Source organism: Urocampus carinirostris, chromosome 13, assembly GCF_059441175.1.
Source record: "Urocampus carinirostris isolate Australia breed hairy pipefish chromosome 13, RoL_Ucar_1.0, whole genome shotgun sequence".
NCBI classification, from domain to species: Eukaryota; Metazoa; Chordata; class Actinopteri; order Syngnathiformes; family Syngnathidae; genus Urocampus; species Urocampus carinirostris.
In genome coordinates this window covers 28,106,255-28,370,548 of record NC_142361.1, presented here as the reverse complement: position 1 = coordinate 28,370,548, position 264,294 = coordinate 28,106,255, and the positions used below count along the sequence as shown (strand labels likewise).

General features: G+C 39.4%; 6 protein-coding genes and 1 long non-coding RNA gene across 12 annotated transcripts in view; 2 read left to right on the top strand and 5 right to left on the bottom strand.

Moving 5' to 3' along the window:
• LOC148354256 (rho GTPase-activating protein 19-like) overlaps nucleotides 1-4,371 on the bottom strand; it is an 8,708-nt gene extending 4,337 nt beyond the window's left edge. The window contains exons 1-7 of the mRNA XM_088351078.1: nucleotides 4,275-4,371; nucleotides 3,520-3,773; nucleotides 3,379-3,459; nucleotides 1,495-1,704; nucleotides 1,201-1,427; nucleotides 1,033-1,119; nucleotides 784-849 (exon numbers count right to left, since the gene is read on the bottom strand). Of these exons, the coding sequence (XP_088207204.1) occupies nucleotides 784-849; nucleotides 1,033-1,119; nucleotides 1,201-1,427; nucleotides 1,495-1,704; nucleotides 3,379-3,459; nucleotides 3,520-3,773; nucleotides 4,275-4,321 (972 nt within the window). The 5' untranslated portion in view covers nucleotides 4,322-4,371. The remainder of the gene's footprint in view (nucleotides 1-783; nucleotides 850-1,032; nucleotides 1,120-1,200; nucleotides 1,428-1,494; nucleotides 1,705-3,378; nucleotides 3,460-3,519; nucleotides 3,774-4,274) is intronic.
• Nucleotides 4,372-5,859: 1,488 nt separating this feature from the next.
• Nucleotides 5,860-19,987, bottom strand: LOC148354255 (ATP-binding cassette sub-family C member 2-like). Its single transcript, XM_088350787.1, has 32 exons — nucleotides 19,645-19,987; nucleotides 18,515-18,688; nucleotides 17,308-17,454; nucleotides 17,088-17,225; nucleotides 16,883-17,005; nucleotides 16,746-16,801; nucleotides 16,399-16,645; nucleotides 16,092-16,267; nucleotides 15,839-16,016; nucleotides 14,714-14,968; nucleotides 14,566-14,631; nucleotides 13,475-13,612; nucleotides 13,250-13,396; nucleotides 13,094-13,178; nucleotides 12,960-13,026; nucleotides 12,760-12,886; nucleotides 12,395-12,571; nucleotides 12,032-12,199; nucleotides 11,447-11,630; nucleotides 11,052-11,187; nucleotides 10,875-10,977; nucleotides 10,550-10,769; nucleotides 10,312-10,466; nucleotides 10,051-10,206; nucleotides 9,104-9,303; nucleotides 8,891-9,017; nucleotides 8,176-8,277; nucleotides 6,926-7,069; nucleotides 6,704-6,862; nucleotides 6,465-6,631; nucleotides 6,174-6,368; nucleotides 5,860-6,097 (listed from the first exon to the last, which is right to left on the bottom strand). Exons 1-32 carry the CDS (start codon nucleotides 19,696-19,698, stop codon nucleotides 5,968-5,970), a joined length of 4,701 nt encoding a protein of 1,566 aa, XP_088206913.1. The 5' UTR covers nucleotides 19,699-19,987; the 3' UTR covers nucleotides 5,860-5,967.
• A 2,234-nt stretch (nucleotides 19,988-22,221) lies between these two features.
• abcc2 (ATP binding cassette subfamily C member 2) lies at nucleotides 22,222-45,219 on the bottom strand. The gene is made up of 32 exons (XM_088350786.1): nucleotides 44,784-45,219; nucleotides 42,810-42,983; nucleotides 40,512-40,658; nucleotides 40,299-40,436; nucleotides 40,095-40,217; nucleotides 38,696-38,751; nucleotides 38,359-38,605; nucleotides 38,098-38,282; nucleotides 36,851-37,028; nucleotides 35,327-35,581; nucleotides 35,180-35,245; nucleotides 33,669-33,806; nucleotides 31,225-31,371; nucleotides 31,067-31,151; nucleotides 30,928-30,994; nucleotides 30,725-30,851; nucleotides 29,339-29,515; nucleotides 29,098-29,265; nucleotides 28,779-28,968; nucleotides 27,677-27,812; nucleotides 27,506-27,608; nucleotides 26,756-26,975; nucleotides 26,511-26,665; nucleotides 26,251-26,406; nucleotides 25,147-25,346; nucleotides 24,949-25,075; nucleotides 24,775-24,876; nucleotides 23,288-23,431; nucleotides 23,059-23,217; nucleotides 22,820-22,986; nucleotides 22,542-22,736; nucleotides 22,222-22,468 (listed from the first exon to the last, which is right to left on the bottom strand). The coding sequence occupies exons 1-32, from the start codon at nucleotides 44,820-44,822 to the stop codon at nucleotides 22,339-22,341; spliced, it is 4,701 nt and encodes a 1,566-aa protein (XP_088206912.1). The 5' UTR covers nucleotides 44,823-45,219; the 3' UTR covers nucleotides 22,222-22,338.
• Nucleotides 45,220-49,576: 4,357 nt separating this feature from the next.
• Nucleotides 49,577-62,862, bottom strand: cutc (cutC copper transporter homolog (E. coli)). The gene is made up of 9 exons (XM_088351095.1): nucleotides 62,594-62,862; nucleotides 61,968-62,046; nucleotides 61,775-61,834; nucleotides 58,408-58,617; nucleotides 53,420-53,455; nucleotides 53,180-53,313; nucleotides 51,627-51,654; nucleotides 51,433-51,538; nucleotides 49,577-50,128 (listed from the first exon to the last, which is right to left on the bottom strand). The coding sequence occupies exons 2-9, from the start codon at nucleotides 62,035-62,037 to the stop codon at nucleotides 50,017-50,019; spliced, it is 756 nt and encodes a 251-aa protein (XP_088207221.1). The 5' UTR covers nucleotides 62,038-62,046; nucleotides 62,594-62,862; the 3' UTR covers nucleotides 49,577-50,016.
• Nucleotides 54,185-55,611, top strand: LOC148354253 (uncharacterized). Its single transcript, XR_015852565.1, has 2 exons — nucleotides 54,185-54,427; nucleotides 55,145-55,611. It is a non-coding gene; the product is annotated as an uncharacterized LOC148354253 (long non-coding RNA).
• Nucleotides 62,863-62,971: 109 nt separating the features above from the next.
• cox15 (cytochrome c oxidase assembly factor COX15) lies at nucleotides 62,972-70,389 on the top strand. The gene is made up of 9 exons (XM_088350621.1): nucleotides 62,972-63,134; nucleotides 65,799-65,989; nucleotides 66,074-66,196; nucleotides 66,872-67,058; nucleotides 67,136-67,303; nucleotides 67,377-67,458; nucleotides 68,393-68,547; nucleotides 68,623-68,736; nucleotides 68,792-70,389. Exons 1-9 carry the CDS (start codon nucleotides 63,060-63,062, stop codon nucleotides 68,921-68,923), a joined length of 1,227 nt encoding a protein of 408 aa, XP_088206747.1. The 5' UTR covers nucleotides 62,972-63,059; the 3' UTR covers nucleotides 68,924-70,389.
• A 1-nt stretch (nucleotide 70,390) lies between these two features.
• LOC148354250 (A-type potassium channel modulatory protein KCNIP2-like) lies at nucleotides 70,391-240,834 on the bottom strand. 6 transcript variants are annotated; one of them, XM_088350623.1, is made up of 9 exons: nucleotides 240,603-240,834; nucleotides 86,791-86,893; nucleotides 83,068-83,188; nucleotides 82,921-82,990; nucleotides 81,636-81,706; nucleotides 81,457-81,564; nucleotides 77,985-78,089; nucleotides 77,841-77,903; nucleotides 70,391-75,849 (listed from the first exon to the last, which is right to left on the bottom strand). In XM_088350623.1, the coding sequence occupies exons 1-9, from the start codon at nucleotides 240,670-240,672 to the stop codon at nucleotides 75,802-75,804; spliced, it is 759 nt and encodes a 252-aa protein (XP_088206749.1). In that variant the 5' UTR covers nucleotides 240,673-240,834; the 3' UTR covers nucleotides 70,391-75,801. The 6 variants fall into 6 exon arrangements, with proteins under 6 accessions (XP_088206749.1, XP_088206748.1, XP_088206752.1 ...); XM_088350622.1 differs by lacking the exon at nucleotides 240,603-240,834 and adding an exon at nucleotides 167,289-167,618; XM_088350626.1 differs by lacking the exons at nucleotides 86,791-86,893; nucleotides 240,603-240,834 and adding exons at nucleotides 167,289-167,402; nucleotides 167,524-167,576 and having other exon boundaries at nucleotides 83,068-83,192.
• Between the last annotated feature and the right edge of the window lie 23,460 nt (nucleotides 240,835-264,294).

Below are 264,294 nucleotides of genomic sequence, written 5' to 3'. Positions count from 1 at the left end.
GCTGTAGTTTGAAGTTACTACAGACAGGGATGCACCGAATTTTTTGAGCATGAAAACATTTGCAGTGGAAAATGACCAAAAGTGCATTTTTGGTTTCAGACGAAAGAAAAAAATGAAACGGAAAAAAAAATGACGTTGTGATGTCGTCACATCTTAAGTCAGGTGAGCTATGCGAGGTGGCTTTCACAAAGGTTTTTAAACCCGGGCTCAAGATCCTACCTCTAGCTAGACTAGAGCTAAGTAATATGAGGCAAGAGTCAATTTCCTACTGTTATTATGATCATCTTCATCAATTTACCCCTTCTCCCTATTTCTCGTCACTATTCAAAGTCCTTTCCATATAAATATGTAAGAAAAGAAAACAGTTTTTCTGTTTTAGAATGAACTTGCTTGTGTTATTTGCATCTGAGATTACTTAGCCATTTTACTTCATCTGTTTGCTGTTTACAACAAACACGCTTACAGTAAATGCACTTTTTATGAAAATATAATTAAATAATTCAAAATCACAAGCTATTATGAGAGTCATTTTATTATTTTATTTTACACCTTCAATGCAAAAAAAGTGCAAAACATTTTTTTGAATTTTAATTGAGTTTTTTGGGGGAAATTTATTTCAATGTTGCCATTTTGGCCAGGCACTTAAGATTTTTGGTTTTGGCATGAAATTTTTCATTTTTTTGCATCCCCAAATTAAAGCTTTACGTATATTGATAAATAAAACAAGCCGTACTGCCTCTATATTAAAAAAATCCTTCACAATAAGTAAATAAATAAGCATACCTTTGATTGAGGAGTCTTTGATCCAGTGAAGTATACACGAGCGTAATCACTGATATATACAGGTGCCTTCAATGAAAGTACATTAAAAGGTGAAGAAAAGGTCTGGGTAGAAAACTTAAAATGTAATTCCATTGTGAAGTTGTTGCAAATCTGGTGGCTTGATTATTAGTGCAGTAAAATTCATAAAATGTATGAAGCTATTCATGGTATTGTGATGATTGGATATCGTTACATCCCCATTTACTTTACCTTGAACAGCTTTTGTGAATGCCTAATAAGAAACGCTATTCCATTGTTAAGCTTCTCAATGTTTTCCTGAAGATCACTTGCTGTCACCTGCAAAAAAGAAAAATTGCTTGAATAAAATAAAAAGCTAGGTTTTGAGCTTGATGTGATCTGAAATTCAACTAACTGTACATTTTTAGGCCATATAATTTGCGGCGCAAACATAGTGGCCAGATTAATGGCAGACATCTTGTTGACGTGCTGGTTGCGCGCAGTGTGATAGAGCAGGTCCAGTAAAAGCTTCAGCAGACTGCGGTTTGCTGCCGGCAGTAACATGAAAAGCAGCTGATAAGCTTCCACCTGCTTCTCCTTGTCTGGATTATTGGTTTTATCTCCTTTCTCATCAAAGAGCGTCAGCTCTGTGGATGTCACGAAAGAATACGTCACAAAACCTTCATGTATTGTTTTGACTCACGAAAAAAGCACCTCCAATCTTAAGGTGGGCGTGATAGTGCCTGTGCATCAGGAGGGGCTCAGGCAACTCTCCCAAGTATGCTTTAAGAAGAGAGGCGGCGTCATTAGGGTGGAAGTCCCCCATCTCCAGATCTATTTCCGTCCCGGAGTTCAGCATCTCCCTCAGTGCGGCCTGTCGGAGGCTGTGGCCTGGAACACGGAACAGCCCCTCGATATGAAGATCTGTCAAAAATCCCAAAAGTAGAGAAAAAAAGGGATGTCAGCGGGTGTACTCTGTGAGATACGGAGTGAATGAAATGGAAAGAGAGAGAACAGGCAAAGTGCTTTGTGATGAATAATTGATATCAACAATTGGGCCCAGTGCGCATTCGGATACAAATACGTCATCGGCTTTCCAGAAATAAATCAAGAAGACGTCATGCACATTCAAGGCCAGCTGCAGTCATTAAGTTCTCACCTAACTTTGAGAGATTCAAGTCATGTCACATTTATTTGTATAGCCCTTGATCACAAAATGTCTCAAAGGACTGCACATGTTACAATTACAACATCCACTGACCTTAAACCAATCATTGGGCAAGGAAATACTTAAAAACCTTAGCATGGGCAAAATAAAAAAACCTTGAAATGGGGCCTCACAGGTGATAATCTACCTTCCAGGATGAAATACATTTAGCATTGGGTAACAATAGACAAAAGAAAAAGACATCAATTAAAAAAACATAGGTAATAGTTAAAATTTGTCCAGAAAGTGCATGACAGCAACAATGCCTCAGGCCTTTAAAATTGTTTTATGACTAAAAAAACTAATGGCCTTATATAATCCATGGTCAAATTGAGTACAAAATGATATGCAGAAAAGAGTGACTTTTTTGTAAAAGACAAATCCCATTACTTCCTATTTCACTTGCCCACTGTTTATCTCCCTCTCCCCCTTCCACTTATTTAATGAGGGCAAGGAGGGAAATTCCTCTAGGAGTTGGAAACATACTTCTTTACCATTTCATCACCTTGAGCCTGGCAGGTTTTGATTCAACATTTTTATTTTCTTTATTTTAATTTTATTTTGAACTTAACTCAGCTAAAACAAAGTCGTATTAAAATTGGTTATTTGTAAAATAAATAAGTGTGGTGCCTGGTTTATTCTTCCTCACAACCCCTCACTTCTACGTATGCTCGTCTTGCAGTGCCCTCTGCTGGAAGTTCCATAATACATCGCAACATAAACACGGGAAAACGACGTAAATTGGTTCCCTTTCCCCCCACAATTCATGCCAGCAGGTCAGTAATACTGTGGGGAAGTTGACTTGGGAGAAACTTGAGCATTATCAGTGTATCTATCTTTAGGCTCATTTCCACGGACGGCATCTAAAATTATAGTGGCCTGGGTTTGATAAAATAACGCATTTCCAAGATATAGTAGCTTAGCTCAACTGTCAATTTCTGTACCCTGTTCTGTGGAAACGACATTAGTTTTGGGGTACAGCAGTTGAATGGAGTAGTTGAGTAGAAAGGGATATGATGTGTAGTTTTTGGCACCTCTAAGCAGCCCTTTGAGACTCCTTGTGATTAAGGGCTATACAAATAAACATGACTTGACCACAGTTTATGTGAAAACAGATCTTGTTTCCCTGACTTTCCGCCTCAAACCCTTTACACAATGCAAAGGAATGGTAAACTCAGTCTTCTTGTGAACATGCAGTAATAAGCAAAACATGGAGGGGGATTGAGAGTTGTAATATGGATTTGCTCAAAAACAAAATGAATAGTATTGTCAAATGTTCAGGAATGTGTTCCTTCTTTTTAGGGGACAAGAAATGTCATCTCAGGTAAACTTTCAGATAAATAGTTGAAATCCCATAATTATGTGCATGTTTAATGTGGAGATACACTCACTTTTGCTCAGGTACTCAATCAGCTGATAGATTTGTGCTATCCCTTCTTCAGTCAGAGGTGCACCAAAAACTACACCTTTCTCTGAGAAGAGTTAAACACAGATTTTTAGACAAGTCCATAGAGAAGTGACTTAAAAATTACCTTTTCGTTTTAGGAAGTTGAAAGAACGAAAGAATCCAGAAGGGGATGGTACCCTGGCTTCAGAGTCTCCAGTAAGCTGGGCAAACTCCTCTCCTGGAAGATCGATGAGTCGTGTAACATGGGATAAGATCAAATCTGTAAAGGTTTGCGGTAGTTCGTATTTGAGCCTCTCGACAAAGAAGTCTGGGTTGAAGATGACTGGCTGGCATATGTTTGATGTTTCTATGTTGGTAAACAAACGGCATCGCGTTCCCCTGTGTGAGTAGAATAGTCTTCAATGTCAGTTATTGCAATGTAGTGTACATTTTTTTTCAACGAGATAAGAGGTGGCACGACATGATACACGTGTTGTAACAAACTTAAATAACAAAATAAAGTAAAACACAAAACTAAGACGGGCAATATTTTCAATGTAGTGGTTGTAGACTGCCCTATATTTGGCATTTGAAAACAATGCAAAAAAATATTGCAATTATATTAAAGTGAACAGATTTAGGTACATATTTTTTAATGTTAACTAAAAGACAGCTTCGAAGTATTTAACGAGAAAACCAAGGAAGTGATTTTACGTGAACGGCTAACATCATTATCGAAAAAGAATGCTACCTAGCAAGGTTGTTAGCTTCCGTCAACAAGTCAAAAATTCAAGCACGGACTGTTCAGAATACGACGCAAGTTTCACATTTAAAACTGAGGTGGGTAAAACTGGCTTCCATATTGTTTCGTAGCGATATCAGTCATTTTTTATTCGCTACCTTCTGTTGAGCTTGTGTCTATTTTGGGAGCCGTCCACTGCCGCCATCTTCGTTTTGAATCTTCCGCTCTTACGTTTTCACTTCCGCCCATTGCTTTCTGATTGGCCAAAATATGGAGACGCCTCAAATCGGGACTGTTGATTGGTTGGGTCTGAAACATATCAAAGAACGGGATATCGATTTCATAATGGCGCGTGAAATTGTTATTTAGGTTGTTTGACAGTTTTTTAATTAATTATCTTAGAAATGTTTAAATTATTAAAAATATTTTTGCAAAAAATGTTTGGAATGTAAAGGGCCAAAGATAAACTGTCAGCTTTATTGTCTTTGTGTTTTTCTCAGTTGTATCATAAGGTCGTTAATTTTGAATTTTATGTAACATTGTATTTGAATGAACAGACGGTAAACAACAAAAATGTCAATCAATCAAATTTATGTAAAGTCGACGAATCAAGAAAAATCAGGCAGTCATACTCTTTAGCCAAATAATAGTGAAAATATATACTGTACTTGGATATTCTGGGTAGGAGAAGTTTAAAAAAATAAAAGGTCAATCGATCAAACTTTTGTTAAGTCGATTAATCAGGAAAAAAATAAGGCAATCATTAAAATTGAGAATATATACAGTTCTGAGATATACTGTATCCCTGTACTTGCCCAAGACACACCACAGGAAATGGTGCCCCCAGTGGTTAAGGGATGCACCCACATCTCACACACCTTTTATTTATCGTGGTTGCAACAACACACAAAATTTCATAATATTGGACAACTATTTAATCAATTTCAGATTAATTCCAATGAGCAAACTTCACAGAGGAGGCAGGCAACGCTCAAAGTCAATATGGCGGCGCCCCTGTTCGGCTGCGGCTGCATCGGCTCGCAACAGTTTTTTACAAGTCGGCCATAAGACCCAGTCTTCGGCTCAGTTTTGACGGCGCACAAAGTCGGCTCGAACCGCAGATTAAGATACGATCGCAGTTTTTTTTGCTGGATATGCGATCATCCAGACATCAAGCGCTCGGTGCTACGACCACTCGGGAGTGTTTATTAGCCACGGACTGCTATGTCAACAAGACCCAGCGGCCTACAAAGCAGCGAAGCAGAATGGCAAGAGAGCGGCGTGAACGCCGGACGAGGAAGCGAGGTTGTCGGGCCGGGCTAACAGCTAGGCTAAAAGCTAAACCCTGCAAAACGCCTCTCCCATCCATTTTCCTCTCCAACGTTCACTCTCTGGACAATAAACTGGACCATTTAACAACTGGAAGTGGCATCGAACCGCGAGATGACGAACTGCTGCGCTAAAATTCTGACGAAGACATGGTTAATCTTATCTATCCCGGCTGACGTTCAAAGAAACTGCGGGTCAGATGTATCGACATTTCGTTCTGTATACACGTGTACACGAATGACAATAAAGTAAATCTGAATCTGAATCTGAAATTCAAATGCAGGAGTTCTTGGCTGAAAAATTGTTAATTGTTACACCACAAATAATTCTGCATTATCAATAATTGTGTTAAAGAAACAAGCAAGATATGAAAAAAAAAAACATTTATTCACATTTTGACAGTATTTACAACATAATTCACACATTTGATTGTCTTTATGATAAATACATGCATATGCATGTATTGGCATACTTTTCTACCAAATGTGAATGCAATTTAAGCAATACATGTATTTGGAACTTTCATAGACTTGTAATTTTTTCTTGCGTAATCCCAGCATCCTTTGCCATGGCATAGAAGTGACCTTGTTTTTCAAGTAAATTGGTTGGAGAATCAAACTCCACAATCCTACCAGCATCGAGAACCATAACCCTGAGACAAAAAAAACCCCACATACAAATGGTAAGTTTTAATGCCTCCAGCATGAATAGAATGGAAAAGACCCAACCTGGAGCTATCCATGATGCTGTGGAGGCGGTGGGCAATGGTGAGGACTGTGCAATGTGCAAATTCTTTCCTGATGGTCGTCTGGATCAGATTGTCAGTCTCCAGGTCCACGGCTGCCGTAGCCTCATCCAGGATTAATATGCGGGACTTCCTGAGCAGAGCTCGGGCCAGACACAGCAGCTGTCTCTGTCCGACACTGTGTGTTGAGGTGTGGCAAAAAAAAAAAAACCACATTTTAGTATTTGAAGAACGTTTTCACTGTGTTCAACAGATATGCACAGCTGAAACTCACCTCAGGTTCTCTCCTCCTTCTGCAACCTCATGTTGCAGTCCCTGCTGCAGCCCTGTCACATACTCCTTAAGATGAGATAGCTCAAGCACTCTCCACAGGTCCTCATCACTAGATCTATCAAACGGATCCAAATTCATCCTCAATGTCCCAGAGAACAATATTGGATCCTGTACACGAATAAACAGATTAGTGATCTGTGTTTAGAAGCCATCTCATGGGGTTAATGGAGTATTGAACACCTGTGGGATTATAGCTAGGTTGTTTCTTAGGTCGTGTAGCCCGATTTCGGAAATGTTGACACCATCAATGAGGATACGCCCCTCGACAGCTTCAATGATTCGGAATAAACAGTTGGTTAAACTGGATTTCCCGGCTCCGGTGCGGCCCACGATACCAATCTGTAAGCCAAAAAAGCTTTGAGTTAATCAAACATGATGGCACGAGAAAAACCACAAACAAACCTTTTCAGTGGAGCCAATATCACAGGAAATGCCATGCAGCACCAAATCCAAACCAGGTCGGTAACGGACTTTCACATTTTCAAACTGTAGTTTTCCTTCATCAGGCCACGTGTCTGCTGGACGGTTGTCAGTAACCCACCTGGCCTACCAGGACAGAAATGTCACTTCAGGGGTCTGGAACCTTTTTTACTTAAAGAGCCATAAAAGCAAAATGTTTTGATTTTTTGGGGGGGGGGAGAGTAACCCCATATATTTTGAGACAAAAATCAACACAGTTGCTGAACCCGTTCTCCAAAAAAAAGTTTATTCTACAGCACCTTTTATTTCACTATGTGACATTTGACTATTTGATAAAATCTAGTAAATAATAATAATGCCAAAACCTGTGTCTCGCATAAATACACCCCTAAAAATTTGTCTACCTCCCGCAATTACTTAAGTGTCAAGGCATTTTGACCGTCATTTTTGTCATAATTATTGGTTTAAAGTTGCAAACATGTTTGGGTTTTGTGATCACTACAATAATCTTCCCTCATACAAAATGGAGGAAGTATGTCTTCAAGCCATACATATGTCATGATGACTGATTAATTTCACTTTGTTTGGCGCCAGCCGCTGCGGGCTTCCTGATTGATCGTCCTACTTAGGCTCCGTCCTTTCACTCGCCTCTTTTCAGTCCGTCAGCGAGCCTGTTTTCACAAGGCAAGCATTTTTGACTCTGACTCCCGTCGGTCCCGCTTTTTCACCCGTTTCCAAACGTCCATTCCTGATTTCCCCGTTTGTCTCCGGCTACGACCCGTTTTTTTGACCTCGACCACGTTTTGATCTCCCGTCCAGGCTAACGTGTGTTTTTTTGACCCCGACCACGTTCTGCTCTTCGCCCCGGCTAACAACCTGTTTTCCGTCTACTACACTACGATCTCCCGCTCCGGAAGATCCACTTCTGCATTCGGAACACATTCCGGTTCTGTGAGCGGCTTGCTTCCCGGGTCCAGCGAGCACCGGATCGCGGGTGCTGCCTTTCCTCCATTTCTCAATAAACTTGTGATTACTTTAGGCATCTGGGTCCTACTTCTGTTCTGGAACGTGACAACATACTCATTAAAAGAGCCATATATGTTACTGACCTCTTCTATAAAAGATATGTACACAGGCTTGAATATTTCATATGCATTTTGAAAAATTGCAAACACCCATTTTTTGTCAGTGTGTGCTCAATTGTTTTCAATTTTTGATTTTTTTTTGCATACCTCATTTTCAATATTGCTGTATTCAATCACTCGCTCCACGGCGACAATATTAGTCTCCAACTCTGATGTCATCCGAACAAACCAATTCAGAGGTTGTGTGATCTGCGGTAGAAGCCAGACATTTATGAACATTTTGTGGTCTTCCTGTCCGAGATAATCCTTGACCAAATCTCTCTGTTTTTACGTCAGTCAAGTTGCTGAAATTTTTTACATTTCAATAAGAGAAGACAAAATCTTATATTATTTTCATTAACGGTTCAAAACGTTTCATACATTCTGCAGCAGAGTGAATGCATCCTGTATAGAGGTGAGATCGGGCCTAACTGACCTGACCCCACCCGCACATATGAATACCTGGCCTAGCCAGAGCCCAATAAATCAACTATATTTGAGGGACCGAGCCCAAAGCAAACCCAAATTTTCACGTTTCATTTGTAAGGAACCAGGAGGACGAAGAAAGTGTAAATTGGTCGGCTCCGCATGATGGTGCGCATGCATGTTGCGCTGTGCAAATCCTTCACAAAGAAAAGATAACACGGATCTAATGACGAGTGGAAACATTAAAAAAGAACAGTCAGCAATAGAGAAGCCTGGCCCAAACCTCTTACTAATGATTGACATTTTAGGCCGGACCCAACTTAAATTTCGGATTTTGGGTTTAGGCTGGGTTTGGGTACAGGCCCAAGGTTTTACCTTAATCCTGAGAGTGACTTACATTAAGGGAGTTGGAAATGGAGAGGCCAACCAAGCCGCTGTCCAGACTATATCTAGAAATAACGGCGAGCAGAGCAGCAAAAAACACCACCAGATTCCCCACAAATTCCAAACGAATTGCCAACCATCTGTGCAAGAAACACACATAGAAAATTCCATCAATATTCTATGACACACATGACATGTTAACAAATTATTTATAGAAATATATTACCTGTTGGATACAATCAATGGGTAGACAGTCTTTAGGTTTTGATCCATGGTGGCTTCATTGTGCAGGAGGAACCTTTCTTGTTGGCCGTAAGCTCGAATCACAGACAGGCCTGACACGGTCTCGCCAAAGTGGGAGTAAATAGGAGAGCGGGACACTGAGTCCAGCCGCCGTAGCTGCCTTGATGTTGCCACGTAGAAGCGCTGTTTAAAGTCAAGATATTAAAAAAAATATACACATAACGATTCACATACATTAAACGTAGGTACTACATGGACTAGCCAATTGACCTGTAATATGTGATAACCATGGAAACAAAGCTTGTAATAATAAAGTAATAGGAAGGAACCACACGTAAGGAATAAGGCCATAACCAATCGATGATCTGTAGAATTATTAAGGATTAGGAGGCAATTAAAGCAACAAAGTCTTCAAGGGTATGACAATTTTCACAAGTGGAAGTTTTAAAATCAGTTTTAATTTTAATTCACCGTCTCCTCTTCTCTCTGCATCTTCCCTCTACTCCATTCAAACAGCTCAAGTCCCGTCACACCAAGGGTAAATCTATTTTGTTGTACTTACTATACAAGTTTTGGATTTCTTAATGTTTTTATCAGGAGTATCGAGGGTTCAGAACACATTAGCTAAATACCATAGTTTTCTATCCCGCGCTTTGTGATACTCACCCAAGAATGGATTAATGTTGTATCCCAGGGGTCTACTGTATAAATTAACAGTAAATATAATTTTTAGAAAGTGAAAACACACGCACTTAAAATATACTTTATAAATGTAACATATTTCAATAAAACACATAACTCTGACATTACCAACGTTTTTACCGCAGTATATTTTGATGCCTTGGATCAGTACAAGTGTTAGTATAAGTTTCAATTGACTTAGTGACATTATTATTACAGAATCAGGTTTTTCCAATTTGTCCTACTCACCTGGACAAAGAAGTAGACTACCACTAGAGGAATAATGACAATGGTGAAAAAAGGAGTGGCCAGACAGATCACAAAAAGGGCAGATAGCACTCCCAATAGACAAAGGATCGAAGAACGGAGAGACGATGGGATGGTCTCATCTATTGTAAAGATATCCTAATGGACAAAAACAAAATAATTGATTATACTATATATTCAGTGAGACTGAAAAAAGACGACCCTTTTTAATTTGTGGATTGTAGAAGTTCACATCGGTTTAACCTTTGCAAAACGGTTGATCACCCTTCCAATAGGCGTTGTGTCAAAAAAGAGCATTGGAGCGCGCAGTATGTTGTTAAGCAGCCTTGAATGCAGAATATCCGATGCTGCGATGGAGGCATTCGCCAGTAGCAGGGTTCCGAGGAACACAAAAAGGCCTGACATAAAAAGTTGAATAAATATGTGAATCATTCCGTCATGAAACAACAATAACATAATTCATTGGACTCTTTAAAATTACCCTGAGCTACCCCTAAGGCGCCAAACACTCCCACCCTGGTGTCTCTTTTTTCTGCAGGGTAAGTCATGTTGTGATACTCCACTGCGTCATTAGTCCAGTCACTAAGCCAAATATTCTGGCCAATCATTGCAATGCTTTGGATGAAATACACCAGAAACACTGAAGTAGTATAACCCCATCCCATGGAAGCCAGGTAATGGATGCAGACTGAAAGTTTCACCTGTAGGTAAAACACAAGACATTCTGTTACACAGTAGGGACAGTAATTCGATGTCTTTATTTAAATGTCTGGATAGAAAATGGTCCAAAATATAACCAAAACTACCTGTCCTGTTTCTATCGTTTCCTTCTCTATCAGCCTTTGGGCTTTGTTTATTTCTTCTGCATTTTCTGATTTGCTAGTTGAGTTCATTCTTGGCCTTTTAAAACTACGACATTGAAAAGTACATTTACAATTAAGTATTTTGCCATTAGCTTCTCTACATGAATTGATTTGTGGTACCTGCTGTTGCGCTGGCTGCGCCGGATGCTGTTTTCCCTTTTCAGAGTCACAGTTACAGTATCTTCTAACGGAGAGTCTGCTTGAGTGCCATCTTCCTCTGGGACCATATCCTCGTCTGCATTATTATGACTATAGCCTGTAGAAAAGTTGACGTTATATTCTAGAATGAATATCATAGAATCAGTGAAACCAGTGAACCCTCGTCTATCACAGGGTTTACTGAATCGTTTTATATCAAGGGTTTACTGCACATTGTTTTTAAATTGGCAAAAGTATCAAATGAATAATTTGTAGCAGAATTAATTGATATGCATTAACATTGGTAGCAAAAGCTTAATTAGATGACAAAATGGATCAACAATTCAGACTTTATCTTAAAATTTTGATTGAATTACCGGACTTGGGTGAACTCTGGTTATTTTGCTCTTTGGCGTACGTGTCCAAAAACTTAGAAAAGGCGCCTTTGTTAGCACGAAGGCTACTGTAGGATCCAACTTCAGAAACCACTCCATCCACCAGGACAATAATTTCATCCACATAAGGCAGGAAGCTCACTCCATGAGTCACTAAAACACGTGTCTGCAAAAAGAGAAATCACACACACGAGGTTTCACTTTCTGCAGCCGACTCATGGTGAAACCAAAAAATACAGCATGCAGCATAGCTGACCACAGAAAAGCTATTTGTAGACTTAAGTGTGAACTTGGAACGGGTCATTATAGAAGCTGGCTCGCTGATGACCCATATACGTCTTTTTTTGTTATATTTCCATATACAGGTATCTTTTGTAGAGATCACCAAACACATTTAAAATGAATAATAATATACCCCCAATAACAGTTAATGACACAGACCACATGGGGTTCTTAGCAAGCAATGGCAACATACTTGTTTGCCCCATCCCTTTACAAGTTTGTCATGAATAGATATGGCGCCAGCTATATTATTTTCTTGATATAGCAAGATATACATATGCATACCTTGTCTTTGAGTATTCCATTAGGTCCAATCACTTTGTCAAAAAGATGTTTCCCCACATGAGCGTCTACAGCGGACAAGGGGTCATCCAGCAGATAAATGTCAGCCTGACTGTAAGCTGCCCTGGCCAAACTCACTCGCTGCTTCTGACCCCCAGACAGATTAATGCCCTATAAAAGGAAAGAACAATGTAGTATACACAGGAAGATTAAATGAAATAAAAATTATGCTTTTCTACATTATGCAATGCTAGTTTATAAGTACATTTCCCATCCAAAGGCCTCCACAAGTATTTAATATACCAAAATATTGTACACATTAAATGATAACACAACCAATTCAGGTTAAGGGTATACAGATCTTACTTTCTCTCCAATCTCAGTCATGTCACCCCCTGGAAAAAGCTTTAGATCTGGCCGCAAAGCACAGGCTTCAATCACTTCTTGATATCGCATCTCTTCAAGGGGAGAGCCAAAAATGATGTTATCCCTAAGGGTGGTGTTTTGAATCCATGCTTGCTGGGGTACAAAGGCAAGTGAACCCTGCAGAAAAAATACACTTGAAAAAATAAATAAACAAAAATATCGGACTTCTTTGTACATGTGATCAATAATAAAAGTAAAATGGAATAGTAAAAGTTAAGCGAAAAGCACACATTTAATACAATGATAAATAAATGGATATATAAATGGATGAATAACATGAAATACAATACAATTTCCATTGTTACCTTAATGTTGATGGAGCCTTTGGTGCTATGCATTTCTCCCAAAATAGCGGACATCAGGGAGGACTTTCCTGAGCCAACAGCTCCAACAACTGCAACCAGCTGACCAGGCTTGATAACCAAACTCACACTGGAATTAGAAAAAGTCAATTTAAAACCATAAAAAAAGTAAAACACTGTGTTGCTTTGAATGCAAGATTTACTTTTTAAGTTGGGGCTCGCCATCCTTTTCCCATGAAAAGGATCCCTCGCAAACATCAACAGCAGAGCCTCAGAGACACGCAAGAAAGATTTTTATAATGCCTCAAAAAAAGGATTTCAATTTTAAGATACTGACTGAAACTGGGATCATGGCGGACTACATCACTTTCAAGATCTTCGCCCCCCAGAAATTTTTCAAGACGGTTTCTTGACACTGATGCCTAGAAACAAAATTTATCTTTTAGGACCGATTGATTATGTCTAAATGTGTCTGTCTGATTGGTGTCCTTACTTGCACAACGGAAGCAATAACCATGGGCAACATGGCCAGAGGTATCCGAAGGATGTTGAAGAGAGAGATAGATGTGAATGCCTTCTCAGCGGTCAACACGTTATCCGAACTCACCAGCACAAACACAGCAAACGTTGCCAGAGACACCTGTGGCGAGGACAATGAGTCAAAAAAAGTCATAATATTGTAAATGTAATTGTGCTGTGGCACACTGACAGAACTGACCAGAGCTGGAGCACACCTGAAATTCAACGTGGAGATAGCATTTAGGTAAGCAAACTTCTTCATGACGTTTAGTTCTTGACCTCTGATGCCTTCGACCTGAGCTTGAAAGGATGGCTCCCATGCATACAGCTTAAGTATCTACCATCAGAATTAAGTGGAAATTAAGGTATGCAGGGGTTGGGTAACATTTCAGAAACTCTACAAAAATAAACATCCGTTTTATTCTGGCATCTCACATGGCAGGTGTCACCAACATTTTGTTGCTACTTTGTTGTTGCTGATTAGCGATCAGTTGGATATGCATTTCTAAAGTAACAAGTTATCATCATTACTATGTCGTTACTATGTTACTAATCTGTTATTACCAGGTTGACGTAAAATAGGCTCAGTCAACCACTGAAAAACATCGGCATTGCAAAAGAGCACAGAGGCATTTACATGTACAGATTATTGGCTAATTCGAACAGTAATTTGGGAAAACACTGATCATATCAATTATTCCTCATGCCAGTTAGAAATCAGATTTCTTGGAAAATCAAATTGACACGTCACTGTTGAGGTTTCATGAGAAAAGGCAGATTATATATGCTCACAAACAATACTAAAGTGTTTTCATACACACTGGTCAAACCTTTTGATTTATAAAGAAGGGTAAATATGCTAATTTACAGTACAGAAATGTTTTCAAATATGCCAGTGAAAATCCCTCATAAGCACATGTCAAATGCTCTTATTCACGCAGATTAAATGTTCATGTTCATGAACACGGGTATAATATGCACATAAACAGTACTGAAATGCTTTTCACACAGGCTGGCTTCTAATACACTGGGGAGGCAAGGGGGTGCAAGCCTGCAAAAGTTTGGGAACCACTGCTCTAATAAATGTTAGTTAAATTTTGTTTTAACAAAAAAGGGGTAAAATACACTCACAGACAGGACTTAAATGTTTCCATAAACACTAGTTAAATGCTCTTCAAAATCACTAGTAGAATGTTTTCATACATTTCACATACACTTGCCGGCAACGTACTGATCATAAAAATACAACCAGTCAGTTAATGATTTCATCGGAGACTCACGAAGGCTCACCTTTATCCCGTTGAGTATTTCATTCATGATTTTCAGTCTCTTGTCTTTGTATTTCATGTTGTCAATCTGAGAACAACATAATGTAATTCGGAGAACAGAAGAGCTAAGGATTGAAACAACATTGATCCAAAACAAATAAAAACATCACCTGGAATTTTTTTGCCTTGGTGGCCAACAGACCATTTATAGGCACCAAAAGAACCATGACTAAAAGACCAGCCAGCACAGAGGGCCCGAGCTCCTGCCAAAGGAAGGCAATAGAAAGAGCGATCTGCAAGGGGCAGGACCATAGCAGGTGGATATAGTTGACAACGTCATTGAAGCGCTGGGCATCGGCAGACATCAGGTTGACCGTTTCGCCGACAGTAGACTCTTTTCGTGTGTCGTTTGACACCACTAGTGCCTAGAGAAAATTGTTAAGCAGTGTAAACAGAAACATATCATGACTGTAAAAATGCTCACCAGAAAATAAGGGCTATTCAAAAACTTTACAATGAACCTCAGTTGCTCTATAGCTTACTAATGACCCAAATTTATAAACTCTTGAATGCAGACAACTTTTTGGTACTTTCTCTTTTCTGATTTGGATCAGGAGGACAATAGTGAAGATATTAGGACCTGATCATTTCTATTTTCCTTGGGTATTTTATCCGTGTCATCAAAATTGTAATTAAAAGCAACATTACGAAAAGTTTTTTTTTGAACTTCAGAAGACAGGAGAATCTTACAGAGTCAACAACACATTCCATAAAATCATTGGCTGCTCTGTGCCCATTTAGGAGGACATTGGCTTGGGCAACCAAAGCAAAGCTGATAACATTAATAAGGACTCCTCGCACGCTGGCCACAACCAAATTGACCTGTTACCCTCTAACAGGCGCTAAAGGTTCCTCTTAAAACAAAGACTAACAGGCTCAGAGACATTTTTTTCCCCGGAGCCATCACCATACGAAACAAGCACACAAACTATCTTGCCTATTTATAAAATTGATTATATTCCTATTTTATTTTGCACAATTCTGCTAATAAATGTTATTGCACTGTTTTAATTGCACAAGTTCTGATGCACCTACAAGGCCAGTATACAGGCACTACCTTGTAAATATTGCCTATTAATTATATTATTATTTTTATCTGATTCATTTGAAGTATTTTATTACATGTGTATCCTGCAGTTCAGATATTAAATTTAATAATTCACTATAATCACTGTAAACTATGTCGTGATCAATAACAAACTAGACTATTATATTCTCCTGTTTTGTTTATTTACCTTTCTGTAGACAGCGGCCATAATAGCAGTCTGGAGCTTTATTCCCATCACAAAGCACCGCTTGAAATACTGCTGCAGGAAAAGGGACTGCAGGAGGGCCACTACCAGGAGCAGCACTGCATAAAGATAACCTTCCCATGCGTAACTGCTTTTGTTTTGTGTGAAAGAGATCATCAACCTGGGGAAAAATAGAGTAACAATGACGTGTGCGTGACATTAATCCAAAATTGAATTATCGGTCAATTTCAGTTACTTTAGCAGCTGAGGACTAACAAAAGAGAGGAGGTCGACCAGAAGTTTGAAGAAAGCTGACTCGAGCAAAATTCCTTTAAATGTCTTGCATATTGTAAGTATGAGCCAGGAGTTGGGGAAAATGTTCCCGTCTTTCTTTTTCTTGCCTTCCTTGTCCTTTTTCCTGCCTTTATCTTCCTGAAGAAAACAAAAATACAGACTTACAAAGCAGTGAATACAAATGCATGTTCAAGATTGATACATGAAATTAATTTTGAGTGCCAGAGAACTGAAAAATCTCAGGAAGTTAGTGTACATATTTTCCTCACCATCATCAATATGTCCTGACTGACGCCTTTCCCAAGTCCATTAGATATCACATTTTGATGGTCTTCATTTCGGGCTTTCTTGTTTATATTTTTGTCCAGCCTTTTTTGATAGCGATGGCGAGCTGCAGCAAATTCTGTCTGCATGAAGCGCTGAAAGTTCTGGCTGATGTAAGCTGTGGTGTCCTCTTTATTTAGGGCCCACATGTCCTCTTGAACCAGAGGGTGCCTGTAACCTTTTATTGCCATTCTGGTGAATGCATGTTAAGTTTTTGGTCACAAGATTTACTATCTTAATAATATTCTATAAAATGTATGATTTGTTGTTGGTTTAAGTTCTTCTGGATTACCTGGTAAACCAGTTGAATGTGATTCTATTCAAAAATGGCGCACTCGCCTCTGGATTCTGTCAATAAAAAGAAATCATTTTTAAATGTGTATGGCAAAATGAAAAGGCAAGACATATAAATATATATTCTTAGTATACCTTTTTTGCAACTTCCCTGATTTCTGGAGATGTGTCAGCCACACCCGAGAGGATGAGCGCTATCACTTTCAGACCAAATGCAATGCAGACCACGCAGAATTGTGGTAAGTCAACTATCCCTCCCTAGTGGTAAATGTTAAATTTAATAACAGGGTTTGGCAAAACAAAAAACAGCTGATTGATGATCCTTGCATCAGTTTCTTGCCTGTCGGAGTGCCTCTCGAATGACAGTCTGCAGTGGAAAAACATCACACAGAACGGCGAGGAACCAAAACACGAAGAGAGAGGCAGAATCTATTGAGCCCCTCCGTCTTGACCCTTCTTGGCACAGCAGGACCATGACCTAAAAAAAAAAAAACTATGTATAGAGAGAGAACAAATCTTACCAGGACAAAGTCAGAGTTGGGCTAGATATCTAAACCTACCCATGACGCAGCATAAATAATGGGATTTGTATAGTAGACAGGAGCATTCTTTTCTGGTTCTGGCATCTTCTGGCCCGAACCAAAGTCTTCAACTAAAGTAATGGCCAGGCCTGCAATAGCAGTCAGGAATAGGAGAGCAACAACAACCTGTTTCCGGAAAAGGAAATCATGTTTTTAAAAAAACAAACAAGTTTAACTTGTGATTCTGCCTTTGCACATTGTTAGTTATTTTTCATTTAGGATATTGTTTTTCATTCTTTTGGGGGGTGGTTACCAATGTTATTTTAATCATATGTGTTGTGCCTTCACTAAACCATTGTAAATACTCTGTGAGCTCGTTATGTAGAACGTGAGGACTGGTAACTTGTATTTATTTTTGGCAATTTTTTGGCAATATTTTTGGTAATTCTATTGTTGGTTATTTTCAGTAGAGAACAGAAAACTACAACATTTTACAAGTAAGCAAAATATAACATAAGTAAAAATGAACACATTTTATGAGTTTGATTTACTTTTTTTTAAGTCTACCAGAAATAGGTATTAGGTTATTATTATGTCGTTATCAAGTTATAACCAGGTTTTTTTTTTCATTAAATCTATGGTTAAAATCAGCTCAATCAACCACTAGAACATCTGCCTTATATAAGGGAGTGATTAACAAATATAAATGATAGACTTATTTTAAACCTAATGTAATCCCCCTAGATGTGATCAATGATGTACTCAGTCGCTGATTAGGTCTGCTCACAGATTTAATAACAAACTAACAAGCGGTATAAACATCCACACAAGAGCTATAGTTCCTCGTAACTCACACCGTACACGTGCACACACAGACAGACTTCAGAGCACAACATTTCAAAGCACAAAACTTCCCCGTCCCTTGAAGGAACCATGCTTGAACACAAACAACGGTAACAAAAGTAACACACATTACAATAATTTGGGAATAATTAATAATTTTAATAAAGACAATGATCATGTTGATTTCTTATGTCAGTTACATATAAACCTTTCTAGAAAATCAAAATGACCCATCACTGGTTAGCTATTTTCAGAACAAATTTACCGGCTACTCAAGTCTATGACATACCGGATTAGTATTTCGCAAATTCCCCCCTTTTGCCATGCAATATCTTTTTCATTCATGTTCATCACATTAAAATCAAAGTGTTCATTCAAAATAAAAGAATTTGATTTTTATTACCTGTTTGCATAAATAGATTTTGGACACATGTCTGGTCTCTATAGTTCTTCTGCAGAGATTCAGGAGGTGCCATGGGGCACAGAGCCACAAGAACCCCAATGGGATCCAAACAAGCACTGTTTGCTCCACACATATTGGCAGATCTGGATCCTCTCTGTTCACATACGAAGAGTTCTGCAGAACAATAGGAATCAATTGTGCTTCAGTTACACTATAGCTGAAGCATGTCAACGCCTGCATCGACCAACCCGCAGAGATGGGAAGCTGGGTCATTGCTGTTATGGAATTTTTGGACTATTTTACAGGTTTGAGGCGTCGTTGCTGTCATGCACTTTACGGACAAATTTCAATATGTTACCTATTGTTCTCTTTTATCGATGTTTACTATGTTTGTGTACTGCTAGGCAATGCTTAATGTATTCTACCCTGGTCATGCTGGAAGCGAGATTACCACTTGTAAAGGCCCTTTTCAAGGTTTATTTTTTCCTCAGGCAGAGGTTTTGAGTTTGACTTGCCCGGCATGTTGGTTTAAGATCAGGCGATGGTGTCATTGTAATCCTGTGCAGTCCTTTGAGACATTTTTGTGATTAAGGGCTATACAAATAAATGTGACTTGAATTGACTATACACTAATTGCAACCATTTTAATTGTTTCAACCTTACAGCGTTTTATGCAAAGTATTTAAATAAGAAAGGAGAACCTTACAGAGAGTCTGCAACACAGCACAGAAAATCAACGGGTATTCTCTGCCCAGTCGGGAGGACATTGTTGGCTCTCGCTACCGCAGAAGAGCTGACAACATTATTAAAGACACCTCTCTGGCTGACGCTATGTATTTGACCATCTAAGGGAAATGTATACTCATAGTTATTCTTTGCCTATATTTTTCACTATGTAGATGCTAATATCTTTCCTTTATTTTCTGATGCCGTGTAATTCAATCCAGCCCACAACCACTACCCTGCAAACATAACCTTTCCATTGAATTATTCTTTTGTATTTTATTTTTATTTCGTGTTTATTCTGGGGCAGCTCATCAAATCTCATTGTAAACAATCGACACATTGCGGTAATCGATGACAATTCAATTCTGTTCTCCAATGTAGGTTCACATTTAAATCGCACTCACCCAAAAGACAGAACCACAGTAGTGCTCCAGGGCAACAGCACACGATCTGCACATGGTCCCCACGTAAGTCCTCGGACAAACCTTAGAAATTCTGCTTCGGTCTCTACTAAAGAATTCCTCACTCTCCTGATTCGTCCACCTGATGACAATGGCAGGACGTGACACAGAGGGGACTTTGATCCATGAGTCTTTTAAAACAAAAAAGCAAAAAAGTTGAATAATTCAGTTAGATAATTATTCTCCATTCACGCGTTTATGTAACAACATGACAAAACTAAAGTAGGGCAATTGAGAAAAGCCGGCTTGAACCAGCCAGTGCATTGAACCTTCTCCATTCACTGATCAGAATAAAGTTCAATTAACAAAGAACTGCTTATAAAAAGCAAAAATGAGAGATGGAAAGAGTGGAATGAACCCACCCCATATCCTGCTTTTCCCCTGCCTCTTGCACAACAAAAATATTTGAGAAGCCCTCCTTGCATCAGCTACAAGTTGGTCAAGTATATTTACTCACTCCTGCATGGGTGCAGAAATTCTTCAAATAAAAAATAAGCAGTTATTCAAAAGGTCAGGGAATGTGTCTTTCTAATTTGCACCCTATACATTTCATTTTTAACATTATATTTTATGCAAAAACTAAAAGATTTGTTCTTACATAACTGTTGTGTAAATCGTATACATACTCTTTTGTGTGGTTATTTTCAAATGAATGGAACACAGGTGCCTTTATATGACTGTCTATTATAGACGATAATTTAAGACAAAACCCATCTACTACTATTAAACATACAACATAATGTGGATTTCATTATAAATCTGAACACAACTGGGGCATTAGAGTGCAAAAAATAAACGTTCCTGGGATCGACAGGAGGTTAATGATTATGCATTAGATTACCCCATATGGCACACAGCTCAGTTAAACAAAGTCCAATTTGGACATGCAAACAAAATGTAATAATGAAAATATTGAAACGCTCAGAATAATTTCCTCTGTGTGGATTAGGACAAACACGGGCAAATGAAATGACAGCTTTGCATGGTTTAAAAATTATATTTAAAAAAGTCGTGAAGAGCATTATTTAATAAAATAAAAAACACAAAATAAAACAGCACCCAAATCCGCACTCTGAGAATCATTGAACCCATCACAAATGAGGACATATACCACAATGCATTGCGAACCTAGAAAAAAAATATATGACCGTTCCACAGGCTTTGATTAAAAAAAAAATTTTACAAAGAGACAATTATATTGAATCAAGAAAAACAATTGTTGAGTTAAAAATGAAACAAAAACACAAATATCTGCACTTGAAAATTATTACAAAAAGACCACAATGATTTGCGAACATAAAAACGGCGCGAGGGGCAGCACTAATGGAAAGAGCATGGTGATACGTTAAATTACTGCGCTATTAATTTGTTAATAATAATTTGTTAATAATTGATGTCTAAATATACGATATAAATAATATCAGGATTATTTTATTTTATTCACACGAAATGCTCACGTTGGTGGTCAACTGTCTGAGGGAACAAGAATGTGTAGCACAAATGTTTACAATACACCATAGTACTTTTTAAGCACAACAAAACACCTAAAACAATATTTGTTTTGTAGGAAATTTTGTTTAAGAGCTTTTATCATTTGGAACGCTTGTGTGTAATGTGAGAACGCTCTAAAGGGCGCAGACATTTTTGTTTTGAACCTGGTGCGCATCGTTTGTAGTCCCGCCTCTTGCTTTCTGATTGGCCACAATATGCCCCCTAATAAATAGGGGATGTTGATTGGACATTAGCAAAAAATACAGGTAGGACGATCGTGAAAAGTTCAAAACACTTGCAATTAACACTTGGGAAGGGAAAGACGCTAACCAACTTACGAACGAGATAGGTTCCGGCCGATTGTTCGTATGTTGAATTGTTCGTAAGTTGCTTCAGTTCTATAATTTGTATGTTTATGGTTTATATGAGTATGTTTAAGGCTTGTAAAAGTAACCTCTATTGTTTTGTACTAAAACAAAATAAACATTTCATAATATAATATGCTCTCTAAAGATAAAGTTAAGTTTAACTTACTTTTGGAGGATGAGCTTCAAGAGTTCCTCGACTTCCTCTTCCGTGATAAAAAGTGGCCGAAAAAAAGCGGCCCAACCATTTTCTTAACAGCATCAAGCTTCCATATTCCACTTTCATTTCAAATGAAACGGCTCAACTCTTCTTTACACTTTACACCAACCATATTGAACAGATGCACGAGATATTAAACAATAAAAATGTCAAAGATTCTAGGGCGCTGGAGATACAGTATGGATTGTTTACACACAAACTTGAAGGAGGAAGCATATTTCTTCTTCGGGGTGGATGCTGGATAACTTCTCGCAGCGCCACACGCCGGTATTGGTGGAAAGAAGCTCTACAGTAATGTCCTGTACTCGGAGAAGTATGCACACAATACAAAATCTATTTTTCGACATCCAGAAAAAAATGTTCGTATCTACCGTTTTTCGTGAGTCGAATGGTCGTAACTAGGGTAGCATCTGTGCAGTGATTATTTTAAAATGACCAGAGACAATTTGAGAAAACACATTTATTCACATTCTTTGTCTGTATATACAAAGTTATTTACACATTTGATTGTCCTTGTGATAAATACAAATAGGCCTATTTTTCGAAATGTATTTTGAACTTTCATAGACTTGTCATTTCTGTTTGTGTTATCCCAGCATCCTTTGCCATGGCGTAGAAATGACCTTGTTTTTCAAGTAGATTGCTTGGAGAATCAAACTCCACTATCTTACCGGCATCGAGCACCATTACCCTGAGACAAAAAAAACACATACAAAATATAAGTTTTAATGCCTCCAGCATGAATAGAATGGAAAAGACCCAACCTGGAGCTATCCATGATGCTGTGGAGGCGGTGGGCAATGGTGAGGACTGTGCAATGTGCAAATTCTTTCCTGATGGTCGTCTGGATCAGATTGTCAGTCTCCAGGTCCACGGCTGCCGTAGCCTCATCCAGGATTAATATGCGGGACTTTCTGAGCAGAGCTCGGGCCAGACACAACAGCTGTCTTTGTCCGACACTGTCCATTGAGATTTCGGATTTAGATAATATGTTCTATTTGTAAAGCATTTTAGTCAACTTTTGATATGAGTCGAGACTCACCTTAGGTTCTCTCCTCCTTCTGCAACCTCATGTTGCAATCCCTCTTGCAGCCCTGCCACATACTCCTTAAGATGAGAAAGCTCCAGCACTTTCCACAGGTCCTCATCACTAGATCTATCAAACGGATCCAAATTCATTCTCAGAGTCCCAGAGAACAATATTGGATCCTGTACACGAATAAACAGGTTAGTGCTCTGTGTTTAGAAGCCATCTCATGGGGTTAATTGAGTATTGAACACCTGTGGGATAATAGTGAGGTTGTTTCTTAGGTCGTGTAGTCCGATTTTGGAAATATCCACATCGTCGATGAGGATGCGTCCCTCGGCAGCTTCAATGATTCGGAACAAACAGTTGGTCAAACTGGATTTGCCGGCTCCTGTGCGGCCCACAATACCAATCTGTATGCAAAGCAAATATTTGGATGAATAAAACGTGAAACGGGAGAAAATCTTAAATCCAAAAACAAACCTTTTCAGTGGAGCCAATATCACAGGAGATGCCATGAAGTACCAAATCCAATCCGGGTCGATAACGGACCTTATAGTTTTCAAACTGCAATCTTCCTTTATCAGGCCACGTGTCCGTTGGCCGGGTGTCAGTCACCCACTTGGCCTAGCATGACAGAAATGTCACTTTGAAAAATGGGTGCCGAAAGACCTGATTCATATTTATTTTGAATATCCATTTAGAGTAGACCACTGGGTTACAGCATCCCTAGCTTACAAGATCTCCACATTAGGATGTGGGTTCCGATGTTTTAGGACCCATCGGAACAGCAGTACGCCTAACATATGACACCACAAAATTTTGCATTCCCGAAAACTTCAAACTTTGCAGCGTTCGTGTTTCGTTTCTAAAATGTCTGTCTGTTATTGGTTTGAATCACATCATCATAAAGATGCCAATTTAAAATTGGCTGAACCGACCTACAATGCTCCAATTATTTCTCTTTGTTCAGTTCAAAATCTCATGTATCAAACTTTACTTTGTTTAGTTATGGGTCATAAGACTTGCAGCAATGCGGAAAAAAGAAGGAAAAACGTGATAAAAATGGGACCAAAGCTTGACATGATAGAAAAATACAAAAAAGTCACACGTATTGTTACCATCAATAAGGAATATGGCCGTAACCAATCGACAATTGGGACGATTTGAAAATCATAAAAAAAACATTTTTGTGTTTTATACATGTATATTTTTTTAGTGCAGTACTAATCAGCATTGTTTTCATATCGGCTGTCCTCTACCCCCTGTGCATCCACCCACTACTTCACTGTACCATCTAAAGTAATTTAAAAAAAAAAGTAATAAATTTGCATTTTTCCTTTATATGTACTTGTAATGTTATTTCATCATATGCACATATTTTACATATAAATAACACTTAATAAAACATTTTGTTAATAATTTTTTAATATGTTAATGCAGTTTTAATGTTTTTATCTGGGCAGCACGGCGGCGCAGTGGTTAGCGCGTGTGCGACACAGTTCTGAGGTCAAGAGATCGAACCTCCTGTGTGGAGTTTGCATGTCCTCCCCGTGCTTGCGTGGGTTTCTTTCAGGCACTCTGGTTTCCTCCCACATTCCAAAAACATGCATGTCAGGTTAATTGTCCAGTCCAAATTGTCCCTAGGTGTGAATGAGGGAGTGAGCTGTCTGTCTCTGTGTGCCCCACGACTGGCTGGCAACCAGTTCAGGGTGTCCCCCTGCCCACTGCCTGAAGATAGCTGGGATGGGCTCCAGCACCCTTGCTACCCTACTGAGAATAAGCGGTGCAGATAATGGATGGATGTTTTTATCTAAAATAACAGGGGTTCAAAATGCATTTAATATGCATGACCATAAGTTTCTATCCCCTGCCAAAAGATAATTTCACCAAACGATCCCGCATTAGAACGGATAGAAGTTGTATCCTGGTGGTCTACTTTATTAGTGTCTGTTTTTACATTGTCATACCTCATTTTCTATCACGCTGTATTCACTCACTCGCTCCACGGCAACAATATTCGTCTCAAGCTCTGAAGTCATCCGAACAAGCCAATTCAGAGTTTGTGTTACCTACACCCCCCAGATGAGAAACAAAACTTAAATCATAATATTTTGTGCCTGGGCCGTCAAAGTGGGACTTACATTAAGAGCGTAAGAAATTGAGAGGCCAACCAAACCGCTGTCCAGACTGTCTCTTGAAATAACTGCGAAAAGGGCGGCAAAAAACACCACCAGATTCCCCACAAACTCCAGACGAATTGCCAACCATCTGTGCATGGAACAATCATGACGTAGTGTTTCTCTCATGAAAGTTTAGTAAGAAAAAAAAAACTATCTGACCTGTTGGATACGATCCACGGGTAGACGGTCTTTAGGTTTTCGTCCATTGTGGCTTCATTGTGCTGGAGGAATCTCTCTTGATGACCGTAAGCTCGAATCACAGATAGACCCGACACAGTCTCGCCGAAGTGTGAGTATATAGGAGAGCGGGACACTGAGTCCAGCCGGCGAAGCTGCCTTGATGTTGCCACGTAGAAGCGCTAGATGAAAATACACAGAGAATGAAATACAAATGAAAGAACACCTAATCAGATACTGAATAGTGCCCAACTGCTCAACCAAAATCAGTGTGAGAGAGCTGAAGACTTAGGCAAAGAGCCTACCATCTCCTCCTGTCACACCACTTCAATCTATGGTCTGGTAGGAGGAGCCAAAATCTATCCCTGATTCTCTCAACTTCCCCAGTTTTGCCATCATCAACAATTGTGCTACGGACATAAAGCAGGAGACTATGCTTGGTTGTTCATGAACTACATTTGGGAAAAATGGCAATTTTTAAGTTGTGGACATATATTTGTACAAATTTGCAATCATCTTCTTTTATTAGTCTATCCTTGAACATTTTTATTTTATTTTCCAATATATTTCTTTGCACAACGTACTTTTCCAGTGTCTTTATTTACTGTTTTCCCACCCTCGAGCAGTTAAACATTTCTGATACGCAGGCCTTCACTTAGAGGTCTACATTTTGCAATAAAATCATAATTATTATAGTTTTAACGAAAAACTTGCTACAGGTTGGTAGATAGGTCTGTAGAGTGATGGAAAGGTAGGTCGGAATGGAGATTGAAAGGTAGGTAGGTAGGGTGGTAGGTAAGTAGGTAGAGAGGTAGGCAGATAGAGGGGTAGGGAGAGAAATAGAGAGGTATTTATAGGGAGAAAGAGAGAAGTACATAGGTAAAGAGATATAGAGGTAGTTAAGGTCACATTAGACATTTTCCAGTGTAGTCAAATATGTTCATTTTTTAAATGGTGACTTTACATAGGTTTTATGGCAGCAATTTCCCATGGCTTGGATTAGTGCAGTTAAAGTTTTACTACAGGTTTGAGTACACTTCATGCTATTACTAAAGTATCTTGTTTCTATATGACTGTCCCTCTCACCTGGACAAAGAAGTACACCATTGCTAGGGGAATAATAACAATAGTGAAGAAAGGAGTGGCCAGACAGATGACAAAAAGGGTTCCGAGCACTCCCAAGAGACAAAGTATCCAAGAACGGAATGACTGTGGGATGGCCTCATCTATTGTAAATATATCCTATTGGAAAAGCATAGAATAAATTAGTATGTTGTAAATTCATTGAAACTCGAGATAATAAAGACGACTTTCTGACTTAAAAGGTTGTAGATGTGAAGTTGTACCTTAGCAAAGCGATTGACCACCCTACCGATGGGTGTTGTGTCAAAGAAGAGCATTGGAGCACGGAGTATGTTATTTAGCAACCTTGAATGCAGAATTCGAGATGCAGCAACTGAGGCATTGGCCATTAGCAGGGTGCCAAGGAACACAAACAGACCTATAATCAAAAAAGTTTCTCGTTTATGGAAAATTTGGCAACGCAAAACGACAGTATAAAAAACATCATGATACGAATTGTAAAATTTACCCTGAGCCACTCCAAGCGCACCAAAGACTCCCACCCTGGTGTCTCTTTTTTCTGCAGGGTAGGTCATGTTGTAATACTCCACTGCATCGTTTGTCCAGTCACTGAGCCAGATATTTTGGCCAATGAATGCAATGTTTTGGATGAAATAGACCAGGAACACTGTAGTCGTATAACCCCAGCCCATGGATCTGAGGTATTGGAGGTAGACTGAAAATTTCACCTGTGGATCAATGACAATGCATTAAGATACAAAATGATAAGGTAATGCATTCTTAGAGCCCTAGTGTGTGTAATATAGCGACCCACTAGTGATGTAAAAGTACTGCAACTATTTCGGTAAAACACTTTTGATTAGAAAATAGCCCCAAATACAAGGAGCATCTACTAAATATGATTTTTTGAGTACTCATAGGTTTCAAAATGTGTAATTATATTAAACAAAGTAAGAGGCCCTTTGAAGAAGCTGAAATGTTTGGCTACCATATTACAACTACGGAAGCCTAGATGACAATGTTGTCATGGTTAGGTTTACCGGTGGTGGCTTTTGCACTTAACGGCCACTTGCATTCCACAGCTGAGCCCGACACGGGATGGTTACAGAATCCAGTTTTTCAGGCATCTTTGACTTTTTCCCACCACTGTTTCTCTCTCGAGCCACTCATGTTCACTGCTATTGCTACACCGACCTCTAGTAGTGAATATTACAGAAGGTCACTTTAAAAATATTTGGAATACTTGATACTACTGTACCTGTCCTGTTTCCATAGCTTCCTTTTCAATCAGCCTTTGTCCTTTGTTTATATCTTCAGCCTTTTCAGGTTTCCGAATAGAACCGTTTCCTACTGATCTAGAACTACAACACAACAAAGCACATTTCAAACAAAGTATTTTACCATCAGCTCCTCCATAAATGTACGGTACCTGCTGCTGCGTAGGCTGCGACGAATGCTGTTTTCCCTTTTAAGAGTAACAGTTACAGTGTCTTCTAATGGTAAATCTGGTTGAGTGTCATCTCCTTCTGGGATCATATGCTCTTCTGTGACACTGAGACTATGTTCTGGAGTAAAAGCACAAAAAAATAATTTGGAATGCGTACAATGGGAAAGACAGAATACAGTATTGACTAAAACGGTTGCTCATTAGGTCTGTCAAAATCTACTGGTCAATCACAGAGATAATAGTGTACCGGTCAATGACAGGAAACTGCATTCAGTGCATTGTATTTGTTGGGACCGGTCGCCAACTAGTGGTCGATTGCAGCATGTCAGCATGAATATCAACATAGCTCATGCGGCAGTAACAAATCGGAGAACACCAAATTTAGTCAATGAAAGTTATAATTCATTATAATTATATATGTTTTTAAAATAACATATATTGACTTATGATAAAATGGGAATTTGGTGATTGAGACTCACGTATTTGCATTAATATTATAGAATGAGTAATATGCATGACATTGGAATTCAATATTTCTTACGAAGGCTAAAATAGTAATAGTAATAAGTATTTAGGTACCGGTCAGAATTTTTAAGCACAAATGTTTATATTTGCATAATTGCTATTTATTTATTTTGAAAAAAAAAAAAAACATTGAAAGAAAAAAGGCCGACTTGAATTGAATCATGTTGTTAGATTTCGACTTTTCTGTTACATATTTTTGATAAAACATGCTTGAGTCATGTAAGCACGCATTGAGAAATATTGTCAACATCGATTATGCAAACCAGTCAATTTTTTAATGCTAAACTTCCCTTGAATTCTCTTTTGTCATAGTTTCTGGTGTAATCCTCAATATATTTAAATATTATTCAATGTTTGGATTTTTTGGGTGGGTAAATCATTTTGACTAGGTAATTTTTAAGCAGTTGGCCGGCTGAAAAAGTGTGAGCACCACTGTTCGAAACGTTTAAAAAATCACATCTCAAAGAAATGATTCGTAAAAAGAATAGGATTTTGTTCAAACTGGTCCAAAATGTAAATCAAGGATGCAAACTGTGAGTCCTAAAGGTTTGTTAATTACCTGACTCTGATTTGGTGTGTTTTCTATTATTCTGCTCCTTGGCATACGTGTCCAAAAACTCGGAAAAAGCGCCTTTGCTAGCGCGGAGGCTTTTGTAGGATCCAACTTCAGAAACGACTCCGTCCACTAGGACAACAATTTCATCTACATAAGGCAGGAAGCTCACTCCGTGAGTTACTAAAACACGTGTCTGCAAAGAGAAAAGTGGCCTCATAGAAAAAGTGGAGTACAAAGAGAAGGAATGTATCTCCAGTATTGAGAATAATAGTCTCCATTTACATTTCTTTTTAATTCTACAAAATGATTGCATGTGTCATACCTTGTCTTTAAGTATTCCGTTAGGTCCAATCACTTTGTCGAAAAGATGCTTCCCCACATGAGAGTCCACAGCTGACAAGGGGTCATCCAGCAGATAAATGTCAGCCTGACTGTAAGCTGCCCTGGCCAAACTCACTCGTTGCTTCTGACCACCAGACAGATTAATGCCCTTTCACAGAATAAAAAACAATTAGGCAGATGTTATCGTGTATTATTTGTGACCCCTGGAATGATGTTCTTACTTTCTCCCCAATCTCAGTCATGTCACCCCCTGGGAGAAGTTCAAGATCTGGAGCCAAAGCGCAAGCCTGGATCACCTTCTGATATCGCTTCTCCTCAAGGGGGGAGCCAAACATGATGTTATCCTTCAGGGTGGCGTTTTGAATCCATGCTTGCTGTGGTACAAAGGCAAGCGAACCCTGGGAAGAAAATTGAATACCTGGTTTGATACATTTAGAAACATTTTAATTAATTGTTTAGTAAGTATATTGAAACAAATTAACAATAATAAATATAGAACATATTAACTCATTTCACACAGTGATAGTTTTATGAGAATATTGTACAGTACTCTTAAAATTACATCAAAATTGCAAAGGATTTAACTTGTAAATACTATTTCAATAGGAATGATTTACGTACCAAAAAAAAAACCAATAATATTTTTACTTTTGTTCCACGTAATTTGTCATTATGACAAGCATTTTATCGCCGGCTATGTGAACTGAAATATATTTTAAAAATAAACTGTAAAATCAGAAAAATATCTGGATTTGGAACATCGATTTTTTTTCAGTGTTTATCATATTTCTAATTCACGCGAAATTTCAAAGAATAAAATCGCAAGTAAAGCCCTTTTTAGTCTTCACTTGAATAAAATAAATACAAAAGGAAAAAAAAAGAAAAATTGAATAAAATATCCTGGAAATTCACAGTTTGCTCCCAGTAGAACAATAATAATTTATTTGAATGACAGATATTTTGCATTTTTAAATACGTATTTCCTCAACTGTAAAATGAGACTAACTTTAATTTATGTGAGGTTTCACAGAATAAATATATTAACAGAACTGATAATTGTTTATGCTACTCCTAATAATAAATAAATAAATAAACAAAGTTAAATGAATACAAATTGTTACAAAAAATGCAGGCAATCCTTGCAAATAAAAGATAATTTTAATTTTGTATTTTTAAATGTATTTCATGCAATAAAATGAAAACAATGAATAATTAATAAAATAAAGTAAAATACAAAGCAATCAATAACATGAAATAAATAAACAATAATTAATAAGAGTAAGATATAGAAATGAATAAATAATAAATAATATCAAATCCAATAAAATTAAATATAAAAAGAACAAAATAAAATATTGTAAAATAAATAAACATAAACATTATTAACCTGTTTAAAATAATAGATACAAAGTAAAATAAATAAAAAATGAATGAATAACATGAAATAAAATAAAGTTTGATATAGAAAAAATAAAAATAAAATGTAAACATTAATTAATAAAATAATGTAAAGTGCATGAGAATTCCAAAAATGAAATACATCAAAAATAATGAATAAAAAGTAAAAAATAATAAATAATAAACAGAATGCAATAAAAAAAAATCACCTGAATGTTGACGAAACCTTTGGTGCTATGCATTTCTCCCAAAATAGCAGATATCAAGGAAGACTTTCCTGAGCCAACAGCTCCAACAACTGCGACAAGACGACCCGGTTTGATCTCCAAACTCACACTGGATTAATAAAACATTATTTCAGAACTACAGCAGTTAGCTATTACGAATGTATTCTTTTGACTGTGGGATTTACTTTTTAAGTTGAGGCTCGCCATCTTTTTCCCATGAAAAGGAACCATCACAAACAGTAACAGCAGAGCCTGAAAGACACATTAGATATTGTTTGCATGCCAAGAAAAAGCATTTGAACTTTTAGATTCGCATGGACTCACTAAAACTGGGATCATGGCGCACTACATCACTTTCAAGGTCTTCGCCGCCCAAAAACTTTTCAAGACGCTTTCTGGACACTGTCGTCTACATAAAAAAACAAAAATATAAGCGTTGTAGAACTGAGGTTTGAATTTGTCACGCTTTTTTGCATCCTTACTTGCACAATGCCAGCGATGAGCATCGGCAACATGGCCAGAGGGAACCGAAGAATGTTGAAGAGAGAGATAGCTGTGAACGCCTTCTCAGCGGTCAACACGTTATCCGGACTCACCACCACAAACACGGCAAAAGTTGCCAAAGAAACCTGCGACACAGAAAAACAATTTGTGTCAAAAATATTTTCCGTAGATTCCGGACGACAAGCGGTTACTTCTTTCCTGCATTTTAAACACCGTTCCCCATCCAGCGCAGTGGCACAAAGTAGCACATTGTGGTGCGTTTAAACGCTACCAATCTTAATCAACTAGTGCAGGACTCAATGCTAATTCATATCGGCATTAACAGATATGCAGGAATGCAACAAAAACATTCTCAAAACAAAACTCAGTGCTCTGTATTGACTAAAATTCAAAAGATTCACTATTGAATCACAGTGCTACCTTTGACACAGTAGATCCCCATATCTTATTAAATAGACCTAGAAACCTGGTGGGTATCTCTTACACTGTTTTAAACTAGTTTTTTTTCCTCACATTTATTTGTAGGTAGGCCTGTTCCTCAAGAACCCATGAAGTCCAGGGCGAGTACTTTTCTGTATATGCTTCCCATCGCAGATGTCATCAGGAGACACGGAATCAACTTTCATAGTTACGCTGATGACACCCAGCTCTACATCGCCATATCCCCTGATGACACAAGTCCTATAGATACCCTTTTGAAATGCATTTCAGATATAAGTTCATGGATGGCAGAGAACTTCCTACAGCTCAACCAGGACACAAAAGGGGTCTTACTCATTGGTCCTGAAAGTCAGAAAGAGAAACTTTTACCAAAACAAAATTTTAGACCTTTAGACTGCATTAATGTAACATGCTTTACTCTTTTATGTCACATTTTAAGTGCTGTTCCGCAGTTGTTTTTATTTATATATTTTTATTTTAGTGTTTTCTCATTTGGGGGGGCCCACACTGGTAGGGTGTGGTTCAATGTCTGAAAATCGTGAGGCCATTAGCTGCTGCCATCCCTATCAGTCTGGATAAACCTCCATTAGGTTCCTTTCATCAAATGGTCAATCTCTGCCTTGCCATAATCATACTTTATTTCTATTACTACTTATTTTGTTTTAATTGAATTTTAACCATTTTGTGAGTCTGTATTGGAGGTGCTTTGAGTTGTTGGTGGGGAAGGGGAAGAGGATTTTATTGTTTTGTTGTACGCTGAATGCTTTTATACAGCACTCTGGGTGGCAATTTGCTGCCTGAAAAGTGCTTTACAAATACCGGTATTGGTTTGATAGAGTGATAGTGATAGAGTGGAGGCCAAATATGGCTACTACTTCATAACAAAAATCATATTATATAAATGCTTGGAATCTTTCTAACAATGAGTGTCTGCTTATTCAATACCTAAGTGTGGCAGCAGGTGACTAATTATCGGGGTATTTTTTCCTCTTGTGCCAAAAACTGTGCCTTCATATTAGGCTGTTATCTGTCCGATAATTAACATGTACCCCACATTTTTTATTAACTTTCCCAAGGACATTTCGACATAAAACAAGGAGGAGCCTGGAGTTCAACCTGCGACCAGTTGATCCCGAGACGAGCGCTTTACCTCCTGAGCTACTGCCGCCCGTAACTGTTAAATTTGAAATTTTTAAGAAACACAAAATCCTTTAAAAAAAAGAGAAAATCAAACACAAATGAATAAAAATAAGCTTAAATTAAGTTCTTGAACTTCCATTTTTAGGAGTAAAGTCAGTTAACATTAGCAAACCATGTTACATTTCAGTATTCTTTTTTTCCTGAAAAGCAATTGAAATTTTAACTGAACTGAGTTGTCAGCGCACTGTTAGCGTAGCATAGCTTAGATAGCAGCTAGTCTCACATGGTTTTGGCAATAAAGTCACTTATAAGGACAGTATGTAATATTTAGTGCCTCTTAGTGGTACAATAAAACCTGTATTCATGAAAATTAAGTTGATTTGAATACCATGCAAAAATAAACAATCATAGTGTTTATAGATATTCATGGGTGGAGAAATTTGTATTTCTTTTACATAGCGGAATCCATACCTAGTAGTCGCCGCCATGATTGTCTGTCATGTTGCGGCTGTGCTGTGCTTATTTGGCACTGGGGGCTTCTTAATTTTAGTCGGTACAGTACATTGAGTTTTGTTTTCTTGCAATTGCGTGCATATGTTAATGACATCTTAATATAAATTGACTGCTGCCGACAAAGTCCAAAAAAACTAGTGAATTTAATCGTGGACATGAAATAGTTAATTTTAATGCCTGTATTAGCTTGTGGCTTAACATCCAGGGCGGCTTGACCAAAAACAAAATTAAGAGTCTTCCTCAAAATTGCGCATGCGGCTTTTAATCTGGTGAGCTCCGAAATCTGGAATTTACGGTTTATGTCTCTTTGATCTCAAAAAGAACTGACCAAGGCCGGAGCACAGCTGAAAATAAACGTGGAGACAGATGTGAGGTAGGCAAACTTCTTCATGACGTTTAGTTCTTGACCTCTGATGCCTTGGACCTGAGCTTGAAAGGATGGCTCCCATGCATACAGCTTCAGGATCTGACAGAATTAGAAAAGTATGTTATGAATGAGAAACTGTAAAAGACAAAAAAAGTTTCTTAGATAGACTATAGCTGGGGGTTGCACAAAAACTTAAATCGCTTTGAGTGAAGAAAGGATTCCTACTCTCTCAAGTACAAAGAAGACTTTGGAATAAGCAGTCCCACATGTGGTGGTTCCACAAAAGAAGGTCTTCTGTCTTAAGATTCTCTGAAGCTCAAAAGGTTTTGATCTCAGGCTCTGACAATCGATCTATTGTTTTCAAAGTGTATTTTTTTTCTTCTTCATGCTTATTTGTCTTTGCCACAGTTTGTTCCTGCTTCAGGGCACCTTACTGAAATTTGTGGTCATTTCTGCCATTTAAAAATACAAGTTTCCATACACATATTTCCATTGTACTGAAGTATAATGGGTTCACTTGAAAAAAAAAAGGTTTTCCTGACTAGATTTATTGAGTTTTTTTCTTGTTTTTCAACATCGGGGTTATTGATTTTTTTTCTGTGTTTTGTAAGATATGTATTTTTACAAATATATATTCTAATTTGTGTTTTGTTTTTGTTTTTCGTTTTTTTTAAATGTTGTCAGATATAAATAGTCCAAAAAACAGAGTAGAGATATTCAGAAAACGCAGAAATCGGGTCTGTACACACACACACACACACACACACACACACACACACACATACATATATATATATATATATATATATATATATATATATATATATATATATATATATATATATATATATATATATATATATATATAAAATCAGGACAAAAAACAGGACAAATAATCTGAATAAAATTAGAAGTATTTTTACAGACTTAGTTACTGAGTTTTTGTTCTTTATAATAGTCTTTTATAATATTTTATAATAGTTCTTTCTGTCCGGTCCTGTTTTTTAAATAATCTTTTCTGTCTGAATTCACACTGGAAAACCGGGAAACAATATTAAAAAAATAAAAAACACAGAAACTAAAGTTTACTATGGGGAAACTGAAATGACACTTCTGTTTTTTGGGGAATATTTTTCAACCTCTGAACTCAATCAGGCGTATGCAGACACTAGATACTAATTTTTGTATATCATTAAAGGAAATGGAAAAGAAAAATTTTGAAAAGCAAAAAAGAATATTTTGACAAACGGGAAAATTAAGTATTTTTGAAAAAAAAAAATTTTTTTACAAAAAACAAAGGAATATTGAATACAACAGATCATAAAAAATATTTTAAAAAAATGTACCTAGAATAAATTAGTCAGATAAACTGAAAGCGTTTTTAATATGTCAAGTAAATGCAATCCTCTTCCATATATCTTCGGCAGAAAATGTCTGATTTTTTTGGTTCATTATTAATCAAAAAATCTCACCTTCATACCGTTGAGTATTTCATTCATGATTTTTAGTCTCTTATCTTTGAACTTCATGTTCTCAATCTAGAAAACCAATAATTAAATCAGACAACAACTTCTTTCTTTAATGAAACACATCTGAAACCAAATAGGAGTGTTTAGTACCTGGAATTTTCTTGCTTTGGTGGCCAGCAGACCATTTATCGGCACCATGAGAACCATGACCAGGAGACCAGCCAACACAGAAGGTCCGAGCTCCTGCCAAAGGAACACAATGGAAAGTGCGATCTGCAAGGGGCAGGACCACAGCAAGTGGATGAAGTTGGTCACGTCGTTGAAGCGCTGAGCATCGGCGGACATCAGGTTGACCGTTTCGCCGACCGTGGACTCTTTACGTGTATCGTTTGACACCACCAGGGCCTGCGAGGAAACGTTTTCATAGCGTATATCATCAAATCAGGAATATAACACGATGAACAAAGCATTTTGGTCACCATACAATCAATGTTTAGGATTCACCACAATTCTATTATCAATTTATAGGTGAAATCTATTCTATTTGAGACTTCTTGTGGTTCAGGACTATACAATTGAACATGACTTGACTTAAACCACCCCACGACCCAAGTCAGGATCAGCAGTGCAGAAAATTGATGGATTTAAACCAAGGGTTGGCAAACTTTACCAGTTTAGAAAATGTTTTTCAAAGTATTCCACTTAAAATGGTGTCCGTCTTGTCCCCAGTGTCGCTTTGTAGCCCTCTCCTCCATAAAAAAAATGTGTTTTTCATAAAAAATTGTGTTCTGCGTTGTGTGCATTCAAATCATGTAAATATAATTTTCAAATGTGCATTTTTTTGCATCAATTTCTTTATTTTTCATTGTGTATTAAGATATGTAAAAACATCAATAGAAAAACCTTTAATTTTGAGTTTTTTATCCCAAATTATCACAATGTGTGGTCACAAAAGGTAATCATATATTACTTGGCTTTATTTCCGAGTCTTTCAAAACCAATTTAATGAAATGTTGTATTAATAAACAAATAAGAAACGAAATACAATGTGCACATATAATGTCTGCATGTATCTATTAAAAAATAGAATGTTTTTTCTTCATAACGCCAAGGAATTAAAACAAGACTCTGTATTTAATTCAATATATATTTATCTATCTATCTACCCTGGTCATATCCCTCGAGAGGGGTGATCGACAGCAAGACAAACACATACAAAAACAAAGAAAATAAGAAAAGGAAAAAAGTAGCAAAAAACACACACAAAAATATTCGGACCATGGCCAACCCAAATGCTCAAATACCCAAACAAGTTAAGCACCTCGGCACCCAAGTTGGTCATGCTTTCGTCCCTCCAGATGAATCGGGACACAAGAAAGCGGCCGTGTCTCTCGGGTCAGAGTGACACAACACACTCTTCTGTTCAACAGCAGGGCCCGACAGCTTTCAATGGTTTACCCCTGCCGCATCATACAGGTGCCCTGCCCATCCCTTAGAACACGTCTTAACATCCCACTATCCTTTTATAACACCTCTCCACTCATTCCTATCGCCAACAAGAGCATATATGTATTTTGCTGTAGTTTTTCCATGTAACTTAACATGCAAAGACCCATGTATGTTATCGGCAAAAGAAATACACACTTTCTCATGAACTTACTGTTTTTTTATTACCTTTTTGTAAACAGCAGCCATGATAGCAGTTCGGACCTTCATCCCCAGCACAAAACAGCGCTGGAAGTACTGCTGCAGGAAGAGAGACTGCAAAAGAGCAACCACCAGGAGCAGCATCGCATAAAGATATCCTTCCCATGCGTAACTGTTTTTGTCTTGAGTGAATGTGATCATCAACCTTGAAGAAACATGGTAGCATGAAAAAAATGAATGGAATAACTAGAAAGCAAACCCATGCAGCTACCCTGCCTTACGATGTTTTTACTTTATGTTGTAAGATAACATGTTTTTTGGCTTCTCTCTACGGTATTTTCTCCACTATTTAACATAAATGGTAAATTATTTCGCATAACCAAACACTATTGGTCAGGATCATATACAATGCTATTCTGTTTGCATAAGGGCATCATAAGAATGCCAGAATGCTACTGACCGAACACCTTCCCACAATGCTTTTCTCTTCATTCAGTTCTTAATCTTGTGTTCTTTATAAAATGTTTGAGTTTCGGCAATACAATATTTTATTTTTGTTGTACTGCATCTATTTGCTAAGGGTCCCAAGGTTTGCACTGATGCTAAAGGAAAAAGACAAAACATGATAACCATATAAATGAAGCTTGCGATTATCAAGAAATAAGAAGGGACACAAATTGTTGCCCTTGCTGAGGTGTTTGGATGTAAACAATCTAGAATTGGGTCAATCCTTAAGAATAAGTAGGGGATTAAAGCAACAAAGTATTCTAAGGTCATGACAATCCTCAAAAGCGGAAGTTTGTTCATTTGACTCAACAGTCTCCATTTGCATTCACCCTGAACTCAACTGTACCAGTCACATAACACCAAAGGTCAATAAATTGTCATGTATATATGAGTATCATATTTAACATTATAAACATAAATTACAGATGAGTAGCACCTAGTATATATAATTTTCTTGTTTTCTGTTTAATCCTTCACAATCTTTCCCACCCCACATCCACCTGCTACCCAACTCCACCCGCTAAAGTCACATCACACCAAAGATAATACAATTTCATTTTTCCTTTACATGTATATTTATTCCATCATATGATACCTATATTACACATAAGTATCACTTATTACATGGCAGAGAAAAGATTTGCTAAGCATTGACCTAGGTTTACATCCCCAGTTTTACAGCAATTTCCCTTTGCGACCTGATTTATGCCATATTCCAGGGATCTACTGCATTGTATTCCATTGATTGAATTCCCGATTTGACTTACTTTAGCAGCTGAGGACTGGCAAAAGAGAGAATGTCCTGCAGAAGTTTGAAGACAGCTGACTCGAGCAAAACTCCTTTAAATGACTTGTAAATTGTGGGTATGAGCCACGAGGTGGGGTAATTTTCTTCCTCTTTCTTTTCCTTTGTTTTCTTCAATTTTTTGTCCTCTTTCTTGCCCTTATCTTCCTAGAGAATGAAAGATGCTAGCTGTATGCACACAAACGATACGTGAAATCAATTTTGAGAACATGGTTATCCTCACCATCATCAACACGTCCTGGCTGACTCCTTTCCCAAGTCCATTGGAGATAACATTTTCATGGTTTTCATTTCGGGTTTTCTTGTTTGTATTTTTGGCCAGCCGTTTTTGATAGCGATGGCGAGCTGCAGCAAACTCTATCTTCATGAAGTGCTGAAAGTTCTGGCTGATGTAACCGGTGGTGTCCTCTTCATTCAGGGCCCACATGTCTTCTTGAACCAGGGGCTGCCTGTAACCTTTTATTGCCATCCTGCAGAATGAAATATGTAAAGGAAGGTGCAGAAGTTTAGGGGTGTACAGTTTTCCTTTTGAATAACATTGCCAATCAACACGGGATTACCTGTTAAACCAGTTGAATGTGATTCTGTTTAAAAATGGTGCACCTGCCTCTGGATTCTGTGAGGAAAGACAGATTTGGAGTGTTTGGGGCAAAATAAAACAGGTGAGGTACAGATATATTTAATAGGGATGCACGATATGCACGATAAGTGATTTTTCAAACCGAAACTGATAAAGAATCAAATCATTCCTACGAGGACCAACATCAATAGTTGCTAACCTTTTAACTGCAAAACACCTGCAAAATCCACTTATTTTAATCTGTATCTTTACTTTTGTTTACAATTACAATGAAAATATATAGCTAAAGTAAACATGTCTCCAAAAAGTATTGTTCTAGAGACTAGAGCTAGACTTTATCAATCATTTATTTGGCCAATACTCACATTTGTGTCACGATTACTGACGTGACTCAGCTGTGCCCTCTCATATGGTGCCAACTGCCGCGGGTTCTGATTGACTCCCGATCAGTATTTGAACCCAGTCCTGTCTGTCCCCTTTTGTCAGTCCGTCTGCGAACCTCAGTGAATACTAGGCAAGCCTTTTTCGACCCTGACTCCCACCTGTCCCATTTTTGCTCCCGTCTGTCTCTGGCTACGACCCGTTTTGATCCTGACCACGTCTGTTCTCCTGTCCCGACTTACGACCCATTTTTGATCCCGACCACGTCTGCTCTTCCGTCCCGACTTACGACCCATTTCTGACCACGACCACGTTTTTGCTCTCCTATCCTATTGACCTGTTTTTCCGCCCTTGACAACGCCATCGCTCGCTATGGAAGATCCACTTCCGTGTTCTGATCACAATCAGAGTACGAAAGCGATTTGCTTCCCGCGCCTAGCGAACACCGGATCGTGGGCGCAGCCCTTCCTCTTTCCTTTAATAAAACTTGTGAGAAACGTAACACAATTGGGACTTGTTTCCATTCTGGTCTTGTCCATTTGTTTGTCAACAACAACTATGATGACAATGTATTGTTGTGAGCAGAATAATACTCAAATATAAATATTGCAGAATATGCATAGGAAAATGGTTAAAAGTTGCAAAAAAATATGTCACTTTTATACATTAAACAAGTGCTCCAATGTTAAAAGTCACACATTCCTAGGCTAAGAAAAAAATATCAGTAATTATTATCAAGTTTGGTTATTTTAGCTGTACAGAGAGCAGACACAAACAAGTTGTGCTACTACCTTTAAAGGTAATATAAATATATTTTAATAAGAAACAAAAATGCTTATTACCATTCTAACAAGTACTGTCGGGTGATTGAATATTATAGTGAGGCTTTAAGTGACTAATTATTTTCGTATTGAGCGATGTCGTATTTTGCCGCTATCAGTCCCCAAACTCTTGTCCTGATAATTATCATGCATCCCTAATATTTATGTGGCAAATACCTTTTTCACAACCTCCTTGATTTCTGGAGATAGGTCTGCCACACCCGAGAGAATGAAAGCTATCACTTCCAGCCCAAACGCGATACAAACCAGGCAGAATCGAGGGAGGTCAACGATTTTTCCCTGGTGGTCAATATTGAGTTTAATAACCAATAAAATTTAGGCTGATGGATGATGTGTTCACAGCTCGTCGCTGTTTCTTACCTGTCTGAGTGCTTCTCGAATGACAGTTTGCAGTGGAAACACGTCGCACAAAACAGCGAGGAACCAAAAAACGAAAAGAGTGGCGGAATCGATTGATCCGCTTCGTCTCAACCCTTCTTGACAGAGCAAAATTATGATCTAAGACAAAAGGAAGAATGTAAACCCTCATATTTTGGGTGAAGGTTAAGAGTTGGGCCACATAATTAAACCTACCCATGATGTAGCATAAATAACAGGGTTGGCATAGTACACTGGAGGACTCTTTACTGGTGCTGGCGTCTCTTTGCCCGGACCGAAGTCATCGCCTATAGTGATGGCCAGGCCTGCTACGGCAGTCAGGAATAGCAGGGAAGCAACTAACTGGTTCCAGAGGTGAAAAATAAAAGAATATATTTTCAAAAATATAATTCAATTGGAGACTTTTCTTTGCGCACCATGCACATTTGTGTTGTCATTTTTAAAAAATATATTTTTTGAATGATAATTTTATCGGGTGGGTTTGACATACTGTTATCACTAAGTACTTTGCAGCCTCAGTGCACTGTGGGTTGAATGAATGAAACGTTTATTTTGAACATAACAAAAGCAAAAACAAGACAACGAATCAAATAAGAGAAAATAATAGATGTTAATACATGTACATGTTGGAAAAGGAGTAGGAAGAAGCATATGCGTATTAAATCCTATCCCCAGATTTCCTCAACAATTGCATCCGACATATAGATGCCCTGTATTTTTACATGTAAAAAATATTCTGCAATCCATTATCCCCGATCACATATGACTGCGAGCGGGGCTGTCATAGCACCTTTATGTCAGGCGTGGCTCTTCTTTTTTGACATTCTTTCCACCAAAAAGTGAACTGTACTGGTGCGGTCACGATCTTATCCACATCAGCATATTGCTGAAGGCACTTGGCACAAGGCATGAAATACACAATTGTAGCCGCGATCCGTTATACACAGTCGACTATTTTGGAGAGCAAGGGCCAGCAGAGCATATTTTTTCCCGTTTGGGCCACTCAAGTGATCCACAATGTTTTGGCCGTTATCCATTGTTCCCAGTCAACTTTGGTCCGAGTGTGGGAGCAGGGAAAATTTGTACCATGCATAGTTGCCCTTTCTTTTCTGTTCTTTTATTTAAAATGAACAGCACCGGTGCGGCCACAATCCATCATCCCCAATAGCATATTGCTGCAAGCTGGGACTGCCGTTACAATGTTGTATTTCTGCTTGACAATAGCTACACTTGTGTGGCCGCGATTCATAATCCCTGATGGCATATATCTGCAAGCAAAGACCAGGGGAAGGCACTTTTGTCTAAAGGCGTGCCGTTTCTAAAATGAAATGCACGATTGTGGCTGCGATCCCTTATCCCCTGTCAACTTTTACTCAGACCAGGGACTGGCAGAGTGCATTTTTTTCCAGTTCGGGTCTCTGAGGCGAGCTATTGTGGCCCGCCAAAAATTAACTGCACTGTTTTTATCATAATTCCCCCGTCAATTATTGCTGAGAGCAGGGTCCGAAAGTCCCAGTTTTTGTCATGGGTAGTGGCTCGCTTTTCCATTCTTTCTGCCTAAAATGAACAGCATTCGTGCAGCTGTGGTACAATATCCCCAGTTGATGATAGATGAGAGCGGGAACGGCAGAGCACGTGTTAGAAAACTTACCGTGATAACAAGGTACTACAGTATTGCTTTGATGGGTCTACCTACTCACACTAAACCACTGTATAGTCCTCCCTTATCTCAATACTTACAACTTTCTCCACCCTTTAGCCATAGTGAATAATGATAACCATCTAACCTGATTGCACTTTAACATTGACTTATGCTGCGGTGTGTATAGTGCCATTTCCGCACTTATAATGTCTGCAGCGGGACACTTACGGGTTTTGGGTTATTTATGGCTATTTATTCTGTGGACTTTGTATTTTCTTTTATCAATTAGGTAAATGGATGCCGCCAAAAAGTTGTGTTTGTCTTTTTGAAAATGACAAAAAACATCTTGATTCTGATTAATATTGATAGTTTACATTTAACATAATATATGAATTAATGGAAAAAATGATGTTACTTTCTAACTGTAAATATTTAGGATCATAGGTTATTTAAAAAAAGCTGTGGCTAATTTTAAACGAGAAAATAGTTTAACTGCAGGCCATTTAGAATCTAATAGGGAGCTACAAATGAATGTGAAATCAGTTAATTAAATGGATGCAAGAGTGTGTACTAGGGATAGATGTGAATGGCGAAAGATAGTTAAGATTGACTGACGCATATGATGCGGAGGAGGCAAACCAGTGTATGCTGTCGGGCCTCTCTGCGGATAAAGGGTTGCATGGCACAGCAACTCACCTCCTTGTGCTGTGGGCTTAATGTTTGGTGTCAGGTTGAGAAGAGCACAAGGGAATGAATGTTTGGTGAATGTGAGAGTGGTCTTGATTCTACCCACCTACAACTAGGGGGATATGGCTTTGGTATAAAGAAAGATGGAAGTATGATTATATCACCTGTTTGCAGATATAGATTTTGGACATGTATCTGTTGTCTTTACTTCTTCTGCAGAGATTTAGGAGGTGCCATGGGGCACAGAGCCACAGGAAACCCAATGGAATCCAAACCAGGACCGTCAGCTCCACACATACCGGCAGATCTGGATCCTCTCTCTCCACATACGAAGAGTTCTTCAGAACAATATGAATACAAACAAGCTGCTTTATCAACTGAAAAACTAACATATTCAAAACATAATGAGAATTGCAATTAAGTAATCAGTCATAGTGTTATAATGTATAGAATATCAAGGCTCTACTCAAGTTTTCATGTGCTGGTACAGTCATGAGACATGATGAGTCATTTCTTACTGAACAGTATTTATTGCCTAGTCACGTGTTTACGAAGGTTAACATCGATCACCAGCGTAGTCAATAAATCTCTCTTAGTCATCCCTATCTAAGTTAATTTTTCTTTGATTCCGATTTTGGTCTGATTCTCATCACACTAAAGATGTCATCTATAACTGTTGATGGACTCAAACTGTGACCATCATTTGGCAATGTTATCCTAAATATGCAATATTTCTTGTATAATTTTAACATCTTTGTCAAGTTCAAATACCTAACTAAATTTAAAGTCAACCAGATTAAAACAACAAATCAACTATTTAGATGTTTACTTCACAATAAACTAAGAAAACAAACCTAACTTTGTGCATCTTTGGGTTTCAATGTCTATTCTAGTTTTAATCAACTCTTTGGCATGCTGGTTTAATATTTACCGTTAGGAAAATGTCCTTAATTATCTAAAACAGGGATCTCCAACGTGATTCTACCTAAGGAAACCTGAGGTAGCCTGGTGACCAGTTCTGAACATAATTTATAAGTGATAGGTTATTGTGATTTTCTAGGAAATTTGATTACTGCCTGACATGAGAAATCAATGACACTATATGTGACTTTAAATTCATGGTCATTTTTTTCTAAATCCCTTTCAAAATTAGCTATACTGTGTAAATGTAGATCACTTGGTGCCCTTATATGAGGCAGATGTTTTAGTGGCTGAGTGAGCCTATTTGAACGCTACTCGGTAATAACGTAGCAATATAGTAACGTCATAGTAATAACACAATTACTTATTTTAGAAATGTATATCAAATTTGTAGCTCTCCGCTAAAGGTTGGTGACGCCTGAGCTAAATGATCTACATTAATATCACAGTTACAAAAGGAAAAATAGAAGAATATTTAAGCCAGGGGTTTTCAAATTATGGCTTGCGTGTCATTTGCGGGCGTGGGTTAGAGATAGATAGTCTTAACATGAAAGTTAAATGTAAGTGTGAACCACGTGTGTTAGTTATGAATGCTACCTCCTTGATAAATGGTTATTTGGAACAATTTAAATGCTCCAACAAAAATTACAACGCATGCGGATACAAAAAAAAAATACATTAGTTGGCAAAACGCAACTTATGTCTCTGGTGTGCTTTAAACGGAATATTTTAAAGTCAGTTCACACGGCTGCTTGTTTACCATTGAAAGCATGAGATTAAGTGAATTGGAAAGAGAGAGAGCACATAGACCTCAGATTCGAATTTTCTACTCACATTTTGTATTTGGTTTCTTAAGTCTTATGTTTCCTATAGTTATTATTTTCAAGAACTGACTTGTTTATTTTCTTATTAATTCTTAGCACACTTTGTATTTTATCTTTAAATGATCTTTTTTCATACACAAAACAATATTTGACAATAGTGCAATGTTTTTATCTTGTGGAAAACTTGATGCTGCCTCAATGTAAATTGAGTTGTTGAGTTAAATTGGTATAGGTATAACTGAGATAATTAAACCTGATTTAAGCAGCTAATACTTAAAATGATCTCCAAGCTGAATTCCTCAAACGGTAACCTTGTATCGATTTTAGTTTCCAAGTTGTTACTCCAATGTAGGTAAATACAAAGCTGTTCTGTATTCAAGAAGTCACACTCACCCAGAAAACAGAACCACAGAATTCCTCCAGGGTGCCCATGGTCCTCGCCGATAGCCTCGGGCCAACCTTTGAAGAATGCTTAACTTTTTGACACTTATCCTCCACAAAGATCTCCTCGCTCTCTTCTGACAGCCCACGGGATCACAATGGCAGGATGTGACGCCCAGGGGACTTTGAGCCATAAGTCTTTTAAAACTCAAGGCAAAACTTGCACACAGGACAATTTCACGACAAAAATAGATTCCGTCAGATGACTATGCTCCATTGGTGCAGGAAACCCTCTTGACAGAAGACAAAAAGTAAAAGAGTCAGTAAGTGAATCCAGCTTGAGCCAGTCCATGGACCCTCCTCCATTCACAGATGCGTCTAAAGTTCAACTGAACTTGGAGCCAACTGTCTAAAAAGAGCAAAAATGGGAAGAATAAAAGAGACATGAACAGGGACGTGTTCCTGCGTGCAAGAATACAAAATATTTTTTTCCAAGAAGGAATGTGTTTAAGGGTGGGGAAAGGGTCATTAAACCGCCCCCCTCTTTTCCTGTTTTCTTTCCTACCTCTTTGCACGACATAGAAACTGCCATCACGGAATGAATTCATGATAGTATGCGATCAAATTCACAGACAACCTTTACATCTGACGACAAAATACGGTGAACCCTCACTATAACACAGTTCACTTTTCACAGTCTCCGCTTCCCCTATTTGCAGTGTGCATAGTGGTCTGCATTCCTATTGGCTAAATAAGGGGTATATATATATATATATATATATATATATATATATATATCTTTATTGCAAAACATTAAGAATGTTTGTGTCATTCTTGTCCTAAAGAAACCATATCATTTTCCATTATCAATCATTTTTGCGGCTTGTTGCTGAACACAAGGCTAAATAGTCTCTCTGCTTATTAGAATAGAATATAGTTTATTGTCCTTGCACAACGGAATTGTAAAAATGCCTTAGTGATGGCTCAAAAAATATGGGTAATACTATAATATAAAACAAAATACAATTTTACTAAATATTGACAGTACAGTACCATAGTTTCTTATCTATAATGCGCACCCATCCAAAAAAAAAGAATGTTTTCTGAATTATTTTCATATTTAAGTTGCACAGGACTATAAGAAGCATGAAACTAAAATTACTATAAGAGCTTGGGTTGCATCCCCCAAAAAACACCAAAACATTAAAGGGACACTGTGCAATACGTGAACACTGAAGCTCTCTGTACAGTACAGTGCAACTGATGATAAAGTAAGATACATACAAATTTCTTGAGCTACGGGTATTTAAAAAAATGCTAAATTTTATGACAATTTGTGTATTTTTGCTTAAATTTCAAATCAATATTGTTTTTTTCTGACATTTCCTACCACTAAGATGCGCTAAATAATACACAAGGTCCCTTTAAAAACATATTTAATAGAGCATGAATGTTATGAAATCCACTAAGATTACCTGAGTAATTTATAAATGGTTACCGTATGTAGAACCAATTAACTGTATGTATGCGTATATTGTATTTATCCGCAGGTTCGAGAGCGTTCTCCATTCGGGCCCCGGTGCTATGGATGCTTTTCCCCCTGTGATTCTATCTGCAACCTCAGTGGAAATGTTTAAATCTAAGCTTAAAACACACTTCTATTCTATAGCATATGAATAACCTATATTTTATGTGGACAATATATGTTTATTATTTGTTATTGCAACATCCATTGCAGCATGGTCATCCTGGAAGGGGGATTGCCTCAGGTGTGGTCCGTTCTCTTCATTTTCCTCATGTTGAGGTTTTTGAGTTTTTCCTTGCCCTCATGTAGGTTTTAGATCAGGTGATGGTATAATAAAATTGTTGTTTGCAATAATCTGTGGTCTGTGCAGCCCTTTGAGACACTTTGTGATTAAGGGCTATACAAATAAACATGACTTGACCATATTTCGGTCCTATAAAGCTCACCTAACTTAAAGGCGCACTTTTGAATTTCTAACATTTTCAGTTATCACTTGTGCCTTAATCACGGAAAACAATTTATTCATATATATATATATATATATATATATATATATATATATATATATATATATATATATATATGTATATTAGTACTTTTATTTGATAAATAAATTATTCAGCCTGTAAAAGGGATTTGTTCGTTGATATCGATTTGTTATAGAATATTTAAATGTATAATAAATGTCTACTTCACAGATTTTGCCTTTTGTTCTTTTTACAATATAGCACGCACAGTAAAAGGGGGTTCGTCTGTATTCAATATTCATTATGTTTGCAAAGATAAAAACAAGATTTCTTAATATAGAAATAAACTTATGATGCGGTATTATACAAATACTATTCGGTTCAGTTGTGGCTACTTTGAAGGTAATGGGAGACAGATGTCTTGCTGCGTAAGTCTGCTCATTCTGGGAAAGACCGTTTTACATAAATCCTCACTGAGAAACCACCCACACATGTGAACTCCGTCATAAATTTGGGGGAGTTTCAGCAGAAAACAAAAAGAACCAACCTAGGATGAACATGAGGTTAATGATTACGTATATGATAAGACACGGTCCACAATGCAGCTGAGTCATGATGCACGTGCAGTCTAGCGGGACATGTGCAAAAGAAAAAAACAACAAGTTCACATAATTTACGATATAAAGAGAATGGACGAACAAGTGACGGAGCAAAACAGTGCAAAATGTGTATCATTCAACTTCAAGTGGTCCTGAAAAATGGGATGAAAAAAACATTTAGAGTACTATTGTAGTAGCATATCTAAATGCAAGAAAATTGAAACAAAAAACATCAGAGAAAATATAATCCAAAGCATTTTCCAAACAGATTATTTACAGGTCCTGAGATTGTAACATGGAAACTCTTATAAATTTGTATTAAAGGATTTTGGGGTCAAAATTGCCCCTCCCTCTCAAAAGTTCTGGAAATTAAGGACTAATGTGGAAAACTCTTATCTAATGTGAAAAGAACACTATTATTCCAACAAAAAATCATTTTGCAGAAATATTTTTTAACATGAAACCAACGATAAATTTAGGCTCAATCCCATTTATTCCTCTTGACCCTCCCACTTTGTCTTGTTTTTCTTTGTCCCCCCCTACCACTTATTTGATGAAGGTAACGATTCCTCTAGGAATTAGGAACCGTTTACATCATCACTTTGAGCTTGTTTTGTTGTGACGTAAAGTCCGATGATTTTCTTCCCAATTTTGTTTATTTTACCAACTTGAAAACAGTATCATTGGAATTAGTTCTATTAAAAATGTTATTGTTTAACTTGCAAAATAAATGAGTAGGCCACAAGACAAGTTCTGAGGTTCGCCCTTGTTTGTTCTTCCTCGTCTTTGCTGCAACATCAACTCCTCCGTTACAGTGCTTTTGTTACCTCTGCAGTGCCCTGTATAAGAATGTATGTTCCATAAAACAACACAACATAATACATTGAACTGTTTTTTTCCCTCCCACGATTCCTTCCATCTGTTTGATCATTTCGAAGGGGCTTGGCTAAGGAGAAGCTAGGGCGCTCCTGACTTGACTTTGTGAAACGGGGCTTATTTCTTTAACTCTTCCGACTTACAGAAGGTTTGGACTTTCTTACTTTAATTGTGAACCTGCTTTTCTACAATAAGGAGTAGAATTGAGGGTGATGGGGAGTACTGACATTGAGTCTTTATTGTAAGTTCACAAATTGCATTAAATTCACGATACAATTATTCATACTAGTCTGATGAAATAAATAGAGAATATTTGACTCCTAAGTAATTTTGAACGGTTGTGACTTCCATTTACAAAGATTACAGACATAACTGTCATGATTACCGATTTGAATCACCTGTGCACGCTCATTTGGCGCCAGCCGCTGCGGGCAATCTGATTGGCTCCCCGTCCCTTTTGAAACCCAGTCCTGTCACTCTCCTGTTGTCAGTCCCTCAGCGAACCTCTGTTGTTACAAGGCAAGCATTTTGACCATGACTCCCGCCTGTCCCGTTTTTGCACTCGTTTTTCCACCTGTCCGTTCCTGATCTTCCCGGCTACGACCTGTTTTTTGATTCTGACCATGTCTGCTCTCTCGTCCCGGCTTATGAGCCGTTTTCGATCCCGACCACGTTTTTGTTCTCCTGTCCCGGCTATCGACCTGTTTTTCCGTCCTTGACACCGCCAGCTCCCGCTATGGAAGATCCCCTTCCGTATTCGGATCAATATCCGATTTTTATGAGTGGCTTGCTTCCAGAGTCCAGCGAGCACTGGATCGCGGGCGCTTCCCTTCCTCTTTCTTGCAATAAATCTTGTGGTTAACGTTACGCAATTGGGTCCTGATTCCGTTCTGTTCGTGACAATTACTCAAGTATTAACTATATTATATTCCCTCTGCTTGGCTGTGAGTCTTTTATATGAATGAATCAGCAAACTTAAACATGGGAAACAAGCCCATAATGTTCTCTATAAAGACTTAAACAGTTTCTTTGTCTGTATTTCTTGGGATAGCATACAAAGGTTACCCTTTTATGGTAGTGACAGCTTTTTCATCGAAAGCTTTTGATGAGTCCAGCTGTTCCATTTGTGGTTCCTTTGAGCAGATTTTTTTTTTCTTGTGGGAGTTGAATGAGCAATTTCAAAAATATATTTTATTGAAATAAAACACATTTAGCACACAATTGCAAAACATAATCATCACTTACTAGAGTATAGGCCCCCATAAGTACATATCAGCATCATACTCACCAATATACTAACTAATATTAAAAGATATATAAATACATGTACCAAAAGGGTGTTATACAACATAGCTTTTTATTTGAAATTTTAAAGGTATACAGACCTGAGGTTTTGGTTCATTTTCCAAAATAGGTTTAATACATGAGATTGAATTTCTGACAGAAGAACATCAATCAAATGTCTACATAACTAATGCATATTCAGCCATAAAACTGCTCATTTTCTTCTTGATTATTCATTCCATGAATCAGTTATTATATATAAAAATAACACGACATTCACTGAAGAAAATGTCAATATCCAATTATATCCATGATGTTTCGAAAAATGTATTGTTTTATATTTAATAAAAACAACTTTTACGTCGTAATAAAATTAGTAGTCTGTCATTTGAATGAATGAAAACAGAAACATTTCAACAAGCTCTCACTTTAAAACAAATAAATTACTTCAGTGGTATTTATTCATTCAACAGTCATGATGGTGTAATTTATAATTATAGAATATTTTTGGCTATTGCATTAAAGGCGCGTACTTTGCTCACATCTGCCACTTTCAGGCTGTACTCGGGTGCCATAAGGGAAGCCCCCATTGCCACGCTGCTGTTCCTGTAGGACAAAAACAATTTGTCATAAGTAAAACATGTTGATGATAACAATAACTACATGTGTAAGCTAATCAGAGAAGAAAAACAGTTAAATCTAGGGCGGAATATTTACGAAGCATCCGATGCTTCTGTTGACTCCAGGGGTCAGTTTCATTGAGGAGGTAAAAATCTTATATTTCTTTCGAACTAGAAAGCCAATACAGAGCCCTGGACATGACAAAGGATCCGCGAGAACCCTGACTAATATACTTTCTCACACATACTATTATACTCTCATAAACAAAATAATACGCTTAAACACACATATTACTATAGCTTCAAACATACCAATATACTCTCATTCGTATACTATTCTCCCACATATGGACTTCTATTATTCTATATCACACAGGACTATTCTCTCTCACACTAACTACTATACTCCCCACCTCCACCCCCCTTACAACCAGAGATCTCAAATTTACATGGGAAATCTGAAAGGTTTTATTTTATTTAGGTATTTAGGCGAAAACCTGTGAAAATAAAGTGGACTTTTGATAAATGCTTGTTAGCATTTCTATGTTAAATAAAAGAAGGGAGAACTATGTGACTCAAAAACTCATAGCTGGACAGATAGGGAAGTGAAATCTTGTTTTGCTGAAGGGAGCGAAAATACACTTAAAACATGAAGTTTAATAAGGAAATATCTGCTACCGAGTAGGTTAATCGGAAACACTGTCACTATGGTACCTGGTTGAGATCTCAACTGACCCTCTTTGTGAAGCTGTTATATAGGGTTCATACATCTTTTCATGGCCAAATTCATGTAAATTTTCCATTTTCTCCGATACTTGGCATCTTGGTCTCTTCGCCTGTCCTTTTGAGCACGACGTGTCACATGATAACGCCATACAAACTAATGCCGTTAGTCATGAGGGAAGAAGAAACGTAATGGCAAAGTAAAGCCACTACAGCAGGTTTGTCGGCGTCCTTTTTAAGCAGACTTGATTTATTTCTCTTCATTTAATGTGTGGTCTATCGAGTCAGAACGCTGGGAAACATGGCAACAATTTCAAGCACTTACAAGCACTTCACCCAAAATTCAGACTCTTTTCAAACCTTGAAAACGCAAAATTAAAATGCAAAAACTTTTAAGGCTTTTAAGCACCCGTACGAACCTGTGTTATAATTACTCTCCTGTGTAAAACAGAAAAGAAAATCGGCATTTCCCTCATTTAAAAGTAAAAACACTCAGGGTCCTCACTAAACCTCCTTAGTGAAATGGACCCCAGAACGATTGTCTACATTTTTGGAAAACAAACATACCTGAATTTCATGGCAGATTCTCTGCTGGAGCGAGCAGAGCAGTGGAACTCTTGAGCACCCGATCCCTCTAAAATTCTCTGCAGATTTTTCTCAGTAATGCCTCCGCCTGAATACAGAGAGAGATTTTTAAGCTGAAAATTGGTTTGATATTCTTATACTTGCTCATTTAAGCTCTATTTTAAAAACACACTAACCTGGCATGATGATAATTCTACCTTTAGCCTGGAGGAGTAAATGTATGAATGTTAAAACACAGTTCTGGTACAGGAAAACATCAGTGTTTTTCAATTTGTAGGTATGCAAAATAATTATGATAGATATAGGATCAATAACTAAATATGGAGTAACGGTTATCGCCCCCCCCCCCAAAAAAAAAATAATAATAAAAAAACACCTGGTACAGTGAATACTCATTTGATACCATGCTATAAAATTCAATCAGCTGACACTGCTTGTAAGACAAATTCTAATGATTTATGTGTCTCAGTTTGTTTTCATTAACTATAGAAAATGAAGTATAGGCATTAAGAGAACTGGGCTATAATCAGTTGCATGGCATAAGAAAAATCAGCATTTGTATATAGTTTTTAATGTATTATAGCTACTAAAAAACACAGGTAGGGTAATGTAGTGTCGTACAGTATATACACATCATGAACACACGCATAGTCATATGCATTTCCCGCATAATTTCAATATCAGTGTTATAGTGCTCATAACAAAATAATTATTATTCACAAACAAATTTATTATTGATCATTTGATAAAGTCAAGCTCTAGTGTCTCCAAAACTGCTTTTCCCGGTAATAATACTGTACAGACGCTCCCCTACTTACAACCATCCGACTTACGTAAAACGGTAGATACGAACATTTTTTGGGGTGTCAAAAAATATCCGGACATTTCTGTAAGTTAGATTTTGTATTGTGTACACCTTTTTTCCGAGTACAGGGCATTACTGTAGTGCTTCTTTCTGCCGCTAGCGGTGTGTGGCGCTGTGAGAGGTCACCCAGCATCCACCCGGAAGTAAAGAAAATCCGCTTCCTCTTTCTAGTTTGTATGTAAACATACAGTGCTACGTGTACTGAATCTCCAGCGCGCTCAGAACTTTAACGTTTTTAATGATTAATATCTCGTGCATCCATTCAATATTGTTGGCATAAAGTGTTAAGAAGAGGCGAGCAGTTTCTCTTGAAACAAAAGAGGAATAAGAAAGCTTGTTGCGGTTGAGAAAAAGGTCGGAACGTTGTTTTTTCGTCCACTTTTTACCACGGAGGAGGACCTCTTGAAGTTCATCTTCCAAAAGTAAGTTAAACTCAACTTTATTTATCTTTATAGAGCATATTATTTTATTAAATGTTTATTTTTTAATACAAAAAAATACAGGTTACTTATACAAGCCTTAAACATACTTAAATAAACCTTAAACAAACAATATATAGATAGCATTGTAGCAACTTACAAACAAATTCAACTTACTCGCGTTCACAAGTGGGGAAGCGTCTGTTCTTGTAAACAAATAAATAATAATAAAAATAGCAGTTTTTTTTCCTAGAAATAACATGTAGTTAAGAAAAATAGTTATTGGGGATTGTATAGATCTTCAGAAGCAGAAATTCATTGGCTATTGGTAAGGGAAACAGTTATTGTGCATCCCTAATAATGTTTGTTTTATTCAGTAACTACTATGATAATTATTATCCTGTAAATTACGCTTCGTTCCACTATTAACAATATTCAAATCTACCTGCTCTACGAGGCGTTTAATGAGCGGGAGACCTTCCAATGCAGAGCTGTCGCAGCCACTGGTCAGTACGCGCTGAAAACCTAACGACACCAGCGCCTCTAAGGCGATGGATGCATGGTGGACCATGTCAAATGCTAGGGAAATAAACATTTTTAAAAAGGTGAATCAATTTTTTATTTCAGTTCCTTTTTGAGAAAAGATTGATCTATTGGCGGTTGAAACGAGTTTTTGATGCAGTACCTCGGTGAAAGGTGACAGGCAATGGACGAGCAGCAGCTAGAGGGGGAACAAACAGGAAAAAGTAGATTTATACTATTGTATTAACAGAATTTGTAAAGACAAGTCATGTTTATTTGTAAAGACCTTTATCACAAGGAGTCTCAAAGGGTTGCACGGACCACAGATTATTATGACACCATTCCCTGACCCAAAACCTACACGAGGGCAAGGAAAAACTCAAAACTTCAACATGAGGTAAATGAAGAAACCTTGAGAAGTAAAGTAGCGCTGTACTGTATTGTGATGCACTTTATAAGTACGACTTCCTCTCTGTTTTTTGTGCTCTATATAATACACTAATTAATTTTAAGGTCGTCATTACGTATATACTTGGATTATAAACATTTCCCAGACTGTTTGCAATTTAGGGCAGCACGGCGGCGCAGTGGTTAGCGCGTGTGCGGCACAGTTCTGAGGTCATGAGATCGAACCACCTGTGTGGAGTTTGCATGTTCTCCCTGTGCTTGCGTGGGTTTCCTGCGGGCACTCCGGTTTCCTCCCATATTCCAAAAACATGCATGTCAGGTTAATTGGCCGGTCCAAATTGTCCCGAGGTGTGAATGAGTGAGCGAATTGTCTGTCTCTGTGTGCCCTGCGACTGGCAACCAGTTCAGGGTGTCCCCTGCCCACTGCCTGAAGATAGCTGGGATGGGCTCCAGCACCCCCGCGACCCTACTGAGGATAAGCCGTGCAGATAATGGATGGATGGATGGATTCACAATCTAAGGCTGAGTCCCATTCTTCGCACTTTCACTCGCTATGTGCCCTAGTCACTCGGTTTGCGCGTTCACGTGAAAATGGGGTGTGTCCCGATACTCTCAAGACCGAGGCAGAAGTGCCCTCAAACCATGTCGTAACCACTTCAAGACCGAGGGGGCTCTCGACCTCACTTGGCAGCGAAGTGACTACCCAGAAGGCTTTGCGAATTCTCAATATCAACAAACATGCCCGGAAAGGAACCGCACAAATGTAAGTAGTTTTCCACAACCGCGCATCTATTTGCAACGAAATGTATTGAGATATCTTAGTTAGACATAAATGCAATAGAAAATCGTATTTTCGCGTTAAAACATGAACATTGCAAAATCGCTACTTTAGGAAGTGCACAAGTCTACCGAGGGAGCTGCCCAAAAAAAATCTTCACGCTACAAACTGTAAAGTAGGATAACTGTGCAGAAAACCACGGTTCAGCCCATCCCTGTTTGTATCTTAAACGAGTCGTGCTTTTTACATCTACATGCCCAGTCGCTAAAGGAGCATAGTCACAATTTCGGCTGTCGTGTTTTATTTACAATATGATTATTTCATGTGAGATCAGAATGCATTTGTTTTCATTATGCATTATGAGTAATGTCTCCGAATTTCACGTGGAAATACAGTTGAAACAAATTACTATCACACAGTCCACTGCCTTCTCTGTAAACACATATTAAGTAAACTAATTACCTTCTCAAAATGTTGTCCAAATGTGGAGACAATTCTAAAGCATATGTGATGCTGGCCAATAGAAGGCTCTTACAGCCATAAGAATAACATGTCAATTTTGTGTATCTATTCACTATCAAATAATTATCCAGAACACATCCTATAATTTCTCACATCAACTTGTTGAGCATCCTATACACAGTTGTTTTTGTGCAATACACAAGCATTAAGTAATTCTTGTTTTTTCCACCCAACCTAAAGGCCAATGTAGAACGTCCCGTGGAAGAGCTGGCCACCATCACAGCTACCACGCCATCCACACCAACGGGCACGTCGTTGGCATCTTCTAATCCGGCGCCAAACCCCAAATCACCCAGAAAAAAAAGGAAGCACGATACACTCCTTGACTTTTTGAAAGCGGAGTCTGCCGGAGTGAGGAAAAGGCTCGAGGAAACTGTGGCCAAAACTGAGCGGTTCCCGTCCTTTTTGGGAAGCTCGTGGACAAATTTCCAGAACAGTGACATCCCTGCAATGTTTCCCTTTGTTTTATAAAAGGAAAATATTTTATTTTATTAAGAACTCAATGAACTTCCAGTTTGTGTTTTCCAGCTTTATGGAAGTATTGGTATATTTTTGTTACAATTTGTGACATATTATTTATTTACTATTATGTATTTCGGCCCAATGTGATTTTGTTTTTCTGAAAGTAAACTATTATTTCAACTGGAGTGATTTGTAGTTGTTTTCTGTCCAACAGTCACATAGTTCACACACAGTATCTCACATCATTATGAAATAAACCACCAAGGTGTTACTCAAAATAAAGATGTTTATTGAATAGTAATGCAGAAAACCACGGAATGCAAATGTGGGTCTGACTTCCAAAGCCTAAAACATGGCTTTTGGGCAATTTATTCCATATTAACTGTGGACAATTCTGTGTATGGTGGACCTGGGAACCCTGAAGACCCGTGACACCACACGGTGGGACAGACCGTGGGCCAGCCAGTACACGTAGATCAGGACCTCCAGCCATGGCCCTGTTCCCTCTTTAGCAGCTCCTGCAGGGCCCACATGACCTTTTTGCTCAACCTTAAGTCCTGAATGAGTTTTGACTTCACATCGAACCATAAGCACAGGATGGGAACATTCCTGTCCAACCTGTCCACGCTTATGGGACAGCCACTCTGGAACACAATAGATAACAAACAATTTAGACATAAATGTGGGCATAGATGATGTAAGCATCATGAAAAAAATGTTGAAATTACCTTTTTTATATCCAATGACAACTCTTTTGAATTAAATTCCTTATGAACTAAGGTTTTTGGGTCGTACAGGGAAGTTTGGTGACGATATTATGTCAGCTTAAGGGTCAGGTGGACTGTTCTTGTGTGTGTTTACTTTTCATCATGTCACACACTAAAGACCCCTACTATATGTCATAAAATGGCATTAAGATACTAATAAGTAGATTGCCATTTATGTCTACACAAACATAAGGTATTATGTGAACGTGCATTGTATGTTAACTTTTTACTGTATTTGACCGAACGGGTCATTTTTTTTAATGAGTGTACGTACCTTGTAAAGATGAATCAGCACTACATAGCGCCGAAGCTGTCTTCAGTATAGCACATTTCTCCCCCGTTGATTGGAGACACGGAAAAGATGATGAGCTTTCAGGCAATCGGTAATAACACAGCTGTAGCGGGCATTTTTAACGTTGCACGAACTCTCCAACTGACACACCACAGGTTGAGACTCAAGTTGTTTACATGTGACGTAGACCAATACGTCACTGAGGTCTACAGCCAATTAATATTACCGCCATCTCCTGGACAGGGGTGGAACCTTGCAAGTCTTGTCCAAACCGTCTCCACTTTGCACTCAACTCGCGGAGGGCACTCCTCTATCGAGGGACCTCACTGGAGGGTTCTCAGGGCCGAGTGAGAGAAATGGGATTGGGCCTAAGTATACAGGACAGTCTCACAAATTTAGAATATTGTGCTTTTTTTTTAATGAACGAATAAAAAAAAATGTAAGTACGTGTTTTGTAGTAATGACCCCCTATTTTAAAAATGAAGAGCCATAGAACACAATTCTATTGCGACACAGATGACACTCGAATATATTTATATGGAGTAATCAGTACCACTAAACTGTGGAAATTTCGAGGCTGGCCTTACTGAGATAAAAAGATGGTTGTCACTCTATTTCTTGTGCCACAATCCTGACCGAAATATTAGTTATTAGCCCATCTAAATGCTGTGACTTGTTCTCAAAAACTGCTCTGAATATTGACAAATGTAATATCACCCAGAGTGACTCAGTCAAAAATGTAGGTGTCATATTTGATCCCAATCCGTCCTTCCAAACATACGTTAAGAATATTACTGAAACAGCTTTTTTCCATCTTTGTAACTAACATACATTTGACCTATGCTGTCCCAGTCGGATGCAGAGATGATAATTTCTGAGTTTGTTACCTCCTTTCTAGATTATTGTAATGTACGGCTCTCCTGTCTCCCGAAGTCCAAAATAAAGAGCCGGTATAAAATGCTGCGAGGCTTTAAACTACGACGAGAAAAGTTGATCACATTACCCCAATTTTAGCTAATCTGCATTGGCTCACTATTAGGTTAAGATGTGATTTTAAGGTTCTGTTGGTAGTATACAATATCATGCATGGACTTGCTCCCTCTTATCTTTCAGATTTAATTCCCCCCTATGTTCTTGTCCGGATTCTTCGCTCTGAAAATGCTGGTATACTAGTGATCCCAAGAGCCAAGAAGAGATCCGCCCGCAGGTTCGGGAGCATTCTCCATTCGGGCCCCGGTGCTGTAGAATGCTCCTCCCACTGAGATTCGATTTGCAACTTCAGTTGAACTGTTTAAATCTAGGCTTAAAACACACTTATATTCTATATCTTATGAATGACCTATATTTTATGTTGACAATATCTGTGTATTATTTTTTATTATTGTCCATTTCAGGCTGATCATCCTGAAGGGGGATTACCTCATGTGCGGTCCCTTCTCAAAGTTTCTTCATTTTCCTCATGTTGAGGTTTTGGGGTTTTTCCTTACCCTCATTGAGGTTTTAGATCAGGGGATGGTGTAATAATAGTCTGTAGTTTGCAATAGTCTGTGGTCTGTGCAGCTCTTTGAGACTCCTTGTGATTAAGGGCTATACAAATAAACATGACTTGAATTGACAATTGTGGATTTTGGCACTCATAAGCTTCCACGGCACCAGAGGTGTAATTTTGGGCTTTTAAGTTTGCGTATTCAAACTGTATTTCTAATGGTTGTTTTTAATGAATTGCATTTTGACACTCTTAGGCTTCCAAAAAAGGGAAAGTGATAGCGTGTGCTCTATTTGTTTGTGGATGCAAATCATACAGGGAAATTTGTTTCTTACATAATTTTAAACAGAAATGTAGATATACATGCTTTGAAAAAGTGCAATATTATTTGCTTTTGTTACTGAAATTATAATATAAATTGACAAGCTTTCAGTACCTAGAAAGTCCATACAAAGCTCCGCGTCCACCCGACCGTCTTCCGTTAAAGCTCCCAGGACAAATCCGTCAGCTCCGTGGTTTTTCATCAGCTCCATGTCTTTCTTCATCACTTCTACGTCCCAGTCCGAGTACAGAAAGTCGCCACCGCGAGGACGAATCATCACATATACTGGGATTTTCACACATCGTTTAACGATCTGCAGCAGGCCTGGGGACAAAATAATACGAGCATTAAATCGGGGTTCTCAAATTACAATGTCAAAAATCTCACAATGAAAAGAAGTCTTTGTTGCATGTCCATTCTGGAGTGCCCATTCTAATCTCCTTGTAAATATTTCACTATGGAATTACCTAAGACAATAGAGATGATTGCAACAAATCATTTTGCGTCCTGGCATGTTCAGAACGGTTCATGTTAAAAGTTCAATTTGTGTTCAGAAAGTTACACATTTGATTAGTAAATATTTATACTTACATATTCAATTTATTAAAGGGACAGTGTGTATTATTGGGCATTAGATATCACTGTATTGTGTCATGCAACTGAAAACTGGTGCTAAAAGCACAAGGAAGAAAACAAACAACAGGGATTTAAAATGGCCAAAACCAGTGTTGGAATAATGCCTTTATAAATAATGCCGTTCCGTAATGGCGTTATTTATTTTTCAGTAGCGAAGTAACCTAACCAATTATTTGTTTCTGCCGTTACTGACGGTCAAAAGCCGTACGTTACTAAGTCTAGTAGAAATCAACCTAGATAAGCAGGAAATCCTCAGTAAGCCTTTTGGCATACAGTATCTATTCACCAACAACACGCTAACGTGAACTCTCTTATTCAACCTAACACAGTGCCATCAACAATTACAAAAAAAATAAAGTGTGCGTAATGACATCAAACAATGGAGAACGTCCTACCGTAATATCACGAGTAGGAAGGCTATTCAAGTCACAATACTTAACATGCGATTTAGGGAAACTAGCGTAGGATTATTTCTCAGTGGTTCCTAAGTCTTTCAACACCAATTGTTACAAAATTACTGCTATCTTCTCACAAAGAGATGTCTTGTCAACTATCAGAGAGAGGGATAAAGAGAGCAGAGGGAGTGTGAGAGGTAGGGAGACGGATTTGAGAGTCAATTTATTTTGTTTTACTGTTGACTGTTGTGAACAAAATGTTTGAAGTGCAGTTGCAGATTTCTACTTGACCAGTTGTCTTATGTTGTGAGAGTTTGATTTATTTATTTTACAGGGAGGTGTTAAACACAGATTATGTTGTTGAATTATGTACTTTTATTGTGTGAAAATCTTTACTTGAGCAGATTGTGATTCATTCTATAGAGTGAAACTCAAATCATATTGTTTTACAATTGACTTTTGTTGTAAAAAATTACTTGAAGTATATCTACTTGACGAGTTGCCTCATGTTGTGATAATTAGATTTAATATATTAAACTCACTTTATATTATTTACTGCTGATCGCTAATTCATTGTATTGTTTACCGCTTATTTTGGTTGCACTTCAAGTGTAGGATAAGTCCGTTGCTGGTGAGGTGCAATAAATATAACGAGGTTCTATAATCCTACTACCTGTCTATTCTCTATTCTACTGACTCAAAGACTGCTCAATTACAAATTATTTGACATCCAACAACCATTTTTGAAAGTAACGGAAATAGTATCTTTCCCTGGTAACTAGTTACTTTTACGATAGAGTAACTCAGTTACTAACTCAGTTACTTTTTGGAAGAAGTAGTGAAGTAGTTTTATTTCAATTCAGTTATATTTAAACCATATATTTGGGTTGAGTGAACAATAGAAAATTGCCATTGTTTTTGTATGAACTTTTTTAAAGTGAAATTAGGCCACTTCTGTTCAAAAGGAAAATACTGATGGTTCCCGAAAAATACCCTCCCCCGAATTTATTGTGTATGTTGTGTGAAAATATAGTCTATCCGATCATATTGAAATATATTTTTTTGGGCTTTGGTAGATTGAATTCGGTTCTCTATAAGGTTCACGGATCCCTTAATGGCATGGGTCGTAGGGGCACCGATGAGGACGCAACTCTGGACAGCCTTCTGCACTGTTGACGGTCCCTGGCCTTTTTATGGGTCGTGGCAAAGTTGGCACCAGTCCATTCCTTAATGTTGTTGGCCCAGTTCTTTTTTGGCCTTCCTCTCCTCCTGCCCCATTGGGCTGTGCCCTGGAGAATTCTGCGAAGTTTTTCCATCTGGTCTAACATAGATCCAAAAGGTCCCAAGAGTGTCTTTCCATCTCGTAGATGAGTTCTTTCAACTTTCTTTGTTGGTTCAAGGTGCGGACGTTCCATGTGGCAGTTGTAAAGGTGTTCCTATCACACAATCTAGGTGGCCTCTGACCAGTCACTCACTTATCACCTCCGACCTGGTAGTTAGCGGAAGGTGCAGTCCTTTCTGACCCGGGCGATGACGGAGCCGGTACCAAGAGTGAGTTGTTGTTCATCATGTAGTGTGTCTTGGGCAAGTACAGCCTGGCGGCGCCCATCCCTTTCTGGACTGTTTTTTGGGATTGGGGTTTCCTCCCCCACATGAGATATTGGTTTGTAGCCATTTTTTTAATTTGGCCCTCTGTCCATTTGACTTTGACTGAACTAAATAATATACACTGTCCGTTTGTCATTTGCTTTTTTATTATTTAATTTTATTTTTAAATGTAAATGGTCTGCATTTATAGAGCGCTTTTCAAGTCAATGAAGACCTCCCAAAGCGCTTTACAATGTGCTTCACTCTTACCCATTCACACTCACTCACTCACTGATAGCAGTGTCAGCCATGCAAGGCAGCTACCTGCTTATCGGGGGCATTGTGGATTTGGTGTCTTCCCCAAGAATACAAAAATATTTTGCGACGTTAACACATCTCCTGGAGCACTGTGCTAACAATAATCTCAAAATGAAGAGAGCATAAAACCACTGCAAACCTAGTAAGACCTGGTCCACACAAGGAGAAAACTAATCAAAGATGCAACCAAGTGGCTCATGAGAGGGTTTAAAACTAACAATATAAAGATGTTAGAATTACCAAGCCAAAGTCCAGACCTCAATCCTAGAGAGCATTTGTGGAAGGAACAAAAAATGTTGTGCACAAACAATCACCATCAAACCCTAAGGAACTTGAACTGTTTTGTAAGGAAGGGTGGGAAATATTTCCGTTTGAAGATGTGCAAAACCTATATTTTACTGATGCATTTATTTTCAATTCTTACTATGTTTTAATTTGTTATTTTCGTGTCTGAAAAACACCAACTATTTAAAGCAGAGGGTTGAGTTTTGAGATCCCAACATTAGTCAAATAAGGAGCTGGGAGAACATGATCAGTTTGCTCACCAAGACTCGGAGTCAGCCCTCCTTCCATAAGACTTGAACACAACTCGAGACGGCCAGCCCCTGTGAGAAAACATAAGTCAAAATGTACTCAAACGAGCTCTTCAATCCATTCCCTGTCAAATATAGCTCATGTTTTCAGTTCTTTTAGTATACTCGCCGCGTGATTCCTACAAAGTGCACAACAATGACCTACCTCCTCGCTCCGCATTGACAGCAGACTCCACCGAGTCCACACACACCTCCAATAGAAACCCCTCCGCCATAACGATCTGGACTCACAAACGCATGAAGACAATTGTAATTTTTTACCTCCGTTATGACATCTTGAGTAATGGAAAAAAAGGCAACCTGAGGCGTGTTCAGGAGAGTGAGCGATTGCTATCGCTAGCTATCGCTAGCTTCTGAACGGCCAATGATTATTGAGCGCTCGCGTGCCCGAGTAATCACGGGAGAAAGACCGCTTACTTTGATTTCCAACATGGCGTCGACAGTGCAGAAGATGGAGGATCTCACCCTGACGAGTGCTGTTGGCGATGTAATATATCGTCTTACATTGCCTGGTAATGTTTGTGAACAATGCAAGACAGGTATGACCCTTCCACTGCGTTTAGGATAACCTTAACTGTGTCAATATGCGAACTGTCGCTCATATAAGCCAACTCGCTCAAAGCAAGCTGTAGAACGAAATCCATTGTACTGTCGTCGGCCATTTTGGATCAGTAAGGCAATCACAGTGAGCGATTACAAAACGTTCAGCAGTGCGCGGCAAGCGATTAACAAGCGACTACATGTCTGATTACTCTCCTGAACACGCCTCTGTTAAGAGCACATTAGTGTTGTTTATGGTACAGTGTAGCTAATATTTACGAATGTGTGTTCGCCTTTTGGGGAACGTTGGGTGATATACACCTACACAGTTAGGCGTGAGGCAGACGGGAACAAGCCCAAGCCTCCAACTTAACCGCTCTTTCGGAGTACGCTGTGATACAAAAACAACTAACCCAAGCACATGGTGTGTGTATTTTTATACTGAAAAAAGAAAAAAATGTATTTTTACAATATTGAATGCAATATGTGATATGATTTTCACACATAAATGTTTCTGGGTTGAATCAAAATAATTTAAGTGAAGAAAACCGTGTTCGTCGAGCGTTTTGTGACGTCACAAGTTCAGAGTTGAAAGTTCAAAGAGGCATTTTTGCAACACGCTCGTTTCGATGGTGTCATAACAACATCCGGCTGCGGCTTTTCACATTCGACTCTTGAAGAAATCAACACAGACATCATGTTTCTAGCTTCTATAAGAACGACGTTATTTAATGGCTGCAAAAGAACCGGGGGAGGAATTCGACACAGCAACGTGAGTATGATGAACTAGCTAATTGCTAGGTTTGTTAGCCACTACGTGTAAACAAGGTCAAGGCTTAATTACGATCGAATAATTAAATTACAGTTGAACTTGATTGTGTTACATGAACTCATTTTTTCCATTAAGAATAATGGTTAACCTATTCATTATTATTTTTTTTTAAGAAAACTCGTATTTAACCAGCAAATTAGTCATTAAAAAGGTCCATATAATACTGATATATAAGACGATTGTTTGGTGGGATCCCTTGACCACGAGGGTCATAGGGACACCATTTACTATGATATGTCTTGGGCAAGTGCAGCCTGGTGGCGCTCATCCCCCTCGAGGCCAACATATGTATATCTTTTTTATAAACACTTGGTACGATTTAAAGTTGTAGGATACAGTTTAGGCACCCCTGATCGTTTAAGATTTTCCTTTTTAAGTCAGGTTAATTGACCGATCAAAATTTTCCCTAGGTATGAATGACCGCGCGAATTGTCTGTCCCTGTGTGCCCTGCAACTGGCTGGCAACCAGTTCAGGGTGTCCACTGCCCGGAGATGGCTGGGATGGGCTCCAGCACCCCCGCGACCCCACTGAGGATAAGCGGTACAGATAATGGATGGATGGATGGAAGTCGCCTCACAGCAGACTAACACAGATCTATTTGAGAAGTGTAATGAAGCTTATAGGATTTACAGAAAGTGTGCAATAATTATTTAAACAAAAGAAGGCAGGTGCATACATTTGGGCACCTCACAGGCATATGACATCAATATTTAGTAGATTCCCCTTTGCAGATCTGAACAACCAATGATTTATAAGGGAACATCTTGAAAATGATCAGAGGTCCCTAGACTTTTTCATACGACCGTATGAACACCTTCAGAGGGACGTCTTTTGCTCCTATTTTTAATTATTTTCTATCTTATTTTAATTTTATTGTCTAGTAATGGTAAATGATCTGCATTTATATAGCGCTTTAAGTCAATGAAGACCTCCCAAAGCGCTTTACAATGTGTTTCACACTTACCCATTCACACACACACTCACACACCACTCTGGGAGTCAGCCATGCAAGGCGCTTACCTGCTTATTGGGAGCATTAGGGATTCAGTGTCTTGCCCAAGGACACTTCGACATACAACAAGGAGGAGCCGGGAATCGAACCTGCGACCTCTTGATCCCAAGACGAGCGCTCTACCTGGTCATCCTGGGAGGGGGGTCACCTCATGTGCTGTCCCTTCTCAAGGTTTCTTCATCTTCCTCATGCTGAGGTTTTTGAGTTTGTCCTTGTCCTCATGGAGGTTTTAGATCAGGGGATGGTGTAATAGATAGATAGATAGATAGATAGATACTTTATTCATCCCCGAAGGGAAATTCACTTTTCCAGCAGCATCCCTAAGCTGAGAATAATGTAGTCTGTAGTTTGCAATAATCTGTGGTCTGTGCATTCCTTTGAGACTCCTTGTGATTAAGGGCTATTCAATAAACTTGACTTGATAACCTTCTTTGCTTTACGCATTGTGAGTGCCCTTGTTCATCTTGGGATCTTACACCAGTACTAGTATGTTTCATTCTGCTCTCTGTAGTACTCCAGAATGATTAAAATACACTTATTTACTTTTAGGCACTTTATGAACCGTTCTGCCAGTCCTCACTCCAGTCTTGTGCGTGCGTCTTCTTAACTCTTCTGGATATAACTTTATTGGTCGAGGGGTGAGATGGGCAAGGTCCGAAGCGTTAATAAGCTGAGGCACCAATTAGGGCTGACACAGCGATCAATAAAATCGACTAATCAAAGTCTTAGCAACCAAATACCTCATCAAATTGTTGTGTTGCCCGATTTATGAGCTACTGAGAGCGTTTAACCAATTGCAACTTCTTAAGTTAAAAGTTCTAGTACAACTTAGGTAAGGCAGAGGGCGCCATTAGACACTTTTAAAGAAGATGTCTATTTAAAAAAACACTCGTTTGAACATTGCATTATTACAAAGCAAATTGGCATTTAACAGTCACTTCAAAGTTAACACATTTTCAAGGAACAGAAAGTGCTGCATAAATATAGTAAAAAATAAATAAATGCACTGGTAAAATATATAAAGTGAACAAATCAAAATAACGATGACTTGTTGATCTCAACACAAGGGGCAGATTCTTGAGAATAATTTAAATCCTTTGCACATCGGGAATTTTTGTCCTTATTAAATATTTAACCCCAAAACACAAATTTGTTTTTTGTTCTAAAAGTGGGTTTACATTTGTGATATTTTTGGGCGGATAAAATGTTTGCTACTCATAAACTTTATTTATTAATGTATTAATATTATGTTTGGATAAGGTGGTAGGTAAACAGAATGTTAATGTTTACAAGTGTATAGTTTACATTTGTATGTATTTGTGCTTGTTATTTTTTCAAAGACCTAGATTTTTTTTACTGTTTTATATGACAAAATATTCTGTTGTTTCGTGCACATTTTTTCTATCCGTCCAAGACTTCAATATTTGAATATAGGAGGAAATTAAACATGTGATTTAAAAAAGGATTCTGATTCATCAATTACTCAAAAATAAATAATTGTCAGATTCATCGATCATTAAGATAATCCTTAGTTGCAGCCCTAACACCAATGTATTCACAAATAAACCCATGTGTCATTGTACTTGGAAAGGGTGTACAGTTACGACAGTGGCTGACGAGAAGGGGCCACAGCACCATCACAGCCGAAGCAGGAGCGTCTTCATCCTCTCCATCGGCAGCGATCAGCATCCCCAATGCAGCCACAAACCGGATTGTAGGTCGCTGGTTAATTGGCTGCAGTGGTCTTGTCGTTGGTGCTGTTGTCCTTGGTGGCGTCACACGGTAAAAAACAAAACAGCAACAACCATGGGCATACCTGTAAGGTTTTTGTGCTATGACTATTAATTGACTTGTTTTCTCATTCAGACTAACCGAATCTGGCCTGTCCATGGTCGACTGGCATCTAGTCAGAGAGATGAAACCACCACAGTCGCAAGAAGAATGGGAGGCAGAGTTTTCCAAATATCAGCAGTTTCCGGAATTTAAGATGTAAGATTGTATTTTTTTGTTCTTTGACGTGCTTCTTAATTGTGGTGTCCGTCAGTTCAAAATATTCTAATTGCTGACGCCATCTTCTGGCTGAAATAATCATTGCAGCGTCTTCCAGCTGCTAATGTGTCACATGCACGTACGTGTCTCTCTTCTACGCACTCTGAATAAACTTTTTTCATCTTTTGGGGGGTTTGGGTTGGCATTTGGGCTGGATTCGAAACATTCTTTCTCTTACCTACACAATTTTCATCCTACAATTAAAGACAACAACCCGCACACGCGTGAAATCACTCTATGACCTACAGAAAATATTTTATTTTTCACCTTTTTAGATAAACCTAAAACTACGCACCACCCCTTTAAAGAGTCATTTAAATTGAGATGAGTGAGGTATGTTGCCTGATCTGCTGCTGTTGTTTCAGACTAGGTAGAGAGCAACCAATGATTTTCTGGGCTGTGTTGATAACCTTATGTAAGGTTTTCCTGTTTATTGCTCTGGGAATGTATTTGGCTGTCATACTATATTTTAAGTTTTATTCCTAGCTTTTAAACATAGAATATTAAAAAGAAATACGGTTATGCTTCCAGCAACGTGAAGTGGGTGTCTGTGGAAAATCTACGTGATTGATAAAAAGTAGATTGTTCCGCCACATTAACTTTTTCTTCTTGCAGACTGAACGACAACATGACTCTCCCGGAGTTTAAGTTCATCTTCTACATGGAGTGGGGTCATCGCATGTGGGGCAGGCTAGTTGGACTAGCTTACATTCTCCCAACTGTTTACTTCTGGAGGAAAGGCTACTTCACTCGCTCCATGAAGGGGAAGGTGCTTGGGCTTTGTGGGTTTGTCTTCTTTCAGGTGAGTTACACGTCACACAATCAAATCCCATTAAAGGGAATTTTGCAGAAATGATCAGAGCATGTTTTTCTTTTCAGGGCTTGCTAGGCTGGTACATGGTCAAAAGTGGTCTGGAGGAGAAACCAGAGTCACATGACGTCCCGCGGGTTAGTCAGTATCGACTAAGCGCCCATCTCGGTTCTGCCTTACTACTTTACTGTGCCAGTTTGTGGACTGGCCTTACACTACTGCTGCCTGCACACAAGGTAGATACATCCACAACTCCACATTCATTTATTTAGTTATAACCATATTTATTGGTCTTTTTTTTCCCAAAAGTTTGCAGAAACTAAACGCCTTATGCAGATCCGAAGGTTTGCCAAGGGAACAGGGGGACTTGTCTTCCTCACGGCTCTTTCAGGTTTGCATAGGAATATAGTAGACCCCCAGAATACGACATTATCTGTTATAGGGTTGGGATCGCAAAGTGGAGTTGCTGTATAGCGGGTGATAGAAACATATGGTAATTTGTACGTTCTGAATCTCAGGTACCTAAATTGAAAAAATAGGACAAAGTAAGTACAACTTAGTTCCAATATAAATGCAAATGGTTAAATAACATTATAAATATACATGTAAAGAAAAAATGCAATTGAATTCACCTACTTGAACTGGTCAAGCGGTGTAGCAGGTGGGTGTTTGTGGGTTAGCGGATTAAAAATGAAAAACTTGAACCTTCCACTTGCAAGGATTGTCATGCTCTAAGATTATTTCCTTAATTTAATTGCCTCCTTGTCGATTGGTTAAGGACATGCAATCTAGTGTGCATAGCAATAAGTATGCCAACTTTGTATTTCTTGATAATATAATAATTTCTACGGTTATCATCTTTTTTCACTTCTTTGTTTAGCATCATGTCAAGCCTTGTACCCCTAGCTAATACAGTGCAGTATTGCATCCCTAACTTGCTACGTCTTTGCTAAGCAAAAGGGATTCTGAACTGAATGAGGAGAAAGGCATTGTGGGAGGTAGTTCAGCCAACAGCATATCTGTATTTTCATAGTGCCGTGACGCAAACCAAGAGCAGACCATGATTTGCTACAGTGACCAATAGCGCTAACACTTCAAAGTTTGAATTTTAGGGGTTTTGGGCAAAATAATTTGTTGATGTCATATAGTAGAAAAAATGCTGTAAAGAGGGGCCATAAAACATCTTATTCCACACCGTAAAGTGAAAATGTTGTAAGGCAGGGACACTGTATTTTGGAGGTGTACTATATTATATTGAGACAATGACGTTTTTTTAAAAATCTAAAAATAAATGGAAACAAAACTAAATATAATGTTGTTTGCAGGCGCTTTTGTTGCTGGCTTAGATGCCGGCTTGGTGTACAACTCCTTCCCGAAGATGGGAGAACGCTGGATCCCTGATGACCTGCTGGCTTTCTCCCCAACTCTCAAGAACTTCTTTGAGAACCCCACGACAGTGCAGTTTGACCACAGGATCTTGGTATGCCACGGCACTCAAATCAAATAGTTCCGTGTCCTTATTACTTAATGAAAGATCAACGTCCTTTTCCGGCAGGCAATCTCTTCTTTGACAGCAATCACGGGGCTGTATCTGTTCTCCAGGAGGACGTTTTTGCCCAGGAGAGCTAGGCTAGCGATTACCCTCCTTGCAGCAATGGCATACGGACAGGTAGGCTCACACATCTAAGTACCATGACATCTCACAAAGTTGCATTTGTGCTCAGGTCGCATTGGGCATCAGCACTCTCTTGCTGTACGTACCGACCCCGTTGGCAGCGACTCACCAGTCCGGATCCGTGGCTCTTCTCTCCCTGGCTATTTGGGTTCTGGCTGAGCTTCGTAGGATCCCTAAATAATGATGGACAGACACATGCTGGAGAGATAAATCACAATTTTCTCTTGGAATGAGTTACCCGAGCAAAGAAATAAAACGGAACCTCAATGCACACAATCTGCACTTATTTTTCCAAGTGTGTGGAAAGTTTGTATCTAAACCATTGAAACGTATTTGCTCAAATAGTGGATGTCAATTTTCATTTGTCAGAAGAGTCACCCAAGTACAAAGGACTCTAAACTATGCAGTTTTCTTTTACTTCCACAAACTTAGATATTATTTCAGATAAGCAATTTTGTTGACTATAGATTTTGAAGTCTTCTTTGTTGTAAATCCATTAATGTTTGTTATTGGGGAGGGGGAACAACAGTTTAACAAGAATTGGCATTCCTGTACTGTATATTCTGACATGACTATGATTTTCCGGGTCAAGGGTATACAGACGCTGCCTTACTTACAAACAGGATAGGTTCCGGATGATCGTTCGTAAGCTAAATTAGTTCGTAAGTTGCTTCAGTGCTATATTTTGCATGGAATGTATATTTAAGGTTTATATAATTATGTTTAAGGCTTGTATATGTAACCTGTATTGTTTTGTACTAAAAAAAATTAACATTCCATAAAAAAATATGCTCTATAAAGATAACTAAGTAAATTTTACTTGCTTTTACTTTTAACTCACTTTTGGAAGATGAGCTTTAGCAGTTAGGCAACTTCCTTCTCCGTGGTAGAAAGGGGCCGAAAAAAAAGCAATCCAACCATTTTCTCAACCGCATCATGCTTTCTTATTTCACTTGTAATTTCAAAAGAAACGGCTCTCCTCTTCTTTACGCTTTTCACCAACCATATTGAATGGATGCACGAGATATTAAACAATAAAAATGTCACCGTTCCTAGTACGCTGGAGATACACTATAGTTCGTTTACTCACAAACTAGGAAGAGGAAGTGGATTTCTTTTTCTGGGTGGATGCTGGGAGTCCTCTCACAGCGCCACCACTCGCCGGTGGCGACGGAAAGAACCACTACAGTAATGTCCCGTACTCGGAAAAAGGTGCACACAATACAAAATCTAACTTACAGCAATGTCCAGATATTTTTTGACATCCCGAAAAAAAAGTTCGTATCTACCGTTTCCGCAAGTCGAATGTTCGTAAGTAGGGGAGCGTCTGTACACATATTTATGACAAATAAAATAACAAACGAAGCCGCTATTTGAGAAAATGCATAGCATTAGGTATCACATCCACACAAATTCACATTTGCGATTCGAACTGTTGACTGAATTCCTCACATGCTTATTGCAATATTTATTACCATCACTTGTCAAAAAATTTGCAGAGAAAAATGTGCTCTTCAAAGTTTTTACTGTATAAAAAATGTGTATTTAAATTGTGGACTCTTAACTTGATGACAAAGTGATGATGTATAACAAGTTTTGCTTTATTCCCCGTATTATTCTCAATAAATGTACAGTCTGAAAACAAGAGTTTGCATAGTAACTGTGAATTTATTGTCTGTACAAAATATACATATTTAGAATAACTAGAGCCGCGCTAACAAAAGTAGGTACAACAGACTAGTAGATTATTCTAGACAGAAGTACATGCTAGAACAGACAGCTTTGACTTGGGGGCCAATTAGAGCCCAACATTTACCAGTAGTTGGAAACATATTAAGGTTGAGGATTTTAATTAAATTGGTGATCTTTTACACAGGAGAGTGATCATTATTGCTGGTTCTATCCGTACGTTTACAAGCCTTTATTGTGCATGTTGTAGATTTTTGGTGAATGATTAAAACAAGTGTGAGAAAAAAAAAAATCACAGTAGATTCCATTCTTTTCTCGTCTCTGACTGGTCCTTGCCAATTACCATCGAGGACTTCTCGTACAGATGAAGGAGAAATACGTCTCTTGTGAATTTTGTCTTTGGTGTAACAGGAAAATTGGGGCAAGATGAGGGAGATCTTAAAAAAGGATTCCTAATTCTGCGGTTTTCAAAGTGGAGGATAATGTATTTCATCTAATTTGCCTTTTGTGTCTAAAAACCATACAGTGGAACCATTTTCATTGGTCCCATATGGTAAATCAAATTAACTATAAACAGTATACATTTGACATTAATGCAATGGCTAAAAACATAGTTTAATGTTTGAGATGAAACAAAAAGTGGGACTTCTTGCCAGAATTCAACGTATTCTACAGTGACAAAACGGTCTTGTTCCATTACATTTCAATATTTCAGAGGAAATATATGTCTTTGTTTTTTTGTAGTATTTGACTTGGAAGGTTCCATTCTTTTTATCTTAGTTTTTTTTCCACCCTGAAACTGTTCCTCACATTTTGAAAACCCGCTGTGACCAAGTACAAGATGTGAATTTTGAAGAGCCCCAGTACACCATAAGGTGTCAGTTTCAATTTTTTTGGGGTTCATGGGCAGTTTAACTTTAGCGGAATTGCCCGTACGAATAGCCTAAATGAATTCCATCAAAAAAGAGATTCCGTTCCTTTTAGGTCATATTATCCAACTGGTAATATTAACCTTCAACTATTAGCATTGTGCCTTATACACTCTATTGACACCAACCCTTTTGTTTTTCTCTTTCATTTCTTTTACACACGATACAGCGAATTTGTCTGAACCCAATGTTGTTTGTCTTTGTTTCCATGTTTAAATGGCAAATGGATTGCATTTTTATAGCGTTTTTTCAAGTCATTGAAGACCTTCCACAGCGCTTTACAATGTACTTCACACTTAAACGTTTGCACTCTTTTCATTCCTTCTACTTTGGTAATTCTTACCAAATGTCATGAACTGTAGTAATCAGATGATAACTCATTTTGTTAACTTTTACTTCTTTTAACTAGACTGTTGAAACTAAAATTGATGGCCAATCACTGGTGGCCTCTAGTGGCAATTTTAGCAAGTGCTTCAAATAAAGGATAATTCTCCATTCATTCATTCATTCATTCATTCATTCATTATCTGCAGCGCTTATCCACAATATGGTCGCGGGTGCTGGAGCCCATTCCAGCTTTCTTTGGGCAGTGGGCAGGGGACACCCTGAACTGGTTGCCAGCCAGTCGCAGGGCACACAGAGACAGAGAACTTACTCGCTCATTCACATCTAGGGAGAATTTGGATTCAGCCAATTAATCTGACATTTATATTTTTGGAATGTGGGAGGAAACCGGAGTGCCCGGAGGAAACCTACGCAAACATGGAGAGAACATGTAAACTCCACACAGGAGGTTCGATCTCATGACTTCAGAAATGTGCCGCCGTGCTGCCTGATAATTCTCCAATGAAAGCCAAACTCCTTACACTTGCTAATGTTGCTATTACTAACCCCAGCAGCATTTTGGGGGGGTTGCCTTTCCTTTGACTTACTTTCGGACCCAGCGGACTCATTTTGTTTATTTTAAATTGATTAGGGGTTTTATCGAGGGTACAAACTATTATGTAGTTGAGGTATAGGGAGAAATTGGGCAGAGAAAATAAACTTGTTTCCTTTCTGCTTCTTTTTGTTCAAAGCAATTAGTGTTTTGTTTCTTTTTTCATTACAATTAATCCTGTAAATCATTATTTGCCATGCCTGCTAAATACCTGTCAACCTCCACGGCTCCATGCCCGTACAAACTGTCGTAATTTCCCGTACAAAATACAAAATAATCATACACCATTTTCTTTTCCGGATTGATGCATGATGGGAAATCCCCAGGCGGCAGACGCTTGCGATTGACAAATTTGCCTTTTTCCATACAGATTTCCTTGTACGTCGTACTTGTCACAAAATGCATAAGAAACATACTTTGTACGGCTAAACCGTACAGGTTGACAGGTATGCTGCTAGAAGAAAACGAGCAGCCAGTAGGTTCTCACTTTCGGTAATGACTGTGATAAACATTGTCTTCTTTTTTGCTCCCTCTCATTTATTTCAATCAATAAAATTCTTGTGTTTTTTAATGGAAACAAATTTTGAAATAAACTATTCAAATCAATCTTGATTTTTCATGTCTGCTTGGAAAGATTACAAGGAGCTACTACATTGACCCACTTCCAATTAGCTCTGCTGTTTTAGCATAGAAGAATAGCATACCACACTAATACTATGTTTTTGGTGGGTTTTAAAAGGCTCTTCTATGAAGACATGACTCATCTGATCACAAATTCACAAACATAACCTTCTGTCTATGAAAACTTTCCCATAAATGTTTGATTAAAGGCTAAGACCACTGTGGTAGTCTATCAACTATGGCATGTGATTGTTAGAAGACATGTGCAGCTAACGCTTAATGCACACTGCATTTGGAATGGATGCCGTCTAGACACCAAACAAAGAGAAAGCAGTATTGTCTGTGTCTATGCACATTGCCTCCAGGACAGATGCTGTCTGTTGCAACTCCACTGTGAATCTCCAGAATTCTTTTATTTCTTCCAGACTCCGCATACGGACTTTTAGGAAGCTAAAGAAATTACACGAGTCAGGTAGGAAGTCAAATAGAGAGTTATACACAAAATAATGCTGTTTGCGAAAGAAGCCAGCCACATGGCTTTGCATCAATCAGACATTTGTAACATAAAAAAACAAACCCCAACAAACTAAACTTGTAAGGATGACACGATTTTAAACTAAAAATGAATTTACCCCTGACAGATGAGACAAATTCCAGAAAATAAATATCCACAAAGTGAATCTGTGAACAAGTAGAACGCTATTGACTACAAGTAGCATGGGCCTTTTGTTTTTTTCTAAACAGGATTAAACCATTCAGGCAGGGGGAAATATGTAACCGGCAAAAAACCTTCCATACAAAAATACTTTAGGACTCTCGCATAAATAATTCTACTAGTTCTTCCCTATTTGTAGGGTTTCCAAAAGATTTGAAATTATGTTTGAAATACTTATTACGCATAAATATACTTGCATAGAAGTTGAATTTAGAACTATAGAATAAAATACTGAAATCATATACTGTATGCGCATATTTAGGTGAGCGTCTACAGTACCAACTGTATGCAGAGCGTGGCTTTTAGAGGAACAACAAACCACAGGGAAACCAATGTAGAGGTAAGCTCGGGCTTAAAAAATTCAGCCCGACCCGACCCAAGTCACAGGTATATAAACCCGAACCGGCCCAAACGCGACTGATTAACTTGATTTGATAAACGAGTCCGAAATTAACCCGAAGCTTTAATTTGCCGGTAGAGTAACAAAGAAGCATTATTCCGGGCGTGTGTACTTCTGCGTCGAATTGTGAGTGTGCACTGCAAGTGCAGCGCCTAAATGAACGGTTTTGGCGCCAAAGTGCGCGTCTCGGCAATTTGCAGCGGACGAAAGTGAAACTGAGCAAAATGGCATCAAAAAGAAAATCAAATCCTGCAGATTACTAGCTGCAAACACTGAAATACTTAGCCAAAAAGCAGAAAGAAAGTTGGTATAGCATGTAAGCTATTGGCAAGAAGCAGAAATGACGTCTGACGTAAGGGAGGTGGAGGGAGGACACCACGCGTCTTTTACCCCAACACCGAGGAGGAAAATTTATTGGGATTTCGTGATTTTTGAGTTAAACTGATAGTTTAGTCAGAGTTTTCTTTATCTAAATAATAACTTCAGTAAAAGTAAGTGCATTCTGTGTAGATCCTCCACGAAGGGGAAAAAAATAAAAAGGGGGTCTGGTTAGGGCCCGGGCCCAAGATTTTACCTCCAAACCAATGGGACAAACGTGATCACGTGACCACAGATTTTAGGGTAAAAGTGTGCGGAGTTTGTATCATTCATGTCAAATTATGCCAGAGAAAAAAGAAAATGTATTTCCTGACTTTTAGCTAAAATTGATAAAGGCCATTAAATAAAAAATCAACATGGAAGCATCAAGAAAGTTTGGTGTAGATGAAACCAATGTCGACCCAGTGAAAATTGATACCTCACTGAAATTACATCTATTTTAAAGCAGTTTTATAGAATGGGCTTATGTGCCATGTAGGCTTATAAGCGTAAGTCTTTTTGTTGAACACTAGTATGGGGGACTAGTTTGTGGCTGGTTTTCTTACCTTTTGAATAGCCCAGGGGAAAATAAACAAAATTGAGGTAAATGAGCCTTCACAAATAGTTTCGCCTAGTTTCCTTTTGTTGGGTTTCCAATACTTGTAAAATGTTGTTTGAAAGAAATCGGGTCTTTGATTGATGTTTGTGCAATCGCTCTGTGATTTAGTGCCGTCCCCCTCCCAATGCATATTTCTAAACACGCACCGCAGACAGAACAAATACAGTGCGCATGATTTTCTTGCAGATTACGTGCCGCATCCATTTCGGACGCAGTGTGCATTAGGCGTTAGAAAGAACTAGTTTGGAAGGCAGGATCCCATGAATGAAAAGGGTGTTGTTCCCAGATGAAAACCCCCTCCCCCCTTCTCCCTCTCCCATTTTAGGCAAGATGGAGTAGTCGCGGTCATTCCTGTTTGACATGCATTCTGCAAAAAGGGGTGAGGCACCTGCAAATGACCGTAAAACAGGATTTTGGAGAGTCAGTAAATAACATCGTTTATAAGCGTCATGCCATACTAAAATCAGCTCCGATGGAGTTTGAGCTCTTCTGTTGTCGAGACGCCTGGAGGAATGTCAGTTGGAGCTTGTTTTAGTACCGTTTCCACGGCGGGTCCGCATGCACCAAGTCACTGATGATGTTCTTTGGGGGCAGGGTTTGGTTTTGTGCGGGTGTTTTGAGAGCCCGCTGCTTGCCTCTTGATCCCGTGGTATTCTACAATTCTTAATGAAGAGTGGACCTCCACGGTTTCTTCATGGGAGGAGCTACCACACCCAAGAACACTCACACAAACACACACACACGCTCATGTATTCCATTCTTCAGATCTGGGACCGGCACCCTTCTTGGTCCTCAGATGACATTGTCAAACAACTGCATGGACTGCATGATATTTTCATCCTAAGGACGGAAAACATTTTCTTTATTACATCTGGGATTCCTAGAAATCTACAGTAGACCCCCGGGATACGACATTAATATGTTCTAAAGTGGGACAGCAAAGTGAACCTGGTATGGTAATGAGCTTCGAACCTCTGACAACCTAAATAAAAATAATGAAACAACAAAATAGTAGATAGTAAGTTCTACCTATGTATAATATACCTGTGTATGATTAAATAACATTCTAATCAAATATGGTTGGTTCTTTGGATCCCTAACCCAGGGTTCTCCGACCTTTTTCAAGCTTAGAGCTACATTTTGTTACTAAATTGCGCAAAAGGCGCTCAGTTTGATCTAAAATAGCAACTTAGCTAAATGGCTAACTAAAAAACTGAAAAGGTTGCTCAAAAGATAAACAGGTACAGATCTAAAAGAGAGCCAGAAAGCTAGCTAAAAGTGTAAAGCTATAGAAAGCTAAAACCAAAGCTAGATGGCCAGCTAGACAGGAGACCAAAATTTAGCTTGATAACTAGCAAAAAATATATAAAATGTTACCTGGATAGTATGCTAAATAGCTAAAAAGATAGGAAGATAGCTAGCTACAAAGCTAAAAAGGTAGCCCGATAGCTAGCAAAAAAAATCCACAATTTGGTCTCATTCGCTTTATAAAAAACATAAATTGGAATTTAGTTTGAGTCAAGTCATGTTTATTGTTGTTTTTCCTGTCAAAAAGATGAATAAATAAATGTTTAATGCACAAAAAATGTCTCATTCTACTATCTCAATTAAGTGTTTGAAAACAATTATCAATACTTGAGTAGATTTTTTGGGGTCTATGAAGCCCATGAACTGGAGTTTATTTCATTGAATTTCTAAAATAACAACTCGCCTTGTTGTTATGCTGTTATTACTAAGTTAATTATTAAAAATAAGCTTAAATAGACTAAGTCAACCAATAAAAAAAATATCTTACAAGAAAATCGCATCAGCACAGGTGAGGTATTTTCAGGACAGGGGCACTTCAACTGTCATTAGGGGGCACCACGTTGGAGACCCCTGCCTTAACCACTAGGGTTATGACCCTATGGGGGGACCATTTCCTGTGGTTTGTCTTGTGCAAATATAGCAAGAAGTCGCCTATATATCAATAAGAAAAGATCAAATTCTATTTATCTCTGGTGTGATGTAACTTGAGACAGTACAGTATAGTTATTGGGTGGATAAAAATGAAAACTGACTCCACTTCTTCAAATGCCTCATTATTAATAATCGGCCCGATCCTCAACTGGCTACGGCTATGTAATTTAGCAAGGGTAACATGCATGTGTATTCATCGCATTGCTTGATAATTGCAAGCTTTGTTTCCACGGTTATCATGTTTTTGCTTAGCATCACTGCAAGCCTTGTGACCCACAGCGAATAATTTGGTATGAAAAACAGTATTGTATCACTGAGCCGCATAGTCTTTACAAAGTACACAATATTATATACATGCCGACATTGTGACATTATAAAGGGATATATGTTATCATCCATCTTTAAAATTGGAAGAGGCAACCTTTTCCCGAACGGAAATCGTTCGAGGAGTAATTCACGCACTAAGTCTCAGGTCAAGAACTATATTAATTTAAAAAATATGTAGCTGTTTTAATGGAAGAAAAGCGGTAGTCTAATGCATAAAACCGCAGTGGTGGTGAGTAAGGATTCTGGACTGAATGAAGAGAGAAACGCATAATGGGAAGTAGCTAATAGTATAACGGCATTTTCATCATGCCGTGACTCAAACGAATACCAGACCAGCATTTGTTCTGAAAAATTAATACCAGACAGGTGTCTTAGAGACTACTTCGGCACAAACACTGCAAAGTTTACAATTTTTGGACATGCAACATTATTTGTCCTTGATGATGTATAGTGGGTAAAATGCTGTGACGAAAGGCCTAAAAAAACGTTATTCCACACTGTCAAGTGAAAACGTATCCCAAGGGTCTACAGTATTCATGTTTTACCTTTTTACATGATTCGATAAATTCTTCTATTGTTACCACTCCGTCTTTATTTCGGTCCATTTTCTGAAAGGGGAAAAAAATGAGACAATTTAATCACGACAAGTATGAATTCCCAGACACTATTATTGTCTTTTTTTTTTTGACCTGGAAAAAATTCTCTACATGCTCTCTGGGGGCATCATCCTGCATAGTGGGATACGTGTACTTCCCCATCATGTCGTAGATAGACTTCATGATGTCCAGCATCTCCTGCACAGAGAAATAGAGATGGAGATAACTCATACTGTAAAGCTTCAAAAACCATCTATCCATATTCGGCACCGCTTGTCATCAGTAGGGTCACGGGTGTGTGTGAGCCCATCCCAGGTGTCCTTGGGCAGTGGGCAGGGGACACCCTGAACTGTTTGCCAGCCAATCGCAGGGCACACAGGGACAGATAACTCACTCGCTCATTCACATCTAGGGACAATTTTGATTCGGCCAATCAACCTGACATGCATGTTTTTGGAATGTGGGAGGAAACCGGAGTGCCCGGAGGAAACCCACACAGGCACGGGGAGAACATGCAAACTCCACTCAGGAAGGTTTGATCCCATGACCTCAGAGCTGTGCTACGGACACACTAATGTCTCAACCGCCATGCTGCGCTGCAAAAAACATTATTCTATTATTTGAATAATTTGTCAATTACGTTGTCGATTACCCTCACTCGTGAACAAGACCCCAAGATACTTGAACTCCTCCACTTGGGGCAAGACCTCCTCCCCGACCCGGAGGGAGCATACCACCCTTTTCCGGACTTGGAGGATTCACACTCGGCTGCGAATCGCTCCAGCGAGAGCTGAAGATCACGGCCTGAGGAAGCCAACAGCACCACGTCATCTGCAAAAAGCAGTGACGCAATGCTGAGGCAAACCGGACTCCATCCCCGCCAAGGCTGCGCCTAGAAATTCTGTCCATAAAACTTATGAACAGAATCGGTGACAAAGGGCAGCCCTGGCGGAGCCCAACCCTCACCGGGAACGAATCCGACTTAGTGCCGGCAATGCGGACCAGACTCTGGCACCGGGCATACAGGGAACGCACAGCCCGGGTAAGACTGTGCGGTACCCCATACTCCCGAAGCACCCCCCACAGGGCCTCCCGAGGAACACGGTCGAATGCCTTCTCCAAGTCCACAAAACACATGTAGACCGGACAGGCAAACTCCCATGCACCCTCAAAGATCCTGAAGAGTGTATAGAGCTGGTCCAGTGTTCCACGGCCAGGACGAAAACCACACTGTTCCTCCTGAATCCGAGATTCGACTTCCTGGCGGACCTTCCTCTCCAGTACCCCTGAATAGACCTTACCAGGGAGGCTGAGAAGTGTGATTCCCCTGTAGTTGGAACACACTCTCCGGTCATGGTCATGAACTTTGGGTCATGACCGAAAGAACTCGATCCCGGATACAAGCGGCTGAAATGAGTTTCCTCCGCAGGGTGGCTGGGTTCTCCCTTAGAGATAAGGTGAGAAGCTCAGTCATCCGGGAGGGACTCGGTGTAGAGCCACTGCTCCTCCGCGTTGAGAGGAGCCAGTTGAGGTGGCTCGGGCATCTAATAAGGATGCCTCCTGGACGCCTCCCTCGGGAGGTGTTCCGGGCATGTCCCACCGGCAAGAGGCCCCGGGGGCGGCCCAGGACACGTTGGAGAGACTATGTCTCTCGGCTGGCTTGGGAACGCCTCGGGGTCCCGTCGAATGAGCTGGCTGGGGATAGGGACGTCTGGGCTTCCCTTTTAACGCTGCTGCCCCCGCGACCCGACCTCGGATAAGCGGAAGACAATGGATGGATGGATGGATGGACGTTGTCGATTACTAGATGAATTGTAAAACAAAAAATCTTTAATTGGTATCCCTCATTTAGTATAAAATGATTAATTGCGGTTTTGGTTCATATCATCATGGGTAATGGGCAAAAACACAATTTGAACCGGTCAATTAACCTGACATGCATGTTTTTGGAATGTGGGAGAAAACCGGCGTGCCCGGAGGAAACCCACGCAAGCAGGGGGCGAACATGCAAACCCTTCTCAGGAAGTTTTGATCCATGACTTCAGAGCTGTGCCGCGGACACACTAACCACTCAACCACCGTGCTGCGCTACAAAATTCAATATTTTATCCATCCATCCATCCATTGTTTGCACCGCTTATCAGAGGGACAGACAACTCACTTGCTCATTCACATCTTGGGACAATTTGGATTCGGCCAATTAATCTGACATTTATGTTTTTGGAATGTGGGACGAAACCGGAGTGCCCAGAGGAAACCCACGCAGGCACGGGGAGAACATGCAAACTCCACTCAGGAAGGTTTGATCCCATGACCTCTGAACTGTGCCGCGGACACACTAACCACTCAACCGCCAAGCTGCGCTGAAAAAAAACATTGTATTATTTGAATATTTTTTTGATTACATTGTCGATTACTAGATGAATTGTAGAACTAAAAATGTTTTAATTCGTATCTTTCGTTGAGTATAAAATGATTAGTTGTTAGTTTTGGTTCATACCATCTTGAAAATGGAAATGGGCAAAAATGTTGATGGCAATTTTTCAAAATAAAGAAAATTACCTTATCAGGTCAAAATTATAAACCTCCAAAATAATAACTTTGGATTTGACCTCCAAGATAGTGATGAATATGTAAGAAAACCGTGAAAAAAACCATAAATAAAATGAAAAGCATTGTTGGGGTGTCCAATAGATTTGTGAAAAAATATGAACTATATAAATAAGTTTGACAGAGGATTAGATTCTGACATCTGTGAAGAGTTTGTTTCAAATTCAACACGAAGATAAATGGTCTTTTAGTATGGATAACGCAAGAAAAAACAGAAACAAAAAAAAAATCAGTATGTCTACTGTCAAATAGATGAAATTATGCTAATGTGGAGAGTTTTTAATCCAAATAGCATCAAAGTGACAAACCGATCATACAAATAGTTAGTGATTAACATACAATTATTTGTCCATTAAATAATTAGATGTGGTATCTCGAATCAGAAACAGAAAAATACCAGAACAGTAAAAGAAAAGTTGAAATTCAAAAAGCTTTTTAAAAATTCACTAATGTAAGGCATTTTTGGCAAGACCTTCAATTGAAGGTAATACAGGTGAAAAATAATCTAGATATTAACCTAGATTTAAAAACATTTACACTCAGAACAAGTTTACTTTGATTGGCAGCGTATTCCTTTGCTGAGCAGCATAACAGCGAAATGCAGCTTCACCTTATTTACATATACATCTGTTTCCCACAATTGGATCCGAGTGTGCAGATCTTAGAGCCCTATTAGTATTTATTACAGATAAGAAGTACAATTATTATTTATTGATATTCTATATCTGATTGTTTTGGTCACAAAAAGGGAGAAGTCTATTGCTGCGCAGCGTAACAATTAAGCAAAGCTTGTTTACTTTGAATTCTGGGTTCCACAATCTGACCCAAGTGTGCAAATCACAGAACCCTATCAGGCTTTAATTTGGATTGGTAGTACAATTATTATTATTTTTTATTCTAAACCTCTTTGGAGAACTGAAAGACTAAATCATTGAAAATAAATACACAAACTTACGTCTTTGGTGATGCAGCCATCCTTGTTCAGGTCGTAGAGGTTGAAGGCCCAGTTTAAGCGGTCGTTAACGGTCCCTCTCAGGATGATAGACAGACCGAATACAAAGTCCTGACATGGAAAGAATTCAATTAGTATTGATCCTACTCGGCTGCCTTATTGATAAAGGATAAAATAATCACCTCGAAGCTTACTGAACCGTTCTTGTCGGTGTCGAAGGCTTCAAACAGGAAGTGTGCGTACGTACTTGAATCTGTCAAGGTGCAAATTAGGGTCACACTGTGTAAAAATTTACCACTAGAGGTCGTTGTAGCTTAGAATGTGTGTCCATCAAAGAAGACACACTGCCGAAACTCGATAGCATTATTAGGTAAAATTCAAATGCCCATTTCTATACTTGATCACTGATTAATTTAACCTGTCCCCGCTCGTTTGGTGCCAGCCGCTGCTGCTTCCTGATTGGTTCCCCGTCCTACTTAAGCTCTGTCCCATCACTCACCTGTTGTCAGTCCATCAGGGAACCTCTGTTTCAACAAGGCAAGCATTTTGACTCTGACTCCCGTCAGTCCCGTTTTTTTTCACCCGTTTTCCACCCGTCTGTTCCAGATTTCCCCGTTTGTCTCTGGCTACGATATATTTTTTGACCCCGCCCAAGTTTTGATCTCCCGTCCCGGTTTACGACTCGGTTTTTGATCCCGACCACGTTTTACTCTCCTGTCCCGGCTATCGACCTGTTTTTCCGTCTACGACACTACTACTACCCGCTCCGGAAGATCCACTTCCACATTCGGAACACGTTCCGATTCCGTGAGCGGCTTGCTTCCTGCGTCCAGCGAGCACCGGATCGCGGGCGCTGCCTTTCCTCTATATCTCAAAAAACTCGTGGTTAACGTTACGCATCTGAGTCCTAATTCCGTTCTGGTCGTTACACGGCAAGCCAAAGACTGGAGCCAATTGGCTAATATACAACATAATTCAACAAAAAAAAGTTTAAAAAAAAATGGACCAAAAACTATGTAATAACAAAATAACTGGAGAGCTGTTGTATGAGAGAGAAGGAAGCAATGGAAAAATAAGTCAAGGTTGCCGAAATCACAGGACTCATCAACAATCACATGCAGGGTTCTTACAGATAAATGCTAAAAGCACTAGCGGGACAAGCTACTTTGCTCAAAGTCATCATTTGGGCTTTCGTAGCAGTAAGATGGCGGCCAAACAAGTTAGCTTCTTTAAAGGGCATATGATATAATTAAACATTTCTAAACTTGGTATGTAATGTTAATGTGATAGTACACACGTTTCTGCCCATTATTTCAATCAATAGTGTTTTATAAAAAATGAATGTATTATTTGTACACCACTAGGGGGTGTCTGTATAATACACATTAGGGCTTTAAGACCAGCAATGAGCTCACTGTACAATAATCTTGTTGAAAGTGGGGCGTCACTTTATGTTTTGTGCCTCACCTCCCTGGGGAAAAAACTGGGAGTAAATGTTCTTGAAGTTCTCCTCGTTCACCACGCCGCTAGGACACTCCTGATAAAGTTAAATGTCAATGAAACAAAGTGTAAGTGTGAAGCGGAACATATTCGGATTTGGATTTGTCTTCGTACGTTTTTGAAGCCCCTGTAGAGAACCTGCAACTCCTTCTTGGTGAACTTGGTCTGTTCCTGCAACTTGTCCATGCTTTCCGGCCGGTGGCACACGGTGGAGAGTTCAAAGTCATCTTCCACGCTGTCTGTGAGACACACATACAGTTGGATTTTCTATTCTTGTTGAGACATGACAGTGACATAATGCATTTCTTAACTCTAAGTCCGGCTAAAATTAATCTGATTGAAATGGTTGGGTTTGTCATTTCATTTTCAAATTACAGACGCTGACCTACTTAAGAACGAGATTTGAATTTGTTCGTAAGTTGATTCAGTGCTATATTTTGTATGAAATGTATGTTTAAGGTTTATATAAGTATGTTTAAGGCTTGTACAATTAGTTTTGTACTATAAAATAAACATTTCAAAAAATAATATGCGCTATAAAGATAAATAAAGTTCAGTTTAACTAACTTTTTCAAGAAGTCCTCCTCTGTGGTAAAAAGTGGCCGAAAAAAAGCATTCCGACCATTTTTTTCAACCGCATCAAGCTTTCTTATTCCACTTTCGCTTCAAAAGAAACGGCTCACCTCTTCTTCACAATTTACACCAACCATATTAAATGGATGCACGAGATTATCAGTTCAAGTTCTTAGCGTGGTAGCGAAACAGTACATGTCGTTATGTTTACACGAACCAGGAAGTAGAAGCCGAATTTCTTCTTTGGGGTGGATGCTGGGTGACTTCTCACAGCGCCAAGCAGCAGAGAAGCACTACAGTACTGTCCTCTACTAAGATAAAATTTAACTTACGTGTCATGATTACCGATTAGTATCACCTGTGCCTGCTCATTTGGCGCCAGCCGCTGCGGGCTACCTGATTGGTTCCCTGTCCTTTTTTAAGCCCAGTCCTGTCACTCTCCAGTTGTCAGTCCGTCAGCGAACCTTTTCTAAAATCGTTTCTAAAAGGCAAATACTTTGACTCTGACTCCCGTCGGTCCCGCTTTTTGCACCCGTTTCCTATCCGTCCGTTCCTTATTTTCCATGTTTGTCTCCGGCTACAACCTGTTTTTGATCCCGACCACGTTTTCCCTCTCCCAACCCGGCTTACGACCCATTTTTGAACCCGGCCACGTTTCGCTCTCCTGTCCCAGCTATCGACCTGTTTTTTTCCGTCCTAAACGCCACGGTCTCCCGCTCCGGAAGATTCACTTCCGCATTCGGACTTGTTCCGGTTCTGTGTGCGGCTTGCTTTCCGCGTCCAGCGAGCACCGGATCGCGGGCGCTGCCTTTCCCTTCTATCTCAATAAACTTGTGAGTAAACGTTACGCGATTGGATTTACCCTTTGTGCTAGTCGTGACATTACGGTAATATCCAGATATTTTTCGACATCTTGAAAAACATGTTCGTATGTACCGTTGTTAGTAACTCGAGTGATCGTAAGTAGAGGAGCGTCTGTACTTCTGCAAGTATGCACATTTGAATTGTCGAAGTACCCCATCCGGGATGATTTTTTCTCAGTTGGTGCTGCAAAGAACTGTGGACTTGTACAAAAATGAATGATAGACGCTCACCCTAACTTTCTCCACAGGTGTATTGGTTGATGTTTTTGTTTTACTTTCTGTCCCCCCACACAATTGTTTCCATTCATTTACAGAGTAAGTCCAACATTCTGAAGAGCCTAGTATGAGCACACTCAGCAATGGAGCCAAGACCAAGGCTACTTCATAGATTTCAGTGAGAGACATAAATAAAATCATCCCCAATTTAAAGTCAATGGTGAAACGAAGTCTTTTTACATAATGACGTCGCTTTTGCTTCGGCTTTGTATTTGAAATACTAGCAAATGCCAATTATACGGGGTTGTTTCTAGTCATGTAAACAATTCATTCGTATTTGATCAAGAAAAATTTGAATCCTGATCCGAGTCAGACTATTTCCTATGTCAGTGATGCTTAAAATCCCCAAAATAGTCCAAAAGTGATAACAAATATGATTACACACACAAAAACAAAGGATAGGATTGGCAGTAAAGGGTACATCTCATGCCAAGTTGAAACTTTGGGACAGCAGGATGATAACCACTAAAAACGGAGCAATTGCGAAGGGCAATTCCAGAACAAATAAAATCCGAGACACTCCAACCAGCAGATATACCCCATTTTATTCCCATTCTATGTCAGAGCTCGACCTCTAGAAGCTATTACCTTTATGACCCATTCAAATATACAATAAAATTCTGTCAATGCACATAAATTTCTCCACCCCTCTCTGAAACACACATTGATGTACACATAAGGAGGTTTCTAAGTTCGAGCACTCTACAATTATTTAAGCAATAAAATAAAATAAAAGAATGTTCCGATTCACACTGAAGTGCTTAATAACACTAACAGAGTGCTAACCAAAACAGCAGCATCTGGTGAAGCCCAAGTCGCATGATGGATTGGAAGTGTGGAGATTTTAATCATGTAACTGAAAATAGGGGTGAAATGAAGGTCTAATACAGACTACATACACAATACATTTGCATTTTCTTTCTCACAAGTACATGATGATTTATGTTCACTATTGTACTGATCTTTAGCACGTTTAGGTACTTTTAAGTAACTCTTAGTTGATTCAACTTTGTAGCAGAAGATTATACTACGTAAGATTATGCGGTCCCTTCTCAAGGTTTCTTCATTTTCCTCATGTTGAGGTTTTTGAGTTTTTCCTTGCCCTCACGTTGGTTCCAGATCAGGGGATGATGTAATAATAGTCTGAAAAATAGTCTGTGTAATAACCTGTGCAGCCCTTTGAGACTCTTTGTGATTAAGGGCTATACAAATAAAAATGACTTGACTTGACTTGACTTTGTTTGTACTAGAATACAGGAGATTAAGTTGAAAGCTCTTTATCTAATCAAGGAGGCAAATACAAGACATTTTGTTTTTATCCTATGTGTTTTTGTTCATATTTTTGCATTTTTTTTATTTAAAACGAGAAAAGAGATACATGGATAATAAGGAGATCAAACTAAGTGTAAAACCAAACAAGAATACAATATATTTTAAGTAAACTAAAAAAATGAATCCATTCGTGGGGGATAAATTGTTTACAGTCATTTTATAATCAACTAGGTCAAACTACTGTTTATCTGCAAGGATAACCTTTACACAAGGTCCACAAGGGAGGACTTAATTTTAAGAAGTTCAAAGGGATGCATTAAAATAAGCAAAGGCGTTTTTTTTCTTCAAAAAGAAAATCCACACAGAACTGTAAAGATGAACAATTAGCCAATGAACAGTGTCAATTAAACACAACAAATGAATTAAAATCAGATTGTCAGACATGCCGGGTCACGACTTGGTAAGACTGAACATGGCAGGAAACAATGTGCATGTTTAAAGGAATAGCAGTAACATCATCTAGTTGTCTCTCAAAGGCACAGCATGTTTAAGAACAGGGAAATCCACAGAGTAGGCAGAAATCGTAAAGTTAAATATTTTATTAAAAAAAATACATAAAACACAACAAAATCATATAGGTTGACAGGTATAAGTTGAATTTTAATTTTAGGGAAATAATGGCCTCAAAAATACGTGTTCTGTGTGTCAGGCATCCGTAAACCCGAGATGCTTTTCAGGTGGTTTGTTTGGGCCATTGTTGCCATAAAGTGTCAGCGGCGGCTCGGCGCTAATCCCCAAAAGAGGGCAAGACACACAAAATCAAGTCAAAGACGTGTATAGAGTGAAGGAGGACTTGCTTTGACTGATTGAGGGGGCGGCCGAGGGCGTGCAGCACGGCAGCAGCTTGAGGAATCGCTGCTTTATGCTTTTTTTGTTTTGGCTGTTGGAAGGATTGCCTGTAATCACCAACCATAGCACAAATGTTAGAAAATGCTGCTTCTGTACAGTGCATGCGCCTGAAATAAAATAGAAAATACACGCTCATACACAGACGCCGTGGTACATATATCATGCCAGAGACAACGTGAAAACACATTGACATGCTCTATGATTGCCTGCTGACCGGGCATGAAAATGAAATTCATGTAAATCAAGATAAAGCGATCCCACAACCGCTTAATACGATTTTTTTTTTGAGTGATAGCTGCAGTGCCATTTGAAGCGACTCCAAATCCAACTCTGAATCACACTGAATCACACATACGATACTGTAATTTCTTGTTTATCGCGGTTCATGGGGACCTTACCCCCCAAGATATGAGAAAACCCGCTAAGTATCCCCTCGTGCAAAAATGGTCGATCAGGGATAATGGATCGCGGCCCCGTGGGCCCTGTTCATTTTAGGCAGAAGAAAAGGAAAGAAGCGCTGCTACATTAAACACAAAAACTTTCCCTGCCTCTGCTCTCAGCTTTAGTCAACTAAAGTATAATGGATCGTACGCTGTTACTCCTAGGCGGGGGAGAGAAAAAGAAAAAGAGCCACCACGCACATCACAATTTGCTTGGGGATGATGGTTCACAGCCCAAACTGTGCAGTTCATTTTATTCGGGCCACAATGGCAAATTTAGGCATAGAAAAATGGGAAAAAACAACTCTACTGGCCCCTGCTCTCAGCAATAGTCAACCGGGGATAATGGACTTTTGCGATGACTGAGTATTTAATTTTAGGCTGGACCGACTGGCACAAGTCCCGAAGAAGTGGCAGATGCCGGTCCTCACTCACAAAAATATAAGATTGGGGATAAGTGATTGTGGCAGCACAAGTGCAGTTCATTTTAGGCAAAAATACAGTGGCAAAAGAGATCTGCTAGGCCCTACAAAAACTCGCTCTGCCAGTCTCTGCTCGCAGCAATAAGCAATCGAAGATAATGGATCGCGACCAAACGAGTGTCAATCACTTGGACAGAAAACATTTATGTTCCTGGTTAGAATATATTTTGATTTTCTTTAGAAGCAGCACAACTCAAATGTTGACAACATGGTGGCTGCAAGCCCACAGAGTCCATGTTTTTTTCCCAACATAGTTTATATGTGCCCCACCATGCCTTTTCATAGTTATTCGGTTGAGTGAATATGTGTATGGGTGTGGTGAATAGGATTTTGGAGGCAAGTGGTCGTTAATGATGAATGTTTTGATGACACAGCACTTCGGATTGTCTTTTTAATATATATAACCTGGAAATAAATGATAAGTTGAATTTACTCAATTTTATTTAATCAACTAGTTGCACACAGTAGAATAATCTGGAGCCATTTCATTTTTTAAGTAGACTATAAATCTTAAAGATTAAAACTGCAACAATGATTCCAATCTTAGATGAATTTGTTGGTTATTTTGGTGATTAATGGAGTAAACAGACTAACCAAAATGTTGTTTATTCTAAATCCACTTTTCTAATGCATTGCTGTAGAAAACAATTTATTCATAGTTTAGCGATTTGTCAAGTATCGTGTCAGAAAAATGCAAAATTTATGATTTTCGCTTAAAAAAAAAAACAAAAGAAAACGCCCGCAGTCAAACTGAAAACATGCAACTCCGAATCATTAGGTTTAATGGTGCTTAAACAACTGTCAATAATGGAGGCATTCTTTAATTTTTCTGCACATGAATTAAGTAATGACATAATTTATTTACTTTACTGTGAAGTCCCTTCTCAAGGTTTCTTTATTTTCCTTATGTTGAGGTTTTTTGAGTTTTTCCTTGCCCTCATGTAGGTCTTAGATCAGGGGATGGTGTGATAATAGTCTGTAGTTTGTGCAGCCCTTTGAGACTGATTAAGAGCTATACAAATAAACATGTAAACTACAGTACAATAGAAATTTGACAACATGCTAATTTCAAATCAAAGAGGCCATTTAAAAAGTTGATACAACTGTCATCATTAAAGTCTCTTTAAATGTTACATTACGAAAGGTGCCTTGGATTGCACACCATTTTACCTTACGTAATCTTTTTTAAGTCATATTAGCATTAGTTTGTGTTTTACTATCACAAAAATATCAAACAAGATCCCATTGCTCAGTGCTCAAGGAAGAACTCCGTTTCAAAAAAGGTCAGTGACCCCTACCTCATAATAATCAACGACATGGTCATGATTGCGCTCATAGAGACTATAATTGCCTCTCAATTTGATTAAGATTATTTTTTTGATATATTAAATAAAAATATTTAAATATTTTAAATATTTTATTTTTATGGTCACTGGATCCCATCTTCAACATCATGCTTGCTAGCTTACGTTGCTAACTTTACCTGTCAACCACTCAAGCTATCTCTTGCTATATTTTCTTGTTAGGCTAATTTTTTCAAGCTAACTAACTCTTTTTCAGTCACACACAGGGAAAAAAACAGAAGTTCAGCTCTCTCTACAGGTGTCAAACAGGCAGCCCGCAGGCCAGATTGGGCCCGCTAAGGGATTGAATCCGGCCCGCGAGACAACACTCAGAGAAGCGCAAGAAAAAAACAAGCTGCAGGTTGAAATATGTCTACTTGTTGATGCGTAAGAAAGGTGCCTCAAACAAAGACACTGTACTTGTATTTCTTTCTCTCTCTCTCTTTCCCAACCCTTTTCTCCCACTCTCTGTCTCTGTATCTTTCACTCTCTGTGTCTCTTTTTCTCTTCCTTTGTTCCTCTTTGTCTCTTTCTCTCTGTCATTTTAACTTCTTTGCTCTAACCTTTTTTCCTTTTCTCTCTTTTCTCCTCCTCTCTTCCTACCCTTTGCGCTTTCTTTTCTCTTTTCTCTCCTTCTGTCTTTCTATTTCTCTTTGGATTTCTTTCTTCCACTCCCTTTCTTTCCCCCTCTCTCACGACTTCTCTTTATATCTCTTTTGTTTCTCACGCTCTCTCCCCCTCTTTCTCTTATTTCTTTATCTCTGTTTTTTTTCTCTTTAATCTACTAGTCCGGCCCCTGGCAGAATGTTTGTCCTATCGTGTGGCCCCCGAGTTAAAATGAATTTGACACCCATGCTCTACGGCAATACATTAAGAAAGAAAACAGCAGTGACAGCAAAAATGAAGCCAGATTTGATTGAGGAAATAAGGAGGAGCCGATGAAGTCCGGTGGGGATCCATTAAGACGTCAAAGAACCGAGTGGGTGGACTTTCACAAGACTATTAAGGCTACATAACAGTATCCTTAGGCGACAGATGAGCCAAGCAGCAAGTTTGATTACACATTACACAGAGGCAAGATGTGATGAAAAAATAAATAATAAATCAACAGCATGGCGTATTTGCAGGGGTCGAGCAGTGGTTAGCAGGTACTTCACAGTTATGGTTTATGAACCTCTAATTTTAATAAAACAACCGTTTCCTCCTCGCGACAAAAGTGTGCACCATTGCAGCGGTCCGTTTGATTACCAGTTGTGTTTGTACGTGGCTTCCCAGAAGCATGGGTTTACACTATATATGGATGGGTACAACTGTGGCAATTTCTCTGTTGGGGCGGCAAGTAATATTGAAATGTTCTAGGGAAATAAACCAATAATGGTCTTTATTTTAGAGTAATCACAGTTTGCCTGTGTCTTTCGTGTCTTCTCTACAAGTCCCACAGTGCTTTGCAGCATCAAAATATCGTAGTAATACATACAGGTAAACTGATTAATTGTGTTATGCTTTTTCTGTTAACTTGTCGTATACGGTATAACGTATATATCAATACAGTACAGAAATGTATCCACTTAAGAAGTAGATACTGTGTCAAAAGCAGATGGCGCCAATGAAAAGGATTAACAATCAGTTGGTCAGGTCATAAGTCGGAAGTTACCGGCAGTAAAAGAAATATATAAATATGTGTTTTTCTTTCTATATAAAAATATAGTTTAAAAAAATTCAAAATGGGTGATATTATCGCTTATATTAGTAGAAGAAAAGGATCAATTAAAAGTAATTTATAAAAAATACTAGTACCTTACTTGGAAATATTTTCAGCATATGGGATGATTTTTAAAATCATATTTATTAAATGATTTAAAATTTATTTTTGTTTTTTGTTTTTTTAATGCATTTATTAGTTTGCCGTTCAGGCTCAATCCAAGACACATCTATATAGATAAATAGACCAATCATTAGATCTAGATCAATAGATTATCTGTTGGCCTGGAGAGGTGCCACCAGGATGTACATGCACAAGATACACCACAGGAAATGGTGTTCCTACGACCCATTTGGTTAAGGGATCCAACCAACTAGATCGATAGATGATAAATTAAACCATTAATTTATTATATTGCTTTAATTGTCACGATTTGCTTCTAGTGCTTCATCTTTTGCTTTTTAAGTAATCAAAAAGTTGATTTTATAAGTTGTGTTACCTTAATAATGCCACTTTTTCTTATCTACAAATTTCCCTCCCCATTTCCGTTTTAGCTAGGAAAATAGACTGATTGCACATTGCGGAAAATCCACTTAATATGGGTGGTTATGGAACAGAAAACTGCAAAAACCGAGAGAATACCTTTCTTTCTCATGACAAAAGGTCCCAATACAGAAATTGTATTCAATATTGACTTAGAATAATAAGTTCATTAAATCAATAAAAACAAAAGCTATTCACCAAAATATATTTTCTACATAATAGGACAAAGCTCTTGTGAGATCGATCTCCCTCTGTTCAGCCAAAATACATCAAACTCTCTGAAGCGTCTTGATTTAAAATGATGCTTTCGATGAGCCTAAATTAAACCAAGCGGCACCACCCTGTGTTCATAACACTTTTCCACATCATTATATTTTCACGTGCCATTGAGTCAGATTACACGAATCATTACACCTTTTCATTCGCACACAACTCGAGAAGTGAGACAAACATTGTGTGAAGAATATCACTTTGTCTCTACGGCACTCTTGTTGGGACAATTAGATATAATGAAAGTCACAAATTCCCGCAAGAATCCATGCCCTTGTGTTTCTGGATTTCCCAACTCCAAGAATCAAGGAATATGCGGCATCATATCACGACTAAGTGTTTCTAAGAAAGAGCATCTTCTCAGGGATTAACCTGATTTTAATAAACGTATGCATCGAAACACATGATCCCTTCAGACGTGCATGAGTGTATAATCAAAGCAAGCAGGCTGCGACTTCAAGACGTTTAGCCGAGTGATCAAAGAAAATAACTAATATGCACCATTTCATTCATGATTTTTTTTCCCCCATCCAGTAAAGCACCAGGCTGTATTTATCTTCCAGGCTTTGTAGGTAATTGACCAGAAAGGAGACAAGACCCACTTGCGTTACGTTTCTCTCAGTTTTATTGGAAGAAAGGAAAGGGTTGCCCCCACGATCCGGTGATCGCTGGGCGTGGGAAGCAGGTCGCTCTGAACGCGGAAGTGGGACTTCCGTGGCGAGCGATGGCAGAAAAACAAGTCGATAGCCGGGACAGGAGAGCAAAAATATGGTCGGGATCGGAAGTCAAAAGCCAAAAAAGGAGAGTAGACGTGGTCGAGGACATAAAAGGTTGAAAGCCGGGACGGGAGAGTAGACGTGGTCAGGATCAAAAACGGGTCGAAGCCGGGGGACAGACAGGAGCAAAAAGTCAGGGTCGAAAAAAAGGCTTGCCTAGTGTGAACTGAAGTTCGCAGACGGACTGACAACAGGGGACAGATAGGACTGGGTTTGAATAGGGACAGAGAGCCAATCCGAGTCCGAGGCAGTTGGCGCCAAAGGAGTGGGCACAGGTGATGCATATCGGTAATCATGACAGAAATAGATATATCGTATTCCCCCCAATTTTTTGGGTTGATCCATTCAAAAGCCACCTGTATTAAGTGAATGTCTGCAAAGTAAGAACTATATATATATCGTAGATTAACACAATTAGTGTATTTACTTGTGAGCATTACAGTTTCCCACAATTCAAATCTTTTTAATACTGTGGATTTGTTGAAAAGAGATAAATGATACATGCAAACTCTAGCTTACTGGCTAAAAAAGCCTAATGTGTATTGGATGATTTCTCCTAGATACTTCTGTTTTATTTCTTGACAACATGGTAAAAAAGTCACAGTTTTATCCATCCATATATAGTGTAAGTCTGTGTGTTGGGCAACTTACGTAGGAGCACAACCGGAGGACAGACAGAACCTTGCAAAATTTGAGAGAAAATTAGCACAGTATTGTGTTTATTTTTCATGAGGGACATCTAATAAAATCATCCTTTATTTTATAAATAATAAGGGCTTTTATTCTTCCGTGTGTTTATTTTTGACTCGGTGGTAAGACTGGCAAGATAAAAGCCGAGATGTGCATTTTCTTTAAAGTTTTACCACAGAATATAACGGCACAACGGAACAATGGCTCAAAATTCACAAGTGTGTGATCAAGATGGCTGACAATTGCATTTCTACAAAACTAAACAGGAGTGGAAAATCCTCAGACAATAATGAGCCAGGCCGGGTTTTATTTCTGAGTCAGAAAATGGGATCATCATATGAATTCCTGTTAGAACAAATGTTCTTTGTTTTGGGGGATTTATACTTTACTTTACTTATATTTTTTTTATTTCCCATGGTTAAGGTTTTTGGGACTGTCCCACAGTTTTGACTGTGGACTTGTGACACACAGCCTTGTCCTGTATCACATCTTTTCTCAGTTTATTTGTAATAAAAACCTAAACGGAACTGTTAACCTCCAGCTATTGTTTAACCATTCTCCCAGCATGAATGTCAAATGAACACTCAGAGAAAGAAAAGTCCTTCCTTCTTCACACAACACATTGGTGCGTTTGGGAATTAATGAGAGCAAATGACTAATTCTCGGATTTTTATCTTATTCCCAAACACGCTCTAACTATGTACAGACCTGCAGGCCATCACAACTTGACTGCACTTCACAAAATAACAAAACCATCAGCTCTAATTATAGCTCCTCGGCACAACACAGTCCTTCTATCTTCATTTTGAAGCAGCCTCAAGATTACTAAACCCCTTCGAGATCTGAGGAGTTTCTCAAGGCAAAGAGAATGCAGCCAGCGTGTTGATACTGCGCACTGCTGAAGATTAAGACCCGACGAGCGCTTTCAAACATTGACTGTGTCACTTTGTTAACCGGTTTCACACTTTTTGATTGAAAAGTATCGCATTACTGCGATACTGAGGTGGATATTTCTATTTGAGTTTATGTTTGTAATAGCCATGGATGAGCAGGGATCTACAGTATCTAGTAGGACAACAAAGCTGACAACAAAGTAGACTGGTTGCTAGTAAATCCCTAGAAACAGAATGCTAGATATGATCCGTACTCCAAAGATAGGTTAGTGTACTTTCAGAACAAAAGAAACATTAGGGGTGCATTCACCCACTGCAGAGGTTAATTGATACTCATTAACGCCGAGTGCACACTGCATCCGGAACAGCAGCAAATAGAAAATTATTGTCGACGTGTCAATGCACATATTGCCTCTGCAACTGATGTGGTCCCTTGTGATTCCCCTGCGGACTGCCGCAACTTTATGAAAGCTTTCTTTCTCTTATTGGTACCGAATACGTGATTTTATAAAGCTAAAGGAAGTACATGAGTACAAGTGAAAAGGGGAAATATATCAGTAAAAATAAAGGTCAACATGCTAACTGTTTGGCTGGTCGGACATCTCATCTCATCTCATTAGCCGTACCGCTTATCCTCAGTAGGGTCGCGGGGGGCTGTAGCCCATCCCAGCAATCATCGGGCAGTGGGCAGGGGACACCCTGAACTGGTTGCCAGCCAATCGCAGGGCACACAGGGACAGACAACTCAATCGCTCATTCACACCTAGGGACAATTTGGACCGGCCAATTCACCTGAAATGCATGTCTTTGGAATGTGGGAGGAAACCGGAGTGCCCGGAGGAAACCCACGCAAGCACGGGGAGAACATACAAACTCCGCACAGAAAGTCTGGAGCTGGATTTGAACCCACGACAGGTTCCCATGACATGAACTGTGCCGCACAAGCGCTAACCACTGCACCGCCGTGCTGCCCTGGTCGGACATTTAAAAAACAAAAAATAAAATAAAAGTCAATAAAGTTGATAAAACATAATTACATATTGTCATGAACCTGAACAGGATCAGGACCCAAATGTGTGCCGTTTCTCACACAAGCCTTTTATTTTACAGGAAATGGGGAGTCATGCACGTTAGGCAGTAGTCTGGTGTGGAATGATAGGAAGCCAGAGGTCTACGAGATCGATACAAATTGCCCGAGCAGATATCGGACAGATGGGGTCGATACCGAACAGGACGGAACAGACAGGATTGATATCAAAACAGGTTATCGAAAATGAACATTTTATGTTAGTTTTGCCGGGGGATCAAATAGATCAAAGCCAGGAGAGAAAGCTTACTACGTGTTGTGAGTCATAATTTTATTCATATTTAGTTTCTTTTGTCTTTTATTAGCATATTTGGTATTGGAGTAATCCAAAAGTAATTGAAAGTAATCAAGTTAAAGTAACCCTACCCAACCCTGATGTGAAATGAAACGAAAACAAACTGGTTTACACCATTTACTGCACTTTTAAGCAGTGATTTGATGGCAGACACCTACTTATACAACCTTTTCTTCCTCTCACTGTTTTCCAATTTTCCTTATATCTAACTTTCCTTGGCCCCTTTAACATTGTAAAATTATAAAGGCAATAAAGCACACGAAATCATAATAAAATGAGATGTGGTCCCTCTCAAGCACAATCGAGTCAGTGCAGATTGACGGAACAGGAAGAGATCGGGCTGGGGCAGAGTAAGAAACCAAACAGCTGTGGGCTGTTGGATGGCTATGCTAGTGTTTTTTTTTTAATTTTGCATTTTTTATGTACATATAACCCGACCCCATGATTTTGGTATTGTATTCTATAGTTCCCAATCCGGATTATATGTGAACATATTAGGTAATTGTTATACATAAAAAAATTCAAATGTGAAGTCATATATGTAGAAATCCCCTTGGCCCTCAAGCTAGTTTGTTGTTTGATCTTACTTGTTATTTTTAATTTTCTATACACACACAAACACAAAAGGGGAAGGAAATTCACCCTACAAAATACATCATAACCCACACAAATAGTTACACTTGGTGCCCTGTTTAGGTGTAGCATGCACCTGTCATCTTGGGCGTGACCCGTAGGTGGCCATGACGCATCATAGCAGAATGCCGTACAAACTAATGCCAGCTGCAGTTATTCACAAGAGATAAGAAACGCAATGGTTAAAGCAAGGCCACCAGAGGGCAGTATTAGCCTCATTTTTAAGCTGACTTGGTGAGAAACGTGCTCACATTTCAAAGCATTTACAAGCACTTCGTCTCAAAAACCTAAATTCAAGCATTTTCAAGGATTTCAAGCACCCGTCTGAACCCTTAGTATTCTAAAAACACACTAAATGCGCAATGGATTCCATGCAGCATCCGCAAAGACAATTCCAGATGCAGTTGTGTGCATGAGCCGTAAATGAGAACCATTAGAAGTGACTCTTTGACACTATTTACACTCTCATCTAATAATAAACATTGTGAAACTTGGCAGCCGGGTAAATTAATTTGCATGGACAGCAACATGTTGACCGCCGTTACGGATCAATCGCTTCAAGGACCCAGCTGTAGCCGTTACGTACACTCATCTTTCTGTTCGTATCTGCAAAACTGTCACTTCTTTGAAACATGGCACATCGTTCATTATTATGAAAGGTATGGTAGAACTTAGCCAGAGCCATTGAAACCCTGAACTCCCATCTACAACGTTCATGAACATAATGCACATGTGCAATTGTTACGTACTACTGCCATTGCGAATATTCAAATATTTATTATATAGCATGAATATACTATTTTTTACTTTTTTATCTTTTATTTTCATCTTTTTTGTTGATCTTACTTTGCCCTAGAAAGAGTAGTTCTTTATAACCATTGTATAGGCATTTAATTCATTCATTCATTCGTTCATTTAATTTGCTCTACTTGATACTAAAGCAATATAAATCACTCATTTACAGAAGATTTTATTTTGGTCACCCACTAAGTTAATCATTAAGTCATATGATTGTTTTGGAACTTCAAGTTCTTCTTTAAAGTAGAGCTGAAAATAAACTTTACTCAAACAGTCTGGCTGATTATAATTTTAATACATTTCAAATACTGTAAGTAACTTCAACCAAACAAACACTTCCAGTTCAACACTTCCATCTTTTCAACAACTATTACTTTTTTGTTACTGGTTAGAGAGTAAGGATACCCGTTTGATATGCATTTCTAAAATAATATATGATGTTATTACGATGTTATTACAGTGAACCTTTGAAAATTGTGGGGGTTACGTTCCAAAAAGAATCTGTGATAAGCAGAATGCGTGAAGTAGAAATCTTAATTTTTTTTACGATTATTTACAATTGAATACTATTAAGCAGTGAGATGAAAGAACATATCCCTTTTACAGGCCCAGTTATGTCATGAACCGGAACAGGATCAGGACCCAAATGCATGACGTTTCTCACGCAACATGGGAAATGGGGAATCATGCACGTTGGGCAGTAGTCTGGCGTGGAGTGAAAGGAAGCCAGAGGCCGATGAGATCGATACCAATTGCCCGAGAAGATATTGGACAGATGGGGTCGATACCGGACAAGACGGGACACACAGGATTGATATCAAAACAGGATATCAAAAATAAACAGGACAAACTAGACAGGAACAAAACTGGAAACCGATATTAAACAGGACAAAATAAACGGGAAGAATACCGGACAGGAAATACCAACAGGAAACAGGACCGAGTCTAAACCCATGTCTTGAGGGGCAGAGGTTTGTTGACGGACTGACAAAGAGTGAAAGTAGTGAACTTGAATAGACTTAAAGCCAATCTGTCAACGAGGCGCAGCTGGCGCCACACGGGCGGGGCCAGTGGCAACCGTGACAAGTTATTTATCAAATAAAACTACTTTATATTGTACCTGTAAACATATCCTTTCTAAGGGATGTTTGCAGAAGACATTGCATTTTGAAATCAGTGAAAGGTAAACTGTGTTATGGCAAGAGATACACAAGACTTTTGTAGAATTCAAGAGTGAACAGTCGAAATGCCAATCAAAATGACACTCTCTTTTATACTAAGAGGGCGGGCTATGTTATTGCCAGGTTGTAATTACTAGAGAAGGGTTAGAAGGAGCTCAGTCAGCCACTAAAACATTTGCCCTGTATAATGCCAATGAGTTGTTTACATACATAAATTAGAGGCTGATTTTAAAAATAATCAGGCAGAATTGATCATGACAATGGTTTCTCAGTTCTCAATTAGCAATCAAATTTCCTAAAAAAATCACAATGACCCCCTAACGGCGAGCTTTTTTCAGAGCTGGTCTGTGGGCTACTCAAATTACCTTAGAGGGCTAGCTGGTGCCTTGTGGGCACCATGTTGGTGACCCATGTTCCGTTTTTTCTCTCCTTCTTTTCGTTCCAACTTGTTGTTGACTCCTATTCATCTTGTTTACAAAGTTTCCCTTCCTCCAACAAACCGATTCAAATGATCGCCTCACAGCAAGCTCTGCACACGTCTCATAATGACCAAGATCATTTGCCTCAGGTGTTTTGGAGGTTGAAAACAAGTTAGGATCTCTCAAGGACCAGAATACTTTATGGTCTTTGCAAATTTAGTTAGGAATGGTTGTTTGTCTCAATATCCAATGCAGGTGATTGGCCGATGGTCTTTTGAGTCCCCCTCCTCTCACTGATGACTCTAACGAAGTTAAAGTCTGGACGGGAGGACGGACAGACAGACGAAGACAAAGAGGAATGCTTTTCAGCAGTCAACTCCATTGATTTAGTGAATCGTCCTTTCCTTTCTTTTACCACTTTTGTCCTTCATAACTCTCAACTCAACTTTGGGAATCCACTAAAATGATTTAAGCACATCCATAAATCAATCCAGGTGGCTGTTATACAAGCTTAATTTCTCTTTATTTATCATGAGAGACTCAAGAGAATTGACTGCTTCTATCTTAGAGACTGAAGGTCCCTTTTAGTTCTCTCTATTCTAGGCAATGTTCATAAAAGCTGTGGCTTGAGGTGTTTGAGGTCGAAAAGAAAAAGAAAAGAAAAAACACATTAACAAATCCAAATGATCCATTAAAAGACTTGAAACCAGGGGTGGGCAAACTATTATGGGTGGCAAAAAAATTGTAGCCAAGCCAGGATGAAAAGAAACGATACAGTCTTGATCTGTTACCTTGGCAATGCATGAGGAAAGGTAATTATATATTTAACGTATGATTAAATATAACACGTACATAAGAATTTCTGCATGTAATCAATCAGAATTAAAGCAAATAAATTAATTATGGCCCCTTTTTAAGAACTCAATTTGAGCATCAACAACCTCAAAATGCAAAATTGTTTTCTTTATCATGACAATACTATATGTTATGTATATCTTAATCAAAGGACCAAATATTAAGTTTGAACTTTAGTAGACACTGAAAAAAGGCGAGAAGACACCAATGGCTTTTCAACTTTCAAGGAGGACAAGTAGAGCTCTCTGATAAGAAATAATAATAATAATAACCCTTTCTTGAGCCCTCCTCTGAGCTCCCTATTTCTTTTAAATCGTTAAGGTTACAAAAAAACAAAAACAACCCTAAAGGGTGTGGGTATCGAAGAACAACAACAAGGATCCAATCGTCAAAATAATGAACAACAGTGAGTCAAATATGGAACTGACATCCTATGAAATCGCCTTTGCACTCGTCCAATAGTAACAAACTTGCATCCATCCATCCATTATCTGCAACGTTTTTCCTCAGTCGGTCGTGGGGGTGCTGGAGCCTATCCCAGCCATCTTCGGGCAGTGGGCAGGGGACACCCTGAACTGGTTGCCAGCCAGTCGCAGGGCACACAGGGACAGACAATTCGCTCTCTCATTCACACCTAGGGACAATTTAGAGCGGCCAATTAACCTGGCATGCATGTTTTTGGAATGTGGGAGAAAACCGGAGTTCCCGGAGGACACCCACGTAAGCACGGGGAAAACATGCAAACTCCACACAGGAGGTTTGATCTCATGACCTCAGAACTGTGCCGCACACGCGCTAACCACTACGCCGCCGTGCTGCCCAGTAACAAACTTATCACATGATAAAAATACAAATAAAGAAAAAAATCCTTTAAAAAATGAGATTTACATGAATTCAATGTCAACAACGCAGTACACAATATTTTTATGAGAAATGTATTCTTATTGGAGAGTGGTCCACAAGGGGACACTGGGGACCCAACTTTTTTCTTTTAATTTGCAGTACTTATTTTATATTTTTGTTCAGTGGACCAGATTAAAACACCTCACGGCTCATAGTTTACCCATCCCTAGACTAGTATGTAAAAGTAATAAAAATACGTTTTATTAGATATCTCAAGACAAAACAAGCAGTATTCATACAAAAAATACAAAGTCAAGTCATGTTTATTTGTGATGCCTCAATCACAAGAAGTCTCAAAGGGGTGCACAGACCACAGACTATTGCAAACTTCAGACTATTTTCACACCATCCCCTGATCTAAAACCTACATGAGGTCAAGGAGAAACTCAAAAAGCTCAACATGAGGAAAATTAAGAAACCTCGAGAAGGGACCTCACATGAGAAAAAACAAAACAAAACATTATTCTTACCCAATTGTAAGAGAATTTCTTTAATTTGATACTTTCCTCGAGTAACTGTATTTTTAACCAAGGTAATTCAAAGTATTATTTTCTTTATTTTTGTATTTTTTAATATATACAAAACAGTAAAATAAACCTTGTTAATTCAACACTCGTAAGTAGGGACCATACAGTATGTTCACTTCGGTACTGTTAAAAGTTTACTCTTAAAGTGTTAACACGTTTACTGAGTACACCTAAAATACCTAGTGTTAAAAAAACACTTAAAGAGTTAACTTTTACCACTACCTCAGTGAACATTTAGTCCTTATTTGACATATCACTCGTACATTTAATATGAAGTAAAATTGGACAAACGATCCATGCTAATTTCATGTTTTGTTATGTTTTTGATCCTTATAATTTTTGTAATTTTTTTGTACTTTTTGCGCAGTGGGCCAGATGAAAAAGTGTGGTTGTCTGCATGTGGCCCGCGGGCCGTACTTTCCCCACTTTGGATTCAAACACCATCAATTACATGCAACAAATAAACACTCAAGTGTCTTGTAAAACATTTTCCCAGGAGAGCTGAAGCTCTTAGAGTCACAAGGGGAAAACTTCTCCGGTTCTTTTTCTCACATTCTGTTCTAATCAAGCGTTTCAATACTTGTAATCATGTGCTGATGGCATACGTGTTTAAAAACGGTAACTGCAAAGTGGTTTGCTGTGAAGCAGCAACAGAACTCATATAGTGAGAAAATTGCTGTTAAGACCAATTAAATCCAAATAGGATCCAACAATAGAGACCTTCAAAGCACACTGAAGACACTGAAAGCACTTCAGCTGGGATGAGCAGTATTATTTATTCAGTTTTATTATTACAGAATATTCTGGGCACATATGACCTACAGGAAAATAGTCAGTCAAAAGCGTGGACAATCTCTTTTATTAAAGTAGGCTGGGCTGTGGAAAAGTTCAAAGTACTGGGGAAATCCCTGCTTTACACCAGACATGTGTCCAAGGCGGGTCTGACAAGTAAAACTTAATGCCTTCTAAATACAATAAAAGCACTACATTGTAGAGCCTGAATAACAACTGAATGAATAGCCATATCAAGAAGGTGAGTAATTATATCAAGAATAATTACTTTCATCAATAATCATGAAGTGCATTCATTACTACTAAATAAGTGAAGGATTGTAATTGATTGGAATAATAAATGGGTTATAAATGGACAACTCATACCATCATGACTATATATACAAAAATGTATTATTGTGTTAATTTTGTAAAACAGGAATCCCCAGTGTGGTCCTCGCAGGCACTAGGTAGCCCCTTAAAATCAGCCAAGTAGCCCGCGCACTGGTTCCGAAAATAGCGATGGGTCATTGTGATTTTCTAGGAAATGGATTCCTTACCTTAATGAGAAATCCTTGATGTGATTAGTGTCTTTAAATGCAGGATAAAACCACTTTCAATTACCCGATAGTTTATATTTGTAAATTACTCAATGCCCATTTACAAAGCAGATGTTTTAGTGGTTGAATGAGCCTATTTTAACACGACTCTAATTACTACAATCTGTAATAACATAGTAGTAACATAGTAAGTACATCATTTCTTTAATAAAATACATATCCGACTAGTAGCCCTTCCCACTAATCAGTCACAAAAGAAGTAGCTCTCAGCTTTCCACATCATCCACCAAAGTCCTCGCGAGGTGCAGAATGTAGTTTTTCTGAACTTGTTCCCCGTCAAACTTTGTTACAAGAATCATCCATCATCACAGCAGCTCGGGGGGCATGCACCCCTTCCCTCACTCGCTTACCATTCGTCTTACCTGCCGTGGTAAGGTCGATCAGCCCCAAAAAGTGCATCAGTTTAAGGGAGCTGCACACCACCAGGAGGATGCCCACCGTTTGCAGCCCCTCCACCTCCCACTTGTCTCGGAAGAACAGATGCATCGTCCTCCTTCTCCGATTCTGTCAAGCAAAAAGCTTGCGCCCCCCCGTCTCGAACCCCGGTGTCAATCTCCCTCCATACGGTATCCCGCCTTCCTGAGACCGGTCAGCATCAGTCTTCTGGTTCTTCAGAGATGCGGACTTGTTATTCCTCACGTCCCCTCATCAGGAATGGGAAATGTGAGGGAGTGGGTGGGGGGCTATGTCTACTTGCCGTTCCGCCCCAAGCCCCCCTGCCACTTGGGGGGCTTGTCAAAGGTGGTTTGAGTTCCAGGTGAAGTTTAAAGAATTCATTGTGCCTCGGCAGTTATTTGCTCTTCCTGGATGCCGACTCGAAAACTGTTTCCACTCTTTTGTGTGTCATACTCCTCCCTTGCTCGCATCAACTCTCACTCTCTTCCCATTGCGTCCCGCCCAACGCTTAATTGGGCCAGTGATGCTTTGAGTGAGGGGAGAAGGAGGAGAGTAGTACTAACATCTATTTGGGAGGGGGGAACCCAAAAGGATGAGTGTAATAAACTTAACATCAAACATACGCGCTGCTGGATTTACTTACACCGATACTCACAACTACAGCCAGCAAACACTAATTTTTTACAGCAATTGCTCATTTTTAAATTCAATGTTCGGAACCAAAGTGCATAGAAGCCTGGCAACACATACGGCAATTTTAGCAGCCAGCCAAAATAGTAATCGATTTTTTTTAATTCAATGTTAGATACCACAGTGGGTAGCAGCCCGACAACACATGTGACAATGTTGGCATCCAGCTGGTAGAGTAATCTATTTTTTTTTTTCAAATTGAATGTCAGGCATCACCGTGTATAGCGGCTCGGCAACTAGTATGACAATTTTGGCAGAAAACTTACACGGTTATCAATTTTTAAAATTCGATGTCGAATAATGCCAAAGCCTGTGTCCAATATAATTTTAAATATACCATTTAAAATTCCCCTCCTTCCCGCAATTACTTAAGAGTGTTAAGGCTTAAGTTGTCTTAAAAAATGGTTTCAAAACAAGGTGCAAGCAAAGTTATTTTGTAAAAATGTCACCAAATTCTGAAAAGGGGGATACCAACGTATTTACCTTCAGTGCAGATGACGCTGCGCAAAGAAAAAAAGAGTGTGCACCCTGTGTATAGCTGCGCCTATCCCTACTGCTCACCTAATCATACGCTTTGCTAAAGTTTCTGGGTAAAACGTGTGTAAACTTGAAACCATAACTAGATGTAATATACCTTACAAACGTTTGTTTTGTGTTTGTTTATTTTGTGACTTTTCATCATAAAGTGTCCCAACAATGAATATAGACTGTTTAATGTAAAAGGATTATTTAGTGATTTACAGCCAAAACTGTGTTTGTTGGTGTGACACCTTGATTGTAAACCGTAGTCAAACTTGGGTCTTATAGAGACTGGACCAAACCACAGGAACAGTTAGCCCTGACTTGGTTTTGCACGTGGAACAAACAAATCTGGATGAAATGAAATGTTTGAAAAATACTGAAGCTCTATTTTATCTCTGAGCCATATGTACTCATGAAGAGAGCCATATAAGGCTCACAAGCCATATGTTGCCGACCCGTGCAGTAGACTTTCTTGACAATTTAAACATTAAGGAATGAAACATTTTCGACAAACTTTGTGCTTCAAGATTCTATTCAAACACAATGTGCAGTTTCTCACAAAGTGTAGACAAACACAAGAGTAATGAATGGAGACGTGAAGGTGAGGGGAAAGAAAATAGCAGCGACGGGGAGGACAAGGGGCCAAATCGCAAAAGTAAATGATGAATCTGGGTAGATGGCGGCGGAAAGGACAAAATTAGGAGAAGTGGGGAAGAGACTTGTGCAAGCAAAGTCAGCGGACAAAGTCACAGATGTGGCCTTCCTTTTTCCCCGAACGCAACGTCAACACACTTGCGCGAGCAAACACAATCTGGCTAAGTCGACGCCTTGTGTTTGGAATTTGATACGGTGGCATCTGTCGCATTGAAACGTTTTATCAAGTGACTTTGAGATTTTATTAACGAATCGCTGTTTATGACAACGTGCTATTTTTGTGAGAGTTTGATAGAAGTAAGATCTTCAGCCTGAGCACAAACAGGGCCAGACCCAAATTCTCTCTCACTGACTTATTTTTTTTTACTATCCACCAGTCATTTTTCTCTGTTTCTTTTTCTGTGTGGATGATACGCACAATAGATTCCGTCCACCTTAAGCGCCAATGAGCCCGCATCCGTATCCTCGTGCTCGACATCCATTGCGGGGATCTCCATGTGAAAATGAAACAATAATGGGTGGATAATTAAAACAAAAAGTCAGCGAGACCCGAAGCCCTCCTGCTCCTGAGTCCTCACAAATAAAATATCAAAATTTGGGTTCACTTCGCCTATTTTTGTCTATTTGTTGGGTTTAGGTTGGTTCGGGCTTTAAAACCAGCTGGCTGGGTTTTAATAAGCCCAATCTTACCTCTAGTTTGGATTCTACCAAAACTAAAGCACAGTATTAGGTCGAACCTCAATACTCATTTAACACCAAATAAGATGCTTGAAAAGGGGTACCTCATACATTATTTTGCTTTACTTCAAAAAAGAAAAAATACTGTAGAAATACTACAAATATATAACTACAGTATCATTATAATACAAATCGGCTATTGAAGAAATATTACGATAGAAATACTACAAAAATACAACTACAGTAACATTAAAAACACTTAACTACAAAAACACTACTATTGAAGTAATACAAAATAATACATGTATGAGGATACTTAAAAATACTTTTTCAGAAATAGTACAAGAATACCATTACAGTAATATTATAGTACAAAAATACTACTACAGAAATACTACGACAAAATTACTACAAAAATACTACTACAGAAATACTGAAAAATTACAACTACGGTAGTACTACAAAAATACTACAGATATTCTCGAAAAATTCTACTATGGATGTACTACAAAACTATACAGCTATAGTGTACTTCAAAAATACAATTTAGGGAATAATACAAAAATACTACTGTAGAAACAGTACTACAAATATAAAATTATTACGACGTAAATACTACAAAAATCTGACTTCAGAAACGATACAAAAGTTCAACTACAGTAATACTAAAAACAAAAATTCAAAAAAATTGGAGAGGTGTCCGGGATAACCCCTTGGCTAAATTTTTTAACCCAATGCTGCACCCTACACCAAATAGTTGCCCACCCCTGTTTTATACATATATTGCCTGCTCAACAGTGTTAACGTAACTCCCGTCAATGCCATCAAATACTTTTTTTTTGCAATTAAAGTGATAACGTGTAATAATTTACTACTAGAGGTCATTAAAATGGCGGCGCCCTCTGTTGGCTGCGGCTGCATCGGCTCGCTACAACGGGTCAGGTGTATCGACATTTCGTTCTGTGTACATTGTTACAAAGAATGACAATACAAAGGAAATTATTATTATTATTATTATTATTATTATTATTGTAGCATAGAATGGATCTGAAGAATGTGCTTTTAAAGAAGACACACTATGGAAGCCTGAAAGATACCACTTCACATAATTAGGAAGCCTACTTCCATATTTCATTGAGTTAGCAAGGATTATTTTTTCAGCCGGCAGCAAAAGTCAAAGCGAGCTGTGTATACCCTGAGCAGCTGAAAAGAGCAAATAACAGGAGTTGGTCAGAGCTGGTTTAAGTGGCTAACTTTGGTGGCTAGAGCGAGAAACTACTATAAAGGTTAGTAAAAGACTGCAAAAGCAAAGTAGAATTTGTCAAGCGTCACAGAACTTAGTGACATTTGCACCGAGCATTGGGCCATCGCCTATAACCGGGTGGCGAAGATGACTGGCTAGAGAAGGAGCCAGTGTTAGAAAAAGTAAGATGCCTGAATGACGGGACTCAGCTGCCATCACATAAAGGGTTCAGCTTCGTGCAATAAGCTGCAGTTAGGAACTAAAAGCACCACCGGGATAAACTACTTTCGCAAAATCATCTTTTGGGCTTCCGTTGTAGTAACATGGTGACCAAACATGTTAACAATTTCAGAGGGTTTTTTAAGATGTAATTACAAATTTCTAAACCCGTGTCTTCATGTTTCTGAGTGAGTAACGGTATGAAGTCTCATTTATATTAAGTTTTATTTTATATAATTGAAAGAAACTCCACTTTGTATAATACACACTGGGGCTTTAAAGTTAATAAACTAAAACATAGGAAGCACATGGCGCTAATGCTAATGGTGACACAAATATTAGCAACTAGTGACGCAGAGCAAGTGCAAGGACTAACATTAAGTAGCTACACCAAGCTAGCATAAACGTCTAATAAATGTACCAATTCCCGTCCCAGATCCAGCTAGCAAAATTGGATTTTATATGTATCTCAATACACTTCCAAGCATAATGCTTTGTTTTCTACAACCTTTTATGGTCTGTATTTACTGAAGACTTCATTTAGTTTACTTCCTCACCTTAGGAATGAAACCATAAAACAGACTCCTGTTTTTAGATGGGCATTAAAAAAACCTCAATTAAATTTTAATTGACTAGCTCTTTTTATTAAAATTTTAAAGGGAAGTACCTTTCCTTTCCTCTCTAAACGTTTTGAAGTCATGGCCATGCTTGTGGCGAATTAGCAGAAAAACAATCCTTAGTGGAAGTCGGTAGCAGGGTAGACATGTCCACTTTGTTACATCATGCCTGGGGAGGTTTTATACATTTATAAAACGTCATTGTACAATAAATGCATAGAGTTTATGGGTAGTAAATTGTGGTGTGTTCCCAAGTTCATGTAGGGGTTATTATTGTTAAGAGGAAAGCCTTTTTTCTCATCGTGTGTTTGTTCTAAATTCATGTAGGAAGAGGATAGGTTGGTCGAAATTAAACTTAGAGATAAGCATTTCCTTTTATTACAGTATATATTCTGGGCACCTAGGAGCTACATGGCTGATAATTACTTTCATACTGGAAAGGCGGTCCATTAGCATAAAATAGAAGAAAAAAAACCTAAAGAAATCAAATCTTCCGTACTTTTCTTTTATGGGATCAGCTTCAGCTAGAATAGGTTTGATATGATCACATTTAAGGCCATATTTGACTACAAAACTCAAGGCACATTAAAATGATAAAATTTTATATATCATTTATAAATCAAATTAAGTTATAATGATGCCCAAATGTGAATAAACAAAAAATACATATTTTTATTCCAAACTCTCAACTAGAGGTAAGATCGGGCCTAAATAATTCAGCCAGACCCGACCCGAGTCACGGGTATATAAACCCAAACCGAGCCCGAAATAAACCTGAACCTTTAATTTGCCGCCAAACTAAACGTGAAGCTTTTCTTCAGCGCCCATCTGTGCGTATTGGCTGAACTTTGCAGCCTGGGTTTTACTTCGGGCCGAGTCCGTCAAATCGAGTGTGCGCTGCAAGTGTCGCGCCAAGATAAACGTCTCGGCGTCGAAGTGCGCATTTCGGTATCGTGCAGCGGACGAAAGTGAAAGTGAAACGGAACGAAACAAAAAGAAAATCATATTCTGTAGATTACGAGCTGCAAATAGTAAAATATTTGACCAGAAAGCAGAAAAAAAGTTTGTAAAGCTTGTAAGCTATTGGTAAGAAGTAGAAATGACATCTGACACGAGGGAGGGAGAAGAAGGAAACCGCGTGTCTTTTACCCAGAGGAGGAAAATGTCTACGGATTTAGTGATTTGGAGCTAAACTGATAGTTCTGTAAGGATTTTTAAAAATCTAAATAGTTACTTGATCAAAAGTAAGTGCATGCTGTGCAGATCATCCAAGAAGGGGAAAAAAGAAAAGAAGAAAAAAAAACGGCAAGAGAGAGAGAGAAGACATTTTAAGCCCCAACCCAGCCCGAATTCTGGGTCAGTTTGGGTCCGGTTCCGATCCCGGCCCAATATGTTACTTGTAATCCCTACGCAATCAAATATGGTTGTGAATTGTATAAGTAGCCTGAAGGTTTAGCTCAGAGGTCTCCAATGTGGGGCCTATGAGCACCAAGTAGTTCCCTGAGTAATCTCCCACCTTTGATGGGTCATTGTGATTTTCTAGGAAATTTGATTTGTAACTGGCAGGAGAAACAATTGGCATCATTGGTGTCCTTTTGAAATTGGCCTATAATTGATATAAATTAATCACTCGGCGCCCTTATATGAGATTTTTTTAGAGATTGACTGAACAAATTTTAACCTTATTTCTAATAATTACAACAATGTAATACCATATTAATAACATACTTTTTTTTTTTTTTTTTAGAAATTCTTTGCACTAATTAGTAACATAAAAATAAACTAGCTACTGAAAAGGTTAGTTCCTGGTAGCATTATGTTCTGCCAAACCAGCCAATAAACACTTGGTGGTAACCTTAATTGAAGGTATAATTCAGGCAGTTAATCTCTTACTACAACTTACTACAATCCCTATAAAGCAGTACAGTCTATTACCACACTGCAAACACTCAATCAACAGAAGTGTCAAAAAAGTCAAGTCATGTTTATTTGTACAGACGCTCCCCTACTTGCGACCAATCGACTTACGAAAAACGGTAGATACGAAAAATTTTTCGGGATGTCAAAAAATATACGGACATTTTGTATTGTGGGCACCTTTTTCTGAGTACAGGACAGATTCAGATTCAGATTCAGATTCAGATCTACTTTATTGTCATTCTAGTACACGTGTATACAGAACGAAATGTCGATGCATCTGACCCCCACAGTTTCCTTGAATGTACAGATATAAATAATGTTGTATTGTATTTTGGCTACGTGTAGTATTTTACCATAGTGCCGATAGTGCAAGAAGAGTAGCTAACCAGATGTGCAATATGGGCAGTCAGGTTAACAAGTCAGGTACACAGTAACATTAACACTGTAACAATAACGCTGTAATTACAATAGTGCAGAGAGCAATGTGCAAGGAGTGGCAAGCTATAAAAAAAACTGCCAGTAGTGCAAAAGTCAGATTAGCAGCCGTTTAGATTTAAGTTAACTATATGTTAGATTGACCATTTAACAGTCTAATGGCCAGGGGGACTAGACTATTGCGGAGCCTGGTGGTCCTGCACCGCACACTGCAGTACCTCTTCCCAGAGGCTAGCAGAGTGAACAGTCCATGATGGGGGTGAGAGGGGTCCCCGGTAATGTTTTTTGCATGGGATAGGCAGTGCTTCTGGCCAATGTCCTGAATGGAGGGAAGTGTAGTCCCGATTATTTTCTCTGCTGTCCTCGTTACCCTCCTCACACTACCCCAGTCGGTAGCGCTGCAGCCTCCACACCACACAGAGATACAGCTGGTCAGGATACTCTCTATGGTGCCCCTGTAGAATGTAATGAGGGAGGGTGGGGGCAGGTGGGCTCTCTTCATCCTCCGCAGGAAGTACAGGCGCTGCTGTGCCCTCTTAACCAGTGATGCAGTGTTTACGGACCAGGTGAGTTTGTTTGTAATGTGCACCCCTAGGAACTTGATACTGCTGACAACCTCCACAGCCTTGTTGTTGATGCAAAGTGGGGCATGGTTGGGCTGGTTTTTCCTAAAGTCGACAATGATCTCTTTAGTTTTGTCGACATTCAGGACCAGGCTGTTGTCCCTGCACCAGCCCACCAACTGCTCCACCTCCTCTCTGTAGGCCAGGTCGTTGTCATCCCTGATGAGGCCCACCACTGTTGTGTCGTCAGCATACTTCACGATGTGGTTTGTGGCGGACCTAGGGACGCAGTCGTGTGTCATCAAGGTGAACAGCAAGGGGCTTAGGACGCAGCCTTGGGGGGAGCCCGTGCTGAGGTAGATGACATCTGAACTGTTCTGACCTATCCGCACTGATTGGGGTCTGTCACAGAGGAAGTCCAGCAGCCAGTTCCGCAGGGGGGTGTTGAAACCCAGGAGTCTCATCTTGTCTACCAGATGTTGTGGGATGATGGTGTTGAATGCTGAACTGAAGTCCAGGAACAGCATCGGCACATGGGTGTTCTTCTCCTCTAGATGTGTCAGGCTCAGGTGAAGCGCAGAGGAGATGGCATCCCTGGTGGAGCGGTTTGTCCTGTAGGCAAACTGAAAGGGGTCGAATGAGGAGGGGAGACTGGAGGTGATGTGCTCTTTAACCAGTCTCTCAAAGCACTTCATTATGATAGGAGTCAGTGCAACGGGCCGGTAATCGTTGAGTGATAAGATCTGGGGTTTCTTTGGCACTGGGATGATGTTGGCAAATTTGAAGCATGATGGTACTTTGGCTTGGTCTAGCGAGGTGTTGAAAATGTCTGTTAGTACACAAGCCAGCTGATCGGCGCACTCCCTAAGTACCCGCCCCGGAATGTTGTCCGGGCCTGGAGCCTTCCTTGTGTTGACCCTTCTCAGGGTCTTCCTCACGTCAGATGAGTCCAGGTGGAGTGCTCTTTCGTCCTGATTTGGAACCGCTTTCGCTGCAGGGGTGCCGTTTTGTGCCTCGAACCTTCCAAAGAATTTGTTGAGGTCATTCAGAAAGTCCATGCTAGTGTTCTGCACTGGGGCGGTGGTTGACTTGTAACTGGTGATGGCCAGTACTGTAGTGCTTCTTTCCTCCACTAGTGGTGTATGCTGCTTTCAGAATTCACCCAGCATCCACCCCTAAGAAGAAATCTGCTTCCTCTTCCTCGTTCGTGTGTAAACATTCTATAGAGTATCTCCAGCGCGCTAAGACCTTATTCATTGTTATTGTTTAATATCTTGTACAGTGGAACCTCGGTTTTCAAACGCCTCTCAGTTCGAACAAATCGGAGTCCGACCAAAAATTTAGAGAAATTATTGCTTCGCTGTTCGGTCAAAAAATTGGAGTTCGAACGCCGGTACTGCGTGAGTGCGTACGCTAGGGTGCGATGCTGAGCGGCGTACGGGTGTAGATCGTGTAGATCACCCCCCACCCCACGTGACCAACTGTTATCGCGTGCGGACGTGCTTCGTTCGTTTTGCTTTCGCTTTTAATATAGATGTACAAAGTGTTTTAGCCCCTAATTATGCCTCCGAAGAAAGTCAGTGCAAGCAGCAAAGTTGTTACAGGTGAAAAAAGAAAAGTAGTGCGTACAACTATTGCATTTAAGAAAGAAATAATAGCAAAATATGAAGAAGGTGTGCTAATCTTGCTAGGGAATACCCCACTGTCCACCTGCGCCTTCTGCTGACCACCACAAAGGTAAGAAATCCTATTCATAATTCTTTTGTTTATCCTTTTTTTTTTTTTTTTTTACACGTTCGTGTTAGCGTAATCTTTGGTACGGAAGATTACGATAACGCGAACGTACGATTAGCCTGGGTTAGCTTTGTTTACGTTAAACATTCAAGTTAAACATTCAGGGTGATGGAACGGAGCCCAACATTCAGGGTGTTGGAACGGAGCCCCCTTTCCAATGAACACGCTCACCACTTGTTGTGGAGACCCGGGTGCTAAATGACTTGTAAACGACCTGATTTTTTTATTTTTACACGTTCATGTTAGCGTAATCTTTTGTACGGAAGATTACGATAACACGAACGTACGATTAGCCTGGGTTGGCTTTAGTTTATGTTAAACATTCAAGGTAAACATTCAGGGTGTTGGAACGGATTAAAACGATTTACACTATTTTTAATGGGAAAAATGATTTCGGTGATCGAACAAATCGGTTTTCGAACAGGGTTCTGGAACGGATTATTGTCTAGAACCGAGGTTCCACTGTACATCCATTCAATATGGTTGGTGTAAAGTGTAAAGAAGAAGCGAGCGTTTCTTTTGAAATTAAAGTGGAAAAGCTTGATGCCACTTTCTACCATGGAGGAGGAACTCTTGGAGCTCATCTTCCAAAAGTAACTAACCTTTTTTATCTTTAAAGAGCATATTATTTCATGATTTTTTTTTTTTTTTAGTACAAAACAATACAGGTGACTCATATAAACCTTAAACATACAAAATATAGCACTGAAGCTACTTACGAACAAATTCAACTGACGAACGATCGTTCATAAGTAGGGCAGCGTCTGTATAGCCCTTAATCGCAAGAAGTCTCAAAGGGCTATTAGGGGCCCATTTCATACAAAAATTGAAATAATGAAATAGTTAACTTCTCTTTTCGGTTAACCCCCTAAATAACGTGGCCCAAAAAAAGAAGGATGCATAGTTCGGCTTTTAGCTAGGCCTCCAGGTTTCAAAATGCCACCATTTGCAAAAATAATTCTCCCTAAGATATCATAAACAACATCATGATAGATCCAAGACCATAACAAGAAACCTGCCAGATGCTCCCTGCCTCAGCAACTCGTCGAAAGTTAATTGATGGATGTTACCCTGTCAATCCCTGCAACTGTTTTTAGCTTAACTCGCCCTAGTTATATGCCTTGTCACTTCGGGCCCTGTAACGATTTATGGCTCGTATGTTTATCATGTGCATGGCTGCTCTCACGGTCAAGAAACAGAATTGTAGCCCCATTGTTGTCCGTCTGAAATTTGCACGTGGTTGACAGGTAATTAGTCTGAGTTCAAGATTCTCGAATAAATGGTAGATTCCAATTTATTCCTCAACGATAAAGAAGTGAAGTTGGGAATGGATCTGTTTTTTTAGATTACATTTTTCAATTTCGGACAATTGAATAACAATCAACTTATTCTCCTCCTGCTCCTTCAATAGATTTATCTTCATGAGTTTTTGTAGCTTCTGCAGTGTCCTTGTTTACTCACGCAGGACGTCTACAGCTAGCGGTAATCGTTATGTTTAGAGTTTGAGGCAGTCGCCTGCTTTGTTTGAGTGCAAATTTGTACCGACTCGGTTGCTAGCTGCATTTAGAGACAAGTATCTCCGATGTGGCCACAAGCAGTCATTGTTAGCTGGAGGCTAGCACCGCAGAATTTGTTGCTAACATAAGCACCACAAGGTCAAAGCAAACAAAACTAGGTTTCCTCAACTCCTGATTAGACCAAATGTTGATAGTTTTTTTTTAAACTTTGATCAAATTGAACGTGTTTTTGGCTGATAAAGCAAAATTAACACTTAAACGGTAAGGTGGAAAAACACAGGACACATAAAGTATTTTTATGGTAGTCGCTATTTTGAATGGCGGAGTTCGGGGCGGCAGTAGCTCAAGAGGTAGAGCGCTCGTCTTGGGATCAAGGGATCCCAGTTCGAATCCTGGCTTGTCCGTGTTACATGTCGAAGTGTCCTTGGGTAAGACACTGAACCCCTAATACCCCCAATAAGCAGGTTAGGTCTTACATGGCTGCAATACAAGGCCGCTATTGGGAAATGTGAAGCACACTGTAAAGCGCTTTTGGAAGTCATTGACTTGAAAAGCGCTATATAAATGCAGATCATTTCATTTTCATTTCATTTCATTCTCCAAAAAATAGTGATTGTAAATATACTGTGAGGAGAACGTAAAACTGCTTTATTTAAAGTAACATATCGTTTTTGTCTGTCTGTCATAATTACTAACTCAGGTCACCTGGAGCAATCATGTGGCGCCTGGGTGGGCGCCTTCTGATTGGCTGGCACTTCTCTCTTGAGCGCGCTGCGTCCAGAGGCCAGTGTCAGAGTGTACATTTGTAACTCTGTGTGTTTCTCCTGATATCCCGTTCATTTAAGAACTCTGCTTACCCGTTTCTGCCTGCCTCCGATCCGACCTGTTTCCGTCCCACGCTTCGATCTCCTCTCCAGCCCCGGTAAAACACGACCTGCCAGACTTCCGCACTACGATTCCGGACTCGTTCCGAAGTTATCTTCCCGGCGCCGCTGCTGACGTCTGACGGCCATCACGTCTCCAGCAAGCCCTGAACGCTTCCTTAATAAAAGACTTAAACGAATGCTCTGGGGTCCACTGGTCTGTTCTGGTTTCCTGATACTCGGAAAAAAATAATTACTGGTAGTTAGATGATCACGTTACTGAAAAACAAGGTTGTTACTCAACGGTGTTGTTTCTAATAGCGTTATTCCCAAAACTGACTGTCTGCAACCAAAATGTTTCCACTCGAAAATGATACAAAAGTCTATGATAAAGAGCCGAGCACCACCGCCAAACCAATACCGTGGGCCTACGAAGATTTGGGACATGCGACTTGATTAGACAGCATGTGCTGTCATGAGCAAAGATCGATTCAAGTCTGATCGCTCGACATACGTTGTGCATACACCGACGGTCGTGTTTAATTAATCAGACCGTGTAGCTTTCCAGAAAAGGATGACATATTCAGGCCAGACACCTTTTGTTGTCGGAGAACTCAATCAGCGATGAAAGTGGACGGATGCAACGGCTGCTTGAGTGTCTTGTGAAGACTGTTGTCATGTTTCTCAGCAAAAATGAAAGATCAATATACTGTCTTACAAACATGCTTTTTTGTTTATTTTGGATGAGAAACATCGGTGCTTTCCGAGACAAACCGACAGGAATAACTTGACATTCAACCAATTCAGGATAGATTGTACTGATATACTTTTTCACTTCCAATATGCTTTAGATATTGCAGGCAAGTGTTACGATCTGCAGGTGGACTAAAATGCCGAGAAGGGAACAAAGTAGCGAACAAAAAAAACAAAAACAGTTGTCTCAAAACGACTGACAAAATGTCCGAACCAAGAAATAAATAAGCCAACATGGAATTGGCAATGGCAATGACCCAACAGCAGAGGCTGTCTGAGCAGTCAATATAAAGAGTTAGGAGTTGGGATATTGGACACAGATGTGCACAGTGCAGCCATTTCCCTCCAGTTGGGTGCCCTTTGGGTAGTAATGTGCTCCTCTGCTCAAATCCCTGAAGCGTGTGCCGAGCATTTAAGATGAGTTGTTCGTGAACCGCAAGTCGATGTGTGTGTTGATGACACAAGTGGTGGCGTTTGAAAGCCTGCGAAGCAGGTGTACCACATGACTGATTCAGGAAATGAATCGCTAGTTTCAAGTGTGGTTTGAAATGAAATTGGCAGAGAAACACCCCCAGAGTTGAAAAGTCTACTTCAGTACTGTGAATCACAGAACTATGCACTTCCAATTGACACATCTATGCACCCCTGCTTTATCTGTTCCTTGTAAAATAGTTTTTTACTAAAGTAGTTTGTCACGATTTCCCATTCCCTTCACCCGGGCCCGCTCATTTGGCGCCAGCTGCTGCTTATTGCCTGATTGGCTTCCCTCCTATTTAAACTCAATGCTCTCATTCACTCCTAGTCAGTCCGTCAACGAATCTCTGCACTTGCAAGACATGTATTTTGACTGTCTGGTATCCTGCTTGTGTATCCAGTATTCTGTATCGATCCCATCTGTCCCGTCCTGTCCGGTATCTTGCTCGTGTATCCAGTATCCGGTTTCGATCCCTCTGTCCCGTCCTGTCCGGTATCTTGCTGTTGTAACTATTATCAGGTATCGATCCCGTCCTGTCCGGTATCTGCTCGTGTATCCTGTATCTGGTATCGATCCCGTCTGTCCTGTCTGGCTTCCTGTTTTCCCACGCCTGATTTCTCTGTCCCACTTCTTTTTTTACCCAGAAGCTCTAGCAAAGCACCTAGAGCTAGACCAATTTGATCGCGTGAGCGGTAGGAATGGCCAGAGCTATACTGTATAAGGGACGTGCACTCTTTCTTCTCACCCAGCGCTGAAGGTCAATACGTTTGTATCCCCCTTTGCAATATTTTGTGACATTTTTAACAAAAGAACTTTGATTCCGCGGAAACTATTATCATTATTTAGAACAAAAAGGATCCTTAGCACTCATAAGTTACTGTGTTAACCTTTGTCTGGAGAAAGGGCTCTGTAGTTTTGTTGAATTTTGTCTTACAAAGTAAGGTATAGCAAAAATCTATATGTTTTATATTTTGGGGCTCGTTGGTTTAAAAAAGTTCCTGATCCCTGCACTAGACCAACAGTGATACAAATGACATACGACAAGGCACCAGACTTTATGTCATGATAACACCATTATTAGTCATGGTGCCACAGCACTGATTTGCATAGTGCATTCTCATAGCTTAGCCAGTCTCTCCACTTCTTCACTTGTGCGTCATTAACCTCTTGGTTTAATATGTATGAACACGTAAAAGAGCTTGAACAGTATTTTGTTGAAATCCATTCTAGTTTCTTTATTCTCTAAAATTTAGTGGTGAAAACTTGCAAAGTGAATTGGCTTTGATAAATAGTCTTTCCACTTTTTCAAGCTTCACTCAAGGGCAGAAGAACTTCACTAGCACCTCAAAAGGCTTTGTGAAGGTGTGTGAAGTCCTTACTTCAGGATGCTACTTCAGGCTGACCTGGTTTAAAATGTACTGCAGCATATCTGCAAGCCACCCCAAGAGACGTTGGGTTCTGTTGTCATCTTGAACACACACACACTGACTCGTGTACACAAGATTTGGGGGGTTAATATGCGCCATTTAATTTGTCACTCTGAGGCATAATTTGGCCTGAAGCCAAAGCCAGCACATAATGAAAACGTCCATATTTAGACGTCCAACTGAGCAATTATTCCCCTCAAAACGGATTAAAAACAGAATCTCTATGCGTGCAAAGACACCGAGGAGGTCATTGACGAATGATGCTTATATCTGGCTGGAGTTTCCAATTAAAAAAGCAGCGTTTGAATGGATCATTAGTTTTTGAGGATATTTTTAATCAAGTAACGTGATCCGCCCGAAAACCATTTGAGCCACAAAACCCGTGTGTATATACATTTTATTTTGGGTCGGGAAGTCATTATTAATGTATAAATATGGATGGTCCACTGTGTTTATAAAATATGTATGGAAATTTGATCAATACTATTAAGAATTAGATGAGGTATTTACCTCCGGCATAAGCGCACTAAAATACATCGCCTGTTCACATACTGTACTCGCTCTTTTATTGCGGTTTATGGGGAACATAACTCGCAGAATGTCAAAAACGTCGAAGTAGCCTTAGTTTTAGAACGTAACTGATACGTTTATTCTGTTTTTAATATTGGACATTTTGCCAGATGCCCTTATTTTGATTATTATTGTACACTGTTTGTTGATTTGACTATTATAATATAGAAAGACAGACACTTTATTCATCACTGTAGGGAAATTCACACTTACAGCAGTATCCTTGTGTTGAGAAATAAAATTATAAAATAAAGATCTAGAATACAAAAATACCCAATATAACGTGTTGATATAGAGTATTTAAATAGTGCTACGGAAAATACACACTGGGTGGGGTTTAATGTGGGCTTTTACTACCCCGGGAGGAGTTAAAGAGCCTCATGGCATGAGGAAGAAATAAACTCCTCAGTCTGTCTCTGGAACAAGACTGTGACAGCAGTCTATCGCTGAAGCTGCTCTTCTGTTTGGAGATGATGCTGTGTAGTGGATGTCATGAATTGTCCATGATTGACCGCAGCTTGTTCAGTGTCCGTCTCTCGGCTACTGTTGTCAGGCTGTCCAGCTCTGTGCCCACAACAGAGCCCGCCTTCCTCACCAGTTTATTAAGACGAGAGGCATCCTTCTTCTTAGCGCTGCCTCCCCAACACACCTATATATTGCCGCTAGTGACAAATCATGTTGCTGTTATTTGATTTCCACACCATTTAAGGCTGATCTGCTTTTTGCAACCTTGAAGATTTAATCAGACGAGGAAGCTCAGCAGGGGGTCTTGGAACTGGGATAGAATTCTCTTATCTGAAGGCTTCCCTCCTGGTCCTCCTTGCAAGTTCAAAATCAATGGATGACTTCCCTCCCTGTTTTGAGTGCCTGCCGAAGTTTAAACTTAACTTATTTTTGCGACATTTAGGCGCACATAGGAGTCTTCGATTTTCTTCAAATTGTGCAGTGTGCTCTGTGTGTGATGATAAGTGGCAGATGTAGCTGAGGACACTGAGGCTGCCAAAGGGTGAAGTGTGGGGGATCACCGCTAAAGGGTGAGGTGTAGGCGTGTTTATAAGGCTAGGTTCACACTGCAGAGCTTAACGCTCAATTACGATTTGACAATTCCAACTAAATACGACTTTTAAATATCTCCTGTTTGGACAAGTGTCCCGCATGCAAAGAAGAGGACATGTGACATCACACGCAATCGAGCCCATTGTTTGCGGAAGGACTCATGGATGCTAACGCCGTAGCGTATATAGCAATTTGAAAGTTATTGTGCTACCTGAGGCTGAACAGAGTTGTCCTCCCAAATAATAATTAAATTAAAAACTTTTCTCTGCCTCCACTTAATACATTCCGTGTCCATAACCAGATCAGGACCCAAACGCGTGACGTTCTCACACAAGCCTTTTAGTTTACGGGAAATGGGGAGTCATGCACGTTAGGCAGCAGTCTGGCGTGAAATGATAGGAACCCAGAGGCCGATGAGATCGATACCACTGGCCCGAGTCGATATCGGACAGATGGGGTCGATACCGGACAAGACGGGACAGACAGGACAGATAATGAAACAGGATATCAAAAATAAGCAGGACAAACGAGACGGGAGCGAAAACTGGAGAGAATAATAAACAGGACGAAAATAGACAGGGACGAAACTTGAAACTGATACTAAACAGGACTAAATAAACGGGAACAACAACTGACAGGAATTACCAACAGGAAAACAGGACCAAGTCAGAACCCACGTTTTGCGGGGCAGAGCTTCGTTGACGGACCGCCTAAGTAAGAGAGAGCGCACTGAGCTTAAAAAGACGGAAATCCAATCTGTTTATGAGTTGCAGCTGGCGCCACACAGGCGGGGCCAATTGGGCGCCATCGCAACCGTGACATTCCGTGTTTTTCGTCCGCCATGGTGTGTTGATTTCTACAGTACGCACAAGAACATGGACACCGAGCAGCCGAGAGAGAGTTCAAGATTAATGAATCGATGGTTCGCAAGGTGAAGAAGCTGGAAAAACCAGCAGTAGATCATCGAGCAAAGCACAACAGTCAAAGAAGACTTTTCAGAACCCTGTCGCGCGTATTGCTACCGTGCTGTTTTTTTTTTAATTTTGTTCTATCAATATACTTAAACAAACAACAACCAAGCTGTATTTTTAAGGTGACCGCACCAGAGGGCATTCGTGGCCAATAATCGGATGTGCCCTATGAATGTGTTAAATACAGAAATTGAACCAGCTATGGAGACTGTGGCCTACAGTTTTGAAAATACGGTAACAGTGACCCCCTTGAAAAAAAACTGGATTACTGTACGGAAGATTTTTTTCTCTGAAAATTAGAAACTAACTTCATGAAAACATTCGTTTAAAAAAGATAATGGATCTGGGTGTGCCTGGTTAGTCAACGTTAAAATACATCTTATCGAAGTGGCCCTTCAATGTTTCTGCACATGGATTGATTTATGGTACTTGGCTTGAAATACATTAAATATATCATACAATGCAGATAGAAATTTGACAACATGCTTATTTCTAATCAAACAGGCAATTCAAAGAGTAGATACAAATATAATCATGAAAGTCTCTTTGAATATTTTTAAAACACTTTATTACTTTAAAAATTGTATATGGTCTGCTTTTTATGTGACATTATGAAAGGTGCCTTGAATTAGACTCCATTTCTTCAAACATTAATTTAATACATACTGTAATACACACTGGCAGAGATACTGGATAACAGCAGTGTAGTCACACACCTGTAGAGGGCGGTATAACGTCAGCAATTTAAAAAGCAAAGACGTCCCCCACTCCCAAAGCTTTTCTTGTCTTGCGTTCATCCTTCATTTAAATTCAAGTCAGGTTGCAGAAGCAACAGTGGGAGTATAATGAAAGATCACGAACCATTAACAGCTTCTCAGATAGACACACTTAAATGGCATTGTTCATTTTTTTCCCCCGAAGGCAAAGTCAATTATTCAAAGTTTCAAACTCTTCTGAATGCAGCATCACTTTCTATGAAAGGCCAAGTGGGCCAAAATGAAAATGTAAAAAAATCTTATGAAATCAAATCATTTTGTAAGGAAACTAAATGAAATTAAATGTTCTTTTGTGACATAGGGTGTCATTATTATGAAATACGTACTTGGTCCCCTTACGATAAAAATGATCATAATTAATATTTTCAAACATGTTAGTATTTAGTAACATCACATTTTATTTTACAACAGATATTAATGTATTTTTCATAGTTTTATTTATAATAAAAACATTTTCTAAGTACTCTTTATTTTAAAATGTTCTTTTTCAGAATGCTGTACTACGGAACAATGACTCACGAGGCGGGGCTACAATACAGACATGACTAATATCCAGGTAAGTTAATCGATTTTAAGGATCAAGAGACATGACTAATATCCAGGAAAGTTAATCGATTGTAAGGATCAAGAGGATCAAGTGCAGGTCCAACTACAAATTTGTGTTCTGATTATTAGCAGAAATAGTTTTTCTGTTGCACCCCAATTTGAAATTAAAAAAAGGCGATTGTGCAAAAGAATGAAATAAAAAATGTACTTTAAAAGAAAGAATAATCATACCATACCGTATGGGTGCCACCAGGCTGTAATTGCCCAAGACACACCACAGGAGATGGTGCCCCCTACAACCCTAGAGGTAAAGGAATACACCCACCAACCCATCTATACAGTGTATATACTGTATATATATATATATATATATATATATATATATATATTATATATATATATGTATGTATGCATATATATAAAATGTATATGATCTGCTTTTTATTTTACATTATGAAAGATGCCTTAAACTGGACTTAGCTTCTGCAATCCTCAAGTGTCCGTGCTAATTTTAATAATCAGAATTTATAGCATATGAATCGTCTAAATCAGTGTTTCTCAACTGATGGTTTGCGGACCCGTCTTTCAGTGGGTCCTGAGCCTTTTTCCTTGGCAACATAATGCTTCGAAGAAAATCAACAGATGGTCAGTTACACTATTTCTACCTGCTCAGTCAATCAGTGCATTTGAGAGGGACCACATCTCATTTTATTTTGATTTTGTTGATTTTATTTCCTTTTTAGGCCCATAATGATGAGTCCAAAAAAGTTGTTAGAAAGGTGGAAAAGTGGAAATCGTTGATAACAAAAATTGATTGAAAGATTGAAACAATTGCGAAATAAGAGAATGGTGTAGAGAGTCTGTCATTTGTGTGTTGGAAGGTACAGTTAACGGTTAAAATTCTTATATTTTTAAGTTTTTAACACTATTTTATTCTTTATTAAATAAATAATAAATAATTATTGATGTTAAGGTACACACTTTAATATTTTTTTGTATTTCTTTTAGTAGGTGGTTATTTTAAAACAGTTTTATATGCGATGTAGGCTTATATGCAAGTATATATGTAACAGAGTTGAAATTTTATTGTTTTGAGTTTTTTTGAATTCTCACAAAATCTGTTTTTGTTGCATTACGGTTAAAACTCTGGTAACGCATTCATATGTTATGTGTGCGACTGTCTTTTTCATTTATGGCCTTCTGCGCTTGCCGTACCTTTAGCTATATCACCTCGTGCTGAAGGTATGCTGTGCCCAATATCAGTTTGGGTAAAAGTTCATAATTTGCTAAATAAAGGAGCTTATTTCACGAACTATTTTTGCATAGTAATGTATATAAGTTGTGCTAAATGATGCATAAAAAGCACTAATTAAAAGTAAAGTAAAGCAGCTTGAAACGATGATTACTGAGATGTAACATGTTTTAATGCAACCACGCCACAATGTGTCGCGCATGATTGAGGGTCGTTACATATACAGTACTTGAACTGGTTTTGTTTTTCGGGTCATTTCGTTTTTGGGGAAAAAAAGGTGACTATATTCTACTATCTCAGTTCAATCATTTCATTGAATACATTTGAGAAGGGGAAATCATTTTCTTGATGTGGATCGCAGCTTATCATTAGTGTGGTATGGTGGGACCTGAAGTCAGACGAGTTGAGAACCAGTGGTCAAAATGTCTTCGAATGAATATCAACAAACCTATCAACAAATAAATTATGACTCACAACACGTGGTAAGCTTTCTCTCCTGGCTTTGATCTCTTTGATCTCCAAAACTAACATAAAATGCGACAGAAACAACATGAAAATAAATCCAAACAGCTTGCCAACATCTTTTTTGCCGTTCAATGTATTCCGTTACTCCCCAAGCCTGCACAAAATATAGTAATTGTATTCATATTTAGTTTCTTTTGTCTTTTATTAGCATATTTGGTATTGGAGTAATCCAAAAGTAATTGAAAGTAATCAAGTTAAAGTAACCCTACTCAACCCTGCCTATCAAACAATGACCTCAATCCAAGCTTTTTTGCCACACATGTTAAAATAAACATCCCAACCAAATAGCATTTTCAGCAAATCTATTAAGCGTTCAGAAGGAAGGTGAGAAAAAACATTGTGCGCGCCCCGGCCACGGGCGCCGATTACAGGGTTGGTGAAATCGATGGCCTAATGACAACAACCTTTAGCCTTCCATTGTAGCTGCTGTAAAACACGCCGAAGAATAGCCGCTGCCGGCGCATGAATGTTTTATGCGGCCAAATCTCTTCAGTGCCACGCTCGCCCAGTGCAGAATCGAACGTGGCGGCGAGAAAGCGAGGAGAATACACCATCAGGGGGAACCGAGCGCCAACAAAATACACGTGTACATTTTTCAGGGGCGGATCAGAGTACAAGAGTAAAAGTCGAGACGCTCCAATTCTGACCTTGAAAGTACAATGAAGTCACAAAACTTAATCATTAGTAAAAGGAGTGGAAAGGTGAACAGTTATAAATTATTTGTAAATTCACTTATTAATGTTTACCGATATGTACTGACAAGTACAGGGGTAGGCTAACTTTTTGAGTTGAAGGCAATAGTTCACAGCTCATCTAACCAGTCTCGATCTGGAACCTTTTCAAAGTATGATGAGAAAAGATACTGTAATACCTCACTTATTGCTGATAATGGGGAACATAATCCCCTTGTGACTTGTGAAAATCAGTGAATTAGCCCCCCCCACTCCATTTCTACATGCAACAAAAGTCAACCAGAGGTAAAGGATCTCAGTCACCAGGCGCTGTTTATCATAGGCAGAAATACACACATTTAGTCACTGAGCCCCGGCTCTCGGCAATAGTCGAATGGGAATAATGGATCAAAAAAAGTGCAGTTCATTTTGGGTGGGCCAGAACGGAAAATCTCTGTCAGAAGTGCCTTCTGCCACTCTCACTTGCAGCCATATCTGATCGATTGACACAAATTTACTCTCTTGGCCCTCGTTTTTTTCAATAGTTGACTGGGGTTAATGGATTGGTGAAAAATCTTAGCAATAGTTCACTGGGGGTAATGGATCGCGACCAAAACAATAAAGTTCATTTTAGGCAGGCCACATTGGCATGCTTCAGCTACTGAAAGAAAAAAAAAAGCGCTCTAACGGCCTCTGCTCTCTGCAATCGTCGACCAGGGATAATGGATCGGGCCTACGACAATGCATTTAATTTTAGTCTGGCCATAACAAAAGTGCCTTCTGCCGATCCCTGCTCACAGCGATATAGGATTGGGGATAATGGTTCATAGCCGCACAAGTGCAGTTTATTTTAGGGGGAAATACAGTAAGAGCAAAGAAAGAGTTGCCAAGCCCAATGAGAGTGTGTTCTGTTGGTCTCCGCAGCAAAATGGTATTGGTGATCATGGATTACTATAGCAGAGGAGCGATTTACTATTTGGTGGACAAAAAGGCAAAAAACAGAGGCCAAGTCCGACAAAAGTGCGCTCTCCCTGTCTCCGCTTGCAGCGATATACAATCAAGGTAATGGATCATGGCCACACAAGTGCAGTTTACTTGTTGGTGGTTAGAATGTAAAAAAAAGCCGCCAGGCCCGACAAAAATGTGCTCTGCCTGTCCTCACTTGCGACAATTTGAATTTGGAGAGAATAGACCTTTACATATTTTTCCAACTGTAAAGACGCCATGTACAAAGTGCAAAGTCATGAGGAATTTATACATACATAAATATATATAAGTAAACTTGTTGAGGGAGAGAGTAGTTAAATTAGACTTGGCTTCTTTAGTTCCATGCTAATTCATGATCCGAAATCCCCAAATGAAAAGTAATTTTTAAAAAATCTATATATTTTTTTATTTTACTTTTAACCAAAGTTGCTGAGGGAGAGTCAAGTTGCAGGCACACTTTAAATCAAGTCTCAAATCTGGGTTTTTGATCATTTATTTTACAATTGTTTCGTGTGTGTTCTTTTTTTTCAGGAAGAAATGGTTTGTGGAAAAAGCCACACAAGCTGAACTGCCTTCATTCATGCTTTGATTTTAATTTTTTTATGTATGAATATATATTTCTAGATGAATAAAAAATATTGCAAAAACTTGCAAAGTGATCTATCATCTACAACATCAAATAAGGTTTTTTTTATTTGACCAATCGTAAAACAAATAATGCGTATAATAGGCTAAGTTTAAGGAATATTGGTTATTATACTTAAACTATAAAGTTAAAACGAAAATTCCCCACTGAAAAAATGAGCAAAAATAAGTAGAATAATTTTAAAGTCCGGTAAAATAATTCAAATATTGCCTCTGATAATGTGCACGAGTGGTTACGGTTGTTATGGCTACCCAGAAATGTTAATTTTAAGGATTTTAATTTTAGTATTTAAATATTCTTAAATATTCTTCATGTTTTCCTGACTTCTATCGGGGGGAGCATATTTAAAATATTAGCGATTTCCGTAAATTGCCATGGTTGCCATGGCACCCATTTGGCCCTGCCCGTGTGGCGCCAGCTGCAGCTTGTTGACAGTTTGGCTCTCAGTCAGTATTAAAACTCTGTCCTGTCAGTCCCCTTTTGTCGATTCGTCTGCGAATCGTTTTTTACACGCCTATCCCTTTTTCGCCTATCCCGTGTTTTTGCTCCTGTTTGTCTCCTGCTACGATCTGTTGGATCTCGACCACGTGTGCTCTCCCGTCCCGAATAACGACCCGTTTTTGATCTTGACCACGTCTACTCTTCTCTCCTGACTTTCGTCTTGTTTCTGATCCCGATCACGTTTTTGCTCTTCTATCCCAGGTACTGACCTGTTTTTTTCTGTTCCCGACACCGCCATCGCTCGCTACGGAAATACCAATCCCCATGACCAGCGATCTCCGGATCGTGTGTGCAATCCTTTCCCTTCTTCTCAATAAAACTGAGTCACATTACGCGAGTGGGTCCTGTTTCCGTTCTGGTTCTGACAAAATGGTATCGGTACTGCATTGAAGGGGTGACCATCGGTCTGAAAAAAGTGTTAATTATACAATGTGGGCAATCAGTCAATGAAAGTTCAATCATGAAAGTTCATTAAATTAATGCTTAGGATCATTGTTTTCTTCCCCTAAATTATCCCGCCTTCCAAAATTGTAATTTCCTAGGACAATGCAGAGAATCCCTCGTGAATTTTGCATGAAGGTCAGCTTTGTGCACCGCTAAGCGGACGTTTTCAACAGGCACGTCCCATCTATTAAATCTCTTCTAACCCCAAGAGATATTTACTAATGAGTGCCTTTGCACGTAAGAAGACCCTTTCAGAAAGTGCCTTAGCTTTTATGCTAATCTTCCCACATTCAAGTGAACGTGCTCCTATGTTCCCGCGTTTGCATCCGTTAGCATGTGCAATGTTATCGTCGTCGTGCAGAAATGGAGAGGTGCTAAAGCCCCTACTCTTTTGTATTCTGGCAAAGAATTTTTGGCACGATTGCGTTTTATTTGTGTCGTTAAGCCCCTCAAGTGTAAAATGTTGAAATATTGCATCATGGCATAGAGTATATTTAGTGGAGCTGATAAAATTTTTTGATCCCGATTAATCTTGTGAAATTGTCGCAATTAATCATGATTAATTGAGCCGTAGACTTGTTGTCTGACTCCAGGATAGAGAATAAGCAAACTGATAACTTAAAAGGGAATATTACTTTGAAACCTAAAACAGATGGCTTTGTTTTAGGGACAGCCCACAAAATAGGTGCTACCCTTATCCTATATATTTTCCTTAAAATACGGCACACAGCAATTTCTGAGAAAACATTGTCCATTTGCTTTACAGCTTTATGGACTATATATAAAATCCTCTTCCTGCCCACTTGCACTGAGTCAATGAAGACTTCTTTCCTCTCCAGCCAGCGTTTTGTTCCGTAGGGCATCTGAACAGCTTTTGACATGTATGTATGTATAAACTACAAGAGGTAGAAAGAAAACACGACCAATTTGTGCGATAACTCATCGATAATTTTCATCATAATTATGTTTGCATTGTTTAGTTAGGACCTCTGAACACATTGTGCTGAAATATCAAGTCCAATTTATGCTGCGGGCCATAAAGTACAACAACCAGGGTTGTGCAATGATCAAAATTCTTAGTTGCGATTAATCTCATGAAATTGTCTCCATTAGTAATGATTTATTAGGTCTAGTCTTGTTGTCTGACTTCAGGATTGAGAATAATAAATCTGATTATTCAAGGAGAACAGTACATTGAAAACTGAAGCAGATGGCTTACCGCCCGCTAATAGGAGCTGGCATTATTATCTCTATATAATCCTTGAAAACTTTCAGAGAAACAATGGTTTGTTGGCTCAGGCATTATTTTGACTAGAAGTTAAATCTTCTTCCAATCCACTAGAGCTGAGTCACCGCTGTCTTCTTTCATCCCCAGCCACTGGGTCAGATTTTCTTCTGGAGGGGATCTGACCAACTTTTGACATGCATAAATACACTTCAAGAGGTAGAGAGATGATATGACCAAGTTGTTTGATCGCTTATAATGTTTGTCACAATTATGATTTAAGGAGATGTATTACAATTGTGAAAGTGGTGAGTGCAGAATTTTAAGTTTTTTTTTTAGGGAAATATACTGGACTGTCTCAGAAAATTAGAATATTGTGATAAAGTTCTTTATTTTCTGTAATGCAATTAAAAAAACAAAAATGTCATACATTCTGGATTCATTACACATCAACTGAACTATTTCAAGCCCTTTATTATTTTAATATTGCTGAATTTGGTTTACAGCTTAAGAAAACTCAAAAATCCTATCTCAAAATATTAGAATATCATGAAAAAGTATACAAGTAGGCTATTCAACTAATTACCTGAATCATCTAATTAACTCGAAACACCTTGCGAGGGTTTCCTGAGCCTTAAAAACACTCAGTTCAGTAAACTAAATCACTGCTGATCTGACTGCTGTCCAGTGGACCATCATTGATACCCTCCATCAGGAGGGTAAGACAAAAAAAGAAATTTCTCAAAGAGCAGGCTGTTCACAGAGTGCAGTTTCAAAGCATATCCACAAAAAGTCTGTTGGAAGGGAAAAATGTGGCCGGAAACGCTGCACAACCAAGAGAGATGACCGCAGCCTTAACAAAATTGTGAAGAAGAGCCGCTTCCAGAATTTGAGGGAGCTTCAAAGACAGTGGGCTGAAGCTGGAGTCCAGGTATCAAAAGCCACAGTTCACAAACGTGTCCGGGAAATGGGCTACAATAGCCGTATTCCCATGGTCAAGCCACTTCTGAACTCAAGACAACGGAAGAAGCGTCTGACTTGGGCTATGGAGAAGAAGCACTGGACAGTTGCAGAGTGGTCCAAAGTCCTCTTTTCAGACGAAAGCAAGTTTTGCATTTCATTTGGAAGTCAAGGCGCCAGAGTCTGGAGAAAGGCTGGAGAGGAGCAAAATCCAGGTTGCTTGAAATCCAGTGTGAAGTTCCCACAGTCAGCAATGGTTTGGGGAGCCATGCCAGCTGCTGGTGTTGGTCCACTGTGTTTCATCAAGTCCAGAGTAAATGCAACTGTGTACCAAGAGATTTTAGAGCACTACATGCTTCCATCTGCTGAAAAGCTCTATGGAGATGAGGATTTCATTTTCCAGCATGATCTCGCACCTGCCCACAGTGCCAAAACCACCAGTAACTGGTGCACTGACCATGGCATCACTGTCCTTGATTGGCCTGCTAATTCCCCTGACCTGAACCCCATCGAGAATTTGTGGGGTATAGTTAAGAAGAAGATGAAAGACACCAGACCTACAAATGCAAATGAGCTGAAGGCCGCTATCGAAGCATCCTGGGCATCAATAACACCTCTGCAATGCCACAGGCTGATTGCCTCCATGCCACGCCGGATTGATGCAGTAATCCGTGCAAAAGGATTCCCAACCAAGTACTGAGTGCATCAATGGACATTTTCAAATGTTTGATTTAGTTTTGCTGTTATAAAATTATTTTTTTACTTGGTCTGAGGAAGTATTCTAATATTTTGAGATAGGATTTTTGAGTTTTTTTCAGCTGTAAGCCAAAATCAGCAATATTCAAATAATAAAAGGCTTGATTTAGTTCAGTTGATGTGTAATGAATCCAGAATGTATGACATTTTTGTTTTTTTAATTGCATTACAGAAAATAAAGAAGTTTATCACAATATTCTAATTTTCTGAGACAGTCCAGTATAAGGATAATAACGGTAGCCCCTATTTTGTGAGCTGTCCCCTAAAACAAAGCAAGCCATCTGTTTTAGGTTTCAAAGTTATATCCTCCTTAAGTTATCAGATTGCCTATTCCCTGCCCTGGAGTCAGCTGAGTCACCGCAGCTTTCTTTCATCCCCAGCCAATGTGTCAGATTTTCTTCTGGAGGTGACGACCAACTTTTGACATTCATCACTATACACTAAAAGGGGTAGAGAGAAAACATGACCAAGATTGTCAATTACTTATAGATAATGTTTGTCACGATTATGATTTCATCGTTTTGATAAAACCCTCGAATACAAATTGCTTAAATATTGGGTCGAATTTGTGCAGCCGGCAATAAAGTACAATAAGCAGGGAGCAGCAAAAATTTCAGTTCTTAATGAATTGAGGCGATTAATCACAATTAATCTAATTATGTGTAAAAATCACATTAAATCATCAGTACACTTGTCATGGTTGCCCGTGTGGCACCAGCTGCAGCTTGTTGACAGATTGGCTCCCTGTCAGTATTTAAACTCTGTACCTTCATTCCCATTTTGTCGGTTCATCTGCGAATCTCTGTTTTTACACAGCAAGCCCTTTTTTTGCTCCTGTTGTCAACCATTACGGCCTGTTTTGATCTCGACCACGTTTGTTCTCCCATTCCGAATAACGATCCGTTTGTGATCTCGACCACGTATACTCTCCTCTCCTGGCTTTCGACTTGTTTTTGATCCCATCACGTTTTTTTCCTCTTCTATCCCGGCTACTGATCCGTTTTTTTTCAGTTCCCGACACCACCTGACCTGCTCCCCGCGACCAGCGATCACCGGATCGTGTGTGCAATCCTTTCCCTTCTTCCCAATAAAACTGAGAAACGTTACGCGAGTGGGTCCTGTTTCCGTTATGGTCCTGACAACACTTCTTCTATAATTTGGTTGAACAGTTGTCAGTGTAAAAAATACAGAAGAAAAAACATTTTTCAACAAAACTCACTATTCTCCCTAAAGTTAGAAATCCCGTACAATCACAATAGCCTGTACACGTCCTGAGCATTGCGACTGTTGATTGGCAAGCTCTCGGGTGCCTTGTGCACCTGACAGAGAGGTAGTGAGGAGACACAACCAAGTATTGATATTACTTATCTAGAAAATGAAAATATATGCTCATGAGGAAAATACTGTAAATATTTTGAACACTAGTGGCTGCTGATTGAATATTAAGGAGTTGCGTCAAGTGACTTATCATTGTGTCTTTTGTTATCTATCAGGCCGAAAACCGACTTTCTGATTGTCATTTATCGGTCCGAAAACTGACTTTCTCATTGGCAGTTATCGGTCCGAAAACTATAAGCCGATGTTTATCAAATATTTCTCAATAAAAACAAAAACTGCTCTTAAAAGATCTTCAAAAAACTCAACCCTTCCATCCCCACCCATGACCTCAAAACTGGTCTTGGAACAACTCATAACTTGGTAGCCATCTGATTTCTAATAAGATGACACAACATCAGAAAAAGTAGTACACGCTCATGCAAAGGCACACACTCTTTTGAACAAGTTTGTTTTTGAAGGGCAATTAAGATCTAGTCGATGTACGCATGAGTGTATGTGTGTTTATGCTGCCAAGCATTTTACCTGCACTTATCTCTCTTCCTGTCTCCGTCCCTCAATATTCATTATCTCTCTCTCTATCTCACATCACAACAGTGAAAATAATCTCTTAAAATGGAAAAATGATTTGTGTGCCATCGAGATATCACTACTTCTTTGATTCACACGTGTTCTTGAATAATGAAAGGAGGGAAACTTCTTCCAGGGATTCTGGATTGAACTTCTACTTTGTTAGTGTGAAGCAGATTGGAAAGCGCTTTGAGTGGTTTTCAGCAATTTGAAAAGCGCTATATAAATGCAGACCTTTTACCTTCTTTTATTGTTAAATTTAAAGACTTTTAATAAAGATATTTTAGTCATGTTTGTCTGGAACAACTGAGACATTTTTTATGGAAATCTCACCAATGTGTGAGAAAATTATAAATGCAAATGGGCTCCATTCATTCACCGTGCAGGCAATTTATCATACACAGTAAAATTAACACCATCAGTTTATCGCGGCACGGCAGATGAGTGGTTAGCACGTCCACGGAACAGTTCTTGGTTCAAATCCAACTACCAGCCTTCCTGTGTGGAGTTTGCATGTTCTCCCCCTGCTTGTGTGGGTTTCCTCCGGACACTCTGGTTTCCTCCCACATTCCAAAAACATGCATGTAAGGTTAATTGGCTGGTCCAAATTATCCCGAGGTATAAATGAGCGAATGAAATATCTGTCTGTGTGTACCCTGCGACTGGCTAGCAACCAGTTCAGAGTGTCCCCTGCCCACTACCCGAACATGGCTGGAATGGGCTCCAGCACTCCCCGAGGATAAGCGGTGAAGATAATGGATGGATGGAAGAATTGGGGTGGCATGGCAGCTGAGTGGTTAGCGTGTCATGGGATCAAATCCAGCTACCAGCTTTCCGGTGCAGAGATAGGCTCCAGCACCCACGATACCCAAATGAGGATAAGCGATGCAGTTAATGGATGGATGAATTTAACGCTTTTGTATTTTGGGACACAACCAAAATATATGCATGTGTTCAACGTTTCACATACATTTTCTATATCCTGAGCTTGACTAATAGCCCATGAAGATGATGCCATAGTATAACTTATTTAAAGAAAAAATACCCATTTTATATTTTACCAATTTTTTTATTCTATATCATTCTATTAAAAAAAACATGAAACTAATCTGTTTTGTTTAAAAATATTATTTCGATTAATATTAAGTATGAAGAACGAGAGTAAAGTAGCAAAATCTACCCTTTTTGATCCTTCTTCAGGGTACGGCCATTTTGATAGTGGCTGTGAATGATGACCTCACAATTGTTAAGCTTCAGCAAATAACCAATTAGAAATCAAGTGGAACATAGAGCTGAGCCATGTTAGCTCATTAGCTGAAGCTTAGGTTTTTGTGATATCATCTTTATCAGACAGTATTCTGAAATGGGTGTCCCAAAGATGGATGAAAACAGGTACCTCAGTGGAACTGTTTAAATCTAGCCTTAAAAAACTTCTATTCTATAGCTTATGAATGACCTATATTTTATGCTGACAATATCTGTGTATTATTTGTTATTGCAACATCCTGGCAGGGGGATTACCTCATGTACAGTCCCTTCTTAAGGTTTTTTATTTTCCTAATGTTGAGATTTTTGAGTTTTTCCTTGCCCTCGTGTAGGTTTTTGCTCAGGGGATTGTGTAATAACAGTCTGTGGTCTGTAATGGTCTGTGCAGCCCTTTGAGACTCCTTATGATAAAGGGCTATACAAATAAAATTACTTGACTATAGATTGCCAATGCATATTCTACAAATAAAGAATGCTATTTTTAGACTAGCAGGGGTCCATACAACATAATAGTGTAAGGAGACCCTTAGAGACTGATAGGAATGAGGCCCGGAGGCCTAGAGTAAATGATTAAATATACGAAAAGAATGGCCCTGAGACAAGCTGGCAACCAGTATATGGTGTCCCCTGTTCAGTTTTAAGCTTTCTAATGGCAATATGTCAACATCACTGAACAACAATCTCAAAATGGCTGCCCCGAAATATCGACAATAACAGGTTGATATTGCTAGCTATCTCATATTCAACAATTGCGATTGCTGTTTTTAGACTCGTAGGAATCCATACAACATAGCATTGGAAGAAAATATTTACACTTGACTTATTTAAAGCTTTTTAATGACCATATTTAAAATATAACCGGCCAGACTAGAATACTCCCGACACATCCTCCTCACAGTCTATTTCAATGATCTCACTGAGGCAGCAAAGACAGAATCGTGATGAATACATCACAATACTGTCGGCAACAAACCGAAATTTGAATACATTTTCACAAAAAAAGAGAGCGTATTGAACTCAGAGAGCGAGGGTTCCAAATATTGCCTGTGAGTGAGCTCTAATAAAGTTATCCGCTCCATTCATGGGAAAACTCATTAGTCGGAGTATTCATCGGCGACTTTGTACATTGCGGGCCCCTTTCGGTCAAAATACATGGAAAAAGATGCTCATTGTGTAAATGGCGGTGGGCGAGTGCCATTAAGTAAAAGGTAACAGGAGTAGTTGGCAAACCTCGATTATTGTCCTCAGATGACATCCAGGAGAATGATAATGCATGTAGCCCTATCACCTACACTAATATTCACAAATATTTCTGTGCAAAATATGGAATGAAAATCCTACTAATCTGAAATAAAAAACGACATTCAAAGTTTATCTCGTGACTGGCGCTCATTCCCTTGAATGGATGAAAACGGATTGTTTAGGCTATAGACATGATCTTCCGAAAGCATAATACTAATCGGAAAACATTTTGGTCATAGAATTGATGCAAACATGAGTTGAAAAAAAAAGCAATTACAGAAAAAGTATAAAGTTTGTTCCAGGAAAAAAAACAACAGACACTCAGACTAGATTTGTGTATGTTGTAGACTCTACAGTGTAGAGGCTGCATCACGCACTTGCACTGTCACTCTGTTTTTCTGTTCTTCCAGCATTTCATTAAAAACATTTTAAGCACATTGAAAAGATCATAACACGTCACATGACAGACAGAACAGACAGACAAAAAGTCCATGCAACGACTGGATGGCTTGACTTGCTGATAGCATGCTAATACTTTAAATAGTTCTAGTGTTTGGGGCTGAGGATTGTGCCAAATTTCAATCAACGGTCTTAGTATCGCCCTCTAGCATGAGGCAAGATAATTGCATGCCTCACTCTGCATCTGCACACTTATTATATTCATATCATTCAGAATATAACATACAATTCAGAATTTTGATAAAGAAAATCCAAAAAAATGAGAAGTAAATGAGGAAGCTTTAACACCTAATATACCTGTACATATATATAACCATTTCATACATTTGAAAATGTATGATTTTCTGATGACCGGGACGCACCTGACTGGGGCCCTTTTACCAAAACAACAGCCACTCAAGCTCAATTTGTACTTGTGAGAGAAAGGGCAACTCTCTCTCTCTCTCTCTCTCTCTCCCTCATTCCCTTTGTTTTATTGCTCTCTCTGCATTTGGAAGATCATAACATGTCATGTGGTCCACCCTAATAAGTAGAAATAAGACAAAAGTCCAAATGAAACAAGTCCGTGAGGCCTAGAATAAATATATGAAATTACTGAATGATTAAACCGGCCCAGTGCCCCCTGCCCACTGCCTAAAGAGGGCTAGGATTGGCTCCAGCAGCCCCGCAACCCTGGTGAGGATAAGTGGTGCAGGAAATGGATGGCTGGATAAATAACCAAATGTATGCTAGCTCTATAAATCTTTGACAATTGATTTTATTGTTTTGTTGCTGCTATATGTTATTGCACTACTTTGCATTGCACTATTGTTCAGATGCACTTACAACTTAGGCCAGTATCCAAGCACTACCATATAACTAATTTCCGCCTATTTCTTCTGTCATTCTTTTTAGTTTTTATTTTCCAAGTCTTTATTATGTCTCGATCCCGAAGTGCTATTTCAGATTCCGTTGTAAACAACATTCACGACATTGATAACAATCAGAATAAAGAAATAATAACGAAATTCTATTTTTTTTTCTCTCTTGTAGGTCAAAAAAGGCTTTCTTTTAAAAATTATTTTACAACAGTTGCTGTAGCATCGCTTGTGATATCTTTTCTCCAATATTGGTTCCGACTGAAAAGCCAATGGGCTGACGATAGCACCTTCAAACAGCACTCAGACCCACTCTGTTTTTAGTGTTATCGATTAAAGGGTAAGAGCCCGCCTCCCCGGTGCTCAAGAGAGGCCTTGGGCCGGGCTCACGTTACAGGGGGGAAAAGGTGGGGCCCTCTGTTGCGCCGGTAACCCAAAACCCTCCGATCAGAACCGCAGCTCACCCGGATGGACGAAAAACGAATAAAACACGAGATATAGCGTAAGTAAAATGCCGAAAAGGGGGTTACCTTCCCCGCCGACGGGCTCAAACATCCCAAACTGCTCCAGAACTTTGATGAAGAGCCCCATGACCACCAGAACGGCGATCACCTCCAAGCCGTCCAGAGTCAACATCTTGGCTCATCGCACAATGCAGTTATGAACCGAAGACGGAGTTTGCAAACTTTCTCAGTGTTCCCAAGTAAAAACTCTCGATCTTCTTTCGTTTTGTTTGGACACCAGAAGTTGGGGTTGATTTTGGTCCTGCCGACCGATGTTGGGATGAAGAAATGAGATGCAGTTGCTTTGGCAGCGTTCGTCAGGAAGATGGTGATGTGCAGGGGGGGGTCGAGGGGTTGAGCGATGGGCGGCGGATAAGCGTAAGCAGAGGTGGAGAGGATAAGGAAAAGATGAATAGAGGAAGGCTTTGAAACTCAATGTAGTTGCAAGAGTTTGAGTCGTTTTTTTCTATTTTTGAAGTGGGTGATTTTTGTGTTTGTCTATGTAATCCATCACCAGCTATTTAAAGATTTGTTTGCGCTCTTTCTGAAACACCCAAATATGAAACACTGCAAAGAAAAAAATAGGGGGGAAAAAAAGTCAAATAAAGAACAGGTTTAGCACACCGAGTTCCTTATTTTTCTTAATTTGTTGATTAAAACAATTATTTATTTTATAATTTACTTTAAAGATTGTGCTTTTGCACAGTACGATTCCATTTTTTTAACACTCCAAAAAGCAAACACTGTGAAATGGAAAACAAGAAAAAAGACAATTTGGGGGTCAAAAAAGGTTAATATATTTTTTTTTTTATCTGAGGTTTGGGCTCGTCCCTGTTCTCCATGCAAGATAAAAATCCATTTATGTCTTCTCTCTTAATTTTGAGTATCTATTAATAATAGAGGGCCAGCACGGCGGTGCAGTGGTCAGCGCCTGTGCGGCACAGTTCTGAGGTCATGGGATCAAATCCTCCTGTGGAGAGTTTGCATGTTCTCCCCGTGCTTGTGTGGGTTTCCTCCGGGCACTTCAAGTTCCGCCCACATTCCAAAAACATGCATGTCAGGGTAATTGGCCGGTCCGAATTGTCCAAAGGTGTGAATGAGCCCTGCGGTTGGCTGGCAACCAGTTCATGGTGTCCCCGGCCCATTGCCTGAAGATATCTGGGACCCTACTGAGGATAAGCAGTGCAGATAATGGATGGAAGGATAATAAAAAAGATAAAATATACACCTTTTTTTTCTCTCTCAATTTTAAATCGATTTTTGAAGAGTAGCGCTGCAAGAACACTGCAGACAAATCAGAATAAATCCTGACAAACATTCAAAAATGAAAAAATAATTATTATAATGATTGTTTTTGTTGTATATTTTTCCTCTCATTCTAATATATTTATATTTTTCTTTAACATGGGTGTTTGCAGAGTACATACAAAAATAATTATAATGATTGTTTTTCTTGTATTTTTCTTCCTTTTCTAAATATTTATATTTTTCTTTCATGTGGGTGTTTGCAGAGTAAATATTTAGTGATTTAAAAAAATATATCTACATATTTTTTATCTTATTTTTAACTGAACTTGTTGGGGGAGAGTAGAGTTGCAGGCACACTTTGAATCAAAAGTCTAATACCTGGATTTTCAATTGTTTTTTTGTTTTTTCCTTTTTCAGGAAAACATTGCTTGTGGAAGAAAACACACAAGCTCAACTGCCTTTATGCATGCTTTCATTTTAATTTTAATGTATTTTATTTGTTTTGTAATCTTACAAGATTTTGCTGGTATGTTGCTCATGCTGACTATTTTTGCACTATGATGACTTTGCACCAAATGCAATATTGCACAACCGTTACGATACCGACGTTATCACGACAACCCTGTATGTAACATCCCACATGCCGACATTTCTTGTGTAAATACCATGTAAATTATAACTATAACTAAATTATAACTATAGCCTTATCCCCCTTGTCTTATAACATTATCTTCTCTGTTCCTTTATCTTCTTGCTCATACCTCACTATGAATGTGTAAAACTGGAGTGTCATGCCCAATTTCGTTGTCACAATATGTTAGCCCATTTGTAACAATGACAATAAAGGTATATTCTATTCTATTCTACACACCGAGGCCCAATTTTAAGGAAAAAACCCGACTTGGAATTTGAAAACATATGAACCTTTGTACACTCAATAAAAAGACAGAAAGATGGGAAATAACCAAATGAACAGAGGTCAGCTCCACTTTCTACAACCAAAAATGGAAAGAGAAGAAAAATCCCTCGGGATTGAGAAATTCCCTCCGGCGAATAAAAATACAGTTTTTCCCCTTTTCACGCTTTTTCTGCCCCATTTCTGTCTGTCTTCTCATTATTCTGCTCTTCAACAAGCAGCTCACTCCTGACCTTGCCCCACCCACTCCCCCAAAACACCAACCCTTCAATAAATGAGTATTTTCTTCGTCCAAGCGCTGCAATCGTTTCTCTCCGTGTCTATTGTGAGTGCCTGGTTCAATACGCCGTTGTTTACATCAGCGGCGCTTGCAATCGGAGCTCTTCTTCTGTGCAGCCGGGATGCATTAGCGCAGCGGGAGTCGAGTCAAACGTTTGCTAGCGTTTCTTTGCTTTCACGCCACGTGCCAGAGCGTCGACGCCGCTAAGGATTAGCTTTCCTACTATTTTGTGTATGTGCAACATCGGGGTCACCAGCTTTGTCCTCTGTCAAGCCGTCGGTTACAGACTTATCTGTAATGAGGCATGCTGCTCGATAGTTCGCTTGAAGTGGAAGCTGTCAACAAAACGTGCTAGAAAAAAGGGGATGTGCAAAGAATCGCTTAGGAAAAAAGATTTTGAGGGACTGGTTTGTATTTTTAATTGGATAACATCACAATTAATGATGATAAACTGTCATTTTTGGAGTCATCAAATTTTGTAAAGCTGTCAAATGTCATCATAGCACGAAAATGAAGGATGCTTATGCAGCTAATGTGGCTGAAGTCCCTGACGGAGCCGCTAGCATTGGCCAAAAGTGAAGTAATGTGAGTGCGCTACTAGAGATCCCAAGAGCCAAGAAGAAATCCGCAGGTTCGAGAGCGTTCTCCATTCAGGCCCCGGTGCTGTGGAATGCTCTGCCCACTGAGATTCGATCTGTAACCTCAGTGGAACTGTTTAAATTTAGGCTTAAAACACACTTCTATTATATTCCATAGCTTATGAATGACCTATATTTCATTTTGACACTATCTATGTATTGTTTTTTATTGCAACATCCGTTGCAGGATGGTCATCCTGGAAGGGGGATTACCTCATGTGCAGCCCCTTCTCAAGGTTTCTTAATTTTCCTCATTCTGAGGTTTTTGAGTTTTTCCTTGCCCTCATGTAGGTTTTAGATCAGGGGATGGTCTAGTAAAAGTCTGTAGTTCGCAATAATATTTGGTCTGTGCAGCCCTTTGGGACTCCTTGTGATAAAGGGCTATACAAATAAACATGACTTGACATGACGCTGGATTGTAAATAGTTTAAACTCAAACTGCACTAATTTTTAAACTAACGACGATTAAGCTGTTGGTATCACTTTAGCAGCGAATGCCATTTAGCAGGTAATCCTAGTGCCAACAACATCAATTTCTAATAGATTTGTAGATGTAGATTTAACTGAAAAAGAGAAGAAAAAAAAACAATTTTGATGCACCGTAATTATGGTGCAAATTTTTCCTAATGCAATTTTGTTTTTCTCCAGCACATTTGATGCTAAGCACTAAAAACAAAGCAAGTGCTGCTAATGTGGCTGTCACTTACGGAGCTGCTAGCATTAGACAATAGTGATACGGTATTGCTCTTATAGTGAGTGTTGTAAATAGTTGAAAGTCAATAGTTCACTAGTGCAGGTCAGGTCACAGGTGACTAGCGGGTCTGAAGAAAGTTACATTAGACTCCACACACCACGGGTGTGGAGTCTGTAATGCTAGAGCTAACTAGCGCTATGCTAGATTCATGCAGTTCACAGTTTTTGTAGTTTAGAGCGTTCCATTGACTGCACCCCACACCCTGATCTATTTTCTTCTGAAGCATATTCTTCTGTGCTCCTAACCTCTGTTTCTCCCTTGGTAGGTTATGAGAAAGACAAAATAACACAATTTTCTACTGTTATTTCCCCTGTCAATCAACCAATCTACAATATAACTGTGGTGTGGAATCCAGCCCTCACCTGCCGCCATGTGATGTATCCTGGTTCATGCCAATGTGGGACTTGCATAGCGCACATTTCTCAATGTATCACAAACTTAAAAAATGAATCCCTCAATCTATTTAGCTTAGACCACAAGGGCCAAATAGTTTTTTGAAATCCGTTGTTTCACTGGGAAATTTGCCCAGACGAAAAAGGTGGTTAAGGGATCTGTGACTGAAATGCCAACGAAACTGTTCTTGCACCATCGACAGTAATGTAACTCCAAGCAATTATCTCGTGGGTGCAGTGATAAGGAAATTAAAGGTCTTATATCAAAGAAAGTTTGATCACATGACCCTGATTTTAGCTAACCTGCATTGGCTCCCTGTTAGCTTAAGATGGTTCTGTTGGTATTATTCAAAATCATACATGAACCTGTGTGATTGAGGGCCAGGGTTGGGTAGGGTTACTTTAACTTGATTACTTTCAATTACTTTTGGATTACTCCAATATCAAATATGCTAATAAAAGACTAAATAAACTAAATATGAATAAAATTACTAAATTTTGTGCAGGCTTGGAGAGTAACGGAACACATGGAACGGCAAAAATGATGTTGGCAAGCTGTTTGGAATTATTTTCATTTTGTTTCTGTCGCATTTTATGTTAGTTTTGCCGGAGGTCAAAGAGATCAAAGCCAGGAGAGAAAGCTTACCACGTGTTGTGAGTCATAATTTTATTCATATTTAGTTTCTTTTGTCTTTTATTGGCATATTTGGTTTTGGAGTAATCCTAAAGTAATTGAAAGTAATCAAGTTAAAGTAACCCTACCCAACCCTGTTGAGGGCTATACAAATAACAATGACTTGACTTGACGTATTCTTTACTTATTTTGAGTGTATACTAAACTATAAACACATCACACACCAACAATAAAAGTACAATCAATACCAACTTTTAGGAATCTCCTCGTTTTTTCTTTCACCTGATCACCTAATAGCTACGAATCTGCACCAAAATGAACTCATTTCAGGGATGACGCGACAGCTCTTAGTCGCCACCGCATTTAATGTCACCAGAAGCTGATGAGTCACATCGAAAGACTCGCACGAACGTACAGAATTTCTTTAAAATCAATGAAACAGATGTCTGGCCGAACACGTTCCTCTGTTCTTCGGGGAGCCCGGCCATGCAGACAAATCGATACACAAGTATAATGGAAAACTCTGGAGAAGATGCGAGTAGGGAAACAGAGAAAAAGTCACTTCAAACATGATTTAGCAAGTAAATAGAGCAATGCTAGGGGGAAAATAGAAGGATAATACTCATATTTGTCACTGTTGAAGTTATCACAAAGCCTTTTTGAAGACGAGAGCTACTTTTTTGATACTGATAAGCACATAGGGGTGTAAAAATAACATCTTATCTTGTTAGTACCATGTTACGATCATGTTTTTATCGTGTTGGAACCATTATAGGGTTAAATCGGACAACCAAAATATCTGGCTTGTATGAGGGCGCTTAGTGTTTTACATCTAAACTATTTTATAAATCGCACTTTCTGTTTGTATTTGTATGTGACTTTTAGTCTCCAAAACGGCTGAAGTGATTTCCGTGAGAGTTTACCCAGTTGTACCTTAAGCCTCTGCACGAGTCTGTAGTTTTGTGTCAAGGCACCTCCAATAAATACCATCAAAATTGATAAATAACTGCTCTAGTGTGGTCTGCTTTTGTGGGGACTCCCTGCCCCGTGGCGACCAAATTGGGTGCTTCAGCTACTGACAATGGCCCACTTCAAGCAGCCAAATCCAACCTTATTGTTTGATGCAATTGTTTCTCATGTATCCATTTCAACATACCACAGCCCGCAAAGCAGAGTTATTCTGCTTATGATGCACTTATTTGAGGAAAGATTTAGGAAGAAATAATCTTGTATTTGGCACTGATCATGCCAGTTAGAAATCAAATTTGCTAGAAAATCACAATGACAAGTCCACAGGCTACTCGTGTATTCTTAGGGAGCTATCTGGTGTCCGCAGTCGGTGGTGACCACGTCGGTAATCTTCTACTTGACATGGGTCATGTCATTTAGAAATTTAATGTCTGAGAAAATAACATTGACTGAACAGTGCATGCACTACTCATGTGTTTTTGGAGAGCTACATGGAGCCCGCGGGCCTCCACATCCGTGATCTTGTGATTAACACTTATGCTGATGAGAAATCAATCACAATAACCAGTGCAGATGCTACTCAGGTGGTCTTAGGGATGTGTCTACGTTATACCCATGAATATCCATCCATTATCTGTACCGCTTATCCTCAGTAGGGCCGCGGGAGTGCCAGAGCCCATCCCAGCGGTATTCGGGCAGTGGGCAGGGGACACCCTGAACTGCTTGCCAGCCAATCGCAGGGCACATAGAGACAGACAACTCACTCGCTCATTCACACCTAGGGACAATTTGGATCGGCCGATTAACCTGACATGCATGTTTTGGGAATGTGGGACGAAACCGGAGTGCGCGGAGGAAACCCACGCAAGCACAGGGAGAATATGCAAACTCCACACAGGTTTGATCTCACAACCAGAGAACTTTGCCGCACACGCGCTAACCACTGCTCCGCCGTGCTGCCCCCCATAAATATTAACTGCACAATTTTCAAATAATTTATTTTTCGAACTGAATCATAGATTTTAATACTATTAGGTGCTGGTGCAACACCAATGCAGTGTAAGAAATGATATCTTGTTTAATTTTGTCAAGACCAGAACGGAGACAGGACCCACTTGCGTGCGTTTCTCTTAGTTTTATTGGGAAGAAGGGAAAGGATAGTACACACGATCCGTAGATCGCTGGTTGCGGGGAGCTGGTCAGCCATATCTAATGGAGCCCTCGCTCTGAAAATGCTGGTCCACTAGTGTTCCCAAGAGCCAAGAAGAAATCTGCAGGTTTGAGAGCGTTCTCCATTCGGCCCCTGGTGCTGTGGAATACTCTGCTCACTGAGATTGGATCTGGCACCTCAGTGGAACTGTTTAAATCTAGGCTTAAAACACACTTCTATTCTATTCTATAGCTCAGTGATTTTCAACCACTGTGCCATGAGAGATCGTCAGGTGTGCCGTGAGAAAGTATCCAATGTCACTTTTTACAATTTCATAAAACATTTATGAATCATTTTCTGCAAATATGTCATGGGCAAGTGTCTGTGTTGTAAAAACTGGGGGTATTGTAAACTATATTGTAATTAAACATACTGTTCAGTGTCATTTTACAAAATTTTTGGTTAGTGGTGTGCCGCAAAATGTTTCCAATGTTAGAAAAACGTTCCCTGGCTCAAAAAGGTTGAAAAACATTGCTATAGCTTATGAATAACCTATATTTCACGTCGACAATGTCAGTGTATTGTTTGTTAATGCTACATCATCCTGGATTAACTTATGTGCGGTCCCTTCTCAAGGTTTCCTTTTTATATTCATGCTAAGGTTTTTGATTATTTTCCTTACCCTCATGTAAGTTTTAGATCAGGGGATGATGTAATAATAGTCTATGGTTTGCAATAATCTGTGGTCTGTGCAGCCCTTTGAGACTCTTTGTGATGAAAGGCTATACAAATAAACATGACCTGACTTGAATTAATCTAATACTGAAAAGTTTGCTGTGTATCAGTCAAAAGGTTTCCACCAGTATTTTGTAAGACTGGCGGCCCGCCAGGATTTCTTCTTTTTGTTTTTTTTTAACGATTGGTGCAAAAATAAATGTCAGCATAATTTCTAAGGACAAACAAAGAATAAGCTTTGTGTCAGCTCCCTGTGCCATGGACTAAAAAGCTGTAGTGCACGATTTTCAGCTTAATGCACTACCAATTCAACAATTATCGTATAATGCGCACGAATGCTGCAAATACTCTGGTTTGTGCCCACATTCCATAAATGACAATAGACTGAATTCCTGCTCAATCACAATAACATCAAATAATAGCCAACAGTTTGAATGGCATATCGTTAAGTCTTGCACCCTCACACGCTTCTCTGGAAAAAAAAAACATACAGGAAAAGTCATACACCCCCAGACAAATAAGGCAGCTAGAGACAGTGCCAAACCCGGTTGAAACAAACAATGTTTTATTCATACTCGGAATCCGATGGTGAAACTTTTTATTTAATGGAGCTTGAGCCAGCAGGTGCAGCATCGGAGGGAGACAAGAAAGAGAATGTAAAATGAGGTCGAAAAGAAGAAACGCGGGGTCCAGCGTGATGCGGTGAGGAAAGAGAATTACAAAATAATAGGGGGACGACGCTGCACACATGGGAATAGAGAATACACGATTTCTATACTTGAAATGCAAGCAAGATCCACTAGAGGTCAGCGTGCATGCGCTGATGGTTCAAAAATGTCTACAAAGTTTGAGTGACATTGAAATGTCCTTGATAAATGTGCTAAAGGGATGAAGGTGCGTTTGATTTTTGAGTTGGTGCCAAGTGAGTGGCACCATCCTCTCATGGTCACGTTCTCATCTGTGAGTATTATTGCAAGTAGATCTTGGCACGTTGCCCAGTGGACCTCACGCTGGGCCACATCCGGAAATATGCTATGGAAGCTCAAGAGTGACAAAATTCAATAGATGGAAAAAAAAACCCATAGAATAAAAAAACATTTTGCTCATCATTAAGTATTGCCATTCGTTTTAAAAAAAAATGGATTATAAGCAATAAATAAAATCGACTTAATGTAATAATTAAAAAGTATTTATGGAATATAGCTTGTAGCTTGCCAATAAGCAATAAAAAAACAATCAATTATCTTATAAATCTTTTTTACAATAGAGTGTTGTTATTAAGTAATATGGACTTATTATTCTTAATTCTTAATAAATTAAATACAAATCATTTTCCACAACATCGATCTTAAGGATACTATTTATTTTTTCTGTTAAACTACATTAAAAATAAAACAGCATTATTGGAAAAGAACATTTTGAAATAAAGACAGACTTGTTAAGAACTTTTTGTGAGTTCTTAAACAATGGAAATAAAATTGATACACATTATTATAAAATGGAAGATATTAAATTTAAAAAAACAAGTATTTTTTTAAGTATAACATATTAATAGATTCAAGGGAAGCAGATATTCTATAAAAAGGACAAACTATTCTAAAAAATGTATAACCATATTATAAAATTGCCTGTTAATTAGCGAATTTTATTGATTTCTCTTTACATTTAATTAATGTCAGATTTTAATAGAAACAAATACAGATTTGTACCAACTGGACTATATGTACATTCCCAATCCACTGCCAAACTTAAATGTCTTTAATCACCTTTTACTTTTTTTGTTTTTACAAGTTTTTTTGTATTAAACGTCCGTGCCTGTTCCAATGTTACTGCTTTCTGTTGAATGCCATTTTTTTAACGAGCTTCAGCTTAACCGTTATTGGCTCCTAAGATTTGTGATGTCACCAGACATTATTTTCAGAACAGCCACCACCGATATGGATGAAAACAGTTGGATTATGTTGATTAGCTAATATTCTACAAACCCAAAATCTAATACTGGATATATTCGCGTATTTGCGTTTAACGTGCAACGCTAATTTTAAATTAAAAATCTGTACATCATTCAAACTTAGCCGTTGTAATGGAAGAAAAGATCCCAGGTCTTGACAGTAAACGCGCCACTTCTTAACCACAAAAGTGGGAGGGTTGATCCAAATATCAATATTATCGATACTGAGCGATTACTTGGATCGGATCGTTACTATTGTTCCGGGAACCGAACTTCTCCACCTATTTCCTCAAAACGCCGCTTTTCGCTCATACACCCAGCACCCTCTGCCATTTTCTAATAATATCATGGCACACTTTAAGCACCTCTCCCTATCCGGCCTGCTACTGCATCCTGCCTGCCAGACAGAAGTGAGGAATAGATCTATGTAACCACCCCTATCAGAGGCTCAAAATGACAGTCAAATGTGAAGCGCTTTTCAACTACAGCAAAGTGCAGTGCCAGATGTAATTTAGATGGTGAAGTCGTCCGCTACTGTGGCAAATTTACATAAGCAATGAGCGACTACTAAAACAAGTTACTGTTCCTGAACAAAAACCTGTAATTCCATTGTCACAATGGCAACAGAGCCAATGAGAGACAAATTACTCTTTTTTTTTTTTAATTACTGACTTTTTTTTATAGATATTGTTTAATGGGAGGTATTTTAGTTCTCTAGTTGACATTATCATACTGCATTTGTAGTTCTGAGACAATGCTGCTTTTTTTAATTTTACTCTCTGGGCTTTCTTTTCTAAAAAAAAATTGTAATATTTATATTTAATTTTTTATACTGTTTAAGTTTGCAGTATCATCATTTAATTAAAAAATGAAAACATTTTGTGCCATATGTTCGTCTTTACCTTTATTGAAACCAACTCCAGCGGTGCAAGGTTCAATTACTCAATGACAATAACAATACCAAGCAAAAATGATCGTTATCAGATCAGTATCAATCAATACTAAGCAACCCTACTCTACTAACCACTTGACTATTAATGGTATAAATGACACACAGAAATGCAATAGATTTAATCTCAAAACACGATTCTTAGTCACAGTACCCGAGACGAATGTATTTTTGTTGTGCATATCACATGTTATAATGAGAATACATTCTATCCTCTTCGTATATTCTGCACCCAAACTGAATTGTTTGTTTGTAGGTAAAAAATGTGTGTTATACCCGAATAAATACGGTACTTACCCCATTACATTATTATCATTTATTTAAAAAAAAAAATGACTGTTGATTTTTTAGTAGTGTGTGCATCTGGCTCTGTAAAGGAGACCGGAGCACAGGCCATGACGTTTCACACAGTGTGGAGTGAGCATCCACGGCTATAAATAGCCCTGAGAGGAATCAGATTTGGAAAACTGGAGGGGGGGACTGATGAGATCGCACACAGGAGCCATATGTTGCACACACACACAACACAACACACACAAGACACACAACGAGACAAGAGGCCGGGATGCTTGGAAATGATGCGGGAAGGAAAGTGGCACCCTGCCGACAGACAAGACGACAGGAGTGGCGTTAACACCATCACCGAGGCGGGAGGTGTGACGACCAAGACGTGGAGGTCGGAGGCAGGAACATGCGAGAAGGAAAAGAAGATTGAAGATATATTGAGAAAAGTACGCGCGGTTCAAAAACGCCTCAAAGACGTGACTACATTAATAATACACAAATACAGTATTTTCCGCACTGTAAGGCGCACTGGATTATAAGGCTCACCCCCCAAGGAACAGTCTTCTGTGAAATATTTTTCATGTATAAGGCACACTGGACGAGTGGTCAGCAACCATCGGGCCGCGGACAGGTACTGGGCCTCGGGTCACAAAGAAATACATAAGTGTCCTTATTTTTTCTTATACTGTATATACACACTATTTGAGAGCAATATGCATGTATCCATAAATTTGAGCAATGATGGATTAGTTGACAAATACCACTGACCACACTTGCTCAGCATTGTATGCAAAAGGAATTGAACATGGATCCTTACCACCTTTAGGATTGTAGGTGACATAAGAAAAGGCATTCAGATTTTGTCTCATGATCACACTATTTTTACTCACGGCGCCCCGTTACACAACATTGCAATAGAGCATTATGGTAAAAAGTTCAGCCAGAGAATTTTGTTGGTTGGATCCTGTTGTGCGTCTTGTGCAAATACAGCCTGGTGGCACCCATCCCTCTTCAGGTGAATATATCTTTCCACCCGGTCTCGAACAGGGGACATTTCGTGTGTTAATGTGGTACAATTAGTAAAAATAGTACAGTGATTAAATCAATTCTGATGCCTTTTCCTATGTTATCTAGAATCGTAGGGGTCTAGTAATTAAACAGTGTATTGGGGCTCATTATTATTATTATGATTATATCTAATGTTATTATTGGGCGTCAGACATTGAATGTTTTTGGAATATGAATACTATATTTTAGGGATTAATTGGTGTAGAATCTGGTTTAATGTTTATTCAAATCTAAATATCTAATAATGATGTAATGATAATAATAATAATGAATAATATAAATGCATTCAATTTATAATGCACTTTTGTAGACACTCACAATTAATGCATTTTTAACATGTATTTTATTTTCCAGTACTTTGAAGAAAATAAAATGTAAATAGTATTTTATATTTTGCTATTTTCTTGAAATGTACTTAACTTGAGGACAAAAATATAACTAATTGGTAAAGTTTTTAAATCCTTTAATTCAGAAGTATTTCAATGATGACCTTGAGAATAAGGAAGTAGAAAGTATCGACACCATGGGCAGCATGGCGGCACAATTCTGAGGTCATGAGATCGAACCTCCCGTGTGGAGTTTACATGTTCTCCCCGTGCTTGTGTGGGTTTCCTCCGGGCACTCCGGTTTCCTCCCACGTTCCCTAAAACATGCATGTTAAGATAATTGACCGGTCCGAATTGTCCCTAGGTGTGAATGAGCGAGTGATTTGTCTGTCTCTGTGTGACCTGCGACTGGCTGGCAACCAGTTCAGGGTGTCCCTTGCCCACTGCCCGGAGATGGCTGGGGTGGGCTCCAGCACTCCCGCGACCTTAATGAGGATAAGCAGTGCAGATAATGGATGGATGGATGGATGGATAGTATCGACACCAGCCATAGTGATTTGACCCTGGGAAAAAGTAATTTATTTTTTTTTTGGGTTAAAGAGTCATAAGATATACATGAATACAAAGGAAATAATATTGAATGAGTCTAAATTGTTTGTTGTGTTTGTTTTTAAAGAGCGACCCTGATAAAGGAATGTTTCTTTTAATTTGTCTGGCTAAATACAAATCATCTACATGCTTTCATCCTAGCTGTTCATTTACTCCACACAAAAAAGATGACTTTGATATGCTAAATTCCACTTTAAATATTAATAGCAAATTGAACATTCATTTTCACATAAAAAAAGAGGAAAAATGCTTACATGATCCCTTTTTGCCCTCGTGACTCATAAATCATAAAGCGAGCAAGCATCGTCTTCTCTTTGTCATAATATCGGATTTATTTACACAACAACACAAGTTGATTGACAGGTGTCAGAGTGACAAAGTGGATAGAAAAAGGACGGACGTCAGACGAGTAAACAACGCTTGTCAATCAAAACCGGTTTTAACGTTAATCCATTTTCTGCTTTCCTATTCACAGTAGATCCCTTTAACTTGTCTTTATGGTCTTCTTTATTAGAGGTCACGGCAACTTTTTTCAAGGTTGTGGCAGCGTGAAGTGTTTTTTCGTCTCACGCTCGGCCGGCTGAGTAGAGTGGACAAGCGCCGAGCCGTTTGGGGAGAAAAGGACTTTCTGAGGCCCGGGCAATCACGCTCCCTGGAGTATTGACATGATGTGCATCTTCACCCCCTTTGTTGCTGTCAATAACGCGCAAAGTGTGACGGAGCGTGGCAACAGAATAGAAAAGAAAAGACTTTTTAACATCCTGGGCCAGGGAGTTGGCAAACTATGGCCTGCAGGCTACATATGGTACGGCAGGCTGATTCGAAAATATAATGATTACAGAGATACAAAGAAAGAGATAAAACTATACAGATACAGATAGATTGAGATGGACAACAGCTGAGAAATAAACATAAAGAGAGAGATAAATAGAGGGATTGACAGGGACAAACAGAGCGATAGAATAATAGAGGGATAGAATAGAACGATATGAAGATAGACGATAAATAGAACGATAGAGATCGTACCATAGAATAATGGAAAGATAGATTGATAATTAAAGAGGTAGAATAATACACCAAGAGAGAGAAATGAACACAGATAGACATAGAGATAGAACCATAGAGACCAATAGAGGGAACGAATGGTAAAGAGAGAGACTGATTGAGGAATAGAGAGATAGGGACACAGACATTGACAAAGAGATACAACGATAGCTACAGATAGATCGCGTACATACTCATATAAGCCTACATCACACACAAGACTACCCGCTAAAACTGATTTTAGCGCCACAAACAGTTTTTAAAAGAATATGTACTCAAAATGGGAATGAAACCTCACAAGGATAACTATAATGACAAAGATAATGATTTAAATGTTTCGATAACAAAGTTTATGTACCAGTAATAAAGATAAAAATAAAACCGTTTTAAAACCTCTATGTGGCTTCAATGACTACCCTTTCACCGTTTTCGTATCACACAAACATTTTCTTTTTTGACTTGATCATTTTTGTCATTATTTTCCACTTTTCTTCCCTTTATCACTATCTTTTATGGGGGGGAAATGGGCAATAAAGGACACTCAATTGCAATAAAATGAGACGCAGTCCTTCTAAAATAGGGCATAATATATACTTTACCTTAATTCTCAGTGTGTTAAACCCAACAAGATGAAATGGTTATTTTTTTTAAAAATGAAAATTTTTCCCTCCTGCCCGTCTCTCAGGCATTTTTCCCCCAACTGAATCCAGTTAAAATATTTTGCCAACCCCTGTTCTAGGCTTCTCCTTAACCCCTGTGTGATGTGTAGAATGAATTGTTCCAAGCTTATTGCTAACAAAATGCTACATTCTTGCTAACAGAAATAAATAGAGCTCTTTATTATTATAAACTGTCCACATTAGCAAACGCAGGATAAGAATATTAGTTGGATTGCAATTAGATTACCATCTGCATGCTACAGGCTACTGATATACAAATTCTAATCGTTCAGAAAATCAAAACGTGGGTGAGATGCTGGTACTAGATCATAGAAATTTTAAGACTGTGTACAAGGAGCACAAGGAATTTTAGCAGCTAAAGTTAGCTCACTATAGTTAGCAGGAAATGTATCTTGCCGCAGTCAACTCCAAATAGGAAATACACTCCAATAAGGTTCGTTAGTTAGCCTTTAATGACGCCAACCGGGGCTCGCTGATTAGAAAATGAATTATTTATACAAAAACCGTTCCAAATTTCCCCTAAAAACTGAGAACTTCTCATTAAGGTGTAAATGAAATATTACCAAAATTGCTCCGGGACTAAATGTCTTTAGAGAGCCTTAAAGACTTGTGTGTTTGAGTGTGCGTGTGCATAGCTTTAATCTCAAAGAAGAAATCAATAAACTGTTGGAAAGTTGTACTTTGCTCAAAAGACAAGCACTTTTTTGCACACCGGACTATACACCACAGATTGACTGTATACTGTCCAGGATAATACGTCTGGGGTATTGATGACAGATAGCGAACAGAGGCTTGATTCCAGGTTGAAAACATTACTGAAATCCTCTGGTCTTAATGAATTGTAAAATTGAACCAAGTCAAGTCAAGTCATGTTTATTTGTATAGCCCTTTATCACAAGGAGTCTCAAAGGGCTTCACATAGCACAGATTATTGCACACAACTTTTTCTCTTTTTTCTCTCTCGCTCTCTCTCTCTCTCTCTCTTCCCCTCTTTTTCTCCTCTCTCTCTTTTCTCCCTTTCTTTACCTCTCTCTTTCCCTTTTCCATTTCCTCTTTCCCTTTCTCTATTTTTCTCTCTTTTTCTTTCTCCATTTGCCTCTTTTTCTTCTCTTCCAGCATCATTTTTTCTCTCCTCTATCTTTCCTACTCTTTATCTCTCATTTGTTCTCTCTGAGATATCGTCATTTTCTTTTTCTTTTGTCATTGTTGGTTGTCACAGTATGGAACCATATTGCATTGGCTTGTCATCGCTCCTTGAAGATTAAATGGAACGCCAGTGATTGGACAATGACTCTGATGATAATGAATGTTAAGATTTTTGTTTTAAATATAGTATTTACTATATGCTAATAAGGGCAATATTTTTAATATTCCTAGGGTGTTTTTAGGAAATAAAACAGTATATTTTAATTTAAATGGGGAACATTTTCTGCAAATAAGAAAATCTGTTTGGTGGTGTAATAGTGATGTCTTAATTAGGTCATATCACAAGTAATTAAGATTAGTTATTTGCAATTATTCAACAATGTACGGTATTCCTTGAATATTAGGTGCACATAAAGCACAAAAGATACAGAATTCTAGATACCATTTAATTTTCCGTTTATTCACTAACCTTCTTTACGGTTATAAACTCAAACAATGTTCTAAATTAGGAAGGGTTAGCAGGTAATTAAAACAAAATTAAACTTCTGGCATCTTTTTGAAGTAGAGTAATTACTTAGTGACAGTAAGTGTGACTAATTACAATTATTGACATTGCTTCACACAAAGCACACCAAGTATCATCGTTTTAGACAAAGCATACTAAGTATCATGCAAATGAAGCTTAACTAAAGGCTAAATGCCTGAACAGTTTAGCTAATTACCATTGTTAGAGCTTCGTAATTAGCATACTCAACACCTATAAACAATGTTTTTTTTTATTTAAAAGTAGCGTTTTTATCACCATATTCAACACAACAAAGATGTAAAACAACTATAACAACAGTTTACAGGAAGAACTTACAGTTGGTTCCATTCCAAGGTTAACATAACTAAAATTCAGACGGAAAACATCCAGACTGCTTCCAACATGGCTGGCTACAACAGGAAGTGGTTCACGCGGACTACAGGAAGGGATAAACTGTAGCTGCAAGACCTAAAACTACTACTGGGAGAATCTAAGCCCATTCAATAATTGACAGGTAAGCACAGGTTAGGCAGTCTTTCTCCAGTTTCCCTCCTTGACAGATTGATGAATTTCAACTTAAAAGCTGCTTTATGAGCATTCTATAAAATTAGCTGCGTAATTTCCCCCCCAGAAATTTAGTCCGCGCTCTTGGTGGTTGATGGTGACGTTTGTGGTAATATCTTGGGGGTTGTTGGTCATTACTTTGTTGTTTTTCTATTCTCATTTCCATCCCAGGCATTATGCTTTGTCCATGTGATCTAGCAGATTTCTGACTTCCTGTCCTTTCCCTGCCAGTATGGCTATATCATCAACAAAAATACAGGTTAAATGACGTTGTGTTCCCAAATCCGGTGTGTGTACCTTCATGTTGGTGCTTTGGTCAGGTTTAAAGTGCAGTTTCCCTGTTTTAAGTGCAATACCTCGGTTTTTGAGTGCAATATCCCAGTTAAGGGAAATATTCCGGTTATGTGAAGTTTTTATTATAGATGCTCTTGACTGATTCCAAAACGGTGCTTTTGATTCTAAAACAGTAAAGTATTTAAATGCCAATAAAGTATTTTTTTTGGTACTGTCATAGGTTTTTATATTGTACTGTTTACTTTATTTACATCAGACCTTATTTCCATAACTTTTTTTCAATTGTCATGTTGTCTTGTTAGTTTTAAGCAGGGTTGGGTAGGGTTACTTTAACTTGATTACTTTCAATTACTTTTGGATTACTCCAATACAAAATATGCTAATAAAAGACAAAATAAACTAGATATGAATAAAATTATGACTCACAACACGTGGTAAGCTTTCTCTCCTGGCTTTGATCTCCGGCAAAACTAACATAAAATGCGACAGAAACAAAATGAAAATAAATCCAAACAGCTTGCCAACATCATTTTTGCCGTTCCATGTATTCCGTTACTCCCCAAGCCTGCACAAAATTTAGTCATTTTATTCATATTTAGTTTCTTTTGTCTTTTATTAGCATATTTGGTATTGGAGTAATCCAAAAGTAATTGAAAGTAATCAAGTTAAAGTAACCCTACCCAACCCTGGTTTTAAGTACAATATCCCAGTAATACGTTGTATTAGAGGCAAATACTTAAAAGGGATTTTGATTCGGTTTCTGATAATCCTCTCCAGGAAGTTGTTGAATAAAGTTGGCGAACGAATGCAGACTGGTCTCACACCGACGCTACCAGCATAGAATAAGCACTGGTCAAATTTAACCAGGTTATAATTGTGATATGAAAATCATGCTTCTCGTGGAAATTCTGAAACTTTGGGATTAGTAAAGCAAATAAAGAAAAAAACTGGTGGCCCCACAGAACAAGAAATTAATAATAGATTATCCCTATATCCAGCCTGTGAGTACAAGCCACTTCCTGAAAACCGTGCTTCCTTTTTATTAGTAGAATATTTGAAAATATGTCGGCATTGCTATATAACAGCCAAATATTATATAGCGGTGTCATCAAAATGTCCACAAGCGCTTGAAAAAACAGCTGATGAAAGCGATCGTCGTCGCAGTGATTGTTTTGTTGCTGCGTCAGTTCTCGGACGACTGCAGAACATTTCTGTCTGAGTCTTAACGAACGCTACCCTTCTTTTTTTTCTCTCCGCCGAATCCTAATTGGATAGAAGACGACGTTCTGCTCTTGTGCACTGAAAATTGTATTACGGGGCCTGACGGTGGTTCACAGTCTATGGTTATGTAGGAGGTAAAAAAAGAGGATTTTTATGGTCCAATATGGCTGATATGAATAATGCTAGAATCTTGTTAAGTCAGGCTGCATTCTGTCTCATGTTACCTTCAAATATATTTGGAATGTCAGATTTAAATGTTTTATTCATTTATTATTCGTAACAATTATCGAGTTAAAGATTAAGTACAGATACCACAATTACCTTTAGGCTTGTTTTGCTATAATTTAGTCCGCAGTAGCTTCCTCTATAAAATAAATTTTAGGGCCTGGAAAAAGGAAAAATGTATGTGTCATGATTACTGATTAAACTCACCTGTGTCCGCTCGTTTGGCGCCAGCTGCTGCTGGTTATCTGATTGGTTCCCCGTCCTACTTAAGCTCAGTCCTTTCACCCGCCTGTTGTCAGTCCGTCAGGGAACCTCTGTTTTCACAAGGCAAGCATTTTTGACTCTGAGTCCCGTTTTGTCACCCGTTTTCCACTCGTTGTTCCTGATGTCCCCAGTTTGTCTCCCGTTTTTGACCCCAACCACGTTTTGATCTCCCGTCCCGGCTAACGACCCGTTTTTTGACCCCGACCACTTTCTGATCTCCTGTCCCGGCTAACTACCTGTTTTTTCCTCTAACTACACTACGATCTCCCGCTCAGGAAGATCCACTTCCGCGTTCGGAACACCCTCTGATCCCGTGAGCAGCTTGCTTCCCGCGTCCAGCAAGCACCAGGTCGCTGGCGCTGCCTTTCCCCTATATTTCAATAAACTTGTGAGTAACGTTACGGTTCTGGGTCCTACTTCTGTTCTGATCGTGACACTTTGGCATTTCTAAAAAATGCTATTGTGTAAAAAAAGTTTAAGACAAGTGTTTTCGTCCCAGATTTTAACAAAAACGAGAGATTTTAAAGTAAATTAAAATCAAGAATCGATGCAAAATCATATTGTACCTTATATTCTGTGTACAGTATGGTAAATCATTTTGTTTGTTTTACATATCCTGTTCAACTACATTTTTATTTATACATATATATATTCAATCTATCTATCCTGATCATATCCCTTCGAGATTATATGTATTTATACATAGATACAAAATATATAAGAGTAATTTGGTATTCAAATTTGAAAAGAATACGGACAGATGTACACACACAGATAAATACACATATTATAATATATATAAAGTATCCATATATATAGCGGCATGGCAGCTAAGTGGTTAGTGCAGCCGCGGCACAGTTCTGAGGTCATAGGATCAAATCCAGCTACCTTTTCAGTGTGGAGTTTGCATGTTCTCCTTGTGCTTGCTTGGATTTTCTCTGGGCACTCCAGTTACTTACTACACTCCAAAAACATGCATGTTAGGTTAATTAGCTGGTCCAAATTGTCCCTAGGTCTGAATGAGCGAGTGATTCATCTGTCTGTGTGTGCCCGGCCGACTGGCTGGCAACCAGTTCAGGGTGGCCCCTGACCACTGCCCGAAGATTGCTGGGATGGGCTCTAGCACCCCTGCGACCCTACTGAGAATAAGCGGTGCAGATAATGGATGGATTTAGTCCGCGTTTTTCAGCGACAGCCCAAAAACCTGACTGATCTAGAGAAGATCTGTGTGGAGGAGTGGGCCAAGATCCCTCCTGCGGTGTATGGAAACCTGGTAAAAGACTACAGGAAACGTTTGACCTCTGTAATAGCAGACAAAGGCTACTCTACCAAATATTAACATTCATTTTGTCAGAATTCAAGATGATACAAAGGTGTTCAAATAGTTATTTGCAGCTATATCACTCAAATAAATCATTAAAAAAATTGTGCATTGTGATTTCATTTTTTTTCTTTTTAGTTTATCTCTCTTACAGTTTTTAAGTGGGAGAAATTGCTAAATAGCAGGGTGATCAAATACATATTTTTTTCACTGTATACATATGTATGTATAATTATTATTATTAAAGGACTTTGCCAAGACATTCCAATCCAGCCAATTAGTGTCTGACTGTCCCCCCGTGCCCCCGTTTTCTGACTTTCTGGAAAATGAGCATGTGGACAGCACGGCATGAACACAAAAACGCTCGGTAATTGAAAGCAATATTTTCCTCCTCATTTATGTCTCCTCCATTTGCAGGCCTCCGTTTCCCAATTGACGCTGCGACTAATAGCAGGCTATTTTTAGCCACTTTTGTTAACAGATGATGGATAGGGGAAGGGGAGTTTTTCACACCTGCCCAATAAAAGAGAGAAAGGTGAAGACAGGTTGGCTGGCAGGTGAGAAAGAGGTGAACACAAGAGAGAGCAGGAGAGAAAACATAGGGCAGCCTGACCTTACCATTTCTTTTGCTACTTTGGGCGGAAAAACAAAAAAAAAAAGGAATTCAATTAAAGGGGCTGGCATGTGGTGCAGATAAGGATTTTTATTTCATGATGTATGTATTTATTTACTGATTCTGTCATAAATGTTGGTATTTTTTTTTTATAAATATGTTTTACTTTGGTTTGGTTTGGTCCTCCCTTACCCACTAGGGGCACCATTTCCTTTGGGGTTGAAATATTAAAATTATATTAAAACATTTTATTGTGGGTTATATTTTCAAATATGTTTTTCGTTGTATTTTTTAGATATTTTGCATTTATTTATTTATATTTTGCCCTACGTTTTAATTTTGTATTTATTTATTTATTTTATTTATAGTATCGTTATGTTTTGTGTATTCCTTTCACCAAGCATATTTACAAAAATGTATTTAATTTTTTGGAGGTATTGCATGTATTTATTTGTAAATATTTACAAATTTATATTATTATTTATAGCAATATTGTGTTTTGTGTTTTCCATTTTATTAGCAAATTTTCAAATCTATTTTTTACATTTGTAGTATTATATTATTTTGAGTATTTATTTTTTTAATTAAAAATATTTCTATGGGTGTTTTTTTAGATTTTTTGCATTAATTATTCTCTTTGTTCATGTTTACACAGTTAAATTTGTATTTATAGTATATGTAGTCTATTTTGTGTATTTTTTATGGCAAATTTTTTTCATTTTTTTGCTTATTTTTCCTAATGTAAATAATTACACATGATTTATAATTCATAGTATTATGATTTGTGTATACCACACACATTTTGTTTATTTTATTTTGAGTGATTTTGCTTTTCTTCAAATTTTCCATTTACGTCATGTATAGTATTATATTTTGTGTATTCCATTTTACTCTTTCAAATGTAGATACATCAGTTGATTTTTTATTATTTTACATTTATTCATGTATGAGTAAATATTTAAGAATTTATTTTTTGATTTATTTATAGTAATATTCGAGGGCACAAATACCTTAACTGCCAGGATCTTGAATATTCAATTTTACAAGCAAAATTTTGAATATACTCATTTTTTTAGTTTTTTTTGTGATTAGTATATGTATTAGTAAATGTTTACTTTTTTCCATTTGATAATATTTATATAATCATATTTTGAGTATCAGATTTAATCTTATTTTTTAGGGTTTTTTTAATTGAGTAGTTTTGGTCCTCCATTAAAAAAAAACTGGAGTTTTATATATAGAATGTCCCTTTTTTTCTGCTCAGGGTTTGACATTGAACCTCTGCAGAAGGGTTTATTTATAGCTTTTTCTCTTCTTCTTTCTTTTTCAGGTATTGTAAATGCGAGAGTCAGGAGGTGTCAACAAGAAACACAAGTTAATAATGAGTATTATCATACGAGCGACGTCAAAGGGAGGACGTCCTAGAAAATTAGGCGATGCGGCTTTTTTTTTTTTAGCTCACTCGCGTCCTTTCACTTTCATCGGTGAATTATACGAGAAGAATTGGGAATCAAATTTTGTCTAATCTAATGTATTCATCAATTAGATTTGCAAGCAAATGACCTCAGTCGCTACGACAACAGTCCCATGTGATTACTCCCACAAAGTTCTTGATCATTTGACCAGAAACATTTCTAAACACAAATTGACATTCATACATTATTGATGACTGAAATCCCTCGTTTCTTTACACCTTGTATTTCAGTGCATCACAGGTTGAAAAATAATCCACAATCCATTATCCCCGATCGCATAAGGAACCAATATGAAGCTGACTGAAAATTATGAGTAATCTACAATGACACGTATGAAAAGTGCTAAAGAAAAAGAAAAATATAGATTTGCATCTAATAGCTTTAAATTGAACACTGTATACGACAGAATTAATAATTCACAGAAAAAAAGCATTTATTTCAGAAATATGCGGAAAAACTGTTGTTGAATTATACCGTAATACATGCTACTGTGTGCTCCATACTTCAAGGCCTCAGTCAGTGCATCACAGATTGAAAAATACTTAGAAATCGATTATCCCTGATTGCATATTGCTGCAAGCGAGGGCTGGCATAGGGTATTTTTTGTCAAGCCAGGTGGCTCTGTTTTGCTCTCCACCAAAATATGAACTTCACTCATGCAGTCGCGATCCATTATCCCTGATTGCATGTTGCAGAGCACAGAGGCCTGGCGCTTGTTTTTTGCCATTATTTCCCCCTGAAATGAAATTATCTTAAGCAGCAGAGATCCATTATCCCCAATCCCATATTGCTGCGAAAAAAAAGCACTTGTGTTGGGAGGAGTGCTGTTCTGGCCCACTTTAAATGAAATGCACAGTTTTGGCTATGATCCATTATCCCAGGTCGACTATTGCTGAGAGCAGAAGCACATTTTCTCCCTTAGTTTGAACAGCTTACCCGTGCCATTGAGGTATGAAATCCACTGCACTCTTTTGGCTGTGATCCATTATCCCTAATCAATTATTGCCGAGATCTTGGGCTGTGAGAGAAAATTGGCTTTTTGGGGGGCAAAGAGTAAAATCTACGTGTTTTTTTTCCACACACAAAAAAATAAAATTAAATGTTTCCCTTCCAAATATCCTTCATTACTTTTTATAGACAAAAAGATAAATTTCCTCTTCTTCCTCAGAAATGATTATTACATAAATATACTAAATCTGTATAGCACTGTTAGAACTACTTTTGCAAATTGTGGCCGTCAAGTGTGTACAAGTATTTCCACTTTTTGGGGTATTTATGAATGTAAACAAACTGGACATTGTTTACGATGTAATATAACAAATTCAATGTATTATTGTTATTTCAATTAAATCCTTTCCCTTTATTGAATAGGGTGGCAATAGTTTGATATTCTGATCTTAAATAGGAAAATAACCGACAAATACAATATAAGAAATAAGAAAGACATTTAAAATGATAATGAGCAAACATCCATCCATCTACTGCACCGCTAATATTGAGCAACAGTTTGGTTTTATTTCAAAATAAACAACATTTTTGCCTGCAAATCAGCACAGTGTAGATCGTTGTTCTGCTAGATGCTAATGCTGGCATCCATGACGCAAGTCGCTAATGCTAGCAGCCGCGTTTGAGAAACTTACCGCTAATGCTAGCGCCAGGAAGTGCAGTAACTCTAGTAGCTAACTCAGGAGAAAGATACAGATGACCGAGAGTAAATTGTACTTTTTTCATTTTAATTCATTTCATCATTTATTGAAATAGTGTGTCCTTAGATATATATAACAGAAAACGAAAAAGAAAACAATAGCTCAGGCCTAAGCTCTGGAGGGAATCTGAGAAGCTTATTTCATTATGAAAAGAAAAGGAAAGAAAAAAACTACCATTACAGTGGCTGACAAATGATCCTCTGCGGGAAAGAAGATGAGTTTCTTAGTGTTCATGCTCCCCACCAAAAAATGAAAAAATATGAACGCTCCAGTTTATAACTCTGAGAAAGCAATTGAATGCCGAAGAAAATTACATGTTCTTTGTTTCTCCGTCCCGCAAAGTAATTACTTCGCGGTAATGAGCCGCATGCGACCGCAATCATTACGCCTCGCCCCGTTGGCGTACATTCATCACCGGACATGAAATATTGATCTTAAGCTATTTGTTAGCGGCTCAAACAATGCGCGGGAAGTCATCAGGGAGGAAAGTTGTGGCGGCTGCGGTACGAAAGAGGACGTAGAGTCACTGTCTTGTAATAAATGCTGAATGGACGCATTTTTGGGACTCAGTTCTCAAAGGGCTTAATTTTACACTTAATTACTTAAGTAAATGGGAGATACCATTTTTATTGATCCATGTGATTGTAACCTTTTCTAAAATAGTCGCCGCCTTCTGGAAAGATACAGACGCTGCCCTACTTACGATCGTTCGTAAGTTGAATTTGTTGCTTCAGTGCTATATTTTGTATGTTTAAGGTTTATATAAGTATGTTTAAGGCTTGTTTAAGTAACCTGTACTGTTTTGTGCTAAAAAAAAGAAACATTTAATAAAATAATGTGCTCTATAAAGATAACTAAAGTTGAGTTTAACTTACTTCTGGGCGCTTCAAGAGGTCCTCCTCTGTGGTAAAAACTGGCCAAAAAAACGTTCAGACCATTTTCTCAACCGCATTAAGCTTTCTTATTCCACTTTCATTTCAAAAGAAACAGCTTGCCTCTTCTTTACACTTTACACCAACCGTATTGAATGGATGCACGAGATATTAAATAATAAAAACGTTAAAGTTCTTAGCGCGCTTCAGATACAGTACATGCAGTATGTTTACACACGAACTAAGAAGTAGAAGCTGGATTTCTTCTTCGGGGTGGATGATGGGTGACCTTTCACAGCGCCACCTCACGCCGGTAGCGGCGGAAAGAAGAACTACGGTACTGTCGTGTACTCGGAAAAGGGTGCAAACAAATTCTAACTTACAGCAATGTCCTGATATTTTTCAACATCCCCAAAAAAATGTTAGTATGTACCGTTTTTCGTCGAATGGTCTGTGTTTGATGGTTTTGTGCAGCCAATTTAACTTGTTATGTTATGATAGCAGCATTCAAAAGCTTAAGCAAAGTAAGATTCTTCATTATTACAAATCCCAGAAGTGGCATTCCAAAAAAATCATAATTACATTTTAACTTTTCCCAATTGTTTTCAAAGGATGTTTGGGAAAAAAAACGAGAAAATGTGGTCACCTAAAGTAAAGTAAACGAAACGTTTTTCCACTGGTTTTTATGCTAATGAAAAACAAGATTCGGAAAAAAAAAATTGTGATTGGTCAATGTCTGAGCAACTGTGATTTCTATTTGAAGCATGAATGACAGTGCCCCAAGACGAATTTTATATTACATGTATTTAGAATGCAAAATAACGGGGTATGTGTCCCAGAAGACTATGCCCCTTAAAAAATAAAGAAATTAAGGACATTATTGTATGTGACACCAGGAAGAGGACAAAAAGAACGAAGCCCATAGTATCACGAATAAACAAGTAAATTTATGATAGCTTTGCATCTTGTTACACCAAGAGAAAGCCAAAAACAAATGGATCCCTCTTAGGACAGTACATATAGACTCCCCGGTTTGAGACCAGGTGTAAATGTTTGCTGGTCAGGCTGTACTTGCCCAGGATGCGACTCACGAAAGGGTTCCCCTACGACCCTAGTGGTTAAGGGATACAAACAAACAAACTAAATCAGAAAATTCATGATAAATATACAAAATAATTGATATACCAATATGCCCATTCCTTACACACTGACCAGACAGACCCCTTAATGGACAAACCACAGCGGAGACACAAAGCAGAGGTTGGACATCTTCTTGAGGGCAGGCACAAGCAGCAGACCTGAACTTGACTGCTCGTCTCTGATAAGAAAGCAGCTAAAGGACAAATCAGACACATCCTATACAACATCCTAGACGGCAACACAATGTGTTAGTCTTGGTGCATCGGGAAAAGCTGCATGAACTCACCTTTAAGTCAAGTTTTGTCTTTATGAGAAATTCTCAGGTATTGAAAAAGAAGGTGATCTTAATTAGAACTAGGGCTGAAATTTGTCGGCATTGCCGACCAAAATCCATAATAGAAATAGTGAACAATAAATTCCTTTGTATATCATTGTCGCCAGACACGTTTTTTCAAAGGAGTGAGACAACTCTACAAGAATATGATTTCTGGTGAGAGTCGCTGATGGGTAATAGCGTCTCTATCTCTGTACTGTAGTGTAAAATAAACATACAAAATTGGTGGCGTCAACATTAAGCAAGCTTTAAATTTTAGAAACATTTTAGCCTAGATAAAAGGTAAAAGGACATCTTGCTGTGTTTGCTAAGCAGACCCTGTGTACCATGGCAATAGCTCGGTAACGCATGAACATTTAAAGAGGACGTCGGCCTTTTAAAGGAAAAGATTCTAACTCACGTCTGTAAGATTCAAGTAACATTTAAGGCCAATATCATTTAGAAGACGTGTATTTTACATTTTATACACAGATCTTTTGCTATAAAAGATTTTGACGTTATGAGATACTGTGCTTGACAAACATATCAGAAATGAAAAGGATCCAGTCCTAAAAATGGAGAGATTTATTTATGTATTTTTGACTCTACTGACCAAACACTGCGCCTAATCATTTTGCATTTTTCTTAATTTCTGTACAAATCCGCAGTGTGTTCAATTAAAAATAAAGATTTTTATTTTATACAATTTTCTTGTTTTTATTAGAACTTTCCTCACAGTTGCAGAATTTGGAACTTTCTTAATCTCTGACGCCATCTTCTGGCTTGTGTCATCACTGCAGCATGCGTCTCGCTCCTTACATAGCGCGTGCGACTACGTGCGTTACTTAGACGCAGTCGGATGAACTCTTCCTTTTTCATTTTTTTGCGAGGTTTTTGTTGGTTTTGGGAGTGTACTTGAAAGATGCCTTTTCTTACTTTCACCATTTTCATGCTACACTAATAAAAAATTGCGGTGACAAGCATAAAGTCACTCTCCACCACACACCATCCCCTCATTCCTCAGCCCGAGAAAAACTAAAAGCAGATAGGTGTGGTGGGGAAAAATTATTAAGGCTCTTTAAACTTAGTTGGACATGGTTTACACGTACCTAGTAGAGAAAATATTTTACTTTAAACTTTTTACGGACACCTCAAACACCGCACCCCACCTTACCACTTGTGAGGCCCCTTCTCAAGGTTTCTTATTTTCCTTATGTAGAGGTTTTTGAGTTTTTCCTTGCCCGCATGTTGGTTTAAGATCAGGGGATGGTGTAATAGTAACATGGACAGTCCTGTGAGACATTTTGTGATTAAGGACTATACAAATAAATGTGACTTGACTTGACTTGACAATCAACATCATGCTAAATTTAGGAAAACAATAATAATTATCTGATTATTCGTCTGATAGTTTCAATAGTCCGTGACTAGTCGACTGATAAACCAGTCGATAGTTGAAGCTCTAATTAAAGGAGATATACAGCAAGTATTTACAGACAGTATTAGTACCGCAGTATAGACCAAACGTCCTACACACAAAGTGATGTTAGTTGAAGGGCATTTACAGTTTTTGCATAAACTTGCCATTCCTTGGCACTAAATGAAATCCCGCTTCCCTCCTGGCATTTGCTAAATGATCCCTGAGCGTCCTGGCACAAGCCAAAAAGGCCACAATGGTGCGACTGGGAAGTGTGAATGGCCTTGATGAAATCCCCTAAGCGCCGCGGCCATTATACAGCGACGGCCTGCATTGGTCGGCTCAGTCTCTCCGCAGAGATGCGGGAGTTGGTCGTCATGGAAACCGGCAAGATGGGTAAACTTACGGATGCACGTGCGGGCGCATGTACAGCAGCGCGTTGCTCGATTCCGAATAAATAGTTGATGGGATGGCTCGGGGTGTCTGTGTTAGTTAGCTTCATGAAATATTGTTCGGGGCGGTTGTCAAGGCTGACATTTTCTCAGGATAGCAAACAATACATACTTTACATAAACATACCGGTACACACAATTGAGCGATATATGGTGTCACACATTCATTTTCTTGTTTAAAGCCAATATAATTCATATTAAATAGCTTGAATACATAGAAATAATCACATTAACCTACTGATATTACAGTATTTTAAATAATTCTAATGTTTTTTTTCCACAAACTACTGAGATCAATTCAGTTTTGATCACAAGATTTTATATGTTTTAAGGTTTTTAGGTAAAATGTCTATACTATTTTAATTGAATTATTAAAATGTATAATTTAAACAATTTCATGGTTTGATATCAAAAGGTCTGCAAATTTCAAATTGATTTAAATGAAGGCGATAACAGGAAAAAAAAAGTTGTTTATTTTTGATAAATACCACTTTGATATATGTAGTCCAAAAAGATTCTAGTTCAGAAAAAGAAAATCGTCATGGAAAATATATTCTAGATTGTCTAAAGTAGTAATTACTTTAACATGTTTGCAGATATTCATCAAATGTATTACTGAAAATATTTTAAAATAATAATCAGTTTTCAGCCTTTTTCTTTTAAAAACTAATTTGTTTTTGGTGGGGAGTATTCATTTTGATCAGACCCAATTTTTAAAAATTTAAATCAATTTCTAGGGTTGTTTTAACCCTTTGGATGCATAAATGGAATCAAAATGATCCCATGGGCTGTTATTTTCAAAATTTTTAAAAATAAAAAAAGTTGTAATAATGTCATATTCCGGGTATTCCTCGTAAAAGTTTAATTCATGATGATGGTATTTCTATTTTTTCCCCCACTAATTTTCGACCCCAGTCATGGAAGATTCATCGTCTAGGGATAAAATTGGACCCATAATCGTTCTCTTTACGCCAAGAAATTCGAAGTAAGTTAGAGAAAACCGCCATACATTTAAGAAACTCTCATTTTAAGGACACACTTTTCCATCCTAACAATAAACTTCCTCACAGGAATAATAAAAGACTTCAAACTGTAATGGAACTATTTTCACTTTAACTTCAAAATTACAGAAAAAAAAATCAGGTATCCACCTTAAATAGACATTACCGTACTCTATCACTATAAGATCACAAATTTTTTTGATACAACCCCTTACATCGAAAGAACAATTGCAGAGAAATGTAGGCTGACGGGCCATTTTCCTAAGGCCTTGTTCAATCCAGAACAACGAAGACAGTGGACACTCAACCTTGATTTAAGAATGAAATGAAATGAAATGATCTGCATTTATATAGCGCTTTTCAAGTCAATGACTTCTCAAAGCGCTTTACATTGTGCTTCACATTTCCCAAAAGCGGCCGTGATCTGTGCAGCCATGTAAGGCGCTAACCTGCTTATTGGGGGTAATTGGGGGTTCAATGTCTTACCCAAGGACACTTCGACATGTAACATGGACAAGCCGGGATTAGAACTGGGATCCCTTAATCCTAAAACGATCGCTCAACCTCCTGAGCTACTGCCGCCCGCAGGATGCAAGATACAGTATCACACACTTACACCCTCGCTTACATCTGCTGATCTCCCAGCATTTTATTGACAAAAATTGAAGTGACAAGTATCATGATCGTAACACGTCATATGGTTCAACTGTTATTTAGGCGTATAAAACTTTTAGCCTGTCTTGTGAACAATCTATTGCACCCTGGAAGGGGGATTACCACTATTGAGTCCCCTTCTCAAGGTTTCTTATTTTCCTTATGTTGAGGTTTTTGAGTTTTTCCTTGCCCGCATGTTGGTTTAAGATCAGGGGATGGTATAATTGTAACCTGTGCAGTCCTGTGAGACATTTTGTGATTAAGGGCTATACAAATAAATGTGACTTGGATTGACTTGAAATCAGGGTCATGTAACTACTAACAAAGGCAAAGAGCAATGAAACTCACATTGTTAACCATGGTAATTGGTTGACATCTCAAGTGACCTTACTATTTTAAACCGTGTTATCCCTCTTACTCTGGTTTAAGTTGCCGTGCATTGCAAAAGGCGAACCTCAGCATTTCTCTTTGTGTCGGAAGTACATCAAAATTGAAAAGTGGATAAGAAGATTCGCATTCACGACAGCTTCCGCTGACAAGGTCGAGCAAACGCCGCTTCCCCTATTTCTTTTCTACCTCAAGCCAGCACTTGCAGGAGTTCAACTTAAGAGTCGACTCTCCCTAGAGAGCGAGAAGCTGCTTGACGTCGCTAAGAAGAAGCAGGGAGGATGAAGGACGTCTCCGGTCAGCTAGAAAATGAGGATTTCAACGTTGCGGGGACAATTTTAGAATTTAAATAGTGTGAAAAAGAAATAGTATTGTAAAATAAATTCTAAAATTTGATTCAAGAAAGTCATTATCTTGAATAAGTTCATTATCCTTTCTCAACTTGATAATTTGTTCAATATATTGATAATATACATCACTTTTTTCCCAGAACAACACCAGCATAAGTATCGAGTACTCAGACGCTACTAAATCCTGACACAACTGTTACTGTAGGACTGTTGATAGAAACAATTACCCCAGAGAAAGAGAGAGAGAAAGAGAGAAAGACAGAAAGAGAGTGAGAAAGACAGAAAGAGAGAAAGAGAGACAAAGAGAGACAAATGATTGGAGAGGTAAGTGAATAAAAAGGAGGTTGAGAGTGTTAAAGAGAGACAAAGACATAAAAAGGTGGCTGGTGTAGAGAACGATGGATAGATGAAGAGAGTAGAGGATGGAGAGAGTTAGACAGGAGAAGCTAGAGTGCAAGAGAGTACAGAGGTGGATGGACCAGGAGAGAGAAGACAAGACAAGAAGAGAAGAGAGAAGATGATGTAGGGAGTGAAATAAAAAACAGGAGGGTGGTTAAGAGGTAAGATGGAGAGAAAGCAATGGAGGGGTGAATAGAGAGGATGCAGTGTAAACGACACAGAAAGAGAGAAAGAAAAAGAGAGAGAGAGACAGAGAGAGTGAGAGAGAGCAAGACAGCGTACAATAGAGAGAAAAGAGGGAAGGATGATTTAAAGAAAGAAATATAGAGAAAAGGAAAAAAGAGAGGTGGGTGTAATGAGGGAGGGGAGAGAGAGCTAAAGAAAAGAGGGGGTGATGAAATAAGAAGATGGAGATAGTGATCGAGGGATAAATAAAGAAAAGAACGAAAGAGGGGGATAGAGTGAGAGAAAGAGGGACAGAAACAAAAGAGAGGAGGAAGAGAAAGAAGTCCGGTGAAGAGAGAATAAGGTGGAGAGGGTGATAGAGGGAATTATTAGAAAGAAGGATGTAGAGTGGGAGAGAAAGATAGAGAAAGAAAAAAGAGAGGAGGATAGAGAAACAGACAGTAGGGCAGAAAAAAGGACAGGGATGAAGTGAGTCAGAGAGTGATAAGGAAAGGGGAGAGTATTTATATATTTTGATTTATTTGTGTCGATAAAATAATGAAAATAAATCATACAAACTAGGTGGGTTTACTGTCAATTATAATATAAATATATATTAGTGTGTGTGTGTGTGTAGTACAATAATGTGTTTTAATGTAGTCAAGGAAAATAATTATTAAATAATTATGAATTCAATTTTTTAGCCATGTGAGGCATTCAAACAAAATTATACTTTAATTTTGCCTTTAACTGTAGAATTGACCAACATTAACCCCATACATAATATATATATATTAAAATTAAACATGTAATTTAAATCATTGAAAACTATTATTTTATTCATACAAACTAGGATTAAATTATAGAATACGTTCTATAAAATTGCAATACATGTTTTTTCTTCATGAGAGAAAGAGTTTGAAGGCTTAAAAAAGGTTTAAAAAATATTAAATCATGATGTCTTAAGAGAGTGTAAATCAATCAAAATTATGAATAAATCTTGTATTTACTTGCATCAAGAAGTGTCCCATTCACACCAAGTAAACAAAGCTAGATAAAAAGTAAATAAACACAGCTCATCAACGCTCTCAATGGCAGTCAGGACTCTAAGCGGGACCAGGTCCAGGACTGGGACAGGTTTGGCCCACGCGACCGCCCCTTCCACGGAGCTTTCCACGCGCAAACATTTGCCCTTACCTTGCGTGAGCGTCCCCATGAGGAAGCGATAAAGGTAGCGGGCCACTTTGGTCAGCTGCCTCCTGCAGCGTTTCCTGCATTGGCTCATCTCGACGCGGCAATCCTGGAACTGATCTGAGCACAGCGGGAGGCTCCCGTGGAATTACTCAGTCCGCGCGTGGACGTGGACGGAAGAGTGCGTCCATGTGTGTGAGTGGTAAAGTCTCACTGTCTTTCAGTTCCTTCCCTTCCTCACCTTCCTTTCTTTCTTTCTTCTCCTCCTCCTCCCGTGTCCATCCTCCCCTCCACCTGTAGGGTGCTAGCTGTCAATCATGAAGGGGGCCCTGTGGCTCCTCCCCCGTCCTCTCATTGGCTGAGCCGCCACGGAAAATTACAGCCCGCGGAAATTGACTAAAATGTGTACTACGAGTGGCAGCTCCTTCTATTTTTCCACTTCTCTTTTTTTCTTTTCCTCCCACTGTTCTGCAACCCGTGCGAGCCTAAATAAAAACAATCCCTTGTTTATCACGGTTAATGGAGACCATACAAATGTGCAAAAATCCGCAAAGAAGTTCTCAGGAATTGTTGACCGGGGATAATGGATTGTAGACACAATCGTGCAAATAGGGACAATACGTACCCTAAAAGTGAATCAACAATAACCCTCATAAGCGCAAACACAGCAGAGTTGAATTCTTAATATGTGCTCTGTGGGCAGGGTTGGGTAGGGTTACTTTAACTGGATTACTTTTAATTACTTTTGGATTACTCCAATATCAAATATGCTAATAAAAGACAAAAGAAACTAAATATGAATAAAATGACTAAATTTTGTGCAGGCTTGGGGGGTAACGGAATACATGGAACGGCAAAAATGATGTTGGCAAGCTGTTTGGATTTATTTTCATTTTGTTTGTGTCGCATTTTGTGTTAGTTTTGCCGAAGATCAAAGAGATCAAAGCCAGGAGAGAAAGCTTACCACGTGTTGTGAGTCACAATTTTATTCATCATTAGTTTCTTTTGTCTTTTTATTTATGTATTTATTTATTTGGTATAGGAGTAATCCAAAAGTAATTGAAAGTAATCAAGTTAAAGTAACCCTACCCAACCCTGTCTGTGGGTAACTCACTTAAAGAGTTAGTATTGGTAGGAACCAATTGGTGGAACTAATGTGTCTGTGTCTGGTGTTGACAAAGGACATTAAAGGTAATGCCTGTTCCGAGAGACATTATGTTGTGAGATGCTGATGAGCTTGGATGTATGGTTGAAGCAGCATGAAAAAATACTATACTGTAAAATATTGCAACAACTTGTTGGAGTTAACGCTTAGTAAACATACCTAGGGCTGCAACAACCAATCAAAATGAAACGATTAAATGGATTAATAAAATTTTTGGAAACTAATTTGATCATCAATTCGTCGTATCCCGTAGCCACAAGTATGTTGAATCAATAAACGCACACATTTCTGTTGTGAAGCTGAGAGCTAGGAGTTGTAGTCCCACTTTGGTGCAACAGAGGGCGCCAGGGCCGGTTTTATTAGAAAAATATCTGACATTTTTTAAAAATGTTTTAAATTTAAATATTTTTTTAAAGAAAACATTGCATCATCACAAACAAATTTAGCATGAGAGCTTTAACTTTGTGGAGTTAAACTGTTTTAGCATGAAAAAAAGTTTACAATTTTCAAGGAAATCCAAATTTTGCAGAGGTACAGAGAAACAAACCTGAAAATAAGTCAAGAAAATTACGAAGTAAAAAGAAAAATAATAATGACATGTTTAATTCTACTCAAGTGGCAGATTGTTGAGCATATTATTTATTTTTTTCATATTGGGAATATTTATCATGATTAAAGATTTAACCCCAATTTTGAAAAGTGGATTTACATTCTGACATCCTGCACATAAAATGAAATGTACTGCTCTTCCTTTTTTGTATCATAAGTCTAATTATAATATGAACTTTGGATAAGGTAGTAGGAAAAGACAATCTTCAGTTTTCAGGTGTATAGCATATATTTGTACGTATTTTTGTTTATTGTCAAGTTAATTAACAAACTCTTAGATTTTGTTGTTGTTTTTTATTACGGAATATATTTTTATCCGGTGCAATGTTTTTCTGTTTGTTTATAACCTCAATAGTAGAATAAAGAGAAGGAAATTAAAAATGACTTCAAGAATTCCGATTCATCAATTAATCAAAAAAGTAATTGACCGATTCAACGATTATGAAAATAATAATAGGTAATACACATTGATCTTTCACTTATTTTTTATCTTATCTTTATATTTTCACATATTTCCTGCTAATTGGATTTGATCTTTCACTTATTTCCTGATAATTTCACTTATTTCCACTTATTTCCTACTAATTGGATATTTCTTTCTGGATTGGAATTCAAGTGACCCATCTACAAATGAGCTATTTTAGGTACGAAAAAAAAATCAAGATACAAGTTTTAATTTCTAACAAAAGTCTTGACCGACGTATGAACGAAAATCCAATTACCGTAAATTCCGGACTATAAGCCGCTACTCTTTTCCCTAACTTTCAACCCTGCGGCTTATTCAGTGATGCGGCCAATTTATATAATTTTTCTAGCGGCCGCTAGCGGCGCTCGGGTGTTGCTACCATTAACTGCCCTGTCAAAGCTTATTACTATTATTAAAGCTTTGAAAACTCTCTCGGTGTACAGTCTTTCTTTGTAAATATGTGTAACCCATCTATAATATGTATTTGCAACTGTATATTTTTATAATGTATTTATTTGTATTTATTTTAGACACATTCTGATATGTTTTGCACGGATGAACGAAAAATGAGGGGCGGAACAAACGCGGGGTGCCGAGTTTAAGTTGGGACCGCTAAAGGTGAGGGACAGACAAGGAAAGAAGAGAGGGTAAAAAGTTGGTTAAAGAAAAAGGAGTTGAGTGAGTAAATGTGTTCATCTGATATATTTTTCCCACCCTTACCTTTGGAAATATAAACTTTTTTCCTTGGATTACTTTCAATGGGACCCGGACTCTGCAGGTCTGCATCAAACCTTAAGTACCGGTTTCATTTTCCGTTCATTTTGCCACCTGTGATTTTTGGACTGTGGACTCTAATGAAGGGCATTTAGTTTAAATCGCGGGAATTGAAGTCGGGTTTGGGTTAATTTTGTGTTTGTGTTACATGTTTAAATGTGGGCTCATGCGGCTTATATACAGGTGCGGCTTGTGTATGTACAAAATCGCTTTTCCTCTTAAAATGCGGTGGGTGCGGCTTATAATCAGGTGCGCTCTATAGTCCGGAATTTACGGTAACCAGAATTTACAGACACTACCACAAGAGAGCAGAGCGCACGAAATGGACTGGCATAACAGAGCAGTGAGTACAGATACCAAGGCCGCATAAGAGTTTATGCAGCGCTTTACTTCACACATTTCTGTAGAGGACGCCAGAGTTTAAGTGCAGCAGTACGGCCTATTTTGGGGGGAAAATGCCACGTAAGACACTCTTCACTTCTGAGAAGAAAATTATTCCGGGCCACGTGCCAATGAAAGATTGTCTAACCTTAGCAATGTGTGCTAATGCCAGTTGTGAATACAAAGTAAAGCCGCTGCTGGTGTGTTATGCAAAATTCCCATTTAAAACTCAAAGTTAGCAGTTGCAGACTTCCTCCAAGGCTCATGATAAACTCACATGTCATTGTATTTTAATGTTCTTTTAGAATTTGAATGTGTTTTTAGTGATCAGGAAGATGTTTTTTATAGCCCTTAAGGTTTTTTTTTTGTGGGGCAGGAACGAATAAATTGGTTTTCAGTTATTTGCTATGGAGAAAATGTGTTCGAGATATGAGAAATTCCGTCTATAAACTCGATCCAGGAACTAATTAATCTTGTAGAGGGGCCACCACATGCAGTTGAGATAAACAACTTAAAAATGTGAAAGGGAAACATCAACAAAGCCTTGTGTGTTTATGCAAGTACTATGTGTGTTTGTCAAAACCACCTTGAGGTTGCGGTAAACGTCAGAGGAGACCAAACAAAGCCATTAATTTGCGTCTCACGCTAGCTTTTTGTCACTGTTTGTCTCGTTAGTGCTGAAAGGAGGAATGTGGAGGAGAAGCTAAAGTGGAGTAAGTAGAGAGGGATTGATCATGGAGAGGACAAATGAAAGTCTTCCGATTGCCGATTGTCGTCTCAGGATGAGGCGCTAAACCTCATAGGACTAAGGAAGCCAATTATGTAAAGCTATCGTCTTTTACGTCCTTATTCCCTCGCTCAAGTGGACGTTTCAAACAACCCTCGAAGTACTATTTCCTCCTCGACAAGCCGCATTAACCCACCAAACTGCAGCCACTTCACCTTTATACTGCACACTTTACAGCGCTGTATTAAAAAAAACATAATGTTGCCTTGTTGCTATGGCAACCGTCTCATATATCTACACACAAGCGTTCCCTGGAAGGACAGAGACCGAGTGGTTCAATAGTCTGGACAGTTTTTTTCTGATTTATCGACAATTGTGACAGTGACGGCTACCACCCTCCAAATGAACCAAAACGGCTGATGTCAATTCTTGTAGCAGAAACAAAATTTTGCATTCGTCCTGCTTGATTTTTGCCTTTTTTTACCATTCTAATGCATTCAGTTCTCATATTAGGAATCTGCTAGGGTTAGAGTTTAGGGTTAAGGTGGGGGTTCGGAGTTAGGGTGAGAGCAGGTTTTGTCAACACAAAATGTTGAAAGAGACATATTGGGCAAATAAAAACATGTTTTGAGCCACCAAAAACTTTTTCTAAAGATTTATATAAACCTCATAAGGAAGGCTGCTATATTCATTGGAAAATGTTTAAGGGGACAGTATGTGATATTCAGTGCCTCCAACCGGTAAAAAAAAAAAACATTTATTTGAATGCTAAGCAAAAATACGTGAAATATCATACCAATGTTACATTTCATAAAAAAATGGATGGTCTTTACGTCACCGTCTCGAGCCGTGACATCTATCATCGTACTGCTTTACAAATAGATAAGAACATTCGTCCATTATCTGCACCGCTTATCCTCAGTAGGGTCACGGGGGTGCTGGAGCCCATCCCAGCTATTCGGGTGGTGGGCAGTGGACACCCTGAACTGGTTGCCAGCCAGTCGCAGGGCACACAGACAAGTCACTCGCTCATTCACACCTAGGCACAATTTGGACCGGAGAAACCTAACATGCACGTCTTAGGAATGTGGGAGGAAACCGGAGTTTAATTGTATGTGGAGTATAAAGAAAATACAGTGGGACCTCGCTACTTCACAGTTCCACGTTCGCGGGTTCAGAGCTTCGCGGGTCCAAAAAATATTAATAATAAAATACAATTAAAAAAAATATATATAATATATATATATATATATATATTTTTAAAAGCATTTTTGAAGGGGCGTTGCTACTTCGCAGATCTTCACTTTTCGCGGGTGGTTTTGGTCCCCATTAACCGGGTCTAAAAAATAATAATAAAATAGAATAATTTAAAAAATTAAAACATTTTTTTTTTAATTATTATATACATTTTTTAAGCATTTTTGAAGGGGCGTCGCTACTTTGCGGATTTTCACTTTTCGCGGGTGGTTTTGGTCCCCATTAACCGGGTCTAAAAATAATAATAATAATAATAAAATAAAATAATTTAAAAATTTATATATATATATTATTATTATATCTTTTTTAAGCATTTTTGAAGGGGCGTCGCTACTTCGCAGATTTTCACTTTTCGCGGGTGGTTTTAGTCCCCGTTAAATAGGTTTAAAGAATAATAATAATAAAATAACATAATTTTTTTAAAAAAAGGTTTTTGTTTTTTTAAAGCATTTTCGAAGGGGCGTCGCTACTTTGCGGATTTTCACTTTTCGCGGGTGGTTTTGGTCCCCATTAACCGCAATAACCGAGGGATTACTGTATATAAAACACCTGAAATTTGAAACAAAATGACATGTAGAAATTTTGGAAATTGGGGAAGTCAATGCATAATGTTTACATAAGCAAATACTACTTGCCATTCATCGAATCAGCTGAATGGGCGTTTGAAATAATGAAGTCATTACCATCCTTCCCGAGCCTTGGGTTTATACTGTAATGATATAGCCGGTGGAGAGTCACACAACCACGCCATTTCAAACAGTGATGCATTCATAAAAGGTTAGGGGTTATAGGTTAGGGTTTGAGGGTTTAGGGGTAAGGTTAGGGAGTTAGGGTTGAGGGTTGGGATTAAAAGGTCCTAAAAATCTTTAAGAGAACTACAATTACAAGAAAATGTAAAATAATTATTTAAAAACACACATTAAATAAAGATACAGTTCATCAGGTTTAAGTTACAAATCCATACAAAAGAACAACAAATACATGCATCTTAATTACTTATTATTTTAACGATACATACCCTTTCCAGGATTATAACCCACGACATACCGATCTTTATGCCACACATACAATTACTCTAAATCCGATGAATCCTTCACCCTGCGGGATTAATTAAATACCACCTAACAGCTCCACTTTGTGTTTTTCAATGAAACATCAGAGGCGCGACAGTGAAGGAAGTAAAAATAGTCAGTGTCTAATTATTTGTCTGTCGGGAGCTGTTGAACTGGCAGAAATGGGCCGTGATTTGCTTAACTGTTGACAAGATGTTGCTAGAGGCGGACCCAGCAAGTCAAAGTGGATAATGTCTATGTTTAATTACAAAGCTCGTCATGAAATGGCCATGCAGTTTAATCTCTTTTAAACAATATTCAGCCTGCATTATTCAGAGTCTGCATTTTTGTTTGCATTTTGACCTTGAGTGAGTGACTGACGTCCCATCTCATTGGCTGCACCGCTTATCGTCAGTAGGGTCGCGGGGGTGCAGGAGCCCATCCCAGCAGTCATCGGGCCAGCCAATCGCATGGCACACAGGGACAGACACACCTAGGGACAATTTGGACCGGACAATCCACCTGAAATGCATGTCTTTGGAATGTGGGAGGAAACCGGAATGCCCGGAGGAAACCCACGCAAGCACGGGGAGAACATACAAACTCCGCACAGTATGTCCGGTAGCTGGATTTGAACCCACACAGGAGGTTCCCAAGACCTTAGAACTGTGCCGCACACGCGCTAACCACTGCGCCGCCGTGCTGCCCAGTAATAATGCTGGTTTAAGATCAGGTAATTGTGTAATTTTGTAACTGTAATCCTGTGCAGTCCTTTGAGACATTTTTTGTGATTAAGGGCTATATAAATAAATTTGACTTGACTTGACTTGACTTGACTTGAGTGACGGAGGACTAAGTACATCACACGCTCATCATCTACCTGGGTACGGCATTGCGCCATGTGAAAGTGTTGATTTTTTTGGACTATAAGACGCAAAAAACACAAAGTTGGCTGAAAATTTTAAAATGCGCCTTATACACCAGAGAATACGGTGGATAAAATTGGAAAAGCAGTTACAATTGACTGACACTGCATTTGGTAAATGTTTTGCCTTACAGTATAGTCCAGGGTGATTTACATAAAAACATATCACAAAAAGACTATCTTTGGGGTGTGCGCCTTATAATCCGGTGGAGCTTATACAGTATGTGACAAAAGTGAGTACATCCCTCACATTTTTGCAGAGATTTCATTCTAATGTTGAATAGAAGATCACTGAAGAAGCATCGATATGACACGATGGAAAGAAGTATGTAAACAAAGGCCATGCCTAACTGAAAATATATCCCCTGGTCTGATGAGCAAAAGATTAATTTATTTGGCTCAGATGGTGTGAAGCATGTGTGGCGGCAACCAGGTTTGGAGTACAAACATGTTTGTGCTGTGCCTAAAGTCAAGCATGGTGTTGGGAATGTCATGGTTTGGGGCTGCATGAGTGCAACTGGAATTGAAGAGTTGCATTTCATTAGGGGAAACACAAACACAAACATGTACAGTGAAATAATGGAGCAGAGTAATTTGACTTTTCTCCAGAAACTGGGTCAAATGTTCCAGCCTGACAATGACCCCAAGTACACTTCTAAGATGACCAAGGCTTTCCTAAAGGGGCTAAGTGTAAGGGGATAGACTGACCAAGCATGTCTCCAGATCTCAATCCAATAGAACATCGTTAGGGCATCCTCAAGAGGAAGGTGGAGAAGAACAAGATCTTTAATATCCTCCAGCTCAGTCATCTGGTCACGAAGGAGTGGAAAAGCATCTCAGTGGCAATTTGTGAGGCTCTGGTAAAATCCATGGCTAGGAGGATTAAAGTTGTTCTGCAAAATTATAATGGCCACACAAAATAATAAACTTCAAGAACTTTTACTTTAGGGTGTACTCACTTTTGTTACCAGGGTTTTAGCTACAAATGGCCATAATTTTGAGTATTTAGTCAAAGTAATGTTTCTTCAGTGTTGTTTAATCAAACATTATGATAAAATCTCTGCAGAAATGTGAGGAGTGTACTCACTTGTGTGACATACCGTAGTGCGGGAAACCAGGTACACAAATTTACACAATTTCACACCTTCATTCCAAAAATAAAGGCCGCCAAATGCCAGATGTCCCCTAATGGGTTAGACTGAGCCTTTTTGGAGGTGTCTCTTTGTAAAATACACTAATGAGGGGGGGCCGCTCACACTTTGAGGGGGCAGATGTGACGCAAAACAAACATTCGCAGATGTAGTCCACTCTAAGCTGCAGCTGCTGAGTCTCTCTACGCAAGCCAAAGACTGAAGGAAGGACGGAGCCACAAAAATGTCTGACATCATTCCTCAATTATGTTATCTGCTGTAATATTCATGCTGTGAAAACGTGATACTTATTTGACACGGTTATCTACTCTGCAGGCTTTGTAATGTCTTCGCTTCTGCTACCATGTTGCTTTGACATTTTTCAGATTTTGAAATGTGCCGTTTGAGTAATTAAATAGAAAAATTTGGGTGTAGAACAGTGAAGGAATTTGGTGTTAATAAGGAGAAAGGATGAAGAAACACAGCAGAAACAGCTAAAATATGCTATTCAAATGAGATCTGGAACAATTGATTACTTTGATATTGAATTCATCTAAGGATTTTTGGTCGATTAATCGATTGATTTAAAAAAGATAATTGCTTCCAATGTAATCCCTGCACTGCAAAAAATAAATTTTTACCACGTCGCCAGAAAAAAATGTGCTCATTTCCGGTAGTATGTTTCTCTTTTTTTTTTCAGAAAAGTAAAATAACGCAAAAGGACATGCTAGACTTGGTTAAAATAAGAAGAAATAAATACTTGCCATATTACATAAATATATGCTCATTATGGTAACATTATCTATTATGAATATTTTTAAAATACATAAAACAGTCTTAAATTAAGCAAACATAGTAAAAATAAATACAACACTGGCAGAGAAAAAAATCCTAATTTTGGGTTGTTGTTTTTGTCATCTTAAAAATATTTAATCATTTCTCTTGGCAAAATAAGAAAAATACATTCTGAAATTAAACTAAATTATTATTTTTTAAAAGTTTAAGACTGTTGGCTGACAAATTTGCTCATTGAGAACAATTAATTCCACAAATAAATACCCACTACATTTACAGAAATAAATGATCATTTATAGTAGCATTTTCTGACTTTAAAATAACTGTACATTTTTTTATCTTAATAAAATATGATAAACAAGTTAAAAAATGAGCAAAAGTCATTCAGGAATTACATTGAAATAAGTATGCTCTTTTTAAAAATTGATTTTATACCGACATTAGACGAATCATGTATTGTTGTAGAATTGGAAAAATTATCTACCATCAGCTATGGTAGAAAATAAGAGAAAACAATCTGAAATTGTGCAAAATTAATCATGCAATTCAATTAATCAAATTGTTTTTTCTCAGTTGAGGTATTATATTCTTCTAACATTGGGGAAATTATATAGTAAAATTAGTGACAATGTTCGCTGGCCAAAAACTGAAACGCGATGTTGCAAGGCAATAACAAATACTGTACAAAACTTATAGTGCCCTCTTGTGGCGAAACACAAAGATATTACAGTATAGGGAAAAATAATCAAATTCAAATGTATTTACTCTTTCTACGTCGATCTTCTCAATAATCAATGAAAATGTAAATTATGTATATGTATGTATATGTAACTTAATGTTTTAAAGTTTGTGTATGTGTTAACCAAAATAAAAGTATTTATTAGGACATCCGGTTTGGGTGTAAACATTGCCTTTTCCATTAATGTATTATATTTATTCAACAAAGCAAAATCTTCCACTCAAAGTCAAAACTGAATAGATCCTTCGAGCGTTGAAGAGCACACAAAATGATGGAAACAAGCTAAAATCTATTGTATTGAAATGTTCAGTGGCTATTAACATTTAGACGAGACTCTAGCGTCCCCTGTTGACCAAGACGAGAACAGCTTTATAGCGCGCAGAATTCTACAAAAATACTGCTTCAGAAATACATCAATTATAATTCTACTGAAATACACACAAAAAAACAATACATAATACTACAAAAGAAATAAAAAACTAGTGAAATATTACAACAAAAATACTACTACAAGAGGTTTGCAATAGAAATACTGCAAATTACATCTATAGCAATACTACAAAAAGTATATGATGGAAAGATCACAAAATTACGACCAAAATAAATCTACAGTAACATTTTACTACAAAAATACCACAGAAATACTACAGACATACAGCTTCCGATGGAGGAATCTGCCAGACTAAACTGTGGAAATTTGGAGGCCTGCCTCACTAAGATAAAAGATGTCACTCAACGTCTCGCGCCTTAACTCTGAAAAGACCGAAATGTTAATTATTGGTCCATCTAAATGCTGTGACTTGTTCTAAAAAAATGCTCTGAACATTGACAAATGTAATATCACCCAGTGTGACTCAGTCAAAAATTTAGGTGTCATATTTGACCCCAATTCGGCCTTCCAGTTATACGTTAAGAATATCACTAAAACAGCTTCTTTCCATCTTCGCAACATTGCTAAAATTCGCCTTATGCTGTCTCAGTCAGATACGGAGATTATAATTCATGCATTTGTAACCTCCCGTCTCGATTACTGTAATGCACTACTCTTCGATCTCCCGAAGTCCAAAATCAAGAGCCTTCAGCTGGTACAAAATGCTGCAGCGAGGCTTTTAACTAAGAAAGGAAAGTTTGATCCCATTATCCCGATTTTAGCTAAGCTGCATTGGCTCCCTATAAGATTAAGATGTGATTTTAAGGTTCGGCTGGTATTATACAATATCATGAATGGACCTGCTCCCTCATATCTTTCAGATTGAATTCCCCCCTATATTCTGGTCCAGAGCCTTCGCTCTGAAAATGCTGGTCTACTAGTGATTACAAGAGCCAAGAAGAGAACAACAGGTTCGAGAGAGTTCTTCATTCGGGCCCAAGGTTGCGGAACACTCTGCCCCCTGAGATTCGATCTGCAGCCTCAGTGGAACTGTTTAAATCTAGGCTTAAAACACACTTCTATAGTTTATGAATGACATATATTTCCTGTTGATATTTGTGTCTCATTTATAATTGCAACATCCATTGCAGACTCTTCATCCTGGAAGAGGGATTACCTCATGTGCGATCCCTTCTCAAGGTTTCTTTATTTACCTCGTGTTAAGGTTTTGAGTTTTTCCTTACCCTCATGTAGGTATTAGAACAGGGGATGGTGTAATTATCGTAATAGTCTGTAGTTTGTGCCACCATTTGAGACTTCTTGTGATCAAGGACTATACAAATAAACGTGACTTGACTTGAACACCAAATCAAAATCTAAAAACAAAGCAGACTTTTTTCAACTGTGCAAGGCGAAGAAGGGTGACATATATCTATAGTATTTTTGTAGTATTTTTGTAATAGTCCAGTAGTTTTATGATTATAGTATTTTTGTAGTATCATTTTTTAAGTGGGCAGCACGGCGGCGCAGTGGTTAGTGCATGTGCGGCTCAGTTCTGAGGTCATGAGATCGAACCTCCTGTGTAGAGCTTGCATGTTCTCCCCACGCTTGCGTGTGTTTCCTCCGGGCACTGCGGTTTCTTCCCACATTCCAAAAACATGCATTTCAGGTTAATCGGCCGGTCCGAATTGTCCCTAGGTGTGAATGAGCGAGTGAGTTGTCTGTCTCTCTGCGCCCTGCGATTGGATGGCAACCAGTTCAGGGTGTCCCCTGCCCACTGCCTGAAGATGGTTGGGATGGGCTCGAGCACCCCCGCGACCCTACTGAGGATAAGCAGTGCAGATAATGGATGGATGCCGGATGGATGGATGGATTTGGTGTGGAGGAAACGAGCACAGAGGTTGACGATGCGGCTGAGACGTTCACTTCTAGTTCCTTGTCTTTGTAAAACCCAGAGAAACACTATTTACAGCCTTTTATTCATATCAAGTCAAATAATATATAATACCTAACGTTCTAACATTAATTTACACACAAAAAACGTGACATCATCACTTAACAGCAAAAATTAATAACATAAATCACAAATACAGCATGTTGAAATCATATTTTACATATACAACAACAAAATAGGTCCTTACCTTGTAAAACAAGGAAAAACACTGACGGAAGTTGAAATAAAAATAATGTAAGGGGTCTTGACTAGGACAAAACAAAGTCACCTGCTTTAATTGCATAAGGAAAATCAAAACAATAAACAGTGAAAGTGCGTCCCTTAGTGGCACCCTTCGCTAACTTCCCTACATCTAAAAAAATCTACTTTCGAAACAAAAACACTACAGAAGTAATAAAAAAATAAAAATTACTTCAGAAATAGTACTATAATAGTACAAAAATAAAACGACAGTAACACTTTAAAAACATCCAAAGAACGTCAATTTTTTAATAAAGACTTCAGAAATTCCCCCAAAAAACACCGGTAAATAACAAATGAAGTGCTTAAAACAGGGACCTAATGTACTATTTTGCTATAATTGTGGTCTTTTCGAAACTAACCAATTTAAAAAGATGTATAACATATCACGTGCGGCCCCCAACTCCGAGTAGGTGCCCACCCCTGGAGTAGAACATGGAATGAGTTCTAGTAGGAATGCAAATTAACAAATAATAGGGGCCCCCAAATCTAATTTTGCTTAGGGCCCCATGAAGTCATTGAAGAAATGATCCATTAACAACATTGAAAATGAATGACTGCAATCGGGCGTAATGTTTATATGTAGCAAACAGGATCACAATATATGAAAAATAATGAAATAATTGGTGGTGAATCTAAAAACAAAAATAATATAATACAAATGCTAAACCCTAAAAATGATAATTTTCTTATATATTATCCTGAATTTCATAATTCTGAATATCACTTATCTCTATAACAGAGGCAATTAGTGTTATCAAAGAATTGTTTTTTCTATTTTTACTAATAGCAGGTAATCTCATCACACATAAGTCGTGTTCTACTTCAAATAATTGTTAATTCCTCATTTATTTCCCTTATCTGCATAGTAAATTTATCATATGAATGATTGTTCTTTTCTGATTTTTTTGATAACAAATGGGAGAAAATCTATTTTTCTCACGAAAAAATAAATAAAGTGGCTCCTACAGCCACATTAGACAGTTTAAATCAATATTATTTTGTTGTAAAATTAAAAAACAACAAGTTTAAATAACCTATATACTTAATAAAAAAATACGTTTTCACCAATTGGGAAAATAACAAATTTTGTTTTTACGTACTGTATTACACAAGTGTGTTTTCCTTTTCCCTTTGGAAATGGATATCTGATCAGAATATAGTATAAACATATATTTTTTGATCTCTTGACTAATAGTAAGAATTTATGTGTAATGGAATGAAATTGATCAATCCTTATTTTTTTAATACTTCATATTTAAGATCTGAAGTTTTATCTTTTGAAATTGACCAGTTATTTTTGATATTTTCCCTTTAAAAATATGATTATTATTATTATTATCATCGGGAAATTATTACTGAATTTGTCTTTAAAAATATTATTTATTTACTATTTTTTAATAATTGAGCTGGTTGATAGACTGAAAAATAAATATTACAGTACACTAAAATAAAATTGAATTTATGCGCTTGCACTGACCGTGATTCAAACGCACAAATCTGCACTGGCTCAAAACGACCAGCAGAGGTCAGCAACACATTTTCCACAATCCTCGATTTAGACCCGAAGTTGACCTCATGAGAAATATTTAATATGTAAATTAAGAACATTTACCAAAATCGGCACCCAAAAAAAGATATGTTATCTAACTCAGTAAAATAAGTATATTTGGATGCAAAATATGCAAACAATATAAGTGGCCAATTCTGATGATGATAAGGGACAGAGGTCACATAAGGACACTTCATTTGCCACATCGCTTCTTTCATCAGCATCTTCATGCAAAACAGTACGATGGGATAATGGTTTAATGAGAAGCAAAAAGACGATAACACTTTTTGCTTTTTATGTTTGTACCTCTGAGAACGCTTAAGCAGCAGCCTGGGATGGATGAAGATGGAAAGTGTACGGATTCCGGGGAGCAAACGAACAAGAAAGATTCTGCAAGTGGACCCTTGGGGGCACCTTTTTAGCTCCATTGTCTGTCAAACGAGTTCAAATCCTTTGAGACATCAATGAAAAAATGGGTCTTTGATATGCCAGTCCAGCCATAAAAGTTCTCCTTTCAAGCAAATATCTCTCACAGTCGCAGGTGTAACGAAAGAACAGTATTCTCTCGCTATTCTGTGGTTAGAATTCAAGTCTTTAATAAATCACGGATTATTCATATCACTCTGCACAAAGAAAGAAAGTCTGTGTAAAGCTTAAATGGCAGAGTACATTTTTTTGTCTAAAAAAAAATTCAAATTCTAGCCATCAATAACTAAAACCCTGGCATCAAAGGTGAGTACACCGCAAATGCATTACACTCCTATGTGTCCAAGCAAAGCACTGCTTGTCATTTTCCTCTCCAATATATAAAGTGACTTGTTACTCTTTCTAGTCCTGAGGTATGGATAGGGAGCAGGTGTCAAATAAATGTGACAAAAAATTACCGTGCTGTTTTGTGCATTATGCCTCGAGAGCATTGTACCTCGCACAGCAAGTGTTAAACGTCATTACGAGACAGAACATGAACATGAATTCAAGGATGAGTCTGACATGGCGGAGACATTAAAACGCGCAGTGTACAGGTACGGCAAACAAACACAGACCCTGAAGACCTTTGTCACTGCTAAAAACACCACCACTGAAGCAAGCTATCACATTGCTCACAGAAACCCATTTACTGATGGCGAATATTTTAAAGAAGCATGTGTGTGCGTGTATGCGTTTGTGCGCGCATGCCTTCTGCTTTGCTGCTGTTATTTCAAGTTTAGATATTTTCTGCAACAAGGTATCATTGATGAATGATATCGTAGCGGTCCATAGCACTTGTTTTTTGATTGTAGTTCATTGTTTACGAAGAATGGTTGATTCTGGTTAATTCTTGTGGCAAAAAGTTGAAGTCATGGATGGCTACAGGCCTTTCCACTTGTTATTTACATTAATTTGTTAGTTGATTGATGAACAAGAATAGTGGAAGATAAATTGGTCAGTTATTAAAATGTATATCCATGTTGTAAATTTGGACTGGTGTAAAATTACAGCTCTGTTGGATATTAGAAAAATGTTGAGCGAGTCATTCATCTTGGTGTGGCACACTCATTTACAAGGAAATTTGAAAGTGGCACTCCACACCAAAAAGGTTGCTGACCCCTGATCTAGACTGACTTTGGATTTTAAAGGATGCAAGTTCAATGAAATGACCCAAAATAATTGTTCCGATTTCAAAGACACCTTTTGTGTTTTTTTTACGTACACTGTACATGTAAAACGCCAAATAGGGAAGCCAAAGAACGACACTACCAAAGAAGCCTCTCTGAGCATTTCCCTGAAAAATCTTCTGAAGCACACTCAAGTATTTGTAGTTGGCTGCAAGCCCCCCCTAACGCCCCCCCCCTTCAACTTGTTCCTCCTCATGCGAAGGTAGAAAGCAAGTATTTTGCGAGTGTAAGATCAGAGCATCCAGGAGAGACGGAGTCCCTCTGAGCCAGCCGCCGAGTGTAGGAGGACGAAGAGGAGGAGGAAGGAAAAAGTAATTCTATTTTCAGAGAGCATCTACTTTACAGCAGCAGCCGTCCCCGAAAACCGGTCGAAGGGGATATTGCGTCCGTCTTTTATCGAAATGAAATGAGAACAAGAAAAAAAGGAAGAACGTAGGTGGACTAATCAAGGAACGCTGTCGTTTTCTCGAGAATAAACGTGAAATGTAAATGGGTTCAAAAATGGCAGGGATAGTGGGTGGTTTCCAGATACAGCTTCTTAAAAGCAATTATGGGAAACATTTTGAGTGCTTTGCTGAGTTTTGCCAAAAACGGGCATTTCAAACTCAATTTACTTTAGGGTCGCTGGAGTTACAAGTCCAGGTGAAGTGGGGCCGCATTGGGTTTTCAACAAGATAAAAACATTCCACCATTCTAAATTATGTTTATTTTCCCACACTAAAGAATAATAAAATATTGGAATTGTCTTGTCATTGATATCAAGGTTGTGAAAGATAGTATGCAACGAAATTATACATGGCACTCCAGGGTAAAAGTGTCAGGACCAGAACGGAAACAGGACCCGATTGCGTAACGTTTACCACAAGTTTTATTGCGCCCACGATCTGGTAGTCGCTCTCGTACTCGGCTTGTGGTCCGAACACGGAAGTGTATCTTCGATAGCGAGCGATGGCGGTGTCAGGGGCGGAAAACTGGTCGGTAGCAAGGGCAAGATGTGGTCGGGGACGTAAGCCAGGACGGGAGAGCAGACGTTGGCGAGATCAAAACAGGTCGTGGCCGGAGACAAACAGGAGCAAAAAACGGGACAGGCGTGAGTCAGGGTCGAAAAAGGGCTTGCCGTGTGAAAACAGAGATTCGCAGACAGACCGACAAAAGGGGACAGATAGGAGTGGGTTTAAATAGGGACAGGGAACCAATCAGAGTCCGAGGCAGCTGGGGTCAAAGGAGCGGGCACCGGTGATTCCCATTAGAAGTCATGACAAAAAGATGTAATGAAGATTTCATTTTGGTTTGTTGTAAAGTTTAGGTGTACTGTTTACCCAATATTGTAATATTTTTGTATAGTTATGTACATGCATAGGTTCAAATTTGAACAACAAATAAAAATAAATAAAGAAAAAAAATCCTTGGGCTCGTTCCCTTAATTAAAGTTAATCGTTTGGGTCCGTCTGGATTCGGGCTTGCATACCTGCAAAGAGGGTCTGGTTGAGCTGGATGTTGTAGGCCTGATTTCACCTGTAATGCGTATACTCTACATACCATTCCAAATACGAGGGACCGAAGTATATTGTAGTGCACGCAATGATAAACCCACGCTGAGATACATTGTGGTACTGTCCAGTAGGGCACATATTTAACTACAGTTTACAGTCAAAATGTCACGTAAAAAAAACGTTTTGGAATCCTTTATATGGAAGCTCATTAAATAGTGTTCACTGTTGAGAAACTTTAAGATGAATGACAAACTGTAAATACGCCAAAACACCAGAAGAGCACTCAGAGCAATTTGATTGGGTGAGCGGTAGGGATGGGTGGAGCTATGCAAAAAGTGCAGGAACTCTCCCCTGTCTCTCGTCCTGCGGCGTCTGCGACGAAAGTAAATACGTTGGTATTAACATTTGCGGATTTTTGAGACGTTTTTACAGAATAACTGCTTGCACCTTGTTTTGCAAACATTAATTGTGAAAAAAATAATAGTCAAAATGAGCCTCAACGATTTTAGGTAAATGCAGGAATTTAAAGTGGTATATTTGTTGATATTTGGCACACAGGTTTGGGCATTATACTAAATTTTATCAAATCATCAACATCACACAATCAAATAAAATGTGTTGAAGAATAAGCTTTTGTCTGTAGATGTCAGAACCAGAACAAATGGTGGATCCAATTGCGTAACGTTTACTCACAAGTTTATTTAGATATAGAGGAAAAACACACGCCATCTATCCGGTGCTCGCTGGACGTGGGAAGCAAGCAGCTCACGGGATCAGAGCGTGTCCGGAATGCGGAAGTGGATCTTCCGGAGCGGGAGATCGTAGTGTGGTCAAACGGGAAAACCGTGTCGTTAGCCGAGACGGGAGATCAGGACGTGGTCGGGGTTAAGAAACGGGTCGTTAGCCGGGACCAGAGATCAGAACGTGGTCGGTGGTCAAAAACGGGTCGCAGCCGGAGACAAACGGGGAGATCAGGAACAGACGAGTAGGATACGAGTGGGATACGGGTGACACAACGGGACAGACGGGAGTCAAAATGCTTGCCTTGTGTAAACAAAGGTTCGCTGACGGACCGACCAAGGGTGAGTGAGAGTGCTGAGCTTTAATAGGAGGGGGAACCAATCAGGTAACCAGCAGCAGCTGGTGCCAAACGAGCAGGCACAGGTGAGTGCCATGAGTAATCATGAGTCGAGATCGTTTACCAGATTTGTTGAACTTTGTCTTCAATTATATGGTGTGGCACTTTCCCAAAAAAAGAATCAAAATATTTAGCTTTTATGGCTCTTTGAGTCAAAAAGGTTCCCGACCCCTGGTTTAGAAATATAGAGTTAACAACAATTTTTTACCCAACGCAGACTATATTGGTCTTTTTCTTTGGCACAGTAATAAATATATGCTTGTCTTGGTACCCGCTATCTGACTGTGGTAGTCGCCATCTTGAATGGTTGAATGATCCAAAACACCTTGACAACTCGGGGTAAAGCAGAAAAAGTTGAAGCCACTGAAGAAATTTATTAGATGATCCTCATGATTTTTGAGGAGGTTTTTGAAGGTCTCCACACACCCTATGCATTTAAAATCAAAGAACACATTACAATTCCTATGCCCGAACTATCTCCCAAAAAATATTATGCTAATACTTTCTGATGACCAATTAATTTTTCCCCCCCAGATGTGAAAGTAGCGGATAGACGTCAAGCCGTCTTCTCACCCGGGTCTCTAATTTGATGGCTTGTGGTGAGCCATTAGGCAAAAGGCCCAGTCTGGCGGGTCCGATGAAGACAGCTGCTGGCTTAAATGGACCATCTGTATCTGAAATTATATCATCATTCCTAATAGAATGGGGAGGATTCGGTCCCACTGCTGTCAGCTGCCCCACAACAACAAGTCACCTTCATTGCAATTTTGCACAGTCCACCTGATGCAAATTTTTCACTTTCCTCATTTTATATGCATTGTAATTCATTCCCATTACACCAGATTTAGTTGTTCTTAAAATGAAGCATGTTTGGACTTCCACATAAAAATGTATAAGACATTAACCGAAATTCAAATTTGAGTCCATTCTTCTTCTTTGTATTATCCATTTTTTAAATTCAGTGGTGCTTTTGGATAACCAGTCTAACTCTGTAAAACTCAAAAACCTTGAACTACAAATCACAATCTGGTTGGGTGGATGTGTGGGCGGATCCCTTAACCACTACGGTCAGGGGCACCATTTCCTGTGGAGTGACTTGGGCAAGTACAGCCTGGGGACACCCATCCATCTCTAGGCCAACAAATGTTTCCACCCGGTCTTGGACGGGGAACATCGTGTTACTGTAGTAATATTTTTTAGTATTCTTTCGGTCTCCCGCCCCACTTTCTTTGCCTTGCTGTTTAAAGGGGTCTAAATATAGTGGAAGCTAGAGCTCTTGTCGGTGATAGTAATGAGTGAAGAGGTGTGAAAGGATAGTGGGATGTTTGGACACATTCTATGATACGGCAGGGGTAAACCAGTAAAAGCTGTCGGGCCCTGCTGTTGAACAGAAGAGTATGTTGTGTCACCCTGACCAGAGTGGCATGGCCGCTTTCTTGTGTCCTGTTTCATCTGGAGGGACGAAAGCATGACCAACTTGGGTGGTGAGGTGCTTAACTTGTTTGGGTGTTGGGCATTTGGGTTGGCCATGGTCAAATTTTTGTGTTTTGCTATATTTTCCCTTTTTTTATTTTCTTTGTTTATGTATGTGTTTGTCTTGCTGTCGGTCACCCCTCTCGAGGGATATGACCAAGGTAGATAGATAGATTCCTATCTTTATTTTTTTCTTATCAGAACAAAGACAAACTAATATTTTTGCTCCCTGTTTTAAGCACTGAATTTGTTATTTAGTTTTGTAGTAATTTTGCAGTATTTTTGTGGTACTGTAGTAGTGTTTATGTTGCAGACACACAAAGGGATGATGGGGACAACGTTGGCACCAAAAATCATCTTTTTATGAGTAGTACTGTATCTAGTATTATACTACCATTATATTTTGACTATTTTCATTTGGCGGGCCGGATGAAAAAGGCTGACGGGACACATGTGGCCCGCGGGCCGTAATTTGCCCACCCCTGCTCTGAGCTAACGTAAAATGGCTTCTGCTGGGCACAAGAGTGTGTCGTGAGACCTTGTCTAGTATGCCGCAAGAAATTGCCGAATCTTGTATGAATTATTGCTTTCTCTCAGTGATCAGCCAGGTAACAAACATTCATTCATATCAGTAGGTGGCAGCAGATTACATTTTTTTTGTTTAGTTTTGTATATTAATTGTCTTCTCAGGAGGTAGCACAGTATGTTTGATAATTTTTTTTTGTTTGATGGTAGCTGTTTAAAATTGTGACGCAAAGTATGATAAAATCTATAACATATAAAAAAAATCAAATCTGTCTAATTATCAGTGCGTAAATAAAGAATACCAAGCCGAAAGAAAAAAGTAAATGAAAAAAAACAAAAGTCAACCACGTTAAAAGAAGAATTTTGTATTTGTTCTTTTACTTTTACTATATTAAACATATTTCAAATATAAAAAGTTAATCAAGTACTGCACTAATATTTGTCACATTGCAAAAATGAATAAATGAAAAATATAACAAAAAATGAAGAAAGAAAATCACTTTGTTGTATTGTATTTTACTACATCATTTATATATATATATATATATATATATATATATATATATATATATATATATATATATATATATATATATTTATACAAACTCTTAAAAGTAAAAAAAAATATCAAGTTATCAGTGCGCCATTAATAGTGCTCTCATTACAAAACAAAGCAATTGCCTCATTGGAAGGAAAATCCTGCTCCATGTTTGTCTTGTTTTACGACATTTAAACATATTTCTCGAGTATAAAACAAATAAATAAAGAAAAACTCTTGAAAGTGGCAAAGATATCAAGTTATAAGTGCAGCATTAATACTTATCAATAATACAGTCAAAATAGAAATAGATGAAAAAACAACAACAAAATAACCCCATTGGAAAAGGTTTTTTTTTTCCGTATTTTAACATATTTCGCCTGTAAAAAACAAACATTCAAGAGCGGCTTATATTCAAGATTCAAAGTGTTTATTTATCAAGATTGCCCATTGCCCTCACTTGGGCCCGCTCGTTTGGCGCCAATTGATGCTCGTTGCCTGATTGGCTCCCCTCCTATTAAAGCCTAGTGCTCCCATTCACTCCTTGTTAGACCGTCAACGAACCTTTGCACTTGCAAGACTTGCATTTTGACTCTGTCCGGTATCCCGCTCGTGTATCCAATATCCGGTAACGAGTGTGTCTGTCCCGTCCCGTCTGGTATCCTGCTCGTGTATCCAGTATCCGGTATCGATCGCATCTGTCCCGTCCTGTCTGGTATCTTGCTCGTGTATCGAGTATCCGGTATCGATCCTGTCTGTCCTGTCCGGTATCCTGCTGCTCGTGTATCCAGTATTCGGTATTGGTCCCGTCTGTCCCGTCCTGTCCGGTAGCTTGCTCTGGTATTCAGTATCCGGTATCGATCCTGTCCTGTCCGGTATCGATCCAGTCTGTCCTGTCCGGTATCTTGCTTGTGCATCCTTTATCCGGTATCGATTCCTTCTGTCCCGTCCTATCAGGTATCTGCTCGTGTATCCTGTATCCGGTATCGATCCCGCCTGTCCTGTCTGGTTTCGATCTTGTCTGCCCTTGGCTTCCTATTTTCCCGCGCCTGACTTCTCTGTCTCACTTCTTCTGCCCAGCGATCATTGAATCGCTGGCGTTTGTGTTCCTGCCCATGACTGCCCCGTTTCAGTAAAATAAAGCTTGTGTGAAAACGTTACGCGTCTGGGTCCACCGTCTGTTCAGGTTCTGACATTATTGTCATATGCACAGTAGAGAACCACGGTTCCCTGCACATTGAATTTCTTACTTTGCTGTCCACATAGTTTCCAGCGTAATAAAACTAAGAAACTATATACATGTATACAGAAAATAATATTATGAATATTAAAAAGATAATGATACAAGATTAACTCAGGGGAGTTAAGGCAGTAAGTTAAAAATAAGATGTTACAAGTTAGGTAAAATGGCAAATACTGTTTTTCATTTAAATATTCTTACTACCTCGAAAAGTTATACTGAGAAGTGGCAAAATGCCATTCGTTTTATATGGAAGCCCAAAAGTGCCGAAATATATAAATACATTTCTTTCAAGTATTGTGATTAATAGCATTTTTGCCACTCTGGGGCTTCCATACTCTTGACACATTGCTCCTGGTGTTTTGTGCTGTGATTTACTCTCCCCGCAAACAAGTAAACAATACAATATTCACATTTTGAATTGATGTTGTTTTTTTTTTTTTTAACATGTTTTTGTTCTCAGGCAATCGCAAATCCACCCTCTCTTGTACTTGGGGGCCTCGGCATTTGGGCGGTGCAGGCAGCCAAAAGAGGTGGCAGAAAAACAATGTGCTGACAAAAGACATGCTGCAGACGGCGCATCTGCCATGTAAACACTAAACATGACAACTCGTGAATAAACGCCACACACTCCGAGAAGGCGAAATTGAGAAACTCTGCATTTGGGGAGAGGGAGACGTGCAGCCACACACGCCAGATTTAAGACACAGCATGGATTTAAAACTTTAAAGATTGCATATAAATACTGTTAGAATACTGAAACGTTCCACTGCATGAAGTCATAGTGTGTTTTCCAGTTATATCCTTTTCATTCTTTTATACCATCACATCAATATTTGAACAAAGTTAATCATTTAGTGGTAATAACAATCTTATGACCATCAATGTATTCAAATGTACCTATTTACTACTTGTTTTACTCACTTGTAGCCACATTTTATCAATCTTTCTAGTAATAAATTCTCTACATTGTTCTAAGTGGTGTTCTGTTTTCCTGGTAAGGGGGAGCATTCGGTCTTGTTAAACCACCTGCAAGATTCAGTCAGGACCTGGGGTCCCCAATGTGGTGTTTGAGGGCAGCAGGTAGCCTCCTAAGAACGTCTGAGTAGCCCACGGACTGGTTCCGAAAATAGCTCACCAGTGATGGGTCATAGTGATTTTCCTGGAAACTTGACTTGTAACCGGCAATTGATGGCCATTTGCGCGAATCAGTAACAAAACAAAACAAAAATTGGTTCCTAGTTACGATAAGGACAAATGACTTGTGTAAAACAGATGCCTTGGGAATTTTCCGCTAACCTTTGTTTCGTCCCTATGGTATTAAAGGGATTGTCAGCCTTTTTGAAAGGGCACCTGTGAGACTATAACATCCTTGTTCTTTAGTCACAAGCCCGGAATAATCTGTTTTGTTCATTTTGTTTGTTTTAGGTCATAAAAACTTCAACCTCCACACTCCAGCACTTGTTTTTACTCGTCTCTTCTTGTGACCTGGATGTTGATTGGAACATTCAGAGGAAGGTAAGTCTGTCCTCCTTCAATACTGTGTTGCCCTTAACGCATTCACAAAAATATATGACTATGTATGCAGGATTTGCGTAATCATCGATTTTATTTACATGACTATGCAACTTTGTGTGACTTTCTTATCCATTATCTGCACTACTTATTCACAGTAGGGTCGCGGAGTGCCGGAGCACATCCCAGCTATCTTCGGGCAGTAGGCAGAGGACACTCTTAACTGGTTGCCAACCAGTCTCCGGGAACACAGAGACAGACAATTCACTTGCTCATCCACACCTAGGGACAATTTGGACCAGTCAATTAACCTGACATGCATGTCTTAGGAATGTGGGAGGAAACCGGAGTGCTCAGAGGAAACCCAAGCAAGCACTGGGAGCACATGCAAACTACGCAAAGGAAGACTGGTAGCTAGATTTGGACCCAGAACTGTGCCGCGGAAGCACTTACCACTCAGCCGCCTTATAGTTCTTGATAATCACAAGCTTTCTTTCCATGGTGATCATGTTTTTGCTTCTCCCTTTAGCATCAGTGCAGTTTTTGGAAACCATTGCGGATAAATACAGAGCAAAAATGCAGTATTTAATCAGTGAATCATAAAGTGTGAACTGAATTTAGAAAAAGCAAGATAAAAATAGGAGACTACTCAGCCAATCGCATAGCATATCAGCATTTTCATGATGCCATGACGCAAAACAATAGGAGACCAGCATTTTAAATGACATCAACCAAAAGCATACAGTCATCTTAAATGGGAAAGTCTCCATTCGCACAAACACCATAAAGTTTTAGAGGGGTAAACGACTTAAAGAGGGGCCGGAAAAAAATCTTATTCCGCGCCATTAAGTCAAAACGTCAATGCATGGACGGTGTATCCTAGGGGTCTACTGTATACCTGATTCCGATGGATAAAAACCTTTTGTTGTGTCATTTTCCCAAAGCAAGATGTTCAAGGTGAGAAGCTGATGAGTGTTAGTGAAAATGAAAAATGCTTGGCCGGGCACTAAAAGGAAACCAGTGGGTGTCCGGTGATGGATCGGTAACAGGAGGAGGAGGGCAACTCATTTCGCCCACTTAAATGCTGTTGTTGACGTTTCTACCTGTATGACATTTTCAGACGTCGGTATTCACATGCAATTCCCAACCGTGGGCAGTGAAACTTGGGCAAAGGCTTATTTAAATTCTTCATTCACCGCGTAGGCTGAATGCTCCGGCAGATAAATATCAGTGGGGGGGAGGCAGGGTCTCATCAACGAGACGATTTGGTTTGTCAAAAAGGCCAAATTAGTTATTGATTAAATCAGTCTCCCTTCGGACTGATATGAAGCCCTTGCAGCTGCCAGGAATAGAATTAGATTAGTGGGAATGGACTTCCACGTTGAAGAACTAAAATATCAACACAAAAGTGAAAATGCGGACTGTCAGGTCCATCACCGGACTTCTTTGCACTCAATGGGAGACAAGAGACATCAATTTTAGCTCACAAAGAGGTGTTATTAGCTCAAGTCCTGAATCTCATAAGCCGAATGTTTATACAGATCCCCTTTTTTTTCAGAAACAATTGAGATACAGTCGGTGCGGGGTACCTAACACTTCATGGGGACACAATTGTAAACGGGGGAATACGCAAGAAGAACAACAAACATAATACAGCATTACATAAAAAGGAAAATGCAGTTAGTCACCTCAGGCAAAGGTTGGAGTGCTCGAGTGGAGCACTTAGCGTAAGGTGGAAAAACTGAATAAAAGAAACAATGTGTATCATTTGACCACTAGAGGTCCCTGTATAGTGCTGTACAACTAAAATCGAGTGCTAAAAGTACAAGGAAAAACCCAAACCATGGAGACTCAGGGTGATCAAACTGCACCATTTTTCTTCTCATTTTTTTGCCCATTCTTTCACAAGATTTTTAGTGTCATGATTACTCATTGCCCTCACCTGTGCCGCTCGTTTGGCTGCTGCTAATTGCCTGCTTGATTTCCCTAACATTTCTACCCAGTACTCCTGTCACTCCTTGTCAGTCCGTCAGCGAACCTCCGCATACGCAAGGCAAGCACTTTGACTCCCGTCTGCCCCATCTTCATCCGCATCCTACTCGTCGCTCCTGATTTCCTGATCGTCTCCGGCTATTGACCCGTTTTTGCCAATTGACCACGCTCTGATCTCACGCTCCGGTTATCGACCCGTTTTTGACTACCGACCACGTTCTGATATCCCGTTCCGGCTATCGACCCGTTTTGCCCATTTGACCACGCTCTGATCTCCTGCTCCGGCTATTGACCTGTTTTGCCCCTGACCACGCTCCGATCTCCCGCCCTGGCGAATCCACTCACTTCCGAATTCCTCCCCCCAGACTTCCTGAATAATTCTGTTTCACAGCTAAATATCTTGTGCATTTACGTGTAACAATTACCTCATGAATATACATATTTACAATGGTTTTCTGGATGCACAGTCACTTCATCATTATCATTATCATCACCATCACTATTCTCACAGTCATCACTATCTTCATTGCTGTTTCCATAAATTTTCAGCACAATAAAATAAGTTGATTGTTTTGTGGAGTGTGTTGTCCGTCATAAGTATCTTTGGACCTGCTGCCAAAAGTGCTAAGTGTCGTGTTCGGTGCATTAAAAAGACAAGGCATGGGAGTTTGAGCCAGATGCCTCCAGCATCAAACTCCCGCTTGTCTGCCCTAACCATGAGAAGTGCAGTACATGTCTGTTTTGTGTTATTATTAAGATGTATCTATGTGATTGTATCTCCATTTATTTAGTTTTAGTTTGGTTTTCACCCTCATCACCTAGATATTTATGTACCTCATTGCGTGTCTATAAATATAGATTCAGACTGTTCTGAATTTACACAATAGGATGGTGACAGCAATTAAATAACAACGCTCAACAATAACAATAATAGACATATAGTTGATAATGAGGATAATAACAACAACAACAACAACACGGCAGTAGCTCAGGAGGTAGAGTGCTCGTCTTGGGATCAAGGGATCCCAGTTCGAATCCCGGCTCGTCCGTGCTACATGTCGAAGTGTCCTTGGGTAAGACACCGAACCCCTAATACCCCCAATAAGCAGGTTAGCGCCTTACATGGCTGCAAGGCCGCTATTGGGAAATGTGGAGCACATTGTAAAGCGCTTTGAGAAGTCATTGACTTGAAAAGCGCTATATAAATGCAGATCATTGCATTTCATTTCATTTATAATAACAAGCTGAACGATTAGCTTTACACATCTATTGACTGTATAAGGCTTCGGCTCATTTACATTATTGGATACCAACAATACTAATAATATTATGAACAATAACCGTCACATAAAATTCATAACTATAATCATCATAATAGATAGATAGATAGATAGATAGATAGATAGATAGATAGATAGATAGATAGATAGATAGATAGATAGATAGATAGATAGATAGATAGATAGATAGATAGATAGATAGATAGATAGATAGATAGATAGATAGATACTTTATTCATCCCCGCAGGGAAATTCACATTTCCAGCAGCATCCCTGAGCTGAGATAATAATAATAATAGTTATAATGATACGAGATTAATTTAGTTTTTCCCATCGAGGAACTCGATAATGCTACCTATCACTAAATATCAGTCAGACACCAATAAATGACAACAATAACTATAGTAATAATAACAATTGTATACATTGAATATGTATTTGTTCATGTGTTTATTTCAGCCTTTTTGAAGAAATCCGGTATACTCAGATAACTACACGCTATTTTCTTTGGGAATGTAAGTACTACAGTTCTGTTGAATGTAAAATCGGAGTCAGCATTCAATTTTTGGATCTTATTCGACGTCGCCTCCGGTCACAGCACAACTTCAAAAATCCAAAGAAAGTCAAGGCCTGGCACCTCAGGCGATGTTTCTCCTTTGTAACAGGAGCTGTGGTGGTCTCATCTTTAGAACTAAAGTTAAATGTTTACGCCGCATGCTTGCCAAGGTTTTTTCCTTTTATTATATGTTTTTTATCCTTTCTGCTTTATTTTTTTCACCAGGATAGAAACCCGCCTCTCGGGGTGCGACCCTCTTTCATACTGCACGGTTGACGGAGATCCAAAGCCACAAGCTTCCTTATCAAGAGTAAGCTCATATGACGTTCCTTTATCCATAATATATTGAGTGGCTCATTTAAATGCGCTCTTACTGCCCCCCATGTTCCTTTTTTCGGAAGCAATCGTCCACACAGACGTTTGGAAATGTATTTTCCTCGGGATGGAAGCAGGCTTTTGCCGTTTTCCCTCTCGACTTGCTTTATCGGTAGCGGGTTTCCGATCGTATCTCCGCCAACCAATTTCGCCAGCGCCCAGTTATAAACCCACAACTCAATCTTCTCAGCTACTTTCGTTCGGATTGTGAAATATTGACGGGAGGCTTACAGGAATGGTCCAATGGGATGGCAGGGAAGCATATGAAAATGTGAAGAAAATGTGGCTTGAGATTATTGGTAAATGAAGTAAAATATGTACCGTAAATTCCGGACTATAAGCCGCTACTTTTTTCCCCAAACTTTCAACCCTGCGGCTTATTCAGTGATGCGGCCAATTTATGTAATTTTTCTAACGAGCGCCGCTGGCTTGAGTACAAAAGGTAAGATTTAAACTGTAACTTCTTAGCTTGTGCACGAATTAAATAAACGCAGACACGTCCTCAATATTCAAATTGCAAAAAGAAAGGCACATGCCGCAACTTTCAAGCTAAACGCAGTCGAGCAGTCCGATATAAGACTTACCCTGCGAGCGTGATCCTAGCGTGTTTTTAAATAAGAAGGCGTAAGACCACGTCTATATGACAAAGTCTCTTTCCCGTATTGAAAGAAGACGTCTTTGATGACGTCACTAATAAGGAGGAAGATGAGGACAGTTTACCGCGCTTATTACAAGTACGGTATGATTATTTAACAGAGCTGTTGACTGTGTTGCGAGCGTGTTGGTAGTAGCGTTTTGCTACCCTTCACAGGCACGGTTTGGGATGAAAGTTATAATATTATTATTAGAGCTTTGAAAACTCTCTTGGTGTACCGTCTTTCTTTGTAAATATGTGTAACCATGTATAATATGTATTTGCAACTGTATTTTTTTGTAATGTATTTATTTTAGAAACTTATTCTGATATGTTTTGTACGAGCAAGTGAGAAAGAAGGGGCGGGGCAAATGCGGGCTGACGGGAAGTGGAGTAAAGGTGAAACGTGTTTGCGGACGCGGCCGACAATAGTGGATATATATTTTTCCCACTCTTACCTTTGGAAATATACACTTTTTTCCTTGGATTACTTTCAACGGGCACCTGGACTCTGCAGGTCTGCATTAAATCTTAAGTACCGGTATCATTTTGTTCATCTTGCCTGCTGTGTCTTTTGGACTGAATCGGGTAAGGGTTAAAAACGTAATATTGGAATATAATATTGTGAATGTGCTTAATTGCTGTTGAGATTGTCATGATTGTTTTCTGTTTTTAGTGTCAATAAATTTGTTCAAACCAAAAATTTCGTGTTTGTTTTGTGTTTTTTCAATGTGGGCGCATGCGGCTAATATACAGGTGCGGCTTGTGTGTGCACGAAATCGTTTTTCCTCCCGAAATGTAGTGGGTGCGGCTCATAATCAGGTGCGCTCTGTAGTCCGGAATTTACGGTAAAAGAAACATCTTTCCAAGTGAAATTACGTGATTCTACTTATATTGAAATAGGACACTGCCTACGTTAAGTCAGGATTGTCTATTTCTGTATTTATAACTCCGAATACAATTATAAATGACGTGTGCAAACAGGCACAGTCTTAAGTGTCAGCACAGAGGTTGGAGATCACATCAAGCAAAGTCCAGCTCTTGTCGCTGTTGCCAAAATGCGATTGATTTCCTCAGGCAAAGGTCGATCGGCGTGAGCAAAATTTCTTCAAGGCTATCTCGATTACTTCGAGGGGATACAATGTAAATGAAGTGTGCAAACAAGCACATTCCTTAAAGCCAGAGGGGGCAAATCACATCAAGCAAAGTCCAGCTTTCCTCTTTGTAAACTAAATTATATCGATTTCCTCTTGCAAAGGCTGAGCGGTTTGAGCAATGTTTTCCCAAGGATGAGGAGGCTATATTTAAAACTTCAAACTGAGACAATTATAAATGAGGTGTGTAAACAAGCACATTCCTGAATATTAGGTTGAAGACCACGTCACCGCGGTGTTTTGTATTTGCTCATAAAATATATAATTCTTTGACATACAATTTTTTTTTTTAAGTAACAGAAATAGTTAATTTATCTAGTAACTGGTTACTTTTACTATAGAGTAGTTCAGTTAGTAACTTGGTTACTTTTTGCATTGAAATAACTGACTGGACTGAAGACATCATTAGGAATGTCCGCGTTACATATCTAGTAATTTAGCGTGGCCATCTGGTTTAGATTTACTCGAGTGCCGAAAGCTTTAGTAAGTAAGCAGGATTAGTGTGTGGGAATCGTGCTGTAAATTTTCTACAGTTTAGGTCTCAGCCATGTTTGTCCGGTCCTAAGCTGCCATGGTGTTCTCTGTGGCACTAGCCCTCACTCGCACCTGACAACACAGTGCCATCAAGTGGTCAAATATTACACACTGTAACTTTAAAATAAATTCTAAACTGGTAAACAAATGAGCAAATGAAATTAAGATCTGAATTATAATCTTGTAGCACGACTGAGTCCAGAAACGTTGGATTAGCATTAGCTAACCAGCACAGCTAATATTAGCAAACGTCCTAATTTGACTACCGTGTTGTTATTATAATGTCAAGCTCTACAATAGGACAGGAGTCAATTTATTTCCCTCCTCTTGGTTATTATTGTCATGATTACCGATGAGAATCACCTGTGCCCGCTCATTTGGCGCCAACCGCTGCGAGTTCTGATTGGCTCCCTGTCCCCATTTAAACCCTGTCCTGTCAATTCCCTGTTGTCAGTCCGTCAACGAACCTCTGCACCGCAAGACGTGGGTTTTGACTCGGCCCTGTTTTCCTGTTGGTATTCCCTGTCCGGTATTGTTCCCGTTTATTTTTCTCCCGTTTAATAACGGTTTCAAGTTTCGTTCTCGTCTAGTTTTTGTCCTGTTTATTATTCTCTCCAGTTTTCGTTCCCGTCAAGTTTGTCCTGTTTATTTTCGATATCCTGTTTCATTATCTATCCTGTCTCTCTTGTCCTGTCCGATATCGACCCCATCCGTCCGATATCAACTCGGGCAATTTGTATCGATCTTGTCGGCCTCTGGCTTCCTATCATTTCACAACAGACTGCTGCCTCACGCGCATGACTCCCCATTTCCCATAAAATAAAAAGCTTGTGTGAGAACGTCACACGTTTGGGTCCTGATCCTGTTCTGGTTCCTGACAATTATATTAGACTTGTATCTTAAGAGTTTCGGCAACTAAATCAGATTTAAAGGTCTCAGTTTAGTTTCTTCTTTGATTATTGTCCGAAAAAAAAAAAAAAAAAAAAACAACAGTGACATTTCGATCGTCTGCCTCATAAAAAAAATTTCAGTTCGACTTGTATTTAACACTAAATTTGCTACGTGCAAAGCACCATTAGGAAAACAGTTGCAGACAGTAATCAGTTGTGTATTATTCAAGGTGTTTATTTAAGAAAAAAGTCAAACCAGGTCATGGCAATCATCAGGTTGACTTCCATCATTATATAAATCAATATTGATGGCTCTAATATCTCGCGGAGCAAATCAAACACGGCCGGAATGTGTTTGCACATTGCTCATAAAAGCTGAATGAAGGTTCTTTGTGTTTCCTATATCCAGCATGACTTTAAACAGACGTATGAAAAGGCCATAACATCAAACTCCCGGACAAACCCACGCTCTCCAAAACACACACAGTGTGATGTGTAAACACACACAAGTGAAAAATGAGAAGGCGAACCTGGCGAAATAAAGCACCGAGACACCCTGGGAACGAGCCCAGAAATCCGGTACAGAAGGGAACAAGCGTCACCACGTCTTTGACAGCAATAACGTCTGGAAAATAAGACACACTTCTAGCGAAGCGCTAAACGTTACCCACACACGTAGGATCAATTTGTGTTGCTTCTGCAGTATTATTACTACCTTGAGGTTGCATTGAGTTCAACCAGCATGGAATAAAACAGTCGTGCAAAAAGGTAGGACAGCAGGACGGTGGCCATGGAAGTCGGAATCCACTAAGGAGTGTGTAACAACTCACCTGCCGAATCAACTAGCCCTGAAAATGGATGGCGCTGGGTCAGTAGCCGGGACAGGAGAACAAAAACGTGGTCGGGTTCAGAAGCGAGTCGAAAGCCAGGAAAGTAGAGTAGACGTGGTCGGGGACAAAAAGAGGTCGAAAGCCGGGATGGAGAGTAGACGTGTTCAGGATCCAAAACGGGTCAAAGCCGGGGGACAGACGGGAGCAAAAAACAAGTGGGAGTCAGGGTCGAAAAAGGCTTGCCCAGTGTTAACTGAGGTTCGTAAACGAACTGACTACAGGGAACAGACAGGACTGGGTTCAAATACTGACAGGGAGCCAATCAGAACCTGCAGCAGTCGGCGCCAAATGAGCGGGCAGAGTTGAGTCACATCAGTAATCATGACATTTTATTAAAAAAACAAGTAAAATACAGTAAAATGAGCAACATTTCCTAGCACACTGGGAACAAATTATTTCAGCCCTCTGTAAATAAAAAAATAAGTTTTCTATACATACTGTTTCTGCATGTACATGAAATATTGCAAGTTTCTTGTTTTTGCAGCACACTCGAAACAAAACGACAAATTTAAAAAAAAAGGAATTTACGCTAGCTTTTAGGACACCAAAAGAGAGAGCTAGCTTTTAGCTCAAAATACAACAACGCTAGTTTTCAGCACAAAAGAAGACAATCTTAGGTTTTGGTGTAAAAGATGGCGACCGCAGAAGTTTTTGACATCAGCCTTAAATTTGGTGTAAAAGAAGATGCTAATTTTCAGTGCTCAAGAAGAAGCTAGTTTTCTAGATGTCTCCAGGGTAGTGATTACAAGGAAGCTTACAATTGAACGGGTCGGACATTTTAATTTCCTCCCTTGTTATTTCAACTCGTTGGAGAAAAAATGTCTTACACAACAAAAAACAAGAATGTTTATAATACAGACTTTCCTCTCCACTCTCACCTAATTAAGCGGCAGCAACCCTGACAGTTTCCCGATCACATTCGTTATACTTCGTTCTTATTAAGACTTTGGTCCCGCCAACATGCAACGGTGACGGCTCTGCCGACAATAACGCTTTTGTTTATGTTGCGCCCGGCATAACTTTGAAATTACTTCAGCGCCCGAGGCAATTGCAACCCAGCAGAACGCCTGCTTAATAACAAAGAATTAGTTTTCACTGTCTCTCTGCATTGGCACCTTGGGACAGTATCGTGCAGTTTGTGGTCTTGTGGATGACGTGAGCTAGGTTTGACTTTAAACCGATTTTAATCACCTGTGGTTGCTCATTTGGCGCCAATTGCTGCGGGCTCTGATTGGCTCCCTGTCCCTATTCAAACCCAGTCCTGTCAATCCCCGGTTGTCAGTCCGTCTGCGAACCTCTGTTTATACAAGGCAAGCCTTTTTCGAACCTGACTCTCGCCTGTCCCGTTTTTGCTCCCGTTTGTCTCCGGCTACGACCTATTTTTGATCCCGACTACGTCTACTCTCCTGTCCTGACTTGTTTCAACCCCGACCACGCTTTATTCTCCCAGTCTCAGTTACCGACCAGTTTTTTCCATCCCTGACACCGCCATCGCTCGCTACGGAAGATCCACTTCCGTGTTCCGATCACAATCCGAGTGCGAAAGCGACTTGTTTCCCGTGTCCAGCGAACACCGCATCGTGGGCGCAGCCCTTCCTGTTTCTTTCAATAAAACTTGTGGTAAACGTTACGCATTTGGGTCCTGTTTCCGTTTAGGTCCTGACAAAAGATTATCATATTGTAAAAAAAACTTTATGTAAATTAAAAAGAGTAATCAGCCAAAAGTTATGGTCTGCTAAAGTCTTTCTCTAGAAATGTAGAGTGAAAATGTGTCTAATTTGCCACAGTGTTCAGGAATCGGGTCAGGAAAAGACAGGCAGCCGGGCCTTGTTTAATCCAGAACAACAAAGACAACAGACATTCCGACTCGATTTAGACCTGCGGAATGAGCGGCATCTCACATTTATTCTCTCTCATCCATTTTGCAGCTCTCTAGGCATTTTATTCACAAAGGTTTGTGTCACATTTGAATATTCAACATGTCCAGCCCCTCAAATGTTTAATTTGCTTAATCTACTACAGTATTCAGGTTGAAAAACAAAGCAGAGAAAGACTAGCAGCCTGGCTCTTTTCCTTGGCTTTTGTTCAATCCAGAACCACAAGGACAACAGTCACTCAAGCTTGATTTACTCACGCGGAAAAAACGGCACTTGCACTCTCTTATCTGTTTTGCAGTTCTCCCAACCTTTTTGTTTACAAAAATTGTGTCATATTAACATGTTCAACTGATGTCACTCCCAGCCTTGCAGATCTTTAACAGGAGGCAGTTTTTTCCCCCCGATAACTCAAAAAGCATTTATTAGCAACATCGCAAAACAGACAATACGGGGAAATATAAAAAGTCCTGAACACACTGTGGTTAGCACCTGGCCCCTTTTTTTAAACCATCACTTGCAAAAACAGGAAAATGCCAAACAGAACCAAAAGTCGAAGTATTAAGGTATAACTGAACACCTGTAATAACCCCTAATATAAAAATGTGTTAATATGATGATTTAATATTATTGGTCAGATTTCTGGTCAGATAATCCATGAAACACAGCTGTAAACTCAAAAATGTCAGTTTTTTATTATTTGTTGCAATTAAGGAAGTATGACAATAGGTAAGACGCTCCCCTACTTACGAACGAGATATGTTCCGGACGATCGTTCGTATGTTGAATTTGTTCGTAAGTTGCTTCAGTGCTATATTTTGTATGTTTAAGGTTTATACAAGTATGTTTAAGGCTTGTATAAGCAACCAGAATTGTTTTGTACTGAAAAATAAACATTTGATAAGATAATATGCTCAATAAAGATAAATAAAGTGAAGTTTAACTTAATTTTGGAAGATGGGCTTCAAAAGTTAGGCGACTTCCTCCTCTGTGGTAGAAGGTTGGGAAAAAAGCGATCCAACTATGTTCTCAACCGCATCAATCTTTCTTATTCCACTTTCATTTCAAAAGAAACGGCTCGCCCTTTTATTTACACACCAACCATATTGAATGGATGCACGAAATATTAAACAATAAAAATCTCAAAGTTTTTAGTGCGCTGGAGATACAGTACAGTATGTTTACCCACAAACAACGGATGTGAAGAGGAGGCTGGATTTCTTCTTCGGGGGGGATTCTGGGTGAGCTCTCACAGCGCCACATGCCGGCTATGGCGGAAAGAAGCACTACAGTTTAAGACAAACTCTAACTTACAGCAGTGTCCGGATGTTTTTCGACATCCCAAAAAAACGTTAGTATGTACTATTTTTTTTTAAGAAGCTAAAACTAAAAAAAAAAAAGCCACATTTTGACTCCAAAAACTATGTGAAAGGTTAATCAATTGTGCAAATATTCTGTGATTGATAAATAAGCCACTTCATCAATTGTTTTGTGCTTCTACTGTATACAATTTTGGATTATTATACTTCCCCTTTTGTCTCTGTTTGTTAGGGTATAATAAATGGAAGTTTGTTTTGTGGCAAACTCTGAGATTAGAGCTGCATCTGGTCAAGCAAGGATGCATCTCAGCTTTAAATATCTCGACGTGAGGGTCACCCCAACAATTAACCTCGACTGGAGAAATCCAAACAGTCTGTTTGTGTAGCTGAAATCTCGGATGGCCGATATAACCGAGCGATAACGTCGAGGATTTGGGGTTGGTGCCTCCGTCCATTCTTTCTATTTTTCTCTAGCCGGATTAAACCCGCCATCTCTGAGAGAAATGATGGATGGATGTTTACTTTTTTTCTATTGGTCCTCGCAAAAGTTTTGTTAAAAGACAGCTGGACTGGGAAATGAGCCCTTGAAGTGAATTTACTGTACCCAATTAAATATTTTAACCCAGAAATGTCCAAAGTCCGGCCCGGGGGCATAACTAGGGTTCCAAGCTGATCCTTAAAAAGTCTTAAAATGCATTGAAATCCTTATTCTTGAAATAAGGCCTTCATTTGCATTAAAATGTCATATAGACAGAGTGAGGATAATCGGCTCATAGACACAGAGGGCGAAACCTTCAGCCTACCGAACTTGACAAAAATAAATCACAACCTGCCGGGTTCATTAACTCTTTCAGTGCCATGATGTATAAATGTGCTTTCCTATGCATTAGTCCTGAGTGCCAAAACGTAAAAATATGGTTGTTTTTTTTGAATAGATTAAAAAGTGTTAGGCAGAGCTCATCAGTAAGTATTAAGCCTCTGGGAATCTTTGAGTATGATAAATTACCACTAGATGGCAGTACTGGCTTTGATCCGGTATTTGTCCACACATTAAGGAAGCCCTCACTTCCTAGTGTTTACAACTTTATGCAGCTATTGAAGTGTGTAAGTCGCCCCCGTATGGCGGCTATTGGCATATCAAAGCAGAGTTGTCAGTTGAGCAAATTTCTTACAATTCGTGCTTTTTTTCTTTCTAAAAAAGACAATTACAGTGGAACCTCGCTAGTTGCGGTTCCACTTTTGCGGGTTCAGAGCTTCGCGGGTCTAAAAAATATACCTTAGCTTCTCAATAAAAGCATTTATTGACTTGAGTAAGCGCGAGTTTATACCTAATGAGGACACGGTGTGGACACTCTTATTGTGAAGGGGAGGGGGAGGCCCTGACACAATGCTTAGTCATTGCCGCTTCGCTCAACCATCGCCCCCCCCCCCTCCTTCAACTCCTCCCACCTCACCCCCTTCTTATGTGGCGCTGTTTATCATGTAGGAACTCGGCGATGCGAAGTAAGTAAATTCTCTTCTGTCACATTCCATCTCAAGTTTGACTTTATTATGCCAAAAGTGAGCGGTTGTTTGTACTACCTAAACACGGCTAATTGTGTGTGGTTTCGTGTATTTGTTGTAAAAGCCGTTCGATGCCGCTAGCTAAAGTATGTTGTTTTTGTCAGAAGGTAGCTCTTTCACTTTCATTAAAATGAACACAGACCATTCTTTTAACTGTCGTTTCCCAAAACGCTTCACAAACACTTATCAAATATCACATTTTCACTGTTTTTATTTTCAATATGTAACCGGTAGTGTTAACAAGCGAAATAAGCTGCGATGGCTGCATGTTGTTGATAGCGGTTAATACAATCATGCTGAATGGTTCGTAATGGTTTCACCGCAGTCCTACTCCGTGTAAATTGATTATGTAAGACATGGCTACACTTGTGGGTCATGTTTTGGTACATTCAGTTCCAGTGTGAAGAGTTCTGGATGAGTCACCCAATAACTCCTTGCCATCATGCCAGCGATCACTTCGGTTTAATGGCGGGGGGGTATACTGTATACCTGTATATGTTTTTTTAAGCATTTTGGAAGGGGCGCCGCTACTTCGCAGATTTTCAGTTTTTGCAGGTAGTCTCGGTCCCCATTAACCGCGATAACCGAGGGATTACTGTAAATGAAAGTTCGCTTGAAACACACCCTTCACAAAAAGCCCTTTTTCTCAGAAGTTTTCTCCATATGTTTCTCGGAAACATATATTTCTTTAAGAGATTTAACAATGTTTAACTGTTGTTTACTAAACAATGATAAAATCTATAAATACACTTTTTTATAATTAAAAAGAAGGGTTGTAGCTTTCATTGGATATGTACTATGCCTTTATAACTGGTTGGTTGGTTGGTTGGTTGGATCCCATAACCACTTGAGTCGTAGGGGCACCATTTCCTGTGATGTGTCTTGTGCAAGTACAGCCTGGTGGCGCCCATCCATCTCCAGGCCAACATATGCTTCCACCCGGTCTAAAGTCAGGGACCTTTCACGTGCTAGGTGAATGTGCTAACTGCTGCAATACAGAAGCATACCTATGCAACTACAGAACTGAATTTTCTGTAGGGCCTTAAAATATGTGTTAAAATGGTAAGCAGCGACTCTTCCAATTAAAGAGAAACATCTGGCATTGAATGAGTTAAGGTGTGAGAAAGTGTAATTTTTAGATATAAAATTTTATGTTTTGTTCTCAAAATAAACGTTAGCACAAGTTGCAACCATGAAACGTTCTTGTCTAGTGTGAATGCTAACTGGAACCGTTAGCGACGAGTGGGAAGTGTTCCAAATAATAGTTTCCCCCCTACACACATAGCCCGAAGCGAACCCCGCGGCAGCTGGCGGAGGGCGATAAGACAAATGGGCAAAGGATGAGCGAAATGAAGAGGAATTTCCTAGAGAATGTCACATTTGTATACGGCCCGTGCTGTGACCCAGACGAAACTCATTATGCACGAGTGTGCGTGGGTGAAAGACGCTCAAAGACACGCTATAAGAAAATAAAACTCACTTTCGGGGAAAAAAATTGAAATCTTTCTGTTGTTACCAGCATGCACCATAAGTCTTTCATCATTTGTGGTTGAATGTGTGTGATGCAATACTCGGGTGTAACCAGCAGGAGCACTGTTAATTAAGTCTAATCTATATCCGATTATAGGAAATCGAATTGATTTGTCTTTATTGTCATTAAACAACGTTGTGAATCATTGTGTGCGACGAGATAAGACGTGGAACTCCAGGGTAACGTGATGTAATCAGGACTTAAAAGAGGATGAATAGGCAAAATTATTTAAAATGTTGTGCTTCAAGACTGGCCAAAGTTATAATCAGGGTTGGGAAGGGTTACTTTAACTGGATTACTTTCAATTACTTTTGGATTACTCCAATACCAAATATGCTAATAAAAGACAAAAGAAACTAAATATGAATGAAATTATGACTCACAACACGTGGTAAGCTTTCTCTCCTGGCTTTGATCTCTTTGATCTCCGGCAAAACTAACATAAAATGCAACAGAAACAAAATGAAAATAAATCCAAACAGCTTGCCAACATCATTTTTGCAGTTTCATGTATGCCTGCACAAAATTTAGTAATTTCATTCATATTTAGTTTCTTTTGTCTTTTATTAGCATTTGGTATTGGAGTAATCCAAAAGTAATTGAAAGTAATCCAGTTAAAGTAACCCTACCCAACCCTGGTTATAATAATAGTTCAATAAAAAGAATTGAGTGCATCGTAACAATAGTGCAATGAAAAGTAGTGCAATAACATTTATCAGCAAGAAAAACAAGTTGCAAGATAAACCAAACTTATATTTGTTTTCCTGTATGGTGCATGGTCAAAACTAGTAAAAATGCCCCCAAAATTAAGGGATACAGTGTTGGAAATAAGGCTGTTACATAACGGTGTTATTTTTTCAGTTACGAGGTAAACTAACTAATTATTTAGGTCAAAAGCGGTGCGTTACTTTGAATGAATTTAAGAAACTATCAGCTATGGTGAATCTACTCTGCTGTTTATTTGTAATCTCTGTACGTTCAAGAATAGTGCTTGTAGGAGCTAAATTCGCGCATGTCCTTCATTGTTATTCTTATTCTGTCCATGGGGGGGTGCACACCATGAACCCACAAAGGCAAAACGGTTTTTTTGACTGTTTCGCTTAGCTACACTACGCCAAAGATGGTCTGTTGTGACGTCTTGGTTTGCAAGTCTTTTGTGTTGAGGAACAAGCTATCCGACCCAAGGTTTGAGAAGCTTCTTCTCCTCAGATATAATCAGTGGTTTGAGGAGAATATTCGGTTTGGCCGGATACATGATGGAGAAAATACAGTGTCCTATTGTCTGAGATTGTTAAATTTACACTGCAGTGTTAAACACAATCTGTTGGTATTTCATTGTTGAACTGTTTACTTTTGCTGTGAAAAAATATATGAAGCACAGTAACATATTTCTACTTGACCAGTTGTCTGACTTAAGACGGCTATTTATGCTACAGTTAAAATGACTTCATATTGTTTTACTATCAACTTTTGTTGTGAAGAAAATATTTTAAGTTCAGTTGCCAATGTCATCTTGACCAGTTGTTACAGGTTGTGAAAGTTGAATTTTATTCATTAAACTCACTTTATGTCACGACGTGTCTAGCTGTTGTTTCTTCTCTATTCATCTGACTGAAATACTGCGTAAAAATGTCAAAATATCTGACATACAACAACTTATTTTTAAAGTAACAGTAATAGTTACTTTCCCTGGTAACGAGTTACTTTTACTTTAAAGCAGTGATTCCCAAGGTGGGCAGTACTGCCCTCCTTAGGGCGGTGGACAGATCTGGGGGGTGGTGAGGAAGAAGGGGGCGCTAGGGGGCGCTAGGGGGGCGGCAGTCTGAAATCAAAGTCAGAAGTCTGCGTTTTTTTCAAGGTTTTGCTGTGAGCTGGACGCGGGAAGCGAGCAGCTCACGGAAGCGGAACATGTTCCGAATGCGGAAGTGGATCTTCCGGAGCGGGAGATCGTAGCGTAGTTAGACGGAAAAACAGGTCGTTAGCCGGGATGGGAGATCAAAACGTGGTCGAGGTCAAAAAACGGGTCGTAGCAGCAGACAAACGGGAAAATCAGGAACAGACAAAAACGGAACCAACGGGAGTCAGAGTCAAAATGCTTGCCTTGTGAAAACAGAGGTTCGCTGACGGACTGACAACAGGTGAGTGAAAGGACTGAGCTTAAGTAGGACAGGGAACCAATCAGGTAACCAGCAGCAGCTGGTGCCAAACGAGCGGGCACAGGTGGGTGTAATGAGTCATCATGACAGGTATTCAAGTACCAGTAATCATTTGTTGCAGCTGTACATTAAATACAGACTCAAGTTGAAAATCATGGCTCTCATAAATACCCCTGTAGTAGTTAAAATTATTAAAATATTGTATTTACTAAGTGTTTAAAAGAAGCTTAATTCTTTTAGACATATTTGTGTTATCACAAGACATTCAGGCTGCATAGCGGATATTGTATATATACTCATTTACCCGTCTTTTAGTATTAATAGGAGCTTGATTTTTGATTACCTTTTCCTGGGTTTAGAAGACATGCAGAGTGTGTTATACGGCTTAAGAAATTCCTAATGATGGGGTGGATCATATGACATCTTATGATCTTGATAATGCGTTCAAACTTTGTCATTAAAACTCTGGCAAACTGGAGCATTTAAATGCGTGATGTTTCTCCCACATGCGTAAATCAAGCTTGAGAGTCTGTTGTCTATGTTGTTCTGGATTGAACAAGGCCCAAGGCCCTCCTTTCTCTGTGATTGCGCAGTTTTAACCAGTGTTAGCTCGTAGAATCTATGACTATCGCTCTTGGTCTTTAGTCATCTTAAACACTATGTCCCAACTTGTCTGGAATTGGGTTTGTCAACTTAAATAAAAACAAACCCTTTGATAAAAAATTGAAATTACACTAATAATAATAAACAGACAACACACATGCAGACAGGATTTGATTTGTCATTTAGAAGCATGACGAACTGTTTCAAAACTTTGGACCGGTGTGAAAAATGGAAACTTTCTTGAAGTGATAAATTTAAGCTTTGGCGAGCGCACTTGAAACCTTAACAGCTTTAGCCTGACTCATTCTGAAATGTCTGTCATTATAGCGCACTACACCATTTCATTAAAGGAGGAGGAAGCGATGCAGAAAGTTCATCTGAAGTTTAGCCGACGAGCGTGGAGGCGGTTACACTTTCGTTTTCCTTGTCGTCACCTGCAAAACTTCTCCAAGGTCACCACCTGACTTTGGCTTCAAAAATGCTGACGGCAGATTTCGACAAGTTTTTGTTTCGCAACACTTAACCTAACCCATCGTTTGTGCCGAGATACCTTGAATTTAGAACGGACTAAAGGGGACGATCAGGGGTGTCAAACTCAATTTAGCTCGGGGGCAACCGGGTAGAAAATACATTGTCTCGGGTGCCAAACTTGTAGATTAAAGAGAGAGAAAGAGAGAATGAAATAAGAGAAAGAGAGAGTGCGGGAGAGATACAGCTCCAAGTGCTAAGTGAATGGCACCTGGCTTTGGTGACATCAAGTGGACGGATTTCAACCCGCAGCTCATTTTTCTCTGGCTCTTCTCTCAGCGTTGTCTCGCAGGCCGGAGTCAATCCCTTTGCTGGCCTGAGCCAGCCCACGGGCCGCATGATTGACACCAATGGTGTATCTGTTTCATGTGCGAACCAGGTGAACTAATGGAGCCTTAATTGCATTATCTAATTTTACTAACCTCAGATGTTAAATTTTGGTAAAAGTATATGCAAGTTTTAAATGAGTCTGTAAGAATAATTTTGTTTTTCCTTAGGTTTTATTTGTGATAAATGGTACAAAAACTTTTTCACGGTTTTCGAAGGGAAAAGAGTATTTTAATTGATTTTGAAAGCAAAACTACAAATAAAAATAGTTAAATTAAATACATGTACCATCTGAATTACGACATGCTTGACCTACCTGCACTTACAACCCTAGGCCAACAGGTGCTCATTATTCGAAGCAGATGCTCAATTTTGTTTTTTAATTCAATGTCTTGCAGTGAGTAGTAGCCCATCACCGTCTATGACAATTTTGGCAGGCAGTTGGCACAGGAATCAACCAATTCACTTAGTAACTGTCAGGATTACCCATTGCCCTCACCTGTGCCCGCTCATTTGGCGCCATTTGCCTGATTGTTTCCCCTCCTATTTAAACTCAGTACTCCATTCACTCCTTGTCAGTCCATCAGCGAACCTCCACATACGCAAGGCAAGCACTATTTGACTCTGGCTCCCGATCGTCTCCGGCTACTTGACCCGTTCCGTCCATCGACCACGCTCCGATCTCCCGCTCCGGCTACTTGGCCCGTTTTTGCCCTCCAACCACGCTTCGATCTCCCGCTCCGGCTACTTGGCCTGTTTTTGCCTACCGACCACGCTCCGATCTCGCGCTCTGGCTACTTGACCCGTTTTTGCATATCGACCACGCGCTGGTTGCCCGTCCCAGCCACTCCACTTGTTTCCGCATTCCGACCACGCTCCGATCCCGTGAGCTACTTGCCTCTCCTGCCCACCGAGCACCGGATCCCTGTTGTTTGTTTCCCCGCACCTGACTTCCTCTCCAATAAAGCTTTGTGTGAAACGTTTTGCGTTTTCCTTTACTACTTTCTGTTTTTCTTACTTCAGTCAATATATTTATTCCCAAAATGTTGACTTAAAAAATTTTCAATGTGGAGATGCAATCACACTGTCAGGACCAGAATTGAATCAGGACCCAATTGCGTTACGTTTCTCACAGGTTTTATTAAAGAAAAGAGGAAGGGCTACGCCCACGATCCAGTGTTCGCTGGGCGCGGGAAGCAAGTCGCTCTCGTACTCGGATTGTGATCTGAACACTGAAGTGGATCTTCCGTAGCGAGCGTGGTCGGGGTCGGAAACGAGTCATAAGCCAGAACAGGAGAGTGGACGTAGTCGGGAAAAAAAGGGGTCGTTAGCCGGGACGGGAGAGCAGACGTGGTCAGGATCCAAACAGGTCGTAGCCAGAGACAAACGGGAGCAAAAACGGGACAGGCGGGAGTCAGGGTCGAAAAAGGCTTGCCTAGTATACACGGAGATTCGCAGATGGACCGACAAAAGGAGAGTGACAGGACTGGGTTTAAATAGCAGGGAAGCCAATCTGTCAACAAGCCGCAGCTGGCGCCACACCGGCGGGGCCAATTGGGCGCCATGGCAACCGTGACATTTTTATGATCATTATTGGTGTTTTATATACATGAACTATTTTAAACACTAGGGGTCGCTATGTCAAACACAGTTTTTTTAAGAACACTCCCTTCCTTAACACTCTAATATATTCATAGGAAGTTTTAAATGTAACATTTACTTCAGAAAATGACTGACTGAATAATCAATGTGAGCGCTTTGCAAGTCAAGCAACCGAAAAGCCGCTCTTCTGCCGTGAAATAATCCAAAACAAGAAAAGTGGCGCCGCTTGAATGATGCAATGCACGCGTCCTCTCGTGACACAAAACACGATAGAGCGAAAGGCGGAGAAAGGATTAAATTCCACAAAGCAGCAGACTGCGCATTCAGCAATCATGAAGCGGCTCGTCAAATTTCTGTACAACATGGCCGTCGCATCGGGGTTGCACTTTAGTTATTGTTCGGTGTCTTTTACCGGGAAGATATGGAGCCCTAAGAAAATATTCAAAACACTCTCACTGCATACATACACATAATTTTTCCACACGATCAGGTATTGAAGGCACGTCTCCAAAAATAGTCTTTCGTGATATATTTTTAATATATAAGGCCGACTATAAGGCGCCAGGTTTTGATGCCCACATGTGACGCCCAGATGTGTTGTGCCCACGCAATCAAAATACAGAAATCCCTCTGTTTTCGTGGTTAATCTGTCACGGTTGCCATGACGCCCAATTGGCCCCGCCCGTGTGGCGCCAGCTGCGGCTTGTTGACAGATTGGCTTCCCTTCTATTAAACTCCGTGCTCTCACTTTCCCTTTGTCAGTCCGTCAACGGACCTCTGCCCCACAAGACGTGGGTTTTGACTCGGTCCTGTTTCCTGTTGGTATTTCCTGTACGGTATTGTTTCCGTTTATTTTGTCCTGTTTAATATCGGTTTCCAGTTTCGTTCCCTTGTGGTTTGTCCTGTTAATTTCGATATCCTGTTTTGATATCAATCCTGTCTGTCCCGTCCTGTCCGGTATCAATGGTATCGATCTCGTCGGCCTCTAGCTTCCTGTCATTCCACTCCAGACTGCCGCTTAACGTGACTGACTTCCCCATTTCCCGTAAAATAAAAGGCTTGTGTGAGAAACGTCACGGATTTGGGTTCTTCCCCTGTTCCGGTTCATGACATAATCAGGATCATACACAAACCACAAAAAGTGAGAATCACACATTTATAAAAGACTGCAAAAAAAAACAATTATAGATCTACAAATAATAAAACACAACACATAACAGAAGTTGAATGAATGGTTTTATTGTCATTACACAAAAGTAAAACAAAATAAGCGAGCTTCTCCGTTAAGTGTGAAAAAGCAATATAGAGAGCGGCTGGCTAGCTGCGCACTGACATCGGGTGTCCTTGGATTAAGCGCCACACCTCCATGATAATTAAAACAAAACTGTCCCGAACGTAGCGGTTTCCCACGAGTTGTTGCTCCAACAGATTTCTTTCATGGCTAATGGACCTTGGGTTGGAAAAATAAAGGGTTCACAGCTGTGGTTGAGTTGTCAAGCTAGCCATTAGCAGTGGGTCAGACCTGCAGCCAGGCTATTGCTTTCTCTTCCGACGCCTCAGTCGATTCAAGTATGGGATAACAATCCAAACAGCACCCACTGGCATTTCTTTGCAATTTAATTGATGAATTTCTTTTCAAAGTAACAAGCTACTTAACGTTATCTGGCTCTATGCTGCAATTTGTTTCCAGAGACAGCGCCCGCCCGACTGATAGTTTAAACCAGCCTATGAGGACCGCGAACACCGACAGTCACACCCACCCAAAACATCCTCCGAGCGCTCTACAATGCATGATACAATGATATTAACGACAACAAAGACAAAAGGGATTTGTTTAAAAATCCGAGAGGGAGTGAACCAGCAATAACTGAAGTGTGAACAAAAGGTGGGTCTCTGTGTCAGGAATATCTTTTGTAGCATGGCACTGGATGAAAGGTAAGCTTTTGGGCCCAGGCCCAAACCCAGCCAAAGCATCAAATGACAACCACGAAGTCGGGCCGGGCCGGGCCGAGCCGGGCTTCTCTCTCTCTTTCTTGCTGATTTTCTTTGCTTTTTAAATTATCTACTCGTTATGTGTTCTATATTTTTTGTGGATGTTCACGCTTTTTGCCGTTCCTGGGATCATGAGGTCGCAGGTTTGATTCCCAGCTCTTCCACGATATATGTCGAAGTGTCCTTGGGCAAGACACTGAATCCCTAATGCCCCCGATAGCAGGTAGTTGCCTTGCATGGCTGTTGCTGCTATCGGTTAGTTAGTGTGTAAAAGGGAAAAGTGTGAAGCACATTCTAAAGCACTTTGGGAGGTCTTCATTGACTTGAAAAGCTCTATATAAATGCAGCCCATTTAGACCATTTGATGATAAAGAAGACAGATGTGTGATGGACAGAAAGTTTTGTGAGTGACAGATGCATGACAGAGGTGTAACTGATATACAGTGATTGACATAGGGTGTGATAAGATGTGATTGACATAATACAGGAGTGAAAGTGAAGTGACAGACAAACACAGATAGACCTATATCCTAGATATAATGCAGGAGAGACACACAGACAGACATGAACATGATAGATATGATGGCAAACAGACGGACAGTTGTGACAATAGAAAAACAAACAGACATGATAGGTAGGTAGGCATAGGTACGCAGATAAAAGAAGAATAATTAATGATAATACTAATAATAATAATACAAATGCAGCCTTAACTGGACACAATTCAGTGTCCCACTTGCGCCGTGTGACAATACTGATAATGGAAAGAAGTGTAATACTTTTTAAATATTGCATTTATCCATCCATCCATCCATTATCTCTACCGCTTATCCTCAGTAGGGTCGCGGGGGTGCTGAAGCCCATCCCAGCTATCTTCGGGCAGGGTGCAGGGGACACCCTGAACTGGTTGCCAGCCAGTCGCAATATTGTATTTAATCAGTTTAATTTCAAGTTACTGGCTGCTAAATGGTTGGTAGAAGGAAGCTCATTCCTTAACTCATTCACTGCCATAGACGGTATTAGAAGTCAATGTCAGTAGATGAATTGATGGCAATGAACTCTGTAGTCATTACTCATAGTGAATTGGTACTTGCACATCCTCAATTAAAAGTAACTCAGATGATTACCGATTGTGACCCCTTCAAAACTGTATCAGGCAGTCTATCTTTAGAGCGACTGTCAAAAACAAAAGTTAGGCGAGGAGTGGAGAAACAAAGACGTGGAAGAAGCAATTCATCTTTCTTCGAGGCGACGGCACAAACACGCTAGCGCTAGGACGTCTGTTCTCTTTCTGCCGCACGCAAATTCTTCTCGGTAATTGTCTTGCTTAAAAGGGAACTGGAGGTTGGTGGGTTGAGGGGGGGCACGCACGTGCAGTCGCATCCATGCAAGAAGCGACAAAGAATCTCGGTATTTCCAGGGTTGGGTAGGGTTACTTTAACTTGATTACTTTCAATTACTTTTGGATTACTCCAATACCAAATATGCGAATAAAGGACAAAATAAACTAAATATGAATAAAATGATGACTCACAACACGTGGTAAGCTTTCTTTCCTGGCTTTGATCTCTTTGATCTCCGGCAAAACTAACATAAAATGCGACAGAAACAAAATGAAAATAAATCCAAACAGCTTGCCAACCTCAATTTTCCCGTTCCATGTACAGTGGAACCTCGGTTCTCGACCATAATCCGTTCCATTTCTTTGTACGAAAACCGATTTGTACGATCACCAAAGCCGTTTTTTCCCATTAAAAGTAATGTAAAATTGTTTTAATCCGTTCCAAATCCTTGAAGGCTTACCATGAATGTAAACATGAAGCTAACCCAGGCTAATCGTACGTTCGCGTTAGCGTAATCTTCCGTACGAAAGATTACGCTAACATGAACGTGTAAAAATAAAAAAATCAGGTCGTTTACACGTCATTTAGCACCGGGGTCTTCACAACAAGTGGTGAGCGGTTAAAGGATAAAGAAAAGAATTATGAATAGGATTTCTTACCGGTCGGCAGAAGCCATGCTGTATTCCTGAAAGAAGGGAAACTCGCACACCTTCTTCATATTTTGCTATTATTTATTTTTCAAATGCAATAGTTGTACGCACTACTCCTCTTTTTTCACCTGTAGCAACTTTGCTGCTTGCCCCAACCTTCTTCCGAGGCATAATTAGGGGTTAAAACACTCCCTTCACCGCTTTTGAAAAACGAAAATAGAAAAGGAGTGCGCGTTGCAGTGACAACAGTTCTTCACGAGGGGTGGGGGCAATCTACACTCGTACGCCGCTCAGCGTCGCTCCTAGTGTACCGGCGTTCGAACTCCGATTTTTTGAACGAAAAGCGAAGCAGGAATTTCTCGAAATTTTTGGTCGAGAACCGATTTGTTCGAACTGAGAAACGTTCGAAAACCGAGGTTCCGCTGTATTCCGTTACTCCCCAAGCCTGCACAAAATTTAGTAATTTTATTCATATTTAGTTTCTTTTGTCTTTTATTAGCATATTTGGTATTGGAGTAATCCAAAAGTAATTGAAAGTAATCAAGTTAAAGTAACCCTACCCAACCCTGGGTATTTCACAAAAACGTTAATTCTTTTACATTTTCGGCACATCGGCTAATCCAATTGAGATGCCAGCCCCCACTTGAGGCTGTAAAACAGGGGTCGGAAACCCAAGGCTGGCGGGCCATTTATGGCTCTTTTCATGAGTAGGTATGGCTCGGAGACAAAATTAGTTCCAAGCAAATTTTCTCCATGTCAATCCAAATTTGTGAGCAAAGTATAATTAGCACAAGTGAAGCCGAAACAATTCGGAAGTTATTGTCCAGTATGTACTAACGTCAATTCCGGACTATAGAGCGCACCTGATTATAAGCCGCACCCACCACATTTTAAGAGGAAAACCGATTTTGTACTTACACAAGCCGCACCTGTATATAAGCCGCATGCGCCCACGTGAAAAATGTAACACAAACACAAAATTAACCCGAACCCGACTTTAAGTCCCGCGATTGAAACTAAATGTCCTTCATTAAAGTACACAGTCCAAAAATCACAGCCGGCGAAATGAACGGAAAATGATAAGTACTTAAGGTTTGATGCAGACCTGCAGAGTTCGGGTCCCGTTGAAAGTAATCCAGGGAAAAAAGAGTATATTTCCAAAGGTAAGGGTGGGAAAAATATATATCCACTATTGTCCTCCGCGTCCACAAACAGGTCTTTACCGGTCCCCACTTCCCGTCACCCCGCGTTTGTTCCGCCTCCCCTTTTTCATTCGCCCGTGCAAAACATATCAGAATAAGTGTCCAAAATAAATACAAATAAATACATTACAAAAATATACAGTTGCAAATACATATTATACATGGGTTACACATATTTACAAAGAAAGACGGTACACCGAGAAAGTTTTCAAAACTTAAATAATAATAATATAACTTTCATCCCAAACGGTGACTGTGACAGGGCAGTTAATGGTAGCAACACGCTAGTAACACGCTAGCAACACGCTCGCAACACAGTAAACGGATATGGTAAAAAAACATATCGTACTTGTAAAAATCACAGTAAACCGTCCTCAGCATCCTCCTTAGAACTGAAGCCATCAAAGTCGTCTTCATCTGTGTCGGAAAGAAACTTTGTCATATAGACGTCGTCCCACGCTCCCGCAGCCTCACTCACGCTGTCACTGTTGCTGGAACTCTCATCTACTCCTGATTCTGTGCTCTGTTTCCTTCTTTATTGGACTGCTCGATTGCTTTTAGCTTGAAAGCTGCGTCATGTGCCTTTCTTTTTGCATTTTGCATGATGAGGGTATGTTTACGCTAATTTAATTTATGCACAAGCCAAGAAGTTGCTGTCTTCCTCGACGCATATATTCCACCGGTCTAAATATTATCTTTTGTACTCGAGCGCCGCTGGCGGCCGTTAGAAAGATTACATAAATTGGCCGCATCACTGAATAAGCCGCAGGGTTGAACGTTTGGGGAAAAGGTAGCGGCTTATAGTCCGGAATTTACGGTCTTTTTAAATACCCAGAAGCTCTAGCAAAGAACCTAAAGCAATTTGATTGGGTGAGTGGTAAGGGTGGGTGGAGCTATTCAAAGAGAGCAAGCTGTCCCTCCAGTCTCTCTCACCCTGCGCCGTCTGCACCGAATGTCAGGATTACTGTGACCAGTGACCAGTGACAGCTCATTTGGCGCAAGCCGTTGTGGGCTACCTGATTGGTTCCCTGTCCCTTTTTAAGCCCAGTCCTATCACTCTCCGGTTGTCAGTCCGTCAGCGAACCGCTGTCGTTACGAGGCAAGCATTTTGACCCTGACTCCCGCCTGTCCCGTTTTTGCACCCGTTTTTCCACCTGTCCGTTCCTGATCTCCCCGTTTGTCTCCAGCTATGACCTGTTTTTGATACCGTCCCGGCTTGCGACCCGTCTTTGATTCCGACCACGTTTTTACTCTCCCGTCCCGGCTATCGACCTGTTTTTCCATCCTTGACACGCCATCTCCCACTCCGGAAGATCCACTTCCGTATCTAGATCAAGATCCAATTGTGTGAGCGGCTTGTTTCCCGTGCCAGCGAGCACCGGATCGCGGGCGCTGCCCTTCCTCTCTTTATCAATCAACTTGTGGTTAACGCTACGCATTTGGGTCCTGATTCCGTTCTGGTCGTGATAGAAATGAGCCTGATTATTTTGAAGTAACTGCGGGTGGGACACAAATTTTAAGTGGTGTATTTATATGGGATACAGCACAGGAAGTGGCATTATTGGTATTTCATAGATTTGATCAATTCATCAAATGTCACACAGTGAAATAAAATGTTCTGAAGAATAAGCTTTTGTCTGAAGGGCGGGTTTTGCGGTTTTGTTGAGTTTTGTCTCAAAATATATGGTAAGGCTGATCATTAATTATATTTAAACCTATATTTTCACAGTACAGGGATCATACACAAACCACAAAAAGTGAGAATCACACATTTATAAAAGACTGCAAAAAAAAAACAATTATAGATCTACAAATAATAAAACACAACACATAACAGAAGTTGAATGAATGGTTTTATTGTCATTACACAAAAGTAAAACAAAATAAGCGAGCTTCTCCGTTAAGTGTGAAAAAGCAATATAGAGAGCGGCTGGCTAGCTGCGCACTGACATCGGGTGTCCTTGGTGTTTTTGGTAATTAAAAAAAATATTTCTAAAGTACACTACTTTCTTGGTTAAGCAAATGCTTGAGCCTGTGAATTGGGTTTGCTTTTTGGTTGCAAAGTGTAATAGAATATTTATTAAATTAATAAAGGTTTCTGCTTTGCGAGATTTGACTTTGGCGGGACCTTTTTGGAATGCAATCCCCGTGAGGATTTATTGTACATTAATTCAATTGTTTCCCTATTTAGTTCCAAATAGTTCAAGTACTGCTTCATCATCCTGTGTTGGAATATCGGCTAATCAAAAGAAGAAGCACTGCCCCTGCGTGAGCTGGTAAAACATTTGCTTCACCGCCTGTCAAGCAGACTAAAGTTCATTTCACTTTTCATCATTTTACACACAAAAGTTTAGGGTTTTTTTTGTTTAGGTCTGGCACGCCTCCGTCCACAAGAGGGTGCCTAATTGGTTTGTAATTTGGACAGGTGATTTTCATTTTCCCCTTTTGTTTTCGACCATCAACTTTTTCCAGTCCATCCTGCTTTCTGAGGGTTGTTTTTTGTTTCTGGTTCTGACAGTTTTATTTTTGTTTTTGACAGTTTGTTTATTACTTTGTTGATGATTTAGTTATTAAATGTCATCTATTTAGGCACAGTGCCTTTCCCTGCCTCCTGCGTTTGGGTCCACAGTAAAATCATAAACTTTTTCTCACCATGTAGTTCTATATAGATCAAATATCTCTTCCTCATCCTGTGCCGGAGCATTGGTTCATCAAAAGACGATGCCCCACCTCCACTTGAGGCGGTTAAACATTTGCCTCACCACGCATTAAGAAGAGTAGGAGGTCATTTGATTTGTCATCATCGGGCCGACCTGGAACACATCTGAGCTTATTAAAATGTCTTTAAGTGGCGGCATGCTGGCTCGGGAGGGTTTTCATCTGGCGCGCTGCCCCCGCTCACATTACACGGATTTATTTTTTTGGTGTGTGAAAAAAGAATTGAAGATATTGGAAAAAGCTAATTCAGGTCCCAGACATGAGATGTTATAGATAGATAGATAGATAGATAGATAGATAGATAGATAGATAGATAGATAGATAGATAGATAGATAGATAGATAGATAGATAGATAGATAGATAGATAGATAGATAGATAGATAGATAGATAGATAGATAGATAGATAGATAGATAGATAGATAGATAGATGGATAGATATTCTGCATTCTGATTGGCTGAACAGTCTCCCCACTATTATTATTTAGGGTAGCGTAGTTATTTGTAAAAAACAAACATAAATACAGCACAGTACTTTTATTTGTTTGTCTGTAAAAAGGGCTTGTTGTTTCGTTTAAGAGTACAATAGGGCATTTAACTGTAAAATTAATTGTAAAAAAAAAAAAAAAAGATTTCTACTTTACTGATTTTGCCGGGGGGGCAGCTCGGCGGCGCAGTGGTTAGCGCGTGTGCGGCACAGTTGTAAGGTCTTGGGAACCTCCTCTGTGGGTTCAAATCCAGCTACCGGACTTCCTGTGCGGAGTTTGTATGTTCTCCCCGTGCTTGCGTGGGTTTCCTCCGGGTACTCTGGTTACCTCCCACATTCCAAAGACATGCATTTCAGGTGGATTGGCCAATCTAAATTGTCCCTAGGTGTGAATGAGCAAGCGAGTTGTCTGTCCCTGTGTGCCCTGCGATTGGCTGGCAACCAGTTCAGGGTGTCCCCTGCCCACTGCCCGATGATTGCTGGGATGGGCTCCAGCACCCCCGCGACCCTACTGAGGATAAGCGGTGCAGCTAATGAGATGAGATGAGATGAGATTTTGCCGGGTCCTTTTTGGAACGTAAGCCCAGCAATTAAACAAGGAATTAATGTGTATTTTTGCGTGTGTGAGTAAAAAACTTGAACGCTCTGTTTATTTGTTTCTAAAACCATTTTTGATCTATCTGTTTTGTCAGGACCAGGGCGGAAACAGGACCCAATTGCGTGACGTTTACCACAAGTTTTATTGAAAGAAAGAGGAAGGGCTGCGCCCAAGATCCGGTGGTCACTGGACGCGGGAAGCAAGTCGCTCTCGGATTCGGACTGTGATCCGAACACGGAAGTGGATCTTCCGTAGCGAGCGATGGCTGTGTCAGGGACGGAAAAAACTGGTCGGTAGCCGAGACTGGGAGAGCAAAGCTTGGTCGGGGTCGGAAATGAGTCATAGGCCAGAACGGGAGAGTAGACATAGTTGGGGACAAAAAGAGGTCATAAACCGGGACGAAAGAGCAGATGTGGTCAGGATCAAAACAGGTCGTAGCCGGAGACAGATGGGAGCAAAAACGGGACAGGTGGGAGTCAGGGTCGAAAAAGGCTTGCCTAGTATACACTGAGGTTCACAGACGGACTGACAACAGGGGACTGACGGTCGCCAAATGGCGCCAAATGAGCGGGCACAGGTGATTTTCATCAGGAATCATGACATGTTTAGGAGGAAAGCCAATTTCTCGTCTTTGAACCCCACATTAGCGAATCCAAATTCCGAATTCAGAGCCATCACCCTATTTAGCTTTATTCTCCAGGAGTTATTAAGTCATATTGAGCTCAATGGTATTCTCATTTCACTGTTTTTCAACGGGGAGGAAAGGATAGAGGATAAAGTTAATCCACTGTTTTGATGAATGTCACAGTAAGTGAACTGAGGCGGTCATATAAACACATCATCAGTTGGGTGTAAACAACCCTCAGACGCAAACTCATCATTTTAACTTCCACAAAAAGCTCAAAAGGCTGAATGTGAAGTCATTCTCTTTGCATCCACTTACAGTAAATCACCTGACAGCAAGCCAGGTCAGGTAAGGTCGGAGGGAGGAATGATATAAAGTCCCTCGTGGTCAGGATATCTGCAATGCACATTTATCAACATCCAGTGTGACTTAAAAGACGAGGTCAATGTCCTTTCAACAACTTTTAAACGGCGTAGTGAAACAAAAGATGTTATAGAGACAGTGACTTGCAAAGTACACGGCTACAAATGTCTGCCAGAGTAGAATAAAGCCTCGTTCACTCAGCAACAAGCTCCGATTTCACTGGGAAATGTTATACTGGCCTCATTAATAATCATTAGCCCCTTAACGAGACCGCAGTGTGTATGTGAGAGTGCAAAAACTCATTTTCTCAATTGGGGCTGTAGGGTTTCCGCCGGTGCTTTCTTAGCCCGGCAGCTGGGTAGGTTTCTAGAGGCATTTTTCTGAACGGCAATAATGTTTTTTCTGTGCACATATGTCATTTTTTCCTTTCGTTAATTCGCGGGTGATGCTGTTATTTTATATGCAATGTCATGATTACTGATGTGAGTCACCTGTGCCCTCTCCTTTGGCGCCAACTGCCTCCGACGCTGATTGGCTCCCTGTTCCTATTTAAACCCACTCCTTTCTGTCACCTGTTGTCAGTCTGTCTGCGAACCTCAGCTTACTCTGGGAAAGCTTTTCGACCCTGACTCACTCCTGGTTTGGCTCCCCTCTGTTTCCCGGCTTCGTTTTTTGATCTTGACCACGTCCACTCTCCTCTCCTGGCTTTCGACTCATTGCTGACCTCGACCACGTTTTTTGCTCTCGTGTCCCGGCTACTGACCTGTTTTTTCCGCTCCCGACATGCCATCGCTCACTTCCGCCTTCAGAGCGACCTGCTTCCTGCAACCAGCGATCACAGGATTGTGTGTGCTATCCTTTCCCTTCTTCCCAATAAAACCGAGAGAAACGTACGCAAGTGGGTCCTGTTTCCGTACTGGTCCTGACATGCTATGCCCAAATAAACTTCATCTATTTAAAATTATTCTTTTAATCCCAATTAAAATGATTAAGATTGATAAAATATATGTTTTTTTGTCATCAGTTCAATTTATTCAAGGACACTATAATTTTGCATTTGTTCCATACATCCATTTTCTTCCGCTTATCTAGGGGGCAGGTTGAAGGGGCAGCAGCCTCAGCAGGGAAGCCCAGACCTCCCTATCCCCGGCCACTTTATCCAGCTCATCCGACAGGATCCCAAAGCCAGCCTAGAAGCGCATGGTCTTTCCCAGGGCTTCCTGCCGGTGGGACATGACCAGAACATCTTCCTTGGGAGGCGTCCAGGAGGCATCCTTATCAGATGCCCGAGCAACCTCAACTGGCTCCTCTGATTGTGGAAGAGCAGCGGTTCCACACAGAGTCCCTCCAGGATGACTGAACTTCTCATCTTATCTCTAAGGGAAAACCCAGCCACCCTGCGGAGGAAGCTGGTATTCGAGATTGTGTTCACTCGTCATGACCCACAATTCATTACCATAGGTGAGGGTAGGAACATAGATGGACCGGTAAATCGAGAGCTTTGCCTTTCGGCTCAGCTCCCTCTTCACCACGACGGACCGGTACAGAGTCCGCTTGACGGCAGATTCTGTACCGATCCATCTGTCGATTTCCTGTTCCCTCCTACCCTCACTCGTAAACAAGACCCAGAGATATTCAACTCCTCCACTTGGGCAGAATCTCATCCCCAACGGGAAGAAGCATGCCACCCTTTTCCGGCTGAGTACCATGGTCTCTGATTTGGAGTTGCTGATATTCATCCCGGCAGCTTCACACTCGGCTGCGAATCCCTCCAGTGAAAGTAGAAGATCACGGCTTGAGAAGGCCAACAGCACCACATCATCTGCAAAAAGCAGATGTAGAATGCTAAAGCCACCAAACCGGACTCCTTCCCTACCAAGGCTACCCCTAGAAATTCTGTCCATAACAGTTATGAACAGAATAAGTGACAAAGGGCAGCCCCGGCGGAGTCAAACCCCTACTGGAAACAACCTCGACTTCCTGCCAGTAATGCGGCCCCAACTGTGGCGGTGGCATACAGAGACCGTACAGCCCTGTATTTTTTTATTTTCTAAAACATTTTTAGGTATTTGGGCAGCACGGCGGCGCAGTGGTTAGCGCATGTGTGGCACAGTTCATGTCATGGGAACCTCCTGCGTGGGTTCAAATCCAGCTCCAGACTTTCTGTGTGGAGTTTGTATGTTCTCCCCGTGCTTGCGTGGGTTTACTCCGGGCACTCCGGTTTCCTCCCACATTCCCAAAACATGCATTTCAGGTGAATTGGCCAGTCCAAATTGTCCCTAGGTGTGAATGAGCGAGTGAGTTGTCTGTCCCCGTGTGCCCTGCGATTGGCTGGCAACCAGTTCAGGGTGTCCCCTGCCCACTGCCCGGAGATGGCTGGGATGGGCTCCAGCCCCCCCGCGACCCTAATCAGGATAAGCGGTACAGCTGATGAGATGAGATGAGATGAGATTTTAAGGTATTTACATTTTACAGTTTTAAACAACTTTCAATTTAAATCAACAAAGGAGCATTTGCATGATTTTGGACAACAATGGTGTTTCTGGAGCAAATTTTCAAGGTATTTGTATTTATATGATAGCTCATGTATTTTTGCTCATTATTCAAATCAATATTGTATTTTGATGAGTTAATTCTTTTATTACTAGGGGGCACTAAATAATACACAATGTCCCTTAGAGGACAATGGTGTTACCTCAAAATTTTAGGGAAAGTTTCATAGGTATGTACTGTAATGGTTCAACCCAGAATTAGCTAAAAAAATAATTAAACATGCTAATTTCTTTACCTTTTTATGGCAAATGTGTAGTCAATAATTTAAGGAAATTGTTACTTTTTTCTGTATTTAAGATACAATTCCACTATTAAAATGAAATATATACAGTATATACATAATATATGTTTTAATAAGATTAAGACTGGTCTTTTGCTATGTCAGATATACTTGCTATATTTGTTTATTTCACTTTTCAGAGGGTATTTTTCTAGAAAAACATGAATCGAGAAATAATTCTGTATTTAAAATTAGCTCAAATCCCTTCCAATGAGGCAAGAGTTGGTTTTGTTTTGCAGGGAAATAAATATGAATGAGTTTCGCAAGCTGACAAAAGTGGCTGGTAGCGTACCATAGCCTGAAGCCAAGTGGCTAACATGAGTGGCTAGAAAAGGAAACAGTGGGGAGAAAAACGTCGAAGATGACAAAATGACCGGACCATCACATGGAGGGGTTAGTTGAAGGTAAATGGCTGTTAAGTGCTAAGAGCACATACAGGACAGGCTACTTTCACAATCAGGGTTCTGTAGTAGTAAGATGAGGGCCAAACATGATAAATTCCTCAAAGGGTGTCTCAATTTGTGTGGTATAATTAATGAATTGACATTTTTTGTCTTTGAAATAAAACATGTATTTACGCTTTCATACATATATATGAGTCAATAGCGATTTATTTAAATTTATGAGTAATCCTATAACCCTAGGTGACGTTACACAATACACCCTGGGGCTTTACATCAGACCAGATTTTTCAAAATCTCTTCACAATAAATTATTGTCCCTCGATCCCTCTGTGCATCCCTGCACCAAAGTCGTCCTAAAGCTTCAATCCGGTCGGCAATCAATCACAGGCCAGACTGTAGCGAATCAATAAACTCATGCTACCCAGTAACCTTTGCATTCTTCTTGCCATAGTCCCTTCTTTGGAACTCCATCTCGTCCTGCAATCGATTACTCCCACCTCCCTTCAGCGATCCTCCCCTAGGCGGAGTTTTATGACCGCTGATAGACTTCCGTAATCAGTCTGGTGGGAGCGATTGTTGGAGTGACAAGCGCTAACTTATATTATCCTGTGGCCAATGAGTTTTGATGCTATCTGTGCGCGAGGAAGGAAATATGTAAGTGTTCTTACTTATTAAGCACAGTGCACATGGTCCCCTGTCTCTTTGATTATTGGAATACTTACACCCCCTAAAAGAAAGACATACGCCCATCTCGCAATGCCCCCTTATAAACACTTGCTTCCCTCTTTCCAGGGAAACCAGAACTGCCACCGCCCCTTCTTATGCCACGTGCACCGAAAACCGTGTAAGGCAGGGGTCAGCAACCTTTTTTGTGTGGAGTGCCGCTTTCAAATTTCCTTGTAAATGAGTGTGCCACGCCAAGATTAATGACTTGCACAACATTTTTTAATATCCAACAGAGCTGTAATTTTACACCAGTCCAAAATATACAACATGGATATATGGATATACATATATATATATATATATATATATATATATATATATATATCATCTCATCAGCCGTACCGCTTATCCTCATTAGGGTTGCGCGATGGCTGGAGCCCATCCCAGCCATCTCCGGGCAGTGGGAAGGGGACACCCTGAACTGGTTGCCAGCCAATCGCAGGGCACACAGGGACAGACAACTCATTCACTCATTCACACCTAGGGACAATTTTGGACTGGCCAATTCACCTGAAATGCATGTTTTTGGAACGTGGGAGGAAACCGGAGTGCCAAGAGGAAACCCACGCAAGCACGGGAAGAACATACAAACTCCGCACAGGAAGTCTGGAGCTGGATTTGAACCCACGACAGGTTCCCATGACGTGAACTGTGCCATATATATTATATCCAAATTGAGCGAGTTGTCTGTCTGTGTACCCGACGACTGGCTGGCAACCAGTTCAGGGTGTCCCCTGCCCACTGCCCGAAGATAGCTGGGATGGGCTCCTGCACCCCCGCCTATTGATAATAAGCGGTGCACATAATGGATGGAAGGATATAATAAAGCCTCGTTGCTTAAAGTTCTACCTACAGAAAAAATGAAGCCAACCACGTTGTTTAGCTCTTGTAATGGTGCCAGCAACGATCACAACTTCTTGTCCTATGATAATTTTTGTTTCTTTTTTAGATGGTTAGTAAAGAAAATCCCTTAAATCTGAGAGTGTGTATCTTGTTAAAGTGTGTTGAACTTTCAAAACATTCACTTGTGTAGCCAATCCTTCAGATGAACTACAAGGTTTTTCATCTTTTTTCCTGATGAATTTATCGAAAAAAAACGAATGAGGTGCTCCTAGAAGGCAAAATGAGTTGAAAAGAATAAACCCGGCTCTTCGATTATTCAATTGATTACCTGTTCAAATAATATATTGAGCATCCAAATTCCCGTCTCAAAGACACAGAGGTGCGCCGAAAACTGTCTCAAAAACTATTCTTCTCCCTAGACCCTCGCTCTTTCGAACAAAGCACGCAGAATTAACTTGTCTACGGCTCTCTCTTTCTGAGAGAGCTCGAGCCGAACAACCACTATGTCTCTCTCTCTCTCTCCCTCTCTTTCTTTTCCTCTGTCTTTCTCTCTCGGTCTCTCTCTATAGATCTCTCTCTATCTATCTCTCTAAAGGTATCAACAAAACAAAAAGATAACTGTTGGTTTAGTGCTGGGGGCCAAACACTTCAAACACCCCATAGAAAATCTTTGCTCATTTCTTCCAAGCTATTTTCACTTTCCATAATATATACACCACTTCTTCTAACACTCCAGAAAAGCCATCTCATTCCAATTTTCATCTTGTTGAAATGTATGATTAACTTATTAACTTTTTAACTTAGATTACTTAGATTATTAACTAGTTTTAATAAGTGTATTTGAGTGTTTATCAACCAATTTGTGCTTGTTTTTAATCGATTTAGTCGTTCACCATCAAATCAATTAACTGCAAATTAATAAATGTATAGCTCCTTTAAAATTATGAGACTGATCGTTATTTTATATTGGCCATTTAGCGTCTTCTTCTGGTAATAACTCGGAAAACTGCAATAAGCACTCAGGAATCCTAAAACTAATGACTTCTAATTACAAGATAAAAACGCTACACTGTTCTACTCCGAGTTGTTTACGTCACACGTGTTTTCGGATCACGTGACCATTCAAGATGGTGATTACGAAAACGGGCACATATTGACTACTCCATTGTAGGAAAACGCGAATGAGGCCTGCGTTGCATAAAATGTGAACATATATATGTATATATATATGTATATATATATATATATATATATATATATATATATATATATATATATATATATATTCATAGACAAAAGCACCAGGCCAACCGTGCAGTGGAGAATAGTGCCAGCTTGCAACACAGACATGAAAAGTTATATTTCTGTGTTTTTGTCATTGGTGGTTGCCGCTTTAATGGACCAAATTGCATTTGCTTGTTATTGTCCCTCGAGGATCAAAGGTAAAAGAACTACACAATAAGCAAAATTTAAAAACTGAGATCGGCTCTTCAGACTTTTTTTTCCTTTTTATTTTTGTCTGAGACAGGTCGTCACCTAAAGAAATTGTGATCTTTACTTCAAACATGGAGTGAACCACAACAGAAGCGCGAGCGGATTTATTTTTACTTCAGTTTTATTGCACAGGTATAACAAAAACTAAAGTCTGGAACAAATGAATAGCCTTCGAATCATTCCCCCTGCAGAAAACATCTGGAAAAAGCACATATAATGGAGGTCAATTGACATTGCTTCGACCTCTAACCTCACATTACATCCTCCCACTTATCTTGGAAAAGTCAGAAGTCGTTTGAATAAACGATTGGCTGCCACCCCCTTTCTTACAGTTTTGGTCAAAAATGAAATCTCGTTAGTATCGATCCTGGCTAGCTGCTCCATTGTGGTCTGATGGACGTGTGGAGGTAGGAGAGAGGAAAGGAAAAAAGGGAAGACAAAAAAGGCATTCCAATCACCCTAATCAAGGGGACAGAGGATGCTAAAGGTTAGCATTTCATTAGTATTGTCAGGTTGGAGATAAGAATCACATAGATTGTGTATTTCATCATAAAAACAGCTTAAGTTTTAAGTTTTAAAACTTTACTAGTTTAGCTGATGCTAAAAAGTCAGTGAAGACGGCTATTCAAATGCTAACAGGAAATTAGCATTACATTTAAGAGTAGTATTCACACAGAAATGCTGTGTCAGAAAAAACATATCCACAATTTGAATCAGGAACAAATACTTCCTTATCTTAAACATTAGTTTTCAGCAATGAAGATGACGCTAATTAATGCTAATGGAGTCTAAAACAACTGTGCTAGCTGTCAGCCTAAACAAAGAAAACTTTTGGCTTCGGTAGAGGGTGACTAAGAAGACGCTAATTGTTGAAGATGACGACTACGTTAATTTTAATCGTCAAATACACAAATCCTAACTTCAGGGTAAAAGAAACGAATGCTGTTTATTGGCTTGGAAGACAATGAATCTAATATTCAAAAAAGAAGACAATTTTAAGTTCTGTTGCAGACGACAATGCTCATTTTTAACCTTGAAGACAACGATGCTACCTTCATGGTAGAGGAAAAAAAACTTTTGGTCTTGGAAGGTAGTGAGTCATATATTCATCAAAAGGACATCACTAATTGATGTTGCAGACAATAATGCTAATTTAAGGCATTAAAGACAACCATGTTAGCTTCAGGGTAAAGAAGGACAAGGCTAGTTTTTGGTTCGGAGCATGATGAGTCCAATATTCAATGACGATGACGCTAATTTTTGTTGTAGATGACAAGGTAATTTTTGGTGTTGAAGATAACAGTGCTAACATTCAGCATAAAAGAATACAATGCATGTTTTCAGCAAAGAACAAATATAGTTTTTAACATAATTTGAAGAACTAGCACTGTTAGCATTTAACAAAAGGATAAGAAAAATGATATATTTGAAGGAAAGGAATTTGTATCGAATAGAGTACAGTAATAGAACAAAGTTTACTAGAATCTTTATAAATCAAAGACAACCCAGGCTCAACTACACATTCCTGCAACTTAATGCCGAAACTCTTGATTTAAACGAACAAAACATGAAAGTCAGACAATGCCGGATATGTTGGAATACCAACTAGTTCTGAAAAAATTTAAAAGTAAAGACAAAATGAAGTGCTTTGAGAGACTGGTTAAAGAGCACATCACCTCCAGTCTCCCCTCCTCATTCGACCCCTTTCAGTTTGCCTACAGGACAAACCGCTCCACCAGGGATGCCATCTCCTCTGCGCTTCACCTGAGCCTGACACATCTAGAGGAGAAGAACACCCATGTGCGGATGCTGTTCCTGGACTTCAGTTCAGCATTCAACACCATCATCCCACAACATCTGGTAGACAAAATGAGACTCCTGGGTTTACTCACCCCCCTGCGGAACTGGCTGCTGGACTTCCTCTGTGACAGACCCCAATCAGTGCGGATAGGTCAGAACAGTTCAGATGTCATCTACCTCAGCACGGGCTCCCCCCAAGGCTGCGTCCTAAGCCCCTTGCTGTTCACCTTGATGACACACGACTGCGTCCCTAGGTCCGCCACAAACCACATCGTGAAGTATGCTGACGACACAACAGTGGTGGGCCTCATCAGGGATGACAACGACCTGGCCTACAGAGAGGAGGTGGAGCAGTTGGTGGGCTGGTGCAGGGACAACAGCCTGGTCCTGAATGTCGACAAAACTAAAGAGATCATTGTCGACTTTAGGAAAAACCAGCCCAACCATGCCCCACTTTGCATCAACAACAAGGCTGTGGAGGTTGTCAGCAGTATCAAGTTCCTAGGGGTGCACATTACAAACAAACTCACCTGGTCCGTGAACACTGCATCACTGGTTAAGAGGGCACAGCAGCGCCTGTACTTCCTGCGGAGGATGAGGAGAGCCCACCTGCCCCCACCCTCCCTCATTACATTCTACAGGGGCACCATAGAGAGTATCCTGACCAGCTGTATCTCTGTGTGGTGTGGAGGCTGCAGCGCTACCGACTGGGGTAGTGTGAGGAGGATAACGAGGACAGCAGAGAAAATAATCGGGACTACACTTCCCTCCATTCAGGACATTGGCCAGAAGCACTGCCTATCCCATGCTAAAAACATTACCGGGGACCCCTCTCACCCCCATCATGGACTGTTCACTCTGCTAGCCTCTGGGAAGAGGTACTGCAGTGTGCGGTGCAGGACCACCAGGCTCCGCAATAGTCTAGTCCCCCTGGCCATTAGACTGTTAAATGGTCAATCTAACATATAGTTAACTTAAATCTAAACGGCTGCTAATCTGACTTTTTGCACTACTGGCAGTTTTTTTTATAGCTTGCCACTCCTTGCACATTGCTCTCTGCACTATTGTAATTACAGCGTTATTGTTACAGTGTTAATGTTACTGTGTACCTGACTTGTTAACCTGACTGCCCATTTTGCACATCTGGTTAGCTACTCTTCTTGCACTATCGGCACTATGGTAAAATACTATACGTAGCCAAAATACAATACAACATTATTTATATCTGTACATTCAAGGAAACTGTGGGGGTCAGATGCATCGACATTTCGTTCTGTATACACGTGTACTAGAATGACAATAAAGTAGATCTGAATCTGAATCTGAATCTGAAAAGAAACACACTCTTGCATAGATAGAACAACTACATAATGTTCCAACACCAACCCGCTCTAAGTAAAAAAAACATGAAAGTGAGAGGACACAACATGCCCAAGCAAATAAACTTTACCGGTAATACAAATGTTTATTGGGGGCAAAAGTATGTAAAAAAAATACAAAACGCCACCTACATGGCAGGAGGGGAGAAAACAATAAACATAAAACACAATCCAGAAGTGCAGGATCGATCAAAGACCAGTATCAAGAGGGTCTAGAAACAAACAGACAGGAACATCAATAAGGCATCAATTATTTGACAGCTTCTGCTGTTGGCACAGTTCCTAAATACCCCACGCCTGATTAGATCTAGGTGTAAGGTCCTCCAGGCTTCTGTCTGTTGACACCCTCCGGAGGAAGGTGTTGTAGGTATTTTTATGTTTTTAATTAGCAATCTAATGAATTATGTTTTTGCCTTTGTCTGTTATTAAGAACATGTTTCTTTATTCCCGTGGTCCCAAACTGTCATGATTACTGATGCTCCTTTGGCGCCAACTGCCTCGGACTCTGATTGGCTCCCTGTCACTATTTAAACCCCCGTCTTTCTGTCACCCGTTGTCAATCCATCTGCGAACCTCAGTTTACGCTAGGCAAGCTTTTCGACCCTGACTCACTCCTGTTTTGGCTCCCGTCTGTTTCCTGGTTTCGACCCATTTTCTGATCTCGACCACGATTTTTGCTCTCCTGTCCCGGCTACTGACCTGATTTTTTCCGCTCCCGACACCGCCACCGTTTGCCACAGAAGTACCACTTCCGCGGTCAGAGCAACCTGCTCCCCGCGAACACCGGATCGTGTGTGCAATCCTTTCCCTTCTTCCCAATAAAACTGACAGAAACATACGCAAGTGGGTCCTGTCTCTGTTCTGGTCCTGACACAAACATTGTATTGAGTATTTTAAAAACCATCAATATTAATTTGAATTTATTTTCAGATGACAACTATAGAAGAGATACCGGATTAGTGATGACTTTTGGGAACAAAACGAATGTTAAAAAAGTTGACATCTCCAACAAAGTGGCTTAACAAGTAGGAGGAAACAACATATTCATATCAGTAAGTCCCCTCTCCGCAAAGGGTCAGGAGAAAACAGACCTTGAGAGGGGAATTTTTCAGTCGAAGGGTACGTATCGTAGCAATGAGTCGACATTCACATGATATAATTGTATTTGTGAAGGGGGAGTGCGAAGAAAAGCACATTAGAGTACATCACAGGAGGGGCGGGAGTGTCATTGGGAGTGTTTCGGAAATATCGCCAGGACATTTGGAGGTGGCTGGCCAAGGAAACTGTAGACGGGGCAATTATAGCAACATTATCTATTCCACAAGTAAACATCCTCAGGGGGAGAGGTGTAAATATTTTAGACGCACAAGATTTATAGCCATGCAACCAAAAGCTCGTTAACGCTTTACAAAGAGGGTTGAATACAAGCGCTGTCATGTAATGTGCACTCAACCCAAAGTGGAGTTTTGGGGGGAACATGACAGAAGTGCAAAAAGTAGCTCAAGAAGCTGAGTTATTTTCTGCCTGTGTACTGGATGCACAATAGCAGACCACATTTTTTTATTCTCTTATTGATTTGGGCTGCAGTCATTGTGGTCCGCCTAGAATGAACTGCACTGGGTGGCCACAAGCCACAATTCCCTTCGACTATTGCGAGTTAGGGGTTGAAAGAGCAAATTTGTGTCAAATGTGGCGCCTCTTTTTTTCTTTTCTTTCCGCTTGAAATGAACTGCACCCTTGCAGCCATGATCATTCATCCCAGGTCGCCAATTGCTGCGACGAGGAAAGGCAGGGCGTATTTTTGCCATTCTGACCACCAGAAAGTGAGCTTTACTTTTAAGGCCACGAGCTGGTATTTCGGATTGCTGACAGAGGTGACAGAGTGCATTTTTCTCAGGGCAAGTGGCACTTTTTTATCCGTTATTTCAGCCTCAAATGAACTGCACCGGGTGGCCGCAATCCACAACTCCTTTGGACTATTGCTGAGGGTTGGGGTTTGAGAGAACAAATTTGTGTCACATGTGGCGGCTCTTTTTTTCTTTTCTTTCCGCTTGAAATGAACTGCACCCGTGCAGCCATGATCATTCATCCCAGGTCGCCAATTGCTGCGAGCGAGGAAGGGCAGGGCGTATTTTTGTCAGGCCTGATGGTACTTTTTGCCATTCTGACCACCAGAAAGTGAGCTTTATTGATGAGGCCAAAAGCCGTTATTTCTGATTGCTGACATAGCTGACAGAGTGCATTTTTCTCAGGGCAAGTGGCACTTTTTTACCGTTATTTCAGCCTTAAATGAACTGCACTGGGTGGCCGCAATTCACTATCCCCTTGGACTATTGATGAGAGTTGAGGGTTGACAGAGCAAATTTGTGTCATATGTGGTGGCTTTTCTTTCTGTTCTTTCCACCTAAAAGGAACTACACCAATGCTATATTGCTGCAAGCTAGGACCGGAAGAGCGTACTTTTCTCAGGCCTGGTGGCTTTTTTTTTGCTTTTGTTTTAAATTAAAATTGACTGCACTTGTGTGGCCGCGATACAATATCACTGATCCTATATTGCTGCGAACTGGGACTGCGTCCAACATCTAACTCCTTTGCAACAGCTCAGGTCACGTCACGTCAGACTAAAGGTAAATAAAACTAAAGAAAAGGAAATACTTGACGTGTTCATACATATTTAATGGTGTTTATTCCGACACACCTATATTACATATAGGTACTACATACTATTTTGTCGATAATGTTTTTTATGTATATGTTGATAAAATACTGGAATATGTCACTGCATACATGGTCATAATTGTATGAGCTTTTTAAGTACTTACCATTCAATTATTTTAAAAACTTTTTTCTTTGAGCTGTAATTACTTAACCTTATGATTATCCATGTATTTGAGTGAAGTATATACAGTAAAAAACACCCATCCATTGGACTTCTAATGGGAGGAGTAACAGGTATTTCAGCATCAGAATTCTAGATATACACAGGTGTTCAAATATTTGTTTGGAGCTTTATCACACAAATAAATGGTTAAAAACTCATGCATTTTGATTTTTGGATTTTTCTTTTTAGTTTATCCCTCTCACAGTGGACATGCACCTATGATGAAAATTTCATACCCCTCCATGATTTCTAAGTGGGAGAAAAAGCAAAATAGCAGGGTGTTCAAATATTTATTTTCTTCACTGTATTTACTAATTTGACTCTCAATAGGTTGTTACATTCTTTCAAGCGATATTTAGTGGACTAGATATCCCTCTCTCTCTCTCTCTTTAATAAACTAAGGTCAGCTCATTCTGTATTTCACAGGCCCGGAATATATTCCTTTTTTGGTTTTGTTTAGTCATTTGTTTTACTGCAATAAAAAAACCTTAATTGAACCCGTCCGCTCCAGCTTGTTTTACTTGTTGAAGTCTTGTGGAACCTGGATGTTGATAAAACACTCCCCATTTTCATCCATCCATTATATTCCTTATCCTCACTAGGGTCGCGGGGGTGATGGAGCCCATCCCAGCTATCATCGGGCAATAGGCAGGGGACACCCTGAACTGGTTGCCAGCCAGACACAGGGCACACAGAGACAGACAACACACTCGCCCATTCACACCTAGGGACAATTTCAACCAGGCAATTGACCTGACATGCATGTTTTTGGAATGTGGGAGGAAACCGGTGCCTGGGGTTTGGGACGCATTAGCTGATATCTGTAGGTTTCTATCCCCCCCTGTACAACAATTTCACCTTGCGATCCCTGACTCAGGATGGATTAATGCCCTGAGGGTCTACTGTATCATCTCGAGTCAGCGAACAGGACTCAGTTGACACCCATCACGGTTCAATGGACAGGAAGAACTTTTGTAAACGCCGCGTGCGTTTCCGTAGAAACTCCATTCATTTTGCGTAGGTGATGCGATCCCTCAATGTGCCTTGCGAGGTGGAAGAGGAGATTACCGCGGCGCACTTCTATAATTACCTCTCAAACGCGACGGGCGGGCGACCGCCAGCACAATGTAGCAAGCTGAGGGGGGGAGAGATTATTTCGAGAGGGTTAGATTTCACTGGAGCGTTGATTTCAGAACACCCACACTGCCTTTAAGTAACAGCGGTTAGCAACAAGCTCACACACGTTCTCCCCCTCAAACACACAAGTAGCTCGCAAGTAAGCGTGACTCACCTGAAGCTCCCCTTCCCACACAAAATCCCACTTCATAATCCATTCTCGCCCATATTTCGCACGCCCGTCACGGTCTGGTGAACGCGGGCAACAATAGGAGGCGCTCTTCGAACTAACAATGCCTTTTGTGCGAGCGTCTCGAGGAACTGGAGATTCGAGGCATCGCGTGTCAACGTTGACATTTTTTGAAGACGGCGAGTCGATGTGGACGTTTTAACTTTGTGATACAGTGGTACCTCTTTTTACGAGCGCCTCTAAACACGAGAACTTCGGTATACACGTTTTTTTCTGGAAATCAAGCTCTCTATACAAAGGAAAATAAAGTTCCCAAGCAGTCCCAGAGGCTACCACTAGAGACCGCTCACCGCTGGTTAGAACTTACCATCAGCATCAGCTGGACCATTTAACGCATGCTAACTACTAAAGGCAAAAACTTTTAAAATTGTGCTAAAGGTTCATTTAAAGATACAGTAACTTAAATTTTAAGTGTAAAAATTATGACCCTCAGCCGCCGCCAACTGCTTCCCTTATTCATAATTGCAAATCCTCCTTATTAAGAGAAAAATAACAAACATGCTGCACCAACTTCTTACTCACAGCAAGACAGACTATGTCGAATACCGTGGCAATATTAGCAATCTACATTGAGGTTTTTATCTGCTACCATTGACTGAGACGATCTGGATGAGAGCTGACACTGGAAAGACAAGATCTGTCTTTTTTTTTTCAAAGTAAGTAATCCCTGCACATATTTGTTACAACTCTGATAATAAACTCACATTTTATTTTGTCAATATCATCACATTCATTATATTACTTTATTTGTATATTATTGATAACTATTCGAATGTGTTTAGCTAATAAGTGTCCATTTGGATGATGATTGGAGGATGAGAGCGGACCGATTTGTTGTTAATTAGTACATTTAATCCATCCATTGTCTGGGTAGCATGCTCGCGGCACAGTTCTGAGGTCATGGGTTCAAATCCAGCTACCAGCCTTCCTTTGCAGGGTTTGCATGTTCTCCCTGTGCTTCCGTGGGTTTCCTGCGGGCAGTCCAGTTTCCTCCCACATTCCTAAAACATGCATGTCAGGTTAATAGGCCGGTCCAAATTGTCCCTTGGTGTGAATGAGCGAGGGAGTTGTCTGTTTGTGTGCCCTGCAACTGGCTGGCAACCAGTTCAGGGTGTCCCCTGCCCACTACCCGAAGATAGCTGGGATGGGCTCCAGGAAAAGCAATGCAGATAATGGATAGTTATATAAGGGAAATTCGCTTGTCACACAAGCAATTTGAGCTACAAACTCGATCCTGGTATAATAAAGCTCGTACGAAGAGTTACCACTGTACATGCTTGGTAAAAAGGACAACAAAGAAGAAGCGTCGGTGGTTTGTCTCAACGCTCCTACGTAGAAAACACCCACATAACTCTCACCTCGCAATACAAAAGCACAAACAAGGATCTTATGTCACATGTGTCAAACTCATGGGCAGCAACATCCATTTTTTGGGCCCGCGAGAGAAGCAAAAGAGAAAAAATTAGCTGCTTCACATCAATCAGTGACTTGCAGTTTTAAAAAATGTCCATAAGATGTCGCCAAAGCCATGAGCCACTTGCAATGCACTCACTGTCGCTGTATTTGGTGACTGCCGTTTAGGTTCTGGTGCACCACCGTCCACCATGGGCGCAGAGCAGGTTTTGGAACCGGGCACAAGTTTCCACATGCCTGTCCCTAAATATTCCAACCTTTTATAAGGATATTTTGGGCAGCAGGTGTTGTCGGGTCACTTTAATTTCACTGCAACGCCAGTTTGTTTTTTGTATCAGGTTTCTTGTTTGGACATTTTGTTAGTAGTTTAGTGCCCAATTGTAAGTTTCTTACTCTGTTCCTTCCAATTTCCATTTCCAGTTTCTGTCTTTGTTTATGATTTGGAGTTTGTCAATTTTTGTTTTGATGGGACATGTCATTGTTTTGTGAACCCTTGCTCGTCACGTACCTCTTTTTGTTTCTAAATATCATCCCTCTTTTTGAGCAGCCTTGCCTGTAGATCCTGCTATCCCCACATCTGACTATCACCCCCATTACTTAACACTACCATTTATCAACTTTATCAACCAGAGAACATTGAGCAAATCCAGCCCAAAGTTATTTTTTCTCACCCTGAATTGAATGTCACAGATGCGCTGTTCAAGGCAATATAATACAAAACAAAATACTTTTAAAACATTAAAAACACAATTTTTATATTTCATATTTCAGATGGGCCGTTTCAAAGACAGTATGTTGATCCTCATCCCCAAGGAGATCAAGACCCTCAAGGTCAACATACGATCCTAACTTGGTGAGGAGTTTACCCTACTCAGCAGCAATTGTTTGGACATGCGAGAAGAAGAAGGGATTATCATAGTAATCGTTAGAAAGACATTGCTTGGTATTGGAAAACTAAATCTCCCCTTTTCTTCATTTTGATTTCACCCAGTGACAGTGTGATTCACAAAGGATGAAAATCCCCATTGAGATGAGTTTTGTTTCCGTTTCTCTTCGTAAATTCCATCTCAGTAATCCAAATGGCAAGGTACCCAGACCAGGAACCTAACAAAAATCTGTTCTTCATAGAACTTCACATCAAGGTTGTGGTAGGAATTGGATTATCCTATATGTATTAGCTATATCAGGTTTTGCAAGAGTGCTTTCAAAATGGTTGATAAATAAGGGGCAGAACACAAGTTAGACTGAATTACCTCAGGTTTTGATTTTTTTCTTGCCCTCGTGTAGGTTTTACATCAGGGGGATGCTGTAATAATAATCTGTCGTCTGTTATAGTCCGTGGTCTGTGCAGCCCTTTGAGACTCCTTGTGATAAAGAGCTATACAAATAAACATGACCTGACTTGACTATTTTAATGTTTGTTTGCATGAACTTCCCTGAGTTAAATAAACATTGGTGAAAATGTATTCATTTATTTTGTTTTACCTACAAGAGATTAAATCTTTGTGAAAGAAAATTAATGTTGAGCAAAAAAAAAGCCTCAATGAGCGTGTTATAATCAAATCTTGCACCCCTGAATTAAATTTTAAATGTGAGCCTCTGAAAAGACCCCCAGCCCTCTAGTTAATTTTCAGCAAAATTTGACTTCTCTTTTTACCTTCTACAGCAACTACAACCAATCTTTTAGCCTGTTCTCGTCTCCTTCTGTGTTTATCTAAGATGAGAGTAGAAACGGGCCCCACCGCTGCGTCCAGACATAAACAACTTTTTCAGAAAAGCCATTTCGAGAGGACTGGACATCATTTTCCAAATCCCGAGTTTGTGAGATCAAGCCCAAGCCAGAGATGCATTCACGCATGAGATGGCGCTCACATTAGCCTGCAGAAATAAGAGTTATGACCTCAGGGGGCAGCTCCAAAGTAAAAAAAGAAGAAATAAAAATCCTATAAGAGGAATTTCGTCTCCCCACAAGTGGCCGTTAAATGAGCCGTGAAACAACCATGACGGGATTCATCGTCCCGTGAGAATTCACATTTTTCTCCTGTTCCGAAAAATATGAAAGGCGTCAGCGTTGAAGGCAATTATGATAAGAAATCTTTTTTTTTATTCCATGAATCCAAAAGCTTCAGTTGATTAATATGTCATGAAAGTAAAACTGTTATCTCCACGCGCCAACCACCCACCATTGCCTGGTCAGCAAGAATCACAATTCAAAAGGAAGCACACCACAAAATATCACAGGCATGCAACAGGAACAGAGTCAATATGGTTTCATCAGGACTTTCAGAACTATTCTTTCATTAAATTTGATAAACGAATATCTTGATGGATAAAATGAATACCAGATAATTGAATAGCAAGCTAATTAAAATGAAGCCAGCTTTTTGAATGTTGGGGACAAGATGTCATGATGACTGATTTGGATCATCTGTGCCCGCTCGTTTGGCGCTAGTCGCTGCATGCTACCTGATTGGTTCCCTGTCCTTTTTTAAGCCCAGTCCTGTCACTCTCCGGTTGTCAGTCCGACAGCAAACCTCTGTTTCTACAAGGCAAGCATTTTGACTCTGACTCCCATCTGTCCCGCTTTTTGCACTCGTTTTTGCACCCGTCCATTCCTGATCCGCCTGTTTGTCTCCCCGGCTACGACCTGTTTTTGACCCCGACCACGTTTGCTCTCCTGTCCCGGCTTACGTCCCGTTTTTGACCCCAACCAAGTTTTTGCTCTCCTGTTCCGGCTATCGACCTGTTTTTTCTGTCCTTGACAACGCCATCTCCCGCTCCGGAAGATCCACTTCCGTATTCGGAGCACGATCCGATTGTGTGAGCAGTTTGCTTCCCGCGTCCACGGAGCACCGGATCGCGGGAGCTGCCCTTCCCCTTTCTATCAATAAACTTGTGGTTAACGCTACGCATTTGGGTCCTGATTTCGTTCTGGTCGTGACACAAAAGTGACACCAAGTCAACTCATAGGGATATATATAATTTTTGAACTTCTTTTATAACAATTGCACATCTGGGTTGCAAAGAAAATATCATTGGCATTTTATGTTAATGTAAATTAAGACAATCTTGAATCATTTTATACATATAATCAATATAAAACATTTGTGAGATATCTTTAAAAAGTTTCAAATTAAATAATTTCTTTATTAAGTGTGTGTTAACAATGCCCAACTAGGTTCAAAGAGCCTTTATATATCTGCTTTTTTATCGGTTTTCTACCCACAAAGGGGTTAAGGGAAGAAGGGGCATGTTGTCATGTTTTTTTAACTATAGGATGAAAATGGTGAAAGTTAGAAAAGGTCTGTTTCTAATAAGGTCCAAAATGCCAACCCAAAAAGGGAAAAAGGGGACTAGCTCATTTGAGCGTGTCTATGAATTTCACATACTTGCACGTGCAACAAAAGGAGACGCAATGATGATTTCAGCCAGACGATGGCGTTATCAAGTAGAACATTTTTGAAGCTACATACACCCTCTTTAAAAAGCCAGGTTGCCCCAGGAGCTTAGTTTGCCCACCTCTGTTTTAGTCGATCATTGGCCAATCAGCAAAAATCGTTTTTGCAAGTCTTTATCTTATCGATAAAAACTGGTACAGGGGGAGTTTTTGCTCTTCCGAGTAGATCATGGATAAAAATCTTGCGATATAATAAAAGCAGGGTTATCATCATGCTACAGAAGCGGTGGACAAACTGCAGCCCATGGGCCACATATGGCCCTCCCAGGCTTTTTAATCTGGGTCCTGAACAAAAAGATAAAGAATAATAGAATTGGTCTTGTCCCCAGTGTTCCTTTGTGGCCCCCATCCTCCTTCAAAATACATTTTTATCAAATATTTTACATTGATTTGTGTTCATTCAAACAAGGTATCATGTATTTATTTTATCTATCAAAATATTTCTCAAATGTCGTGCAAAATGTCATTTGAAGCGTTCAAATTCATATTATCGAATTTAGTGCTTTCAAAGGGGCACAATATATCACTTTGCTTTAATCTAAAACCAATTGTCTATACTCAGAATTTCGGTTTCTCAGCAGTAAATATTCACAGATTTCTATTGTTCTCCAAGGGGAGAAACCTATTATCGTTATGTTGAATTAAAATAGAAGGTTCTATTAATTTAGCTGACGTTGAAACAAAAGGTCAAACTATAAATTTCCATTACTTTGTCACCCCCATATGTGTAGGTGATATTTTTGGGGGGGTAAATGAGATGTTTACTTGAAAAGGAATGGCCTATCTAAGTTATTTGATAAAAAACACATTTTTGCATATCTTATAATGAGTAAAATATAAGGCTATCTATGTAGTTTATGTATCTGAATTTAAAACACCGTTTTAAATAGTTTGCCTATATTTTCGGATTAAAAACTGTGAAATAATTGAATATCATAATAGTTGATTCCAATGCCAAGCTTTCTAAGCTTTCATTTGCATTAGATTAAAAATGAGCAATATATAATGATATATTGATTTTCCAAATCAAGGTCATGTCCAAAATCTCCATCCAATATTCAATAAATCACTCCTGTTTATCTTCCCAGTGTTGGGTGAGGAGGATTTGAACCTGCAACCTGTTACCTGAAAGGGGAAGTTTTGCAAGACCGGATGAAAACATATTGAAACTTGATTTAGGGGGACATGACCCCTCCGACGGTGGCCCGAAGGCGAATATCACTCACCCGTCAGCGGGTCGTAGGAGCCGTCCAGATCCCGGGAGTCGCTCAAGCTTTCGCGGTTTTTGCTCTTCATTTTGGGGCTTGTTTTCCTCCGAGAGCGTCTGGAACAGCCAGCCGGTCTCCTTGTGTAATGGGGTTTTGGGTCTCAAGCGATTGGCGGGCACCTGTTAACAAGCCGCATTTTGACGATAAGCGCGAGGTGAGCAATCCACTCGTCTTCTGCTCCTGCGCGCTTCGCTGCCGATGTGCGCGCGTCTGGGAGCGCGCGCCGCCGACACGTACACGCGCGGCTAAAAGTCGCCTCTTGCTATACTTTGAGCAGGGTTGGGTAGGGTTACTTTAACTGGATTACTTTCAATTATTTTTGGATTACTCCAATACCAAATATGCTAATAAAAGACAAAAGAATATTTTGTCTTTCTCTCCTGGCTTTGATCTCCGGCAAAACTAACATTAAATGCGACAGAAACAAAATGAAAATAAATCCAAACAGCATGCCAACATCATTTTTGCCGTTCCATGTATTCCGTTACTCCCCAAGCCTGCACAAAACTTAGTCATTTTATTTATATTTAGTTTCTTTTGTCTTCATCTCATCTCATCTCATTAGCCGTATCGCTTATCCTCATTAGGGTCGCGGGGGCTGGAGCCCATCCCAGCCATCTCCGGGCAGTGGGCAGGGGACACCCTGAACTGGTTGCCAGCCAATCGCAGGGCACACAGGGACAGACAACTCATTCGCTCATTCACACCTAGGGACCATTTGGACAGGCCAATTCACCTGAAATGCATGTTTTTTGGAATGTGGGAGGAAACCGGAGTGCCCGGAGGAAACCCACGCAAGCACGGGGAGAACATACAAACTCCGCACAGGAAGTCTGGAGCTGGATTTGAACCCACGCAGGAGGTTCCCATGACATGAACTGTGCCGCACAAGCGCTAACCACTGCGCCGCCGTGCTGCCTTCTTTTGTCTTTTATTAGCATATTTGGTATTGGAGTAATCCAAAAGTAATTGAAAGTAATCCAGTTAAAGTAACCCTACCCAACCCCAACTTTGAGACTCTATTTTTTCGAAGAGGATTTGATGATTGGGTCTTCAGTTTTGTTTGCTGTAGCGTTTAGTATTTTTTTCTGGTTTCCTCTGGATATGTTTTTGTAGTCATTTTTGTTCTAGTTTTTGGAACATTTTTCGAAATATTTTATTGTCTGTATTGGGTTAATGTTTTCGTTTCTGTATTAATTTAGTTATTATTTGGTTTTGTGGTTTGTTTCATTTAATATGTTTCTGGGTTTCCTTCATCCGTTTTAAGGGGTAAAAAAATCTGTTTTTTTTATAGATATATTTTTTTGTGTTTTCTAGATAGATTTGTATCAATTTTCGGGGAAAATATAATTTATAGTATTAAGTTTTGTGGTTTGTTTTATTTAATATTTTTTCTGTGTTTTCTTATGATTATTTATACATTTTTCGGTAAAAAACATTATGTTGTTTTTTCTTTCGTTTTTTTTTTTTGGTGATATATATTTTTTGTGTATTATGAATATATTTTTAGTTTTTTTCAGGGGAAACATATCATTTATACGGATTTTGTTTTATTTTTAATAATTCTGGATTTCCTGATTTGTTTTGTTGGGTAAAAACAGCGTTTTAATATAAATATACATTTTTGTGTTTTGTAAATATATTTTTATCCATTTTTCAGGGGGGACATATCATTTATCATTAGCTCATTGGGATTTGGGTATTTTTGGGGGGGGGAAATTTTATCATTTTATGAATATTCGTACCCGTTTTTCAGCTTTAACATTTCATTTCTAGGGATTGTGTTTTATTTATTTTTAACTGTTTTAACTGTGTTTTGTTAATTGTGACTGGTCATTCTGTTCTGATTTATTTAATATTTTTCTGTTTCCTAATATATTTATATCTATATTTTTTCTGCTTTTGAGGAATATTTGCTTTCTAGTTTTTGTGAATATTTTTGTTGCTTTTCTGAATATGCTTTTTTGTGTTCTAATTTCTTGGAACTTTTTTCAAAACATGAATGTTTTTTTTGTGAATTTCTTTTTCCTGTTTTTTCGGAATTTTTATTCTGGTTCTGGTTCTCTGAATATTTTTTTCCCAGTTCTTTTCAGAATTTTTATTTTTTTTTATTTTTGGGGGGAATAAATTACAACTCTACAATACAACAATACAGTTCATTCTGAATACAGTATGCACATTACAATGCAGGACATTTTATTCAATCTTATTTCAATATGGGTTTAATCCTCCTATCTTTGGTTCACATAGTTTGTTGACTTTACACCAGGAAAGAAAGTTTCAAAAATAAAAATAAAAATAAAAATTCAATAACAGGGGGAAATGAAAAACAAGGGAAATTATATTTTGAAAAAACAAAACGTTATTCGGGGAAAAAAGGAAATACATTTATATTACAAAACGAAAATTCATTAATTTGAAAAACAGAACAAAATTCTGTAAAAAGTCACGACAAATTCAAGGAAAAAATAATTAGGATAAAACATATAAAAATCCAAATAACTAAAATACAATTATTTTGACAAACAGAGATAAATAAGTTCAGTAAAGACAAGGAAATCCAGCACTCAATGCTCAAAACAACAAAGCCCCTTAAAGATATCCGTAAAACAGAAGTTGTTTCATGTTCCTCAAGTGAATAAAAACACCTCTATATAGCCACACAGAGAAGTAAATATCACACGTTTAGCTTCCTATTTAAAATTTATGAAACACAATCTCGAGGGGCTGATAAAATGTCGACAAGTGCATTGTGCTGGTTTAACATACGGGTTTAATTTGATTCTGTGACCATCTATGTTGTTTTCATGGTTTAAAATTGCACCCGTTAAAAAAGAAAAACAAAAACAAAAAACTAAGAAAACCTACTTGTGCACACGCTCGTGTTTTCCTACAAGACTTATTTGAGAAAGGTTGGGACACAGAGAAACCATGTGAAGAAAAACACTAGGGTCATTGACGTTTGTTCCGGATTGACCAGGGATCATAAGTAGGGATGAATATTGATTATTAATTAAGAATAAAATTTTAATCTAAACGTCATCCTTTTGTTTTCCATTTAAATCACCTCACATTACATTACAGACTACAAAGACTGAACTTGGACTTTTCGGAGCTCCGTAGAATTCGATTTGATTTAATTTTTGTGTTCAAAGTACTGCATGGAATGATCGATGTGCCTTTTGATCAATTTTTTGAGTTCTGTCGTGTTGATGGTTTACGTGCTCACGGATATAATTTACGGGTGCCTAGACCTACCAGCAACTTGCATGGAAACTTCTTTCAGGATACCAAAAATTTGGAATTTTTTGCCTGACCGGGTTATTAGTGCAAATACGGTGCAAACCTTTAAGCAAAGGTTGGCAGGAACAGATCTGTCAAATTTCCTTAGGGGAGGGGGCGTAAGGTGACCATATTTGGCCATGCTCACTCTCAGCATTAGTTTTTTCTTTGTGTCATGTTTTGATTAATGTATCCAACAATACCTTCAATAAACATTTCATTTCATTAGAATTCAATGTATGCTTCTTCTTATTGTTATCTAAATGAAGAAACCTTGGAAAGGCACTGCACATGAGGTAATCCCCCTTCCAGGATGACCAGGCTGAAATGGATGTTGAATAACAAATAATGAACAGATATTGTCAACATAAAGTTATTGGAATGCTATAGAATAGAAGTGTGTTTTAAGCTTAGATTTAAACATTTCCACTGAGGTTGCAGATTGAATCTCAGAGGGAAGAGCATTACACAGCACCAGGGCCCGAATGGAGAACGCTCTCGAACCTGCGGATCTCTTCTTGGCTCTTGGGATTAATAGTAGGCCAGCATTCTCAGAGCGAAGGCTCCGGACTGGATAGAGTGTTTCTCTAGAGCCCGGACTTTGGACCCATGTCCATGTCCAAAGTCCGGGCTCTAGTTAAAGCCCGTGACCACATTGTTACTGGCCCGCGGCTTCTGTCATAAAATTATCTATATGTGGCCCGCCTGTAATGACGACGGCAGTGTAAAATGAATTGTACAAAGAAAAATCATCATTACACCAGATGATGGCAGTAGCACTTTGGCCACCTTGCCTTTCACTTACTGTGAGAATTTGATCCAACCCCCTTTCTGAGATGTCGACTGTAAATAAAAAGAGAAAAATCGACTGTGAGGACCGCTGCTTCTAATACAAGTCAAAATTGGAGTATTTTTTCAACGAAATACGAAACAACTGCGCCTGCCTAATTTGCAAAGAGAGTGTGGCTGTTTCCAAAAAATATACTATCAAGACTGCTGGACAAAACATGCCGACTATAAAAAGCTAACTGTAAATTAACGCTATGAAAAGGTAAAGCAACTGGAAGCTGTTTTAATGGCACAGCAGGGCTTTTTTACGAGACCCCACGGGTCAAATGAGAATGCTACAAAGGAGAGCTATAAGGTCGTGATGTTGATTGCCAAACACTGCAAATGTTTTACGGAGAGTAAATTTATGAAAGACTGTTCCTATAATACCAGGCTGAATAATGGCCCTCAAACATTTTCAGCTTAGCAAATCTGGCCCGCTTTCTGAAAAGTTTTGACACCCCTGCTCTAGAGCAAAGCGAATATCCCCTCAAATTTCTTCACTCATAGTTTCGAACTTTCTCCTTATTTGCATTCTGTCTATTCCTGATAAACAAGAGGCCTGCAATAACCAAAAGACTTCCATTCCGCTGTCAACCAAAACCAACTAAATATTTCACAGATATGCTCGATCGGACACTGATTGGATTTCTGTCCACGCTGAATAAAAACGAGACGAGGAGATCCAGATTCTAAATGAAGGCGAAAACGAGGGGCGGGAGAAAAAAGACGCCGCAGGATCGATCGGCGTCGAGTCGAAAGGGAATTTGATGACACGCGATGCGAATAGAGAGGATGAGCAAAGTGCTAGCAAACTGCTAGTGAGGACACTGACGGAGACTGAGGGACGTCGGACCAATGATTTATGATGAAACCTGACACTGGATGCACCCACGGACATTGACCCAACAATTATGCAAAGTGAGCGGCCTGATTCCGAAGAATAAACGAAGTAGGAGGATAAGAAGAATGGGTGGCAGGAAAAAGGGTCAAAGGCGAAGAGGTAGGAGAAGGGGTAAAAGATGATGAAGAAAGAGGAGAAGACAGAGGATAGAATAGAATAGAATAGAATAGAATAGAATATACCTTTATTGTCATTGTTACAAAATGGATTAACATATTGTGACAACGAAATTGGGCATGACACTCCAGTTTCACACATTCACAGTGAGGTAAAAATCCCAAGTTGATAAAGGAACAGAGAAGATAAGGTTATAAAACAAGGAGGATAAGGTTATAGTTATAATTTATACAAAATTTACCCAAAAAATGTCGGCATATAGGATGTTACATACAGTTTGGTAACGTAGGGTTTGTGCAATATGCATTTGGTGCAAAAATAGTTATCATAGTGCAAAAAAAGATAGTCAACATTGATGAAGAGGAGGGAAAAGGAGTGGAACAAGGAGAATGACTTGAAGAGGAACGTGCAGAAAAAGAATGAGCACAGAATGAGGAAAAATAAGTAAAAGACTGAGGAAGTGAAGAAGTACAACCCTCTGGAAAATGTATGGAATCATCAGTCTTGGACAAGTACTCACTCAGACATTTTATTCTTGTCAGGACAAGAATGGAGACAGGACCATCTTGCGTGCGTTTCTCTTAGTTTTATTGGGAAGAAGGGAAAGGAGAGGAAGTGGTATTTCCGTGGTAAGTGAGCGGAAGGAACAAGTCAGTAGCCGGGACAGGAGAGCAAAACACGTGGTCGAGATCAGAAAATGGGTCGAAGCCGGGAAACAGACGGGGGCCAGAACAGGAGGGAGTCAGGGTCGAAAAGCTTGCCTAGCGTAAAATGAGGTTCGCAGACGGACTGACAACAGGTGACAGAAAGAATGGGGTTTAAACAGTGACAGGGAGCCAATCGGAGTCCGAGGCAGTTGGCGCCAAAGGAGCGGGCACAGGTCCCTCGCGTCAGTAATCATGACAATTCTGTAAAAAAACTCAGATAAAAAGCATGAAAAAATAATAACGTTTTTCCGAAGTGCAACTCCTTGGCATTCAGAAACACTAAAAAAAATGAATAAAAACTTTGTGGTGGTCAGTAAATGCTACTTTTATAGACCAAGCGCAGGGAAAAAAAATATGGAACCGTGAAAAACAGACAAAGAAATAACAATAGAAACATATTACTAGTATTTATTGGCACCACATTTGGCTTTTATGACAGCTTGCAGTCTTTGGGGCATGGACTTGATGCATGACAGTTTTCTTCATCAATCTGGTCCCAACTCTCTTTGATTGCAGTTTCCAGATCATTTTGGCTGGTCGGAGCCTTGCTGTGGACAATTCTTTACAATTTCCACCACAGGTTTTCAATTGGGTTGAGATCTGGGTTATTTGCGGGCCAAGACATGGACTGGATGCGTCTTTGCCCAAGGAATGCTTTCATATTCATTGCTTTGTGGCATGATGCATTGTCATCTTGGAAATTGAGTAAATCATCCCCAAATGATTTTTTTTAATTGAAGGATTAAGAAAGCTGTCCAAAATGTCATTGTAAACTTGTGCATTTATTGCAGATTTGACCACAGCCATCTCCCCAGTGCCTTTGCCTGACATGCAGCCCCATATCATTAAGGACTGTGGGAGTTTTCTTTAGTCTTTAGTCCTCCTTGAAAAACTCACCAGAACCGCACCAAACAAAAGTCTCAGCATCATCACCTTGTCCAATGCAGATTTGTGACTCATCACTGAAGATAACGTTCATCCAGTCATCCGTATTCCAAGATTGCCTCTCCTTAGCCCATTGCAGTCTTGTCCTTTTGTGTTTAACGATGGTTTCCTCTTAGCTTTCCTATATGAAAATCCTGTTTCCATTGGACGATTTTACACAGTTCTGTCATATACATTGACTCTAACTTCCCCCCATTCCCTCTTCATTTGTCTTGTTGTTTATTTATTTTTTTCAAGACATATGGCCTTCAGTTTTTTGTCTTGACCTTCCCATGCTGCTTGTAATTGGTCTAAATCTTCGATACAGCTAACTGTGAACAGCCCACATCTTTGGCAACCATATGAGTAGAGTTACCTTCTTTGAGAAATTTGACAATCCTGTCTTTGGTCTTAAGAGACATCTCTTTTGTTGGAGCCACGATTCTTGCCAATCCATCTAGATTAGGAGCCCTCCAAGGTCTGATAACTGCACTATTTCAAACTGCTGACTAACGAGCAGACGTAATCTAAGCCAGGTGCCCGAATAAGGAAAGGAAATTGACTGGGTGTGTCCTTATTTTCTCCCTAAAATGGACTGGTTCCAAATTTTTACTCAGAGTTGAGTAATTCAGTATTGTTTTCCCTGCACTTGCTCTATAAAATGAATATATACTGACCATTGTAATGTCGTTTCCTAATTACCTTTAGTGTTTCTGAAAGCCAATATTTTCCACTTTGGAATGACCTTACAAATGTTTAATGTTTGTGATCTGAGTTTTTTTCTACAGAGTAAAATGTCTGATTGAGGGCTTGCCCAAGACTGGTGATTCAATACTTTTTGCTAGGGGTTGTAGAAGGTGAAGACCATTGAAGAAGAAGAAAACCTTGCAGAAGTGGTAGGAGGAGGCACAGGAGAAGAACATTTGGGAGGGGTGGAAAAAGTAGGAGTCAAAAAGTAGGAGTAGAATGGGAAACAATGGCGATACCAAGTCAAGTCAAGTCACATATGTTTACATAGCCCTTAATCAGAAAATGTCTCAAATAATATTGTAATTTGGTACTGTTATAGATTTTTTAAATTTTTGGATACATTTTGTGCATTCATCCATCCATCCGTTATCTGCACCGCTTATCCTCAGTAGGGTCGCGGGGGTGCTGGAGCCCATCCCAAACATCTTCAGGCAGTGGCCAGGAGACACCCTGAACTGGTTGCCAGCCAGTCGCGGGGTACACAGAGGTCCAAATCTTCAATAGAGCTGACTTTGAACAGCCCACATCTTTGGCAACCATACAAGTAGAGGTTTAAAACCTAGGGACAATTTGGACCAACCAATTAACCTGACATGCATGCTTTTGGAATGTGGGAGGAAACCGGACTGCCCTGAGGAAACCCACACAAGCACGGGAAGAACATGCAAACTCCGCACAGGGGGATTCAATCCCACGACCTCAGAACTCTGCCGCAGACACACTAAGCACTCCTCCTCCGTGCTGCCATTTTGTGCATAATATTAGGTTTATATCAGTGAACATGTCCTGAACATGACAATATTTCATGCCAGATGAAACGTTGGCTCCAATAAGTAGGAGCCTAGAGACGTGAGGGGGCATCCTGAAGGAGCAGGCTTCAAAGCGTTGCGATGCACTCTTTGGCTCTTGGCGCCTCCCCCAAGGTGAGTCACCTGCCCTTGGCACTAAACTGTGAATATTAAGAGCCTAAATCACCACAAGAGCCTGTTTGTGCATTCAAATCGCGTCTTTAATTACCTCTACCTGGATCCAAAAAGTCACAAGGAACCTGCAAAGTCGAAAACCTTGCAATTGAAGCTGCGCAATTACTTTAAGCCACTAAGGTGAAGACTTTAGCTCCGATTACCCCGTCAAGCATGTTTGGTCGGTGGACACTCGGTCAAGTCTTTTTCCGATTCTATTCCGATGTTTTTCGGAATCTGACCCTACAAAGTCCTAAGAAGTCAGCAATTGTATTCCAGTCCATCATGTATTAACAGGAAAATAACTGAAATTTATAGGCCACGGTTTATAGAGTCGCCCCCTGAAGGTGTAAAAATAGGTGTCAAACTCATTTTAACTCGGGGGCCGCAACAAAAATTCTCTCGGGGGCCGGACTACTAGATTACAAAAGGAACAAGAGAGAGAGAAAAAAATATGAGAAAGAGAGAAGGAGAAAAAGAGAGAGAGTGAGACAAAAAAAAGACGAGGCAAAAAAGAGAGAGGGTGGGACGAAGAAAGAAAGAAAGAGAGTGAGAGAGGGAGAGAGAGGGAGAGAATGTGAGAAACAAAAGAGATTAAAAAAAGAAATAGTGAGAGAGGGGGAAAGAAGGAAAGAGAGAAAGAAATACAAAGAGAAATAGAAAGAGAGGAGGGAAAAGAGAAAGAGAAGGGGAAAGCAAGAGAAAGAGAGAAAAAGGAAAAAAGAAGAGAGAACAAAAAGAGGTAAAAAAACACAGAAAGAGAAAGAGACAAAGAGGAACAAATGAAATGAAATGAAATGAAATGATCTGCATTTATATAGCGCTTTTCAAGTCAATGACTTCCCAAAGCGCTTTACAATGTGCTCCACATTTCCCAATAGCGGTCTTGCAGCCATGTAAGGCGCAAACCTGCTTATTGGGAGTGTTAGGGGTTCAGTGTCTTATCCAAGGACACTTTGACATGTAACACGGACGAGCCGGGATTCGAACTGGGATCCGCTGATCCCAAGACGAGCGCTCTACCTCCTGAGCTACTGCTCAGAAAAAGAAAAAAACGGATTTGGTAGTATTTTACAAAATTCGAGATGTCCTCTAAAGACACTGTTATTTTGTCCGCCATATTACTACTACGGAAGCCCCAAAGGACCATTTTGCGAAAATAGCTTTTCCTGGTGGGGCTTTTAACAATTAACAGCCACTTACCTTTCACAGCTGAGGCCTGCACGTGATGGTCGCAGAGTCTGGTGATTCAGGCACCTCTCACTATTTCCCCACTGTTTTCTTCTCTAGTCACCCATGTTAGCCACTTGGCTGCAGGCTATGGCTCGCTGCTTTTGTTATTTTTAGCTGCTATGGCTTGATTTTTCATTGTTACTTGCCTTCCACAGATGGTCATGCAAACAAATCGTGCCAAGTCCCTTGATTCAGGCATCTCTCTATTTCTTCTGCTGTTTCATTCTCTAGTCATCCATTCTACTCACTTGGCTGCAGGCTATGGCTTGCTGCTCTTGTCATTTTTAGCTGTTTCTGCATGATCTTTCATTGTTACTCGTGTTCCACAGCAGATAATGCAAGCAAATCTTGACAGGTACTGGGATTCAGGCATCTCTTAAATTTTCTGCTGTTTCCTTCTCTAGTTACTCAATCTAGCCAAATCAGCTGCAGACTATGTCTCACTGCTCTTGTTATTTTTAATTGCAAATGCTTGATCTTTCAGTGTTACTCGCCTTCCACAGATGGTAATGCAGGCAAATCTTGCAAAGTCCTGTGATTCAGACATCTCTTACTTTTTTCTGCTGTTTCCTTCTCTAGTCACCCATGCTCACCACTTGACTGCAGGTTATGGCTCACTGCTCTTTTGATTTTTAGCTGATCCTGCATGTTCTTTCATTGTCACTCGCTTTCCACAGCTGATAATGCAAGCAAATCTTAACAGGTTCCAAAATTCCGGAATCTCTTACATTTTTCTGCTGTTTCCTTTTCTAGTCACCCATACTAGCAAATCAGCTGCAGTCATTGGCTCGCTGCTCTTGTTATTTTCAGCTGCTCCTGCTTGATCTTTCATAGTTACTAGCCTCCCACAGCAGATAATGCAAGCAAATCTTGACAGGTACTGGGATTCAGGCATCTCTTAAATTTTCTGCTGTTTCCTTCTCTAGTTACTCATTCTAGCCAAATCAGCTGCAGACTATGTCTCACTGCTCTTGGTATTTTTAATTGCTAATGCTTGATCTTTCAGTGTAACTCGCCTTCCACAGATGGTAATGCAGGCAAATCTTGCAAAGTCCTGTGATTCAGACATCTCTTACTTTTTTCTGCTGTTTCCTTCTCTAGTCACCCATGCTCACCACTTGACTGCAGGTTATGGCTCACTGCTCATTTGATTTTTAGCTGATCCTGCATGATCTTTCATTGTTACTCGCTTCCCACAGCTGATAATGCAACCAAATCTTAACAGGTTTCAGAATTCCGGCATCTCTTACATTTTTCTGCTGTTTCCATCTCTAGTCACCCATGCTAGCCAATCAGCTGCAAGCAATAGGTCGCTGCTCTTGTTATTTTTAGCTGATCCTGCATGATCTTTCATTGTTACTCGCTTCCCACAGCTGATAATGCAACCAAATCTTAACAGGTTTCAGAATTCCGGCATCTCTTACATTTTTCTGCTGTTTCCATCTCTAGTCACCCATGCTAGCCAATCAGCTGCAAGCAATAGGTCGCTGCTCTTGTTATTTTTAGCTGCTCCTGCTTGATCTTTTATTGTTGATCGCCTTCCACACATGGTAATGCAAGCAAATCTTGAGAGATCCTGGGATTCCTTCATCTCTTACTTTTTTCTGCGGTTTCCTTCTCTAGTCACGCACGTTAGCCAATCAGCTGCAGGCTACGGCCTTTTGCTATTGTTTTTAGCTGCTCTGACTTGGTCCTTTAGTGTCACTTGCCCTCCTCAGCTGGTAATGCAAGCAAATCCCATCAAGTTTCATGATTTAAGGGTCCATATGCTTGAAATATTCTGGTTTGCCTCTGAAATCGTTTACTGGCCTTTTCTCCCATTAGCCGCTCAAGTTAACCACGCATACCAGCTTTGAACAACTCCATCTTTTATATACAGTACCACAACTGAACCCTGCATGTGATCATCATCAAGTCCTGTGATTTAAGCATTTCACACAATTTTTCTGCCTTTTTTAGCCGCTCATGTTGGCCACTTGGCTTGAGTCTTTGGCTATTTTATTGTTATTGTTATGTTTTAATGGCTCTTTAAGTGGCTTCTCGTACTAGCCACTAAAGATGGGCACTAACACAATCTCTGACCAACTCCAGCTATTTGCCCTTTCCAGCTTTTCCAGGAGTATCCAGTTCCCTTGGTCTTCTATTGCTGCTCGCAGGGATTAAACCTTAAAGTAAAATTTCTGAAGACTAGATGAGTTAGCAATAGCGTGGATGATACCTGGAGCATTAGCTGTCTGATAAGAGTAAAGAAAAGCAATTTAGCAAGCTGTGTGTTTGGCTAAATAACAGTTTTATTATAGTTTATGTGATGAAAAGGTTGTTGTCAAGGTTAAAACTTGGGATTGTATTAAGGTGAAGATAAGAACACTCTGAGTCGGAGATTAGGTTTTGACTTGACTTGACTTGATAGCCCTTCCATCAGAGGCGCGTGCCACCTGAGCTTTCTCCTAGATCTGCTTTCAAGATCGGCTCAGGTAGAAATAATGCTACCCCAATGGCTAGAGACTCATTTATTGAAACACAGACATAAAACAACACATCTGATTAGCCTAGGCGAGATCACATGAATATATGAAACAGATCTGATTGGTTAAGACAGAAATCACATGTTGAAATGAAGCGAATAATGCTGGTCGCTAGATGGCGTGTGAACATAATAAAGGAGCAATAAGAAAAGTAAAACTTTGTAACACAAAAGGTACAATGTGTTACTATGGAGTGAAATGAATGTGGAAAAGGGAGGCAAGCTTGTGACCAGACTTCCCTGCACTAAAGTGAAGGCCATCTTGATTAATAGTTAGTGGGCCCCAAGAGGATACATTGTTGCAAGAATACAAACAGCACCTGGATATAATCTTTGGCTTTGTTAAGGTACTTTTGAGGATAAAATCAAACAAAGGCACATTCAAATTATAATCAAACCATAGTTTACCTTACAGTTGTCATTACACCTTTGGCCATAAGAGGCAACAGTCTACAAAATTTCGACAAAATAATTTTTTAAAATTTGAAATTGTCTCGAATTCTAATACTGAATATACTAACACTAGAGGCTGTGTGTTTGGAAAAATAGTACTTTTACTATGACTTATTTGACCCAAAGTGACATGAACCAGAACAGAAGGAGAACCCAAATGCGTGACGTTTCTCATACAAGCTATTATTTTACGGGAAATGGGGCAGTGATGCACGTTAACCTAAACGCCAGTTATTCGGCAATCGTTGGGCAGAAGACGTAACGCAGCAGTCTGGCGTGGAATCACAGGAAGCCAGAGGCCAACGAGATCGATACCAATTGCACGAGCAGATATCGGACAGATGGGGTCGATACCGGACTGGACGGGACAGACAAGATTGATATCAAAACTGGATATTGAAATTAAACAGGACAAACTAGACGGGAACGAAAATGGAATCGATATTTGACAGGACAAAATAGATGGGAACAATATGGACAGGAATCACAAGGAGGAAACCCATGTCTTGTGGATGCAGAGGTTTGTTGTCGGATTGACAACGGGTGAGTGAGAGCACTGAGCTTAAATAGAAGGGAAGCCAATCTGTCAACGAGCCGCAGCTGGCGCCCCACGGGCGGGGCCAATTGGGCGCCATGGCAAACACAAAGGTTGTTATTATACCTTAGGACACGGGGGCAACACTTATAGAAAATCCTACTAGAAACATGCTTTTAATTTTAAATGTTTCCAAATGATTGCAGTCCTCCTCACTTTTGTCACTTTTTTTATATGCAGTCTCAGCAGAAAGTAAATATAAGCATTGGATTTGCTGTCACTGGTTGGTATTTGGGAGTTGAAATGCTTGAATGACGCCCGTTTTAGTTATTTTCAGACAACCCTCCGGCGCTGAGCTGTCACTTTGGCCTATCGGCCGCTTTCGCTCTAAAGACCGCCAAAGTCCGGTGAGGCTGACTGACTGACAACAGGCAAGTGAGTTGAAAATGAGGGATGCAAATCACTGTTTGCAGCGGCATCGTATGGATTTTCAATTTCTCTTGTCACGCATTCGCTGACCTATAGCATGTACTTGAAATTCCGATCTAATACGTATCCTAATCGCAAAAGGTCCGAGAGTTAGCCAGTACATTAGTCTTGCTAGAATGTCTATTGGCCCCTTTGTGGAAATGATACCCTAAAGCAGTGTGTTTCAACCCTTTTTGACCAAGGTACACTTTTATTTATAAAAAAGTTCCGAGGCACACCGTCCGTCGAAAATGTTTCACTGTACTACCTCATAATTGTTATATAAAAAGAAGAAAATAATACTTAAAATAAAAAAGAATGATGTGCTTTATACATGTTTTTATTTTTAATGGTGCAATCTTAAACCCCTTTGTGTCAGAACCCACGGTGGACCCAGACGCGTAACGTTCTCACACAAGCTTTATTTCACGGGAACTGGGCAGTCATGCGCGGGAACACAAATGCTAGCGATTGCTGGGCAGAAGAGATCTAAACCTGACAGGACAGAAGGGATTGATACCAGATACAGGATACACGAGCAGATACCGTACAGGGCAGGACAGACAGGATCGATACGGGTACTGGATACTGGATACAACAGCAAGATACCGGACAGGACGGGACAGACAGGATCGATACCGGGTACTGGTTACACGAGCAGGATACTGGACAGGACAAGACAGACGGGATCGATACCGGATACACGAGCAAGATACCGAACAGGACGGGACAGACGGGATCGATACCGGATACTGGAGCAAGATACCGGACAGAGCGGGACAGACGGGATCGATAGAGGATACTGGAGCAAGATACCGGACAGGGAAGGACAGACAGAATCGAAACAGGATACTGAAGCAAGATACTGGACAGGACGAGACAGATGGGATGATACCGGATACTGGAGACTGGAGCAAAATACCAGACAGGACGAGACAGGCAGGATCTATACCGGATACTGGAGACAGGAGCAAGATACCAAACAGGACGAGACAGGCGGGATCGATATCGGATACTCGATACACAAGCAGGATACCGGACAGAGTCAAAATACAAATCTTGCAAGTGCAGAGGTTCGTTGACCGACTGTCAAGGAGTGAATGAGAGCACTGAGTTTAAATAGGAGGGAAGCCAATCAGGCAACGAGCAGCAACTGGCCCCAAACAGGCGGGCCCAAGTGAGGGCAATGGGCAACCGTGACACTTTGTTAAACAACTTAAGTTCTTAAATGTAGTGTGCTACCTCATGAGCAAATAATTACGATATAAAAAGTATATAAAGATCTAGTGCCACCTACTGATATGGATGACCATTACAGTTCCTCATCTGAAGAAAGCAAAAATACTGATTTTTTTGGGGAAAGATAAAATTGGACAAATTCCAGCGGCACACTAGACAAGGTCTCACGCAACACTAGTGTGCCCCAGCACACTGGTTGAAAAACACTGCCCTAAAGGGTTGTTATATTTCAAACAGAAAGACAAAATGATGACTCCTTGTCACAAAGAAATAGGATAAGGTCATTTTACAAAAATGTCACTTGGAAACATGGAAGGCAGGATCCTCTTCAGTCATGTAACCTTTGGAAACACTCGGTGGAGGTTCGATAGGAGGACAACAGCTGTCAATCAAACCAAGTCCCCAAGAAGTCGAATTGATCCATCCTTTAGTGCATGTTTGGCTCCAGCCTCTAAAATTTTGCATATCTAAGGCAGCTTATAAATGACATTTTTGCTTTAGAATATGAGTGGTGGGACGTAAATGGCATTCATGCTTCCTGATGCCCTTTTTACGCATTAAACAGTTATAATTGAACCTTTTTCCTGGGGCGAATAGGTGTTGAATGAAGTTAAAAATGGGAAGGGGAGAAGATGTAGCCAAAAAAGAGGGAAAGAAGAAGAAGGAGGATTGAGAAAAGGAGTAGAAGAAGATGATTAAGGTGGAGGATAAGATTAAGAAGGGAAAAAAAATGAGATCAGATAAGTAAATGTTGCAGAATTGGGAGAATGAATAGAAGGATGATTAGAAGAATATGTCAAGTCACGTCATTTGTGACGCCCTTAATTACAAGGAGTCCCAAAGGGCTGCACAGACCACAGATTATTGCAAACTACAGACTATTATTAAACCATCCCCTGATCTAAAACCTACATGAGGGCAAAGAAAAACCCAAAAACCTCAACATGAGGAAAATGAAGAAACCTTGATGGAGGAGTAGAAGAGGAAAGGGTGGAAGGAGAAGTGATAGAGGAAGATAAGGATGATAGAGAGAATATTGAGGATAAAAGAGAGGGTGGAAGTATAAGTTAAAAAAGAAGTAAAGGGTGAACGAATAAAAGGAGAAAATGAGAAGAAGAGTAGAATGTGAAGAAGAGGTAGAAGAAAAAGGGTCAAATAAATAGTAGAAGATAAAGAAGAAGAGGACAAGATTGAGGAACATGAGCATGATGAAGAGAAGGTGAATAACAAAAAGAATGATCAAGTGGAAAGGAAATGTGGAAGGTGAAGACATAGAAGGTGAATAAAGAGAAAAACATTGAGCATGAAGAGAAAAGAAATGAAGGAGTAAAAGGAGGAGTAGAAGGTAAGCGAATAAAAAAATGTTCAGAAAAAGAATCGATAGTAGGTGAAGAGGCAAAACGTGGAGAATAAGGAGTAGAAGAAGAAAGGGTCAAAGAAGAATCAATAGAAGAAGGAGATCAAGAAGATTAAGGAAAAGAAGGATGAAGAGTAGGAAAATAAGAAAAAGAATGAGTGGTAAAATGAATAGAAGAAGAAGAGCAGGTAAAAGGTACATGTAAACATGTAAAAGGTAAAATACTGAAAGATAAAAAAGGAGGGGGAAAATATTGGAGATGTAGAGTATGAAAGGGAAATGCAGGAGTAAGAGGAGGAGTAGGAAAACAAGTAGAAGAAGAATGTGTTGAAGAGCAATACGTAGAATGTGAATAAAAAGGATTATAAGAAAAGAACGGGTGACAAAGAATGGTGGAAGATTAGAGGAGGGAGAAGGCTAAGAAAATGGATGAAGATGGATCGCTACCGGATACAACAGCAAGATACTGGACAGGACTGGACAGACGGGATCGATACCGGATACTGGAGAAAGACACCGGACAGGACGAGATAGACGGGATCAATACCCGATACTGGAGACTGGAGCAAGAAACCGGACAGGACGAGACAGGCAGGATCGATACCAGAGACTGGAGCAAGTTACCGGACAGGACGAGAGAGGCGGGATCGATACCGGATACTGGAGACTGGAGTAAGATACCGGACAGGACGAGACAGGCGGGATCAATACCGGATACTGGATACACGAGCAGGATACCAGACAGAATAATAACACAAGTCTTGCAAGTGCAGAGGTTCGTTGACGGACTGACCAGGAGTGAATGAGAGCACTGAGTTTAAATAGGAGGTGAGCCAATCAGGCAACAAGCAACAGCTGGCGCCAAATGAGTGGGCTCAAGTGAGGGCAATGGGCAACCGTGACATATACTAATTTATAAAGCACTACATTTGATAATATGCTTTGAAAAAACATGTATTGTTTAAACTTTCGAACGGGAAGATATGTGTTAAAAATGCCCTATGGAATAAAAGAACTTTTAAATATTTTTTAACACCAAGATGTTTGTTTTTAACTTACTTTTAAGCAATTTTTTTCAGGGAGCGCATAGCTTGAAGGTTTGAGGGGAGAGGGGGATAGAATAGAATAGAATAGAATAGAATAGAATAGAATAGAATAGAATAGAATAGAATAGAATAGAATAGAATATACCTTTATTGTCATTGTTACAAAGTGGGTTAACATATTGTGACAACGAAATTGGGCATGACACTCCATTTTAACACATTCACAGTGAGGTAAAAAAGCCAAGAAGATAAAGGAACAGAGAAGATAAGGTTATAAAACAAGGAGGATAAGGTTATAGTTATAATTTACACAATATTTACACAAGAAATGTTGGCATGTAGGATGTTACATACAGTTTGGTATCGTAATTCAGTTTGGTATCGTAAGGGTTTGTGCAATTATGCATTTGGTGCAGAAAACAGTCATCATAGTGCAAAAAAATAGTCAACAATTAGATTGATGTATAGAGATGGATTTAATGCTTGTCTCTGCATTTCTTTGTTAGTGTAGTGTGAAAGTGGTGAAAGTAAGACTAGGTCTGTTCTAAGTACAGTTTAAACACCAGCCCAAACCCCAAAGAAGAGAAAAAAAGTAGTTTATTTGACAGTGTCCAAGAAATGCACGCACTTGCAATTGCCACATTTGGATCTTGACTTAACCCAGAAGATGACGACAGCGATTAGAAAATTTTCAAATTCCATTCAGCACCAACAACATTTTCGTAAGGCGGGGCTGATGAAAAACCCTGACGGGCCGCATGTGGCCCACGGGCCGTGGTTGGCCCACCCCTGGGTTAGTAATTAGTAAAGAGGTTGCCCATAAAGTCAAACATGAAAAATGACACGGTCAGGGAGGGAAGCCGCTTTAAAAAAATCCTTTCGAGAGATAAATGAAGAGCTAAAAGTTATAGGAACACGCTGGATATGATGGAAAACGTTAACAAGAACATCGCTGATGTGTCGAGAGGACGGATGGATGGAGTCTGCCGGGCCTCGAACCCCTAACCGACCCCATCAACGATTGCGTTTTGCCATTAGGGCTGCTTTTTAAAAGTTGCCTCGCCGCTGATATTATTGTATTGTGGCGAGTGGGGATGCATTATCGAGAGGGACTTCCTCTCACGAGGCTCTTAAAAGCATCCAAGTGAGCAAATCTTCTGTCGGGCCAATTACCGTGACCGCCGCGATAATGACCAAGACAACGGGACTCCGTTGCAGAAACGAGAAAGATCGTCCGGGGTGTCGCTGGAAATGATCACTTTTCAGGAAATGATTTGTTTTTCCAAGTTGTCAAGCTTAAACATGAGGAAACATTAAAAATAAGAAGGGAAGACATCGATGGATTTCGAGTGCAAGGAGGACAGGGTTGGAAGTCTTCAGATGAACACCTTCCTTTTTCGACATCTTGAGGTTAAAAAAAGCAGATAAGCCCCAAGGGGTGTGGATTTTAAAGAATGGCAACATGATTGGTCAATAGTGACAATCAGTTTCGAGATATTCGAGCACCCTGACTCATGTCGTTTGCGAACGAAACGTCTCTATGAGCCGGCTCTTGGAAGTGAACGAACGGAGTCGGCTCCCTACCAATAACAGCTGGGTCTCTTCCAGTCGCCTTTTTTCTCTTGTGATTGGTCAATATGCATTTTTTCTTTAAATTCTGTGTTAAATTTAAATTTATTGCGCATAAAAAACGTTAAAACAGTTTTTTATGTTATGATTATTTTAATTATATTTCCTGTGTTTTTCAGAACAAATGTGTGTATATAAAAAGTCTTTAGTCTTTTCTTCATTTATCCACCCCATTTTCTTTTGTTATTGTTCCTTATTTTTTTCCCACTTTTTAAGTCATTCAGTGGTTAACGTTAAATAATAATTGGTAATGTAGGGGTTAAAGCAACATAAACAACCTGACAAAACACATATATATATATATATATATATATATATATATATATATATATATATATATATATATATATATATATATATATATATTTGAAAAACACTAAAAAAAATGTCAAAAATAAAGGTGGAAATAAATACAAAAATATATAGATAGAATCAAAGCTCAATTAATTACAATGTTTTGAACGATTAATCCACAGTGGTTAAGTTTTACTGGATGATGATGGACCCATGTGGGGGAGACATGAACTGGAAGCAAAGGGAGCTCAAAACCAAAGACGGTATTTCTTGACAAAATTAAGACCAAAGTACCAAACAAACAAATGGGCGCCTAACAAGAAAACTTTCACCTATTTTGACATGATTACCTGCAATATCTGTGCTTAAACAAAAAAAACTTAAAATAGAGCGTGGAGACAAGTAGCAAATAGTCAAGTCATGTTTATTTGTATAGGCCTTTATCACAAGGAGTCTATAGGGGTGCACAGACCACAGATTGTTGCAAACTGCAGACTATTATTACACCATCCCCTGATCTAAAACCTACATTAGGGCAAGGAAAAACTCAAAACCTGACTGACCATTTAAGAAATAATAATAATGATCACAATATTAATAATATGAAATAAAAAAATAAACATATTTAAAATTATTTTAAAAAATACAACAAAATTAAATGTTAAGAAAAAAATATATAGCTCTCATTCTCAATAACACTAAAAACTGAAAATATAGCTCAAATTAAGAAAAAAATGGTAAAAAAAATTAACAGAGTAATCAAAACAGCCAATTGTCATTGAAATACAGACGCTCCCCAACCTACGAACATTCAAGTTACGGACAATGGTGTCCAGTCACCCAGCATCCACCCCGAAGAAGAAATCCGGCTTCTACTTCCTGGTTCGTGTAAACATAACAACGTGTACTGTATCGCTTGAGGTTTTTATTGTTTAATATCTCGTGCATCCATTCAATATGTTTGGTGTTAATTGTAAAGAAGAGGCAACTGTTTCTTTACAAACAAAAGTGGAATAAGAAAGCCTGATGCGGTTGAGAAAATGGTCGGAACGCCTTTTTTTGGCCGTGTTTTACCACAGAGGAGGAAGTCGCCTAACTCTTGAAGCCCATCTTTCCAAAGTAAGTTAAACTGAACTTTATTTATTTTTATAGAGCATATTATTTTATAAAATGCTTATTTTTTTGGTACAAAACAAAGCATGTTACTTATACAAGCCTTAAATATACTTATATAAACCCTAAACATACAAAACATAACACTGAAGCATTCAACTTCCGAACGAAAAAACAGCACATTATGTTCCATAATTTTCCCAAAATGGTCAACATGTGAAAATGTAATTTACATATAAATTAATATCCCTGCCATAGGCGCCTGATACTGATATTTTGCAAGAATTGCACATAATATTAGTAGTGTAAGCCCAGATATATCCTCCACATCATGCAAACTTGGTTCGATGGCACGATGTCACTTGCGTGCCGGATTTAGTGGGGAGCGTAGTGTCTTCCTATTGTGTGAACATCAGTAATTGTGCACAAGCGTCCTCGGGGTGTTGAATAAGTAATGGCGAGGCGCCTAATGAAAGATAATGTCTCGCTAATGATCTGTCAGTATGAAGTGTTTGCTTATAAAGAGAGGGAATCATCTCGGCCTCCAACTCCCTGCAAGTGATGAGCACTGGATCATATTATAGGCCAAGACACAATAATAAGCTCACAAGAGCACTTGCGGTCCGGGTAAATAAGCAAAAAACTTACACAAATTGGAGTGGACTCATGTTTCAGCTGGATTTTTTACAATAGATTGGAAAAAACAACACCCCAAAAAAATATTTTCTCCCTCTAATGTTTCAGGATTTGTTGAAGCGCTTACTTGATATTTGAAATGATCTGGTAAAACTTGTCTAACATGTGGTTTGACCTGATTCCCGTGGATGGGATTGGTGATGAATCTGACATCCTTCATAAATAAGCCAAAAATGTGCGGCAATTCTTGTAATTTAGCTCGGAACGCATTTAGTTAGAATAGAATAGAATAAAATAGAAAGGAATAAAATAGAATAGGAGGAATAGAACAGAACAGAAAAGAACATAGTAGAAATGAATTGAATAAAAGAGAATAGAATAGAAAGGAATAGGATAGAACATACAATAATATAAAGGAATAGAATAGAATGGAACAGAATCGAAAGGAATAAAATAGAATAGGAGGAATAGATAGATAGATAGATAGATAGATAGATAGATAGATAGATAGATAGATAGATAGATAGATAGATAGATAGATAGATAGATAGATAGATACTTTATTCATCCCCTAAGGGAAATTCACATTTCCAGCAGCATCCCTGAGCTGAGAACAATACAATAATAAAGCCAAAAGAAAACAATATTCAAATACCCAGTGTGACGTGCAAATGCCCACTTTAGCATGTTATATAGATTAACTAAATAGTGCTACACAGAACACATAATGCAGTAAGATCCAATGTAGGTGGTGTGGTTTAATGTGGGCCTTTACTCTGCCGGGTGGAGTTAAAGAGCCTCATGGCATGAGGAAGAAAAGATCTCTTCAGTCTGTCCGTAGTACAAGACAGCAGCATCCCTTAGAACAGAACAGAACATAATAGAAAGGAATTGAATGAAATAGAATAAAAAGGAATAGAATAGAACATGGGGCAGCACGGCGGCGCAGTGGTTAGCGCTTGTGCGGCACAGTTCATGTCATGGGAACCTGTTGTGGGTTCAAATCCAGCTCCAGACTTCCTGTGCGGAGTTTGTATGTTCTCCCCGTGCTTGCGTGGGTTTCCTCCGGGCACTCCGGTTTCCTCCCACGTTCCAAAAACATGCATTTCAGGTGAATTGGCCGGTCCAAATTGTCCCTAGGTGTGAATGAGCGAATGAGTTGTCTGTCCCTGTGTGCCCTGCGATTGGCTGGCAACCAGTTCAGGGTGTCCCCTGCCCACTGCCCGGAGATGGCTGGGATGGGCTCCAGCCCCCCCCGCGACCCTGATGAGGATAAGCGGTACGGCTGATGAGATGAGATGAGATGAGAATAGAACATACCAAAATAGAAAGGAACAGAACAAAACAGAATAGAATAGAATAGAATAGAACAGAATAGAAATGAACGGAACAGAAGAGAACAGAACAGGACAGGTCAGGACAGAATAGAACAAAATAGAAAGGAATAGGTAGAATAGAATAGAACAGATCAGACTAGAATAGAATAGAATAGAATACAATAGAACAGAACATAATAGAAAGGAATTGAATAAAATAGAATACAATAGAAAGGAATAGAACAGAACCTACCAAAATAGAAAGGAATAGAATAGAATAAAATTGAATGGAATAGAATAGAATAGAATAGAATAGAATAGAATAGAATAGAATAGAATAGAATGGAACGGAAGAGAAGAGAACAGAATAGAATAGAACAGAAGAGGACAGACCAGATCATAACAGAACAGAATAGGACAGGTCAGGGCAGAATACAACATAATAGAATAGAACAGGACAGAATGGAACGGAATTGAAATGAATAGGAGGAATAGAACAGAACAGAGCAGACTAGAAATGAATACAATAGAATAGAAAGGATAGAATAGAACATAACAAAATAGAAAGAAAAAGAACACAACGGAATAGAATAGAATAGAGTAGAACAGAAGAAAACAGAATAGAATAGAATAAAATAGAATTAAACAGAACAGAATACAATACAATGCAAAATTATACAATACAATACAATATATTGTCATTGTAACAGGTCAAATGCACAACAGAATCAAGTTCCATACTGATGGTTCAAGAAATGTACAAAAAGATAAAATACTACAGGGCAAATAATAATTTCAGAGTAAGAGTAAAAAAGAAAATAATATCGAATTAAAATAAGTGATAAAAAACGGAAATATCCCAAGTCAGTATTGAGCAATCCCCAACACTATCAAAAATGTAATTTTGATAGCACCATTATGTCATGATTACCTAAATGGAGCCACCTGGGGTAATCATCTGACGCGCTGGAATGCGCTCCCTGATTGGTTTATGTTCCCTTTTTAAGCACGCTACGCGGAGACCTCTTCGTCTGAGGATACTTCTGTACCCCGTATGACTCTCCCGATTACCTGTGCCTTCTTGTTTACCTGATTCTGCCTGCCTGCCTCCGATCCGACCTGCTTCCGTCCTACGCTACGATCTTCTCTCCAGTCCCGGTAAACTGGACCTGCTTCCGTCCCACGCTACGATCTTCTCTCCAGTCCCGGTAAACTCGACCTGCTTCCGTCCCACGCTACGATCTTCTCTCCAGTCCCGGTAAACTCGACCTGCTTCCGTCCCACGCTACGATTGGCTACGTGTTCCGAAGTTGTCTTCACGGCGTTGCTGCTG

Coding starts and splice junctions, on each gene's coding strand:
- LOC148354255 (XM_088350787.1), bottom strand. CDS start 19,698: ATGTGCAGATCGTGTGCTGTTGCCCTGGAGCACTACTGTGGTTCTGTC. Junction 14,969..15,838: donor TGGCCGCTGTCTACAGAAAG/GTAAATAAACAA, acceptor AATTTTCTCTAG/GCACTAGTGGTGTCAAACGA. Junction 10,467..10,549: donor CGCCTTAGGGGTAGCTCAGG/GTAATTTTAAAG, acceptor TTTTTATGTCAG/GCCTTTTTGTGTTCCTCGGA.
- abcc2 (XM_088350786.1), bottom strand. CDS start 44,822: ATGGGCACCCTGGAGGAATTCTGTGGTTCTGTTTTCTGG. Junction 35,582..36,850: donor TGGCTGCTGTTTACAAAAAG/GTAATAAAAAAA, acceptor GTTTCCTCGCAG/GCCCTGGTGGTGTCAAACGA. Junction 27,813..28,778: donor ACACACCAAATCAGAGTCAG/GTAATTAACAAA, acceptor CTTTTACTCCAG/AACATAGTCTCAGTGTCACA.
- cutc (XM_088351095.1), bottom strand. CDS start 62,037: ATGGCGGAGGGGTTTCTATTGGAGGTGTGTGTGGACTCGGTGGAGTCT. Junction 51,539..51,626: donor TAGAATTATCATCATGCCAG/GTTAGTGTGTTT, acceptor CTCTGTATTCAG/GCGGAGGCATTACTGAGAAA. Junction 50,129..51,432: donor GAATCTGCCATGAAATTCAG/GTATGTTTGTTT, acceptor TTTGTCCTACAG/GAACAGCAGCGTGGCAATGG.
- cox15 (XM_088350621.1), top strand. CDS start 63,060: ATGTTTCTAGCTTCTATAAGAACGACGTTATTTAATGGCTGCAAAAGA. Junction 66,197..66,871: donor CAGTTTCCGGAATTTAAGAT/GTAAGATTGTAT, acceptor TTCTTCTTGCAG/ACTGAACGACAACATGACTC. Junction 67,304..67,376: donor TACTGCTGCCTGCACACAAG/GTAGATACATCC, acceptor TTTTCCCAAAAG/TTTGCAGAAACTAAACGCCT.
- LOC148354250 (XM_088350622.1), bottom strand. CDS start 167,376: ATGAGCCAATGCAGGAAACGCTGCAGGAGGCAGCTGACCAAAGTGGCC. Junction 81,707..82,920: donor CCAGTTTTTTCCCCAGGGAG/GTGAGGCACAAA, acceptor GCACCTTGACAG/ATTCAAGTACGTACGCACAC. Junction 78,090..81,456: donor ATGGCTGCATCACCAAAGAC/GTAAGTTTGTGT, acceptor TTCTCTGTGCAG/GAGATGCTGGACATCATGAA.